General features: G+C 47.6%; 4 protein-coding genes across 17 annotated transcripts in view; 2 read left to right on the forward strand and 2 right to left on the reverse strand.

The window, feature by feature from the left end:
* The first annotated feature begins 11,619 nt into the window (after positions 1-11,619).
* PTK2B (protein tyrosine kinase 2 beta) lies at positions 11,620-145,551 on the forward strand. 4 transcript variants are annotated; one of them, XM_007961988.3, is made up of 31 exons: positions 11,621-11,809; positions 84,036-84,276; positions 105,890-106,068; positions 106,650-106,737; positions 108,283-108,362; positions 116,073-116,135; positions 116,345-116,399; positions 116,851-116,991; positions 117,369-117,443; positions 118,222-118,323; positions 118,746-118,863; positions 119,422-119,461; positions 119,839-119,885; positions 121,088-121,138; positions 121,616-121,713; positions 122,508-122,592; positions 122,779-122,879; positions 123,162-123,277; positions 125,007-125,107; positions 125,276-125,365; positions 126,202-126,406; positions 128,840-128,948; positions 130,180-130,245; positions 131,775-131,900; positions 136,828-136,974; positions 137,122-137,157; positions 137,559-137,583; positions 139,200-139,246; positions 140,239-140,376; positions 140,614-140,694; positions 144,455-145,551. In XM_007961988.3, the coding sequence occupies exons 2-31, from the start codon at positions 84,073-84,075 to the stop codon at positions 144,668-144,670; spliced, it is 3,030 nt and encodes a 1,009-aa protein (XP_007960179.1). In that variant the 5' UTR covers positions 11,621-11,809; positions 84,036-84,072; the 3' UTR covers positions 144,671-145,551. The 4 variants fall into 4 exon arrangements, with proteins under 4 accessions (XP_007960183.1, XP_007960179.1, XP_007960180.1 ...); XM_007961989.3 differs by lacking the exon at positions 11,621-11,809 and adding an exon at positions 66,929-67,104; XM_007961990.3 differs by lacking the exon at positions 11,621-11,809 and adding an exon at positions 66,929-67,063.
* A 369-nt stretch (positions 145,552-145,920) lies between these two features.
* Positions 145,921-165,790, reverse strand: CHRNA2 (cholinergic receptor nicotinic alpha 2 subunit). Of its 8 annotated transcripts, none has more exons than XM_037983659.2 (9): positions 165,343-165,785; positions 161,744-161,803; positions 161,338-161,455; positions 157,279-157,466; positions 156,049-156,272; positions 155,599-155,643; positions 153,498-153,607; positions 149,252-150,266; positions 145,921-147,910 (listed from the first exon to the last, which is right to left on the reverse strand). In XM_037983659.2, exons 4-9 carry the CDS (start codon positions 157,349-157,351, stop codon positions 147,785-147,787), a joined length of 1,593 nt encoding a protein of 530 aa, XP_037839587.1. In that variant the 5' UTR covers positions 157,352-157,466; positions 161,338-161,455; positions 161,744-161,803; positions 165,343-165,785; the 3' UTR covers positions 145,921-147,784. The 8 variants fall into 8 exon arrangements, with proteins under 8 accessions (XP_037839587.1, XP_037839588.1, XP_037839590.1 ...); XM_037983660.2 differs by having other exon boundaries at positions 161,297-161,455; XM_037983662.2 differs by lacking the exon at positions 161,744-161,803.
* An 11,941-nt stretch (positions 165,791-177,731) lies between these two features.
* EPHX2 (epoxide hydrolase 2) lies at positions 177,732-233,491 on the forward strand. 3 transcript variants are annotated; one of them, XM_007961995.3, is made up of 19 exons: positions 177,735-177,910; positions 191,019-191,103; positions 193,677-193,836; positions 195,021-195,211; positions 196,909-197,031; positions 201,718-201,792; positions 203,822-203,917; positions 204,432-204,510; positions 206,170-206,204; positions 208,904-208,930; positions 210,419-210,504; positions 213,299-213,410; positions 225,056-225,127; positions 226,900-226,933; positions 228,809-228,911; positions 229,721-229,790; positions 232,321-232,401; positions 232,759-232,817; positions 233,015-233,491. In XM_007961995.3, the coding sequence occupies exons 1-19, from the start codon at positions 177,810-177,812 to the stop codon at positions 233,091-233,093; spliced, it is 1,668 nt and encodes a 555-aa protein (XP_007960186.3). In that variant the 5' UTR covers positions 177,735-177,809; the 3' UTR covers positions 233,094-233,491. The 3 variants fall into 3 exon arrangements, 2 of the variants coding, with proteins under 2 accessions (XP_007960186.3, XP_007960187.3); XM_007961996.3 differs by lacking the exon at positions 191,019-191,103 and having other exon boundaries at positions 177,802-177,910; XR_012093669.1 differs by lacking the exons at positions 204,432-204,510; positions 213,299-213,410; positions 225,056-225,127; ... (4 more) ...; positions 232,759-232,817; positions 233,015-233,491 and having other exon boundaries at positions 177,732-177,910.
* A 45,353-nt stretch (positions 233,492-278,844) lies between these two features.
* Positions 278,845-285,746, reverse strand: part of CLU (clusterin) — a 17,197-nt gene continuing 10,295 nt past the window's right edge. For both annotated transcript variants that reach the window (XM_007961997.3, XM_037983655.2), the window contains exons 6-9: positions 285,125-285,229; positions 280,679-280,908; positions 279,320-279,495; positions 278,845-279,098 (exon numbers count right to left, since the gene is read on the reverse strand). In XM_007961997.3, the coding sequence (XP_007960188.2) occupies positions 279,089-279,098; positions 279,320-279,495; positions 280,679-280,908; positions 285,125-285,229 (521 nt within the window). In that variant the 3' untranslated portion in view covers positions 278,845-279,088. The remainder of the gene's footprint in view (positions 279,099-279,319; positions 279,496-280,678; positions 280,909-285,124; positions 285,230-285,746) is intronic.

Raw genomic sequence — 285,746 nt, forward strand, 5'->3', positions numbered from 1 at the left:
CAATTAACACTTTAGTGTGACAGCTGTGGACCATCAGGGAATTGTCTGTCTCTGGTCCAGCTGCCAAATTATCCATTTTAGAAAGGCAGTGTGATAACTGCAGAACCATCACCTGGAATTCTTGCTTGAGGGGTTTGGGGTGGGCAGAGCCCTCTCTTGCCCTGCTCATGCCTGTCTAAATACATGTAACATACCCGGAAGGAAGAAATGCATGTTCGTAGAGGCCAAGAAAAATCTAGACAGGCAGGCCTAGGTTCCCCACTCAGTTTATTAACATTAGCTCATACTCTTTTGTCCAATCATATTTCTACACAGCTACTCATACTTTGTTGAACCTAAGCATGAAAATGAGCCATTTCCCCTGTATCTTTCGATCTTCATTCTGAAGCCTCTGATGTCACATAAAACTATGATCAGACCAGGCCAGGTGCCGGTGGTGGCTCATACCTGTAACCCCAGCACTTTGGGAGGTCGAAGCAGGCCTTGAGCTCACAAGTTCAAAACCAGCCTGGGTAACGTAGCAAAACCCCATCTCTACAAAAAATACAACAAGCCAGGTGTGGTGGTGTACAGCTATAGTCTGAGGCAGGAAAATAGGGTCTGGAGGCAGGGAACATAAGGGCAATTCACACTTCAGCTGCAACAGGACATATCCTCTCCATTTACATAGGGCGTACCCCAAGTAACCAATGGAGTCCTCTAGAGGGTATTTAAACTCCTGAAAGTTCTGTAACGGGGCCTTTGAGCCCCTATTCTCAGGCCGGCTCCCACACTGTGCAGTGTACTTTCATTTTCTATAAAACCCTTCATGCCTTCCCTGCTTAGTTTGTGTGTGTTTTCCAATTCTTTGTTCAAGATGCCAAGAACCTGGACACCCTCCACCATTAACAGTCCCAGCTACTCTGGAGGCTGAGGTGGGAGAATCGCTTGAATCCAGGAGGTGGCAGTGAGTCGAGATTGTGCCACTGCACTCCAGCCTGGGTGACAGAGCCAGACCCTGTCTCAAAAATAAATAAATAAATAAATAAATACATTTCTATCCCTTTCCTCTTCTTAACCTTTTTGTCAGTGATTTGCTGTGAAACTTCAAGGGGCGAGGAGACGTTTTCCCTTGGCCCACACATTAGCTTGCAAGTAGGGTAAAACCTCAGACCTTTAAAGTTCTTAACAGTTTCCTTCCACACTTTTCCTCAGAATAGTCCTTTCCTCACAATGACAAGGCATGAATACCACTAATTCTGATTGCCTTCAGTGTTTCTTAACTGTGGTTCATGGTTCCCCTGCAATTACCTGGGGAGTTTTCTAAAAGCAGTTTCCTCCGCCCACTTTAATCTACTCACCTCTGTTGTGGAAAGTGAGGCCCAGGAATCTTCATTTTCACATGCACACTAGGTGATTCTCAGGTGCAAAACGTTTGAGAGCAATTATCCTAGATCTATTCACCCAACAAGTTGTTGGATCTCCAGCTATGGTTAGCGGTTCAAAAATTAACCTTAGAGGCAATATCCAAAAAAGCCACAAGATGGGGCTAACAACGCTATACTCCAGATAGCCCTTTCACCTCCCCCAGCAGAGAATCTTATCTTGTCTCATTCTCTTTCATTGTGTCCTTATCTATGTGTCCCAGTTGCTTTGTGAATTGATATGTGTTGCTGTCTATGTGTTTCATTCTGTTCTTACCTGATCTTCCTTATTTTGTTGGATTTTTTTTCTCATATTCTGAATGGGGCCACAAATCAAAAACAAGAAGGAAGAGTAGAAATTGTATCTTTTAAACTACAATACAAAGGTTAACATTAAACCAATAAGACTCTTCAATCATTCTGGAAATCCAGAAAGGACTTAGTTCTAGTCCAAGCTCCACCACTACCCAGGGGCAGGACCTGAGGCATATTATTTCACTTTTCTAACTTGCTTTTCCTCCACTATAAAAGAAAAGATGAAACTAATTGCTCCAAGTTCTTACCAACTCAGATGCTCTGAAATTGTTTTATTCTTTGCATATGGGGGTGGGGGGCAGGGGTGGGGGTGGGTGGGTAAGGGTGACTAAGACTTAGCCAGAGACCAGGAAAGAGAAATCTTGGTGACTAGAACCAATCTGTCACCAATTTATGTTTCTCCTTTCAGTAGAAAAGGCCTTATTCAAAGGTCCTTATTGATGTTCAAGTCCTATGTATACTAGCTAATCTTCTGCAAGAGCTTACTCAAAAGTTCTCATAATCTCAAAGTCCTGCATCCTAGATCCCAAATGCCCTGCCAAGCACTGCTAGATTTCCAAACCCCTTGCCATCACCATGTAAATTTATGTAAGGAATAACTTTTTAAATTGTTAAGACAATAAATTCCCAGGTGCAGAGAGTAAAGGAGAAAATTGCCTTGTTTTTTTTTTTCTTTTTGAAACAGTGAACTAGAAAGTAGCTACTGCAAATAAAGGCAGAGATTGTTAGATTACATAAAAAGGCAAGACTCAGCTATATGCTGGCTACAAGGAACTTACTTTAAATGTAAGCATACAGATTGAACTAACAGGATGGAAAAAGATATACCACGCTAATGCTAATAAAAAGAAAACTGGTATGGCTATGTTAATATCAGACAAAGCAGATTTCAGATAACAAAATATTGGGATAAGGACAACAGTTGCTAAATAAAGTCAGCCACAGGGCTGGCAGCAGCATCTTCAGAAACAGGCATCCTGGCACTGCAGACATAATAGACCTTGTTCATCAGAGTTACCAAGTAAATCTTTGAGGAAATCACTATAGTCCGATATACCTTTCCTGAGGCCTAAACTACAGAAACAAGGAGGGTGGGAGCTCTCAGTTGATCTGAATAATGCAGGGAGAACTTCTGTGAGAAATAGTGTTCCCAAGTAACTAGGGAAACACTGAGGGTAGTAAACTGCCTACCTCTGGGTCATATTTGACTGCAAACATCTTTCATTTGACCTTTACTTTTTTTCATCTGTATCATTTATGATCTTTTAAGCTACATGTAGATAAAATGTAACAAAATATGATTTAAGCCATAAGGGGGTGGATTATCTCACATACCAGGAAATCTGGAGGCAAAAGGCATCCACTAGTGGTTATATCAGTGACTTCAGATTCATCCTCTCTCTCTGGTCAGCCCTATGGCTTCCTTTTGGTTGGAAAATGACTGCAGCAACTCCAGCATCTTATCCTGATGTGAACCAATGTCTAGAAATGAAATAAGGCCATTTCTTCCTGTGTGTCTCATTTTTAGAGCTAAGAAACCTTTCCTAAAACCTTCCAGAATACTCCCTCGCATCTTATTGGCCAGAACTGGGTCACATGTTCACTTCTAAATTCATCACTGGCAAGGGGAATAAGACCATCATGATTGACTTGAGCTAATCAGAATTTACCTGAATCATGTGATGAAGGTGATTACCTGAGATACATTAGTGGCTCTGCTATTTATTATAAAAGAGGGAAAATTTTCCATTCGATAGGCAGTGACCTAGGCAATATTATGTCTTCCAATCCATGAACACAGGATGTCTTTTCCATTTCCTTATGCCTTCTATTATTTCTTTCAGCAATATTTTGTAGTTTTCATCATGCAAGACTTTTGCCTCCTTGGTTAAGTTTATTTCCAAGTATCTTATTTTTGATGTCATTGTAAATGGAATTGTTTTTTTTTAACTTCCTTTGCAGATAGTTCACTGTCTGCATTTGCGTTTTGAAAAAAGGAGGATCTGGCTTCATTAAGCTTACTTTTCTGCATGGCAATAGACTTTTGAGCTGAATAGCAGCTGCTCGCTGTAGGAGGGACATTTGTTCTCCCATTTGCCACAGTTCCTATCCAGCCAGCTTCCCTCACATTCCCTACTTGGCCCCTGTAGGCATTTCGGCTTTCGACCTCTTGTTTAGATCATCCACATGAAGTTACACATTGCTGCAATTCATTATAAAGACACTGGAGTGGTACAGGAATAGACAGTCAACTTGGCAACTGAACAGAACACAAAGCTGATTTTCCATGTTCCTGAAATTTATATTGAAGCACTTGATTATTTTATTGGAAACATTTCGGATGGGAATATTTCAGAAATATATTTTGTGGGGTTGTTTTTTCTCTAAAGCATGCAGAATGTAATATAAATCATACCTCATGATGTACCAAAATAGACAATAATACTCTACTGTGCTGGCTAATAAAGTAATAGGGGTTAATGAAGTATGCAGGGTTGTTTGCCTCTGTCCTGTAAATGGCCACAGATGCCTGTGTTTTGAGGACTCTTGCACATACTAGGCATTTTTTTCCTATCTAGAAGTTCTTCTTGCTCCTAACAATGCATTTGCCTGCAGCAAGCTGCTTTCACTTCCTAGTTGATGTTTCCTGCACACGGCGGGCTGGGACCAGATCGCCATGCTTGTTAGAATTATGGAATTCGACACTGGCAAGCAAGGTTTGGGCAGTCACTCAATGCTTCAGAGCTTATCCATGGGATGTGGGGGACCAGCAGAGCCTACTCACAGATGGGGGTTAGGGGTTCAGAGCCAAGAAGACCAAAGTCATAGAGCTGACTCAGAGTCGGCAGGGCATCAGGGCAGTCTCCTTTTCCAGGCAGCCACTCTTTCTAGGAGTACCCTGCAGGCCAGCCCTGCAGCGACCTGGGGAGTTACGGAAGTCCAGAAGCGTGCCCAATAGCTGCAAAAACCATGTGTCCTCTGTGGCGACCATGTGTCCTCTGTGGTGACCATGTGTCCTCTGTGGCAATGAGGCTTTCTCTGCATGGTTTTTGTTTGTTTCTGAGACAGTATTGTTCTATTGCCCAGGCTGGAGTATAGTGGCATGACCTCGGCTCACTGCAACCTCTGCTTCCAGGGTTCAAGCAATTCTTCTGCCTTAGCCTCCAGAGTAGCTGGAATTACAGGTATGCACCACTATGCCCGGCTAATTTTTGTATTTTTAGTAGACACGGGGCTTCACCATGTTGGCCACGCTGGTCTCAAACTCCTGACCTCAAGTGATCTTCCTGCCTCAGCCTCCCAAAGTGCTGATTACAGGCATGAACCACTGTGCCTGGCCTTGTGTGTTGTTCTTTAATGGAAGAATTAAAAATGCTCTTCTGTGTTTTCCATCCTTCCCTCCCTCTTTGGGACCGAAATCAATTTTTCAATGGTTTAACTATGTCTTTATTTTTCCCAGAGAGATTCACATTGGATTATTTCCAGGGGCCCTTTTTTTTCTTCCGTGGAAAGATCTTATTTTGTTCATTTATTTTAACTTTTCCATTATGTGCATTTTCAAATACACTCAATATTTTAGAAAGAACAGTATAATTAACCCTCACATACTCATCATTCAGCTTGCATTATTATCAACTTTTCTTTTTTCGTTTTATCTCTCCCCTCCACAGAATTTTTTTTTTTTTTTTTTTGATGGGGGAGGTGGAATATTTTAAAGTAACCTTTTTTTTTTTTTTTTTCCTCCAGGAACCCATTTTAAAAAGTTACAAGAGGGCCGGGCGCGGTGGCTCATGCCTGTAATCCTAGCACTTTGGGAGGCCGAGGCGGGTGGATCACGAGGTCAGGAGATCAAGACTGTCCGGGCTAACAGGGTGAAACCCAGTCTCTACTAAAAATACAAAGAAATTATCTGGGCATGCTGGTGGGCGCCTGTAGTCCCAGCTACTCCAGAGGCTGAGGCAGGAGAATGGCATGAACCCAGGAGGCGGAGCTTGCAGTGAGCCGAGATTGCGCCACTGCACTCTAGCCTGAGTGACAGAGCAAGACTATATCAAAAAAAAAAAAAAAAAGTTACAACAGGACATAATATCCATTAATGGTCAGTTATGAGCTATAGCAATAGCGAGGAAATGCACATGAATTTCTAGTTTTTCTAACAATCGCATAAGGTAAATTAATCCCATTTTATAGATGAGGAAATTGAGGTTCTGCCTTAATTTGTATCTAAAAGACAATAGGCTAAATGGTGGTGTATTAGCTAGGATGCTCTGAAGAAAAGAAAAACACTGCTTATTTCTCTGTATTCTCATGTACCACTCAACAGTCATGTCTGATGCTGGATGCACAGGAGTTTCTCCCCACCAACAGCTGATTCGCCAGTGAACACCAGCTGGTGAGACAACCAGCTGGGAAGGATCCCTAGAGAAACTCCAGTCAGCCTGTGTGCTGGGAGGAGTGCACTGGGGTGGAGCCGCAGAAGTTTCTGCTGTTTGCAGTGGGGAGGAGCCTGGGCCCTCCTTTTCCTGGTTGGTACCTGCGATTCAAACCGTGAGGTAGGAAGCACATAGGGACTCTGGCTTTGTGAAGGGTCTCTGTTGCCATGTTTTTCCCTTGTCACCCAATAAAACCCTGCCTTACTCACCCTTCAAATTGTCTGTGAGCCTAATCTTTCATGGCCATGAGACAAGGACCCCGTCTTTAGCTAACCTAAGGAAAAGTCCCACAACACTGAGTGCCCCATAATTCGGCTCAATTCAGACAATATCTACCTGGAGATAGCATCAGATAGCACAGCTTACGGGCTCAGTCCCACAAGACTGCCCCAACTCCCCCACCCTGCCACCGCGCTCCAGCTTCAGATGCCAGTAGCAAGTCCTGGGTTGTGGCCTGTGCTTCCGCCTGACTGGCTATACATCAGGGTTCCCATGACCCCCTCTAAGGAGGTTTGATTAATCTGCTAGAGTGGCTCACAAAGCTCAGAGAAACACTTTTCTTTCTTTTGTCCTTTATTAAAAAGGATATTGTGAAGGATACAGATGAGCAGCCAAAGGGAAGAGATGCACAGGGTGAGGTCTGTGGGAAGGGGTGTGGAGCTTCCTGTCTTCCCTTAAAGTGCCACCCTTTGAGAACCTCTGCAAGTTCAGCTCTGAACCCTGTTGTTTTGGGTTTTTAGGGAGGCTTCTTTATATAGGCATGACCGATTACAGTATTGGCCATGGGTGATCAACTCAACCTTCAGCCCCTTTCCTTCCCCGAGTTTTGGGGGTAGGGCTGAAAGTTCAGCCTTCTCATCATGCCTCAGTCTTTCTGATGACCAGCCCTCATCCTGAAGCTATCTACGGGATCTAAGATATCTAAGCCACCAGGCATCTCATTGGCACACAAAAGGCACTTTTTTTTTGCAACAGGGTGTTGCTCTGTTGCCCAGGCTAAATTCATCCAGTGGTGCAATCATAGCTCATTGCATCCTCAATCTCCTGGGCTCAAGCAATCCTCTTGTCTCAGCCTCCCAAGTAGGTAAAACAACAGGTACATACTACCATGCCCAGCTAATTTTTGTATTTTTTTGTACAGATGAAGTCTTGCCACATTGGCCAGGCTGGTCTCAAACTCCTGACCTCAAGCAGTCCTCCCGCCTCAGCTTCCCAAAGTGTTTGGATTACAGGCGTGAGCCACCATGCCTGGCCTCAAAAAAACATTCTTAACACCCCAGAAATTCCAAGGGTTTTAGAAGTTGTGTGCAGGGTCAGAGACCAAATATATATTTCTTAATTATGTCATAATATCATAATATCACTGATGCAGTTCAGGCCATGGTAACAAAGGCCAAAATGAAGTAACCCAAGCACCTTAAATTTCTTTCTCATGTAAAAGTTAAACTAGGTTCAGACTATGTCCAGGGTAAGCATGGTGGCTGGATGGCCTTAGGTACCCAGATTCTTAACATCATAGACTGGATGGCTGCTCCAGGTTTCATTGTCAGGTGGAGGTGGAAAAGATAGAGTGGAAAATATCGGAGGATGTGCTCATTCCCTTAAAGGGCATGATTCTGGAGTTTTGTGCATAGCTTCTACTCTTCAACCATTGCTGAGAACTTAATCACATGGTCGCACCTGGTCACAGCTGCAAGGGAGACTGGGAAATGTAGTCTTTATTTTGGGCAGCCTGTGACCATCCGAAAGTCAGGGACTCCATTATTAAGGAAAGAAAAAAGAAGGTTCTTTTTAAGTTGAGGGCATGATTTTGAGTTCCATTTAAGCCATACTGTCAACTTATTTTGGCCTCAACTGTGGCCCACTTGGTAAACATAGTGATGTCTGGTTAAATGAGAGGTAGACATCCCTTGGTGATGAGGTACTTTTTTTAGTACTTGTACCCGTAAGTTTTTCTTTGTCCTTTTTTTTTTTTTTTTTTTTTTTTCAAATGGAATCTCACTCTGTCACCCAGGCTGGAGTGCAGTGGCACGATTACAGCTCACTGTAACTTCCGCCTCCTGGGTTCGAGTGATTCTCCTGCCTCACCCCCACCAAGGAGCTGGGACTCCTGGCATATGCCACTATGCCCAGCTAGTTTTTGTATTTGTCCATTTTTTTTGTTAGAATACTTATAACCATACTATTCTTTTAAAATAAAATGTATTCTACATAATAGTAAATTTACATGATGTAATTTAAATTCCATCATTTACAATGGAGAGATGTCAATTACGTAATATCGCAGCCCTGCCAATGATGGGTTTTGATTCAGTCCTGCTACCACTTGTGAGGCTGTGAATAATTTATTTACCTTCTCCAAGCTTCCTTTTCCTTTCCTCAACCAGGAATAGGACTAGCTACATCATAGATGGTTGTGAAGACAAGCTAGACGACAGATGAAAGTTCTTGGCACGGAGTGAACACTTGATAAATTATATGGCAGATATGTATGTACTATCTACCCATGAAGCTTACTTTAATTGCTATCATTTCTAAAAATTATAGCCATAGAATTTTTCATAGCATTTGTACACCTATCACTTAATTTGGGCTTCACAATACCCTGGGAAACAGGTAGAGCCGATAATACTTATTTTTCTATTTTTCTACATTACAAAATATAAGCTCAGAAAGATGGATTCGCATGTCTGAAGTCACAACCTCTTCCCTCTTGCCTGGACCCTTCCTATGAGCATTGAAACCTGCTCTACTGGCTACCATCCTGAATGACAAATCAGTCCTCTTTCAACCCACGAGCCCCTCCAATACTCCCTGGTCCCAATTGTCCTTGGTAGCCAAGCTTTCCAGGACTCATCAGCACGTGCTGCCTCTGTGTCTTCACTTTCAGTTTACTTATCAGCCCACCCCACTTGACCTGTGACTCTTCATTCATTTGCTCCTAGTAAGAGCTTGACTTGAAGTCCTCTGCTGTCTCTGACTCTTGCCTTAGACAAGCTTATCCATTCTCGTGGTTTCAAATGCCATCCCAAAAGTTAATCACCAGCTTAACCACCTTTGTGATCTGCAGTTAGTGAAAAGATAAGAGAGAGAACCTGAACCGGGGTGGGTCAATAGGACAAGAAAGAAAACGAGGAATAGGAAAAATGTTTGTGGGGACTCCCAGGACTTAGAGATTGGAGACTGCATGGCTGCGGGGTAAGGTGGGAGAGGGAGAGTCAAAGGTGACTTCCCTTTTGTTGACATTCACAGGGAGGGCTGGAACAGGGCTTGCTTGAAGAGCAAGATGAATCAGGGTTATAGACCTGAGTTTGGGGTAAGAGTGGAACATCCAAATGGAAAAGTTCAGCAGCTGAAAGGACATTCGTTCAAAGGCCTTTTTCATTACAGTTTTCTCCTTCTGCTGATCCAGGTACACATCCTCCTGACACCCCCACAATTAGGGTCTCCCACATGGCACTTGGTCAACCTGAGATACAGAAGTAGAAGGGAAATACTTTTCTAACTGGGGTGGATCATTATTGCAACCTATGCCATATGGACAGCATCACCATGGATAGCGTTTTTTAGGGATTTCAATGGAATCTGAGGGCTCCTGAGGCATTTCCAATGGGTTTCTTAAAAGGCGATAACAGGCAGAAATGCAGGACCCTGTCACCTGGGTTGCTTGTACGTGACACTGGACAGAACCTAGGGAGACCTAATGGTGGAGTTGGTCACCCCAGAGAGTTTCTCTATGTCTTTTTCATTTAAAAACCTATGGTTTTATGATTCTATGAGGTAGATTTGGGAGATTTTTTGTAAAGTGCTGAAGAATTCAACCTCTGAAAACTCACCTTTCCCGGAATTTGTCCCAGCAAGATAAGATTGTAGTTCATTTATGTGGCCACACAGGGGCAGCACACACAAACTCACGTTTTCTTAAACAGGTCTTGATTGTCTTCTTTGCTTTTAGTTCCCACTGCCACCTCCTAGTACAGACTCTTAACAGCTCACCCAGGTATCTAACTTTCGTGCCACTTGGCCTTCATCACTTCATTTCCAAGGGCAAGAATACAGAAGGGACACCGACTGCTGGATGCCCTCTGACCATGTCCTTGCCATGTTGTCAATTGCCCGCTGCCTCATCCACACACCTTCCCTGCTAACTTCAGTTTCTCCCATCCCTGGCCAAGTTCTCCCACCTGGCCACCTTCTGATGTGCTGACCACTGTGTAGTCACCAAGATTACCTCCAAGACACTGAGTGTTGGGAATGTAACAAATCTGTGAATAGCATGAATGGGAAGGGGTTGGGGGCTCCAGCTGTCAAGGCTGGCAGTGACCATCAATGGGTTGTGAGCACTGTGCTGGGCAGGTGGGCCTCAGCTGCAGAGAGTCTGATCTTCAGTGGACCCAGAGTGGCATCCCGCCAATAGCTATAGGTAGTCCACCAATTACACTTGGCGAAACATTGACTTCCTAGCTTCGTTAATTAATGCAAGTCTCCAGCTTCTTTTCAGAAATGGGAAGGAGTCAGTGCAATCTTGGAAACTGCTTCCTCAGCACAACTCCAGGGGGCGCCATTCTCAGAAAGTACATTGTGAATAGCATCCTCTAGAATTGTGCAACAGAGCAGCCCTGGGAATCAGATTCCAGTCCTGCACAGGACACAGAATAAAGAAGCTTAGGACAGGGGCTCTGGAGACGACATTGTAGGATGAGGGTGATGCTGAGTACCCTCCACCTTTTTGACCTTATGTCAAGTCCGGGTAACTTCCTCCTCCTACTCAAGAGCAAGTCTGGAGTTTTTCTAGGGATAGGGAAGAAGTGTTGCTAAGTGCCCTTGAGTGCCTGCTCACATCTCACTGACCCGAGGGAAGAGAGGACCAGCCTCTGGGCAGCCAGGTGGACTGATGTGGAGACAGGGCCCCGGAAGGGGCTGTCCAGAATCTCTAACTATTCTTGTGCTGTCCTCAGACCCTACTTGGTCACAGCTCAGTGACCTGGTCTTCGGTGTTCAGGGACCTGGACCGGTTCTGCCCAAATCCCTGGTGATATTTATGATTTTTCATGCCTGCAAAGGGGCTGGGGCCACTTTAGGACATGGAGAGATTAGGATACAGGTGCTCAGAGTACCATGTAGGTAACATCTCCCACTGCGGGGGGATTGGGGGAGAACCAGCTTGAGAAGTTGGTTTCCCCTGCCCGCCCTGCCCCCACCTCCCTACACACACCTTTTGGCCTCCAAAAGGCTGCAGGTGGAGTGGGCAGAGGATGGAGGGGTGTTAGGAATTGGGGAGTCAGCTGCTCACAAGGGGCACACAACATCTGAGGATCCCATTTGCAGCCGAGGGGATGGCAGAGATCGCCCCTCCGGTCTGCCTGGCGCTCAGGGAATTGGTGGCAGCTTCTATTTCAGAGTTTATGGTAAGAGGCTGTAGCCGGCACACACAGACAACACACCCCACCCTTTAAGGAAGTGGGGAGGAGAGCAGCAGGGGTGTGGTTAACAACTCAGAGGAGGAGGGGGAATCTAACCTGTCAGCCCTTTTACTCAGCCACAGCCTCCGGAGCCGCTGCACACCTACCTGCCCGACCGACTTACCTGTACCTGCCGCCGTCCCGGCTCACCTGGCAGGGCCAGAGGGAGCAGTCGCCGGAGTCCGCGCCTCCCTGGGTGAGTCCCTCCCGCGAGCCAGGGCTGAGCGCTGTGCCCGGCAGAAGTTGGAGGCTTGACCGAATGGCAGGGGTTGGGGACGACAATTCCGGGATCCTGGGCACCTGAGCCGGGAGTTCCCGGAAAAACACCAGACCCAGGAAATCGGAACCGTGGGTGCTGTGCACACGCCCGGAGCTCGCCAGCCTTCCTCGGGGAAGAGGGGTTCTATTTTTGGAGTAAATTTGACACTATAGGGTGTTTCTCCCTCTTTGTCCTCTCAACATATTCAGACAGGGAAGGCTGGGGGAGGCTAGGGGTGACAGTGTGAGGGCACAGGTAGGCTGCTGCCTCTAAAGGTCAGGTTAGGGAGCCATGGGGTTTCAGATCCTGCCTCAGACCTCTGCCTGCTCCCGCCCCGCTCCCCACTCCTCCTGGGCCCTTCTGCAGCCCCTGGGGTCATAGTCTCACCCCCAGCCCACCCCAACTCTCCTGCAGCCACTCCTTGCCCCTGAGAGGTCATCTTCTGAATCAAGCCCTGGCTGGAGGAAAGCAGGGGTGTTCTGGGGGGCAGGGGAGCTCGTGTATGTGTGTGTGTGTGTGTGTGTATGTGTGCGTGTAGTCAACACTGGCCACTCTGGTTCCTTGAGAAGCCGCCTCCTGAGTGCCACTCAAGGGTTAAGTTTGGAGCTGCCTCTGCCTGCTGTCAGGCTGAGCGTGGGCACCGCTTTGGGTGGGTGAGCATGGAGCGGCATATGGGTGATGTTCTGCAAGCCCTGCCACCTGCCCTAAGCCTCGACCACATGACACCGGCATCTCCCTATACCCCAAACTGAGAGCAAAACCCAAGTCCGCTCATTTAAGGGGCCAGTGGGAGGACAAGAGCAGAAAGTTGTGCCTAGAGGTGGCGTTAGCCAAGAGGGACTCGGAAGCTGCGCTGTGGCTGGGTCTGAGCCCACTGGGGCCATGCACCTGGCGTGACCCGGTGGTGGGTGCTGGGAGGCCCCTCCACATAGGATGCTCTCTGTTCACCCCGAGTGCTGTTACTGACGGCCCTGTCTTTCACAACCACTCTAGGGGAGGGGGAGGAGGACACTGATGAAAAAGTGACTAAAGACAGAGGGGAGGAAGGAAGTAGTCACACTGGAGAGCCCCAGCATTGGCGGGACAGTCTGCAGTCATTCATTCAGGAGGCACTCACTGGCTTCCCGCCTGTGGCCTGGTGCAGGTGCAAGGTGTGGGGACAAGGTGAGTGTGGCATGGCCTCTGCTCACCAGGGCAGTGTGGGATAGCGGGTGGTTGAGGGAGGCTGCCAGGGGAAGGTACAGGGTACTATCCAACTGTGCACTAGAGGGCTGTGGGGGGAGCCAATCAGCAATGGCCAGGTGGGTTTCCTGGCAGAAGTGACTCCAAGTTGAGAGCTGAAGGATGACTAGAAATTAGCCAGGCAAGAGAAGAGGGGAAAGAACAGCAAGTGCAGAGACCAGAGGCTAAAAGCAGCAGGAGGCTGGAAGCAGCGGGAGGCATCCAGGAAAATGAAAGTAGCTGGGCTTGTTGGGAGCCTAGAACATGCAGGGGCGAGGGGAAGCTGCAGGGGTGAGTGGAGACCACTCTAGAAGGCTTTGGAAGGCCTGCCAGGCTGCCATGGCAACTTCTGTTGGAGCAACACTTGGGACCTGGAGCCAGGCAGGAGACTTCCCAGCAGAAAGAGGTTGCCAGCTTTAGCCAATAAAAGCGCAGGACACTGAGATTTGAATTTCAGATAAGCACTCAATGTTTTTTTTTTTTTTCAATACAAATATGTCTCATGAACTATGTGGAACATACTTATACTCAAACATTATTCACTGTTTCTCTGAAATTCACATATAACTGGGTGTCCTGTATTTGGCAACCCTACTCTAGGAGAAGCTAAGGTTGGCGCAATGCTGGGAAGTAAGGGCTGGAAACTGCCCAGGCACTCTGAGAACAGTCTCAGGTTTATCTTGTAACCATTCCTCCTGGATTTTATTTTTGAGCTCATTCACTGATTGACGCTATTATTTAAAAGACAAAAAAAATAAATTCCTTGGTCAGTTTACTCATCTATACAGGTGAAAGGAGTATGGTACCTCAGAAAGAAACAGCGTTAAATCCAGATAGATCTGGGTTCAAATCCGTGTAGACTGGTGAGCTTCTCTGACCTTCAGAATCCTCTTTTCTGAAACGAGGGCAGGAATATCTGTGCAGGTGGTTGGGAGGATCCCTGATAATGTATGTAAATTGCCTAGTGAGTACTAAAGGAAACGCGGTGCATATTGAATTTTGCAACACTTTCACAGGGGTGAGCAAAACAACAGCCACAGAGTGCTTGGGTTCATTTACTTCTACAAGTGAGCACTTGGAGGTCTCAGGCAAAATACGGGGTAGGGTTTCTGTGTCCAGTGAGAACACCTGGGGTTAGCCCTTGGGTTGGGGGCAGAGTCTACATTATGTTTTTAGCTTTGCTACTCCCTTCCCATATGACCTGCTTCAAGGGGTGGAGATATAACGCTCTTCTTGAGGGATGGTGGGTGGGCAGAGAGTGACTCAAAGTAGAATTAACTGAAGGGAAATGTGAATGAATTAAAGTAGAGAATCCACATAAAATATTCAGTGCAGACAAATGGGCCATGAAATTTGGCTGTCATAAGTCCCAGTTTTAGGATGAGTTCCTTATTAGAAAAGTAGTGCTAAGAGATAGAGCAAGTGAGGGTGCCTTGTGAACTGGATTTTGACTTTATTGGGAGCACTTGTAACAACAAATTAGGGTCCTCCTAAAAGGGAACCTAGAGGAAGTTAAGAATTCGTTAAGAGAGAGGAAATGGAAAGTGTGTTTCCTTTGCGGGAACGGCTAGGTTAAAAATGGTCCTTCTTTCCAGTGGCTGAATCTCCCCATCCCCCTGTGATAAACATTTTGTCCCCAGGTCCTTAGATTGTTTGCCCAGGTGTTGTTGAGAGAGATCCTATGGCATGAGATGGATAGAGGTGTTCCACTGATGAAACGTTCAAATGAGCCTGCACTTGGACTTGTATCTTGAATATTTGCAAGACCAAGGTTATGATCAGTCCTGCATAAAAAGACACGTGTCATTCCCTAAGTATGGCTATAGAGCCCATGCAGATTCTCAGGGAAACAGCATTCCACATTGAGTGAACCTTGATTGATGTGAGTGCAGTTTGGGGACCAAGCAGGTCTTTCAGAAGACATAGCCCTTCTCATAACACTAGCCAGGATGGACCTAATTCATTCTAGACTAGGCAGTGTCCAACTTAGAGAAGATCTTCAAGGAAGGAGCCCTTGTGTGCAACCTTTCTTTTTTTTTGAGATGGAGTCTCACTCTCTTGCCCAGGCTGGAGTGCAGTGGTGCAATCTCAGCTCACTGCAACCTCTGCCTCTTGGGTTCAAGTGATTCTCCTGCCTCAGCCTCCCGAGTAGCTGGGACTACAGGCATGCACCACCACGTCCCACTAATTTTTGTATTTTTAGTAGAGACAGGGTTTCACCGTGTTGGCCAGGAGAGTCTCAATCTCTTGACCTCGTGATCCACCTGCCTCAGCCTCCCAAAGTGCTGGGATTACAGGCCTGAGCCACCGCGTCTGGCTATATGCAAACTTTCTAGCATCATGCATCCTTCAGAGACACAAACTCCCACCTGTGTCAGCCTCAGTCTTCCCTTTGCAGCTCTGGCCATGTTTTATTGTGCAGAGGACCCTGGAGAAAGTCCAAGTCCCTTGGCACTTAGCTCTGCATAGTGATGACAGTAGCTCCATGTGCCCCAAATACTGCTAGGACAAAGGAAACTGATGGTGAGGCTAGGGAGGGGAGGGAGGCTACCCTGGGGCTACCCTGCATGGTAGGTCACTCAGTCTCTAGTTTCCCCTGCCTGGGACCCATATGTCTCAGGACCACGTGACTCTGGCCTCCCAGGTAGATGGCCACATGGGGGGATGGAGTAGAGGTGCAGAGCTGCGATGTGCCTGGGGCTGAAAGTATGGTAATGAAGATAAGTTTTGCTGGCTTGAGGATGAAGAGTTTCTTGTAGAGTATAGGTCAGTTCCAGGGTCGAGGAGAAAGAGCAGGGATAGTGGTGACTCTGCAACACTGATATGCCTTATCTGTCCAAGCAGTCAGATGTTCAAGAGCTCGGGCTCAGAGTCAGTCTGCCTGGGTTCCAGCCCAGGTCTGGGACCCTGTGAGTGGCCTTAGGTAGGTGAGTTAGCCCTAGCTTCCTATCTGCAAGATGGAGACAATAACAGGGCTTCGGGTGATGGTGGCATGAGATAGTGTACGTTAGAGAGATACTCAAAATACAGCTACTAAAGCCTGAGTACAGATCAAACAGAATAGACACCACCATTACCCTGAGCAGCATCAGAGAAGCCCCCTTCCATGCCAGGCTTACCCCATCAGTGCATCTTGGGGAGTCTGGGGGTGGAAGAAACAGGCCTTTGGGGAGCTGTTGCATGGACATTTCCAACGAGGATGGACTATTTTGATATTTCAACAACCCAGATGCACCCGCTTAATAATAGCGTCTTATGCACCCACTTAATAATAATAGAGTCAAAGTACAATAAAACATTCAGTCCCATAATTAGGCAGATGATACACATCCAATAAGTGTGAGCTCTCCGGTGTCTTTACACGTATGGCCATATCTGAGCTGGTGGGTCAGCGCCATTTATTTTTCCAGAGGTTATAGGGCCTTTTCTGCGATGCATCAGGCAGCTTCCCCTGAGCACTGTCTCACAAGCATACATCAGGTATTCAATGATGTTTATTTATGCCTAGCGCCACTCTCAGTTCACTGTGTTTGGGGAACAGCCAGCCCTAATTAACTCTTTAGACAGCAAAGAGACTGTCTACGAATGCCCATCCAGCACTGAAGTCCAGATGGTCATTTAAAGTGTTCAGAGAGCTGACAGGCAGGAGGAAATGGTGGCTTCACTTTCTAGGCTTCCTAATACTGTGTACAAAGCTGGGAGCTGTGCGAGGGGGCGGCAGAGGGGGAGGGGACAGCTTTTTGAGTCACTCTGCTGTTTCTCAAGGAATAATTATTACTCATAGTGACAGTTTATTAAGAGAGCAGACTTGAGGCTGCATGTTCCAACGCACTTTTCACCTAGACGCAATGGGCAGGTTGGTGTGAATGTGGAGTTTAATTTTCAGGAGACCCTCCAGGTAGGCTATAGGCGGGCTGCAGGACTGGACACTGCTCTGAGTTTTGTGGTCTTCGTGGACTCTTACCTTTTCCCAGCACTGAGGTGGTTGCTGCTTTTATGAGGCAGCCAGTCAGTGTGGCTAGAACCCAGATCAGCAATGGCCAGTACCTGCGGGAGGCAAGCCTTCCCGTTTCCTAGCTTGGCTCTGTTCACTAACATCTTTCCCCTCTCCAGTTCTCTCTCTTCCTTTTATGTTCTGAAATCCACCCACACAGAATCTGGCAAGATCACTCACTAGAGACAGGGGGGCTCAAAGAATCTACCTCGCCTAGGGTTTAGAGCTCGGTACCGGGTTTAATTCGCATCTCCTGCATTTGTCTTCCTTTAAATTCGGCTAATTCTCCCAGTAATTGTGGGGGCAGACCCCCTTTTAATGCCCTTTCTTTCTTGAGGGCCTTGCACCTGATTCTGTGAGAACCTGCCCCCCACAAGCCATAGCAGTCCCACTGGTATATATGGGGGTGATTGACGGGGGGTGATCTACTGGGAATTCTGACCTGAGTTTGGGTTTTGCTTTTCTGGGGGTTCCCTTCTCACCTGGGACAGAATGGCCCCTGTGGTGGTTCTGGCCACTTGGAACACCATCATTTTCTGCTTTCTTTCTTTCTTTTTTTTTTTTTGAGATGAAGTCTCACTTGGGCGTAGGGGCATGAGCCAAGACTACAGGCACATGCCACCACACCTGGCTTATTTTCTTTCTACAACCTCCACCTCCTGGGTTCAAGAGATTCTTCTGCCTCAGCCTCCTGAGTAGCTGAGATTACAGGCACCCACCACCATCCCTGGCTAGTTCTTTTATTTGTAGTAGAAACGGGGTTTCACCATATTGGCCAGGCTGGTCTCAAACTCCTGACCTCAGGTGATCCACTCCCCTCAGCCTCTCAAAGTGCTAAGATTACTGGCATGAGCCACCACACCCAGCCCATTTTCTGATTTCTCAATTAATGTACTATGTCCATCCCACTGCTCTGGGAACCTGAAGTGCTTTTCTGTGTTCTCTGGGAGCATTTGCAGTCAAAACCCAACCCCTCTCACCCAGCTTGGGTGTACACAGTCCCCGCCCCCAGGTCCCGCCCCAGGTAGGTTATGAGAGATCTGATGCTGCTGCACTTTGCACCTCTGCAGAGGCTCTCGGCAGCATCCGATCACATCCCCTCTGCTATTTAGGCAGATGTTCGACGCTGGCAGACAGCAGTGCCAACCGAGACAGCTGCAAGTGACTCACAGCAAGCTGGAATCCCAGCCCCCAGCTCATTACAGGCAGAAGCTCAGGCAGTTTTTCAGCTTGGGCAAGAGGCAAGAGAGAGGGCAGGAGGCGTGGGCTTTGGTGTAGATCCTCTCACCTGTTAACTGGGGGACATTGGCTAAATCTCTTTCCTCTTCAAGCCTCCCTTTTCTCATTTGAAGATGAAGAATTAGTACTGCCTCCCTAGTAGGGTCATGGAGAGAAATACTTGACTGTGTGAAAATCCCCCATGAAACATCACAGGCATTGTCCCAGGAAAAGTAATGAATTTGGGATCAGAACGTGGTAGGTTTGACTCTCGACTCTGTCACACTCTGCCTGTCTGACATCGCCAAGTGATAGAACCTCTCTGAGCCTTACTTTGCTCGTTTGTAATTTGTTCTAGGCACTTGCTGAATGTTTCTCCCCATCACCCCCTTTACTCTCAAGGTATAGTTTTTCTTCCCCCAATTTTTTAAATCTTATTTTGAGACAGAATCTCACTCTGTTGCTCAGGCTGGAGTACAGTGGTGCAATCACGCCTCACTACAACCTTGACCTCTCAGACTCAAGCAATCCTCCAGCCTCAGCCTCCTGAGTAGCTGGGACCACAGGCACACACCACTGCACCTGGCTAATTTTTAAAATTTTTATAGAGATGATGTCTTGCTATGTTGCCCAGGCTGGTGTTGAACACCTGGGCTCAAGCAGTTCTGCTTCGGCCTCCCAGAGTGTTGGGATTACAGGCATGAACCACCACTTCTTCCCCAAAATTTGAGGAATTATATCTGTCCTCACAAAGTTTATAGTATGGTAGGGGAGGCAATACATGAAGATAAAGAACTGTACAGTATTTATTTAACTCTAAGTTATTTAAAGATAAATAATGTTGTGCCATAAAAGAGGCACGAAGTGCTATGAGATTGCAGGACAGAGATTCCTTCTGGCTATGGACTCTGGGAATGCTTCCTGGAGGAGACGGCATTTGGCAAAACTCTGAAAGGATAGACAGGATACACTGTGGGAACTTGAGGTGGTGGCTGTAGTCAAAGAAGAGTATAAATAACAGCAGAGAGATGGAGAGGTGTGGTTTGAGTGACTCATTTTGGGTGGAATCAAGAGTGGCAAAAGGTAATCAGAGATGGGAGTGGAAAGGAAGATAAGGCTTGGACAGGGAGGCCAATGTGTTTGAGAGTTATTCTGGAAGTCCCAGGCAGCTGTGGGGCTTTATTCTGAAGGCAGCAGGGAGCTGTTGACCACACTGACTTGGATGGAGGTGCCAGGGTCAGATTCCGGGTTGTAGAGTGGATGAGAGTGAGGAGAGCTCAAACTCCCAGGGGGGCCGATAAGAGAGTAATGTTGTAATGGTTCAGGCCTCACACATCTGAATAAATTGCATAACTCAGATGCTTTGCGGTCCCATGGAGCATCCAGGCACCCCCTGGAGGCTTCTTTCTCTGAGTTGAAATTGGTTCTTTGATGAATTTGAGAGATACAGGACTTATGAGAATATCCGTGAGGAACCCACCATTCTTCTTCACCTCTGTCTTCCATATTCTTGATTCTCAGCCCAGCCGCTTCCCCCTGGGCCTCCCCTCTGGTAGGAGTGTGTTAAATGCCAGCCTGTCCCAACCTCTGTCTGGCAGCCCTTTGAAGTATCAAGTCAGGAATATGCGCTTAGATCCACAGGCCCCTTCTCCATCACGTCTCCAGTGACCACCCAGATGTGATGATTCCCAGGACCCTCCTTCCCTCCCTTAGGCCTCGCTTCTAAGAGTCTTTAAGATATTCCCACTTGAGGAGCTTGTTTTCTTAAATGCTGTATCTCAGAAATTAAACTCCTCCTTTTCTCACGCCAAACCATCTCTTCCTCCTGGCATCTCTCCTCTTCATGGGGTTGTTCCTCTCCCACACGCTCAGGTCAGAAACCTTGCTATTGCCTCCCCTTTTTCCACGCCTCCACTTTTCTCTGCTCGTATCTTGCCCATCACTCAATCCTGCAGATTCTTTCTTCATGCCTTTCATTCCTTCCTTCCCATTTCTGTGGCCCCTACTCCAACCCAAATCATATTACCTAATATTGCTTCATATTTTTACCCAAGAGCCTCGTCCTATCTCTGGTTCCTTTGGAAACTCCCCAATGCCCCCAGGCAAATCCAGCCCCCTTAAATTTACCATTCAGTGCTTCCCGTAATCCAACCTTGATCTGCTCTTCTAACTGAACTTTCCCCATACCTTCCAAATGAAGCCCCAGCCAGCCTGGTGTGCGCCCCAGTCTCTGGTAAGCCTCTGCTCAAGTCCTGTGTCCTGTTTGGAATGCCAGCCCCATGCACTTCACCAGTCCTACTTACTCCTTTAAGGCTCAGTTGGTGACCCACCCTTTTGGAGGACATCTGAGCTCCCCATGGCAACTTCTGGGCTTCTTTGCATCCTGGGATCTCCCAGAATCTATTTCTCAACCTGATGCTACATTCCTCCAGAGCAGGGAGATGCCTTTTATTTTGTTCTTCTTCCTTATACCCTCAAATTCCAAGGATAGAAAATTGTATTTCCCTGGGCCTGTGAAAAGGGATCCCTCCTTCCCTGTACACTCATGCCTGGCTCACAGGCAATGAGCCAGACAGCGCTTCCTCATTCCCCACAGTGGGTGTCGCAACAGCCAGTTGCAACTAGAATAGGGGCCACATCCCAAGCCTCTTGAATTCTTGCCCTGTGGTTAGCATGCCCTTCTTGCCTGTCCTGAAGGTGGAGATTTCCTATAGCCCAGAAAGAGGGAGTCAGCAATGTAGGGCAGGAACTCCATCATTTCTTTACTAAACCACTCCTAACTCTCTCTAATCTCTACGAGTCTTACCTTTCACTTGTCTCTCCTCCTCCTGCTGTTGAGTCTAACTAGGTAGGCCAGGCTGAATGAGAGGAGAAAGAAGGGGAGGAGGAAAGAAGTTAGGCATCCTTGGCAGAGGGTACAATGCTCCGGAGAAATGGGAAAGATTTACAAGGCACAGATTGACAGTTTTTAGTAACTTGGACTTTGACCTCCAGTGTACACAGACATAGCACCTGCCATGGCTGCTGGACTCTGAGCTTTCTGGCCCTGGGAAGCTCAAGATTTGCAAACACTTGGTCGACAATCACCTCATTTATCTGCATTATCACCAGTGTAGCCTCTGAGCCCTCTCCCCTTCTTTACTTGACCCTGTATAGAAAAACACTTTCTGGGCCAAGTGGTGGCTCACGCCTGTAATCCCAGCGCTTTGGGAGGCCTAGGTGGGCAGATCACTTGAGGTTGGGAGTTTGAGACCAGCCTGACCAATATGGAGAAACCCCGTCTCTACTAAAAATACAAAATTAGCCAGGCATGGTGGGGTATGCCTGTAATCCCAGCTACCCAGGAAGCTGAGGCAGGAGAATCGCTGGAACCTGGAAGGCAAAGGTTGCAGTGAGCCAAGATCATGCCATTGCACTCCAGCCTGGCTGGGCAAAACAGCAAAACACTGTCTCAAAAAAAAAAAAAAAAAAAGAGAGAGAAAAGAAAAATGCTTTCTGCACCCAACACTGAACACTCAGCCCCAGCCTATGTTCATGCCCTCTGGGACCCCGGAAGAGGGCACAGGAGCTGCCTTGAGCCTAGGAGCCCTGAGCTAGTCACTGCCTCCTTCATATCCCACCACATGCTATGGGATGAGTCCCCTGCGTAAGCCTGTTCAAGCCTCCTGTTTTTTTATCTGTATGTGCAGTCGGGGGTGTTGGACTTTTTAGCAAGTGGAAAGCTTTCTTCAAAGCAGATCTTAGGTAAGTGCCCGATATAAACCAGGGAAAAATATTCCTGTCCAGGGTTGGAGTGAGAAGGCGAGGTACCTACCAGACCCTTGAGTCCCTACCATGGATCTCCTGGGGTGCAGGTCATCTGGAATTCTTTCTGGGTCTCAGGCTCTTGAGGTGCTCATTGTGTATGTGTTATGGGAGCTGGAGAATGGCTGTAGGTGCAGATGGATTTGGAAAAGAACAATCTCAAAGTCGGAAGTCCAGCCTGGGGCATGGCAGGTTTATGTATGTGTGAGTGGTAGGAGGGGCTGTAGACTTGAACTCCCTGAAAGATGTGTAATTCTCACCATGGAGCAAATGCGTATGTTTATGAAAGAAAGTTCATTGCTATCATCTGACTCTCCAAGGCACCTGTGACCCCAAAAGATTAAGAACATCTCTTGTAAGATATTATCATCCATTCTACAAACCTTTCATAAAAATGACCTCAAACTTGAGCTCCTTTTTAATTCAGACAAACTAGACCATAAGCCCTGTTGAGGAAAGAACCATATCTGTATGGAGAGTCACTCTTATATCCCAAGGACACAGCCTGGTGCCTGACACACAACTGGCATTGGGTACATACAATGTGTGCCTGACATAAGGCAGCTCTGTTCTCCCAATAAGGAGGGCTGCTAAAAAAAAAAAAAAAAAATTAAAAAGCTGATTTTCGTATGTAAACTTTGTAGGATAATGTTGAAAAATTATTTTAGTGGTACATTTTCAATCACACGCTAATAACATAATACATTAACTTAAATACTGCTTTTCCCCAACTCTCCCAGTTTAGGAAACATTGTAAGTATTCACTCCCATCTCTGACATCAGTGTCCTCCTTATCACCAGAATGCTTTTTGCATCAGCTCTTCATGTTCTGCATTCGTCGTAGTCCCTATGGTCTGAAGAGAGTTGGCTGTTTCATATTGATGCAAAAGGAGTTTATTTACCTCTTTCTTTATTTATTTATTTTTCATTTTTGAGATAGAGTCTTACTCTGTCATCCAGGCTGAAGTGCAGTGGCACAATCTCAGCTTGCTGCATCCTCTGCCTCCTGGATTCAAGTGATTCTCCTGCCTCAGCCCAGCTCCCCCTCCCCCAGTTTATTTTTAATAAATGCTAATTGATTTTTATTGATGAGTAATATTTTTTGAGATACAATTCACATACCACAAAATTCACCTTTTTAAAACGTGCAGTTCAACAGTTTTTAGTGCATTCACAGAGCTGTGCAACCATCACCGCTTTTTTTTTTTTTTTTAAGACAGTCTTGTTCTGTTGCCCAGGCTGAAGTGAATGGCATGATATCAGCTCACTGCAACCTCTCCCTCCTGGTTCAAGCGATTCTCCTGCCTCAGCCTCCCAAGTAGCTGGGATTACAGGTACCTGCCATCATGCCCGGCTAGTTTTTGTATTTTTTAGTAGAGACAGGGTTTCACCATGTTGGCCAGGCTCGTCTTGAACTCCTAGCTCAAGTGATCCGCCCGCGTTGGGCTCCTAAAGTGCTGAGATTACAGGCGTGAGCCACCGCGCCTGGCCCTCCGTCACTGCTATCTAATTGCAGAACATTCTCGTCACTCCAAAAAGAAACCCCCGTACCATCAACAGTCACACCCTGTTCTCCACTCCCCCGTACCCTGGCAAGACTATCTACTTTCTATTTTTATGGATCTGCCTTTTCTGGTCATTCCATATAAATGGAATCATACAACACTGTGGCCTTTCGTGACTGGCTGCTTTCACTTAGCACAGTGTTTTGAAACTTCATCCATGCTGTAACATCTATTAGTACTTCGTTTCATTTTGATTGATATTTATTGATGAGTAATGTTTTGTTGTATGGATATGCCATATTTTGTTTATCTCTTCATTAGTTAATAAACATTTGGGTTGTTTCCACTTTTTGACCATTGTAAATAATGCTGCTATACGCATTCACGTACAAGTTTTTTTGTGGACATATGTTTTCATTTCTCTGAGCTATAAACTTAAGAGTGGAGTTGCTGGGTCCTGTGATAACTCTGTTTAACATTTGAGGAACTGCTGAATGGTTTTTTATAGCAGCTGCCTCATTTTTTATTCCCATCAGCAGTACTTGTTGGTTCTAACACCTCCATGTTCTTGCCAACACTTGTTGTTGTCTGTAATTTTGATGTTAGCCATTCCAGTGGGAATTAAGTAGTATCTTACTATGGTTTTTGGTTGCATTTCCCTGATAATTAATGATGGTGAACATCTTTTCATGTTCTTATTGGCCATTTGTATGTCTTCTTGGGAAAAAATGTCTGTTCAAATCCTTTATGAAGTATTTATTTTTTATGTCAACAGTATAACGACTCAGTACACTTCTTTTTAGACAATGATCTTTTAAAGGTTGTTTACAATATTTAGCACTTGAAATTTTGAGGTTATGCCCTCAAGAAAAATTGCTGAGGGAGCTAAGCTATGAGGATGTAAAGGCATAAGAATTATACAATGAACTTTGGGGAATCAAGGAGAAGGGTGGGAGGGATAAAAGACAAATTGGATACAGTATATACTGCTCCAGTGGCATAAGTCCATCAAAATCTCAGAAATCACCACTAAAGAACTTATTTATGTAACCAAACACCACCTGTTCCCCAAAAACCTATGGAAAGAAAGAAAAAAAAATTTAAAAAGAAAAATTGCTGAATCTATATTATAGTATGGTGGGTTTTTTTTTTTCATAAAAACCAATTCTTTTAAGTAACCTTCATAAGCATCCCAAACTAGCCTTGATTGGAGTGCTAATACTTTTCCCAAACAGTATGTTGTTGTTCAAAATAAGATAATTGAGAAAGCAACCCATAATATGAAAGACTCTGTAAGGGCTTGGATATAAACTTTCTCTTTTCCGGCAGATAATTTGGGAACTTAGAGAGCTTTACCTCCTATTCAAGCAAACGTGATATTTAAAAATAAGTAAATGGATGGACGGACAGTGGACTCATGAATGAATGAACAAAAGAAGAAATGCAAGCAAGTAAACCAATCAAGCAACCAGACCAATCTTTCCCTCTTTGTTTAGGATTTTCTAATCCCCACTTAGTAAATCAGCCCTGGTCTTTAATTTACATTTTATGGAACCATATATAAAATTGTTTAAAGAACAAGTTTGCAGTTACAGATTGGAAACAAGACACTATTTTCTGTCGCCTGGAATATCTTTATCATCTTCCTTTAAAATGGGAAGGAACTAAGGCTGCGCAGGGTCCCGGAGGCAGTCGAGAAACTCAGACATCAAGTGATGTGATTGTAGGCCGTGGTCCAGAGTTGTAAGTCACCAGAGTGGGACCTGTGGGCACGTGACCTGATAACAAGGATTTTCTTGGGTGGGCCCCCCAGCTCTTCATTGCTCTTTCCATCAGCACAAAGGCTTCTGGGTTGCTGGTGTTCTGTGTGGTGACTCTGGAGGTCTCTCCTTCTACCTTCTCTGGGGTGAAACAGTCTGATCCATCTCAGAAGCCACACTCACCACGATTCGCCACCAACTGCAGAGAGTCACAGCCCCCTCCCCATCCTTTACCATTGGTCCTTTCTTAAGAAAATGTGTGAACTGGCAAATGGTACTCTAGAGTTTGGGGTAAGAGAGAGAAAGAGGAAGAATATTGGGCAAGAAAATAAGAAGGAAGCTGTGGCCTGACATGGGCACGGAGACATGGGCAAAAGCTTGAGAGATGACCTTTAAAGGCTCAGACCCTGGAAAGGGAAGAAATTGAGACAATGGAAAGACCGGCAGGGTGGTAACATAGCGGGCAGGCTCCAGCGTAGTTGACTCTGGAGTGTATGTGGTTGGAGTTCGGGATCAGGGGACCAGGGACAGTACACAGCAGTGTGGACATATATGGCCTGGACTCCTTTCCTTTACTGTTGGTGGTTGGCAGGTTCAGAATTAGGAGTTCAGATCACCGTCTATCAGAGAAGCATCCAGATCCCTTCCATAGAATTTTAGTCCATTCCTAGGCAGGATCCCAGTGTTCCCAGTGACAGCGACACCTAGTCCTTTCTTCTGTGCCTGTTGGTCAGGACGGAGTCTCACCTGTCCTAGCAGGTGGCTGTTTTCCTTTCAGCTTTAAACATCTGCAAGGAATGAGTCTATGTGCTTCCTTGAAGCCATGTTTCCTATTTTTGAGAATGTAGAATTGGTAGCTTTGACATGGTGACTCTAAAGCCTAGCTCCACATCACTTAGCACCTGCTATGGGCCAGGTACCATGCAAGGCATTAGTGGTTTCGGAGGTGAACAAGGAGTGTTATTCTCAAGATGAAAAGTAATGCAGGCAGCCACAGTGAGAACAGATGTTCTGCATGACAGTGGAACAGATGCCATGGAGGCAGGAAGGCCAGAGCTACCAACTTTACCAAGGGGAGGCCCAAAAGGCTTCATAGTTAGGTGGTGCTGGGAAGGGTTTTGAAGAATAGATAGGAGTGTGCCAGACAGAAAAAGGGTGGTGAGGTGAGGTGCTTTACCGGGTGAGAGCACAACATATGCAAAGATAAGAAGGCACTGAATAAATGGAGCCTGTTTGGGAAGCTGGGAACATCTGAGGGTAGCTGGGTCTAGCAGTAGCACAGTGGAGATAAGGCGGGAATGCTATAGAGACCCTTGATCCTGGTGGCTTAGCGTTGGACATCATTCTCCAGTGACAGGAAGCAATAGGATAGATAGGATAGGATAGACAGTTGCAGGAATTTTTAAGCAGGGAAGAGAGGCAGATTTTTGTTTAAAGAGGACTTTGGCCCCAGGCTGCAGGAGCTCTTGCACCAAGTGTGGAGAAGCCTTGGCTGGGCATGGGCAGACAGGCATGTCTGGGGAGTGGCCAGGGCTGCAGGCAGGGCTGAGCTGGTGCAGCAAGCGGGAGGTGCCAGCCCTCTAGGGGCATGGCCCAGGCTGCTGACTGCTGCTCAGGCATTGAAGCTGCCACACTGGCCGCTGGCCAGCAGGGCTGGTGAAGGAAGAACCCACTTCCTGCCTCTTGCTGCTGTTTGCGTATGTGCAGTGGGGAGGGGGGCAGACAGAACAGACAGGGCTTGGCCAGATGGGTAAGAACCAGCCAGCTGTCAGCAAGAGGTGCAGAGGGAGAGACAGATGAAGGGGATGCCTACCTGGAGAGCAAGGGGATGGCCTGGCAGCTGTTTTTGCCCCAACAGTTGGGCTCAGCTATTCCATCGGGATGATGGCACATAGAGGATGTTCAGGACTACAAGGCACTGTGGTGGAGGGAAGGGCATCTTCACGTTCTACCTCCCCCAGTGCCCCTCCTCCCAGAGCTCTTGGCTGTACCATCCGTTTATGCCTGGCACATGTTTTCTTGAGATAAAATTATTTTTCACAAGTACATGTGTTGCTAAATGGGATGAAGGAAAGACGGGCCCCCGTCTTGTGCCCCTTTGTCTCCCAGTCATAATCTAGCAACTGTCAGGATATGGAGCTCACACTGTGGAAACATTTGTTCAGATGTGGAGAACTTTTAGGGGAAAGATTTGAGGAAAAAGTGCTTGTTTTGGGATGATCTCTGATACCTGTGGAAATGAGGGGCATCAGAGAGATTCAGACAAGAACAAGACCCACAAAAGTTCATCTACTCCCAAAAGAGCTGAGTGAGTGAAGGACTCCCTGGCCCCAGGATGTGGCCACCTCAGTGGAGAATGTTCCAAGGGGAGGTGTGTGTCATGACCAAGGCGGACAGTCCTTGGACTCACTGCAGTCCTTCAGCACAGCGTGGAGTCGGTGGTATCAGAATCACTTGTGGTGCTGTGGGGTTTTTTTGTGTGTTTTTTGTTTGTTTGTTTTTCACAGGGTCTTGTTCTGTTGCCCAGCCTCCAGTACAATGGTGCAGTCATGCCTCAATGCAGTTTCTACCTCCCAGGCTCAAGCAATCCCCTCCACCTCAGCCTCCCTAGTAGCTGGGACTACAGGCACCCACCGTCACACTCAGCTAATTTTTTTGTAGAGATAGTCTTGCTCTGTTGCCCAGGTCTTGAACCCCTGGGGTCGAGTGATCCTCCTGTCTTAGCCTCCCAAAGTGCTGGGATTACACAGATATGATCCACCCCACCTGGCTGCACGGCTTTTAAACTGGGCTCCAACTCCATAGTTTCTGCCACAGTGCATCTGGGGAGAGCAAGAATTGTACTTCCCACAGGATTGCAAGTGATGTGGACACTGCTGGCCTGGGGACCCCACTTTGAGAACCACTGCAGTGGAGGTTCCCCCACAGGGACATACCCTCAAGCACCTTTGCAATTCTGTTCCTTAGGGGTGTGTATCAGAACCCCCTACCTCACAGGTGAGATTTTAAGACACTTCTGTGCCTGTCTGCTGTTGTGCCCAGGCAGTCATTTCTTATTCTCTTGGTTTTGCTTTACTTTGTTCTTTCCCCTCCCCGCCCTCCCCCCCGCCCCTTGAGACAGGGTCTCACTCTGTTGCCCATGCTGGAGTGCAGCAGTGTAATTATAGCTCACTGCAGTCTCAACCTCCCGGCTCAAATGATCCTCCCACCTCAGCCTCCCGAGAAGCCACTGAGCCCAGCCTGCTTTGTTCTTAATGCTTCAAAAATAGTTTTGGTGCCCACCCTGGTTGAAACAACGACTATGTTTCCTTTCCTGCCCACGGCGCCCTGATGACTTGGTTGGCTTCCCCAGATTTTTGTCTTCGCTCCCGGTGTTCTCGAAGGCAAGACTGCCTCTCCCAGGCTTTCTAAATTCCCACCTCTCAGATTCCTTCAAACCCTCCCCCTGTGCCACCTCTGCTGTGCCCTTCTCCCAGCACCCCGGGTTCATCCCATCTGTGCTCCTCTGATCTCACACTCTTCTTCCTGACTCAGTTAGGACTTTCCTTCTGCCTTATTTTATCTTTCATTGGACGTGTGCCTTCCCCACTTAGACTATAGTCCTGAGGATGGAGTCCTGGCACCTGTGTCCCCCCTCAGTGGGTCACATAGAAGACGTGTTCCATCCATGTCTGCTGAATTGCAGTGAGAAGGGCCTGAAAAACAAGAGACCTGTTTACATTGGCCCTTGCTGGCCACCAGCTCTCGAAACGCACCTACCAAGGCCTGGGTAACAGAGAAGAGGAGGCGTTTGTGAAGCCACCCCTGAGCTGATGTGGCTGAGTGCCAGGGTCCGATGTGCTCATTAGCCTTGAAAATAATTTGATTACTAATCAGCATCGCTCAGGGAACTACCACCCCCAGAGCTGCATTAAGAATGTTTTCCTCAGGCAAAAAAATGTGCGGACTTTGACATCCAAGTCAGCCTCAGGAATTTCATTTTTTGATTGATCCTTCTTTGTTTGTTTGTTTGTTTGTTTGTTTGTTTTTTGCTTGTTCTTGTACATCTTCCAGATCCACCTTCTTCTTCTGGATCTCTCAGCTGACATACAGCCAAGCCCTCCCATTGCTCCCTTCCCCTCTCAAGTCACTTCCAAACATGGTTCCTCTCCCTCAAGCCTGGCTCAAGGTCTTGCTCTTTTACTTTGTTGTGAAAATCACAAATGACTTTGAAATGAAGCCACTGGTGTTTTCCAGGCACATGGAGTCCCCTGACCTGGGGACCCCATGTAGTCCCCAAAGCCCTGGAGTGTTCCAGATACCTGTCTGGGAATGACTGCCCTTTGTTGCTTTTTTACACCTGTCTAATGACATGTCACCCCGGAGGGGATGCCCAGCTCACAGAATGCACATTCAGCCAGTCTCAGCCCAATGCCACAGAGGTGCTCTTGACAACCCCATTCAACCTTTACCTTATTCATTCACTGTTACCATGTCGCCTGCCTTCTGTCCTTTCTCCTTTAAAAAAATTTTTTTCGCCAGACGTGGTGGCTCACGCCTGTAATCCCAGCACTTTGGGAGCTGAGGCGGGCTGATCACGAAGTCAGGAGATTGAGAGCATCCTGGCTAACATGGTGAAACCCCGTCTCTACTAAAAATACAAAAAATTAGCCGGGCGTGGTGGTGGCGCCTGTAGTCCCAGCTACTTGGGAGGCCGAGGCAGGAGAATGGCGTGAACCCAGGAGGCGGAGCTTGCGGTGAGCCGAGATTGCGCCACTGCACTCCAGCCTGGGTGACAGAGTGAGACTCTGTCTCAAAAAAATAAATAAATAAAAAATAAAAAAAAAATTTTCATCAGTGCTGTAACTAGAGGAAAATGCACTAAGTTTGGAGAAAGGACTCCTAGACTCAGTTCCTGCCCGTATTTTACTCTTCAGGGAAATGGCACACACCTCAGCCCATGTATTTGTGCGCCCTCTCCCACTTCTCTCTCCCCAAGACCTCCCCTCCCCAGCATGAGGTTGGAACTGATATTATTGCTCTTTTAAATTTGGAGCAATATGTCTCCCTGTGGAGAAGGACAAACATCCGGTTTGCACACAATTTACACGCTGTCAGCAAGGCAGGTCCCAAGGGTTAGGAGCCAGGGCTTCTCAAGGTGTGGCCCCGCTACTTCCCAGCCACGTGACCTCAGCACGTTCTGACCCCTCCCATCCTCAGCTTTCCTGCATGCTGAAGGGTGACAACCCCGGTGTTTTCCTTAAGGGATATTACAAAAAGGATCATACACATACCTATATAAAGCACTTAGTATTCATTGGTGTGCTGCATGTAATAAGTATTCAATCCATGTAGCTGTTACTTGTATTGATGGCGTATATTACTAGAAGACAGAAATATAGATAACTAAGGTCACCCAGGGCCCCACCCTCATCCATTCTATGGAACTTGGCAGAAACTTCAGCCCCTCAGCCCGGGGTTCCCTTGGTCTGTCTAAGGGTCTGTCCAGGTGTAAACTCACTTCCTCATGCTTTTGCCACCTCTGTACTGTTGCATCTTGTTTAGCCACGTCACTCCAGGACACACACCTCAGCCCCTTCACCAATGACCCCAAGAAGTCTCAGACCATACATAACACTTACGATTTTTCCTGGAGGAAGGAAGGAGGGAGGAAGAGTATTAGGGAAAGAGGCCAGGCGCAGTGGCTCATACCTGTAATCCTAGCACTTTGGGAGGCCAAGACGGGCGGATCACTTAAGGTCAGGAGTTTAAGGCCAGTATGGCAAAACCTCATCTCTACTAAAGATATAAAAGTTAGCCAGTCATGGTGGTGGGCACCTGTAACCCCAGTTACTCGAGAGGCTGAGGCAGGAGAATCACTTGAACCCAGGAGCTGGATGTTGCACTAAGCCAAGATGGCACCACTGCACTGCAGCCTGGGAGACAGTGAGACTCTGTCTCAAAAAGTGTTATGGAGAGGGTCAGATCATGGGGTATTCCCATTCCACTACTACTTTGTCCACCTCTTTGCTTTTATTTCTCCCTCTTTTCCCACAGCAATGAACAAATTATACCACCCCAGCTTCCTCGGGCCTCATCTTCTAACTGCAATGATTTAGCAGGTGCATGTTTCTAAATGGTTTTCTTCTCAGGAGGACTTCTGCTACCACCTCCTCTTCATCTTTTATATGTGTTTAAACATATGCCACATCCTTGGGGCAGAGCTTCCCATGTTGACATCTGGGCCACAGTGAGGACCTGCCTGTCCCTGGGGAATGGTGGGGCTGCTCTGAGTGAGGGGCTTAGTGGCCTGGAGAACAGCCTGTATTGGAGAATCCCCCTGATTCCCCTGCAAAGGCAAGCTGAACCAGGAGTGGGGTATGGACATTTCTGACTGTGAATGAATTCTGGGAAGTATTTGCTTTCCCCAGCCTGCAGATGTGACATTTTGATGATGGGACCCAGCACCCTATTTGTGCAGAACTTCTATGCTGACTTGCTGATCAAAGGAGGAAATGAGAGGCAGGCAGCTTCTATGACATATGGGTGATTCCAGGCATGGAAAACACATAAAACCTATGACATTAATGGGAAGGCAAGTCAGGTAAAAATGTATATACAAGCCCCAGATCCAGCAGCCACATGGAGACCAGGACCTCGTGATCCTGGAGGCCACAGTGAGGAGTTGGGGCCATGGTGAGGAACGCAGAGGAGCAGGAGATGCTCACACCACTGGCTACAAAGTGACTGAACCTGTCTGAGACACCAGACCAAAGGTGTCCAAACTCTTTGCTCCCCAAAAATGATTCATATCTCACCCCTCTGCCAGAAGAGCTGTTTCTCCTACCCCAATGTTCCTCATTCCCTCTTGCAATTTTGAAGTTGAAGTTAAGACTTCAACTACAAGTCTGGTTGCTCAGGACTATGGCATATGTTACAGGTAGTTTGCCCTCTTTGAACTAGTTTTCTGTTTGCAGATGGGTTAGAGCTCATAAAAGAGGTTATGTGGATCCGTGTTTTCACTCTGTTTTCTTAAAGGTATTTGCTTTCTTTGTGGGGTGCTGTGGCTCATGGCTGTAATGCTAGCACTTGGGAGGCTAAGGCAGGCAGATCATTTGAACTAGGAGTTCAAGACTAGCCTGGGCAACATGACGAGACCCTGTCTCCACACACAAAAAAGTACAAAACACAAAAATTAGCCTGGTCTGGTGGCACACACCTGTAGTCCCAGCTACTCAGGGGGCTGAGGTGGGAAGATTTCTTGAGCCCAGGAGGTTGAGGCTACAGTGAGCCGTGATTGTGCCACTACACTCCAGCCTGGGCAACAGAGCCAGACACTGTCTCAGAAGGGAAAAAAAAGGTTGCTTCCTGCTCTTCATGCTGCTGTGAGCAATGGAGAAAGTGACGAGCAGTCTCCTTTCATCAGAGAAAAGTGGAACATCATGAAGGACCAGAAATATCCCCATTGAATAACAAATTATTTGGGGGAAAAGTGGGGATAGACCACTAAAAGTCATCCAGCCCAAACTCCTCCTCATGGAGAGAGGTCATCTTTTCCTTGAGCACCTGTTGAGAATGTTTCATCCCAACACCTCATTCCAGTTGTTGGATAATGCATGGCTGAAAGGTTCTTTCTTTCACTGAGCCAAACTTTCTGAAACTCATGCTCCTTTGGTGCTGAACTGCGCTTGGCAATAGCCCAGAATGATGACTGTTTTGCAATTTGACAGCCCTCAATGATAGGGAGCTACCCACCCCATTATCCCCTGATCTAGGCTTAACATCAAGAGTTACTTCCCCTCTTCTTTGCATGAGATGGGTTTTCAGATGTCATGGCTTTCTGGCTCTCCACTTCTAGATCAGTTATTCTGTTGCCATCTTAAAAAGTCATGGCTGAGCTGGACACTGTGGCTCATGCCTGTAATCCAAGCACTTTGGGAGGCTGAAGCGGGTGGATCACTTGAGGTCAGGAATTCAAGACCAGCCTGGCCAATGTGGTGAAACCCCATCTTTACTAAAAATGAAAAATTAGCTGAGCATGGTGGCATGCACCTGTAATCCCAGCTACTTGGGAGGCTGAAGCAGGAGAATCGCTTGAATCCCAGAGGCAGAGGTTGCAGTGAACTGAGATCCACCCACCTCGGCCTCCCAAAATGTTGGGATTACAGGCATGAGCTACCATGTGCCCAGCCATGCTTATGTTAGTTTGTTCAACTGTCATCAGAAAGTACCATGGACTGGGCAGCTTCAACAACAGAAATTTATTTTCTCCCAGTTCTGGAGGCTGGAAGTCCAACATCAAGGTGTCAGCATGGCTGGTTTCTTCTGAGGCCTCTCTTTGGCTTGCAAATGCTGTCTGTTGCCTGTGTCCTCACATGGTCATCCCTCTGTGTGTGTGTCTTAATCTCCTCCTTTTATAAAGACACCAGCCATACTGGATTAGGGCCAACCCTAATGGTCCCATTATAATCACCACTTTAAAGACCCATCTCTAAATACAGTCCCATTGTGAAGCACTGTGGGTTAGGACCTCAACATAGGAATTTTGGGGGACACAGTTCAGCCAGAACATTCTGCCTTGCCATCATCTAGCCAGCTGACTTGACCTAGTCTCTGCAATCACTGTATCTCTACCTCTCATGCATTTGGCCCCACTACCTCTTGCCCTCCTCCCCTGCTTCTCTTTCAAAGCTGCTCTTCCAAGAAGCTCTCAGGCCAAGCGGATGTCCAGTCTGTTTAAACATCCACAGAGATGGGGAGCTCCTTCTCTCTGAAGCAGCCCATTCTTCTGACTTCAACAGCATCACACCCTAGCAATGTGGACCTGGAGAGGTCTCACATTTCACAAAACAAGGTGCTTTTCAATTCAGATAAAACAATCTCCAGATAAATAAAACGACCTCTAGATAAAATGAGAACCGAGTAGCATATGGGAAAAAACAGAAATATCCCCAAAGTTGAAAGCCAGTGAAACTGAATGTCTAAAGTCTGTCTACTCTGAGATACTCTTCTTGGGGAGCAGCTTTAAGCCAGATCTGGCCCTTTTCCTATGTTACGAATATTCAGATGTTTCTTTGCTTGTTTCCAGCCGTGCGGGAGTAGCATGATCTCTGCCCTGTTTCCTCTGCATGGCAGGACTCTCCTAAATTTCGCTTGCCAAGACCCCTCAGTCAAAGCAAAATCAATAGAACCCCCTTTTCTTCCCACTCCGCTTTCCAGCTCTTCCCAGCGTGCACACACTCTAGCACACACACCTCCTGGAACTCCAGCCTTGTGCATCATCTTGATGCCGTCGCCTAGTAACGATATGCTTAGCAACCAGTAAGAGAAGTGCGATCGCACCTCCCAGCACTGTATGTGAAGCACTGCAGACAATACAAACAGTTCCCTGGTTCTCTTTGCAGCTAGAGGAAAGTAATTGTCAGAGGTGGCCAGCATTATGCTCCAGAGATAGTGGCTCATCATCCGGGGGCCCAAATTGGTTGTTGCTTGGCTTCTACTTGGCATTGGGCAATATCTTTGTGGGGGTGGCTGGGTAGGTGGTTCTTGAAGGGCCGGATCTCTCTGCTTGCACTTGTTCTCAGGATGCCAGTGATGCAGGCTGGGCAGCTTGCAGAATCCTCTCTGCTCCCACGCAGCCCTGCCCTGTACCAAGCCACATCCCCCCACATCCCAAGCCATTCACCGCTGCCTCTTCCATTTGGAGGCTGTTCTTCCATGCCCTGACACTGCATGGACCTCCACCTTGCAGCTAACCTGTCCTCCCAGTACCTATGCCTCTGTCTTTCCAACACCCCATCAGGCATGTTTCTCCCTCATTACTATTTCTCATGTTCCTGTGCATCCCAGCCTCAGACAACTGGGTCTGATGCCAAACAGAGGGGACTGAGGCCCGCCTCCTGCTCTCTTCTGGTGTCCTTATTAGAAATTGGATCATTGTGACTTAACTGAAGTTTCCAGGGTGTCATGTTGCACCCAGAAAACAACAGAGAAGGCCAGAGAGTCTAGAGTCTAAAAGTGTATTTCCAATCCCAGATCCCTTTTTCTGTTTTTTTTTTGGTCTTAACTGTATGACTTAGGTCAAGTTTCTTTAACCTCTTTAAGTCTTAATTTTTGAGAGGGGTTGGAATATTTGCCTCACAGGGCAAAGATGGCAATTACATAAAGTACAAATAGAACTCTGTAATAAACCACGTGGCATACAGTCAGAGAACCCGTTAAATATCCTCTTCCTGTCCTTCCATCTCTGCCTCTTTGTTCTTCCTTTCAAACCTCAAGCTAAAGCCAGTTTTGGAGTTGGATTCTCAGAAGGCAGCACAGTGCATTGGCAGGAACGTGGGGCAGGGTTGAAGACCTCAGCTCTGATCCTGGGCCCCACACCCAACAGCCCCAAGATTCCTTTCATTCCCCTGTAAAATGGAGCGAAGAGCACCTGGCATGTCTCATGCAAAGAGTTGCTATAAAGTTCAAAGGAAATAATATGCATTGATATCCTGTATACATTTCAAGATGTTTTACAAATTTTAGAATAATTTTCTTGGACAAATCTGGTCCCATTTTTGTACCTGTAAAATGAAATGAGATTCCAAAATGTTTAAAACCCCCTTAAATCTAATATTGTGACAAACTAAGAGGTGATGGTTGCTTGCCCATCAAGGGCCACCCTAGACAGAACAGACTCCTTCATCACAGGCAGTCTTTGTCCTAAAGTTGTCAGGATAGATTGCAGCAATACTTCTACTCTTTGTTCACAGCGGCCCCTTGACCGAGGTGGCTGGTTATCACCCAGTCAAGACCTCAGCCCAGTAACATTCTGCAGTCTTCTCATCCTAGCACGGAAATGTATATAACTCTGTTCTTTCAGTAAGGAAAACAAATGAGTCAGAGCATACTCAAAGCATGATAAAGGTACAGGGAAGCAATTGCTGGTGTAGGTGTCTGAAGTTTATGTCATGGTTACTTCCATGGTGGCTGTGTGTTTGGTAGCAGCCTAAAAGACAGTAGAATTTGCAAATGGAGGATACATTAAGCAATACATTGAAAAATGCATAACATCAGTCACAGTAAGTCAAATAGCAGAGGGACGAACACATAGAATTTGGATGTTATTGAAACCTTGAAGACTGGGAGTCTGGCCAAGGATGAGCAAACATTCCAGAGACATTTGCATTCTCTTCTGAGAGACTTCCCCCAGGCAATTATAGGGTCTCCAAATAACAGCATCTCAGCAGATAAGATAGGAGATTCAGAGCTCTCAAAGCTCTGGATTTGTCTGGAAGATCCATTTCAATGCCCTTTGGGGAGAGGGGTGCAACCCCACTCAGGGACCTTGCTGTTACACATTCTCCAGTCCCGTGACTTCAGGGCAAAGATCAGTAGAGCCTCCTGTTAATAAGCGGGGGAACTCCTGCTTCATAATAAAGTTGCAAGAGGTCGGACATAACACAAGTGCGAACTATTAACCCCAGTTGTAACTAACTTTTAAAAAATATAGGTATTTGGGGCTGGGCAAGGTGGCTCGTGCCTGTAATCCCAGCACTTTGGGAGGCCAAGGCAGGTGGATCACCTGAGGTTAAGAGTTTGAGACCACTCTGGCCAACATGGTGAAACCCCGTCTCTACCAAAAATACAAAAATTAGGGTGTTGGTGGCACATGCCTATAATCCTAGCCACTTGAGAGGCTGAGGCAGGAGAATTGCTTGAACCCGGGAGGCAGAGGTTGCAGTGAGCCGAGATCACACCAGTGCATTCCAGCCTGGGGGAGAGAGAAAGGCTCCGTCTCAAAAAAAAAAAAAAAAAAAAAAAAATATATATATATATATACACACACACACACACATACGTACATACTTGGAGCAGGCACAGTGGTACACACCTGTAGTCTGTAGTCCCAGCTACTCAGGAGGCTAAGGTGGGAGGATCACTTGAGCCCAGAAGTTCCAGACGGCAATGAGCTATAATTATTGCACTCCAGTCTGGGTGGCAGAGCAAGACCGTGTCTCTAAAAATGATATAGATAGATAGATAGATAGATAGATAGATAGATAGATAGATATTTCACAAGGAGCAATGGGATTTAATCTATGTTCTTCCTGGACCCATAGAATAGAAAGTCATGGAATCAAAGACTATTAAGCCGATAGGAACCATAATAATCACCTGGTCCAACCCCTTTAATCACGGGTGAGAAAATGGTCTCCAAGATGTTAGAAGTGATTAATTTGGGATTGTAGAAATGTTTCATTTACCTTTAAAATAAAAATACAAAAATAAGAATGCATAAAAGTGACTTGCCTGAGGTTCCACAGCCACACAGACAAAGAATTTGTCTAGACCCCGAATCTGTTGACTTCTATCCCTCTACTGGTCCCAGTGGATTCCATCTGAGGCTAGAACTGAGTTTCCAAACATATCCTTTGCCAAAAAAAAAAAAAAAAAAAAAAAAAAAAAAAAAAAAGTGTACTAATGCCGCCAACTAGTCTTTGCAATGTAAAACTTTCCATTTTCAACATTTCACAATCTCCAGGATAATTTCATCAACATTATCTTTTGAATAAAACATAGACTTATCTATGGGGAAACGTTACACCTAAAATGTCAGCAGTCAGCAAATCTCTCAAAACACACCTGGTTATGTAGGGTTAAAACCGCCCATTGAAGGGCAATGTGAAAATGGAACCTCTGTTTGATATTTGTAACCCACTTCCCACGTAGCCCATCCACTCAAGGGAAAGAGAAACTGCTAATGGGATGGTAAAAGCAGTTTGAATGCCATCCCCCGCAGAAACTCCTGTCTACAGCTTTTGTTCTTGTGGTCTCTTCAATAAATATGACTCAGTCTGCTGTTTGGGCTTCACTTCCTCTGGGCTGGGAGCTGACAGCAGCGGCTCTGCTGTGCCCATCATGGTTGACTCAGGGGCCCCACGGAAGGGGGGCTGCCTGTCCTCTCCCCAGCCAACCAACACCCTTCTGTTCTTCCAAGCACTGCTGTCCCTGACTCTTTCAGCTTTCAAAGTTCTCACCAATTCATAAGGCTGGTGGCTCCCCCTCACCCCATTACTTTTTCTAAAGCAGTGCTGTGCACGTATCTTGATAAGCTGCCAAAGTGCTTTTTTCACCCACCTACTCACCTATAGAATTCATAGTCTCCAGTGTAGGCATGACGCATGGAAGGCCAAGGAAAGGCCAACATGTGTTCCTGCAAAAAACAAAAGCAAAAGACAGGAAAAGCCTCCCAACCATCTCACCTCTTCTAAATGCTTGTTGGAGCAAGACCACGATCTATTTAATGTCTTCAGGGTTGGAGGGGAGTGGTCATCTGGGCCAGCCCACACTTGTAAACTTCTTTTTGCTATAGAATCAGGTATGAAAGGAGCTTTTACTTATTTGGATGCACATTATTTGATATGGTTTAGCTGTGTCCCCACCCAAATCTCATCTTGAATTCTCACGTGATGTGGGAGGGACCCGGTGGGAGGTAATTGAATCATGGGGGTAGGTCTTTCCCATGCTGTTCTGATGATGGTGGATATGTCTCATGAGATCTGATGGTTTTGAAAAACGGAAGTCTCCCTGCACAAGCTCTTTTTGCCTGTTGCCATCCATGTAAGATGTGACTTGCTCCTCCTTGCCTGCTGCCATAATTGTGAGGCTTCCCTAGCCACGTGGAACTTTAAGTTCAATTAAACCCCTTTCTTTTGTAAATTGCCCAGTCTCAGTTATGTCTTTATCAGCAGTGTGAAAACGGACTAATACATTATTATTCTGAACTCAAGGGGATGGATTCTAGAACAAGTACCATAGCACTTTGCATAACAAGAACAATTACAAAGGATTGACTAAGAAGTATGGGGGTCTCCTTCACCTAAGCCAGCCCAGGCTACAGTCACCTAAAGGATACAGAGAAGTGGAGAGCCACATTTTCACAGGGCTGCTCATCTAGTCTTGGGATTAAAGGGGATTAATTGCAAAAATATTTAGTTAGCAATCCAAAAATATTTATTTAGCATCCACTACAGAAGGGACCCGGAAGATTTATGGTGTAAGTTTGCCATGAGCTACATATCAGTTGGGCTGTTAATGTTGGGGGCTGTGTTTTTCTCCAATACCCAAGCGCAGTAGGGGGTGGATAGGGAGATACCACATCAGGCTAGTCCATCACCCTCGGCTTTGGGGATGGCACTCCTTGTCCAAGAAAGTGCTGGTTTTTGCTAGGACATCTCAGATGCAGGGTATGTTGCTTACCAATCTCTTATGGAATTTTCTCCTCCTTGTCCTTTCTTCATATGGGATAGGAAAGGCCCAGCTTGGCCTAACTGTGCCCTCACACGCTGATCTGTGAGTATGAGTAAACACAGCTCCTAACTCCTTCACTCATGTGTGCTCGCTCTCTCTTTAATACACACACACACACATATTGATCCTGTGGTCACCATAGCACAGCCCTATATCTACCTAGTAATGGCAGACCAAGACAGCACTTGAACAGATGAGGCAACTAGGGTAGGGCTTTTCCCAGGAGAGGCTGCTCAGGAGGCACAATTTCCACTGCTCAGCTGCATGAAGTTAATAGCTTGGAGCGCCAACTCCATAAACCTTATCAGTCACTTAGATCTGACTATGGGTGGCTTTGTAAGATGTTTCCCAAGAGCAGAGGAAAAAGAGCCTCAGCAGAAATGGGCCTGCTATTGAAGATGAAGCAGGGAAAGGCAGGCCTCACACCCCTGTTTATTGCCCCAGCACTCTCTTAGTTGCAGATGACAGAAACCCAAAAGAGAGGATTCACCTTGGCTCACATACTCAAATTAAGTGAAGATCCAGGAAGCAGCTGAACTCAGGCATGGTGGGAACCAGGACCTCATCCCAGAACCTCAGGCATCTCTGGGTCTGCCCCTTTGCCTCTGCTTCTGTCTCTCACATCTCTGATTGTCATTACACGTTGGCTTAATTCTTTCAGAACAACTTGTGCCAAAAGCAAGGAACTTGGTGGCTAATGGTGTCTGAGCTCCCAGCCATAGCCCCATCACCCAGAGAAAAGCCCTTTTCCCCAAGCTAAAGTTTGAAAAATGCCAAAGAAGAACTCTGATTAGTTTGGCTAAGATCATGTGTCCATTTCTGGACTAACCTCCACAGCCAAAAGGGTGGGGTATTGTGTTTACTTCCTCTTGATTAATGTGCCCCATCCTGTGGTCCAGGCCAGGACGGGGAGGAAAAGGAGATGGTGCTCTGTGATGAGCCATCTCCACTAGCAGCAGAAGGATGGCTTGGGAGGAGGAATAGTCTCACAAAGAAAGCCAGTGAAATTCTTCCAAGCAGGGAGAGAAGATGTTGCAGACAGATGAAACAATTGAGGTCCCCTGCAATCTATGTGCAAGCAGTTTGTGATTTGTGGCCAGCAGGTACGTTGACTGATAAACTTGGAAAACAGGAAAATAGTGACATCCGAAGTGCTTGAAAATTGGCAGTGTGTAATTATGTTATTGCTGGGAACAAAATAAAACTTTGCAGAAAGAACAGGTAGTGAGGGTGTGAAGTATACGTCAATAAATCATTTACATACTGCTGGAGTTTTTGACGGTTGTTATTCTATGAAGGTAACTGAACTTGCCTTCCTTGTCTTGTTGGCCTGCTTGTAGGATCTCACCAACCAATTTGTGTGTTTGCTTCTTGTTCTGTCTCTCCAGGACTGGAACCCAATGTCAGTATTAAGGGATGGTCTTTCCACAGAATCATCCCTGATTTTCAAGAATGATATTTTTATTATACTGCTTATGTCTAGAACTGAAAACCACCTTGCTCTTCAGTCTTGAGGGAATGATGTTCTTACAGTAAACAGCAATTTTTGATTCTGCCTCTGAACTCCCTAGACTATACTTTGTTCTCGTTCAAAAGGAGCATTAGCTCTAATATTCTGCTACAGGCTGTCTAATAACAGCCTCCCAAAGATGTCTGTGTCCTAATCCCAGAGCTTGTGTGTGTGCTACCTTACATGCCAAAGAGACTTTGCAGATGCAATTAAGTTAAGGGTAGTGGGATGGGGAGATTATCTTGGATTATCCGGTTGGACTTAATGTTATCACAAGGGTCCTTTTAAGAGAAAGGCAGGAAGGTCAGAGTAAGAGAAGGCAGTGCAACTACAGAAGCAGAAGTCAGAAAGAGAGAGGAAAGAAAGAAGAGAGAAAAGAGAGCGATCGGAAGGACTATGCTGCTGGTTTTGAAGATGGAGGAAGGAACAGCGAGCCAAGTAATGTTGTAGCCTCTAGGAGCTGGAAAAGACAAGAAGGATTCTCCCCTAGCACCCCAGAAAGAAGTCAACCCTGCTGGCACCTTGGTTTTAGGACTTCTGACCACCAGAATGGTAGATAAATTAGTGTTATTTTAAGCCACTAAATCGGTGGTAATTTGTTACAGCAATAGTAGGCAACCAGTACAGTTACCTTTCTGGAGAGCAACTTGGCAGCATGTACTAAGAAATATAAGAGCGTATTCCTTCTGACTGAGCAATTCTAGCTCTAGGCTTCTCTCCTAGCGAAATAATCAGATCTGTAGAAAGACACTTATATATTAAGAAGTTTGAGCGGCGCATGGTGGCTCATGCCTGTAATCCCAGCACTTTGGGAGGCCAAGGCTGGCGAATCACAAGATCAGGAGTTTGAGACCAGCCTGGACAACATAGTGAAACCCTGTCTCTACTAAAAATACAAACAATTAGCTGGGCATGGTGGCAGACACCTGTAATCTCAGCTGCTTGGGAGACTGAGGCAGGAGAATAACTTGAACCCGGGAGGCAGAGGTTGCAGTGAGCTGAGATCACGCCATTGCACTCCAGCCTGGGTGACAGTGCAAGACTGTCTCAAAAAAAAAAAAACAGTTCCAGTATTATCTAGAATAGTAACACCTTGGAACCATCTGAAAGTCCTACTGCTGGCCCTATCTATATTGTAATTATAGCATTGTTCAAGTAGGAAAACATGGCCCCCTTAGTGATGACAGTCCCTCTCTATGTGGCTTCCAGCAATGTGTTATGATCACAGGTGGGGGTGGCCTGTATTAGGAAAAGACTGTGATGACAGCTTTGCTGTTGATCTCTTGATTCAACAAATGCTTACTGACCGTGTTGGGCCCTGGGCCAGAGCTGAGGGCAAAGAGTAAAGGACATCTATGGGATTATAAGGAAACTGCAAGAGTCTGGCCAGGGAGATGGTTATCAACACAAAGACGTCGCAGAAAAGTTGATGTTTTACTTAAAACTTGAAGGATTGATAAGAATGAACTGCAGCTGAAAAGCCAATGAATTCATGGAATGCAGTATAGATCCCCACTGCTCACCAGGAATTCTGAAGGCTCTGCAACCTGAAGCAGGACTAACCCTCTTGTCAAAGAGCTGCAGTCAATAGTGGAAAAATGTAAACAATGCAAATGTCCTTCAATGGGAGACTGGTATATTCAAACCATGAAATACTACTGAGCAATGAAAATGAACAAACTATTGACATGGGCAACAACCTGGACAGATCTCAAGGGTATTATGCTGAATGAAGAAAATGTTCATCTCAAAAAGTCACATGCTGTATGATTCCATTGACATCACATCCTTTAACAGATAAAACTGTAGAGATGGAGAACAAACTAGGGGTTGTGAGATGGATGGCAGCATGAGTGTGTCTAAAAGGGGTAACCCAAGGAAGTCTTTTCAGGGTGATGAAACAGTTCTGTATCTTGATTGTGGTGATGGTCTCATGAGTGTGTTCACAGGATGAAATTGCATAGAACTACATACATACCACACACAACCACACATACAAATGAATCCATGTAAAAAAATAGTGAAAGTGGGATCAGGTCTGTAGTTCTGTCAAGTATTATACAAATGTCAGTTTCCTGGTGTTGGTATTAATATTATTCTACGAGGTGTTCCCATTAGGGGAAGATGAGTCGAGGGTACTCGGGACTCTGTGTGCTATTTGTACAACTTCCTGTGAGTCTATAATTATTTCAAAATAAAAAGTACAAAAAAATAGTGACAAATTAAAATTCCTCTGACACTTCTTCTGTCTCCAAGAATTTTCTCACCACTTGTATGGTTCCAGAGCCACTTCAGTTGGTGTTTAAATATTAATCTGTTTTGGTCCTCACATCATTTCCAGGGGTCTTCTCATGATCTTGTAGGATAGGGAGGTAACCAGCAACCGACAGCAGAGGACAATGGGAAATTCATTTTCTTGCAAATGTCCAGTGCAGGGGGCCACCCCGTGCCTGCTGTCTCCCTTAATCCCTATCAGGAGCCTCATTTTCCAACCACCAGCTTTGAAGGAAATTGGGTCTGTTGTTGTGAAACTGGGCTTTCTTCTCTCTCCTTTATCAACTCTGAATGAGAGAGGGGAAATGGGTCAGGCTAGAGCGAGGAGATGCCTTTTTTGAAGAGGAGATCTGAGTGAGATAAAGATATAGATAGCCAAGAGTAAGTGAGATAACAGAGTAGGTGCTCTGGCATAATAGAAAATGCACAGGCTTGGAATTACAGCTGCATTCATCCATTCATCTGATATTTATCAAGTGCCTAATCTGTGCCAGGCATAGTTTTACATACTAGGGATACGGAGTGAAAATATGGTCCCTGGCCTCATGGAAATTATGTCAGACAACTACAATTTAAACTCTATTGTTCCCCAGTCATGTGACCTCTGAAAAGTTACTTAATGTCTTTGAAACTCGGTTTCTACTCTGTAAATTGGGGTTACTAGTAGTAACTGGGGTAACCAATCCAACCTCATTGGATTTCTGTGAGATTGAATAAGAAGGTTTACTTAGTTCTTAGGACAATATCTTAAGCATAGTAGATGTTCCCTTTTTCTCATTAGTTATCTTCATTCTCACTCTTTGCTCCCCTCCTTGGTAGATTGGTTAGAACCATCTGAATTCCCCTAGGACAGCACAGGGCTGTGGACATAGCTCTGCTGTAGGTTCAGCTGAGTTAAGCCATCCTCAGTTGAGTTGACTGCTACACAGTTTTGTAGCGCTCAGGCCAAATGAAACCATGAAGAAGAAAAGAAGCAATTCTTTTTGCATTTCTATCAATTTTTGCTTTATATTTTTAATTCTCTGTGTTTTGGTGCATATAAGCTTATGATTGTAACTTCTTGGCAAATTTTTCCTTTTTAACATGATTCCTCATAATCATATTTTAAATGTTTTTCTTCAAATCTTATTTGCTATTTTATATGTCAATATCAACTTTCACTTAGTAACTGGTTTATATTTTTCTGTCTCTTTATTTTTAACTTTTGATATCTTAATGTTTTTAGGTTTGCTTCTTGTAAACTACAGATAGCCAGCTTTTTAAAAAAATAAGTCTAAGCATCTTTGTCTTTTAACAGGCAATTTAAGCTTCTTTATTTATTAAGATTTCTAATATATTTAGTATATGTATACTACATTATTTTGTTTGCCATGCTTCATCTTTGCCTTTTCTCACCTCTTGCCTTTCACTGTATCGATTATGTGTTTATTATTTTCTCTTCTTGTAGCCTATTTGTTTAGAAGTTATATATTAGGTTTCTATTATTTTAATGGAAATAATTGGTTAAAAATAAAACCTAATAATGGGTTTCTATTATTTTAATTTTTTAACACATACTTGAATTTAAGGTCTAAGTTAGTCAATATCATTATCCTCCTCACCAGATTGGAAGGATTTTATGACACTTTGACTCTGATCTTTCTCTTCTCATGTCCCAAACTGTTGTCCATTGGGATTATAGCGTTATCTTCTTTTCAGCATCTCCCCTCCCCATTTTAGCCATTAGGATTATCATCTTGGACTTTGCATACCTTCTTTTTTTTTCTATTTAGATATTGCAAATATATATATTTTTGAAATATAGTCTTGCTCTGTCACCCAGGCTGTAGTACAGTGGCGTGATCTCAGCTCACTGAAACCTCCACCTCCCAGGTCCAAGTGATTCTCCTGCGACAGCCTCCCGAGTAGCTGGGACTACAGGCATGTGCCACAATGCCTGGTTAATTTTTTTGTATTTTTAGTAGAGAAGGGGTTTCACCATAATGGCCAGGCTGGTCTCAAACTCCTGACCTCAAGCAATCTGCCCGCCTCTGCCTCCCAAAGTGCTGGGATTACAGGTGTGAGCCACGGCGCCTAGCCTCGCAAATATACCTTTTATTGTCCTAAGTTATTTCACTTACTTCAATTCTTGATTTTCTAATCTACAATGTGCATCTGCTGCTGCTTTCTCAAGGTGGGTTGTTTGGTTGTATGGATCGTGACTATGGACTGGGGCAGGAGGAGAAGGGTATTTATGTGCTTTTGCTTATGGAAATGCCTCCAGAGTTCTGCTTTTTCCTCTGCTTTACTCACTTGTCACCATCTCTGGATTTGTTTTTATTTTAATTACTTGGATTAGAATTCCCACTGCATGTAAGTAGAATGACACAGGTTTTGGGTTTTACTTTCTCTCTTTCTCTCTCCCTATCTTTCTTTCTTTCGTAGGACCCAGACAGAGATCAAGCTTCTTCATGCCCAGGGCTGGTGAACAGTGTTTCTAGTGCCCACCTCGTAGTCAGGGTGGTATTTGCTGTGTTAATCCCTGCCTCACAAGGGTCTGGAGCCTGAAGACATCACCCTGCATGAACGTTAAACCCCCGGCCCCAGCTCCTGGGCCAACATCCTCTGATACCTGGGTGGCCTCCATAGCTTTAGTGCCCACACACTGCTTTAGATTTTTCCAGATATTTCTGACACCTGAGAATTTCTTCTTTACCACTCGGATGTGATTAAGGCGTCTTTGTTATGGTTTATTCAGCATACCATGCATAGGAAGGGGGAAGGGCCCAGTCAACATTAGGTCTGTCTATTACAGTGACTGAAAAATCATACATCTGCATGCTCTCACATTGGCAAAAGCTCACCTTCATTTATTCAGTCAACAAATGTCACTGAGTCAACTAGAAATCTAGGGCTAGGGTGACGCGTAAAGAGACACAATCCTGCCAGACCTCCCAGAACTTAACATCCAGAATGGGAGATGGGCTGGCATCAGACAACCCGAGGAATCCGTGTGTGATGCTGGCAAGCGCCGCAGAGAAGGAAGGGCACGCTGATGGGAGACGGCTGATGCTCAGAGGAGGCGTGGCCCGGGCAGGGATCAGGGAGGGATAGAGACAGGGAGCTGTCACAGAGGCCAGAGGACAGCCCAAGAACATTCAGTGTTTCTGGTGCCCTCCCTCCTTCCAGGTCCCTCCCTTCTTCCAGCCCCGTTCCTTCACCATGGAAGCCAGTGTGACCTGTGAGCTAGCTGACATCTGATCCCGTGGCAGAACCCCATGGCGATGCAATCACAAAGGGAGTAGGTGAGAGGGCAGGATTTCCCTGGGTACGATGCCCCAAAACACTGTGAACTACCAAATGACACGTATATTCTGTGAACTTTCAGAAAAGGTTGTGAAAGAGTTCTGTGCAGACGTTGCACCTGGGATCTTTTCACTTGCAAGATGGGGAGAAAGACCCAAAACTGCATTTCTCTGGCCCTCTGGGTCTAGATGTGGAGATTTCTTCTCCTTCCAGATGACAGCCAGGAAGGGCCCCCAATTATTCTCTAAATAAAATGTGTTGGTCTTTCAAATGGTCAGTGGGGTGATGTAGGGAAGGGTGGGTAGGATTTGTGCTTTTTGTTGGTATAAAGTTAAGGGGTACAAATGAGTGTGATTTTGTTACATGGATACATTGCATAGTGGTAAAGTCTGGGCTTGCAGTGCAGCCATCACCCGAATACTGTATATTGTACCCGTTAAGTAATTTCTTATTCCTCACCCCCTTCCCACCCTCCTGAGTCTCCAGTGTCTGTTATTCCACACTCTATGTCCATATGTGCAAACTATTTAGCTCCGGATTTAGCTTTTGATTTCTTTTTTGTTTCCTTTTTGTTTGTTTATTTCATATGGGGTCTTGCTCTGTTGCCCAGGCTGGAATTCAGTGGTACAATCATAGCTCACTACAGCCTCAAACTCCTGGGCTCAGTTGATCCTCCCATCTTAGCCTCCCGAGTAGCTGGGACCACAGGCATGCACCACCATGCCTGGCTAATTTATTATTTTACTTTTTGTACAGATGGGGTCTCACTTTTGTTGCTCCAGCTGTTCTTGAACTCCTGGCCTCAAGCGATGCTCCCACTTTCACATCCCAAAGTGCTGGGATTACAGGCATGACCCACCGCACCTGGCCCGGATTTGGCTCTTTAAAGGAAAGAGCGAACCCTGGACTGGGCAGGGTGGGAAAATGGTCCAGCTCTCCCTCTGACTTCAGGGAGGGACCTTGGGTAGGGGGCTCATGGGCTCCAGGCACCTTCTCTGTAAAATTAGGTCATACTAAGGGAGCTGGAGGGCCCTTCTGTCTCTGGTATCCAAGGTGGTCTCCCCAGGGGTGGTGGGTGTGGCTGAGGCCCACTGCCTGCTTTTCTGATGCTCTCAATGAAGTACGGTCCTGGGGTCCTCTGTATGTGGATGGACTGGGCTGTGGAGTCTATCAGCCCTCCTGCTCCCCTCCACACCCACACACTGCCCTTCACTGATAATCCCAATGATGCAGACGGCGTCCCTCAGGAATTTTTCTCATCCTCCTGTTCATCATTGTAGTCAGCCCTGCCCCATGTGCCAGGCAAGCACACTCTATGTGTTCGGAGGTGACGCGCTGAGCGTGCCCTGTCTGATGTTTACTAACCTACCTGACTGGGTCTGTGGGTGAGAAGGGCAGGCCTCATTTCCCTTGGATCTTCCTTTTATGGACACAAATCGCTGACCTGTCTGGGCAGGCCTGTTCTAATCCAGGTCTGGCCCTGAACCTCCTGTCATTTTGCTGACTCAGTTTGTCATCCTGGAGGCAGGGCTTGAGTTGAAAAGTTAGAGCCTCTGGGCAGCACCAGGAGCCTGCACTTTCCGGGGCCTCCCCTTCTCCCTCCCCTAGGCTGACCTGTCCTCCCCTCTCCACTTCCTGGGCGTGACTCACAGGCAGGCCCTATTGGCATGGCAGGTATGTGTCATTTCCTTATGCTGGTGAGACCCAGACTTGCAGTGTTAGCACCCCCCACACTGTGGCTCTTCTAGCCCGATGGAGAAGGGCTAAGGGTTTCCAAAGTTGTTGACCTAGGGATTCAGTGTTAGGATGAATTTCTCATGGGGGGGAGGTGTTCTGTTTTTGCTGAGAGATGACTGTGGGGAGCAGGGTTCTCTGTTCCTCTGAGAACTACTCCTCTTCCTTCCCAACACCTGTGGGCCTTTGGCAAAGCAACACCCCACCCCCACCCTCACCCTGACCCCAGCAGTGTTTTGTTTCCCCCCACCAAGTCTTCCTTGGGACCCTCTGGCCTTGCCAAACCCCCTGTGTAGCAGCCTCCCCTTCCAGCAGAGACAGGAGGGACCCAGCCTCGGGAGCCTGTCTCTGAGACAGAGACAGGTGCAGGCAAAGAGCTGTTACCATGCAAAATCTAGAACTGTTCCCACGTGAAATCTAGAACTTCTACCACGCAAAATCTAGAACTGCTCCCATGCAAAATCTAGAACTGCTCCCACGCGAAATCTAGAACTGCTCCCACGCAGAATCTAGAACTGCTCCCACGCAAAATCTAGCACTGCTCCCACACGAAATCGAGAACTGCTCCCACGCAAAATCGAGAACTGCTCCCACGCGAATTCTAGAACTGCTCCCACGCGGAATCTAGAACTGCTCCCACGCAGAATCTAGAACTGCTCTCACGCAAAATCTAGCACTGCTCCCACACGAAATCTAGAACTGCTGGATAGAAATGAGGTTCAGTAGGTGTGGCAGTGTCACCTCTCTCGAGCATCTTCCCAAGTCTTTATGACAAACAGGGATACCCTCATGGCCAGAGACAGCTGGGAATTTTTGTGGAAGCAGCTCGTTGGATAGCATCACTCCTGTTCTTGTCATGGTGGAAAATGAGTAAAAACTCAGGCTATCCCACTGGCCCTGGGCAAATTCCCTCATTGAAGTAGGGACTAGGACAAGGGGCAGCCCATCCCGTCAGGCCAGGGCACTTCTGTGGTCTTCAGCCCAGTTCTGAGGGCCCCTCTTGAACCAGCTTTTGGGAAGCTTTGAGGGAGAGAGGGGAGTCAGAGATGACATCTTGTGAGAAGTGTTTGGAGGAACTGAGGCAGGTCAGACTGGAGAAGGCCTGGGAGAGCAGAGGACCTGATTTCCGCTAGTGAAAGGTCACGAGGTGGAAGTGAGATGGGTTTTGCTCTGTGCATCTCCACGAGCAGGCCCAGGAAGTTACATAAAAGTAGATTTGGGATGAATATAAAGGAAGGCTTTTTAATAATTAGAGCTCTGAGCAATGGGACAGGTTGCAGAAATGTTGAGGTAGTGAGTTCCTCATCACTAGAAGAATTCAAGCAAGAAGTGGCCAAGAGGGAGTGCCCGCATGGTCTGGGATGCAGAGCATAGGTTCTGACTGCTCTTGCTGCTCTGAGCCTCTGTGATTCTGATTTGGGTCTAACCCTGCCCTTCTTGCAAGTCTTCCTTTTTTTCATCATGGACCTCCTCCTCTGAGCCAGGCAGAGACTCAGGGGCTCACCCGTGTCCTGTCTGGGTAGCTGCATGATGACTATTGACTGGTTGAAGGCCCAGAAATACCTGCCATGTGCTGGGCTGTGACAGTCACTTGGCGTTCCTGGGACATGTTCATGTGAATTCTCACCGGCGGCTTCACCCACCCCCAGTCCTGTGGGCCACGATTACTCTCCCATGCGCTGGAGATGAGGAAGTGAGGAAATACCCAGGGCGCTGCAGGGCTAAGATTAGACCAGGGCCCGGCCTCCTGTCTTGACACATGCGCACAAGCAGCTCCCCCCAGTTAAGATCCTGTGTGCCAGCTGAGTCCCAGGGCCCGGGGCTCTCCACACATTCTACATACAAACACCTGGCAAGGAGTCCTCACCACAGCGCTGAAACAGCTGCATCAGCGTCCCCGTTTTACAGAGAAAGAAGCCAGGGCTCAGGATAGTTGGAAATAAGTCTGTGCATGACTAGCAAGGGATAGAGCTGTGGCTTGTGCTCAGCTCTGCCCTCTGTGCCACTGACTGCCACCAGAGGCTCTAAGGTGCCTTCCATGCGATGCACCCCAGGCAGCTCAGAGAATGCACCTCAGGGGCTTCAGCCAGGGCAGTTCGGTTCCACACTCCTGGGTGAATGATGGAGGCATGAATTCCAGGTCCTATGCTAAATACAACTGGGAAAACAGTGCTTAACACACTATTGCCAGCTGACCGGAAACCTGGAGCCCCAAAGGGTAAACATAGCACATTTACAGTAACCAAGATGTGCTGAAAAGGGAAAAAGCAGCCATGAAGAAAAGCTTTCAGGAGGTGAAATTTGACGTGGGCTTTACCAAGAGGAGCCTTAGACAGGCAGAGATATGGAGATGTGGGGCAGGGAGACATTACGCTTAGCACTGCAGGGACTGAACAGAATTTTACCATGAATTCTTGAGCTACAGTTAAGCAAGCATTATTGACTTTCCCACTTTGACTACCTGCATATGGATGATCCCAGAACCTTCCAACCCCATCTTCTCATCCTGACTTGATGAGTGGCCTCACCAACGTCCCACTGACAGGAGAAGACTGTAGGCAATATTCGCTGTTCTTCTAACTGGCTATCGATTCCTGTGGATTCCACCCTGGGACATCTTCCTTCATCTACTTTTTTCCTCATTATCGCCCCCATCTTGAGTAAGACACTACTTCTTCTTGCCAAAATCAATGCATTGGTCACTGGATTGCTGCTCCAGGGTTTCTTCCTGCAAATCTGTCCTATGCATAGCTGTGGGTAGTCACCTCTGTAAACCTTGACACTTCTGATGACATCTTCAGCAAGCCTCGGGCTTTCCTGCAGTTTTGCCCATATGCATTCTAAGTTTTGCTAACAGCTTTCAACCCACCTCTTCTTGTTTACAAACCTATCCAGCCTAGAAGGTCCAACTCATATCCTGCCTTTCCCATGAGGTGAAATTAACTTCCTTCACCTGTGCCGCTCCCCAGATAAAATTTCGTGTCCCCTTCTCTTGCACTGACCACACCGTGCTGTCTGGTATTATTTGATGGCAATATCTTTCTCTCCAACTTGGCTGTAAGTCCCTGGATCACTAATTTCTCCTTTTGTACTCTCTCTCGTCTGCCCACCGGGTGGGTACTCAAAGGTGTTTGTTGAATTGATTGTAGTCACAATTCCCGCAGTTCATCCCTAGCCCGAGAGAAGGCAGTAGACCCATGACACCTTAACCTTGGCCTCTTTCTTTGGAAACAGAAAGAATTTAGCAAGACAGGGACCTGCCTAAGCCCTGGTTTCTTTACTCTGCAATATGGCAAAGTCCCGTATGTTTCCTTGAGGGACAGTGTGGTATACTGGTTAAGGAAATAGGAAACAGATCTGCCATTTCTTACCTGTGTGCCACTGAGAGAGTTCCTTTAATCTCCTATGCCTCAGTTTCCCCATATGTAACATGGTAGGAGAATGACAATACCAACTTCTTTGTTTTGAGGATTAAATGAGTAAACATTTGTCACCGCTCATTAAAAATACCCCAAAGATATTTATTATTTTAAAGTTATTATGAGTAGTAGCCTGTGTTCCCTCCTAGAAGGCAAAATGCACACACCTTAAAGCTAGGAGGGCCTGATGGGGCCTGTTCCAGCCAGACATTGCTGGTAATTTACCTTCCTTTCAAAGGCTGTAAAACTGCTCCTCAGTTATGAAATAAAGCAATGAAGGACTTCGGACTTAGCCAGTCCTGACAGAAGCATTTCAAACAAAACCACTAATTAGACCTGATGTTTTTATTGTTTTTATTGTTTTCTGTTGACACTGCCCCAGAAACAGGAGGCCTCTGGCAGCCAGCCCTGGCACACCTGCCTCATCTCTTCTTGACATCACGTTTCAAAGAAGCTTCCTTGTCAAATAGGAGAAGGACCCACCTGCGCTACTTCCTGTGATTGACAGGAAATTCTGAAACCCAAAGAAGCAAATCATGGCTCTTGGGTCTTGGGGTGGCACAAGTCACTAGAAAATCTCACTTCAGTGCTGATCCTAGAATTAGTTCAGCCTCCCTGAGGACAGATCCACCCCAGTACCTCCCACCCCTTCAATTTCTCCATCCCCCAGGGGGCGGCTGTCTACTTCTTTTAGGGCTTTGGACTAATGCCCCCAGTTCCCATCTTCTGAGGTTTTGTGCTAATCTTGTTTGTCTCCTATGTGTACAAAGCAATCACCAGGCAACATCCAGCTTCTAGATGTGGGTGCCCAGGGTTCTTGTGGTGCTGTGTTGTCCTTTGCCTAATTAATTTTAGAAAGTCTTTCCACCAGCCAGACCATCATCTGCCAAAAATCCTATGGAGTCAGTTCTAGGCAGAAGCTGAGCAGGCATCTGGGCATGGCAACAACTTCTAGCCTCTTCCTCTCACCACCTGGCCTCTCGCTCCCAGGAAGGTATTTCCTGAGCCAGGGTTCCTGTGCAGGTCAGTCTTTACAGTATGCAAATTTCTTGTGACCCAGCCCATTCCCCCCCCCCCCCGCCCCCAGGCAGGAAGTCCCTTTTGAAATTTCTGAGCACACACAATAGAGGCTGGGAGAGGACCAGCTCTGAGGCTCCCACTCAAGCATGTCAAGGGGTGTTTGTGGCTGAGTGGCTGTGTGTGGAGAGCAAAGGGCAATGCTGGGCTGGGGCAGGAGAGGGTGCAGAGGAGAGGGTGCAGGGGGAGGGAGGAGCTGCAGCCTCAGACACAGAATTGGACTGAGAAAAGAGGATGCAGCAGAGGAGGAGGCCGAGTGTGGTGGCTCGGCTGGCACTGGAATGCTCAATGTGAGGAGGTAGAAGGTGCCTGAGACCAGGGTCACTAGAGTTCTAGAAAAGCCTGGGCCTCTTCCATGTTTGGAGTCTCTCTGGATTAAGAAAGAAGAAGGAGAGAGAGAAATAGCCAAATAGGGCAGCAAACATTATGATGTCATTTAAATGTTTACTTTCACCAATTAATAGTTTTAAACACACATGCACACATGCCACACACACACTGACTACGTGAATGGACTCATTTGGAAATAATGTCAAGGGTTCTTTGTCCTGTGAGGCCTGAGCCAAGTGGCCATCCTGGTTTTCGGGGCAGCCCAGCCCTGCTGGAGAGACCCTCCAGTGGGCACAGTGGCAGCTGGATGGTATTCCGGGCTGTTGAACAAAAAGTCCAGAAAGTCCATGTGGATTGGGTCCATTTGGTCCTGCTGGGGATGGTGAGGGACTGAACAGCCCAGGTGCGGGGTGTCTGTGCTTGCCTACCTGTCCATGTTTAGCCAAGTGTCCATTTCAATAGGGAGGAAGGTGACAGGCCCCCAGGACGATGGCCTCTCTTCTCAGTCACCCCAGGTTAGTCCCCAGCAAATGCAGTGGGGCCTTGATGGGGAAAGTCCTTTCAGGGTTTGTATCAGTTTGTTTGCATTGTTGTAACAGAATATCCAGGCTGGGTGATTCATAAAGAAAAGAGGCTTGATCAACTCATGGTTCTGCAGGCTGAACAAGCATGGCACCAACATCAGTTTGGCTTCTGGTGAGGCCTCAGGAAGCTTCCAGTCATGGCGGAAGGGAAGAGGAGCTGTGTCTCACATGGCAAGAGAGACGCAGGGGAGGTGCCAGCCTCCTTTTTAAACAACAGATCTCGCATGAACTCATTAAACTCATTACGTGGGGAAGGCACCATGCCATTCATAAAGGATCCACCACATGACACAAACACCTCCCACAAGGCCCCACCTCCAACACTGGGAATCACATTTCAACATAAAATTGGAGGGGATAAACATCTAAACTGTATCAGGGTCTCTTTGATTCCATAAGAGCCAGGGGACAAAGCAGGCCCCACGGAATAGGGGGCTGTGCAGTCAGGCCCAGGCTGGCCTGCTTTGGGGATGGGATGGGCCTCTATGGGCCCAAACTCACGCTGCCCTTGTTAGCAGATGCCAGATGGCCTAGGACCATCCTTTCTCTCTGCCATGGAGTGAGTGCGTGACGGATGGGTGGCTCCTATTAGAACTGATGCTCACATGGGTGAGGGAGGGGAACAGCTATGTCCCTAAATATCCTGTTCCCTTTGCTTTCCTTCCCCTCCTTGACTGAACTTTAGGGAGGCTCTTCTGAGCCCTCTTTTTGGCTCCCCAGCCCTGCTCCTTGGCCTGCTAAGCACCAGAAAGTCCAGCAAGAACCACCCCCTGACCCCCTACCCTGCCACCATCGCTACCTAACCAAATTCCCCTTAGTATTCGTCCCTTCGCTGACTCCCTCACCCTGCCCACTGGCTGTGAATCACCAGCTGTTCCCCTAGTGGTCGGAATTGAGTTCAGTCTCCCTCCCCTATTACAATGGTCTTGGCCCTATTGCAATAACCTGGAAACAAGGCTTCCTGCTTGATTAACTTCACCTGGTGTGATTTTGCTCCTGCTTACATGTGCAAGCACACACAAGCTCTTAACACAGACACTTAGCAAACCCGCTGGTTCTGTCCCATTGTCTCATTATCTCTCCTGCTCCCAGCAACATTGCTTGAAAAGGATATTCAGGTCCAGGGAGAAGGAAGCCATCTGTGCCACTTGGCCATGGAGCTTCTGTCCAGGAACACTGACCACTCTTGCTGGGGCCTGGAGTGACGGCAGGGCCACACTCTGCTCTGTCATGTGCCAGCCCTGGGTCCCGGAGATCCTGGCAAGAAGAGCTAGGGCTGCCTTGGGCTAGGAAGGAGGAAGCAGGGGCAGGCGGGGCGGAAGTGGAAAGAGATCCAGGAATGTCTCCCCTCTCGGGGCCTTTCTCACTCCAGCCCTTGCGAAGGGCTGTTCTAACCTTGTTCCCTCAGCAGCAGTCTCTGTCATCAGAGGCGTTTCTCGGCATCACTATTTTGGAGCTGCAGCTGGTTGCTTCTCAGAATAAACAGAGCTGTGATATTGTGTTGAAAGAAGAATGGAATAACATCTCTTCCTTATGCCCTCCCTCTTCCCCATGTTTTCCAACCTCCGCTTCCCTCTTCTTAAAGGCCTTGCCCTAAGACCTCGACCTCTACACCCCCTGCCCTACAGCTTACCTTCTACCATCTTAGAATCACAGGATCCCTTCACTGGCACATAGGGGGACCTGAGATGACCAGGCCCTGTGCTGGGTTTGGGGGCTCCAGGGGCTTCTATCTGCAAAGAACCCAATGCCAAGTGACACAGGAGTTCATGTATTAAGAACTTAAGGCTGAGTGTGGTGACTCATGCCTGTAATTCCAGCACTTTCGGAGGCCGAGGCAGGTGGATCACCTGAGGTCAGGAGTTCGAGACCAGCCTGGCCAACATGGCAAAACCCCATCTCTACTAAAAATACAAAAATTAGCCAGGTGTGGTGGTGGATGCCTGTTGTCCCAGCTACTGGGGAGGCTGAGGCAGGAGAATTGCTTGAATCCAGGAGACAGAGGCTGTGGTGAGCCAAGATCATGCCACTGTACTTCAGCCTGGGTGACAGAATGAGACTCCATCTCAAAAACAAAAGAACTGAAGTCAAGGCTGAGTGTGGTAGCTCATGCCTGAAATCCCAGCACTTTGAGAGACCAAGGATCACCTGAGGGCAGGAGTTTGAGACCAGCCTGGCCAACATGGTAAAACCCCCTCTCTACTAAAAATATAGAAAAACTAGCCAAAAATGGTGGCATGTGCCTGTAATCCCAACTACTTGGGAGGCTGAGGCAGGAGAATAGCTTGAGCTTGGGAGGGGGAGGTTGCAGTGAGCCGAGATCATGCCACTGCACTTCAGCCTGGGTGACAGAGTGAGACTCCATCTCAAAAAAGAAAGAAAGAACTTAAGTCAGAGATTATTAGAGCTGGTCCAGCATTCTGCTTCAGTGAGGCAACAGAGGTCTCCATTGAGGATGTGTTGGGCTGAGGGTCTCAGAGCTCCTGGGAGTTTAGGTAGGTGCCATAACATTCTATGCAGTTTTCCTTGTACCTGGCTAGTATCATTATCAGAACAGCTGTGTTGTATTGAAATCAGTGAAAGGGAGCTCGATGCTGCAAGAGAGAGAAATCAGACCATTGTTTGTCTTGGACAAAGCAGATGTGCACTACCCAGTGGATTTATGGACTGAGATGGCTTTTAGGAAGAACAAGGCAATCAGGGATGCTTTCCAGATACCAGTAGGTGGGAAGGTTTAATCACTAAGGAGCAAATGAAGAGACTTGTGTATATGGCCACATTCAAGGCCAAGTGATTAGCTTACTCTTTTGTAAACCAATAAGTCTGACAGTGTGTGAAGGCCCGTGCATATCACTCACCTTCTCTGTGGTCTATCCAGAGCCCTTCCATTACGACCTTCATCCTTTCCCTCTCTTGTCCCTTACCTATGGTTGGTATGATTTCCCTTTTGTGAAATGTGCCTAACTCCACTCACCACCCATCCTCTATCTGCCGATCTGCTGTGTGGCTTCACCCACATGAGGCTCAAGAGCAATGCAGAATGCAAGGACAGGGAGTTCCTGGAAACTGGATATGTTGCCTCACGACCTTCCTCTACCCAGGCCCAAGTGTGGTCAGCTTCATCTTGCTCTGTGGTCTCACGTCTCAGCCTGTGCATCAGACCTTTTTCCCGTGTTACCTGAAAGCAACTCTATGAAAAGAGGATGATCTGAGACTTCAGTGGGTTTCCTCTCTTGATTTTCTCCTATTTTTAAAGAGAAAACTGTGGTGAGACTCTCGAGTTAGTCTTTTTAGTTTATTTTTTTTTATTTTTTTTGTTGTTGTTGTTGTTGTTTGTTTTTTTTTTTGAGGCAGAGTTGCCCAGGCTGGAGGGCAGTAGTGCAGTCTTGGCTTACTGCAGCCTCTGCCTCCCGGGTTCAAATGATCCTTCCACCTCAGCCTCCCAAGCAGATGGGGCTACAGGTGCTCACCACCACACCCAGCTATTTTTTATATTTTTAGTAGAGACCCGGTTTTGCTATGTTGGCCACGCTGTTCTCAAAGTCCTGGCCTCAAGTGATCCACCTGCCTCAGCCTCCCAAATGCTGGGATTACAAGCGTGAGCCAGCACACCTGGCCCCAAGTTAGTCTTTATAAGCCCTGATGGAGTGTCCAGGAGTAAAACTGTCAGCCTGGGGGTAGCTCGGACTTGCTGAGCATTGAGGGAGCTACACAGAGGGCATTCTTGCCAGCTGAGAGAGTTGTAGTTGTGAATGCAAAGGTCAGGGGCTGGAGGCGGACCTGGTTCTTCCATGCACACTGGGAGTGGGCATAGGGTGAAGAATGTGAGTTTTGAACTCAAGGGACTTGGAGGTATGTCTCAGCTCTACCATTTCTTAGCTCTGTTACCTTGGGCTGGTTATTTATTGTCCTGAGATTCCATTTTCTCATCTGTAATATGGGAATATAAACAGAATCTCTTTTTATTTTATATATATATTTTTTTTGAGACAGAGTCTCACTCTGACATCCAGGCTGGAGTGCAGTGGCACAATCTTGGCTCACTGCAACCTCCGCCTCCCGAGTTCAAGCAATTCTCCTGCCTCAGCATCCCAAGTAGCTGGGATTACAGGCATGCACCACCATGCCTGGCTAATTTTTGTATTTTTAGTAGAGATGGGATTTCACCGTGTTGGCCGTGCTGGTCTCGAACTCCTGACCTCAGGTGATCTGCCCACCTTGGCCCTTCAAAGTGCTGAGATTACGGGCATGAGCCACCGTGCCCGGCCAACAGAATCTTTTTTAAAGAAGAGTTCATTTCTTGATTTCAGGAATAATCTACTGAGCACCTCGTCTGTGCCAGGCACCGATCTAGGCAGAGGCGCGTGTCCTGGGAAGGACCAATATGATGCTTGAGCTAGGGATACTCATATGTTCTGCAAGGGGAACAGGGTATTATGTGGATTGCATAAGAAAGCACATATGCATTGCTTGACCCCATGCCTGATACATACAGAGCACTCGATAAATAGTAGTTGCTATTGTTATTATATTCTACACAAGAAATATGATATAAATGTGGTCAGTGAGCCAGAAGAGGAACTTTCGTTTGATAAAATTTTCAGTTTCTTCCTCAAAGGTGTAACTGTCTTTTGATTAAAGTGAGTGTATTAGTCCAAGTTCCCCTGAGAAACAGAACAAACAAGATGTAGAGATGTCTATAAAGAGATTTATTATAAGGAATCGGCACACAGGAGTATGGAGACTGGCTAGTCCCAAGATCTGCAGTCGGCAGGCTCAAGACCCAGTAAGAGTTAATGTTTCAGTTTGATTCTGAAGGCAAGAAAAAGCTGGTATCCCATTTGGAGGGCCCTCAGGCAGGAGGAATTCCCTCTTACTCAGCAGGGGGGTCAGCCTTTTGTTCTATTTAGGCCTTCAACTGATTGAATGAAGCCCATTCTTGTTAGGGAGGTTGATCCACTTTACTCAGTCTACCAACTCAAAAGCTAATCTCATGCAAAAGCACCCTCACAAACTCACCCAGAATAATGTTCGACCAAATATCTGGGTACTCCATAGCCCAGTCAAGTTGACACAGAAAATTAACCACCACAGGGAGCAATGGCCAGAGGACATCATAGCTGAGACAGCCTAGAGGAGAGCTGAGGACACCTGGGCTGTGCTGGCAACCACCCTGTTCTGGAGGGGAGGGTAACCCTAGCTGAGGTTGGGACAGAGGATGCAAACTAGTGGTCCTGGAACTTGATCCAATCCAAAGATGTGTTTTTGTTAGCTTATACAGTTTTGTAAATCTGCATTAGCATTTAAAGATTAGAGAGTTCATATACAAAGTCTAAATTTCCAGCTTCTCTTGAAAGACTAGAAGTGGCCCCATAGAGATCAAGCATCCATTCTCACAAGGCAAGCATCAGCTGAACCAAAGCCACAGTTGCCCCCTTAGCCCAGATACCCACTGTCCTATTGGCTTAGGGTCCACCAGCCATGCCTGATGGGCTTCACTCATGCACGTTACCACTGCTGCTGCTTTAGGAGAAAAGACACCCAGACCCAAACATTAGGGCCCTGCCCCTGCCACAGTGGGGAGCCCATGGCAGCAGCATGCTGTGTTCTCTCTGTGGGAGCACAGCAGGGAGGCAACATGAGCCTGTGTTCAAAGCACACATCAGACATCTTACTCCCTAGTCGCCGCACAGACTTCTCCAACAAGCTGCTGTCTAAAGTGTTCTCTGTGACCAGAGTCTTCGCATAGTTCTTTGCCTGGGGAGGGGACTTGGGCAGTTGTGGGAAAACTCTGTCCCCTCCAACTAGAAAGTAGCTAAACAACTGGAGAGAATTGGCCTTGGGCAAGCAGCTGGGAGAGGACCCGTTGCTCCTCCCTGCCTCTATATTGTGTAAGTTTATCCCAACATTTCAAACGTAGAGCTGGGTGTGGTGGCACACACCTATAGCTCTAGCTGCTTGGGAGGCTGAGGCAGGAGAATCACTTGAGGCCAGAAGTTGGAGGTTACAATGAGCTATGATCACACTACTGCACTCTAGCCTGGGTGACACAGCGAGACTCTGTCTCTAAAATAATTTTTTTTTTTAATTGGAGATTTTGCATTAAAACTCTCATGAAAAACCAGCAGTGATCATATGGAGGTCAGGCATCTTTTCAGGGCAGGGTGTCTTCTCCTTCTGGTTTAAAGCAGGAGAGGCCCTGAGAGAAGAGCCTTGGTATGGGATCTTCGAGAGCCACAGAATAGTGAAAAATATGCCTCTTGAACAAGAGGTGTTTAGGTGGGAGAAGAAAAGCCTCTAGGGAACCCAGAGCTGCTGCTTATAAAAAGCTGAGGAGACATCACAAGGAGGAGGTATTGAACCAACCCTGCATGACCGCAGAGGGCAGAAGTCCAAGCAGGGACCAACAGCAGTGAGAAAGCAGGCTTGCGGCAAGTATAATGCAGGCTTTTCCACCAAAGAGAGCTCCTTGGAAGTGGGAACGCCCATACATAGGGGGTAAATCGCCAGGCTGAGGGGCAGCAGGGGCTGCACATTGGGGCTTCTAAGCCTTTTGCATGCGCAGTGCACGTAGACAATAGAAGTGTTTGCAGGGCACACAAAAAGTAGACTGGCAGGGATTGGAAACCCTAAAGCGGACTGCATTTAAGCCTAAAGGTTCCAACCACGGACCTAACAGGTCCAACCATGGCTGGCCTGTTTTGAGTATACTTGGGATTTGTTTTAATCCAGTATGGTAAGACATGCAGATGCAGAGATGACTGTCATGAAGGAAGAAGTTCACATTCACAGACCCCTCACAACAGGAGTCCCAGCACACCATAGAGGGCCCCGTGGGGCAGTACGGGTAGGTCAGGAGGCAGAGAGAGTGAGAAAAAATGTAAGCAGGAGCATTTATTGTGATTTCCATGGGAAGGAACATGAAACAGCATAGCAGGTTTAGGATTGGCTCATCTGAATAATTTCAGCAGGCTCTGGGCTCTCGCATAGACACTGTCCGCAGTTACCTGGTACCTACCCTGGGGTGATTAGGACAGATGGATAGTGGCCTCCAGTGTGAGTGTGACAAGAGTGTGACAACTCTGGATGGGTTGGTTTACATATATATGAAAGGCAGCTGTCAGAAACTGGCTGGCCCTGGGAGCAGCAGTCCCTCCAGGGTCAGTGGGGCCCCATGTCAAAGCATCAAATGTAGAAACCAGAAAGCGTGGTTATTACAAAGCCTGGCCCACATGCCCTTGAGGGCTGAGGGGATGAGTTTGCCCAGGTGCGCCAGATGTGAAGCACTGCACTACGTGATGTCTGCGATTCCTTTCAGCCCTGAGACACTGTAAATCTAATAGCATAGTGAGCTGGAAATGACTTGAGAGTCCAGCCTTATCTCCTCTTTGAACAGAGGGGACCTGAGTCCAAAGAGCTGAATCAACTTGATTAGTCTCATGATGGATTATAAAATGGGGACTGGAACTCAAGGTTTTCCCACCATCCTGTGAGGCTGGAAGGGGCTGATGGGTGTGGCACGACATCTTCATCCATGTGATCTCACACTCACGAGGGGGACATGGGCTCAGGAGTGCCCAGGCTGCAGCATAGGGCATTTCTGGGGCAGAAGGAAGATGTGGGCAGTAGCACAGTCCCTGCCAGACCAGTGAGGCCCTCCCGAGTCCCCTTACCCCGTCCTGGACATGTAGGGAACTCAGAGCCTAAGGTCTTAGAGCCAGGTTGTAGCCTGGGATGAGGAGACTACAATCTGGTCTCAGCTTTGCCCTGAACCAAGTGTCTGACGTGGGCAGTTGAGTTTTCCTCTCTGGTGTCACCCTTCCCAATGGTCATCCAGTCATTTCCAAAGCATGCCATCATCATTTCTGTTCAAATAAAGATCCCTTTGCCCCACCCCCTAGTTCTGACCTGTAGGTCCAGGGCAGAACACAGGTGTTTCTAATGATTTCCCTTGAGGAGCATCCAGGTCCTAGAATCCACTGGACCCTTCCAGTGTTAAATCCTACAATGCTCTGATTGACTGCCTCCCAGTCATAAGCTACTAGGTAGTGAAGGGCTGGGAACCAGACCCCACATTTCCTGCCTCCAGGGGCCGTGTTCTTTCCCTGTCCCATGTGCCTCTCCCCAGCGGGCACCTCCCTCCTCCCCAGTTATGCACGGGTGCACCCAGCTATATAGAAGCGTGTCGTGTCCACTCATGTCTGGTTTAGTATTCTGCCTGTATGACCTGTTTGTTCTCAGAAGGGTCGTGGGCTGCACTGGTGAGCAGGGTACCCTGTGTTCTGGAGCCTTCATTCCCCTCACCAGGCTCACGGCCATGCAATTAGGCACTTGACACATGATGCCAATGTTGACAGCCAAGAATAGAACCCAAGAGTGGGAGGTTAGTCTGCTCAGCAGTGCTGTGGGACGAAGAGGTTTGTGGTTGCCACCTCAGCTCGAGGCTGAGCAGAGACCAGAGCTCAGAATGTACGAAGCATCAGACAGGAGCCCCAGGTGTGGGCTGCAAAGCCGTGGGAGAGAGTCCAGGGTGAGTTACCTTCAAAGCCCATTCAGGTCTAAAGTCCTCAGAACCCAAGACCTAGACCCAGATAGCAGGGAGCTGCAGAGTGGGTTCAGGCCAGGCCAATCTGGGCAAAAGCAATAGGCTTGGCTGCCCCCACCCCAACTAGTGCCATTGGCCCTTCTCGGAGGGAGCAGTCTTTGGAGACTTCTGGTGATCATTACTGGTGTCAGCAGATCTTGTCCAAATTGATTCCTGTGGGCTTCTCGAGGTTGGGACTAAAATGTGTCTGAGCAGCAGGTGGACCTGGACCGGAATGATCTTGAACCATGCAAACCCTCATGTTTCTTTTTGTCAGAGGCATGTGAACCAGAGCAACTCCATCTTAAAGGAGCTAGGTAAAATGAGGCTGAGACTTATTGTGTTGCATTCCCAGACGGTTAAGGCATTCTAAGTCACAGGGTGAGATAGGAAGTCAGCACACGATACAGGTCATAAATACCTTGCTGATAAAACAGGTTGCAGTAAAAAGTCAGCCAAAACCCACCAAAACCAAGATGGCGACGAGAATGTCCTCTGGTCATCCTCACTGCTACACTCCCACTAGTGCCATGACAGTTTACAAATGCCATGGAAATGTCAGGAAATTACCCTGGTCTAAAATTTCTGGTCTAAAAAGGGGAGGCATGAATAATCCACCCTTTGTTTAGCAAGTATTCAAGAAATAACTATAAAAATGGGCAAACAGCAGCCTTCAGGACTGCTCTGTCTATGGAGTAGCCATTCTCATATTCCTTTACTTTCTTAATAAAGTTGCTTTCACTTTATGGATTCGCCCTGAATTCTTTCTTGCGTGAGATCCAAGAAACCTCTCTTGGGGTCTGAATCGGGACCGCTTTCCTATAACATTTTCACTTCTGTGTTTAGAACCAGAGACTTGCTGTTGTAAAGTGGGAGGGAGAAGGGTGCAACTTGTGTCTCACAGCTCCAGAGGCAGAGCTGACCCCTGCGGGTAAAAAGTGTAGAAAAACTCCTTTAACATATCCTCAGAAAGACCTCTCTGGTACTGAAAACCATCCAGAAATGGAATAGATAGGTTGTTTTTACCAAAAGGGGCCCCTGTCACTGAAATATGCAGATGCTTGAAGGAACCAGAGGAACTCAGGTGATCTGTGATTACAGCCAACACTCAGAGTTGGGGATGTGTAGTGTACCACGTACATTACAGATATTATTTTCATTAATGTTCACAACAGTTCTGGGAAAGATAGTGCTAACATGCCCAACTTTTATGGGTGAGTACACTGAGGTTCAGGGAGGTAATGGGATTTGTCCCAGATGATTTGACTGGGCCAGGACAGAGCTCCAAAAATGTGCTTGTTTCATGCCAGTGTGATAAGAACTTTGCGCACCTGGCATCCTTCTTTGGCTGCCATGGGGAGGTCTTAGTTCTGGGCCTGATTCTGTCTCCAGCTGAGTGTGGTCTTAACCCTTTCTGAGCCAGTGTCTCCTTCCTGTAAAGGGGCCAGAACCACCTCTGGAGGAAGGAGAGAAGACAGAGAGCTAGTGCTCTGTGAGCTCCCTGTCACATGCACTGCCTGTGTCACAGGAGGGTATTTTTACTGAAGGGTACCATTACATTAAAATGGAGACTCCATTTCTAAACAGGTGGGCACATTAGCTCTAGCTGGAAAGAGCCTCTCCCAATAACACAGTTCACAGGTAAAGATCAGGAGGTGTTGGGTGCAAGTAGAGAAGGTTCTGGAAAATGTAAACCTTCTCCTCTAGAAAATTTAATACTATTCCTGGCGTCACCTGCGTAGTCAGTCCTCGAGGGATTACTTGAAAGCTAGCACCCCCCAGGGCATTTACTTTGGGGAAGGGAACATCCCTACCTTCAGTTCCCTCACTTGTAAAACCAAGGGAAGTAAAAACAAATTATCTGACATACCCTTTAGCTCTGGTTCCTACCATTGGTGAGTTTACAATCTTAGTTGTTTCTTTTCTCTTTTATCAATATCTCCTCCTATCTTTTTCTTTCTTTTCTGCTTTTCTCTCCCTCACCTTTTTTTCCCTCCACTGTCTCATATCTCCCTCAACAACCAAGGTCTCTCCTTGTAGCTAATGAGTTTAGCTCCCAGACTTACAGACCAAGACAACGATCCTGGAAGCATCAAGTCTAGTCCAGGGGCTTCAGCCCAGACTTTAAGGAATCCAGGGCTATGGTGAGGGATTCAAGGGGGTTCTGCAATTATAGAAGTATTTTCAGCCAAACAATGAAGAAATAAACCACTTCAGGAGCTGAACGATCACTTTAAACAGTATGAAATATTCATATGTGCAACACTTTGTTGGAAGAACATCCCTCTCACCTAATCCCCTCACTTTTTAGATGAGAAAAGCTGAGTTCAGATATATAAGGTGATGGATCCAAGTTACCCGAGTGTCGCTCTGGGGTTTAAGTTGCATGTGATTCAAAAGAGTGTAAAATCTTACAGCTTATCCGTGTGTGTGTGTGTGTGTGTACACAAGGCAATCAGAACATTCTGTCAATAGAAGCAGAAAAGTAGAAGTTGGTTCCTTCTGGGGCTCCTGAAAACTGGGGTGTAGACATAACCCGCACACTCCCCTCCTACCGGCTTCATCTTGCTCCCTTTCCCCTAGTGGAGCTGGGGAGAGCAGCACACAATTCCCCCACTCACTGGCTGTCTTCTCCCTGCTGCTTCTCATCTGCGGTGAGGCTGTGGAGAAGTGGGTTGCTGTTCTTTTTTCTGACTTCCTGTGTGCTTCAGAAACCTCAATGAACAAAGAGCTAAAGGAAGAAAGGGCCCCGGAACCGTTATGCCAAACATAGACTCACATCCGACATGAGGGAGCTGGATGCCTGATTTTTATAGAGATGAAACCCAGGATTCAGGATTCCGACTGCCCTGTTCCCAACGTGGCTGTATGGGGAATGTCAGTGCTTGGGAGCTGGAAGTAGGTCGCAGGCTTCTCATTCTTTTCAGGCTTAGGTCTAATGTATTTAAAGAGGTAGTCGAAGTGAGTCTTTAGAGTATGTATCATTGAAATCAAACCAACGTTAAAAGGAAACACTTAATTTCCTGTCTACAACCACCGTTTTTTGTTTGGTTTTGCAGACAGGGTCTCATTCTGTCGCCCAGGCTGGAGTGCAATGGCACGGTCATAGCTCACTGAGCTTTGAACTCCTGGGCCACCTCACCTACCTGGGTAGCTGGGACTACAGGCACATGCCACCATGCCAGGGTCTTTTTAAAGATTTTTTGTAGAGATAGGAGTCTTGCCTGTGGCCCAGGCTGGTCTCAAACTTCTGGGCTCAGGTGATCCCCCCACCTCGGCCTCCCAAAGTGCTGGGATTACAGGCGTGAGCCACCACACCCGGCCTACCACAACTGTTTTAATTTCTCTGTTTTCCCTCAGTGTACAACTCAGCTGTAACCATAGGAGCATATTTCCATAGATAATTTGCATATAATCTTTGAAGTTTTCATAACCCCTTAATTGAATATGCCTAAGTAGTCTCCTTGTTACTTACCTTTTAGCACACACAAGTTAATTTACGAGTGAGTCTCTGCATCCAGGTGAGAACAGCATTGCAGGGAAAAACTGTGCCTTTTTTTTTTTTTTTTTTTTTGAGATGGAGTCTAAAAACACTGGACTGCAATGGCACGATCTTGGCTCACTGCAATCTCCGCCTCCTGGGCTCAAGCAATTCTCCCCCTTCAGCCTCTCGAGCTGGGATTACAGGCACATGTCACCACGCCCGGCTAATTTTTTTGTATTTTAGTAGAGACAGGGTTTCACCACATTGTCCAGGGTGGTTTCAAACTCCTGAGCTCAGGCAATCCACCTGCCTCGGCCTCCCAAAGTGCTGGTATTACAGGTGTGAGCCACTGCGCCTGGCCCTGTGCTTTTTTGATGTTGTTTTTGTTTTTTGCTTTTGTTTCGACGGCACATTGCTGAGCTTTCTGTCTATAAGCTCCTGTTCTCAGGGCCTTGCTACTCATATTATGATCCACAGGAGACTCTCAGGGTCAGGTCTTTCTCTGCCCAGCCCTGGCTTCCTGGTGCTGTGTTCATGTCTGATTTTGGATCCCTGAGACCTTTTTCTCCTACCGTTCTTCTAAAAGGGTAACAGTCATTTTGTGACCTTGCTCAGGAAATTTTCAGCTGGGTTTTCCCTTTGTATTTTATTTGATGCTTTTAACCAGGCAAGAAAACTCCTGCTACCATGTGAGTTGTGCTGGGGAGACTTGCCAGAGAAGAGCTGCCCACAGGGGGATTTCTCGCTACTGCATTCAGGGTTTCCCTACTTTGGAGGCCTCGTGGCTGGGGTTTTAAAGGCCAAAGTTCCCCTGAATTTTCTGAACTCTGAATGATTGAAACCACCTATTTTATTTTTTTCTCTTTTTACCCAAGCGCCCATTTCCCAATAAAGGGCTTGGGTAATGACAAGAAACTAAAACTGAAACCACAACTCTGCTCTAAAATAAGAGAGTCTGAGACACCCAGGAAGGGCCTGCCTTTATGACTTGTCACTCCCTGAGATCCATCGCGGCACCAAATGTTTGCTGAGCTCCGTCCTGGGAGGGAGGCCTGCAGCCTGGGAACTGGGAGACCTGGGTCCCAGTGGAGAGACCTCACCATGTCATGAGTCTCTCTTGATTCAGTTCTCACAGTGAGTTGAGGGCCAAGCCAGCCATTCTTCAGCCTCACCACGTGGGTACCAGGATCACTTGAGATGTTAGGAGGGTGGGGAAAGAGGGAGGTGTTGGTCAAAGGGGACAAAGTTTTATTTATGTAGAATGAATAAGTCCCAGAGATCTAATGTACAGCATGGTGACTGTACCTAAGCATGCTGAATTACATACCTCAGATTGGCTAAGAGAGTCGATTTTTTAAATTTTAGTAATTTTTAAAATTGATGCATAATAACTGTACGTATTTATGGGGTACAGAGTGATATTTGAATACATGTATACTCTGTGTAATAATCAAATCAGAGTAATTACTATATTCATCATGGAAAACATTTTATTTCTTTGTGTTGGGGACATCCAAAATTCTCTGTTCTATTTAAAAATATACAATAAATTATTGACTCTAGTCACCCTACAGGGCTACAGAACATTAGCACTTATTCCTCCTGTCTAGCTTTAATTTGGTATCCATTAACCAACCTCTCTCCATCTACCTTCCACCCGCCCTTCCCAGCCTCTAATAACCACAATTCTCTCTACTTCTCTGAGCTCAACTTTTTTAGCTCCCACCTATGGGTGAGAAAATATAGTATTTCTCTTTCTGTGCTTGTCTTATTTCACTTAACATAACGTCCTCCAGGTTCATCCATGCTGTTTTGAATGACAAGATTTCGTTCTTTGTCATGGCTAAATAGCACTCCGTCTGTTGATGGGCACTTCAGTTGATTTCCTATTTTGGCTATTGTGAGTAGTGCTGCAATCAATGTGGACGTACAGATATCTCTTCAACACATTGATTTTAATTTCCTTTGGAAAAATCCCTAGTAGTGGGATTGCTAGATCATATGGTAGTTCTATTTGTAGCTTTTTGAGGAATCTCCATACAGTTCTTCGTAACAGTTATACTAATTTACATTCCCACCAACAGTGTTTAGGAGTTCTCTTTTCTCAACATCCTCACCAGCATTTGTTATTTTTTGTCTTTTTGATAATAGCCATTCTAACTGGGTGAGATGCTATCTCATTGTAGTTTTGATTCATATTTCTCTTATGATTAGTGATATTGAACATATTTTCATTTATCTGTTGGTCATTTCTATGTCTTTGTTTTTCTGAGATGGAGTCTCGCTCTGTTGCCCAGGCTGGAGTGCAGTGGTGCGATCTCGGCTCACTGAAACCTTTGCCTTCCGGGTTCCAACGATTCTCGTGCCTCAGCCATTGGAGTAGCTGGGATTACGGGTGTGCCACCATGCCCAGCTAATTTTTGAATTTGTAGTAGAGAGGGGCTTTCCCCATGTTGGCCAGGCTGGTCTCGAACTCCTGACCTCAAGTGATCATCCACCTTGGCCTTCCAAAGTGCTGGGATTACAGGTGTGAACCACCACGCCTGGTTATATGTCTTCTTTTGAGAAATGTCCTTTCAGATACTTTGCTCATTTTTAAAAAAATTATTATTTTTTTTTACCATTGAATTGTTTGTGTTCCTCATGTATCCTAGATATCAGTCCCTTGTTGGATGAACAGTGTGCCCATATTTTCTCCCATTCTACAGGTTGCTTTGTCCACTCTGTCAATTGTTTCCTTTGCTGTGCAGAAGCTTTTAGCTTGATAAAATCCGATTTGTCATTGGGAGGTCAAGACAGGAGAATTGCTTGAGACCAGGAGTTCGAGATAAGCCTGGGCAACATAGTGAGATGCTGTCTCTGTTTTTTTTTTTTTTTTTTTTTTTTTTAATCCCATTTGCCTATTTTTGCTTTTGTTACCTGTGGTTTTGAAGTTTTACCTGCAAAATCTTTGCCCAGAACAATGTCCTGAAGGATTTACCCTGCTTTCTTCTAGTAGTTTTATAGTTTTGAATCTCACATTTTAGTCCTTATTCTGAGTTGATTTCGTGTATAGTGAGAGATAGGGATCTAGTTTCATTCTTCTGCATATGGTTATTCAGATTTTTCAGCACCATTTATTGAAAACGCTGTCTTTTTCCCAATGTATGTTCTTGGCATCTTTGTTGAAAATCAGTTAGCTATAAATATGTGGATTTATTTCTGGGTTCTTTATTCTGTTTCATTTGTCTATGTGTCTGTTTTTATATCAGTACCATGCTATTTTGGTTACTTTAGCTTTGTAGTATTTTTGAAGTCAGGTAGTGTGATGTCTCCAGCTTTGCTCTTTTTGCTCAGAATTGCTTTGGCTCTTTGGGGTCTTTTGTGATTCTACATGAACTTTAAGATTGTGTTTTCTATTATATTTCTGTGAAGAATGTCATTGGTCTTTTGATGAGGGTTGCATGGAATTTGTAGAGCACTTTGGGTAGTATGGTTATTTTAACAATATTAATTCTTCCAATCCATGAACATGGAACATTTTTCCATTTTATGTGTGTGTCCTCGTCTAATTCTTCCCCCCTACCCCCCACCCAAGATGGAGTCTTGTTCTGTCACCCAGGCTGGAATGCTGTGGTGCGGTCTTAGCTCACTGCAACTTCCACCTCCTGGGTTCAAGCAATTCTCCTGCCTCAGCCTCCCGAGTAGTAGGGATTACAGGCGCATGCCACCATGCCTGGATAATTTTTGTATTTTTAGTAGAGATGGGGTGTCACCATGTTGGCCAGGCTGGTCTCAAAATGGCTGGTCTCTAGCTCCTGACCTCGTGATCTGCCCAACTCGACCTCCCAAAGTGCTGGGATTACAGGCGTGAGCCTCCACGCCCAGCCTCTTCTATTTTTTTCATCAGTGTTTTATAGTTTTCATCATAAAGGTCTTTCTTGGTTAAAAACTATCCTGTCTTATTAAATTTATTCCTATTTTATTATGATTTTTGTAGCTATTATAAATGAGAATGTTTAGTTTTGTTTTAGATAAAGTCTTAACACTATTGCCCAGGCTGGAGTACATTGGCACCATCATAGCTCACTGCAGCCTTGACCTCCTGGGCTCAACTGATCCTCCCACCTCAACCTCCTGAGTAGCTGGGGCCACAGGTGCGCATCACCACACCTGGCTAATTTTTTTTTTTTTTTTGAAATGGAGTTTCACTCTTGTTGCCCAGGCTGGAGTGCAATGGTATAATCTTGGCTCACCGCAACCTTCACCTCCCAGGTTCAAGTGATTCTCCTCCCTCTGCCTCCCAAGTAGCTGGGATTACAGGCATGAGCCACCATGCCCAGCTAGTTTTTTGTATTTTTAGTAGAGACGGGATTTCTCATGTTGGTCAGGCTGATCTTCAACTCCGGACCTCAGGTGATCTGCCTGCCTCGGCCTCCCGAAGTGCTGGGATTACAGGTGTGAGCCACCGCACCTGGCCGAATACCTGGCTAATTTTTAAAAGTTTTGTAGAAACAGGGTCTCCCTATTTGTCCAGGCCGGTCTCAAACTCCTGGACTCAAGCAATCCTCCTGCCTCAGCCTCCCAAAATGTTGGGATGACAGGCATGAGCCACTGTGCCAAGCCACGATTACTTTTTCTATTTCTTTCTTAGCTAGTTGGTTATAGGTATACAGAAACACTACTGGTTTTTATATGTTGATTTTATACCCTACCACTTTACCAAATTTGTTTATTAGCTCTAACAATTTTTGGTGGCGTATTTAGGTGTTTATATAAAATCATGTCATCTGCAAAGAGGAACAATTTGACTTCCTCTTTTCCAACTTGAATGCCTTTCATTTCTTTCTCTTGCCTAATTGCACTGATCAGTACTTCCTAGAGAATAGATCTTAAGTGTTTTCAGTACACACACAAGAAAAGGTAACTGTGGAGATGAATATGCTAATTAGCTTGACTGTAATAATCAACTTGCTATACAACTCAAATATATACAATTTCAGTTAAAAATATTTTTATAAAGAATCACCTGAGATGTTATTGAGAAATACAGATGGCTAGGCCCCAACCCCCAAGGTCTCCATGCACTAGGTCAGGTTAAGTCTTAGAGATATTTACACTATATATTCCAGCAATGCCGACGTGCAGGTAGACAGGGTGAAGAACCCAGGGACCAAGTGCTGTCTGAGGTTGTTGCTCATCTAACAGCAACGTTTTACCATTAGAATCCAGAGCCTCAGAGGACCTTACTGTGGGGGTGTCTATGGAATGAGGCCTCCTTCTTGGGTAGGTCTGTACTGTGAATTATAACCAGAATCTTCATCACTGCAGGATGCAGTGAGAAAGAGCCCACACCTGCAGCCCCTTCTGACTCCACTCAAATCACAGTTCTGCTCTCTACTTGCTGTGTGGCCTTCGGGAAGTTACTTTGCTCAGCCTCAGAGACTTCATCCATGAGATGGGGGATAACAGTACCTACCTTTTGGGTTTTTCTTAGAATGGACTGGGCTCATTGTGCATGGAAAGTGCTAGCCCAGGGTTGGGCTAGGGAAGCACTCTGTTACCTCTGCTGTTTCTCAGAAATGAGCCCTTTGGCGGTCATGGAGAGCTGGAGGAAGAGGACGTGTGCTTAAGGTCTCAGGGCTGAAGAGGAAATCAAGATCGTGGGGTGGCAAAGAACCTCAAGGCACTGCCAGAAACTCTGGGCTCTTGGAGAATTGTTCAGAGTTGGAGATAACTTTCTGTAATCCTAGGCATCTCTTCTCTTGTCACATTTCATTGAGATATCTGTCTATCCTATTTAATCCAAGCCTAATTTTGGATAGGATCCAGAAATCTAGGTGAATTTCAGGGACCTATTTGCTTCCTTATCTAGCTTTGTGGGGAGAAGATCAGCCCCTCTGTGTGGGCCACGTGGAGTACAGAAAATAAAACTGTATCACGACCGGGCACAGTGGCTCACGCCTGTAATCCCAGCACTTTGAGAGGCTGAGGTGGGCTGATCACCTGAGGCCAGGAGTTCAAGATCAGCCTGGTCAACATGGTGAAACCCCCTCTCTACTAAAAATACAAAAATTAGCTGCGTATGGGGGCGGGCGCCTGTAATCCCAGCTACTCAGGAGGCTGAGGCATGAGAATCACTTGAACCCGGGAGGAGAGGTTGCAGTGAGCCAAGATCATGTCACTGCACTCCAGCCTGGGCGACAAAGTGAGATTCCATCGCACACACACACACAAAAAAACTGTGTCTGAGGAGGAGCTAGAGATTGATGCATAGGAGAGAAGTCCAGTTTTTATCCTTGTGCAACAGACTTTACACATTTCTAAAATATATTTAACCAAAATAACAATATTATAACCGATGTAACTTAAGATCTCTAACTGCATGCAGTTCTAAATGTGGACTGTGTTTTTATGTAGTTCTAATCAGTATGTAAATTTCATTCTCTGTCGCTTAACATTTTTATATAAATCTTTTCATGCACTACTCATATTTTTATCATAGTTTATCATTATTGCTAGCGCTCAAACTTCCCCCTGAGCATTTTGTTTTGATTCTCATTATTTCACTACTATAAATAGTACAGCTAGGAACATCTTTGTGCAAATGCTTCACACCCCTCGCCTTGGATAGATGCGGTATGTTTCCCAACGTTGGGTAGCAAGATCAACACATGTGAGTTATTTTGTATTTAACTTCCTTGCTTCAGAAAGCCAATTCTGAGTAATTGGCAATTGTACTAGTTCATTTCAAGTCAATGAACATAAGTTTTTCTTTTTTTTCCCTAGGTAACTTGGCTTGTTTAGTAGGTTTATCGTGGTTCCTTAAAGTTGTTTTTATTAGCATTTTCAACTGCTGAGGGCTTTTCCATCTATTTTTAATTTTCTCAAGTCTTTTTCACACACAGGTGGCATCCTGTTTGCTTGAAGGGGCATTAAAATTGCTGTTTTATCCAATTCACATTAAAATGAAAGTTGAATACATCTACAGGTGGGGGCTTGGTCATGTTTAATGGTTTTGAGATCTGTTTACATAAAGCGAATGTTTGGTGTATACTAGGTTTGCAGAGAGTGGCAGACTAGGGGGTTGGCAGGTGGAGAAGATTGTTCAAGAGGATGGTTTTGTTGTTTTTAAGGTTGTGAGAGACAGGGGTGCTACAGCTGTACAGTTAGACTTGGGTTTATACTTTCTAGTTAAAAAAAAGTACCTGAGTTTTGTTTTTTTTTAATCACCAACTTTTTTTTTCTGTTTATTACATGCATCATAAAATATACCTTAATCAAGTCCTACGTATCCATGACTATATACATATTAACATGTCAAAAGTCTGCATTCCTTTCCATGCATGTATGTGGAATTTGTGTTTGAGCAGAATTCTGGGGGCTACCTCAGAAAAGCAGGTTCATCTGGACTGTACTCTTTGACACAGAAATAAGCTTGAGGTGTGGAGACCAAGCTCAGAGCAGGGGTGGAGGGAAGGTTGGGGGGCACTTAGTGCTGGGATGTAGGCCGTGGACTGTGTTTGTTGGGGTACAGTGGGAAATCTGAGCTCTGGTCTTATCTCTGCTACTGAAGAAAGGGGACCCCAGGAAAGCTGCTCAGTCAGTCACTTTTCCTCGTCCTCAAAATGGGAGAGCAGCCTGCCTTGGGAGGTATCAGTGAGGTAGCAAGGGTGCAAACGCTATGAAGGGAGATTCAGCGGGTAATATGCAAATGTGAAGCTCCTCTTCCTCTGGCTGTTACATTTCTTCTTAACGTTGACTTGGAGGAAGGAGTCAGATCCATCTTTCACTGGACAGTCCTACAACCGTTCAAAACCAGCAATCCATCCTGCATTCCCATGACTCTTTCTTTGGTTTTAGGGGTCTGCACCAGGTGACAGGGCTTTGTTGAATGCCCTTGCCCTAGCAGACGGCCTCTCAAACCCCAGGCCCTCAGCTTGCACCATTGAGGTGGGATCGTGTGTGCAGAGCCCGGAGGGAAATCACCGTCGTTTCTTAGGGGTTTTCTGGTAATCCCAACACTACATTAACTTTTCTTGGCAGCCACATCGTAGTGACTAACAGTGAATTTACAGTTAGCCTAAATCCTATTTTTTAATCCATCCGCTGCTAAACCGCTTCTTTCTCATCCTAGACTGGGGAAGACTTTTTTTTTTTTTTTAAATCTACATGAAGAATGGCTCATTTATCCCACTTCACAAGTTGCATTTTGTTAAACTTGGCATGACTTACCAGCCTGCGAGGATTTCAGGAACTTTTTTTGATCCTCTGTTAAAGCCATAATCTCTCCCAATCCTGTGCTCAACTTGATGCTTCTTGTTTAATAACGACAAGCTCCTTCATAACCAATTAAAAGGTGTGAACAGAAGCAATTAAAGTAACAGCCTTCCATCCAGGTTAATGCAGACATTTGATTAGCAGTCTTTAGAAAAAACCATTTGACCAGCTAGGAATTCACCTGCTATCATATGACCTCCCTATTAACTTCTCAAGAACATGGGGAAGAACTCAGACAAATTGAAGCATTGATTTGTCATGGTACCAAATTTCCTTGCTCAGCAGCCAACTTTGTAACCCACCTGGAGAGGGACATGAGATTTGCAGGAGTTGGAAGTTGAGAGGGAAGGAAAAATCTGAGATCATGATTTGAAGAGGAGAAGTTGTTGGATAACTTAGTCTGGGATTAAAGATGACAAATCTTAAGAGGAGAAGTTGTTGGATAACTTAGTTTGGGATTAAAGATGACAAAGAGTGTGGTTTTGAAAATAACAACTTTCAGAGGACTGGAGAGTAAGAGAAAAGAAGCTCTTGGGAGGAAGGGGTACATGGTAAGATGTTATGCCTCCATGCACCTTGTACATTGTTATCTTGAAGTGCTGGGTGGTGCAACCACTACAGGCAACAAGTGGGACATCAAGGGTCAAAGGTGGCTTGAGGCCAGGGACCCTGAGATCTGCCCTCTTTGCCTAGAGTCTGTCACTGTTCAGGCAGTGGTGTGCTGGAACCAACTCTCACAAGCCAATGGCATCCATTTCTCCCCAACTCCCCTTTCAGTACCATCATGCTGGTGGCTTGGAATCAACCACAATGGAAGTATTTACACCAGAGAATTGGCAAGTGCTACAAATCAAGGCATCCTTCTCTTGGATTGCCAGTGGCCAAACACACACCAGGCACTTATTCTCGCTGCCCCTGCAGCCTCCCAGCTCACACCTGTGCTGTATCCTTGTGCCATGTTTATATTTTTAAAATGAAAATCTGCTTTTCCATGGATGATGTTCAAAAATTTCTTAGCAGATTGCCACCTTCTGGTCTCATTTCCCAATGACCCCTCGCCCACCCTCTTCACCAGCCCTATAGGCAGCATGTCATGGGGTGTTCTGATCTTTCTGGGTCACTTTTTCCTAAGATCCTGAGGCCCAGTAGGCAGGTTCTCTTCTGTGATCCTCTGGTCCCATGCTTAGATTTCTATTAGAGACCGTAGCAGGCTATGGCTGTTTTTGTGTGTTTTGTTCTGTTTTACCTTTTTTCTTTTTACTGGATTATGATCTAATGGATGGGGACCTTCGTCCCTCTTCTGTTTATCTTCATAGCTACAGGTCCGTTATGGCTCCTGAAACATAGGAAGGCAGAGAGAGGAGGGAAGGAAGGAAAGAAGAAAGGAGGGAGGGAGGGAGGGAAGAAAAGAAGGAAGACAGAAGGGAAGACAGGAAGACACTCCACCAAAAGGCATTCATGACCTGGCAAATAAGGAGCAAGATGAGTATGATTTTTGAAGAACTGAGAGAAGAGTGGAGCCCAGAAGTCAAATAGGAGATAAGAAAAATCTGGCTAGCTGCAGGGATCAAAGGCTTTGAGGGGAGAAGAGGTTCCCTTAGCAAGAAAGCACAGGGTAATGCATCCCTGTTGCTCCCCTCCTGCCCTGCAAGACCCCCCAAGTCAGCTGGCCTCTGGGCTGGCAGGAGCTGGCAACAGAGGGACTCCCGGTGGGTAATGGGTGCGGGGGTGGGGAGCTGAAAACGTGGTAAAGTTTTAACAAATGCTTTTTGAATTACATTCAATTATAGCTGGCAATAATCACAACCTTTCTGGTTCTCTCTTTCGCAAGGTAATGGGAGAAAGGCTTGGAGAGGAGGGAGGTGATTTAGCAAATGCTAGACCGGAGGGCCCTGGAGCAGGCAGAATGCTGGCCCTGCGGGAACTGAGGGCTGAGAGGGCTCCAGCTGCGGAGGGGGCGCTGTGAGGAGCCAGCAGGGCCCAGCCTTGCCCAGAAACCTAGGACCAGTTCCCTGAGACTGCAAGGTCGTTGCAATTAGTTAAGTGCCTGCACGCAGCAGGCCTTTGGGATAGGAAAGGGCTGTGTTCTCCATCTTGTTGATGTGGAAACAGCAAAGGGAAGTGACTCAGAGGCGGAGTGGAAAGGCGGAGTGTGTCTCGTGACATTCTGACTTCTACTAGATCCAAAGGGCTGTGCTTGACTGTCTCCCGGGAGGCTTCTTTCCATGGACAGGCGCCTGTGGTGCTCTGAGGACAGGCAATGGGGCTGTGCAGGAGCAGAGGAAAGGGAAGTGTGATCTGTGGAGGTGGGGCAGGTGCATGGAGGAAGGCGGGGCTCAGTGAAAAGGCAGCCTTGGTGCACCGAGCACTGGAGGTAGAAGGGGCTGCCACAGCCACCTGATCCTGCACTTAGGAGGTCAGTTTAGACTTTTTAAAAGTAAGGTTTAAAGGCCAGGCATGGTGGCTCATACCTATAATCCCAGCACTTTGGGAGGTTGAGGAGGAAGGATCACTTGAGGCCAGGAGTTCAAGACCAGCCTAGGCAACACAGAGACACCCTATCTCTATCCAAAATAAAAATAAAAAATTGAACTAGACATGGTGGCAGGTACCTGTAGCCCCAGCTACTTGGGAGGCCGAGGCAGGAGGATCACCTGAGTCCAGGAGTTTGAGGCTGTAGTGAGCTATGATCACATCCCTGCACTCCAGCCTGAACAACAGAGCAAGCCCCTATCTCTAAAAAATAATAATAATTAAAATTAAATTTCAAAATTAAAAGGTGGGTCTTAGTATTATATTTCCAATTCTTTCTTCTGCCAAGTCACAGACACTTAAAAAATGAATGTGCCAAGGAGTTTACAGAAGTAACCTCTGATCCTCCAGAAAATTCTGCAGGATAAGTAATAGTAACCTCATGCCCCAATGAAGGAAACTGAGGCCTACAGAGATTGTCTTGTCCAAATCACACAACAGGTCCATGGCAGAGACTTAAGGAAGAAAGTGGTTTAAATCCAGGTTTGAATGAGTTAGATGTAGGCGCCTTCTCCCTGAGATCATACAGCCTTTCTGACTAATGGTCCCCTTTCCACACTCTCTCAAATCAGGAATATAACTGTTTTTTTTTCCTTCTTGAGGTGGAGTTTCACTCTTTTCCCCCAGGCTGGAGTACAACGGTGCAGTCTCGGCTCACTGCAACCTCCATCTCCTGGGTTCAAGGGATTCTTTTGTCTCAGCCTCCCAAGTAGCTGGGATTACAGGCACGCATCACCACACGCAGCTAATTTTTGTACTTTTAGGAGAGATGGGGTTTCACCATGTCGGTCAGACTGGTCTTGAACTCCTGACTTCAAGTGATCTGCCTGCCTTAACCTCCCACAGTGCTAGGATTACAGTCATGAGCCACCATGTCTGGCCAGGAACAGGACTTTCAGTCCTCAAGACCATGCATTTTACGTTTGGGACTCCCAGCATCCCCTTTGGTGTCTGCCTCCCCAAGAGGCTAAGCTATTTATTGAATACAACGCGTGTAACATTACCCTACGATGTCTTCAAGGGCCAGAGTTAAGTTTTCCTGTGATATTTATTCCTGTAACACTAGCATCTCCCCTGTGCCAGAGGCACAGTCCTAGGTACAGTTACAGCCTGGTGCATCTGGAAGGGACTGAAATGCTGTTTCAATTCCCCCTCCTGCAAGCAGGTCAATGTCTTGCCATTCAGGAAGAGCATAATTTATTTTCTTCCTGAAGATCTTAAGAACTCAGAGACTGTCCATCCTCCTATAGTACCCTTTGCAGATTTTGGCCAAGAAGTTCTTACAGCCAATCAGAACTTTTCCTGTTTTAATTTGAGCCCATTTCCTTGTGTTTGTTATTCTTTGACTTTGACTGTGGCAGATTTGGGGGCCAGGAGGCAAACCGAAGCCCAGGATGGCTCAGAGCCAGGGTTTTCACTAGTGCCATGGGATGTAGTCTCCTCTGACTCTGCTCCAAGGGTCTGGGGCAGACCAGGAAGCAGGGAGGATGGAATGCCAGGGCTTGGAGAGCCAGGAAGAAGGTCTGGAGAAAGGGGCAGAGTTTTTGGCTCATGAGTTGAGCATCAGAGGATTTTGTGATCATTAAAGGCCAGAGATACACTATTGACGAGTAGTTCAAATAATCAGACAATATTTAGAGGTGTGAACAAGTTCTGTCATCAAGAAGAGGAGCTGGAGTCAGCAGATTGTTGTCATCTCTTCCTAACTCAGCATTCAGCAGTGATGTGCATTGGTACCTGAAGGTCAGTCACAGTGGGAATTTTTACACTATGGAAATTGGCAAGTTCTGCAAAGTAGAGCCTTTTTTTTTTTTTTTTTTCTGGAGCACTACTGACAGGAGGAGCAAGATACAGGGAATACAGGTCATCAGACAAGATTTTGGAAAAAAGACAAGTGAAAATAGTCATGATGATAGAGCCTTTCACTGGTGTCCCGCTTTATTGTTTACGATGAACTCTCACTTCTGTTTTCTCACTTCATCCTCACCACCCTTCTATGAGGAAAACAGGGTAGGCAGCATTACCCTACTTTATAGGGGAGGAAAATGAGGCCAGGAGAGGTAAAGTTACTTGCACAAGATTTTAGAGCCAGTCAGAAAATGAGCTGGGAGCAGAACACAGGCAGGGTGAGCGTGAGGGAAGATGGCATGGAATTGAGAGCTATGTTCTCCCAAGACCCTGAAGAGGGGTGGCGGATGCCTTCCTTTCATGGAACCGTTCATTTACTTTGCTTCCAATAGTTCTGAGTGTTCATTACAGATCTGTGTCTACAGATCAGAGTTTTGTGTGCACTTGAGGAAGTTGCCATGTGTCAATAGAGACATGGGCACCACCTACCTGGGCCTGAGGCTTTTGATCAAACCTATGTTCTAGTGTTGAGTCCATCCAGGACCTCTCAAGACAAAGTCCTGGCACAAGAAGGGTGATTATCTTTAAGCCAGGAGGAGTTCAGGATTCTTCACTGACCAGGGATATTCGATGCTAATTGTCACCTTTATCTTTCATGGAGTTTGTGCCACCTTTAGGGGATTCCATCTTCCTCCAGGGCAGCTGAGGAAGTGGGAGAAATTGGGATTCAAACCTGTTTTGGGATCTAAGTTTGCTACTTAGCAGGCATGAATCCTTGACCAAATTGGCTTAGACCTTTTTGAGTGTGTTACCATCTGTAAAATGATCATCTTCACTTCTGCCCACCTCCCAGGATTGTTGCACAAAGCACTTGTGTTTCTTTGTAGGTTTTTAAATTGCAATTACTTTTGGAATGAGCATCCACATCAGAAGTTTCTGCTGCAAAGGGCTAAAGGGAGAACTGAGGAACTTGCATCAGGCTGAAGGTAGAGGTAGATTCTGGGTGACAGAAATGACTTTGCTGAAATATTTCTCCTTGAGCTATGTTGGTGACTGCAGTTGGTGGCTCTTGAACCAGGGGCCAAGGGAGTCTGATGAAGATAAGACACCAGGGTCCTCCAAGCACGCTGATAATGGTGTCTGGGTGGGCTGCACTGGGTCTGATGTACGGTGTGAATCTTTCTCTTTGGTTGGGACTGATATGGGAGTTGGCTCCTGAGTGGGCTAGACGCTGCCCAGCCAGGCTGGGGAATGGAAGGACAACTATCAGGCTATGGTTTCTCATTGATACATTTTTTTCTTAATAGACTTTCTTTTTAGAGAAGTTTTTGGTTTACAGCAAAATTGAGTCGAAAGTGCAGAGAGTTCCCACATGCACCCTGCCCTGACACAGGCACCGCTTCCCCTACTATCAACATCCCACACCCCCCCGAGTGGGGCGTTTGTCACAGTCCATGAACCTGTGTGGACACATCATGATCACCAAAGATGTCCAGGGTCCTCAGGGCCATAGGCTCACTAGATACAGTAGATCCTGAAGCTGGGATCTGCTGCATGTGTGGTGCTTCCATAGCTGCATGTGCAGTCACCTGTCACTTAAGGATGAGGATACATTCTCAGAAATGCATCATTAGGCAGTTGTGTGAACATCAGAGTACTTACAGAAACCTAGATGCTACAGCCTACTACACACCTGGACTATATAGTATCATCTATTGCTCCTACAGACCTGTACAGCAGATTACTGTACCGAATACTGCAGGTAACTGTAACACAATGGAGGGTATAAATACCCCAGATCCCTCACTCTCTGGGTGGGGTACATTCTGTCCTGGCTCCTAGAGTTCCCAGCAGGGTTAAATGGCAGTTAACCAAGTGATCACTTACTTGATCACTCTTTTTGACTGTTTTCCCTTCCCTATCATCATTTCTCTGGTTTACTTACGCAAACCTAGATGGTACAGCCTAGACTATATGGTATAGTGCATGGCTCCTACAACCCTGTGCAGCAAGTTACTGTACTGAATGCTGTAGGCAGTTGTAACACAATGGTAGATATTTATGTATCTAAACATAGAAAAGGTACAGTAAAAATACAGTGTAAAAGATAAAAAATGGTTCACCTGTCTAGGGTACTTACAATGAATGGAGCTTGCAGGATTGAAAGTTGCTCTTGGAATCTGCGAGCGAGTGTGAGTGAATGTGAAGGCCCAGGACATTGCTATACACTACCATAGACTTTATAAACCTGGTGTACTTAGGCTACACTAAATTTATTTTTTAAAATTGTATTTCTTCAGTAATAGAATAACCTTAGCTTACTGTAATGTTTTTACTTTATAAACTTTTTTTAAAGCTTGTTGGCTCTTTTGTAAAAATACTTAGCTTAAAACACATGTGCATTGTACAATTGTACAGAAATATTTCTTTCTTTATATCTTTATTCTATAAGCTTTCCATTTCTAAAGTTTTTTATTTTTTATTTTTTTACTTTTTAAACTTTTCTGTTAAAAATGAAGACACAAGCGCACACATTAGCATAACCCTACACAAGATCAGGACCATCAATATCACTATCTTCCACCTCTGCATCTCGTCTCACTGGAAGCTCTTCAGGGGCAGTAACAGGCATGGAGCTGTCATTGCCTGTGAGAGTAATGTCTTCTTCTGGATACCTCCTGAAGGACCTGGCTGAGGCTGTTTTACAGTTAACTTTTTCTTATAAGTAGAAGGAGTAGACTCTAAAATAATGATAAAAAGTATAGTAGAGTAAGTACATAAACCAGTCACATAATCTTTATTATCATTATCAAGTATTATGTACCACCCATAATTGTGTGTGCTAGACTTCTCTATTCCTGGCAGTGTGGTGGGTTTGTTTATGCCAGCGTCACCACAAACACCTGAGTCATGCATTGTGCTGTGACCTTACCACAGTTATGATGTCACTAGGTGAGAGGAATTTTTCAGCTCCGTTCCACTCTTCGGGGACCACCATCGTATATGCGGTCCACCATTGCCTGAAACATTATTAGATATGCCATATTGTGCTATGTGAGTGTATTTGCCTGTTGTCTCTCTGACTAGAGTGTGTGCTCTTTAGGGAAAAACCTGCTTCTCTCATCTTCATACCCTGTAACAGGGCTGCCACTGTTCCCTCCTGTGTCCCCTGGGCCCTGCCATTTCAGTACAATCCTGTCTTCTACCCGCCTGCCACCAGCTCTGCACCTCTGTGCCTGAGGACTTTTTCAGCTCTCCCTTGTGCAGAACTGACTGGATGTGCTGGAACAATGACTGTAAGAGTGGTGTATAAATACCCCAGATCCCTCCCTCTCTGGGTGGGGTACATTCTGTCCTGGCTCCTAGAGTTCCCAGAAGGATTAAACTGTGGTTGTCCAAGTGATAACTCACTTGATCACTCTTTTTAGCTGTTTTCCCTTCCCTGTCATTTCTCTGATGTTTCCTGGGGTTACCTCTCAAATGACTTCCCCCTGGATTCCTTGTTGAAGGTCAGGGGATCTGGGATACATCTTCACTACATAGCACAGTATTGGCATGCAGGACATGTCCAGCAGATGTTTGTTGGAAAATGGTATGGATACCTCTAGAATAGACAGTTACTTCTAGAACATACGTATCTTTTAGATAAGAATATATATATATATCTTAAAGCAGATTGCATATTCTTCTCTCCATAGGTCTCATGCCATGTTTTGCTGCCCTTGTGGACTCTGAGCTTGGTGCTGCGTGTTGTCTGCCTGCCCCTGACCTGAAGGACATGCCCAGCTCCTTCTCTCATCCTTGCCTCTCTTTTGCATCTTCATAATACACATTCACTTTTTTAAAAAGGAATGGCTTTTCGAAGCAAATGGCCATCTAAATCTTTCTTTTCTATTGTCCAGCACAGTGTGAATAAATAAATATAGGCTACGATTCCACTTTTCAAATATATGACTCCACATTGGTGTTTTAACATTGCCAGCTCCATCATTTTACCCCCAACTCCTGGTCAAGGAATTTCCCTCCCTCTAAAATCACAGTCTCTTCTTAGAAAGGAGATATTTTTCTTTAAGAAGGGGTTTCAGGAGGCCGGGCGCGGTGGCTCACGCCTGTAATCCCAGCACTTTGGGAGGCCGAGGCGGGCGGATCACAAGGTCAGGAGATCGAGACCATGGTGAAACCCCGTCTCTACTAAAAATAGAAAAAAATTAGCCGGGCGCAGTGGCGGGCGCCTGTAGTCCCAGCTACTCGGGAGGCTGAGGTAGGAGAATGGCGTGAACCCGGGAGGCGGAGCTTGCAGTGAGCCGAGATTGCGCCACTGCACTCCAGCCTGGGCGACAGAGCCAGACTCCGTCTCAAAAAAAAAAAAAAAAAAAAAAAGAAGGGGTTTCAGGATAAGAGCTAAGCTCATTGTAGAACAGTGGTTTCCAACCTAGGCCAAACGTTGGAAAAATCCTGGGAAATGAGTATGTCAGTGCTCAGCCCAGACCAGTTTGACAGCAGTCTCTGAGGATAGGGCGTGGTTTAGGGTTCTGAAAGCATCCCAAGTGATTATGTGGAGCCAAGGCTGATGCCATCCATCTAGAACCCATCCACTTCTTCCTTTGGGCATTCCCTGCTTTAGATCAGTGGGAGATAAACCCTACTCTACTGAGTTGTGTTGGATCCAGAGGCCAGGACCAATGTTGCTGAGATTCAAGGTGAACTGCAGATTCCTAGGATTCTTATCGTCTACATCTGTGTCAACCGGAGGCTGTAAGCAGAATTGGGCTGGGTTTTCTAGGGTCCCAGCTCAGCTCCCTCCCACGTGCAGAATGCTCTTCCCTGTGGGGCTGCTGGGCAGAGCACTGTTCCTCTTGAATCCTCCTGCGTGTGATGAGTGATGTCTGTGTGATGAGCTCCTGTCAGACGGAGGCCTTCCCACCCTGAAAGTTTTTGCTGGCAGCTGAGGATGGGGACAGACAGCATCAGTTGACAGCCTAGCCCTCCACCTAGGCCCTTTCCTGCCTTCTCCATTCCTGTTCCCTTGGGGCCACTTGTTCTCCAGTTCTGTTTCTTCTCAGAATTTCCCTCTTGTCCCTGTTCCTCTCCTGCTATTTTCTACTGTCTCGCTCTTTGCTTTTTCTGTTCAGCTGTGCCTTGGAACCAAGCTGTGACCGCCTCCTCTCACAGCTGCCTTTGCTAAGGGTGGGCCCCTTGCCTGGGTGCCAGGGTGGAGGGAGGAATGGGTCGGAGAGAGGGGCTTCCAGGAGACAGAGCTCATACCCCTGGGAGCCCCAAGTCTGGGTTTCATACCTGCAGCTTTCCCAGTCAAGAGAGCCAGGTGCCTTGCAGGGGAGCTTTTGGGAATGGGATAATATATAGCATTTGTGTCTGTCTTGGAGCTTGGTGGGTGCTGTCCCTGGGGTATGAGGTATGTGGGCCTGTGTGGGGCTCTTTCAGGGCTGACCCTCTACTGTCTCTGCAGGACTGCGATGTGCTGGTCTTAGCTGCTGTTTGAGAGGATGTCTGGGGTGTCCGAGCCCCTGAGCCGAGTAAAGTTGGGCACATTACGCCGGCCTGAAGGCCCCGCAGAGCCCATGGTGGTGGTACCAGTAGATGTGGAAAAGGAAGACGTGCGTATCCTGAAGGTCTGCTTCTATAGCAACAGCTTCAATCCTGGGAAGAACTTCAAACTGGTCAAATGCACTGTCCAGACGGAGATCCGGGTAAGTGTGAAGGCATCTGCTCTGTCCATCTGTCTGTCCCTCTGTCTTCTTCCTGGGCAGCTGAGCAGCTCTCCTGCAGCCTCGCAGCTCTCCCATATCTACCCCTGGGTGGAACAGGTGAGGTGGCACCAGAGCCATGTGCTCAGCCTGCATCACCAGGCCTTCTCTCCAGGTGTGCACATACTACTTCTCTAGGAGCCTGGGAAACACATGTTGTAGCCTTTGCTTGAACCCCAGCTCATTTGTTTGGCCTCTGATTCAATTCATTTCAACTTATTAAGTATTTATGATACTTGAAGCTCTGCAAGGGACTTAAAAGCTCCTATCCTCAAAGAGTTTACACTCTGATGAAATAGGAATTAGAGATACACAAGTGATTGCATTAAAAATAGAACAAAACTGGTATAAGACTTGTGTGCTGTGCATGTAGAGGAAGGTACTGGTGGGGCACTTAGAGGATGATAATGAAGTAGAGGTGCTTTGGGCCAGGTGGAGGGTTAACAAGCCCTACCTGGCAACACATCCTTTTGCTCACTCCTACCCAGAATCACAACATCTGTTTTGCAGGTCCAGGTATCCACCTTCATCAGGGCACCTGGACACCAGGATGCCAGTTCACCTTAACCAAATGTATATGAGGTTGTCATCACAAGCAGAGTTCCAACATGCTGAACTAATTTCAGTCACCTACATTTATTGAACAATTCCTATATGGAGCCTGGGCCAATCCCTCTATACACATTATTCCATTAAATCTTCCCAGCATTCCCATGAGTAGATACACTGAGGACATACCTTTCCGCTGCCCAGAGCACCCCTTTCTGATGATGGGAGGGAAAGCCAGATTGGTTCTGGGAAGGTTGCTTAGTGGGTAATTTGAACAATGGAAGCAGGAACTTTTGGGAAAGCTAATCAGGTCTGAGGACATGGGATGAGCCATCTCCAGCTCATAGCCAACCCTTCCCATGTCCTGAAAGCCAGTGTCCCTAAACTCCATGAATGTTTCCTTTAGTTAGTGCTGCTGTGCCCTGGCCACATCATCCTGGCTGCCTTCCGTCTGCTATAGCACACGCTGTGCTTCCACACACCAGAGCACAGTGTAATTGATTACGTCGCTGTCATGGCCAGTTATCACCATTGATTATGGTTTGATTGGCTCTCTCTGTTTCCTGTAACTGATTCGATTAGGGCCTTGTTTGCTCATCTTATGGTTTCTGATATAGAGGCACAATTGTGTCCTGAGAGTAAGCCCTGGTCATCTTCCTCCAGGAGGATGTTTTCCTATCTCTTTATCCACTTCGTGAGTCTTCCTTTGGGTATATCATTTTTGCAAAGAGCTGATGCCATCCACTGTGAATTTTACTAGTTTAATTTTCAGAAGCTAACCTGATTTCCAAGTTTAGGGAGGAGCACCTCATTGTTATTTTGTGCTGAAAAACAGAGAGCAGCTGGTTAGTTCAGATTAGGACAGGTTCCATGGAGTCAGCAGTGAAAAGGTCCTGAAAAAAAGGTAGGATTTAAAGCAGTGACACTGGGGACAGGAAGAGACTTTCCAAGAGGACAGAACAGCATGTCAAAAGGCAGGGAGGCCTCTGAACAGTAAGTAGTTCAGTTTGACTGGAGTATGGATTATATTTAGAAAAGTATCTAAAGTCAAGATCAAAAAGGAAAGTTGACAGCAGAGAATGAAGGGCCTAGAATATCAGGCAGAGATATCTGGAAATGGACAGGCATTAGGGAAGAACACATATTTTTAAGCAGGGGCAAGATGTTCCTGGAGTTGTATGATATACCCTGCTGGGTGTTTAACGGATAAAAGTACACAACGGGCCTATGGAGAAGGCAATGAGACCCAGGCTTAAGAAGAATGGCTTGAGGCATTATCTGGGGTTGGTGGGGAACAGAGGTGGAGAACAGAAGTGACTGACTTCTAGGAATATGTCCAAGCCTTCTGATTTTTCCTACTTCCAGTGTCTCCTGCAGGCAAAATGTCACCTGCTTATTGCAAACAGCTGAGGCTTTAAAGCCATACCTAGACTTCTAGCCAAGTCCTGCTCCATCCTTACTGGTTGTGTGGCCTGGGACCTAATGATTAACTGATCTAGGCTTCAGTCTCTTCACCCGGGGATCATGCTGTAAAGACTGGAGATGATGGAGGAGAAGCACAAAGCACATAGCAGTGTCCATAACTGGAGGCCATTGATTGTGTGGGTATTAGGTTATTACCCAGCTGAGGAATCTCCAAAGGCCTCTAATTGCCCAGAGAAGAAAGTACAAATTGTCTTCTTTTGGTGTCTATCCAGGTATTTGTCTTATGTTCAAATAAAGAAATAATATGATCAGATTTGTGTTTTAAAACAGCAACATGGTGTTCTGCAAGATGTTAAGAAGTGTGCCCTCAGGAAGTGAATGTGTGGTCAAAAAGATTGGGAAATGTTTGGTTAAACAATTCTGAACAGATTCTTTTGCAGTAAGACTTCTCAGAACCTTAAATAGGCTGATACGCCTGATAAATCACTAAGAACGGCCACAGAGGTGATATTTTCTTAAATAAACAATTTCTTATTTGCCTAAAAAAAAAAAACCCTTCTTTTAAACCACTAGATCTCTGGACAATCATTTAGGGAACTTTTCCTCCTAAACTCTGACAGCAGAGAAAAGAGGACTAGATTTAAAAAAAAAAAAGGACTGGTGAATGGGAGATGGGTTAGGAGGCTGTGGTCATACTGCAAAAGCAAAATGATGAGGACCTGGACTAAGGGAATGGCATTGGGAATAGAGATAAATCAACATAATTGAGTATATCTAAGGAGGCAGAGTCAATAGAATTTGATGATTAACTAGATATAGGGAGGGAAAGGAAGGGAGGAGAGAAGGATGACTCAAGTTTTTGCTTGGGCGACTGAATGGGTGTTGGTACCATTCATTGAAATCCAAACAGAGAAAGGGAGGGCGTTCTGAGATTTCAACTTTACATGTGTTGTGTTTAAAGTGTTTATGAAACACCCCCATGGAGGAACGTGGATCTGGAGCTCAGGAGGGAGAAAGAATCTAGAGACAAATTTGGGTGTCATTATGCAATTGATGTCATGCAAATGGGTAGGATCACCCACAAGGAATGAGTGTAACAGAAGAAAAACAGATCCAGCATGAGGTCAGGCATTCAAGACCAGCCTGGCCAACATAGTGAAACCCTATCTCTAGTAAAAATACAAAAAATTAGCTGGGTGTGGTGGCACGCACCTGTAATCCCAGCTACTCAGGAGGCCAAGGCAAGACAATCACTTGAACCTGGGAGGCAGAGGTTGCAGTGAACCAAGATTGCGCCACTGCACTCCAGCCCAGACGACAATGTGAGACTCCATCTCAAAAAATAAAGAGATCCAGGTGGGAAACCTGGGGAAATCAACTTCTAAAAGGCTGATAAAGAGCAGCAAATGAAGGAAAAACAAGAATCAGTCAAAGAAGGAGCAAGAGAACCAGGAGGACAGAATATGAGGAGCCCGAGGCAGAGGGGGCTTTAAGGAAATAGTGACTGGTAGTGTCAGATGCTCAGAAAGGACAGCAGATAAGGTTAGAAATAAGTGCATGGCTTTAGCAGCAGGTGCCAGGAATCATCTTTGTTTGGGCAATTTTAATGGAGAGATGGAGGCAGAACACATTGTGCAATGAATTATGGTGGAGACAGTGAGTATAAGTAACATTTAAGAGAGGTTTTGACCAAGAAGGAAAAGAAAGAAGGGAAGGCTAAAGGAACAGTGTTCACTGCAGAGGGAACAGCATGTGTAAAGGTCCTGAAGTGGGAAGGCACACAGCAGGTTTGAGACTAAGGATTGCTTAAGTTTGGCTATTTAAACCATGTTAACCATTTTGGTTTTTATTCCATCTCTTGTGGGAAGCCACTGATATAATTTAAACCTATGGGTGACATGAAATTGTGCTTTTTAAAGACCACTCGGGTTACATAATGGAAAATGCATTGGAGGAAGGCAGGAATGGATGTGGGGAAATGTTATGTGGCTATTACAGTGAATCAAATGAGAGATGACAGTAGCTTAAGTTAAGATTATAGCCATGGAGATAGTGATGGTGATGGTGGTGGTGATGATGATGATGATGATGGTAACAGTAGTGGTGATGGCAGCTAGCACTTTGGAAAGCAATAATATGCACCATCATATTGACTTCTCAAAAGAACCCAATAAAGAACAAACTATTATTATTTCCACTTCATATATAAGGAAACTAAGCACAGAGGATTTAAGCAAATTGACAGTAAGGGGTGAAGCCTATTTTTAAACCTAAACGATGCACTTCCAAAGCCTGCACTCTTAACCATTGTGATCAATGGAGAGAAGTGATTATAATCCACAGAATTGAGGAGATGAAAGGCTTTTGTGATGACAGGAGATTCACAAATGAGGAAGAGGGAGGTGTGAAGAATGGCAGCCCTGGTCTGGGTGGCCAGGGTCCCGTTCCCTAAGATGAAAAACACTGGAGGAGAAATCCACTGGAGAGTGAGGAGTTCACATGCCCAGTTTTGGACCTGTGGAGTACAATTGAGACACATTAACATCTTCACATGGAAATGCTAAGTAGATCCTTGGATACGTAATTCTGGAGGAGGGAACCAGGTTGGTCATAGACATTTGAGTGAGGTCAATCCAACCATCTGGTGGTTGAAGCATGGCTATGAATGAAATCATTCAGGAAAGGGTTCTGAATTACTCCATCGTCCACTCCACAAATGTTTATTAGATCCTCCCATGTGCCTGGCACTGTGCTGGTATAGCCTAGGGTATTAGCATATCCCAAAACACATTGCTCTCCCTGCTTTCATAGGGCTTCCTGGCCAAGAGTGAAACTGACATGGACTCACACTAATGAATGAACCTTCTCAATCTGAAGCACATGCTCCCACAGGAAACCATAGGGCTTGTGAGAACAGGTCACCATCATCATCTCCATGGCTACAACCTTAATTTAAGCTACTGTCATCTCTCATTTGATCACTGTGATAGCCACATAACATCTCCCCACATCCATTCTTGCCTTTCTCCAGTGTATTTTCCATTATGTATCCCAAGTTATCTTTAAAAAGCACAATCTTATGTCACTCATAGGTTGTGAGAGTGGGACTGGATTTACATGCAGAGGAATAGCTTTGCTGTGCAGTGCCTGTTTGGGGATACAGTGTCCAGGTGGGAGTCCAAGCCCAACTTCCTTGTCTGGGACTTTCCTGGAGCAGCCCTTCTCTCTGCTTCCTGACTTCTTTTTGCAGTCTCCTTTCCTAGCTTGGCTTTATCCTTTGATGGATTTTTCTACTTCCATCCTTGTATCTTCCTCTCCTCATTTTCCCAGTACTCAGAATGCTGCCAGCCCTTTCAAATTTGCCAAGCACATGTCCTTCCCCAAGAACGCTCCTGAGATCCTGACACCCCCACATAGCAGTGTCTGATCAAATGGAAGCAGTCGCAAATCGCCCTGACACAATCCACATGGCAACACATTTCCAAAACATAGTTACTCCATGCATATTTGCTGATTTCATGTTTTGGTCTTTATTCTCTACTTTTTTTTTTTTTTTTTTTCCTGCAGATGTAGTAGCTTCATGGTGATTTCTCCATGTTATAAAAAGCTTTGTGAATAAGCGCTGGCCCCTGTGCCTAGGACCTAAAAGAAATTAGGCAGGTGTTGCAGAGAACAATGAGAAATTGATTTTGCTCTTCTGGATTTTCTATTTCCTTTTTGTTTGATATTTATAGGAAATTGTGTTTGTTTAGGAACTCTGAATTTCTGCAGCAAACAGAGGCTCATATCATTATATTTTTCTCTAACGTGCTAATTTGCTTGTCTGGGAAAAGGGGTAAGATGACACTCTGAAAAGAACTGGCAGAGCGGCACCCAGACGTGCCCACACAGGGCGGCTCTCTTTGGCTCTCACTGCTGCTGCTGCTGCTGCTCCTCCTCCTTCTCTTTTTCTTCTTTCTTCTTTGTTCTTCTTTCTTCTTTCTTTTTTCTTCTTTCTCCTTCTTTCTTTCTTCCTTTTCTTCTTCTTGTCCTCGTCCTCTTTTTCCTTCTCCTTCTCTGTCTCCTCTTCCTCCTACGTCTCTTCCTCCTCTCTCTCTCTGTCTCTCCTTCCTTTCCCTCTGCTCTCTCTTCTTCTCAAGTCATATGTCCTGATTTGTCTCAGCCCCAGTTTTCTTACATTGTCCAGGGATGACTATCTGCAGTGCCCCTGCCAGTCTCAAATGTATCATGATACGGGTGATAATGACATGATAATGACATGGCCCTGCTCTCTCCTCTCCCTGCCTGGCACACTGACCGGCTGGCTCGTGGTGTTTTCTCCCTCCAGCTTCCTCTAGTTGACCCACACTTTTCATGCGCTCATCTCTTCCTGTCACGAGACCATCTTTTCTCACCCAGGAAGGCATTAAGCAGAAGAAGAGATATTCATCTGGGGTATGGTGTTGTTCAGAGGCGCCGATGGGGTCCTACATCCAAAACCTTCTCCCTCAGCCAGTTTCTACCAAGCTGGAAACCTGGGTTCAAGATTCATCCTTGTTTTGTCCTGAAGTATCACCCCACTCAGAATTCACATTCACATCCCCAGGAAGGGCAGAGGCTGCAGCCATCCTGTGCCCTTCCCACCCAGTCTGGATGCATCCCTCCCACCCGCAGCAGGGACTCCAGGTTGCAGGGGTGTCCTTGGGCATTGCTTGTCTGGTGCATGAGGAGAGCTGTCCAGTTCCAAATGCAGCCTGGTCTACACGTGCCTGTCCTCACCACCTCCCGCGTGCATTCAGTGATCATACATTCCTTTCCAGAAATCCCCAGAGGCAGACTGCAGATGTCAGAACCCATTGACTTTGCCCTTTGCTCCCTACACCCATCACACACTTACCCCAGTTAGCTTTGAGTTTAATCTATTGTTACTCAACCAGACACAGGGTGCACAGGGTGTTCTGGACTGGATGTTTATGTCCCCTCACCCCCAAATCCGTATGTTGATGCCCTAACCCCCAATGTAATGATATTTGAAGGTAGGGGTATTGGAAGGTAATTGGGCTTATGTGAGGTCATGAGAGTGGGGGCCCTATAATGGGATTAGTGTCCTTAAAAGAGAGGAAGAGGCTAGGTTCCTCTCTCTCTCTCTCTCTCTCTGTCTGTCTCTCAGCCATGTGAGGACACAAGGAGAAGGCTTTCCTCTGTAAATGAGGAAGCTCGCACCAGGAACCAAATCTGCTGTACCTTGATCTTAGACTCCCAGCTCCAGAACTATTTAGACATAAATGCTTGTTTAAGGCACCCAGTCAGGGTGATTTGTTAGAGCAGCTCAAGATGACCGGGACACAGGCCGGCAGTTCCCCGTGCCTGGAAGAACAGTCTCTGGCCCACAGTCCATTGGCTCAGGTTCTCTGTATCTGGAACAATATCTGTCACCCTCCTTCAGATGCTGCTAGAGTAGGGTCCAAGGTCTCAGTGCAAGAGGTAGGGAGGAGGAGGTTACTTGTCCTGCTAAGTTGCCATTTTTGAAACAAAGACTACCCTAGAGAGAATAAATGGAAGCACACAAGGCTAGTCTCCCATGCATGAAAACAGTCCCTGAAAAAGAGGAAAGGGTTCAACCAGGAAACCACAACCCAGTGCCACGATATTTAAAAAGGTATATTCACAAGGACCTCCTGCTTCTGCACCCCCTCCCTGTTTCCTGTGTGTGCTCTGCAGTCCGGCCCACCCCCACACAGACACCTACAGAGGCCAGCACAAGGCAGACACGCAGGTTCTGGGCCTCTGTGGATCTCCACGCTCACATTCATTGCATCCACAAATTGGTAGTCAGGTGCCTGGGCTTTCGTTTCTATTTTTAATCTGGTAGTTGCATTGCTGAATGTCCTTGTTAGAGACTTTTATCATCTCAAAATGAATGCTTTCAGGGTGTTAAGTTATGCTCACTTGTATTATTTTGTTCTTCAATCACTTTTTTTAGAATGATCCCTTACATGTGTTGCAAACTCAGAATGTATATAACCAGTGTATCGGTTTTCTATGGCTGCCTTTGCAAATTATCACAAACCTGGTGGCTTACAATAGAAATGATTCTCTCACAGTTCTGGAGGCCAGAAGTCCCCAGATCAAGGTGTCAGCAGGGACTCAGTTCTCCTGAAGGCTCTAGGGGAGGATCTCTCCCTGCCTCTCCCTGCTTTTGGTGGCTCTAGGCTTTTGGTGGCTCTAGGCTTTTGGTGGCTCTAGGCTTTTGGTGGCTCTCGGTTTTGCAAATGCCCCCCATTTTTTTTCCAGATGAGATCACATTCACAGATTCTGGGGTTAGGACCTGGACATATCTTTTGGGGGCCACCATTCGACCCATTATTACCATCAGTTCAGATCACAGTATCTGTTGCTGGTACCCCCATTCAGGCACACACAGACCAGTGTACCCAGATGTATAGCAATGAGTGGACCCTTTGTCCCTTTAAAAGCTTTTATTATGTCATTAGGGGGTATATGCAGAAGAAAATAGAGGCTCACTGAATATGAGTCAGCACTTCTCCCCGGGAACCGTTCCACACCTCCTGGAAGTCAGCATTGGGAAATGTGTAGGGCCCTTTGTAGTTGGCACATTGTCATGATTCTCACAATGATTGGGGCTGGGGCTTGGGATTTGGTGGGTGGGCTCTTGCCTTGGGTGAACGGTCCCATACAACAAAGAATCCTCCTGCTCCAAGTGCCAGTGGGACCCTGCTGAAATTCACTGATGTGAATTAGAAAGCATTACGGTACCACGAATGCTCTGAACCCAGACCTCATGCGAAAAATAAAACTTTTCCTGTCATGTTGGAGTGACACCTGCCCCTCCTGCTCTGAGGCAAACACTGCAGGTCACCGGAAAGAACTGTATAGTAACTGCTTTAAAAGATATTTTAGTAGGGGGCATTGAGGGGGAAAAAATCTATGAAAGCCACCTGGTACTCTCCCAACTGATCTTTATTGTTTTTCATCCCTCCTCAATCTCAGCGTGGCGTCAAGAGCCGTTTCTACAGTTTATGGGTAAATCAGAATTTTTGACCGAATGGTCTCATTTTTAACAGAACATTTTTTTTTTCAGAGACACTTATATTCTGCTCAAGTTGATGAAAGAAAAGGCCATTTGTTACCTTTTCAGCCTTTTTTCTACCTTCTCAGAGCTCTACTTCCCGTCTTCACACATAGCAGAAGGTGCAAGGGAAGAGCCTGCTATCCAGCTCTTGCCCTGGGAACATAAAATCCTTCATGATTCTCTTACTCCAAGCAGAAGGAAGTTGTTTTTCTTTGCATTGTTCACCCTGGGTCACTGGCATGGCCGGATCAGGCGTGGTCATGACCTGATCATCCTATGAGGCTCCTTGATTGCACTTCACCCACCGGCTGCTGGTGCTGGTTCCAGCTCACAAAGGGCCTCAGATCCCTTTCTTCAGGGATTGCTTCCTTCAACTGCCTGTACCCCTCTATAGGGCTCAGCCTTTGGAAGCCTTTAGAGCCACTACTGTACAGTTGCTCCCAGGAGGTGGGTCTTCCCAGGCATCAGTTCCCACCCAGTCAGGGGAGGCGCCTCTGGCCCAAGGACCCCAGACTCCATTTCCGGCTCCCATCTTCATGTCTTAATTCTAGACTTCTTGGGTTAATCATCTCCTCAGGTTGATTTGACCCTTGAGCCGTGTTCATCCTTCCCCCTTTGCCCATCACAATGCTAGCTACTGTTTTTTGAGCACCTGCTCTGCACCTACCATTGTGCTAGGCTCTTATGTGTCTGTAACCCACATAAAGGCAGCCAGTTGTTCTGACCTTGAAGCCAGTCTCAGTATAGCATCACATTCCAACATATATTAGTCTGTCATCTAAAAATAACTGGAAATCCATTTAAATCTTTACTATAATCTCTTTGAGGAGAGAGAACTGTTGGGGCTCAGAAAACAATACCCCCAAATGAAGGCCTCAGCAGCAAAAGTTCTTCTGTTACTTTCCCCTGCCCCCTGTCTCTCAGCCCCACTCTCCCCCGAGGCGCCATAGAAACTAGGATTGACTAGGATTGTCTTCCCGAGGTGGGTCACAGAAACCAGAACCTCTTTTCCCTAACAGAAAGCCAGCCATAAAACCTAAAAATATTCCGTGTAGAAACAGGCCATAAAGAAATTATCTGACCTACATTGTTTGACTATAGGTCATAAGACCTTGATTCCAGAGAGGGCCTGTCCTGCACCCAGCAGGAAGGAACACTGCTCAGAGAGGCCAAGAAGAATCTAGACAGACAGGCCTGTCTGGGTTTCCCCACTCAGCCTGTTAACATTAGATCAGACCCTTCTCCTCCAATCATATTTCTACATGACTATCCATTGTTTGCTAAACCTAAGCATAAAAATGGACAGTTTCTCCTCTGTTTTTGGGTCTTCATTCTGAAGGGACCTGTGTATGCATATTAAGTAAATTTGTATGCCTTTTCTCCTTTTAATCAATCTGCCTCATTTCGGTGATTTTTCAGTGACCCTTTAGGAAACCAAAAGCCTGGGCCCCCGCAGGGGATATCATTGGGGAATCACTGTCCAGATAGGTAGTAAAATTTATTAAAATTCTCATAACCATATACCAATTAAAAGTAAAACAGCTGTCTGTGTCTGTCTACCCCAAGGTCAGACATGGAGAGTTGTTTTAGCTCTAATTGGTCCATGTCTGTATTGGTCTCCTAGGGCTGCTGCAACAAAGCAGCACAAACAGGGTGATGTGAAACCACAGAAAGGTATTGTCTCACAGTTCTGGAGGCTAGAAATTCAAGATCAAGGTGTTAGCAGGACTGTGCTCCCTCTGAAGCCCATAGGGGAACCCATCCTTGCCTCTCCCTGGCTGGGGATTCGCCAGTGGTCTTTGACACTAGTTGGCCTGCAGCTGCATCAGTCAAATCTTACATCATCTCCCTGTGTGCACATCTCTGTCTGCATTCACACTTCCCCCTTTTTATAGGGATAGTAGTCATTTTAGATTACAGCCCACCCGAATGGCCTCATTTTAACTTGATGAGTCTGTAAAGACCCTGTAAAGTACCGTGCTAAGGCACTAGAGGTTAAGACTTCAACATATCTTTTTTGGGGAGCCACAGTTCAACCCATATGGTATCTTACTAGATAGACGTGTAAAGTTTTTGGAATCCAGGGGAAGAAACAAAAACCTTATCACAGGGAGTCAGGGAAGGCTTCCCAGGGGCCATCATAGTGCTCACTGAGCCTGAAAGGATAACTGGGAGTTCACCAGGAGGAGAGGACAAGGGGGAGAGGGAAGCCAGGGGTCCCCCAGGCAGGAAGAATTGAATGTGTTCAGCACGGAGGAAAGCAAGAGCGTGCTGTGTTGGGGGAAGAAAGAGAGCAACTTTGGAGACCAGGCACGGAGCACACTGTAGGTTCAGAGGGGATGGGACTGGAAAGAACGTATGGGAAAAAACCCCAAAGGGAGGTTTACGCCTCGTGTTCATTAATTTGGGTCTTATCTGATTGTACAGAAAATGAGGAACCAATGAGGGACTTTCCATCAGAATCACCTGCATTGATTTTGTCCTCAACCTCAGAGTGACACCTTCTTAAAAAAAATTTGCAAGACTTGTTTTTATTTTTGAGACAGAGTTTTGCTCTTGTGGCCCAGGCTGAAGTGCAGTGGTGCGATCTCGGCTCACTGCAACGTCCACCTCCCGGGTTCAAGTGATTCTCCTTCCTCAGCCTCCTAAGTAGCTGGAATTATAGGCATGCACCACCATGCCAGGCTAATTTTTGTATTTTTAGTAGAGGCAGGGTTTCACCATGTTGGCCAGGCTAGTCTTGAACTCCTGACCTCAGGTGATCCTCCTGCCTCGGCCTCCCAAAGGGCTGGAATTACAAGTATGAGCCACCACTCCTGGCCTAAGACATTTTTCAACAAAAGCTTAAGTGTAGTTTATTTATTAAAATGTTAAGTATAGTCATCTTACTAAAACAAACAAACAAACAAACAAAAAAGAATACTTTGAAAAGAGTAAGGAGGGTAAATTGAATTAAGCCTGGGAAGCAGTTTGCAGGTCCCTGTCCCAGGTCGGGTTCCTGGGAAGCAGACCTGGGTGGGAGGCTTGCATGGAGGAAGCATGTTGATGGGAGCTCCCCAGACACATAGCTAGTGGGAGGGAAGAAAGTAGGACGGGGCAGAGGGAAAAGTTGGGCTGGGATGCAGCCACAGCAAAGGCCTCAGCCCATTCCACATGGAGCCCTGGAGCCCAGAAGAGCAGTCCCAAATCAGGATGAAAGGACGTAGGTATTATGACCTTGAGTTGACCAGTCACTGGATATGGACGGCCCCCAGGAAGTGTGTGACCTTAGGCAAGGGCCACTCTTTGAGTGAGAGCAATCCTGGTGGAGGACAGTAAGGGACTCAGCTGTCATATTGTTTCCAAAAACCCAGCCACTGACATCAAACATGTTTAATAAGCTTATTAAGAAAAAAGCCAAAAAAGCGAGGTATTTTATTAGAAATAGGTGAGCCTGAGAAAATAGTGAGACAATAGAGATCACTGAAAAAAGTTATAAATAGATGAGCACTGACAAAAGAGAAGGAAAGTGAGTTGAGTAATTAATTCCTTCAACCATCTTTTCCTTTTTGGAAGTAGATTATCCAGAGTGCAGAGACAAGCCATCCGGTCCCGTTGCTTCTTTGTTTCTGACCTACAGGAAGAAAGGCCAGAGAATAGGGAGAGAGACAAAGGTAGTTTGAAGTCATTACACTATTTGATAAAGCAACTAAATCAGTGTTAGCCAAGCAGGAGGAAAAGCTATAGACATTTTAATGTTTGCCAGAAAGCATTCAAAGGCTCTTAATAACCAGGCTGTGAGCCATGGGCAGTCAGAGAGCCTGGAAGCCCTCCTGTGGGAAGAAGCAAAGGTCTTCCTGTAGCAAAAAAGAGTCCTGCGCTTACCTAAATAGCAACTGATAAAATTAAGACAGTTTTTAAAAATCATAGCATATATGGCAATCTAGTGAGTAATCATTGTATACTGTCATTTTTTAAAAATGATCCATTAATAGAGAAAGCATTGACTCAGTGGTAGCAGTTGAGGAGCTCTGGGTTGAGTGCTGATCTTGCTGCCCCCACTGTTTGCTGAGAAGCTGTGTACATATTAGAATAATAGAGAAGAGGATTCAGGCTGAGGAAGGCAGTGCTTGTGCAAGAGCCAATGCAGGTGAGAATATTTCAAATCTCAGCACTGACCCTTCTGTTACCCCAATCTGGCCACCCCACTGCATTTACACCATACCTTTCCTCCTACCTACAAAATGTAAGAAGCTCCTTGGGGCAAGGGCCTATGTGTGTGCACGAGAGCCCCTAGCTCTGTTTTGCGTAGTGAGTGTGTCATGGACAGTTGCTGATGGTTTAAATGAAGAAGCCATTCTGCAGCTTGGCATGATGAGGCTGGAGGGCTGCAGGGAGGGGACTGTGGCTCAGGGAGCTTGTCATCCTGTTAGAAGTACATGTCAAAGTTGGGTTCTCACCCTCATTTGTATGACTCCAAAGTTAGAGCTCTTTCTGTGTCACTCATGGTCAAACACCTTGTTTCCCCTCGCCTCTGTGTACCTAAAGGATTGGCACACTTTGCAATGCAGTCCTGCCACAATGCACTTCTGGAGTTAGCTCAGACTTCACAGGCTGAGGGTGCATCCTCCACGAGACCCCCTCCCCTCAGACCCCAGTTGGAAGCTCCAGGATTCCCAGGCCATTCACACTTCTGATCAACTGGCTACAAATTTGGGGGTTTCCACTATCCCAGCAGTTTCAACAGTTTCCTAAAACAACTCACAGAATGCAGGAAAGTGCTATCCTTACAGTTTTATCATATAAATTAGAGCCAGCCAAATGAAGAAACATAGAGGACAGGTCTGAGGGACCCCCACCAGGAAGGTTTCATATCCTCAGAAGGCTTTGCCCTCCAGACAAACCAATAAGATGTTCATCACCAACCAGGAAGCTCACCTGAGCTTTGGTATCTGGGAATTTATTAGGCCTTATTATACAGGCATGGTTGATTGATTGGTTGGTTGATTGAATCATTGGCCACATAACTGAACTGAATATCCAGCTCCCCTTCCCTCCCTGGAGGTCAGGCTGATACCATGTGGCTCAAAGCTTCAACTCTCTAATTACCCAGTTGGTCTTTCCAGCACTGCAGTCCCCATCCTGAGGCTAGCAGGGATGCACCATGAATCACCTCATTAGTGTAGATCCACGTGTGGTCTGAGGAACCTACAGTGAAATGCAAGGCCATCCTAACTCTTAGGAAATTCCAAGGGTTTAAACACCTCCTCTGCAGAACCAAGGACAAAGACTCATCAAATTCTTTATGATACACCATCAGTAACCAGCAGTAGTGACATTGGTGGCAGGTGCAAGTGCCATCTGATAAAGCTCCCTCTCTCCCAAGAACTTCAGGTTTACCCCCCAGGAAAGGATGCACCACTGGTAAGAATCTTCCCAGCACCAGGCACCTCCCAAATAGTGCATTTCATGCTTAGAAAGCTCCCAAGGTCTTCCTTACCTGAAGCTGAAATCTGTCTTCCTATGAAGATACGTTGGGTGAAGAGTCTCTTAATGAATTTCAACCCCAAGGACCTCGATTTAAACTTTTCTTCACCATGTCTACAACAGAGATTGGTTGCTTCTTAGAAGGAAATCTAAAAAAAAATTTTGTGCAAGCAGTGTCCTGGAGAATTTCATCAACTAGAACCATTAGCTGGATTCAATCTGACCCCTCTCAGAAACGGTGGGTGGGAGAGAAGCTGCAAGGCCATGTCTGGCCTGATACAAATCTTATTCAACCCCTTGATATGCTGCCTTTACTTCTCATGTGGCTGGGAATCTCCCTCACCAGAGTCTCTTCTCTCTTTTTAATTTGAAATTATTTCAAACTTTTTAAGAAGTTGGAAAAAAACAGGGCTAAGGACTCCCATATTGCTTTCTCCCAGAATCCTCAATGGTTTAAATTTATCATTTTCTGTATTACCAGCTGTATCTCTTCATAAGCAGACATACATACATACTCATAGACAAATATGCCCATTATCGTTATTGTTTTTTCTGAACTATTTGAGAGCAACTTGCAGCAGTGCTGCCCCATCACCAGAATGCTTCAGGGTTTATCTCCCCAAACAGGGACACGCTCCTACAGAAGATATGCTGCGTGCATCTAAATCAGGAAGTCAGCATTGCTATAACACTACCATCCACACCATAGATGCCATCCAGATTTTACCAACTGTCCCAGCAGTGTCTGTTTTTCCTGTCTGATCCAGGAGCACACATTGCACTCAGCTGTCATATCCCTTTAGTCTCCTCCAATCTGGGAGAGTTTCTCAATCCAAAAGAGTACAGTCCTTTTGTTCTATAGGTCCCTGAGGAGGCTTCTCATCCTGGGTCTCTGGTCTCATGACTAGATCAGGCCACAGACTCATGGCAGGAAGATCTCAGCAACCTTGCTGCTCTCTTCTTGGTGCATGGAGGCAGGAAGCCCGCTGTGCTTACCTGTTCCACCACTCGGGATGTAAACCGTGATGTTTGGTTGTTTGTGTCTGCCAGATTTTTTTTTTTTTTTTTTTTTTTTTGTGCATTTGATTAGTACATTCTGCGACTGAAAGCACTGAGACCATGTCAATATCCTATTCATCATCAAACCTCCACCCTCCAGCTTCATCACCCATTGATGAATCCTGCCTGAATCAACTAACACTAAGTTTGTGGCCAAATGGTGACTTTCTATTTCTATCCTTTCTTCTACATTTATTACTTGGCATTCTATACATGGAAGAGTATTTTCTTCTTTGCCAATTATTTATCTGTCTTAGATCCTATTTTATTTGGCAGGATGTAACTCATTCCTATCATATATTTTAATACTTAAGTTATCCTTGATGTGCCCCATGTGAGTTCCTTCAGGCTAATCCTGATTTGTTGTTATGAGTCCCCAATTTTCTCTAAACACTTTGTTTTCATATGACACAAAATAACATTCCAGGCTCATCTTGTCCTTTTGCCCCTGGCCCTGGAATCAGGGAGCTTTGGATTCTTTAAGAGGAGAAGAATATTTGAAAACTGCAACTTGGTGCTGGGTGTGCAATCACTATAGGCTGTCACTGCTTCTAAGTCCTTTCTATAAATGAAGCTCAGTCTCTCTCTCTCTCTCTCTCTCTCTCTCTCTCTCTCTCTCTCTCTCTCTGTGTGTGTGTGTGTGTGTGTGTGTGTGTATCTCTTTCTATCTATAAAACCATGAGTCACACCAGTACTTCCAATCCCAATCCCTCACCTCCAAAGATTTCAAAAGTGATGAGATAGGTTGGCTAGACTCTCTAGGCTCCCCATCTCCTTAAGAGTCTCCCATTATCCTCAATACATTTACTTCTTTGCTCACTCCCCCTGTTTGGTTACTTCTTTGCTCCCTCCCCCTGTTTGGTTCTTTGCTTACTCCCCCTGTTTGCTTACAATCTCCTAATCACTCCAATCATCTCTCTTGGCTCAACTCCTTTGACCCCCAATCCTGCCACCACCTCCAAAGGAAGGAAAAAGAGGATAGAAAGGTAGAGAGAGAGAAAAATAGGATGAATTTTGCTTTGTTTTCCCAGTCTGGTTTACAGAGCACCAGCCTGTGTAGGAGATTGCTGTGTCAAAATAAGGCTAATATTTTGTCGTTTGGGGGGCTATTTTTTGTTTGTTTGTTTGTTTTTTGAGTATTTACCTTGGGCCAAGCACTGTTCTGTAGAGTTTTATCTAATTTAATCCTCACAAAAGCATTCCAAATTGGTACTATTATTTTGTCCGTATTCTAGATGAGAAAACCAAATCCAGAGAACTTTAATGTATATCCAAGCATATCCAGCTGGGTGATGGTGGTGGGTAGATGGAGCACTGCTGCAGCCTGGCACAAGGGCTTTGCTCCTGGCTATTGCTAGTCTGCATTTCAGTTATCCATGACTTAAAAGGAGCTCTCTGATCCCCAACTCTCTCCCATTTGCAGAGAACACAGATTTGTTAATAAAATAGCACAAAGATTTCAAAAATGATGGAATAGCTTGGCTAAACTCATCTTTCTCCAGAAAACAATGAGGAAATCTGGACGAAATATAAAAGTGAACTCTCTGCAGGCATTGGTGAGTGCCCATAGCAAGCACAAACTAAAAGGAAACCTACTCCTGAGAGCTAAACTGTAATGAATGAGATCTGCAAGTTTGTTGCTTTTTGCCTGAGAGAGCTTTCCAGTCTGAAAGAGGGCTCCAGGGGCAAAAATCTGCAGCCTTACTAGCTTAAAGGGCCAGAGGATACAATTTGGGATTGGCAGAGCAGCAAGAAGATTAGCAGAAAATCATGGCGACAGCAAGCCCCAAAATAAAACATTAATTTTTAAAAATAATTTATAGAAGCAAATTTCTAAAATTTATAAATTTGAAATTTATAAACTACTTAGAAATGAATTTAACAAAAGACCTGCACAATATATATGTGTTGAAAACAATAAAACATTACTAAAAGAAAATAAAGAAGACCTAAATAAATAGAGAGATATACCATGTTCATGTATTACAGGCATCAATGCTGCTAAGATGCCAATTCTGGCCAGGTGCAGTGGCTCATGCCTATAATCCCAACACTTTGCGAAGCCAAGGTGGGAGGATCACTTGAGGTGCAAGAGTTCAAGTCCAGCCTGGTCAACATAGTATGACCCAAACTCTATAAAAATTTCAACATTTAAAAAAATGCCAGTTCTCTCCCATTAAGCTATAGATTTAACACAGTCCCACTCATAATGCAGCAGACTTTTTAAAAAGAAAGTGGCCAGCTGATTCTAACATTTATGTGGACATGCAAAGACCTAACCCAATAATCTGGGGGATGGGGAACAGCAGAAGACTTAACCCTATTTGACTTCAAGATCTCATGTAAAGCTACAGTAACGCAGACAGTGTGGTTGATATTGGTACAGTATAGACAAAGATCAATAGAAAAGAAATGAGAGTTCAGAAATAAACCTAGATGGCCAAATGATTTTTGACAAAAGCAATTCATTTGGGAAAGGAAAGTCAACAACCAGTGCTGAACAACCATAGATCTATATTTTTGAAAATGAATACCATATACAAAAATTCACGATAGATCACAAAACTAAAAATTAAAACTATGAAGCTTATAAAAGAAAACATAGAATATCTTCATGGCCTGGAGGCAGGCAAAGATTTCTTAGGATACAGAAAGCACTAACCATGAAAGAAAATTTTGACAAGTTAGATGCTGTCAGAAGACATAGATTAGGCAATGCAGAATAAGCACACTACAGACCTGGAAAAAATATTCATAAAATACATCATACAAAATACTTTTATCTAGAATGTATAAAAGTCTCCTACAACTCTCCTACAAATGAAAACACAACAGAAAAAATGGGGAAAAGATTCAAACAACCACTTTCCAAAGGAAGGTATATGAATGACCTATAAACACATGAAAATATGTTCAGTATCATTAGTCATCAGAGAGATGCAAATTAAAAGCACAATGAGACACCACGCACCCACTGAGATGGCTAATATTAAAAAGACTGACAACACTAAATGTTAGTGAAGATGTGGTGTAACAGAAGTCTCATGACACAGGAAAAATATAAAATGGAATAATCCTGACAATTGCTTATCAAGTCAGACATACATCTATCTTTGATCCAGTAATTCCTCTTCTCAGCATTTATCCACAGGAAATGACAACATGTAGTCACAAAAATACTTGTACATTAATGTTCATAGTAGTTTAACTCACAATAGCCAAAAATTAGAAATAGTCCAGGTGTCCAGAAGCAGAGGACTGAATCAACATATTGTGATTCATTTACAGAGCAGAACATTACCGATCAATAAATAGGAATGAATTTCTGATATATGCAACAACGTGATGGATCTCAGACATTATGCTGAGTGGAAAAAGACACAAAAAAATTGTATGCTAAATGATTTCATTTATAGGATGTTCTAGAACAGGCAAAACCAATTGAAAGTGATGGGGCTAGGGTAAGGTTGCCTGGAGAGGTGGGAGGGAGTGGGCCATGAGGGTGGACTGCAAAGGGATATGGGGGAGTTTTCTGGGGATCTGGAAAGTTCTATACCTTAATTGGTATGTGGGTTACACAGTTATATTCATGTGTCAAAATTGTATAGCTACAATTTATGCATTTTAATATATATAAATTTTACATTTAAATAAGAACTATAAAAAAATAATAGTTGAGTCACAGTTGGGGAATGAGTGGTGATATCGATGAAGCAAGAAGGCAGAAGGTTGGTAATTGTTGAGGCTGGGTGATGAGTACGTGGGGGTTTATTATACTCTTCTGTTTACTTTGTATATGTTTGAGATTTTTGATAATCAACAGCACAGGGGTTCTAGCCCTGAGGAAATTAGCTATTAGCCAAGTAGGTTTCAGCTGGAGCAGGAGAGGACTATAAGTTCAAAAGCACCAGAGGTGGGGGCTCCAGGAGGGACTTGGGAGTGACGTGGGGGCTCTTAGTAATGCATTATTCAGGATGACAGTGGACAGAGCAGGGCAGAAGGTCAGGGACAGGAGAAATGGGTAGAGAGGATGACAAAATGGTTGACTTCACGGGCTGGCACTCCTCCCCCAACCAGATGTCCCTCTCACTGTAGGAATGCCACTGATCCCAGTCTTCATCCCCTCCAGGGCCTCAATTCTGATTCCTGCACTGGTTAGTTACAACTGTTCACAAGTGCATTCTGTGCCTCAGTTTCCCCATCTGTCTCACAGAGCAGTCATCACCCTCTGTGACGGGCATTTTCTTTCCTAAAGGGGAAGGGATTTTTCAGGCTGAGGGTCTTCTAGTTTCACAACTCCCTGGAGTGCAGAAGGGCTAGCAAGAGGCAGCTGGCCCGAGACACATGGGTGCCCAGGCAAGCAAATAACTGGGCATTCCTTCAAACCAGGATTATCTAAATATTAGCATGACATTTTCCTAGTGGAGAGAGAAATAAATTTATTTCCTTCTGAGAAATATAATATGCCTCCTTTTCATTCCAATTAAGGAACTGATTATAGTTGATTTACTAAATTAGAAACTGTCTTGGGAGGCATGTTAAGAAAATGTAAAATCTAATCAAGTGTTCCTCCTCTTTTTGGTCTGACAGCAACCTATTATGCATTATTCAGTCTTTAGGCTGATGTAGGCTTGGTGGCATGCACATTGCAGACATATCCAACAGAGATAGGTCAGTACTTCAGGTTTTTAAATTTATATCCAATAGGACTCTCAGCTCTGTCAGGAGTGAGTTCAATTCACCAACAATATGTGGAACTACATGAGAAACCTGAGTTAAAATGGCACCAAAGTCCAGGCGCGGTGGCTCACGCCTGGAATCCCAGCACTTTGGGAGGCCGAGGTGGGCAGATCATTTGAGGTCAGAAGTTTGAGACCAGCCTGACCAACATGATAAAACCTCATCTGTACTAAAAATACAAAAATTATCCAGGCGTGGTGGTGCATACCTGTAGTCCCAGCTACTCAGGAGGATGAGGCAGGAGAATGGCTTGAACCTGGGAGGCGGAGGTTGCAGTGAGCCGAGATCGCATCACTGCACTCCAGCCTGGGTGACAGAGCGAGACTCCATCTCAAGAAAAAAAAAAAAAAAATGGCACCAAAGTGATTTCAGAACTAGGCAGGGCCTTACAGATGGACTTCCAGGCAGCTGCCCAGTTGGTCCACCTGTTAATCCGTATCTGGCTCTAGGCCGGGAAGCTGTGGCATCAGGCTGGGAGACAGGCAGTCTATTAACCTCTGGTTAACAAGAAAGCAGGAACAAGAGGGCACCGGTTTCTTGCCAGCACTCATTTCTTGTATCCCTGCTCATGTGGGGATTGTGGCACTTAATCCTTCCAAGTGAATCTTGTCCTTATCTTGTCCAGCCTCACCACTCCATGAATCAGCTTGGCCTAGTAGAAATCCTCAGATTCTAGTGTCCCCAGGATTCCAAATCCTAGTTTAATTCCGTGGATTGTGGGACCTATATTAGTTTCTCCATCAGCCACACGGGGATGGTAACACCTGCTGCCCTGTGTTGTGTGGATTCAATGAAATCATATCTACAAAGGGCCTAGGAGTGCCTGGTATAGGAACTCAGTGATGCTGGCTGAATTGCAAGCCACTCAGAAGATGCTGTTCACATGGTGGATGTTATTATTAATTGGTAATTGGTAATTTGGTAATTACTAATTGGTAATTATTAATTGGTTAGATTGTAATGAGGTGCAGAAGCAAATTTCTGGTATTCGTTGCCTCTTTGCATTTTCTCCTTCACTTCTGCTCTCTCAGTTTGCCTATCTCTGCCTCATTTCACCCATTTGTCAATTTATCAGCTAGAGCCCATTGTGTACAAATCTTCCCCTAAGTGCTAGAGAATGAGAGACAAATTGAACATGAAGACAGAATCCCACCCTAGAGAATTACACTTTTCAGGTCTGTGTGAGAATTGTGAGAGCCCAAAGGAGGGCACCCCTGAGTCGAGCCTCTCTCTTCTCTTCTGCAGGAGATTATCACCTCCATCCTGCTGAGCGGACGGATTGGGCCCAACATCCAGCTGGCTGAGTGCTATGGGCTGAGGTTGAAGCACATGAAGTCCGATGAGATCCACTGGCTGCACCCGCAGATGACGGTGGGTGAGGTGCAGGACAAGTATGAGTGTCTGCACGTGGAAGCCGAGTGGAGGTAGGAGTGGACTCCTGGGCTCTGAAAGTGGGGAGGAGAGGAATTTAGAGTGGGGAGGCCCTGGGAGTTCCTCCCTTAGAGCACTCCCCTGCCTCAGAAACTTCTAGTAAACCTGAGTGGCATTCTAGGCTTAGTCTTCCTCCAGTATCGAATGCATGTATTTTCCAAGACCTAACCCGGGCTTCATAGGCTATCCCCATCCCAGAGCAGACACCTAAAGATAACCCTAAACAGGACGCAGACAGTGCTAGGTGAAAAAGAGAGACAGAAGGGTGGGGCGGATGGAAAGCCCAGGTCCAGGGCTAGCCTATGAACCTAAGAGAAACAGCTGCCATGAGGGAGAAAGGCGGAGAGTCAGGGCTAGCTCTGACCACCTGCCAGCCACCTCCCTGTTTATGGTCCCCTGCCCAACCACGGAGGGAGGAAAGAGCAAAACCAGCCCTGAATGGGTGGCCACGAGACCCATGGGCAGCCCTTCCTTTTGCACTGGGGGATGGACTTGCTTCTGCCCTTGGGGTCTTACTCCTTTCTTCAGACACCAGCTTCTCTGTGTCAACCAGAGCCTGAATGTCCTGTTGCAGGTATGACCTTCAAATCCGCTACTTGCCGGAAGACTTCATGGAGAGCCTGAAGGAGGACAGGACCACGCTGCTTTATTTTTACCAACAGGTAAAAAGTACTTTATCTTCTTGCCCTGAGGCTCCCATTGCACCTTAAATGCCAAGCATGAACCATTCTGTCCTAGGGAGATGGAAAGACAAAGCCTAGATTATGGAGGGCCCAGGCTAGGAAGCTTCTCTTGAAGAAGGTCCTTGGTCTATGGTCAGCGGCTCCAACCCCACTTCTCTCTCAGTATTTAAGCACTGGCTAAACTGCCCCATGTGCTCCCAACTCCTCTTGGACTTTTCTGGTGGCCCAGGAGACCTGACTAGTGAAGCAGCAAGAGCAGGTCCAAGATGAATCCTGCAGTGCTTACTACACAGCTCTGCAGCCTGTTGTCTGCTAATCCAGCTCTGCCATTCACTAATCTGCTAGCCCTGGGGGACCTCATTTACTTGCATGAAGCTGTTTCCTCTGCTATAAAATTATTATGGGGATCATAATAATAACACCTACTTTATAGGGTTGTTGTAGGAACCAGATGATATCATTGGCTGCTAAATTGACTCTCCAAAGAAAAATTCCGTTACATGTAGCACTTGCCTATTTATTTATTTATTTACTTATTTCAATGGGTTTTTGGGGGGAACGGGTGGTGTTGGTTACATGAACAATTTCTTTAGTGGTGATTTCTGAGATGTTGGTGCACCCATCACCCAAGCAATGTACACTGTACGCAGTGTGTAGTCTTTTATCCCTCACTCCTCTCTCACCCTTTCCCCTGAGTCCCCAAAGTCTGTTGTATCATTCTTATGCCTTTGCATCATCATGGTTAGCTCCCACTTATGAGTGAGAACATACAATGTTGGTTTTCCATTCTGAAGTTACTTCACTTAGAATAATGGTCTCCAACTCCATCCAGGTTGCTGCAAATGCCGTTATTTCATTCATTTTTATGGCACTTGCCAGTTTCTATGGTGTAAATACCAGCCACATTCTTGGCCTGTTTCAAGCTACCAATAGGATACCTACTTGCTCACAAAACTTCTGAAAACTTAATAACTGGCTCTCAGGAGCTGTTTTGAGCATCTCAGACTTCCTGGACAGAATGCATAAGCAGAGCCAAGCCCAGCACCAGGTGCAGAACAAAGCACAGCATCAACATGAGTGGCCATTGTTGTTTTCTGTCTGGTCCTAGGTCCCTCCAAGATCTCCCTCCTGGTTTGCTAGAGACTGAGCTAGATTTTTCTTGGCCTGTTAATGACATTTATCACTACTTACCAACAGGCCTTTGGATAAATTACTGACTCCTTGCAAAATCTCAGTTTCCTTCTATCCAAAATGGTGGACAGGGGAGGGAAATCTGAACTTCTTGCCTATGGAGCAGGGAGAGGATGCCTGTAAAAGCATCTCAAAAACCTCACAGCCTCGGCCTGTGGAGGCATAGGCACCTCTTCCCCGTGTGCTCTCCATCCCTGCTCCATGCTTGTTTGTAGTTGGGTGGGTGGCTGTCGCTCAGGGAGGCAGAATGAAGCCCTTCCTCTTCTGAGGCCTCTGTCCTGGGAAGTCGGGGGTGAGGGTGCAAGTCTGATGCTTGACCTTTCTCCCCACCAGCTCCGGAACGACTATATGCAGCGCTACGCCAGCAAGGTCAGCGAGGGCATGGCCCTGCAGCTGGGCTGCCTGGAGCTCAGGTATGTGGCCTTGAGGCCTCTGCTGGGAGGGCACTGTGCTGAGCTCTGGGCCAGCCCGGCCTTTCCCCATGTCCAAGATGGGAAGCAGGAATGAGTGTGTGGGAGCCAGGAAGGGGAGAGGTGGTGCCCAGCAGCAGGTGAGGCTCTGAGGGGCTGGGTGTTGGGTCCTCGGGATGGTAGGGGTAGGGGGACCAGCCCCCTCCCTAGTCTCACTCTCCTGGCTTCCGTTGCTGCCACTGCTCTTGCCTGCAGGCTGCTGGCTTCTTCCATCTGTCAACCACCTCTCCTGCTGTTCAAGCGATTCAGCAAATGTTTCTTGAGCACCAGACTAGGATTTGGGAGACATTTGAGCCTAGAGATGTCTATCTGTGTTGTCCATTGCTGTATCCTCATCTCCAGTAGGCAGTTGATCAACATGTGTGGAATTAGCACATCATCCAGACAGGCCCTCACGCTTCCATGTTGGGGAGGTGACAGATGTGTATACAATTAATCACAATACAAGGCAGAACGAGGATGGCACCAACTTCCATGTAGGAGCCATCCATCCCGCCTGAGAGCATCAGCAAGAGGGTATCTGAATTGCTCCTGGAAGGAGGAGAAAGATTTCAATCAGCAGAGAACAGGGGTCAGGGGAGATACACTCCAGGGATCAGTGGAAGGGAAAACATAGACTGGCAAATCGTGAGTTTGGAGGGGTAAGTTGGGGCTGATGGTGGAAGACACCATCAGGACAATGGCAGTCCAATGTTATCATTAGAATGATATTGTTAGAATGACACAATTAGAATGATAGTCTAAAAAATTAGGCCTTATTCTTGGCTGCTAGGGGGTCATTGCCATTCGGGACTGAGGAGGGTGATGTGGCTGACCTGTGCTCTAGCCCTGTCTTGACCAGGGCAACACCATTGAGTTTCACCATCCCCCACCTTTTCACCCTCTCCTTCCCTTCTCTCTACCCCTTCTCTGTCTTAGAGCAGTGGTTTTAACATCTGCTTGCAAATGATACTCACCTGGGAGCTTAATAAACTAGAGGCATCCTGGCCCTACCCTTGGGAGATTTGATTTGGCAGGCCTGGGTGGGACCTTATCCTAGGCATTTTCGACCAGCCCCCTAGGTGACTTGAATACCATTAGTCATATGGGTTGATGGAAGGACTTTCAGGATGACTGCCAGGGAAATCGCTGGCCAAGGATTACTTCCTGTTTTCTAGAACTGCATTTCCGGAGCCTTATCTGTGACCTTATGGTTAATAGAGAGTAGAACTCTGCTGCCACTTCTACAGAACGGGGGTCACTGGGGAGTTCTGGCTCCATTGTTAGTCTCAGTCAGAGAGAATGCTCTGGGGTCCTCTGGTGGGGGCAGTGGGGTGGCAAAGGGAGAGTCCCACTTTGATTTCAGCATCTGAGGCTGTTGGCATTAGTGACAGAATAGGTCAAGGGCAGCTTCGAGGGCTTCACATTTGGTGACTTTGCCTCAAGAAGCAAGGGAGCATTTGAGTCTTCTGCACAGAGGAGGCCTGCCATCCCTGCAGCTGCTTAGAAGGCATCCTAGCTCGCTGCCATTAATAATAATCTTGGGAGCTCAGTGCTGGCAGACCAGGGACAGTCTGCAAAGTTTATTTTATTATCTATGCCTTTTATCCCTTCTCAGACTGCTCGGCTCCTGTGACCTGCATTACATCCTCCTATACAGTCTCATCTTCCCCTATAAAATTAGAAAAGTTGAAAAAGCTTATCTTTACCTTTTTATTTATGGATCTAGTGTCACTTTGAGACAGGATGCTAGTGTCACTTTGAGACATCTATCACTCGTCACCTGTCAAGCAGTCATCACTTAGTTGTAAAACAGATCACAAAGACCCATTAACATTCTATTTTATTTTATTATATCCTCCAATCATCCCCAGACTATTACTGGTGGTGGCCTAAGCTCCAGGCACTGCACTGATGTTTTGGAGGACAGGGCGAGGCATCCGACATGACACCTGTAGGTAGTATTGTCAAGAGTGTGACTGCTGATATCTGCTAGAACCAATGCAGGATGATTCTAAAAGCCATGCTTGTTTTGTGCAAGAGACGTATTGTTTCACATCTCCTGAGTGTGAGGAACAGAGTCAGAGAGATGTTCCTATTCTTACTGGTTGACCATTGAAATGTGGGGTATATGATATTAGGGAGAGAATATGGAAAACACCTATTTTGTAAACCGAATAGAAGATTTGCAGGTCTAATAATTTTTAAAGTTGAATGCAGTTATTTGTTATGATGAGCCATTTTAAAGTCAAGTTAGAACTATTTCTCACCCAGAGAGAATTGGACACATTTCAGAAAATCAGGCCATTAGGCAGAATTTTCTATGGCTGTGGCTCCTGCCTAAAATTATCCCAGAGTGTGGGGCTACCTACAAATCATGGGCAATAATCCCATGTCCTAATAACATCATTGATTATGCAACCTGCGTATAGATATACAGCATCTCCAGGAAAAAACATTGTATTATTTCCTAGCTTATAACAGAGGTATGATGTATGTCTGGATATGAGATTAGTGAAATGAATCCTCCATGGAGTCCTGTGTTTCCTGAGTTACTCTGGGCAAGTTGATTACCCTCTCTCTGCCTGGAATCCTTCATCTGTAAAATAGGAATGATAATAGTAACATTATAGTAACATTGTGTTACTATAAAACATGTTATGTTATCATATAATATTTGTTATACTATATAACATAGAACAATGTTATGTTACTATATAACATATATGTGTTGCTATGTAACATATATATGCTACTATATAACATATATGCTACTATATAATATGTATGTCATGTTACTATTGTATAGTATTGCATAGTATACTATAGTATAGTATTGTATAGTATTGCATACTATACAATAGTAACATAACAAACCTGCAAGGTTGTTATGAATAATAAATGAGTTAATGTATTTAAAGTAATTAGAGCAATGGCAGGGACCAAAGTATTCAATAATTATTTATTTTATTTTACTTACTTTTTTCTCTTTACCCTTCTTTCATTTATTTATTTTGAATAGGCTTTATTCTTTAGAGAAGTTACAGGTTCACAGCAAAATTGAGCAGAAGGTACAGAGTTCCTATATACCCTCTTCCCCACACATGCACAGCCTCCCCTACTATCGACATTCTCCATCAGAGTTCCCCACCAAAGTGGTGCATTTGTTACAATTGATGAGCCTACATTGACACATCATTATTACCTAAAACCTGTAGTTTACATTAGGGTTCACTCTTGGTATTGCATGTTCTATGGGTTGGCTAAATGAATAATGACCTATATCCACCATTATAGTATTGCACAGAGTAGTTTCACTGCCCTGAAATTTCTCCATACTCCACCTATCCATCCCTTCTTCCCTCTAACCCTGGCAACCATTGATCATTTTATCGTTGCCATAATTTTGCCTTTTCCAGAATCTCATATAGCGGGAATGATGCCTAGTTAATTTTATTCGTTTATTGGAGGTGCTTTATAAATGCCAAATGTTGGATCTAAATAATGCCTCTAAATGAAAGTTTGAAATTCAGGGCCTCTATGCTAGAAATCAGTACCTGCCCAGTTTGAGGAACCAAATAACTTCTCCCCCTTGACCTGAGATACCTAGGACTATTGTCCACCCCCAGCAGAGCCCTAAAACAACAACAACAACAACAACAACAACAACAACACAGAGTGAATGTTTAACCCCAGATTAGTTAAGTAACTGATAATAAATAAAGATTAGAGAAACAACACACAGCTTGCTTTGCATCAAAAGGTATCTTGGTTTGTAGTTAATTTCTATTGATGTTTAGAAGAAAAAAAGAAACCAACTGGATTTGATTTCGTTGTTTCCTTATTTTCTGCTGTCCTTACCGGGGTATCAGTCATAGGCCTGTATCTGATTATAGACTCCACCGCTGTCCACCTGGTGTTAGCGACTCAAAATTGCAGTCTTGAACTGGAAGGACCAGTCAGGCACTAGAGGGCACTCCAGGTAGGCACGGCCTCACTGAGTGATGGCGGTTCAGGCATATTTGGGAGACCTGGGTGCCCCTGGAGAGCAGCTGAGATGGGACTCAGCACAGAAGATTGGGAAGCTACCTTGCTGGGGAGAGCAGCGTCTCCCTTGAGTGATGGTTACTAGTTCTCCCAGACGTTCCCAAGATGTTCAGTTGCTACAAATGTTAGAAACACCCAGATTGTGGCACATCTGAGTGATTGGACACTTTTGTCAATGGTGACTATGTAAATGATCTTCTATGCCTGAGTGAAGGGCCATCCGGGACACAGGGAGTGGGCTAAGCAAGCTGGATTCAGGAGTTTGGGGCGACCTCGATGTGCTAGCTGAGCTTCCTTTATCCTAATAAAACATTTTTCCATTCACTACCACCTTGATCATGCTAAAATGGTGGGTTTTTTTTTATGTGCCTTAATTGCTCAGTGTTAATTTCAAAATGTGTTTACCCTTTCATTTAGCTAACTCTGTTTTTAAAAATGTAATATTTAAATATCCCAGCCTTCCAAATTCTTTCTTCACAAGTCTCAAAGTTCATTTATTCATTCAACAACAGATCGTAAGCCTGGAGTGGCTTTAGGAAACTACTCTCCTTTGTGGCTGGGAAGCAGATCTCACCCCATGGGTGGGCAATGCATCCCTCCTGCCTGGCACAGTCTTCTCATTTCCCTTTCCAGCCTAGTAAACTCTTCCATCTTCTGGCACCTTTAGAAAACGTACTGAGCCCGTGTTACCTGCCTGTCCTCTACATACACAGGAAACCTCAGCGTGAGCCTATGAGGTGTCAATTACAAGCAGTGTGACCATCTGCTCTTCTCATCAAGCCAGCCTAAGGGTCTCTTCATCTTGAAGCCTTTTCTGCCCCATCCTGACCCCCTCCATCCTCCTTTGCAATACCACTGTACTTGCGCAGAGCTCTGTGAGGCAATGACATGTCCCCGTGCACCAGATTGTGAAATTCTGTCAAATCCCTAGAGTCAGAATGGGTGCTGCCTTTGCCTGGCACATAAGAGCTCAATACATAGCTGAATAAATGGATAACTCTGAAAGGACTGAAATCTTCTTCCTCAGTGGACCTTTGCCAACGTTTATTCTGTTAGAATCAAATAGCTGTGTACAGCAAGCCAATGTGTTCAGTTACTGAGGCGTATATTTTATGGCTCACTCAACCCAGGGGAACTACAGATGGCCAAGCTACCTATAATCACCCTAAGGTTTCTTATTACTGCGGAGGTCGAGCAGGTAACACTGGCTTGAAACGTTTTCTAAAGCTGCCATGGTCAATCGTATGGAATTTGGCGATCTTAACTGCAGGCACTCTTCAAGTGGGAGGAGGAAGAGGAGGAGGAGCTTCCATCCAGGGGAGGATCCTGGGTAGGCTTCTCATGTCCTATACCTCAGAGGCCCCCAAACTTTTGGGCACCAGGGACCAGTTTCGTGGAAGACAGTTTTTCCATGGACCGGGGGTGGGGGGGGGGGATGGTTTCGGGATGATTCAAGCACATTATATTTATTGTGTACTTTATTTCTATTATTATTACATTGTAATATATAATAAAATAAATGTACAACTCACCATAATGTAGAATCAGTGCGAGCCCTAAGCTTGTCTTCCTGCAACTAGACGGTCCATCTGGATGTGATAGGAGGGAGTGACAGATCACTGAGCATTGGATTCTCTTAAGGAGCGTGAAACCTAGATCCCTTTCATACATGGTTCACAATAGGGTTCACACTCCTATGAGAATCTAATGTCGCCACTGATCTGACAGGAGATGGAACTCAGGCAATATAGCAAGTGATGGGGGACAGCTGTAAATACAGATGAAACGTCAGTCACTCACCCACTGCTCACATCCTGCTCTGCGACCGGCTTCCTAACAGGCCACGGACCAGTACCAGTCCATGGTCCGGGGGTTGGGGACCTTCGCTACATCTGAATGTCATTCCTATCTGCCAGTCTTCTGGTTTCCAATTCTGCACATCTGCCCTTAGCAAGAACATCCCATCTCAGGCACCATTGCTTACCTCCCTCTGTCAGATACCCAGTACAGAGAAGTAAGGGTAGGGAAGGACCCATCTTCTTAGTTTTCTAAGTTCTTTTCTTGGATCAAATTCCCAGGGTTTTCTAGCCTCACTACTAGTGACATTTGGGGCTGGATGCTTCTTTGTTAGGGGGCGTTGGGAGTTGGCTTCCTGTGCATTGAAGGAAGTTTAGCAGTATCCCTGGTCTCTACCCACTTGAGGCTGGTAGCACTACCAGCCCCCTACGCCAACGAGGTATGATAACCAGAACTATCTCCAGACATTGCCCAGTGTCTCAGGCTAGGGCACAGAGTGCAAAATTGGGACCATATTTCTTAAGAGGTAACTACTTATTTTGCTTGACAATATATTCAAAGACACCGTTTATTAAAAATTGTTAAGGATATAGCATTTTATGTTTTACATTTTTATTGGGTATTTCCTCTATGATTTCATGCCTTGAGCGTCTTCTTTTCCATTTTTTTGAGACAGAGTTTCACTCCCATGCTGGAGTGCAATGGTGCAATCTTGGCTCCCTGCAACCTCCGCCTCCTGGGTTCAAGTGATTCTCCTGCAGCCTCCCGAGTAGCTAGGACTACAGGCATGCGCTACCACGCCCAGCTAATTTTTGTGTTTTTAGTAGAGACAAGGTTTCACCATGTTGGCCAGGATGGTCTCAATCTCTTGACCTTGTGATCCGCCTGCCTTGGCCTCCTTAAGTGCTGGGATTACAGTCGTGAGCCACCACGCCCGACCTAACCTTCCTATTTTCTAAACACAGTGAACTGTCTAAAAGTCATTGCTTTTGAATCATAAGTTACTTCCCTCACTCTGCTTATAGTATTAGTTGCACAAAAGTTTTACCAGATATTTATAAGGATGCCTGAATTAAAGGAACACTGAATGACTTTAATATAAGATCAGGAGTAGGATAATGTCTGCAGCAGTCAATGAAATTACTAGACACAGTGACCCAGACAGGGAAGGGAGGCTGGCACATGTGAGGACGTTAGCTGTTTGGTCTCAGCTTAAGCCACAATTACATAAAAGTATTTATCAAAGCATACATTTTTAGGGGAAATGAGACTTAAAGAATATGAGTAAAGTATAATAGCTGTCTCCTCTGGTTAGACTATGGATAACTTTATTTTCTTCTTCTATAAGTCCTCAAGTTTGTATATATACAGTGCTACATTTAGCAAGTATCTAAATGAACACACAAACATACACACATATAATATCTCAGAGATAGCAAATAAGTGAAAAGGAAATCACAAGAGTCCCCCAGGACCTGCAGGTGAAGGTCGGTGTTCCTAGGCTGATCATTCAAGCCTTGGCTGCCTTGGGTCTTTGTTCTGAGAGGCCACAGATGAAGCCACCATCTTCCTCCTCAGCCCTGTATCTACCCATTCCTAGAGTGAGTTTCCTAGGATCCAAGGCTGGAGTCTTTTCTTGGAATGAAATTTGTGGGGGTTTCCTTTTCCTCACAGGTCAAAATACTAAATTTTATGACTTTCCTAACTTCCTTTCTCCTGGTGATTCCCATATATGGCAGGGGAAGGGGGCTTCTAGTGGCCTGAGGTGCCCTGGGTCTGACCCCCTCATTCTCCAGCCTTCAGCCCCCTCTCCACCACCTCTTTCTCCAGGCGGTTCTTCAAGGATATGCCCCACAATGCCCTTGACAAGAAGTCCAACTTCGAGCTCCTAGAGTAAGTTCTGGGGTCGCCCACCTCCCCTCCCTTCCTGTCCTTCCATGTGTACTTTTCCTCCTCACCCTCTCCTCCACCCCTCCCCAGACTAGAGCCCCACAGGGCCCGTCTCCAGGTCCCAAAGCCTTCTCACCTCTTCCTGATTGGCCCGCAGTCCGGGGATGGGGGTCAGGGGGAGTCACATGGTGCCTTTTTCTTCCTTTTTGCAGAAAGGAAGTGGGGCTGGACTTGTTTTTCCCAAAGCAGATGCAGGAGAATTTAAAGGTGAGGAAACCAATGGGCGAGGACCTCTTTGTGCTGATTCCCAAGACTAGAGTGGAAGGGATGAGACTGGGGATACTCAGAGAAGCCAGGGCATCTGCATAGCCTTGGGCATTTGGACACAGGACCATTAAATGCACCCAGGAGTCCTCTCTGGGGCTGGGGATCCAACTGTGACATGCCTGGGCTCCTGCTCCGCATACAGGCCTGATCAGCTCTGTGGCCCCAGTACTGGGAAGCTACCCCTTGCCCCCTCCACTTCCTTCATAGGGGTATGGGGAGTCTCCCTTGAGACAATGGGTGTGCGTTTTAAGTCATAGATCACAGCTGCTTTGGGGGCAAAGGCGCTGGGGATCATTTTCGAGCAGCGGGCAGTCTCTCAGTGAGACCCTAAGGGAAGGAGTGAGACCTGGGAGGAGTGGGCCTTGCTCACACTGCCCATCCCCTCCCTCAGCCCAAACAGTTCCGGAAGATGATCCAGCAGACCTTCCAGCAGTACGCCTCGCTCAGGGAGGAGGAGTGCGTCATGAAGTTCTTCAACACTCTCGCAGGCTTCGCCAACATTGACCAGGAGACCTACCGCTGTGAACTCATTGTAATGGCAGGCTCTCTTGAGCCTCTCCCTGACCTGGATCCCAGGCCTCTCGGGAAAGGGGGCCAGGAGGGGGCAGGGAGACGCTGCAGTTGCTGCAGATTCTCAGGCAGCAGAGCCTCGCTGACCTGCTGACAGTGGAAGTCACGAGCATCCCCTTGCCTGAAGCAGGCACTGAAATTTTGGCCTCCAGCTCTGGGAGGTGGGCAGGACAGGAAAGGTGTCAGGAGGGGAACATCTATATGGCCAGGGTTTCAGCGGGAAAGAGCTGGAGACCCAGGAAACGGTGGCCTGTGTCTAACTTAGGGAGCTTTTCTTCAAGTTTCTGAAGAATGGGGAGGGCAGCTCTGGGACAACAGTCCCCTCTCCTTTTATTCCAGCAAGGATGGAACATTACTGTGGACCTGGTCATTGGCCCTAAAGGGATCCGCCAGCTGACCAGTCAGGACGCAAAGGTAGAAAGACTGGGGGGTTGCCCCACCCAGCCCCAAGCGGGGAGGCCTTCCCCTCTCTGCTGCCTCCCGCCCTGTCTGCCCCTTCAGCTCTTCTTGCCCCCGTTGCTGAGAGCAGAGTCCTTTCTAAGGCCATGCCCTGGCGTGAGCAGCAGTGGAGAGCGTTTGGAGATGGCATCGTGGGGCAGATGGCCCTTTACATCCCCGTGGCTGTCATCTACACAGAGGTGGTGGGAGGGGAGACAGGGCCACTATGATTACTCGCAGAGCTCAGCAGTGTTGCCCTTTCAGTGACAATATGAGGCATGATTCCCTTGGAAGCCAGGGGACCTGGGTCCAGTCCTGGCTCCACTGCCAGCTTGGCACGTGACCTTGAGCAAGTCCTGGCTTTCTCTAGATCTCATTTTCTCCTTGGCATAGGGAGGGGCTTGGTCTAGATCAAGCTTGTGGTCCCAGGACGGCTTTGAATGCAGCCCAACACAAATTCGTAAACTTTCTTAAAACATGAGATTTTTGTGCGATTTTTTTTTACACTCATCAAGTAGTGTTAGTGTATTTTATGTGTGGCCCAAGACAATTCTTCTTCCAGTGTGGCCCAGGGAAGCCAAAAGATTGGACACTCCTGAACTAGAAGATCCTTCTAGTCTTAACAGTCTTTGATTCTCTCTTCATCTCCCAGAGAACCCAGTTCCTCCTCACCCCAGCTCCCCCATACTGACCAATCTGCATGGCCCGGTCCTGGTAGTGGGATGGTCTGAAGGTTCCCCTTCTTTTCCCGCAGCCCACCTGCCTGGCTGAGTTCAAGCAGATCAGGTCCATCAGGTGCCTGCCACTGGAGGAGGGCCAGGCGGTACTGCAGCTGGGCATTGAAGGTGCCCCCCAGGTGAGTGTCTCTGGGCACCTGGCAGCTCTGCAGGGGATATGATGGCAAGTTGGGAGCTCTTGCTCAGACCAGAAGTCCATGGCACGCAGGAGGCCAGGAGCTTCCTGGCTTTGGGGATCGTGTTAAGAAAACCACACCAAGTTCTTAGACAAAAGGTACCAGGATGATGATAAATTGTGCTGTGTGCTCAGAGGCCAAAATAAGTGAGGCCTGGGACTGGCCTTTGGAGAGCATGGGCGTACAGGTGAAAGGGGTGACAGAATGCAGTCTGAACTCCAGGGTAGGGCCCCAGGAGAGGTGCAGACAACATTGGCATCCAGGCAAGGGTTGTGGCAGGGGTCCTGCCATCTGTTCACCAGCCCTGGGGGTGGTCTCTAGCCAACGCTCTGGGGTTTCACCCTTGGCCGGTCTCTGTTCCTCAGGCCTTGTCCATCAAAACCTCGTCCCTGGCAGAGGCTGAGAACATGGCTGACCTCATAGATGGCTACTGCCGGCTGCAGGGGGAGCACCAAGGCTCTCTCATTGTCCATCCTGGGAAAGGTGGGTTCCATTTAAAGGTAAAGTGGCTGGACCATGGGTGGCAGCACACCTGAGTCCCCAGAGGCAGAGTGGCAGAAGCTAAGTGGCTGATGGATAAGTGAATGAGGAGGCTTCCCCCACAGCCCAGCGGGAAGCTTCCAGTGGGCCCATCTTGGGCTTTAAGCCCTGGCTGGTCCACCTACCCACAGCCCTGCTAGTCAACGTCCACAGAGAGGCAGCTTCTGGAGGAGAAGCGTTTTAGCCCCAGCAAGCTCAAAGCCATCACTAGAACAAGGCTGGTCCCGCCTGTGTGTGTCTCCATCTTGGGTCTTGGGTCTTGGGTCTTCCTTAATCAGGAAGCAGGGGTCCCAGGTGGAGTAGGCGAAATCTGGCCTGAGGCAGCCTCCAAGGAGGATTCCAGTTCTGGCTCAAGGCCTCCCTCACTCCCAGGCTAGAAGAGAATGGAATTAGGGGCTGGGGTGGGAGGAGGGTCCCTTTTAGGAATAGCGAGGAGGTCAGTCACCCACTTAGGCCCCTGTGTCCCCAGCTCCAACCTCCTCTTTCCTCCTCTCTTCCTAGATGGCGAGAAGCGGAACAGCCTGCCCCAGATCCCCATGCTGTGAGTACAGTGGGGTACAGAGGACGGGGCCCTGAGCTTAGGCTGTGCTACTAAGAGGAAGAAGAAACTGGGAGTCCCCACCTCCATAGTTTCTGGTTTTCAGGCCCAGGAGAACCCTGAAAAAAGATGATCTTTCCCTCCCAGTAAATACCTGCAGGAATATTTCTTTGCCTTCAGGCCACCTGGTGTTGTCCTGGGGGGTTGCTGCTGTCCCCCAACTCCAGCCCCTGGCAGCCTTGGCTGTGCTCCCAGGTCATTGCTAATCTGGACAGACTACTTCTCCCCAGGGGGCAGGAGGAGAGGGCGGGCTGAGGCTACCCAGGGGAGCATTACTGGACTCTGAGCTCACCTGGCTTCTGCCCTCTCACCTCCTACAGAAACCTGGAGGCCCGGCGGTCCCACTTCTCAGAGAGCTGCAGCATAGGTGAGCTACCTGCTGCATCCTCCACCTGCTCCAGTTGCCTCCTGTCTGCTTGCTCCCCGCTGCCTGCTCTCATGACATTGCCGAGGGTGTCCTCCAAGTTACAGGAAAACGATCCTCCCCCATAACTTCTCAATGATGGCTTTAAAATATCATGAATTGTGGCTGGGTGCAGTGGCTCACGCCTGTAATCCCAGCACTTTGGGAGGCCAAGGTGGGTGGAGCATGATGTCAAGAAATCGAGACCATCCTGACCAACATGGTGACACCCCATCTCTACTAAATGTACAAAAATTGGATGGGCATGGTGGCATGTGCCTGTAGTCCCAGCTACTTGGGCGACTGAGACAGGAAAATAGCTTGAACCCAGGAGGCGGAGGTTGCAGTGAGCTGAGATCGCACCACTGCACTCCAGCATGTCAACCCAGCAAGATTACATCTCCAAAAAAAAAAAAAAAAAATCATGAATAGTAATTGCTAGTGTGTATTGAGTACTTAGTACATGGCACCATGTTTATCTTAGGCAGCTTGGCCTGCCGTAACAAAATACTGTAGACTGCATGGCTTAAAACCAGATACTTTATTGCTCACAGTTCTAGAGGCTGGAAGTCCAAGATCAAGGTGCTGGCTGAGTCTGCATCTGGTGAGGGCTTTAATCCTCATTTGCAGATAACTGTCCTTTCACTGTGGGCTCACGTGATGAAGAGAGAGTTCTAGCCTCTCTTCTTCTGCTTATAGGGGCACGGATCCCATTATGCAGGCCCCACACTCAGGACTGCACTGCCTCCCAAAGGCCCCACCTCCTAATCCCATCGCATTGGGAGTTAGGGCTTCAACAAAGGAATTTGGGAGGTACACAAACATCTAGTCCTTAGTGGTATTAAACATGCAACAGGTATTATTTGATTCAATCTTTACAGCATCCCCCAGTATTCATTTCATAGAAGGGGAAACTGAGATTAAGGGAGATTAACCAACTTGCCCTAAATAATGCAAGTTGGGAAGCAGAGAGCAGGGAGTTCAGCCAAGGTGCCCTGGGCTCTGTGGCCACTCTAAAACCTGGGTTGGGAGCCCGGGACATGCCTGACTTTTCCTCCTATCACCTTGGTCTCCACTGGCCTCCACCGGGGATCCTCACACCTGATTCCTGGCGGTGCCCACCGAGGGCATCTTGTCCACGTCTGCGCTTCTTCCTGTCATTCCAGAGTCGGACATCTATGCAGAGATTCCCGACGAAACCCTGCGAAGGCCTGGAGGTAGGTTCTCAACCCCGCCACAGCGACCGCAGTCAAGGCCCTGTGAAATGACATGGCAAGGACACTGGTGACACCACAGGGAATGTTCTTTTCCTCCTTTATCCTCCCTTCGTGCTAGGCTTAGACAGTGGCAAACCTGAGATGCCGTGGATTTGAAAGCTGAGATTTTTTTTTTCTCCCTATACTGATTGCCCTTTTGTGTGCCCATGGAGCTGTGTGGGGATTCTAATAACTTGGACCTGGGTGGGGATTCTAATAACTTGGACCTGGGACCCAGCCTTCAGAGGGAGCAGGGGGATGGCTCTTCCCTGAGACAATGGAACATTCTATACCCCCATTTCCCCAGCCCAGCCCCTGGATCTTGGCTGAGGTGTTACAGATCTGGTGACGCCTGCCTTTGGAGCCTGCAGACACTCAGGTTCCCTGCGGGGCACCACCAATCTCTGTGATCTGCGACTGTTTTCTCCATCTGTGCAGGTTCACAGTATGGCATTGCCCGTGAAGATGTGGTCCTGAATCGTATTCTTGGGGAAGGCTTTTTTGGAGAGGTCTATGAAGGTGTCTACACAAATCACGTGAGTTCCAGGATCTTCCCTGACACTCCTTTTCCATGTGTCGGTAGGGTGAGACAGAGCTTGAATCTGAGCAGGTTGGAGTTGGCACAGCCTTCATCCACTTGGGACCCCTTGTCTCTAAGGGCCCCTTGTCCACTGGGCACGATGGTATTTATTAAATACTCAAAGAATGATGGAGGCTAGAGTCATTTTCAAGAAGGGTAGCAAAATACCAGGGATGGAGATACAGGGAGAACCTGGAGAAGGGTCACTGATTCTTGGTGGGAGAATACAAAGGGGGCGGCAGGATAAAGACAGTTCTGAGAAAAGGCGAGGCAGGATCTGGAGTTAGTGTCAAGGCCAGTGACGAGGGAGGGCAAGGCTGACCACTGTGGTCACGATTCTAGCAGGCCCAGGGGAAAAAAGAAAGAGGCAGCAAGAATGTAAAATCCAACGATAAAAAGAGAGAAAGAAAACAGCCCAGCCTCCACGCCTGATAATTGCCTGCAGGTGCCTCTGGCTTTGGGCAGGTCACACAGCCCCTCAGTCTCAGTGTCCTCATCTGGATGGATGAGTCAAGAGCGGCTTGACTCATCTGACCACTAAAGCCCTTTTCAGTTCTAACAGACCCTGATCAAGAATAAGGGGAGTGGGGAAGGAGAGGAGAGGAAGACAAAGGGGAGAAGAAGAGAGACATAGGAGAAAAGGACCTTGGCTGGTGGCAAAGTCTGCAGGAGGCCATGGGGAGGCCAGGAGGGAACATTCTGCTGGGCGCTGGGCTGGACCAAGGGGTCCTGAACACACTCTTGTTACAGAAAGGGGAGAAAATCAACGTAGCTGTCAAGACCTGCAAGAAAGACTGCACTTTGGACAACAAGGAGAAATTCATGAGCGAGGCAGGTAGGGACCCCTGAGACCAACCAGGCCTCCAAGATGGGAGGGGCTTGGGCCTGGGAAGGGAGGGATGAGCAGTGCAGGGACCATGTTGGAGGAGGGGTCCCCGTTCCCCTTGCTGGAAAAGCAAAGGCTTTTTCTGAATTGGACCTTTGAGCCGCCCCACCCGTCCCTCTTGCCCCCCGACTGCAGTGATCATGAAGAACCTTGACCACCCGCACATCGTGAGGCTGATCGGCATCATTGAAGAGGAGCCCACCTGGATCATCATGGAATTGTATCCCTACGGGGAGGTGAGCTGGAGGTGGTAGAAGAGGGACTCTGTGGTGACCCCTGAGCTGCAGCATTGGGAGGCATTCAGAGCACAGCCCATGCCTCCCAGCTTCCTGGCTTCTGTATTCAGCTAGAACAAGCCAGAGGCCCTGTTTGTCAAGGAAGTTGCTGGAACATTTTGCCAGCTTTGGGTTTGTCTCCCGCCACCCCCAGGGAAGGGTCAGGAGCTGCCAGCACCCTGGCCCCCTGGCTCCGTGCCAGGACCAACCAGGGGTCTTGATGGCACCTCCCCATTCCCGCAGCTGGGCCACTACCTGGAGCGGAACAAGAATTCCCTGAAGGTGCTCACCCTCGTGCTATACTCGCTGCAGATTTGCAAAGCCATGGCCTACCTGGAGAGCATCAACTGCGTGCACAGGTAGGGGTGGAGGGGATGGCCAGCGGTGTGGAAGCCAGGCCTTCACCGGATCCTCAAGGCATCTGGTAGAAGCAGGGTTTGTGGGTGACACAGAGCAGTGTTGGAATCCCAGCATTGGCCCTGCCTGTCCCGGCAGCTTCGAGCACTTGAGCAACCTCTCTGACCCTGTCTCCTAATCTGTAACGTTGCAGGTACTGTATGTACCTCATGGGGTTGTTAGGAGTAACTCTGAAGTTCGAGGTGTCTGTCTATAGCTCAAGACCTTCTAGCCCCTCCCCTGTGAGTGCCAGGAAATGGCCCCCAACCTTCCTTAGAGCTCGCTCACCTCCAGCTCACCGGCTTGGTGGCACGTGGCCTAGGAAGAAGGGACTGGGCTGGAGGAGGGCCAGAAAAATCCTGAGGTCCTGACCTGGACACCATCCTGGTTCCTGGCACCCCTGGACTGCCGAGTCCAAGCCTCCCTGTGGCTGTGGAGTTGGCCCCTGTTCTGCCTGGCTTTGTTCCCATTCCCTGCCATGAGAGCTTGACCCCCGAGGGGTTAGTGGTTGGACATTACCAACCATTGACATTGGCTCTGTGGCCTTGTGCCTGATTCTATGGAAAGCCACATCAGGGGAAAAAAACGTGCATTCATTCATTTGTTCGTTCATTTGTTCATTCATTTATCCGTCCGACAAGCACTATGGAACACCTCTCACCTCTCAGTGCCAGGCACTGACCTAGGCTCTGGGACAAAGTCGCATTGAAAACAAGCAAAACTCCTTTTCCTTGTGAAGCTTACCTTCTAGCATGAGGGTCAAACTAGAGAAATCAATTGTCAGGACAAAGGTGGTGGGAGGATAGATTTGTTTCTTTGGTTTGTTCATTTGAAGTTGCCGTGCTTTTAAGTCATCATTTCAACTATAAAACAAACACTAGAAAGTGGAGCCTGCCTGTGAGAAGCAAGCAGGCAAACTAGTTTGGGGTTGGGAGTGATGGCAAGAACACAGGGTAAACTGAGTCAGTGGTGCATCTCCTGGGAGGAGCGAGAGCTCAGCTCTGGAGTAGCCTACCTGGGCAACACCCTTTTCCACCGGTGACCTGCTGGGCAAGTTCCTTCAGCTCCCTGGGTCCGGTCTCCTCCCCTGCACCAGGGGGGTCTGAGGGTCTCTGTGTCATGACTCATGGTGTGTGAAGCTCTCGTGCGATCCTAGTATCCTCAGTGCCCCATCAGAGTTAGCTGTGCCGCCGCTGCCACTCCTGCTATACCAAAGGCCTAACCCGTACTGTGGAAACGCAGATGAGAGAGAATACCTGTGTTCAGGGAAGTGGTTGGAGTTTATCCTTAAAGAATCACCAGGTGACAGCCTCCCTGGCATGGGGGACAGTGTAGGCAACAGCACAGAAGTGGAGTATAGCAGATGCCAGGAATCTGAGCCAGGCTTCAAGCTGGAGATGCATGAAGGGGTGATGGGAGACAGAGCCCGACAGCAAGAGGGAAGGAGATGGCAAAGCACCTGTGCATGTTGGGGTGCAGAGGGGCCAGCTGGGCTCCTACCTGAGCTGTGCTATAGCAAGACCACTCGGGGGAGACAGTGACCCACAGAAGCTGCCCAGTTCTGCTCTGGAGGCAGAGTCCCTGGCTTACACTCTTGGTCTCTTTTTCAATCTGTCTGTCTGTCTCTCTGAGTGTTCCTGCTCCCTTGGGGGTGGGCAGTGACTCATCCTGGTTTTGATGCCCTTTTTCCAGGGACATTGCTGTCCGGAACATCCTGGTGGCCTCCCCTGAGTGTGTGAAGCTGGGGGACTTTGGTCTTTCCCGGTACATTGAGGATGAGGACTACTACAAAGGTGAGGGGGACTTCCCAGCCTCTGCTTTGGCCTTGGAGGGGTTGCTGAAGCCAAAAATTCTAGAAGAAGGAAGTCTACAGTTGCACAGCCCAGCCTAAGGGTCTTCAGAAAGTAGAATGTAATTCTGATCTTTCCTCCCTAAAAATTAACCTCTTTGCCCATCCAAAGCCTCTGTGACTCGTCTCCCCATCAAATGGATGTCCCCAGAGTCCATTAACTTCCGACGCTTCACGACAGCCAGTGATGTCTGGATGTTTGGTGAGTGCTGATTTGGGAGGGTATGAAAAAGAGTTCAGATTCTCACCTCTGAACCAAGCTAAGGGGGTGGGTGCAGGGAGCAGGGATCTGACCTCCACCTCCCGTTCCCAGGGTTCAATTTTGCTGTGGCCCCTGAGAAGTCTCAGAGTGAGGGAAGGCCAGTATGGGTAGGAAGGGGGGTGACCCAGGCTAAGGACTGGCCTGGGCTATGCAGGCTCATCTTCCTGGAAGAGGTTCTTGTGACGTGTGTACTCCACCTACCAGCCCCAGAAACTAAGATGGAACTCTGTGACTTGTTCTGAGAGAGGTGCAGGAAGGGGAGAGAGCAAAGGCAGGTATAGAGACAGCTCCTTAGGGAACACCTCCCGCAGACCATCTCACTTAGTTCTCCCGCAGTCAGCCCCGTAGAATATTATTATTACTCTCATTTTCCGGTTAAGAAAATTGAGGTTCAGGTGAGTCAGGAGCCTGCCCACAATCACACAGGCACCAAGCGTTGGTGCAAGGCTTCCAATTCCAGCTTTACTAAGCAGTGGCTCCCCTCCCTCCTAAGAGAAGACACTTGTGGTCCCAATGACATGCCATGCCTGCCACCTGTTGATCCTGCAGTACCCTGACAGGGGTCTAGGGAGCAAAGTATTAGGTCGCTTACTGCAGATGTAGGTCACTTGTACCTCGGGCGGACCACCATGGTGGGCAGGACCCCACGGTGCTGGAGGGGGAGGAAGGACCACAGGAGCTGCTTCTGGTCAAGACCGAGCACTAATGGTGACAGTGCTCCTGGGTGGGAGGGACTGGTCTCCCCACCCGGGACCTGACGCTCCCTTCCACCCCAGCCGTGTGCATGTGGGAGATCCTGAGCTTTGGGAAGCAGCCGTTCTTCTGGTTGGAGAACAAGGATGTCATCGGGGTGCTGGAGAAAGGGGACCGGCTGCCCAAGCCCGACCTCTGTCCACCAGTCCTTTATACCCTCATGACCCGCTGCTGGGACTACGACCCCAGTGACCGGCCCCGCTTCACCGAGCTAGTGTGCAGCCTCAGGTAAGCATGGAGTGTGGGCTGTGGGCTGGGGGCCCACCCGGCTGCACTAGGGAGCAAGACCAGCACACAGAGACATTTGCACCACATCTCCCTAAATGAGACAGGCCAGGGTCAAGGACGGGAGGCTGAAGCCAGGTTCACTGTCAGATATGAGCTTAGAGATAAGGCGGCCCTGGGGAAGCCTGGCTTATCTGGGCATCTGTCAACACAGAGCACAGAGCCTTGTTCATAGGATGTGCTCAGAAAATGTTTTCTAGGTTAGACTTAGAAGCCTGAGCCAGACTCTCATTGAAGTGCCTGTGCTCTTTGTGGTGTTGAGGCGTCCCAGCTGCTTTCCTCTCGCCTCGTCTCTCGACTTTGATCTTTCCTCCCATATAGCAAGGAAGGAAGTGATCTTTGACCTGTTATTCAAGACTATAACCCAGGGGCCACCTCTCCCTTCTGAATGGGGGATAAGGGACCTGACGGCCCGTCGGTGCCTAGGAGCCATGATTCCCTAGGTCTGGGGAGGTCACTGGGGAAGAAGGTCATCTGTGTCAGAGGTTCAGTGTCCTCCAGTTTTCTTGGTGGCAAGCCTGCCATTAGCCCTCCTGCAGGAGATCTGACTTCTTTTGGCTTCCTCTGGGGTAGGAGTCAGTAAGCATTTTCTATAAAGGGCCAAATAGTGAATATTTGGGGCTTTGCAGTTTATGCAAGTCTCTGCCAGAACTGCTCACTCTCTTAACTATGGCTGCTCAAAAACAGCCATAGACAATACATCAATGAATGGGTGTAGCTGGGCTCCAGTGAAATGTCATTTTGGATGCTGAAATTTGAATTTCAAATAATTTTCATGTGTCATAAAATATTTTTTGTCTTTTAGTTTTTTCAGTCATTGAAACCATGTGAAAATCATTCTTCATTTGGGGCCATACAAAAATGGATGAGAGGCCAGATTTGCCCTCTGGGCTCATTTGCTGAACCCTACTTTATGGAGTCTGGAACTTAATTGACTTGAGATATTGTGATTTTTAAATACTGTAGTCAACATGTTGCCTTGTTCAATTTTAGGGCAAGAAAACAGCCCCTGAAAACTGCCTGGTGGGGAGGCACCCCAGGGGATGCCAGCAATGCCCAGGCCAGGGGCACTGGGGGTGACCCTGCATGTTTTCTGTGGGGCGGGGCCTTCAACATCATCTGCAAAACCTCTGGCTTAAAAGGCCTCTCTGTTCCTGTCTATCCCTTCAGTGAGCCTCCCAGTTAATTCTAGACTCCTCTGTTGGTCCCTTGTATGGGAGGTTTGAGAAGCCAAAGGGCTACAGGATAAAAGTATTTGAAAGATGTAATTTGGGAGGGTAAAAGCCCTGGGGGCATGGAGCTGGGGGTTCTGATTCACTCTGAGGCCTTGAGAGCCACAGGGAGCTGTGCAGGCGCCTCTCCTGGGCTGAGAGGTGTTCCCTTCATCCCCTGGGCTGAGAGGTGTTCCCGTCATCTCCTGAACTGAGAGGTGTTCCCACGATCTCCTGGGCTGAGAGATGTTCCCATCAGAGGTACCGGCCAGGCCCCCGCCACAAGTGGAGGTGGGAGCTGGTTTCTGGTGTGATCTGGAAAACACCGAAAGACTCAGAAGACCCCAGGTTGCTTCCTCAGGCCACTACCTGACACTTCCTCCTTAGAGTTCAGAAGGGATTTGATCAGTGTTCCAGGGAGGAAAGGCCCTTCTAATTCAAATTTTGAGTGTCTCTGTGTAACAATAATTATATTTTTAAAATCTTTTGCTGAACAAAATATAGTGGGCTATATAATGCATTTTAAAATACATACACACTTGAAAATATAGTATTAAGTGTCACATATTCAGTAGTATATAATACTTGCTACCCATATGAACATGTGGATTCATGGGCAGTAATAATTCCAGAGTCCTCTGGGGTCTGTGATTCCAGGTTAGGAGCACTGGATTGGGTAAGAAAGGTGAGAGGCGTGCACATGGCTAGCCTGGGAGTGAACCCACATGCCTCATTAGCACACACCAGGGATGCGTTGGGGAATGTTTAATGAGAAATAGGAGGTGTAGATTCTAGGCCAGGGCCATGAAGTTGGCTGGGACTTTGGAAATCTACATAAGGGTTTGGTGCCAATCACAAGCCCAGGAGGGCACAAGGCCTGGGGAGTGGGGCTGCAGTCAGACTCCTACTGCATGTTTGGACTGGGACTGGCTCAACAAGGATCCATTCCTGTGATCCTCCCAACTTCAGTGTGGCCTCAGGGCCCATATTCAAGCCTGTCTCAGGGGGCTTTCCCCAGGCCACTCTGCAGTGGAGATGGAAACAGAAATGGGACCTAGCAGCCTTGCCCAGGCCTCTCTGGGCTTCCACGGAGTACAAAGAGGAGCCCCAAGGAGCGTCTCACTTTGACCTTGTTTCTCTCCTTATCTGACCTGACTCACTGCAGTGACATTTATCAGATGGAGAAGGACATTGCCATGGAGCAAGAGAGGAATGCTCGCTACCGAACCCCTAAAATCTTGGAGCCCACAGCCTTCCAGGAGCCCCCACCCAAGGTAAGCCAAGCCGTGGACTCATGGATCCTGTGAGTCAAAGCAGAGCCAGGTCCCTGTCTGATCCTTGCCCCCCTTACTGCACAGGCAGAATGCCCCCTACAGCCCTCTCTCAGTCCTTCACCCGGCATCCACCATCACTATCAGCGTGTCACATCAGTGCCCTGGCAGGTGGACTTAGAGATAGCAGCCACCTTGTGGGTCAAGAATCATTCCTCAAAAGGGTTCCCTGAGAGGCTGGGCTTCTCTTCTAGGTGTTTTCTTAGGAACAAATGAGATCCCCATGAGGACACATGGATGGGAAGTATCCTGGGTCTTTTAGGTCTAGTCCCTACATCTATACCCCCCATGGCCACCCTGAGCTCAGGAACCAGGGCCCTGCTGCCATTAGGTGGGTAGGTCTGAGAGGCCATGCCTGTCCTAGTCAACTGGAGCTGCTGCAACAAAAGGACCACAGACCAAGTGGCTTAAACAACAGATGTTTATCTCTCACAGTTCTGGAGGCTGGGAAGTCCAAGATCAAGGCTTTGGTTTATTGTGAGGGCTCTCTGACTGGCTTACAGACAACCACCTTCTCACTATGTTTTCACCTGGCAGACACAAAGTCATCTTTCTTTTTCTTCTTATGAGGGCACTAATCCTATCATGGGCTCCATCGTCATAACCTCATCGAACCCTAATTACCTCCAAAAACCTGCACTTCCTTAATGCTATCACATTGGGGGTTCAGGCTTCAACATGCAGATCGAAAAGGAGGACAAATATTCAGTCCATAACAATGTCTGATCCCATCTAAGGCCTTTTCTCACTTGTCCCTCTTACCTGGCGTGTCCCACCCCTCCCCTCGGGCCTGGCTCAGTGTTCATCTCCTCCATGCGGCTTCTGTGAGTGCCCAAGCCCCTGGTGAGCTCCTACCTCTGCATGCCTGTGGCTCTGGAGCTCTGACTTGGCGGGTGCTCCGACATATAGGGAGGCAACAATGTACCGATCATTAACCCTCCAATTAGCCAGAGCCCCAGGAGGGCAGCGAGGTGGCTTCTTTGTACCCTCCACCACTCAGTAGATAATCAGTGCTCAATAAATGGATGCAAAAGGAGTTTCATGACAGCTTTGTCCCTCAACTTTCCTTCCTTCAGAACAAGTCTGAAGTGTCTTTGACCTGATGTTCCCTTTAGTGAGTTGTGTTCACTCAAGGAGAGGGACAGAAACTGACCCATCTGTGTTCTCTCTCCAGCCCAGCCGACCTAAGTACAGACCCCCTCCGCAAACCAACCTCCTGGCTCCGAAGCTGCAGTTCCAGGTAAAAATAGAACCAGATGATGGGAACTTCAGGTCTGCCTCTCATCCAGGTCCTTCCTGAAACTCCATTCTTGTGCCTTAGAGGAGCAGCTGTCACTCACTTGGGTGATGGAGATTGCCTAGGTTTACTCTTCTTTGGCATCCAGAACAGAATGCAGACTCAGATCACAAGAATTAAAATACTGGTCTCCCAGGCTGTGCTCAGCTGAGACCTCCCTTAAGCCCCATCCCTCTGTCTACAGCGTCTGCTGCTTTGTGTGCCTGCCTGCTGCTCTCTCCCCACATATAAGGCCTCCATGGCCTCCTTCCCAAAAGAAATCCCAGGGAATATTCCCCAACAAATGGAGTGGTTCCATGGGGCTCCCCAAAGAGGCCCCATCCAGAACCTGGGTGGCCACTGAAGAGACTGCAGGGTTTTACCTGAGCTTTCTCCCAGCTCCATTATCCCCAACCATGACTCTTTCCCAAGCTGTGGGTTCCTGACCCTGAACGTCTCTGTTCTGTGTCTCTCTTGACTCTAGGAGAGAGGGAGTCCAGTCTCCTCTTATTTCTTCTCTTGCATCCCCCAGCTCAGAGTCACTGCTCAAAAATTGATCCCCTCAACCACTAGAAATAATGTCCATTTAGTTGGTGCCCTTTATAGAAAGGTGGTGTCCCATGGTCCTATATTTGTTCTCAAGGAAATGCCTGAGTGCTGAAACAAGACCATCTAAGGACTAATAGATAAATCCTCTTCATGTGAAGAGAAAGCTTGATTCAGAAGATGGAAACATTGTTCTGAAAAAAGAAAAAAGAAATATACCCATATGTGATATTTAAAACAGAGAGTTAGGTGGGGTGGCACACACCTGTAGTCCTGGCTACTAAGGAGGGTGAGATGGGAGGATTGATTGAGCTCAGGAGTTTGGGACCAGCCTGGGCAATATAGTGAGACCCCATCTCTAAAAGCAAAGAATAATAAAATTGTGATATAGTTATTTTTTAATTTTAAAAAAATTCAAGGCAGCCATGGTGGCATGCATCTGTAGTCCCAGCTATGTGGGAGGCTGAGGCAGGAGGATCACTTGAGGCCAAGAGTTTAAGGCTGCAGTGAGCTATGATCATACCACTGCATCCCAGCCTGGGCAACAGAGCAAGAGCCTGTCTGAATTTTTAAAAAATAATTCATACATATCTCTATAAATCGGTGTGTTAACTACATCAGTCAGTTTGTCATGCAACTGAAACATAACTGTTTTCTAAAGAGTCCTGAGGGAGGAACCCTGGTCTCAGTGGGTCAGTAACCAGCGTGGACCCCACTGTGTGCAGAGCATCGTGGGGGAATGTTAGATGAATGAGAGGCCACGCTGCTCCACCATCTCTCTCGGAGCAATGGAAGGCCCATGTCGTGTTCTTTATTAACTCCTGGAGAGCAAGCCCTATCCCCCATGGTGCTCACGCGTGGTTTCTTTGTGCTCATGTTTGTAGCAGCTAATTGTCCACCTTCTCGCTTTGTCCCGTGCCTTGTGCTTCTTTGCTTTTCCTGAATAGGTCCCTGAGGGTCTGTGTGCCAGCTCTCCTACGCTCACCAGCCCTATGGAGTATCCATCTCCCGTTAACTCACTGCACACCCCACCTCTCCACCGGCACAATGTCTTCAAACGCCACAGCATGCGGGTAAGAGGGCTCTGCATGCTGGTCCCTGCCCGGACTGAGGAGGCTGCTGGAGGGTGGTGGCCAGGGACACTGGAAACCCCATGTCCTCAGCTCAGGAGGGCCCTCCCTGCTCCCCTGCACCAGTCAGGCCACCAAGCGGGAACTCTCTGAGTTCCTTCCTTTTGCAAACACATCAGAGGCTGGCGGCCACACCAGGCCCTGCTCTGGAGGACACCAGCTGGACCTAACCTGCCCTTGGCCATGCTGGTGCTATGGCTAGAGATATACAAATCTCTCCCTCTCCTGAGCCCCAGGGGTAGGGAGATCCCTGGCAGCATGGAGGCTCCTAGGCAGGGCACAGCACAGCTTAGTGGTGCTTGAGTAAAGGATCCTTCCTACCTGATGGCTTTGGGTATGAAATCTCTCCTCAGTCAAAGGAAAGGCTTCCTTGTGGCTTTTTTCCCTTCTGCTTTCATTCAGGTTGCTGCTGGGTGAGGAGTTTAGAGTCAGTGGGAATACAGGCTCATTAACTGGCTAGAGCAGGGGCCTAAGCCACCTCTCTTGTTAGCTCTTTGTCACTGGGTGTTGTTAACTGCTGGTGAAGCCCTGAGTGCTTCATGGCTGGCTTCTGATTGTCAAGTCTTGTGTGAAAAAGACACTTCTGCTTATAACCAGATGCCCACTGGTCACCAACCACCTTCTTCCATACAAATGGCCCCTGGTGGTCAGTTGCCATGAACACTTGATGTATGTTACTAAACCAACTAAAACACACTAAAACACTTATTTTAGCTCTAACTCTGCATACATGCATAGTATTTCAGGCTCACTGAACATGACTAAACTTTTTTTTGAAAAAATTAGATGTTTATCATAACATATTTGGAAGATATAGGCAAGTATGCTGATATTACTTTCGTGCCATTATGCTTAATTTAGTAGAATTTTGAAATGAGCATGATAACTTAGAATTCCAGGCACTAAGATTTTCTGTGAAATAAATTTTCCTCTGACCTACCTCGTGTTTCTCTTTTATATTAATTTAACCAATTTCTGTCTTTGCATGTGCTTAACAATAATAAAACTACATTTTTAAGCATGTGCTATAATTTAGGCCGTGTTCAGTTCCTCCACCCTCCTGCCTTTGACTCTCTATTCATAATTGATTGTTTTAGTAAGTTTTGCTTTAAATTGTGTTATTTTAGAATGAAGCTATTTGCACATTTGAGGGGTAGCATTGCCTTTATCCGATTCCTGCTTCTCCACAAGGACCTTGTTCAGTTCCATAAAGAGATTGTGTAGTAGGAAAAAAGACCTTTTGTATCAGGGCTTTAGAAGTAATTGCCATAAGGAAAATCTGCCTAAAAGAACATAATGAGCATGTCTTTAAATAAACAAACCCAAAAAAGTTAAAAATATAAGCTCCATTTTATGACACAGATAGAAACACTGAGAACGTCTCTTCCAGGTAGAATGCTGAGAAGGTATAATAGGCTCCTCACAAAGCATTTGGAAGCATTTAACAAAAATTCAGAGGTGGTTTTCCCAGAAAAACAACTTTTCTACTGAGTGGCTCTATAGCCTGACTCATCAGGGAGTCTGTGGGATGCCATACCAGCGTTGGGATGGCAGCAGTCTCTCTCTTGAAGACCTCACAATTGAGCTTTAAAAATTATACAATTCAAGGCTGGGCACGGTGGCTCATGCCTGTAATCCCAGCATTTTGGGATGCCAAGGCGGGTGGATCACTTGATGTCGGGAATTTGAGACCAGCCTGGCCATCATGGTGAAACCCCCTCTCTACTAAAAATACAAAAAATTAGTCAGGTGTGGTAGTGTGCACCTGTAATCCTAGCTACTCGGGAGGATGAGGCAGGAGAACACTTGAACCTGGGAGGCAGAGGTTGCAGTGAGCTAAGATCACGCCACTGCACTCCAGCCTGGGCAACAGAGCAAAACTCTGTCTCAAAAAAATAAATAAAATAAAATAAAAATAATACAATTCAATAAACAGTACGGCTTGCTGTGACTGGTGGACGCTGTCCTCGGTGCTGAAGGAGGGAGGCTCTGCTTTCAAAGCGCTTACAGTCGACCAGAAAGATCAGGCCAGGTACACACTTACCTGTGATACAAGCCAGAAGGTCGTGGGTATCACAAAGTGGGAGTTCAGAGAGGAGGATAACCCTTTCCAGCTTCTATTTAAAAGCTGGGCCTTGAAAGATGGGAAAGATGTGGACAGGAGGAAACTGAGATTCAGGAAATAGAAGAGGCAGAGGCTTCAGTAGGAGCCAAGACTGAGTGGTGGGAAACCACAGGACAAGTGCAAGAACTGTTGGACTACAACAGGAAGGGTACTTGTGGATGTTGAAATAAGGCCAACAGATGGGTCATAGCCAAATTATGGAAGGTGTCACAACTTACAAGAGTCATTTTAAAACACCATGAGTACCCAATTCCTTTTACGAATAGAATGTAATTAGCAATGTAAGTATCCATTATCTAATAAGAATATTGGAGACGCATTTCAGCAAAACCAACCTCAAAGAGATTCCACTTTTTTAAGTGTTCATTTTTCTCCTTGAGTTTTATTATGAAATTGGAAGGCATCAGGATGTCTCCTAATCCGTGTTTGTTAAAATACATGGTATGATCAGGCCTGGGGCATGCTAGGCATTTTAGTGGTGGAATCTTCTCTCAACACTTATAAACTTACAAATACTTATAAATGCTTGTAGAATTTTCTTGATTCTAGTAACTCATCCCACTGGTACTTAACCAGTATATTAAGTACCATACTGATATGAAGAGTACTGGTACCATATTCTTCCTTAACCCACACATTTTTCTCACATCCAGAAATCCCTAGCTCTATATTTAGAACTTTTGACACTGAGTTCCTGTTTGTCACTGTTTGTCAACAGCCTGGGGCAGCCATGCCATTGTGTCTGCAGGTGTTGACATTTAACTGGGGATTTTTATGGCCTTAAAATGTCCTCATTTTGGAGTATCAGCCTCTGATCAACAAAACCTATTTCATTTTTATCAATTCCATGATTATAAAATACTCTTAAATGCTGGAATCTGTTTTCCTAAAATAAAGTCTAGCTCAGTGGTTCTCAGCTAAGTTGTTTTCCCTCTCAGAGGACATTTGACAATGTCTAGAGGCATTTTTGTTACAACTGGGGAGGTGCTATAGGCATATATTGTGGGGAGACCAGAGATGCTGCTCAGCATCCTACAATGTACAGGAAATTGCCCTGGAAATAAAGATTTGTCTGGTTCCAAATGTCAACAGTGCTCAGGTTGAGGAGCCCTGGTCTAACTAGTATTTACTTAACCTCATGAGAACAAGAATATTGTACAGTTTAAAATCACTGTCCTCCCAGCACCCAGCCCTGCCACATAGTAGTTGCTTAATAAATAATTGTTGAATAGATTAATGAATAAAGAATATTTCAGCAAGGAACCTAACTTGTGGGGAAACGTGTGATTAGAAATTGAGGTTAGTAATTGAAGCTCAGTATGCACTAAGTAAAACATCCCAATATAACCACTTTTAAACCATATTGTAATATTCAAGTGTGTTTTGTATAGCTTAGTGAGGAAAGTCTTTTAAGAGGCTTGGTAGGGATTATTGCTTGCTAAAAGTAGATAGAGATAATTGTTAGCATCTTCTGCAAGTGACTTGTATGCAAATGGCCACTTCAAAGGCAAGGAACTGAGAGCCCTGCCAGCTTAGATGTCACAGAAAAATCCTGCCCTAGCAAAGGCAACTCCTGGGCTTTGTGCAATGAAAAGGATGCCAATAATATTCCTCCTCCATCTGTCCAGGAGGCCAGGGTCACCATGTGCTGCACAACAAGAGAAAAATAGTTTAGAGGCACTGAGCAGATATTTATACAAATGAACCGTGGGGGAAGATTGAAGGAAAATAGGAAGACATGGAATACTTTCTATTTAGGAACTAGCAGCTAAAACTATGAATAGGTCCAATGCCCTAGAGGTAAGTTAAGGCAAGAGTTAGATTACTAGATCTAGGGAGAGGAAACATTTATCTTATCTCTATCAAACTATATTTCTTTGAATTTTGTTTTTCATGTTATCTATTAGTTCATGCATTTCTTCTAATCATTGGTTAAATAACTCAAGCTATGATTGCATTTATCTTATCTCTGTAGTGCTGTATTTCATGAAATTTTGTTCCTATTTTATCCCTTAGCTCATGCATTTCTCCTAACATTTAGTTAAATAACCCAAGCTATTATCTTAATAAAGAGTATGTCTTAACAGGAAGGCATGATTGGTGGGTGCATGCTGTTGCTTGTTCTCTCAGGCTCTGCTCATTCATGGACACACGTGGGACTGCACGCCGTGAGGCTAGAGGCAGCACCTCTGTCTCTCAAAGCTTCCAGACCTGCCACCTTGGTCCTTAGGTGGAGATAGCATCAGAAGGGTGTGATGCTCTCCAGCTAAGCAAAGCCAGCCCCTTGGAAACCCTTTGGATGCTTTTAGTAGATTTTAATAGACTTTAATAGGTTTTCTTTTTTAAATCTATTAAATGACAACAACCATCACAAACACTGAGATTATAGTTTTCTTTTTTAAATCTATTAAATGACAGCAACCATCACAAATACTGAGATAATAGTAGAGCGGTCACTTGACAAAATATCATGAGCAGATCATGTAATCATTTGAATACAGCACATGTTGAGCAATATGGGTTCTTGGGTTTGGTATCACATTGCAATGCAGGCACATGCTTCGGGTTGATACCCGGTAACCATCTGCACATATAGCTCTGGGTTTCAGAACAAACTTATGAGAAAAAAGCAGCTGGCCAGGCCAAGGCTTGCTGCTGCCATGAGGTTCTTCAGAGGACTGTCCCTGCCTGAGTCTGAGAGCAGGGCTCATTGCATCCTCTCCCTTCTCTCTGCCGTCCTCCTAGGAGGAGGACTTCATCCGACCCAGCAGCCGAGAAGAGGCCCAGCAGCTGTGGGAGGCCGAGAAGATCAAGATGCGACAAATCCTGGACAAGCAGCAGAAGCAGATGGTGGAGGACTACCAGTGGCTCAGGCAGGAGGAGAAGTCCCTGGTGAGCACCCCAGGAAGGATGTCGGTGCCCTGCACCCATCTGTGTCCTCTTCCACCTCCCCAGGTGGCTGGGGCAAGGGTCCCCTGAATTCTTGGTGCTTTCAGCTCCAGAATTCTAAGTCCTTTGCTCTTGTTTCTTCCTCTGCAGGACCCCATGGTTTATATGAATGATAAGTCCCCGTTGGTGAGTCACCAGGAGAGGCCTCTTCCTTCATGCCAAGGCCTGGGAAGGCCTCGTCCACCATAGGACCCCACCCTTGCTCCTACCCCCGGGCCTGCCCAGCTCCTCCTCAGTGGCTTCCCGTGTTGGGAGGGTGTCTTTTCCTTTTCCGCCAACCCCTACGTGGCCCTTTTCCTGAAGTCTCCTGTGATTGCACCCTTAACGCTGTCTGTGGCCCTCCCCAAGGCCCCTCGGCCTCCCAGAATGGTAGCTTTGGGTCACAAGCTGCTCCCAGAAGCACCCCTGACCCCACGGCTATAATCTCTAAACACACAGTGGAGGGACTGGGGAATGGGTAACGGGGGAGGGGGTTGTCTCCAGAGCCGCATGAGTGACGTTCACGCTCTCTTTCCTCCTTCCTCCAGACGCCAGAGAAGGAGGTCGGCTACAGTGAGTGTTCCCGCCCTTCTTCGGGGGGTTTCCACTTGGCACCTTGCTCAGAACCACCATCCTTGCCCACCGCCCAGGGCAGGGAGCAGAAGAGTCTGTCTGCGTTTCCTGCAGCATCAGCTGTGATTTAATTCAGAGCACATGGGGCGGGCCAGCTTCTCCTCCACTCCCTCCACCCCCTTCCTCTCCCTGTCCAGCGCCCTGCCCATCTCTCTCTCAGCAGCCACATCCTCAGGCCCCTCCTCAAGTCATCCCCCTCCTGCATTAGTTTGGAGGAGTTGGGAATTCTCTCTTCCTTATTTCCTGCTCTGTCAGAGGCTCCTGCGGGGAAAGTTAAGCAGTGCCACCTGCCTCTCCCAGTTCAGATTCATCTTCTGTAGGCCTGAGGGACAGAGGAGAGAAAGTGGGAGGGGCAGCTGAGCCCTCAGGCTCTCTCCGGAAGACCCTGTTGAAGGCAGGGAGGGAAGAGCCAGCAGTAAGCCCAGGGCCTGGAGGGGTGGCACTGAGGAGGAGCAGGATGACAGCAGTCACAGAACTGGACACAAGTCAGACATGGGCCTGGGACCATTTATTATCTTCTGAGGTACAAGGTGGTTAAGTAACTTATCCAAAGTCACACAGCTAATAGTTAGCAAAGCTCAGATTTGAACCCAAGTCTTCTGACTTTAGGGTCCCTTCTGAGCTCACTCTCTTATCTTACAAATGAAAATTAAGGCCCTGGGAGTGTGAGCTGCCTGGGGTGGTCGCAGAGCTCTTTGGTGGCAGAGGTGAGAATAGAAGGCCAGGTGTGATGGCTCACACCGGTAATCCCAGCACTTTGGGAGGCTGAAGTGGGAGGATCACTTGAGCACAGGAGTTTGAGACTGGCTTGGGCAACATAGCAAGACCTCATCTCTACAAAAGATTAAGAATATTAGGCATAGTGATGCATGCCTGCAAGCCCAGCTGCTCAGGAGGCCGAGGCAGGAGGATTGCCTGAGCCTAGAAGGTTGAGGCTACAGTGAGCTGTGATCACACCACTGTGCTCCAGCCGCGGTGACAGAGCAAGCCCTGTCTCAAAAAAAAAAAAAAAAAAAAAAATGGAACAAAGTGTGCTGAGTGGACTTGTGTATGTCTTTGCTCTTCAAAGTGGGAGTGAATAGCATGCTTCTGCTGCAATTTTGCTTCCTTCAGCCCCAAACACTCCGGGAAAACCATTAGAGAATCCACACAAATTTACTCCATGAGCTGCTGTCTCCCCAGGGCAGGGGCACCACAGACACCTGCTGGCTTCAGAGAGAGGTTTCTTCCCTTCAGATGACCCAGTACTGTCCGTCAGGCCTTGTGTCCATCAGGCAGGAACCCCAAGCCAGAGCTGGGGCACCACTGCAATCCCCGCATCTTGCTGGGACTTTGCCTTTTTCTTCCTATAAAAGGGACAACAGTGCTATCCCTGACTACTGCAAAACCAGAGAGACCAGGAGGTTCTTTCTCCTTCCTGCTTCCTGGATTCAGAGTTAATTTCCCTGAGGTCTCCTGGTGGTAGAGGGGAGGGGGTTCATTTGATGTCAGCAGGTATGAAGGGAAGGGTTGGAGTGCTGAGAACTGCCCCCCACTTGCTGTTCTTTTTGTTGCAGTGGAGTTCACAGGGCCCCCACAGAAGCCCCCAAGGCTGGGCGCGCAGGTATGTGTTGGCTCCGCTGAAACTGATAAGAAATGAGAGTGAGAGTTGCACAAGACTGAAGACCATGGACTATGAAAGCTTCACAGTTCTCAGAATCCAGTGCAGTGTCCTCATTATACAGATGAAGCCCGGGGCAGGGGGAGTGGGGTGGGGTGCCTTGCCTAAGGCCACACAGCTAATTCATGAAAAAGCAAGAGGAAGAACCAATCTCCCACCCTTCATCCCCCTCCCAGACTTGGAGTAGAACTCCCTGGTCCAGCCTCAGGGAAAGGGATGTGGGCTCCCTTCCTCTTCTGAGCCTCCTCACTTGGTTTCCAGCACCCATTTTTCTTACATCCATCTGGGGTGGTGCTGGCTTTCTTTCCTCTGGAACAGTGATTCTCAGCCTTGGCTGTCCATTACAATCACCCAAGGAACTTTGAAACCCTCTGCACAGGCCAGGTGCAGTGGCTCACACCTGTAATCCCAGCACTCTGGGAGGCCATGGCAGGAGGATTGCTTGAGCCCAGGAATTCAAGACCAGCCTGGGCAATATAGCAAGAACCCGTCTTTACTAAAAAATTTTTTTAAAAATTAGCTGGACTTGGTGGCATGCCTGCTACTCAGGAGACTGAGGCGGGAAGATTGCTTGAGCCCAGGAGGTCAAGGCAGCAGTGAGTTATGACTGTGCCATTATACTCCAGGCTGGGCAACAGAGTGAGACCCTGTCTCTTCAAAGAAAAAAAAGCCTACCTGCACCCTATGTCCAGGCGGTGGTTCTATTAGTCTGTTGTGAGGCTACCACTAGTATTTCGTTAAGGCTCCCTGGCTGGAAACTGCCCCAGAAGTGGACAGGGGCAATGCATCATGGGACAGGGCATGATTGTTCTAGAGAATAGTCCTTTCAAATTGGGCTGGTGGTGGAGTTGGCCGCAGTGGTGCCTGCCCAGGAGAGAATGGTGCCACGCCTCTGGCTCTCCTCCACTCACTAGCCATCTGTGTCTTCCCCTCAGTCCATCCAGCCCACAGCTAACCTGGACCGGACCGATGACCTGGTGTACCTCAATGTCATGGAGCTGGTGCGGGCTGTGCTGGAGCTCAAGAATGAGCTCTGTCAGCTGCCCCCCGAGGGCTATGTGGTGGTGGTGAAGGTGAGAGCAGGGCCAGGTCGGGGAGGTGGAGGCAGCTCAACTCCGCCCTGAAGGAAGGAGAACTGCGCTTCGTGTTGGCTGGCCCAGCAGATCCTGTTAGAGCAAGCTGGGCCAGGGGAATTGAGTCCCAGGCCACTCATGGGGCCAAGCACCACCCCAGGAGAGCTCTCCCCAGGGGAAACCTGGCTGTCTCCAAAAGCCATGAGTGGTAGCCATCCTGCCCCTTTCTCTCCTCAGAACGTGGGGCTTACCCTGCGGAAGCTCATCGGGAGCGTGGATGATCTCCTGCCTTCCTTGCCGTCGTCTTCACGGACAGAGGTGAGTGTCCTATCCCAGACAGCGCCATAGGCTGTTGCTTTGCTCCTGCACCCCCACCTGTTCCTGCTTATGCTTCCATGAGAGGCTCACGAGGGCTGCCTGGGCAACATCATGTCTGTCCACTGAGTCCCCACCAGGTGGGTTCTGTGTGGCTCATTCCATCAGCTACCACCAGAGGGCTGAGAGGGCACCCAGGGACCTGGTCAGATGCTAGCGGGGATTTCCTAGTTCAGGTCTCCAGATGATGGCAGTGAATTCTTACTGAGGTTGTGCTAAAGGGGACACACCTTCCTTTCCCCCCTCCTATTATCGTTTGTCTGGTTGCCTTGCCGTCTGTGTTAAGATTAACATGGATGAGTCATAGAAATAGCACTTAAGGTTTCTTTAATTATTTAATCTGATTTTCTTTATTTAAATGAGAAACAATCACTGAAAATCAAAACAAGACTCTTGGTGCTCCACGAGATAGTACCTGCGGTAGGGAGAGTAAAGGCCCCCAAAGATGTCCACATCCTAAGCCCTGGCACCTGGAAACATGCCCCCTTCCATGGCAAAAGAGACTTTGCAAATGTGATAAAGTTAAGAACCTTGAGATTGGGAGATTGTGCTCAGTTATCAGACTGGGCCCAGTGTTGTCACAGAGATCCCGGGATCAGGGGTCCTGATCTTACAGGGATCTCTGTGACAACACTGGCTGGGTGTGGCAACTCACATCTAGAATGCCAACCTTTGGGGAGGCCAAGGCAGGTGAATTGCGTGAACTCAGGAGTTTGAGACCAGCCTGGTCATCATGGCAAAACCATACAAAAATTAGCTGGGTGTGGTGGCCTGTGCCTGTAGTCCCAGCTGCTCAGAAGGCTGAGGTGGGAGGATAGACTGAGCCTAGGAGGTGGAGGCTGCAGTGAGCCGTGGTCACACCACTGCACTCCAGCCCGGGCAGCAGCGACACCCTATCTCAAAACAATAAATAAATAAAACAAGGGGGAGGCAGTGTGTGACAAGATACACACGGTCAGAGTGACAGATGTGATGGATGAAGGAGGTCGCAGGCCAAGGAAGGCTGCAGCCTCTTGGAGCTGGAGAAGGCGAGGAACAGGTTCTCCTCTGGAGCCTCCAGGGAGAACCAGCCCTGTGGCCACCTTGACTTTAGCCCAGTTGGACCCACTTCAGACTTCTGCCCTTCAGAACTATAAGACAATAAATCCGTGTTGTTTTGTGCCACTAAATTTCTGGTAATTAGTTGCCAAAGCCATAGGCACACAATACAGTGCCATGGGATGTTTGTTGATTGTCCGTCTGGAGCCCTTTGATCCCCTGCTTCCCAGCGGCCAGCCCTGCGGCACAGATGAGTACCACATCCCGCCACTGTCCCTACTGTCAGTGGCTGCCCAAGGCAGGAGAAGGCAGGAGAGTTTGGGCCAATTCCTGGCCTCTCTCTCAGGGGCAGTGACAACCCATGCAGGAGCCCTAGGTGGGGCCGTGGGGCTGTCTCATCTCAGTTAAGAGCTCCTTACCCTTGGGATGCCAACCCATTCATTCATTCATCTACTTCATTTGTAAATACCTCTTGGGCACCAGCTACGAACAGGCACACCTCATTTTATTGCACTTTGCTTTCATTGCACTTCCCAGATATCTCATTTTTCACAAATTGAACATCTGTGGCAACCGTACAATGAGCAAGCCTATTGGTGGCATTTTTCCAAGAGCACGTGCTCACTTTGTGTCTCTTCACATTTTGGTAATTCTCACAATATTTCAAACGTTTTCAGTATGATTATGGTTGATGATTGGTGATCGGTGATCAGCCATGTTAGTATTGTAATCATTTTGAGGGGCCATCATAAACTGTGCCCACAGAAGACTTATCAATGAATGTTGTGTGTGTTCTGACTGCTCCTCCGGCCATCCAATCCCCTATCTTCTCCTTGGGCCTCCCGTTTCCCTGGGACACAACAATATTGAAATTAGGCCAGTTAATAACCCTACAGTGGTCTCTGCATGTTCAAGTAAAAGGAAGAGTCGCCCACCTCTCACTTTAAATCAAAAACTAGAAATGATTAAGCTGCATGAGGAAGGCATGTTGAAAACCAAGATAGGCCAAAAAACAGGCCTCTTGTCCCAGTTAGCCATGTTGTGAATGCAAAGGAAAAGTTAGTTACTCCGGTGAACACATGAATGATAAGAAAGTGAAACAGCTTTATTGCTGATATGGAGAAAGTTGGAGTGGTCTGGATAGAAGATCAAGCCAGCCACAACATCCTCTTTTCCCAAAACCTAATCCAGAGCAAGGCCTTCAATTCTATGAAGGCTGAGAGAGGTTCAGGGAGGTGCAGCAGAAAAGTTGGAAGCTAGCAGAGATTGGTTCATGAGGTTTAAGGAAAGAAGCCACCTCTGTGATATAAAAGTGCAAGGTGAGGCAGCCAGTGCTGATGGAGAAGCCGCAGCAAGTTCTCCAGAAGATCTAGCTAAGATCATTGATGAAGATGGCTCCACTAAACCACAGATTTTTCAGTGTAGATGAACGACTTTCTATTGGAAGCAGATTCCATCTAGGACCTTCATAGCTAGAGAAGTCAATGCCTGGCTTCAAAGCTTCAAAGGACAGGCTGACTTTCTTGTTAGGGGCTAATGCCGATTGAAGCCAGTGCTCATTGGCCATTCTGAAAACCTTAGGTCCCTTAAGAATTAACCTAAATCTACTTTTCGTATGCTCTATAAATGGAACAATGAACCCTCGATGACCGCACATCTGTTTACAGCATGTTTTACTGAGTATCATAAGCCCACTGTTGAGGTTTACTGCTCAGAAAAAAAAAAAAGAGAGACAGATTATCTTCAAGTATTACTACTCATTGACAATGCCTCTACTCAAGAGCTTAGATGGAGATATAGAAGGAAATTAATGTTTTCACTGTATCCATTCTGCAGCCCATGGATCAAGGAGTAATTTCTACCTTCAACTTCTATTATTTAAGAAATACATTTCTAAGGCCATGGCTGCCATAGATAGTGATTTCTCTTACGGATCTGACTAAAGTTCATTGAAAATATTTTGGAAAGGATTTACCATTCTAGATAATATTAGGAACATTTGTGATTCATGGGAAGAGGTCAAAATATCATTAACCATTTGGAAGAAGTTGATTCCAACCCTCATGGATGATTTTGAGAAGTTCAAGGCTTCAGTGGATGGCTGAGCAGTGCCTCACGCCTATAATCTCAGCACTATGGGAGGCCGAGGTGGGAGGATCAGCTGAGGTCAGGAGTTTGAGACCAGCCTGGCCAACATGGTGAAAACCCATCTCTACTAAAAATACAAAAATTAGCCAGGCATAGTGGCAAGTGCCTGTAATCCCAGCTACTCAGGAGACTGAGGCAGGAGAATTGTTTGAACCCAGGAGGCGGACGTTGCAGTGAGTTGAAATTGCACCACTGCACTCCAGCCTGGGCGACAGGAGCAAAACTCAGTCTCAAAAAAAAGATCAGATTCGCATTTTAGAAAGCATAAGAGGATGTTTCCATGAAGGGATGGTCAGGCTGGACCTACACAGGGTCGGCTGGGGTCTGAGATGTGAGTCCTTGTAGACCTGACTCCACACTGCACGGGGTGTTGCATTCAGCCCACTCCTGTCTGATTTGCTTCCAGGGAACTTCTGATTGCCTTGGCCAGCATGCAGATGGACACCTCTGTGGCTTCCCTATCCTCCAGGCGTAGACTTTGTGGCCCCTCAACCTGTCCTGTGTGATCTTCCTACAGATCGAGGGCACCCAGAAACTGCTCAACAAAGACCTGGCAGAGCTCATCAACAAGATGCGGCTGGCGCAGCAGAACGCCGTGACCTCCCTGAGTGAGGAGTGCAAGAGGCAGATGCTGACGGCTTCACACACCCTGGCCGTGGACGCCAAGAACCTGCTCGACGCTGTGGACCAGGCCAAGGTTCTGGCCAATCTGGCCCACCCGCCTGCAGAGTGACGGAGGGTGGGGGCCACCTGCCTGCATCTTCCGCCCCTGCCTGCCATGTACCTCCCCTGCCTTGCTGTTGGTCATGTGGGTCTTCCAGGGGGAAGGCCGAGGGGAGTCACCTTCCCTTGCCACTTTGCACGACCCCCTCTCCCCACCCCTACCCCATGCTGTACTGCTCAGGCTGCAGCTGGACAGAGGGGACTCTGGGCTATGGACACAGGGTGAGGGTGACAGAGATGGCTCGGAGGGGGCACTGCTGCTGCCTGGCCACTCTTCCCTACGCCAGCCTGGTCCACGCAGGGGGCTCCTGGGGGTGGGGGAGTGTCACACGGTGCCCCTAGCTTTGTATATGGACATGGCAGGCCGATTTGGGAACCAAGCTATTCCTTTTCCTTCCTCTTCGGCCCTCAGATGTCCCCTGATGCACAGAGAAGCTGGGGAGAAGCTTTGTTTTGGGGGTCAAGCAGCCAGTGAGATGAGGGATGGGCCTGGCATTCTTGTACAGTGTATATTGGAATTTATTTAATGTGAGTTTGGTCTGGACTGACAGCATGTGCCCTCCTGAGGGAGGACCTGGGGCATAGTCCAGGAACAACCTAATTGGGAGTCCAGGCACAGGATGCTGTGTTGTCAACAAACCAAGCATCAGAGGGAAGAAGCAGAGAGATGGCGGCCAAGATAGGACCTTGGGCCAAATCCACTCTCTTCCTGCCCCTCTTTCTCTTTCTTCCTTTACTTTCCCTTTCTTCTTTTCCCTCTTTTCTTACTCCTCCTTTTTCTCCCACCGACCCCCGTTCTCATCTGCACCCCATTTTCTCGCGTGTTTGCATAAACATTCTTTTAACTTCTTTCTATTTGACTTGTGGTTGAATTAAAATTGTCCCATTTGCTTTGCGGTTTATTTTGTTTGTTTGACCCGCCCTTTGTGGGAGAATGGGGACTGTGAGCCAAGCCTTGGAAGAAACCGATTGTGTTCATGTTGGACGGAGATCAAGGGCTGTCCAGCGCTGGGCGTCGGCCAAGGAGGGACAAACGGCGATGCTCGGCAGTGGGTCAGGGGTGTGTGCTGGCCTCTTTGCCCTTGCAGGGGCCGTGGGGGGCGACTTTCCAGGAGGGACCCAGAGCAGTCCCCTCCATGGCCACATGAGGAATGCTATGTCATTTCTCTCCCAGTGGGCCCCCAAACCACCCAGCTTCTGGAGGGGCTTGGGTGACACTGGCGATGTTGAAGTGTGGCTGGCAAGGAGGGGGCCACACAGTCGAGTGAGCAGTAGGTGCAGCTTTATTTAATCTCTTTATTCACATGCAAGATGGATGGGAGATGTGGATAACAGGAGTGAACATCACTGTCTCAGGACAGTGGGTCTGGGAGTCTGGACCTGAGAGCTCTGAGGCCTCCGGAGAGCAAGCGGGAGGAGAGGGGAGGCTGGGGGCTGCATGCATGGGAGTAGACAGGAGACAGAAACCAGATGCGCCATGAGCAGGGGGTAGTGGGAGAGGAATGAGGCATGGCGGGGCGTGGGCCAGGGTGTCACAGGCAGGCTGGGAGTGTCAGGGAGAGAGATTTCAGGGTTTGGAAGGAGGGGACCCCTAGGACCAAAAGGAAACTGGAAGCTCGCCCTGGTCGGCTTCCTGCCTGGAGCCTCCACACTGTCCCAAGAACCCAGTGCCCACATCTGTTAGCTGCCAAGGTCCCACCTTCTGGTCTGGACAGAGCTGGGGAGAGGTTTGGTGCCCGATCCCAGGAGCAGCAGCTAGGCCTGGGATCCCGGGTGCAGCCTCAGGCTTTGGGGTGGTGCATTCCAAAGTGCACACACAGGCGGCTCTGAGGGGTTCAGAGCAGGTCAACACACCCTGGGGCTCTGGGAGAGACGGGCCAGGCTGATAAGGGACAGGACCACAGCTTTGCCATCTACGCAGCAGTCCTGGGGCCCAAACAATACAGCTTGCTCCCCTCAGCCACTCAGAACAAATGCCTTAAGTGCTGATCCACTCACCCGGTGCTGTGCTAGGTGCTGGGGATGGGAAAAATAACAGGCAGTGGTCCTGCCCTTGAGAAGTTCAGAATCAAAGGAACTAAAGGCAGAGATCTTCAACTCCCAAGTGAGGCCTCCTCCTGATGGAGCCAGGCACAGGGAACAGGGTTCCTGGGGAGGAAGGAGGGCGGAGGGAGGGAGGGAGGGAGGGAGGACAGGCCGAACGAGATGAGTTTGAGTTGGGTCAGGAGCAGCTCAGGATGGTCTTTCTCGTTTGCCCGCTGCGCGTGTACAGACATATGGAGCCCCTGCAGGCCATGGCTCAGCTCTGCCAGACCTCCGGGGGCCGGCTGGTGCAGAGCCATTTTGCAGCAAGGAAGGGAGAGGAATGACGTCAAGGAGAAGCCTGGAGGCTCAAATGAGCTTCCAGATGGATGGAATAGCCCAGCCACCTGTATCCAACAATCCGTCCCTCCCCAGTAGGGAAGATCTGCCCTGCACCTCCACCTCAGGTACAGGCCCTGCCTCCCGCTTCCTCCCCTTCTGGAAGAGCCCTTATTACTTCCCTGCTGGATCGTACAGCTCAGCACCCTGAAACTCGGACAGACTCTGAACTTCATCCCCAGCCTGGCTTAGAGAGACCCCACCTGGCTCTCCAACCTCCTACCTCACCTGGCTGTTCTCCCTGGCACTTCGGGCTCATTCCCAAGTCTAAACATTGTTCAGAGCCCTTCCACCCCCAAGGAACCCTCCCCTTTGCCCCCATGGCCCCTCCTTTGAGGTCTGCATTCCCTTCCTCGTCACCCTGGCCCCACTGTCCCCCTGGTTGACCCTTCTGTGACTTAGGGTCTGCACTGCTCCTCCAGGAGAATCTTACTGTGCCCCACTTGGTCACCACACTATTGTGACCTTCTGCAGAGCTTCCCTAGCTCCTCAGTATCCAAAACAGGAGTCTGCACCCAGCAGGCTCTCAGCCCTGGTACAATAATGTTGAACTGGATGGAAGCCTGCAATGCCTGGGTCAGTGTCCAGACTCCGCAGAGAGACACCTGCTCACCCCAAAGAGGACACTAGAGGCAGCTGCAGCAGAGATGGTCAACAGATAGCCAGCGGGGGTGCCCTGGGAGCCAACTTGAGGGAGGTGCAGTCAGATCATTCCAGCTAAGAATGGAGGCAGAAAGAGGCCGATGGTCCCCAGGAAGCAGACGATGATAAACAGCCAGAGGAAGATCCTGTCAATGACCATGGCGACGTACTTCCAGTCCTCCTTCACCTGTGGGGAAGACAGCACACAGTGACGGGGGCCAGGCCCAGGAAAGGGGATGGGTTCCCCCCATGCACAGCCCCTGCACAGACGGCCACTGGGGGCAGCAGTAACTGCCCCACAGAGACCTTGGGGAGCAAAGGTCAGCACACGGAGCGGGGTGGGTGGAGGGGAGGGACGGGCAGTTTCAAGGCTCCCCTGATGATTCCCCTCCCATCCCAGCCCCTCCACATGTCCATGTTTTGCTCCCAGACTATAGGTAAAGGAAGCTAGAGGGACGCAAGGAGGCCGCAGGACCACCCAGGGGCATGGGCCCTTCTAGGGAGTCTGCAGTGACTTCAATGCAACACCGGACTTTGCTGCCCACAGGTTGCCTCCTCACCCACCTGCTGGAGTTGGGGAGAGGGAAACAGGCGAAGGTGGCTGGGACCCCTGGCAGGCTGGGGGTGGGGCAGGGGCTTTGTAGAACTTGGGCTCACAGCCCAGACAATGGAGCCTGGATTCTTCACTGCTCCTGGATGACATCATGATTAATTTCCTTATCTATTCATCAAGGCCACTCATAATAACCTCCCAGCCTTTCATCCTTCCCTAGGCTGGTAAGAGTAGTGGTAGAGTAGTGGCCCTGACCCAACTCAAACTCATCTCGTTCGGCCTGTCCTCCCTCCCTCCCTCCGCCCTCCTTCCTCCCCAGGAACCCTGTTCCCTGTGCCTGGCTCCATCAGGAGGAGGCCTGTGCTAGAGTAGTGGCCGGCTCATGTAATAATGGCAGACAGGGGCTGGGGCAGGGGTCAGGGTGTGGCCAATGCCATGGCGGGGGAGGGGGGAGCGGAGTCCACCTGGCACAACCAAGAAACTGCAGGGTTTGTGGTTGAAGAGTGAAGTTTGCAAGATCCTCAAGAGTCCACTAACAAGAAAGCAGAGGAAGAGACCATCCAAGACAAAAGACAAAGGCTGACGCTGCAGCAGCTGACTTTCTAGGTCTCTCCTGAAATGCTCCCCCTGCTTCCCGCCACCTCCAAGGCAATGGTGGGAGCTGGCGGCCTGAGGGAGGCATGGGGTTCAGCATCTGGGGTCCTCCCTCTCTGGCTCTCAGGCTCCCTATTAGGCTGAGCTGCTCATGCCTGACCCAATGGTGTGTAAACTGCCACCTGCCAATCAATGTCCTCAGAGGGGCCAGCTACATGTGCTCTCTCGCTATTTATTCCATACTTCTAAGGACCATGACTGAGGGAAGTGGGTCCTCACGGGAGGGGCCTGGGCTGCCCAAGCTCACACTCTGTGGTAAGGTGGTTCCCCGCTAAGTAGATGGGGTCACCTAGGCTGGCCCCTCTCCCAACCCCAACGCACCGAAGAGTCGGCATCCTCGGACCGCAGGTGGTCGGCAATGTAGTGCACGCCTTCCAGTGCCTTCCGCATGCGGGGTGACAGCAGCAGCTCACCCTCCTGCAGCACAGCCTCAGCCTTGGGACCTGAGGCTCCGGAGTGCAGGTGGCCGTGGCTGCAGAGGGTGCCCACAGAGGGGGCCACGTGACCTGCACACGCCCATCTGTCCTCCTCCTCCACCACCACCTCCCTCTCCTCGGCATCCACATTGGTCTCCAGCCAGTGATAAGAGGGGCTGAGCTTCAGGCCTGGGGGGTGGCAGAGCTCCAAGGGTGGCGGGGGCCGGTTCATCAGAAGCCACCGGGGCACACAGCCCAGAAGAGCCCCCCGCACCCAGCGGGGCATGGTGTGGGTGCTGGGGGAGCGGTGGTGCACATTGAGCACGAAGACGGTGATGACGATGGACAGCGTGACGAAGATCATGGTGAACAGCAGGTACTCGCCGATGAGCGGGATGACCAGCGAGGTGGACGGGATGATCTCGGTGATGAGCAGCAGGAAGACGGTGAGCGATAGCAGCACCGAGATGCACAGCGTGATCTTCTCGCCGCAGTCGGAGGGCAGGTAGAAGACCAGCACGGTGAGGCAGGAGATGAGCAGACAGGGGATGATGAGATTGATGGTGTAGAAGAGTGGCAGCCGCCGGATGACAAAGGCGTAGGTGACATCAGGGTAGATCTCGGCACAGCAATCATACTTCTTGCTGTTGTAGGTGCCCGTGGCATTGACAATGGCCCACTCGCCACTCTCCCAGTAGTCCTTCAGGTCCACCGTCTGCTCCATCTGCTCCAGGTCGATCTTGGCTTTGTCATAAGTCCAGGAGCCGAACTTCATCTTGCAATTCTGCTGGTCGAAGGGGAAGAAGGTGACGTCGATGCTGCAGGAGCTCTTGTAGATGGCCGGGGGCACCCAGTGCACAGTACCCGTGGAGAAGAGGTGGGCCTTGGTCATGTGGGTCACTGCAAACTCCCCATCTGCACTGGGGAGAGGAGAGGAGCTGGGGAGACCCCTGCACACCCACCTGCCTGAGCCAAGCTACTCAGAGAGCTGGCAGCAGGGGAACCCCAAGAACCAAGTCAGACCCGGCCACCCTGGTGGGGTTTATTTATACAAGTGTGTAAGTCTCCCCCGGCACACACATTTATAGCCACTGAGCTGTCTTGTCAATTACTACCTTCTTAAATACAAAAGGAGGAATTGTGAGGAATAGAGAGAAGTACCAAGAATTCTGAAAACAACCATTAATAACATTTTGATGATAAATATGTGTATATAAAATGTAAAATGAATATGTATACATTATCAATATATGACAATCATATATATTTGTGATCATGGGGTATATGTCATTTGATTGCCTATTTTTAGTCATTTAATATTTTATTTCATTTGCAGTAAGGAAAGAGTTGAATAGACACAAGGCCAGCCATGCCACAGGGGAGATGGAGATAGCGCTCAAAGCAGCTCTTCCAAACTTCGCAGGTTAGGGGTTTTTCAAAGGCAGTTTTGGGGAAGGGGTGGGTGTGGCCAGGTGCTTGCTGCTGATTGGCTGGGCAGAGATGATATCGCAGTGGGTCAAAGCTGTCCTCCTGTGCGCTGAACATTTAATATTTTAGAGTGATATCTATGAGTCTGTTTTTCTTCCCTAGCAGATGATGAGTTGGCCCCTCAGGAGGGTGATCCCTTTCCACCTGGGATCATCCTTGCTCAGAAGAGACCTAATTTCTTTGCGGGTGAAGATACTCCCTTGAATGTATCCATTTAACATGCGTTTTTGAGCCCCTCATCCACTAGGGCCTGTACCAGAGCTGTGCAGAAGAGGAATATGAGAAAGGTCCCTGCCCTTAAGGAGCCATGAGGAGATGAGATGTCTCCAGGAACCACTGCAACATCAGGGAGGCAGCTGGCAACACTAGGAGGGCGGTCTGGGTGCTCCCCGGGCCCTTTGGGGGAAAATCTGGGAGGTGAGCAGGGTCATCGAGAAGCCTGCCATTTGCAAAAGGCCTTGACTGATGGCAGCATTTGGCTGAGACGTGGGCAGAGAGCTTTCCGGTAGAGGCTCGCACAGGGACAGAGAGTGTGAATCGGGGTATCATGGGACTAGGCATTCAAGGGCCCACAAGGAGTCTGGGGACACTGGAATAGTGGTGACCAGTCAGGCAGCACTTCCTGGAAGCCTCACCCCTGATTCCACCAGGAGGTGGCTCAGTGGGCTCCTGCTCTAGCCTTTAACCATCCTCCCTCCCCCTCTAATTCCCACAGCCAACTCTAAAATCCAAGAAATCAGAACTGAGTGCTTGGGAACAGGGAGCCTTATTCCCCCATGAAGTAGTTCCATGGTAGAGATACAGGCAGGCTGGAAATAGGAACTTTGTAAGGGAGTAACAAATACACTGAGACAAAAGTTAAAAAAAAAAAAAAAAATTCTTTTTTGAGGTGGAGTCTCACTCTGTCATCAGGCTGGAGTGCAGGGGTGTGATCTCGGCTCACAGCAACCTCCATCTCTAGGGTTCAAGCGATTCTCCTGCCTCAGCCTCCCGAGTAGCTGGGACTACAGGCACGCACCACCATGCCCGGCTAATTTTTGTGTTTTTAGTAGAGGCAGGGTTTCACCATGTTAGACAGGATGGTCTTAGTTTCTTGACCTCGTAATCCGCCTGCTCGGCCTCCCAAAGTGCTGGGATTAGTACTGCGTGAGCCACCGCGTCCAGGCAAAAACACAATTGTTTTAAAGCATTTTGTTTATCACACACAACGACCACTAGATGGCAACATGTGCTCATTTGGGGGAAGGAACCTGGCAAACTCTTTGACGCCTTCCTGTTAACCTTGAGTGGGGTATCTGGGTGGAGGGGACCCTTTTCTAAATGTCAGCAGGACTCTGGCTTGGAATTTTGTACCCCCCTCCAAAAAAAAATTCTTGTAATTAATCAAGTAACACTGGCTGCAGTCTTATTGGGTAATCCTCAAACTCAAAGTCATAGTTGATGTAGGACTTTGCTCCTGACCTCTGCCACCCCTAAAGAAAACAGAAACCAGAGGATCCTGGGTGCCAGCTATGGGGCACAGAGATATGACAGGGTGGGGAGTTCGTGAGTCCCGCAGCAGCTGCAAACACTAGGCACCTGAGATGTGAGAGCTGCCAGTGTGAGAACTCAGGAAGAACACGTGTTCACCAAAGTGGCTTAGGTGAAAGGGCTCAGTTCTGACCAGAACTGGACAGTGTAAAAAAAAAAACATCTGACCCGTCTGAAGACAAGCAGTCCAGAAATGGGTCATTTTTTCTTTTATTTCTTTCTTTAAAAATAGCATTTCCAAAGTAGGATCAAATGAATTGGGAAATGCTGGGCTGGGTGGATGTCTTTGCTGCAGGACTTCTAATAACATTTTTAAAACGCTATTGTGCTCTCCCATTTTCCAAAAGACTTGGGCGAGAATGGGGGTGGGTGTTACATACAATGTTATCCAAAATTCCTTGACCACAGAACTCTTTTTCATACCTATTTATAACTCAAAGAAGCCATGCTCTATAGCCCCACCTTAGAAAACATTTTTAGATGAACGTAACACCAAACATCTTTTCATTTTAACTTCTTAACTTCTAAGGGAAGAATTGCCTGATGCCAAATACAGAAATGAAATTATAGATGTCTATTCCATCAAAATATTTTTTGTTGATTTATTTTTGTCCACTGGGGCTCTCTTTAGACTCCTCTACCTTCTATTAACTTCTTGACATTGCAGTCAAAGATTACTCCTTTTTAGTCTTGAAGACAACTACAAAATAACGTGATTGGGAAAAAGGAAACTGCACACCAAGGAAGTGCATGGCCTTTGAAGGTGTTGGCCGATGCTGCCTGCCTGTCTGACCAACACTGCCACCCCTCACAACTTCAACCCCAAGGCATTGTTTTTAGAGCCTGCACCACATTTCTCAAAGAATACTCCGTATTGACAAATCTCTGTTCCTCTAGCACACTGCCAGGCACCGATACCTAACAGGTGCTCAGCTGCCATTCATTTTGGTGTAGAGTGAGAACAAAAGGAAAGAAATGAAAGAATAAAGAGAGAGGTGGGGGAGACATGCTCAGCAAAGCAGTCGAGAAGGAGGCAAGGAAGCTGACACCAGGGGTGCCCCTCCCAAGACCATGGACCCAGCCCCTGCCAGTTGGCCTCCCCTCATCCCCCCAGGACCCCAATGGCTTCCTACTTGTTGTAGAGGACAATGTCAGGGATCCAGATCATCTCAGAAGGGACCCGGAGAGATGTGATATTGCCGAAATCGGCGGGATTCCAGCGCAGTTTGTAGTCGCTCCACTCCTGTGCATGGGGAGGAAGTTGTATCAACCTCGTTTTCAGGGAGCAGCCTAGGGCAAAGCTAGCACACCCCAGGGATGCCCAGAATTGGGCCAAGCAGCCCCCTTGGAGCAGCCAGGGCTCCCCACCCAGCCCAGAATAGTGGAAGGAGCTGCAGTGCTGGGAACGGGCTCTGAGCAAGTAACCAACCTTCTCACTTTGCCTGGACTTTAGTAGTCAAGGTCCTGGGCACATGAAGTTCACCCTTGTCCTGCCTCTAGTCCTTGTTCTGCCAATCCCTGGCTGGATGACCTTGGTGGGCCACCTCACTCATCTCTAGTGAAGTCTCTCATTTTTAGTGCATCACAGTTTATGGTTTGTTTTATACTCTCCATCTAGGAAAAGACTCCACAGGACAACTAAGCAGGGAATGCAGAGCAGGTGAAAGCATCTCCCCCATTTAGCAGATGAGCAAACTGAGGACCAGAGACAGGAAAATCAACCTGCCAGAGGCATATAGTGAGGCAGGGGAGTTACCCTGGGACCTGCAAACTGCACTCCCAAGTGCCCTACAGGAGTTCCACCAGAGATGGGATGGGAGCCCTGCCTCCACCAAGGCCTCCACCAAGGCAGGTCCAAGTCAGTCCCCCTGCCTCCATCAGGTTCGTATTCTCTCTGTAGTCCATCTGTCAAGTTTTCAGGTCCAACCAACATTTTGAGGCACCCACACCAAATTGGGGTACATTAATCCTCCCAGGCATGTGGTAGTAGACTGCGTTATCCTCATTTTGCAGATGAGGAAACTGAGGCTCTGAGAGGTTACGTAGCTCACCCAGTATCACAAGCTAATCAGAGGCATTGCTGACTGGCCTGACTCATACTCCAGTACTCCTTCCTTGCCCTGCCACCTCAACCCTGAAGCCCAGCTGACCAGCCCATGGGGACAATTGGGTCAACCCAAGTTCTAGTCCTGCCTCCCTGCACACACACACACCACATGGCTGGGTAGCTTGCAAGTTCCTGCTTCCCTCCGACCCTCAGCTGTCACATCCGTAAAGATGAGCCAAGTGACCCCTAATAGCTCCTGGATTATGGCATCAGAGGGAGGGAAGACTCCGACATAAGCGGGATCTGTGCGTCGTTTCCTGAGTCTAACTGGGTTCTATGACTGTCTTGACCAGTAGTATACAACAAGATCAATGCTGGCCCAGTTTCTTTTACTCCCTGTCTCTTGGGACCCTCACTCTGGAATCCCTGAACCACTAGGCAAGAAGTCTGACTCCCCTGCTGGAGAGACCCTGAGGGTGCCTGAAGGGGACGAGGGGCCCATCTGAGTCCAGCCTTCCAGCACCTTCCAGAGCCTTCCGGACATCCCCGCTAAGGGACATATGTGTGAATTAAGCTGTCTTAGACCCTCCAGACCAGATGAACCCTCACTCAAATACCACCAAGTAACCCTAGTGGTCACCATGTGAAGCAGAAGAAACCACCCAAACTCCTGGCCATAAAGCCATAAGATACAGTGAGCTAGGAGCTGCTGTGAGCCTGTAAGTTTGGGGGTATTTGGGTGGCAGCATAGACATTAAGCACTCAGCGCTCTCTCGTAGGAGCCTGGGGCTCGGAGTCAGGCACAGCTGGGCCCCGTTTTCCAGCCCAGCTGCTCTCTGCTTCCTGCTCTCCTGAGCTGTAAAATGGACAGAATGAACCCCCCGTCGGGCTTTGGGGAGGATTCCGAAATAGCAGGGATGAATGGATGCCTGCTCCCAGGAAAGCACCACGTGGCTTTCTAGTGCCTGAGGCGACCTTCTCAGGCACTAGACTCAAGTCTAGCTACCAAGAACACAGGCCCTGTGGAAAAAGTCAGCTTTGGGAACATCCCATGTGGCATCTGCTTAGTAAACTAAGTTCAGGGTCTTGCTGTTCCTTGGTCTTTCACTAGCGAAGAAGTCCTAGGGGGGTCTGGGGTCCATGGATTCCCCGTAGGCTCCTGCCTGGACTGGAGGAGGGGCCCTCACCTGTTTTAGCCAGACGTTGGTGGTCATCATTTGGTTCTTCTCATCCTGGCCCAGAGACAGACAGGAGCAATTAGAGGGGTTGGCCCAGTCCCAGAAGACCGGGTGGAGTGGGATGGGCTGTTTCAGACCCTCTGATAGGACACCCCAAGCCCATCCCGCCCACCATCCGCTCTGAAACCCCACCCTTACGCAGATTCTCCAGGATCGCACAAGCACTGCTGCCAATCAACGCCCTCCTAGGAGGCAGCTCCAGAGCTGGGAGAGGGAAGAGTGTAGCAGCCCCGGGAAGAGCCGTCCCCGCCCCCACTCCAGGTCACTGCTGTGCGTGAGGGCTGGGCTGGGGTAGAGGAAGTGGGGGGGGGGGGGGTGGGAAGCGGTTGGGGGTGGCGGGAAGTGGTGGGTGGTCTAGGATCTCCTTCCCCGGGGCCAGGGGTGGGAGGACAGGCTCACCACGTCGATGAGCTGAGCGATGGACAGTCCGAAGCGCACAATCACCACGTCTGAAGTGTTGGGCACCGGGCGCGCCCAGCGGTTGTAGCCCCGGAAGAGGTGTTTGAAGAGCCGGTCCTCAGCCTGGGTATGGGATCCTCCCTGCGGCAACGCCGTGGGACTGGGAGAGGCGAGGGGGTCTCCAGGAGCCCTGGGAGGTGGGCGCTTGGCTTCCTCTCCACCTGCTATCAAATCAGAACCACTCAGCCTCACTGAGCCTCAGTTTGCTCATCTGTAAAATGGAGATGCTTATCCAGAACCTATCTCAAAACACTGTTGAAGATGGCAGATGATAATGTCTATCAGAGCTGAGCACAGCATGAGTAGGCTGTGGGGTCGTCGGAGCTCAGGAAAGGTCAACTGCTTTGTGATGTTAGAGAAGAAAGGAGTGGGAACTAGTGCTGCAGGGGTCGAGGGGAAGGGGCAGAGGCAGGGAAGTAGGGAAACTTGAATCTAGAGACAAGATTCAGCCCCATATGGAGGAGCCCCTGCGGGGACAGGGAAGTGGATGAGATGCCTGGTCTAAGTCGGGGGCTGCAGGGAGAAGGGTTCCGGCATTGCAGTGAGCCTAGCCAGGGTCAGCGGTCTCCCGTTCCCACCCACTTGTCGGATGAACCATTAATGCTAACAGGGAAATAGACCGCTTTGGGATCCTCCCCAATTTTTTCTTAAACCATGGGCATTTGCCACTTCCTATCAGATAAACAAAGCTTTTCGAAACGTTTCTATGACATCGCTCATGTCAGTTTTCACTGTGTTCAGCAAACAGCTTCAGCCCTTCAGGGCTCTGCTGTCCGAGCAAGTCGAGAACTACAGCTCCAAATCCCAGAAAAACGTGTCAGCACCATCTGGGACAGAAAGCGCTGCATCCCGAGTGCCTCCTGTATCCCGGATTCTGGTCACAAACTTTCGTTTAATCCTCACAATAGGCCTGGGAGGTACACAATACTATTTGCATTTTGCAGCTGAGGACATTGAAACTTGGGGACATTTAAGGTGACACAGATGCTAACGTCAGAGCTGTGACCGCCCCTCCACCTCTCCCAGTGGAACCAGCCACCCGGCTGATGGCCTCTGAAGTCCCCTGCAGCTTTGACAGTTGCAACGAGTCCACCTGCGGACTCCTTCCTACAGTTTGTGAGCCGACAGGCGTGAGATGAAGTCTTACAATGACAGGTGACAAGCACTCACCTGCTGGGGTCAGAAGGAGCCACCACAAACTGAGCTTTGTGAAGGACAGGAACGCAGGACGGGAGGGGCCCATGGCTTCCCCTGAGCATCAGGAGGTCAGGTCAGGGCTTCACTGTGGGTTGCACCTCGGACCGTGTCCCCAGCAGAGCTGCTGCTGGATTCTGTGAGGCTTCCTCTCGCCACCAAACCTGAGCAAGCCCAAGAAAGGGCTCTTAGGGTCGTGTATCCTTGACACAGGCATATTTCTGTTTCTCACGTTCTACACAGGCTTGAAATGTGAGCAAAAGGCCCTCAGCAGGCTTCTCAGCAGTTAAGTGCTCCTGGGCTCTCCCTGGCTTATTGAGGAATCAGCTTCTTCCTCTTTCTCCAGTCAGCCAGCGACTCTGCCCTAAGACCAGCCCTGACCTGCCGGACAAAGGAGGGCACAGGATGGGACGGAGGTCCCCATTGCTTTGCCTCAGTGGTCATCTGTAAAATGGGGATAATCATACTGCAAAGAGTGATCAATAAAAGAATCAGGGTACTATTCACAAGATCCAAAGGGCGGAAACAGCCTTTTGTCCAAACAAATGTCCATCAGCTGATGAATGGATGGACAAAAGGCAGTAAATCCTTACAACGGAACATGATTCCACCATAAAAAGGACTGAGGTGCTGACACTTGCTACGGCATGGGGCAACCTAGAAAGCATTCTGCAAAGTACCAGAAGCCAGTGGTAAAAAGCCACGTACTGAAGGTGATATGTAAAATGTGTATTTGGTCTTCAATCCTATTTCCTGGAATACAACTCCTAAGATACTTGGAATCTGCAAAATGATGCCTTTTGCATGACCGGTGGCTGGCAGCCCCTAGGTACCTGCAAGATGGGGCTGATCACAGGAAGGCAAAGGCAGGCTTTATAGGATTAGGACTTTCAGCCCCACCTCTCAAACCTCCAGGGACAGGAGAGGAGCTAAAGATTAAGTTGATCACCAGTGACCACTGGATTAATCCATCATGCTGCATGAGGAAGCCTCCATAAAAACCAAAAAGGACAGGTTTTGAAGAGTTTCTAAATAGCAGAACATTGGAGGTTCCTGAGGGGTGATGAGCCCAAGGAAGGCATGAAAGCTCCGTGCCCCTTCCCAAACCTTGCTGTATGCATCTTGTCACCTGTATCTTACACTATCTCTTATAAGCTAGTAAACCAGTGTTTCCCTGAGTTCTGTGATCCATTCTAGTAAGGTAGTCGAACCCAAGGAGGAGTCATGGGTACCCCAATTCCAATTTATAGCCAGTGGGTTAGAAGCACAGGTAAAACAACCTAGGACTTGTGATCGGCATTGACATTGCGGGCCAGTGTTGGGGACTGAGCCCTCGACGTGTGGGATCTGAGCTGTCTCCAGGTGGATGGTGTCTCAATCGAATTAGAAGGCACCCAGCTGATCTCTGCTGCAGAACTGACTGCTTGCTTGTGGGTCGGGAGAAATCCCCACATCTTTGGGGGTCACAGAAGTCTTCCGTGTTGATTGTTGTGGAGTGAGAGCAGAGAAAAACAGTTTGCGGTTTTTCCTACACATTGCATGATCCCATTGATATGGAATATGCAGAACAGGCAAATCTATAGAGACAGACGTAGATTAGTGGTTGTGGGGTGGCGGAAGGGAGGGATGGGAAGTGACTGCTTAATGATCACTGAGTTTCCCTTAGAGGGGATAAGAGAGCTCTGGAACTAGATGGTGTGGTGTTGCACAGATGTGTGAATATACTAAAATTCACCAAATTGCACACTTTAAATGGGTGAATTTTATGGTATTTTAATTATATCTCAAAAAAACTGTTATTAAAAAATAAACAAACACCTCGTGGATTAAGAAGCAGCAGCTAGGCCGGCGCGCGGTGGCTCACGCCTGTAATCCCAGCACTTTGGGAGGCCGAGGCAGGTGGATCACGAGGTCAGGAGATCGAGACCATCCTGGCTAACATGGTGAAACCCTGTCTCTACTAAAAATACAAAAAAAAATAGCCAGGCGTAATGGCGGGCGCCTGTAGTCCCAGCTACTTGGGAGGCTGAGGCAGGAAAACGGCGTGAACCCGGGAGGTGGAGCTTGCAGTGAACCAAGACCGTGCCACTGCACTCCAGCCTCGGTGACAGAGCGACACTCCATCTCAAAAAAAAAAAAAAAAAAAAAAAAAAGGAAGCAGCAGCTACCTCTCTTGACTGTGGTGACAATGATATTTGCCAAACATGAAGAATCAATACACAAAGGGTTCTAGTGACCAGAAGGACATGGATGTCAAAGATGGGGGTAAACATAATGTTTCATGTGAAATGAATGTTTCATAATTGGGAAAGTCGGGAAAAGCAGTATTTTAAAATATTATTTTATATAGTGTGTGATTTAAATCATATATATATATATCACTAAAATAACATTATTGCCTTACAAGCTTACACATTCAAATTAGCATTTTTTGAAACAGCCCCCCTTATGGGGAGAAGAGCAAGGCCTCGTGTTCAGGGACACATCGTGTGTGTGGTCTAGGGAGATAACAATGGCTCTCGGTACAACTAGTGAGTGCAGGATTTCCTTTGGGAGCGTGAGAATGTTCTGGAACTAGATAGTGCTGATGGCTGCACACTGTTCCAATTGTACTAAATGCCAATAATGATCAATTTTATGTTATATGTATTGAGCCACAACTTTAAAGAAAAGAATACGGGTAAAAGTGGCTTTAAAAATATAAACCAAGGGCTGGGCACAGTAGCTCATGCCTGTAACTCCAGCTCTTTTGGAGCAAGACAGAAGGAGTGTTTGAGCTCAGCAGTTCAAAACCAGCCTGGGCAACATAGTGAGATCCCCCGTCTCTGCAAAAAAATTTAAAAATTAGCTGGGCATAGTGGCGTGTGTCTGTGATCTCAGCTACTGGGGAGGCTAAGAAGGGAGGGTCGCGTGAGCCTGGGAGAATCAAGGCTGCAATGAGCTATGATCATGCCACTGCACTCCAGCCTGGGCAACAGAGCAAGATCCCATCTCAAAAAGAAAGTAAAAATCAAAGTAAACCACCAGGTATGAGAGAATCAGAATTATTATTCATGGAGTTATGAAACCACTTTTATCTGGTCATTCTCATCCTCCTGCCCACCCTGACCCAGCCTCTCAACAGTGTTTCTGGCATCACTAATCCTCCATCTCTCCCAGGGCCTGTTGCACCAACCCATCCTACCCTCCTGGCAGGAGATGAGAGCAGGGCTGGTGCTGGCAAACGTGGCTTCGAGTCCTGGCCCCACCACTGGCTGGTGGTGATCTGTGAAAGGTCACTCAATCCCCCTGGGATTTTGTCTTAAGATAAAGATCAAACACTTTCTGCCCTGTGGGAGGAGTGGCGGGAGCAAACGGGGTCATTTGTGTCCATGAAAGTCCCTGGGGAACTGCAGAGGGCTAATCAGGGAACAGGTTGCTCTTGTGATTGTCAGGGCCCATGATCCAGTGGCATCGCACAATGACAGTTTGTGTCAAGTCGGAGAAGAGGAATGTGGGCAGGATTTGATGTGTTGGAATTGCTGTCGTATACTGACTATAGCACAGACACCAGAGTGTCTGGGGGGAAAAGGGCCCTCCTGAATCAATTTCCCCAGAAGGTTTCAATTCAAAGACTTGTTGAAAATAGAGGATTACATTTTTCTTCTGTTCCCTTGGGAGAATATTGCCCCTGTCCACCAGTTGCCCTTATCTTCCATGCCACCCTGCACCCCATCCTGCCCTGGGATTCCTCACTTTGTCCCAGTCTTAGAGGTTCCTGGTTCCTACCTGGCTCTGAAAATCCCCAGCTGGCAGGTGGAAAAGGCTGGCGGTTCCCAATACATGGAATAAGCTGCCCAAGAGAGCCTCCCAAAGCTCTCCCAGAACGGTGCCTCCACGGGGGAGAAGCAGGGAGTCCTGGCAGTGGGAAGTTTCTCCACAGATAGGCCTGATATACCCAGCCCCACAAGATCTCTCATTCAGGAGTGCAGCTTTACATAATGTGTAAACTCACATCGCCCTGCAAATTATGCAGAATGCTTGTACAGCACCCACCCCAGCCTGGGCATCAGCAGCTTCTATGGCTCGCGTGAACCGCAGTGGCAGGGTCTGGGATCTCTGGCCCTCGAAGGTGCAGGGGCTTGTCCCCAGGGGACTTCCCCCAAGCAGACCACTGCAAAGGAAACAGCACAACTACCTGATTACCAGAGAGGGCTAGCATTACCATCTTGCTCTTTTCTCTTTTAATCTCTTTTCTACATATAAATAGATCACCTGTGTTATCTCTGGGCACAGGAATTAGAGATGAATATTATTCTTTTTGACAGTTTTCTGCATTTTCCAAATTTCCCACTATCAGCAGGTATTGGTTACTTAATATCAGAATAATTTTCAAGTGGACAGCAATACCTGTGGTGTGTTTTACGCACCCTCCCCTCATCTCACAGCAGCAGGAGCTCACCCAAACTCTGTAGATTTGACTCCACTCTTCCATTGGAATGCAGTGCAGTTCATCAATCAGCTGTGTAAAAAGTGGAAGCAACTCCGGTATCCAGCGACAAATGAATGGTTAAACAAATGTGGTCTATCCATACAATGGAATATTATTTATCCTCAAAAAGGACAGAAATTCTGATCCATGCTACAACACGGATGAACCTTGAGGATGTTATACTAAGTAAAATAAGCCAGTTACAAAAAGACAAAGACATTGTGATTTCATTTATAGGAGGTTCCAAGAATAGTCAAATTCATAGAGACAGAAAGTAGCATGGGGGGGTGCCAGGAGCTAGGGGAAGGGGAGTGAGGAGCTGTTGTTCAATGGGTGCAGAGTTTCAGTTTGGGATGATGAAAAAAATCTGCAGATGGACAGTGGTGATGTCTGCACAACAATATGAATGTTCTTAACACGACGAACTATATACACTTAATAATGGTTACACTGGTAAATTATGTTATGCATATTTTACCACAATAATAATTTGTTTAAAAGTCCGCTGTGTTCATCTGGAATCACCTTAGGGCTGAGGCCCGGGAAATGGGATCGCCACATTGATCTCAAAGGTCAAATGGGGGCTTTCAGAGAAAAGTGGAACTCCCTGTCATGTGGTCGCTCCTTAAGGGTGACCACTGTATCTTATTCACCTCTTCCCTTCAGCCCCAAGCAAAATCCCAGCCCACTTTGTGGGTTCCATGTATTCAGAGCCACCTGCAAAAGGTACCCAGGGAGGGAGGAGGGCTCTGAGAGCCTGAAGGAGACCAAGGCTTGTCACTTAATTTGGGGAGCAGCACGGCGTCAAACATTTGCACTTATAGTGTGATTGTTGACTCTTTTCTTTGTTTATCTTTCCACTACCTCATTCATTTTGTATTGTTGTTGTTTCACGCTTGGACTGTAAGAGAATGTACTGCCTCATTCTCCATCAGGGCCAACAGTGTGCCAGGCACCAGGGACAGGGAACTGAGTAAACTTGAATAGAGAAGAACCAAAAGGAAGGAAAATGCTAGAGTCTCATCCACTCATCCACCCCTAATGTGGGGCATGATTTTATTCATTTAGCCCCATTGCTTCCAAAGCCATCCAGGGAGGTCCCAAGTTCCCCAAGGCATCTTTTCCTGGCTTTTTACAACTCTCCACATTGGGAAGCTCTTCCCGGAGTCTGAATCTGCATAAGCATCTGAGAGATGCTTGAGTTGGGTTGACTTGAGTTTAGAGACCCTAGTGTTGTCATCAGAGATTAAATTTCGTTAATTCCCAGGGGAAACTGCGGAGGAGGTGAGGTTTTTTTCTCTGCTCTCCACAGTCATTCAAACACCTGATAATCACAAAGATGCCTTTCTGGTTCCTTGTCTTTTGTCTCTTTCATCCTTTCTACCCTGGAGGATTTAAGATCCTCAAAGATCTCATGCCCATTTACATGTGACTCAGTGCCATCTAGAAGTTTCATTTGCTAGTTAAAATAAAGAAGAGTTGTGAAATTCCATTGCTTAAGTCTACTTTCATACAGGCATAAAGTTTTTGCTAGATATTAGAACACAGGGCTGATTTGGTGCAGGGAATGAGGATTTCAGAATCCCCCCTGATGTTAATTCCTAAAAGGTCTTCCTAAGAACACCATGCATTTATGTTTTTTTCAGATTTACAAAGTACTTTTGCAGTTTTGACCTATTTGGGCCTCACATGACCCCTAGGAGGGTGTGGGGAAGAGATATTATTATCCTTTTCATGTAAGTAAAAAAAGAAAAAAACTGATATTCAGAGAAGTTGACCAAAGCCATGTAGATAAAAAGTGATGAAGCTGAGATTCAAGTTAAGATCTTTAGCTTCGAAACTAGAATGTGATAAATTATAATGTGGTGTTAACTAGGGGGGCAATTTCATGTAAGCAACTCAGCCAGTACTCACCTGTGTTCTGTAGACCCTAGCACTGTGTCTGTCATTGTTAAGCCACCATCAGGACTGAGGTCTGTTGAGGACAAGTGAGGAGAGGGAACAGGCACCTCACCCCAAAGCTAGGTCCACCTGGATCCCAGATTCTAGGAGGTTCCTCTAGTGCAGATTCACTTTCTTATCCAGCCAACCAATATCATCGTTGCAAATTCCAAAGCTATCATGTGTTTCACCTTTTAACCAAGTGCATTTTTTAAAAAGGAGATTTTTTTTTCTCCATTAGTGAGGATAGGAATCCAGGCATACTAAAATTGCATCATGTAGAGATCCAAGGAGAGCCACCCGGGACCCCCCAGAAGAATGTGCAAATAAGATGCAGTGACTCTAGAGGATGTATTCCTAGCAAGATGCCTCAAATCTGCACCCCCTGTGATGAGTCCACTGTATCATTTCATTTAATTTATCACTGGAAACGAAAGGAAGAATTGTTCCAGGTGATTGACAGTAATTAGAGGGAACTTCCACCTCTGGTTAGAAAGATGTCAAAAGAAAAAGAGCTGCACACTTTGACCCTCTAAGTGGCTGGATTGGCAGATTTGGGGAAGAGGAGAGAATGGAGTGAGGTCCCTAGTTGTAAAGTGGGTCTAGGTGAATGGGGTGTACAGAGAAGCCTATGTAAAAGAGATTGCATATGTAAAGTGCTCGGACATCAGTGTCCCCATTGGGCTTGTGTCGCTGCTCATGTACACCAGTGCCAGCCACCCCCACCCCACCCCCACACTCACTGCAGCATCTCTAACCTGCTTGAATCCTGGTTCTATGGAAGTCAAGGTGATTTGAGCTCACTTCCCTGCCCATGGTTCTACTACTGCTGTTTTCAACTTCCCACACACCAGCCCACATTCTCCTCTTTTTACTAATACTTCCTTCTCCCAAAAGGCTGCTTCCATCCTATTTGGTTCCTTTCTACCGTCCAGAACCTCCCCAAGCATACGGGTCTCAGCTTTTTCACAACTGGCAACACTACACTCCCAAAGAAGCCCCTCCATTAGAGAAACTGGTACTGTTTCTTCTTCCCATAAATTCACTAGAGGTGCTTCGGGGCTAGAGAGTATATTTCTAGCTTTTATATCTGCTTTGCTCAATCACAGAAGTTTAACATCTCAAGGTTGGGTGGGATCTGGAAGGTCATCTGAACTACCACACCAGCTGATGGAGGAATCCACTTCACAAACGCCAGCCTTGGAACAAGCCCAGCTGTAAAGAACTTGAAGAACCTTGGAAGGTATTTGCCTTCTAAGTGAGTAAATAGCATTGGTGTCTTTTAGCCCTTTTAAAGTACACAGACAATTTACTGAATGAATAAATAAATGAACAAAAGAACGGACAGCAGTAATAAAGACATAGGAGCAGATACAGTATAATAAAGCCACTATTCCTGAGACTGGGCTAGCTATCCTAGCCAGGAGGTGTTCATCGTCACCCGGCTGTGGACAACCCCAGCAGGGACAACCAGGAGACTAAAATATTTCTAGGAGCAGGTGACATCCAGCATTCCGACATAACCCCCTCCTGAGTACCCAGAAACTGCTAGTATTTCTTTGACCCCACATCCACAATCTCTCCACATGCACGCCACCCCCAACATAAGGCTTGGGCACCTTTCTTACCTGGGGTTACAGAAGAAGACAGGTCATTCAAAGGATTCAGAGAACCGGCCTGGCTTGGACATTCTGGGCAGCTGACAAAGTCACCCCAGAAATAGAGTGGCAGGTACAGAATAGAGCTCAGTCACTTCATTTCATGGTCAAACAGAGGCTGAAGAGTGAGGGTTTCGAGACACCCCGTCGAGCGGAGGACTTACGTGAGAGGCAGTTGGCTTCCCAGGGACGGCTGGGCAAGCTCTGCAGAAAGGTGGGTTTTCCTGGGGCTGTCCAGCTCTGGCAGCCAGAGCGGCTTCATGCAGGCGCCACTGAGGACAGCCCAGGCAGCCCAGCACAAGCGATTCTGCAGGTGAAACCCAAGCCTGGCCCCAGGAGGGGATGAGGGCTCAGCACTCAGCACACAAGCACACAGGCTCACGCCGCTTTCTCTCTCTCTCTGTCACACACACACACACACACACACACACACAGCCTCTCTGGAGGGGAAGGAGGAGGAGCCTGTGACTTTCCAGCCTGTGTCCGATGGGGACAGTGGCAGCTCTGCCCTCCCTCTGTCCAGTCACCACGATGCTCCCTTCCCTGCTCTCCAGACCCCTAGAGACAGCCTGCTAAGGAAGAGAGAGGAGCAGCTGGGCCAAAGACTGCTGATAAATCAGGTGCCACGAGGACTTCCATTGTCCTGTGGATTTAGCCATGTAGAGGTTTTTGGGGGACGTTGGCAAGATGACTTTCAGCACGGAGTAAAGACAAAAGTATGATTTCAATGAGTTCAGGGGTGAATGGGCCAAGAAGGCTAAGTGATAAAAAGTAGAAACAATTCTCTCACAGACTTTCCCTTTAAAAGAGAGAAATATGAGGGTACCTGGAGGGAAATGTGGGCTCAATATGTTATTGAGTCAGGATCACTGCCTGGGGCCCCTGAATGCAAACACAGGTTCTGGGTCCTGGGTCCTGGGTCTGTCTGTCAATATAGCAGTAGAGTTTTGAAATGAGGAATCCACTTCACAAATTCCAGCCTTGGAACAAGCCCAGCTGTAAAGAACTTGAAGAACCTTGGAAAGTATTTACCTGCTAAGTCAGTAAATAGCATCGGAAAAATTGGAGTAAGGACAGAGCTGCTGGCCAGTCAGCCTATGGTTCTCTCCTTGCCCTCCTCCCCTGTGAGACCCCTCCCCCCACCACCCTAGAGGACAACCAGTCACTCGCGTGGCCACCCAGTGTGGCTGCTTCCCTCTCACCCCCTCAGCCTCCTTGCAGGTGACCTTGCCTTTGATTTTCCAGAGAAGCCTCCTTTTCTCCAGCATCAGATCAGGACTCCTGTCTCCTCTAGTGTATGGCGAATCCTGGCCCGCTGTGATCTTGACATCACCCCATCTATTAACAGCCCGGGCTTTCTCAGACCCTCCCTCTCCTCCCCACTTGTTCGTTCCCTTCAGCGCCTAACTAAGCTTATCTCCAATCCTAAAAACACTATTTGGTTTCGGCCTTTCCCTCAAGCTACTTGCTAGCTCTTCTCCCTTATTTTGTTAAAAGCAAAGGTCCTGGACCTGACCCGGCCACAAACTGCTGAGATTGAATTTCTAGCTCTGCTCTTAAACAGCTGCATAATCTGGGACAGGCCTCTTCAGCCTCCTATGCCTCAGTTTCCTCAGATATAAAAAGAAGATGTGAACAATGGCTCCCGCCTCATAGATTCACTATGAGGAGTCAATTAGCACAAATAAACACAAACACACACATGCATTGTGTGTACACATGTGCATGCGATTGTTAGCATCATCTTTTGAGAGAATTAAAAGACATAAAATACCAAAAAACCATAAACACTCATATTTCCACTATTCATAATTAATAAATGTTAATATTTCACCATATTTACATATATAAAGTTAGATGTATGTTTTTTCCATCTGGAGACTGGAGGAAGGAAGGAGAGAAGGAAAGGAAGGAAGGAAGGAAAGAGGGAGGGAGGGAGGGAGGGAGGGACGGAGGGACGGAGGGAGGGAAGGGAGGAGGAAAGGAGGGAAGGGAGGGAGGAAGAAAAGAAAAGAAAAAAGAAAAGAAAAGAAAATCACAGATCGTATCCATCAGGATTCTTGGTTGCAAGCAATAAAACCTACCATTTACTTTAAGTGGAGAATGGTTTTATTGAGGGAAAACGGGTGGTCCACAGAAGTACCTAGAAAGCTGGAGGGGCTGCTTGGAGAGCAGGAAGAAGAGGGAAGCCTTTGACCCCCAGCCAGCATGGTGGGTCCTGCTGCTACAGAGCTGCATGAGAACCTGGCACCATCACGGGTGCCGCTGTCACTGCTGTCCCTGGAAGCAGCCGTCCCTGCTGCTGCCGCTGCTGCCACAGTTAATTCTCCTCCAGCCCTGCTCCTTTGTGTCACTAGCTCTGCATACAAAAGTCGAAACAGATCCATCTGATTTAAAGCATGTGCTCCCAAACCAGATGCCAGGAAGGCCAAGGAAGTAGGAATATGGGGTTTTGAGCTTCTATGTGGAAGGTGGGCTCTGCCCACTTCAAGAGGGGGGACATTCCTGAAATATTTGAAAGTTGTTTCAATGCTGGAAAGCCCCCCTCCCACACCCGAAATCTAGCTCTTTGGCTCCTAATATCAGTGCACACTCAAATTTTCATCATCACACCTTGAAAAAAATGTTTAATCAGGTGTGGTAAGACATGCAGACACATAAGTGACTGTCATAAAGGAAGGAGTTTATACTCACAGATCCCTAGAAACAGGAGGGGTGGCACATCCCCGCAGGGCCACACAGAGCAGCACCAGGGAGTGTCAGGAGGTGGAGGGCACAATGCGGGAAGCCTGGCCCCGAGCCTTCATGAGGTTTCCCGGGAAAGCCAGCGCAGTGCAAGGAAGCAGCTTGCGATGAGATAGTTTGAATAATCTTGGTGGGCTCTGGGCTATAGGGGTGGTCTGTGATTGCCCAGTACCTGGCTCTGAGGTGAATTGGAGCAGGAGGAATATTGGCTCAGTGTGTGAGAATTAGACAAACGGGGTTGTTGGAGATACTGAGTCAAGATTGGGCAGAGGGCTTGTACTATAACTTTAGTGCACCTGCAAAAGCTGGTTGCAGGGGAGATATAAACAATGCTGGCTGTTAGTTTGGCTCTGCACATAGTGGATCCCAAACAGACAAATACAGAACCTAACAGAATGTAACCATTCCTCACACAAGCAAAAAAGGCTCCCCTATCCCCACCCTAATTCCACAGGGATAGAATCCCAAGTCTCACCAGTGACCATCCAGCTCCAAGTCCAGCCTCCTGCTCTAATTCTATTCTTGCTCTAATCCTGACACTGAAGCCATCTTGAAATCCTGTTTTCTATGGAGTAAATGATAATGTTCACCCAAAACACACACATAGAAAGTAATGGGGTGGGCAGAAAATGAAATAAATTAGCAAAGTCAGTAAGAAAATACAGACAGGTACAGTGCTCATTGTAGTAATAGGTCATGAGGTTAGGGTCTGTATGTATTGCTTTCCTCTCCAGCCATTCTCCAGGATAAGCATCCACCGTATTCCATAAAAGCCAGACTGCTGCCTTCTCAAGCATGTAAGGCATTCACTACAATCAACTTGCCACCAAGTGAATAATTTGAACCTCTGGGCTCTGCCAGCACATCTAGAAACCAGGGTTTGCCACTGCTGCTGGGAAAATGAGCATTTGGGCCGCATTGGGAACAGCTTCTGTAATCGGAATCACTTAAGTTTACAATGAACCACTGACGGCCTGAGACCCATCTACCTAAGGTAGCATTTGGTGATATCAAAATTACCACTTCTCCGTCCTTACGGTGTTTGCTGGTGGCCCTAATTCTTGGGATTCCTCTGGAGACATTGTATTAATTGCATTTATGGTTTTGTCAGGTAGGGGGCACTACACAGCTTCCTCTTGCTTCCTCCTTCAGCAGATGGATGATAGACGTGTGCCACTGATAGGTTTGGATTTGGGTTGTCGCCCAAATCTCATGTCAAATTGTAATCCCCAATGTTGGAGGTGGGGCGTGGTGGGAGGTGATTGGATCATGAGGGTGGATTTCTCCCTTGCTGTTCTCATGACAGTGAATTAGTTCTCACAAGATCTGGTGTTTAAAAGAGTGTTTAATCTCCCCCTTCTCTCTTCTTCCTTCTGCTCTAGCAATGTGAAGATGTGCCTGCTTCGCCTTTGCTTTCTGCCATAACTGTAAGTTTCCTGAGGCCTCCCCAGCTATGCTTCCGGTACAGCCTGCAAACTGTGAGCCAGTTAAGCCTCTTTTCTTTATAAATTACCCAGTCTCAGTATTTACAGCAGTGTAAGGATGGACTAATACAGCCATGTACTGAGAAGTTTCCCTAACTCTGAGCTTGGGACCGAAGGTCCAAACCACTTCCTGCACTTTCCAGTAATTGAGATGATGGTTCTTCCTCACCAATGTACCTCTCACGGTCTTGGAAAAAGAAGTCTCTGATGAGTCCTTCCATATCAGGAGGAAGGCGAGCAGATCATATATTAAGCAATCCATTCCAATATTCCTGTTCCTCCAAGTCTTCCATTACATTGAACTAATTTCTGGTATTTCATCTTCACTTTGCATGGACTACCAGTTGAGCAAACTGTGAGTACTTCCTTCAGCTGTTCGACTTTATAGACTAAACCCAAATTTTAAGAAAGCACACCCCTGTTAGCCAAACTCTACTTCAGCTTTCTGTCCTTGGTCTAGGACCTTAAGAATCCATTCCTGTGTATGTTCACCAGATTGTGACCACAAACAAGCAGCACCTTTCAGACTTGGGGTGTGTTTTATGTTTCTTATCAGGTTTTCCCATGCCCCACCTGCCAGGACATGTGGGGATCTGACTCTAGTTCAAGTCCGGAGGCAGGGAGGGGTGAACCATGAAGAAAATGGGTTTACCTGGGGTGTGTGGTATATCCTTCAGGCAAGGATATAATAGGAATTTCAGCTTAGGCAGGAACGGGCTCACGAGGCAGAGAAAGAGAAACATTTTTCATTGATAAGGAAGTCTCCATGGCATTTATCATGGAAACCTTCCCAATTCTTTTGTTGTTGTTGTTGCTGCTGCTGCTGTTGAGACGGAGTTTCGCTCTTGTTGCCCAGGCTGGAGTGCCATGGTGCGATCTCGACTCAGCATAACCTCCACCTCTCGAGTTCAAGTGATTCTCCTGCCTGAGCCTCCTGAGTCGCTGGGATTACAGGCATGCGCCACAATGTCCGGCTAATTTTGCATTTTTAGTAGAGATGGGATTTCTCCATGTTGGTCAGGCTGTCCCCTTTGTGAGGCCCTCTTGACATGGAAACCAGAGACCAATGTGATCTGCCTGCAGTTGACTGTGGCCAGAGGACACGCATGAGGAAGACTACAAAAGAACTCATTTAGGAAGAAGAGACTGGCCAAGATCACCAAAAGGGTGACTGTAGATAAGAAGAAGAAGAGATCCAAGGACCAACTTTTTATTTAGAGATCAGCACAATGACGAGTCTGCAAAGGAAATCAGGCAGGAGCAGCCCGGGGGAGAGAAGGAAAGGATCTCAGAAGCCAGGAAAGACAGCCTGCTAAGGAAGAGAGAGGAGTAGCTGGGCCAAAGGCTGCTGATAGGTCAGGTGCCATGAGGACTTCCATTGTCCTGTGGATTTAGCCATGTAGAGGTTTTTTTGGGACGTTGGCAAGATGACTTTCAGCAAGGAGTAAAGACAAAAGCATGATTTCAATGAGTTCAGGGGCGAATGGGCCAAGAAGGCTAAGTGATAAAAAGCAGAAACAATTCTCTCACAGACTTTCCCTTTAAAAGAGAGAAATACGATGGTAACTGGAGGGAAATGTGAGCTCAATATGTCATTTTTGTTGGTATGAGAATGAGATGATCCCGTAGAGGAGATAACCAACAATGTGGGAGATGGGGGATTGTCCTCTTGCCTACAGGCGCACCAAATCTACTGCCTCAGTAGAAAGCTGGCCTCGGCTAAGAGTGGTGGGGCCTGGACATTGTGGCAGCAGGGAATCTGCCTAGGTGCAGGTAGGTGGGTTGACAGGTGGCTGCGATCCAGTGGGTTTTCTGATTGTTCCAATTTTCTCAAAGAAATAGGAAGAAAAGGTATTGGCTGAGCGTAAGGATAAGGGAGAGAGTATTGGAGATGCAAGCAGAGAAGGGAGCTTACATAGTCTTCTAGGAGATTAGGAGAGAAAACAGATTAGAGAAGAATAGTAGAATTAGTGGGTCTTCAGGGACAATTCAGGAGCTGTGATGAGGGCCAAGAAGCATAGCTGCCTGTCCTTGCCCAGTGGCACAGGGGAGGAGGGGAGAGAACACTGAGCATTTGCAAAGACTGTGGTGGGGGCCAGGCGTGCCGTGGGGGTCAGGCATGGTGGTTCACACCTGTCATCCCCACACTTTAGGAAGCCGAGGCAGGAGCTTGAAGCCAGGAGTTTGAAACCAACCTGAGCAATACAGCAAGACCCCATCTCTACAAAAAATTTAAAAATTAGCCAAGCACAATGGCATATGCTTGTAGTCTGAGCTATTCAGGAGGCTACAGTGGGAGGATCGCTTAAGTTCAGGAGTTTGAGGTTACAGTGACGTAGGATTTTTCTTCTCGATCACTTTGCAAGCTGGGGACTTCCTGCCAGCGACATCCCACCCAGGTCCCGCTTGGCTAAGCTGACGTGACCCAGCTTGCCTGTGTTATAGCTTGTACCCATGTTTGGTGGTTCTCAAGCTCTTGTACTGCACCCAAAAAGAATGAGGATATGCTGGACATTGAGGGGTGAGAAGGATGGAGAAGAATCTTATTGAGTGATGAAACAGCTTTCAGGAGAGAGGGGACACGGGGGTGGTCCCCCTACCCAAAGGTGGGAAAGTCCCTTGTGTGGCTGGGTCTGGGGCCTTTTATGGACTCAGAATGGGGAGTGCATGCTGATTGGTTTCTGAGTATACAAAAAAGGTTAAAGTGAAGACACACTCAAAGGTGGGCATGACAGTGTAGAAAACAAATTAGGAAAGGGTAGGTATATGTCTAATAGGTGCAGGGTGGGAACAGTCAGAGGAAGGTGTGCCTAACAGGAAGACAAATCTGGTCTGGGGATTTAACTTGTAGTTTGGTGTGGAGGCTTTAAACTGTCTTCGGCTTGGAGGTGGGGCTTCACCAGGGACCCGCCCCTATCTGCCAGGGCGTTTGGCTGCCTCCTGCTGCTCTCTACAGTGAGCTAGGATCATGCCAGCTCACTCCAGCCTGGGTAACACACTGATACTCCATCTCAAAAAAAAAAAAAAAAAAAAAAAAAAAAAGACTGAAGTGGAAGCAGGTTCCTCAGGGCAGAGCCAGGTTTCAGGTACAGCAGGAGGGGAAGAGAATGGAAAAGAGGTTGAGGAAATGGTGAATTTTGCTGATGATATTCCCAAGTTCCAGAAAGTTCCAGATGGCACAGTAGAAGAGTTTTTGGAGTTGGTGAAGAGTGAGAAGTGTCTACTCTGACTGACGTAAGCACAGAATTTGAGGGCAGGATATCGGTGAGGGCCCTTGGGAGCTTGGAGAACTAAGCCTGGAAAATAAGAGCAAGGCCATTGCCAAATTCATAGCACAGAAATGGACTTGTGAAGACACCACTGCTGTAGCTGGGTGCTGAGGACTTCGGGGCCTGCACCATCCCTGCCAGCCGGGGATCCTGGCCGCTGCTGCTGCTGCCCTTGAAACCGCCGACCGACACCCTTCTCCTCTGGCCTGTTTCCCTCATCTGCTCCCACTGTAAAGGCTGGGCTGGTGTGCCTGAGTTGCTGAGTCGAACTCACAGGCCTTCATCCTCACTTCCACGCAGGCTGGGGAGTGGGCACACGGCATTTCCAAATTCTACAGTCGATGCGGTTCTTCCTTCTACCAACATTCATAAGGCGGGCATGCGTTATCGGGTTTTCATTATAACCACAGAGCTTCCTCTCGGTCATATAAGCAGAAAGGGGTTTATTATAGGACATTAACAGCTCATAGAATCTCAGGGAGGACAAGAGATGCAGTTCTGGAAACTATATAGCCAAGAACAGCACAGTGACTGCAGGCCACTCTTGGTGCAATTTTAACAAAGCTACCGCTGTGCCCCAGCATGGGCACCAAGTACACTCAGGACCAGAGTGGAGAAGCTCCATCACAGCCTCCCCAGAAAAACTAGAGGCTGCTGCTTCTGCCTTTGCTGAAAGAAAGTTCCCGCGCACACAGCTGTGGCTATGGGCTGCCCATCTCCATCTCCAAATCCCTAGTGAGTGTGTGCCCCAATCGGCAGAGCCCGTGCACCTGGCCAGCATTAAGGGTGCCTGGACAACATGTTGTTTGTGGATTCTACTGTGAGAGGGTAGAACTCAAAACAGTAGTAGCTCTCAAACAGTGAGAACTATGAAAATAGAAGATGTTCAAAGGATGTTGTGTATCTCTGAAGCAGAACTTCATCACTGCCAGGTGGAATTTTCTCTTTTCTCTTTCTTTCCTTCTTTCTTTCTTTTCTTTCTTTCTTTCTTTCTTTCTTTCTTTCTTTCTTTCTTTCTTTCTTTCTTTCTTTCTTTCTTTCTTTCTTTTTCTTTCTTTCTTTCTTTTTCTTTCTCTCTCTCTCTCTCTTTCTCTTCTCTCTTCTCTTCTCTTCTCTTCTCTTCTTTTCTTTTCTGAGACAGAATCTTGCTCTGTTGCCCAGGCTGGAGTGTAGTGGCATGATCTTGGCTCACTGCAACCTCTGCCTCCTGGGTTCAAGCAATTCTCCTGCCTCAGTCTCCCAAGTAGCTGGGATTACAGGTGTGTGCCACCATGCCCCGATAATTTTTGTGTTTTTAGTAGGGATGGGGTTTCCCCATGTTGGCCAGGCTGGTCTCCAACTCTTGATCTCGGGTAACCCATTCGCCTCAGTCTCCCAAAGTGCTGGGATTACATGCGTGAGCCACCATGCCCGGGTGGAATTTTCTGTATGTAAGAAAACGTTATAGATGTTGGGAAGCTGGAAAATGACAAATAAGAAAAATGACAAGTAGCCGCCACCACTATTCCCAATCTCATTCTTTTCACTGCCCCAGAAGCCACGAGCCACTACTATTTGAATTCATTATTCCACTAAAATGGAAGATCCTTGACGGCCCCTATATTTATCTGATCTATTTAACAATTGATTCCAAGTGCCTAGAACAGTGCCTGGCACATAGAATGTGCTTGATACATATTTGTTGATGGAATTAAAGACACTCGTTCATTTACTGCATTGAAAAAAGGACAAAACTTCAAGTGGTTTGTAGTTTTAGAAAACTGCCAGAGGTAGCTTTACTTTGAATTGGATTAAAGTATCTACAGTAGAGAGAAGCAGCAGTGTAAATTCTTCCCTCTCAAACCCTAGTGGTTAAATAGATTTTATAAAATAGGGTTAGACAATCAAGGACTAGCAGGAAGTAAGGGAAGGCATAGGAATGGCAGGAAACCCAAAATAAACCTTAATGAGGTCACTGTACGTTCATTATGAATTTAGTGATTGAAATCAGGTGTAATTTATAAATTTTCACTACTACATTAGCCATCTTTTATGATTAATGCTATCACCTAAAACATATTTCATAAATATTAAAATTAGAAGACACAGGGGTTAGGATTTACATTTCAAAAAGCCACCCAGTTCCCATAGCCCTGCTGGGTAAGCACTTATCTCTCTACCTTAGTAGCAGAAAACACAGGAGAAGCACGACCCATGAAAAAGGGCAAAGTGCAATGAAATGTAATCAAAACCTTTAATCTTTGCCTAAGCCATTCATCCAGAAAGTTCTATAACTCACAAGGCATTATAAAACATTCCACACTAGAGCTATTTACAGGTTAACCGCTCCTGAATAAATAAAAGTTCATGTGATAGCTTCATGGCTTTCTCTTAACCAAAGAGGAAAGTAAAACTCATATTTCTACATTTTTAAATTTTTTGTCTCAAAGGGGGGCTTTATGAAATCTAGTTCCGTAGATATGTTGTTCCTCTACACTTTATTGCTTGTATAAATATACTTATGTATTCATAAGCAATACTGTGCTAGATGCAGAATTCAGATGCAGGCTACAGAAATCACTGTAGCTATTTTAAACAGAAAGAGAAGAAAGGGATTTAAGATGAGAGACTACAAACCTACAAAATCTTTGAACAGAATGGAGGAGTGAGCTCCAGACTGGGCCTTTAGGAAGGACTCCCAGAAAACATCACCATAGAACTAGAAGCTGCTATCTCTGCCTCAATCAGCGGCCCACCACTAGAAACACGAACATATGGTTTGGCTGGGAGCCAAGGATCTGGAAGCAACTCTGTGGTCTCGGGACTGAGCCACTGAGTCAATGGGGATGCCAGTTTGTAAGATAGGGAGTACACTAGGAGGAACAGACGTGGGAAGTAGAAATGGAGCAAGAGTTCTGTTTTAGCCATGATAAATTTGAGATGCCTGTTAGACACTCAAGAGAAGATATTGAGTAAGAAGTTGGATTGACGTTGAGTAAGATGTTGAGTAAGAAATTGGCAAGTCTGGAGCCCAAAGGAAACTCTAAGCTGAAGATTTAATTTTTTTTTCTTTTTTTTGGAGGTAGAGTCTTGCTCTGTCACCCAGGCTGGAGTGCAGTGGCACAGTCATGGCTCACTGGAGCCTCCACTTTCTGGGCTAAAGTGATCTTCCCATCTCAGCCTCCTGAATAGCAGAGACTACTGGCATTCATCACCATGCATAGCTAATATTTTATTTTTATTTTTTATAGAAAGGAGGTCTTGTCTTGTTGCCCAGGCTTGTCTCTAACTCCTGGCCTCAAGCAATTCTCCCACCTCAGCCTCCCAAAGTGCTGGGATTACAGGTGTGTGCCACCATGCCCAATCTGGAGATTTAAGAGGTTTCATACTATATAGGTCAGGCTGCAATATGCTTTCTATTTTTTAAATTCAATTATACCTTTGAGATCAACTAACTTCATGAGAACCAGCTTACTGTATTCCGTTCTCTGCCAATCTTTCAGTCTTCAAATCCAGAGTAATCTAGCTCCTACCACAAAGGGCCCACAAAAAGTGTTCTGAAACATCCAGTGTCATCCAAATTCAAAATTGGACAGGTTTTTTTTTTTCAGTTCTTCCTGTAACATTTGGCAGTGTTGGACACTCTCTGCTTCTTTGACAAGAATCTCAGAACACACTAATAACTGCTCCAGGCAGGAGCCTAGAGGAGGTTACCAAGCTAGAGAAGGAAGCAACAGCATAGCTTGCCAAGAGCAAACAGCCCAGAGGAAACCCATGGCTCTGGTCAATCCTGTTGTTGATTGCTAGATCCAGAGACTGTTGTAGACCTCCCAGTTGCAGTGACGTATCTGACAACCTCTCACGAGGTTCTTGAAGCTCAGTGGTAGAGGGTATGTTGGATAAATCCACAGAGACACATTCAAGAGTAAATTCTCCCCTGTTGGAGACCTCACTCACTCTGTTTGGTCTTCACCAAAGACATGGTTGTTAATTCACGGAGCTGCACTACAACAGCTCAAGGACTCCCAGCCAAAGTTCTAGTTTTTCTAGGAATATAAATGAGCCAGTAGTGTGGAAATCGGTGAATAAAAACAAACCTCGCACATTTTTAGACAGAATTATTACGAGTAGCATGTACAAAAGGAAAACAATAGCATACAGTTAGTCCTTCTAAGCCTCATTCCACAAGAGGTTGAATCGAAGTATTCTGGCCTGGCACACCATAGCTGGAACATCATATTTTATTCTAGAAACACATTTGCCTTGGCAAAGAAGAGCGTGGCTAGAGTAGTGGTCAGGATAGTGAGGGATCTGTGATCCTTCGTTCTGAATATAGGAAAGTCACTGGATATGCCCCCTCCCTGCCGCCCCAACACGGTCTTATGTTTTGAATCTAGAAGTCACTGGATATGCCAACACACACACACACACACACACACACACACGGTCTTATCTTCTGAATCTAGAAAAGCCACTGGATGTGCTGACACAGACACAGACACACACACACACACGCGGTCTGTGGCCTCTTTTCCAGGCATTCCAAGTCCGGCAACTTCGCAGGGAGATGTCAGCCCGTCCAGGAAGGCCCAGGCCTGGGTTTGCCTCTTCAAGCAGTTACTGCAGAGGCGTGGGGAGGGGGCATATGAGACTTTGGACTTTCCTTTGAGACAGTAGAAGGCATTACAATCGGAGGCGAGATTCTAGACTGGGGTCCCTGCCTTCCCAGTCTCCTCTACCTCTCCCTCTGACTCCCTTTCCCATGCCCCTCCCCCTGCCTCTTTCTCGGCCGGACAGAGTCCAGCCTTAACCCGGGCAGGGGGCGGAGCCAGGTTAAGGCGGCTTGGGGAGGAGACGCGGCCAGGGCAGGGGCGGGGCAGAGCCGGCCAAGTTGGGCGGGTCCTGCGCTCCGGACCCGGGTTAGCTGCGTGTCCGGGTGCGAGGCTGTAGACCCGCTGCCATGGCGCTGCGCGCGGCGGTGTTCGACCTTGACGGGGTGCTGGCGCTGCCAGCGGTCTTCGGCGTCCTCGGCCGCACAGAGGAGGCCCTGGCGCTGCCCAGGTAAGGGGGCCCAGCGCCACCGCCGCAGTGGGTCGGGGCCTCAGGAGGCAGGCCGGTTTGGGCTTGCGGCCCTGCTTTCAGATGGCTCCTGTGCCGGAGCCCTGCGATTCATGAGAATCATGAAACTGAAGACCTGGCCCTGAAGTCCCAGTGCGGATGAGGCGATCCGTTGTCTTTCTAAACGTTCATAATTAAACCTTGCTTAGGACTCCAAAATTGCTTTCTGTGAACTTTTCCAAAAGGGAGAGGAGTTACTCACGGAGCTTTCTACTGCTGCTGCGTCCTGTCTAATGGTGTAATGTCTAATGGTGTGGCGCTTAAACATGCGCGCTGAGATTCAGGAGAGAAGAAAGTTCTCTCCCCAGGTGTGGGTTGCAGGTTTACTTGTTGTGTAATCGCAAACTGCAGCAACCGCCTGAAGCCACATCATTGGGAAGTGGTAGATGGGGTGTGCAGAGGGAGAGTTCAGGGACTTGGGAAAATACCTGTTCTACTACATGAAGAAAACAGCCCACCAGAATCTGAAGCTGTTTATACAATATGGTTTCAACTATGGAAAAAAGGTACATGCAGAAAAATACGTGGAAGAAGTAGGCCAAAGTACATCAAATGGGATGAGGAATAATGTAATGATTTTCTTTCTCTCTCTCTCTCTTTTTTTTTTTTTTTGTAGTTTCCAACTTTTAAATTAACAAACAATGTATTATTCCTACATTCAGAAAGAAGTACACTTATTTATAAAGTGAAAAAAGAAGACCAGGCATGGAAGCCATTGTTCATATCCTCATTTTACATATAAGGAAACTGAGGCACAGAAAGAAACCAGCTTTCCAGATCGCATAGCTGTTAAAGAGCAGAGCCAGAAATCCAACCTCAGCGGTCCATGTCTGGAGCCTTTGCTTTTAATATAGTAAGGAAGATGAGATGGCAAGTAGCTTGAGGGAAAGGCCTGTAATCTCTGTGCTTTGGGAGGCTAAGGCAGGAGAATCACTTGAGGCTGAGAGTTCAAGACCAGCCTGGGCAAAATAGCAAGACCATGTCTTTCCAAAAATAAAAATAAAATTAGCTAGACATTAGTGCATGCATTTAGCCCCAGCTACTTGGGAGACTAAGGCAGGAGGATTGCTTGAGCCCAGGAGTTCGAGGCTGTAGTTGTGTCCAGAGTTGGTTCCTACTGGTGGGTTCGTGGTCTCACTGACTTCAGGAATGGAGCCATGGACCTTCGTGGTGAGTGTTACAGCTTTTAAAGATGTCATGGATCCAAAGAGTGAGTGGTAGCAAGGTTTATTGTGAAGAGGGAAAGGACAAAGCTTCCACAGCATGGAAGGGGACCCGAGCAGGCTGCTGCTACTGGCCGGAGTGGCCAGCTTTTATTCCCTTATTCTCCCCTCCCAGGTTCCATTTGTGTCCTATCAGAGTGCCCTTTTTTCAACCCTCCCTGTGATTAGCTACTTTTAGAATCCTGCTGATTGGTGCGTTTTACAGAGCACCGATTGGTGCATTTTACAGAGCGCTGATTGGTGCATTTTATAATTCTCTTGTAAGACAGGAAATTTCCCCAAGTCCCCACTCAACCAAGGAAGTCCAGCTGGCCTCACCTCTCAATCCCCCCTCCTTACAGGACATGCCACCTGCTATTGGGAACTGGGTGATGACTGCTCTAGCTACTTCCTGCTGGATAGGGGCAAAGAAGGGGCCCTGCAGTTGTAGTGTCCTGCAGAGGGGAACTCTCTAGGCCAGTCAAAGGGCCAGTGGGTCGGCCCAGGGTCCTTGGTAGAAGTTGTGAGTTGAACTCATTTGGGATTCTGTTTGTAAGACCATCTGTAGCTTGATGGCCTCGATCCTGGAAGAAACGAATTTGACAAGGAGGTTAAAAATACAGGGACTGAAGGCGAGTAATAGCAAGATGGCTGTCACAGGACCTAGAAAGGGGACAAGCCATGTCACCCAACTCCAGAGGTTGGTATAAGAGTTTGAAAGGCCTTGTCTGATTTCAGAAGCCTTTTCCTGTAAATGCCAGGGGGTGTCTTGTACTCTCCCTGACTGGTTAGTGTGAAAACAACACTCTTCCCCTAAGAAGGTGCAAAGTCCTCCTTTCTCAACAGTGAGGAGGTCTAGGCCTCGGCGGTTTTGGAGAGTCACTGCTGCCAAAGAGTCTATTTGGGATTGTAGAGTAAGGATAGATTTATTTCTTGAAAACTGCCTGAGGAATCCTTTCAGAGTGTGTGGTAGTGGGATAATGAAGTAGTTAAACTGGCTATACTGGTTCCTGTAGCAGTGGCCATTCCTAGCCCTATAAGTAGGGGTGTTAGTTGTATGGCCCTGTGCTGACAGACTTGAGCTTTGAGGGGTACTAATAGGGTCTGATTTCCTGCGGCAATGTCAGTGTTGGGACTTACGAAGACTAAGGTGCAGGTGCCTGTCCAGTTGGTGGGGAGGCAGATATAGGTTGAAGTTCCACATAAGAATATGCCTTGACTGGGTAGACACTGGTTGTGTATGTTAAAAAGGTGGGTGAGTTTGTTGTTTTCATTTTCCTGCACTCCTAGATTACTTGCCAAGGTAGCTCCCGTGAGCGGCTGGAAAGGGGTGTTGGGAGCAAACTGAGTGGCTCCCTGTGTTCTTTTTTCCCATTGGAGAAGAAAACGTTTTGTATCTACTAGGAAACATTCAAGAGAGTAATTGAAAGAGGGATACCAAGGCATTCACTAGTGGTGGGGGCGCTGCTGCAGGGGGTCCAGGGGTGAATGGTCATGCAGGGGGTATGTTTGCCATTACCAAACCTGGACTGTTTGTTAAGCAGGGAGGAGGTGATGATTTTTGGGGGCCCTGAGATGCAGACAAGCCATCTGAATGGAGCTGTTTGGGTGACTCGGGAGTTACTATGATCAGCTGGGGCTTGAAGTTATAGGGTGTGATTACACTGATGGGATAGTAGGTGCCCTAGGGGCAGTCCTGATAACAGGTTGCGTTGGATGCATAAAGGGGCTTGGAAAGTTAAGACGGTATTCATGGTTACAGGGTCTTGGGTGGGCTTTTCCTGAAGATTGTGGCCTCCTGGCACAGTGAAGGTGATATTGTCTCCCTAGCACCCTGGAAATTCCCTGAGTTACCGTGGCTTTAAAAGCCAAACGGTTGTTGCTTTGTAAGCTTTGGGGAAGCCCAAATCTAGGAATTATTTCATGAATTAGGACTTTAACCACTTTTTGAGCCTTCTCTGTCTTTCAGGGGAAGGCTTCTATCCAATTTGTAAAGGTGTCAACACAGACCAATAAGTATTGAAATCCCCTTGACTTAGGCATATGGGTGAAGTCTAACTGCCAGTCCTCGAGGGGCCTTATGATGAACCAAGGGGTTATTCCTTTGGCACACCTCACAGGTTTTGACTACTTGTTGGACGGTCCGGAGGAGATTTGGCCCTGTAAATAGGGATTTGACCATTTGATGAATGTTCTCAATACCCATATGAAAAGTTTGGTGGAAGTTCTTAAGTATTTTCCACTGGCTGGCTTCGGGTATGAGTACCTTTCCCTCTTCTGTCATTAACCACCTAGAGGGGAGAAAACTATGCCCCCGTGAAAGTCCTCATTCTGTTGTGGTTGGGGAATAATGGGGCTTAATCTTTTGGAGAGCCTTGTTCCATACCAAGGGTCCTTCCCTAGGTATTTCTAATGGAAGGTTCCACCTGGCAGCAATTTTGGCCTCAGCGTCTGCCTGTTTCCTTCTGCCTTTTCTCCTTCACCTTTTTGATGGCTTTGGCAGTGTAAGACTGCCACCTCCTTGGGTTTTTGCACTACGTGCAATAACTCCGTAATTTCCTTGCGGTATTTAATGGGGGTTCCCCCAGAGGTTAGGAACTCCCTTTCTTTCCATATTGCAGCATGGCCATGTAGGATTAGATAAGCATGCTTGCTATCTGTATGCACATTTATTTTTTTTCCTTTTCCAGTTCTAAGCCTCGGGTAAGTGCCACGAGTTCTGCTAACTGGGCACTGGTCCCTGGGGGAAGAGGATTACTTTCAAGTACATCACTAACTATGGCATAACCTGCCCTTTGTATCTCATTCTCCACAAATGGACTTCCATCAGTATATAGGTTAAGGTCAGGATTAGCTAAGGGGACTTCTAAGAGATCCTCTTGGCGGGCATAAGTCTGGGCTACAATTTGTTGGCAGTCGTGCTTGATTGGTTCCCCATCCTCTGGGAGAAAAGTAGCAGGGTTCAGGGTCACACACGTGCATATTTGAAGCACCAGTCCCTCAAGGAGTAGCGCCTGGTATCTAAGCAGGCGGTTGTCTGATAGTGATAAATTTCCTTTGGCACTTAGTATGCCATTTACATCATGAGTAGTCCAAATGGTGAGATCCTTTCTTTGTATTATTTTGATAGCTTCTGATACTAAGATGGCCACTGCCACAACTACCCATAAACAGTGAGGCCAGCCTTTTGCCACTACATCAATTTCCTTACTTACGTATGCCACTGGTTGTGGGGTTGTCCCGTGAGTCTGAGTAAGGACTCCAAGAGCTATTCCCACTCTCTCTGTGATATATAAAGAGAAGTCTTGTCCTTTGGGAAGACTTAAATCTGGAGCTTGTACTAGGGCCTGTTTTAAGGTTTTGAAGGCTGTTTCTGCCTATGGTTCCCATTCTACTAGATGAGTACTTGCCCTCTGGGTCTCCTTGATTAAAGAGTGACCTGGCCATCTCGCTGTATCCGGGAATCCATAGTCGGCAAAAGCTAGTGATCCCAAGGAACCCCCGCAACTGTTTTAATGTCTTAGGGCAAGGACAAGGCAGTATAGGCTATATTCGCTCTTTGCTGAGAGCGCTGGTTCCTCTGGCTAAGATTAGGCCTAGATATTTGATTTCTTGTAGGCAGAGCTGGGCCTTCAATTTAGATGCCGTGTACCCTTGATTAGCTAGAAAATTCAAGAGATCTAGAGTAGCCTGCTGGCATGAGGCTTCCAAACTGGTAACCATCCAGTTAAGTAAATCATCCACATACCGAAGGACCAGAGTGCCTCAACTTGAGAAGTGGCCTAGATCTTGGGCCAGTGCCTGACCAAACAGATGAGGATTATCCGTAAACCCTTGAGGCAAGATTGTCCATGTAAGTTGGGATGTGTGGTCTGTGGGATCTTCAAAGGCAAAGAGAAACTAGGAGTCAGATTGCAGGGGAATACAGAGAAGGCATCTTTGAGGTCCAGAACAATGAACCATTCTGCTTCCTCTGGTATTTGAGAGAGCAGGGTATAGGGGTTGGGTACAGCTGGATATAGAGGAATTACTGCCTCATTGATGAGTCTAAGATCTTGTACTAGTCTCCACTGAACATTTGGTTTTTGTACTCCTAGAATTGGCGTGTTGCAGGGACTGCGGCGTTTTCTTACTAAGCCTTGAACTTTTAGATGTCTAAAAATATCCTGTAATCCTTTATGAGCTTCATGCCTTAAGGGATATTGCCTTTGATAAGGAAAAGCGGTGGGGTCTTTTAGCCTGATTTGGACTGGGCAGGCATTTTTTGCCCTTCCGAATTGTCCTTCCAATGCCCAGACTTCAGGGTTGATTCCCTCCTCATGTAGGGGACAACGAATGGGTAACTTGTTCCCCATATTTATATAGATAATACATCTAGCTTTGGTTAATATGTCCCTCTCTAATAAGGGTGTGGGACTTTCAGGCATAATAAGAAAGGCGTGTGAAAAGAGAAAAGTCTCCCAATTACAACTGAGAAGGTGGGAGAAATACTTGGTTACAGGCTGTGCCATGATTCCTTGGATGGTAAAGGACCTTGAGGACAGCCATCTGGGGCAGGAGATTAACACTGAGAAGGCTGCACCTGTGTCCAGGAGGAAATCAATTTCCTGGCCCTCAATGGTTAAACTTACCTGGGGCTCAGTGAGGGTGATGATATGAGCTGGTGCTTGCCCTGGGCACCCTCAGTCCTGTTGTTGGATCATCTGGTTGGGGGCTTCTGGCCCTGAGAACCTTTGTCCTCTGGGGCAGTGTGACTTCCAGTGATTGCCTTGGTGTAGTGGACATGGGTGAGGGAGCAGCTTGTTTCTTGTTGGACAATATTTTTTAAAGTGTCCTTGCAAACCACACTGATAACAAGCCCTACTGGGTGATTGGCCTGCTCCACTTTCTGTCTTCTCTGAACCACCAAGGTTTGTGTGTCTGAGGGCCATGACTAAGGCTGCAGCCTTTCTCTTATCTCGCTTTTCCTTTTCGGCCTGTTCCTCTTGGTACCTATTGTAGAACACTGAGGGTGCCAGTTTAATAATGCCTCCAAATTTTGTTCAGGGCCCAAGGGTAACTTTTGGATCTCTCTCCTGATATCTGCGGCTGATTGGGCAATAAACTTATCTTTTAGGATCAATTGACCCTCGAGGGGGTCGGTTGACAGGGGAGTATATTTTCTTAAGACCTCCCATAGCCGCTCAAGGAAGGTAGGATTTGCTTCCTTTCCCTGAGTTATGGTGGACATCATTTAATAATTGATAGGCTTTTTCCTAATTCTCCTTAGTCCTCTTAGAACACAGGTTAACAGATGTTTGCAACTCCAGTCCCCATGATCTGAGTCTAGGTCCCAGTGGGGATCCATACTGGGGACAGCTTGCTGACCGGTAGGGAATTTGTCCCTTTCTTCAGCTGTCATTCTGTCATTTACTTGACTAAGATACCAGGTATCTTCAAACTCTCAGGCTGCAGCTAAAGCTGCGTTCTTTTCATTAAAGGGCAGGGTTTGATCTAACAATAGCATGACATCTCTCCAAGTGAGGTCAAAGGTTTGCCCTAGTCCCTGTAGGACATCTGTATACCTATCAGGATCATCTGAAAACTTCCCCAGGTCTACCTTGATCTGCTTTAAATCAGAGAGGGAGAAGGGGACATGTACCCAGGTTGGGCCAAATTCCCCTCCCCCTACAGCTTGAAGAGGACATAACCGATAGCCCGGGTGTTTTATGGTCCCTTGGAGATTTCTTTGCTTGTTTCCTTCTGGGTGGGGGAGATTAGAGGAGGCTCATCATTAACAGGAAGAGGAGCTGTAAAGAGGCTAGGATATGGAGGTAAGCTGAGAGCTCCTCCTGTGGAATGTAAATTGCAAGTTTTGCATAGTTGTGGATTATCCTTTAATGAAAAGAAAGCCTGGACATAAGGTATTTAACTCCATTTGCCTTCGCTCTTACAGAAAAGGTCAAGCCCCAGGATAGTATTGTAATTTATACTTCCCTCAGGTGAACAATTTTCCCCGTCAGAAAGAGAATATTGGGGCCAAGCCATAGTGCAGAAAAAAAAAAAGCTGCTTCTTTTTCAGAGTTTGCAGGTCAAATTAGTCCCAATGGCTTAGGATGTATTTCAAGGGTGAGCTTGTTGATGCCTGAGTGTTTCTCATCTGAAAGTAAAATACCGCCTGCAGTTTTGGTCTGCTCCCCACCCCCACCCCACCCAAGAACCTGCAATGGTCCCTGAGCCCTGCTCTTCCAAATAGTTACACTGACCGAAGCAGCAGCAGAAACACTTGTTTTCCTTCCAGACCACAAAGAGGACCGAGGAAGGTCGGATTTAGTGAAGGTCAGATTTAGTGGCCCTTACCAATGCATTCTCGAAAACCTGCACCCTTGCCTTTCCCGGAAAGCCTGACACCCATGTCTTTAGTCTGATAGCCACGCTACTTGCTTTTAACTGGATGACAGGTGCCTGGTGTTTAGCCCCTGAATTCTAAGGAAAAATAGGACAGAATAGCAAGCAAAAGGGGTCCAATGGTACTTACTGCATGGTGATATCCTAGACGAGCCACCAAGATACGTTGAGAGTTGGTTCCTGCTGGTGGGTTCGTGATCTTGCTGACTTCAAGAATGAAGCCGCGGACATTTGCGGTGAGTGTTACCGCTCTTAAAGATGGCACAGACCCAAAGAGTGAGCGGTAGCAAGGTTTATTGTGAAGAGCAAAAGGACAAAACTTCCACAGTGTAGAAGGGGACCCAAGCAGGTTGCCACTGCTGGCTGGGGTTACCAGCTTTTATTCTCTTATTGTCCCCTCCCATGTCTGTTTCTGTCCTATCAGAGTGCCCTTTTTTCAATCTTCCCCGCTACTTTTAGAATCCTGCTGATTGGTGCATTGTACAGAGCACTGATTGGTGCGTTTTACAGAGCGCTGATTGGTGCATTTTACAGAGTGCTGATTGGTACATTTTACAATCCTCTTGTAAGACAGGAAAGTTCCCCGAGTTCCCAGAAGTCCAGCTGGCCTCACCTCTCACAATGAATGATTTGCGAGTTGGGCAGCCCCCAGAATCACAGCAGATTCACAGAGACTTCCATGCAGCCAGATGGCAGAAGAAGATTTACAGACAAAAAAAGGGAATGGCCTACGGAAGTTGGAAGTGAGGTACAGAATAGCTGGATTAGTTACAGCTCAGCATTTGCCTTATTTGAACACAGTTTGAACACTCAGCAGTGTATGAATGGTTGAAGTACAGCCACTCGGATTGGCCAAGATTCAGCTATTGTTACAGGTGCTACTCCTAAGTTAGGGTTTCAGTCTTGTCTACCTGTAAAGCTAGGTTGCAGTTCGTCTACAAGGACTCAAATATAGAAGTACAGAGTCCTTCTCAGGCCATATTTAGTTTGCCTTTACACAGCTCACTCTCTGCCTTTAGCTAATTACTTCTTGAAGTCATTGGCTAGGTGGGCTGTAGACTAACTGAAGCCAAGTAGCCATAAAATGCCATACACTGGACACCATAACTCACACCCTATAATTCAACAGTGTGTCAAAGTCAAAATAGAGATGTAGAGATTAATCTCTAAATTTAATGTTTTATTTGGGAAGAAAGAGTTGCAATTTGGGGCACACACGCAGATCCGGTGGTCTTTGATATGTCCCAAGAACAAAGACAAAGCTAGAGGTTTTATGAAAAAGGAGAAATGGTGTGAATTGCTCTTTGAGAAAGTTCATTGGCACTCTAAGAGTTTGGGGAGCTGCCAAGCTCTGATTGGTGAGCAACAGCCATGGGCAAAATTGGTCCTAGAGTTGTAGCAAATTATCTGAGAAGCTAGAGTTAAAACTGGTTTCCAGTTAGAACAAGCAGTTCTAGCAGTTGGGCTTGCAGAGAATTGTTACAGTCTCACCAGTGCATCACAATGTAGCGATCTTCTTGTTAGCTGAGGTGGTACCCTGAGTCCTTTGTCTGACAACCAAAGTTAAGGAATATAGACACCAAGGATGAGGTTGGAGCCAAAGTTTAACAAAGGAAAGAAGTTTAATAAGTGAAAGAAGAAAGCTCTCTGCCACAGAGAGGGGTCCTGGAAAAATGGGTTGCTGATTCACAGTTTGGATACAGAGGTTTTTGTAAGAAATCCATATGGGGCTGGGCATCTCATTTGCATAAGGTGTGCATTTCTGGTAGTTCCACCCCATCCTCCTAGTACAGCTGCGGGCTCTTAGCTTGAGTTACTCCATTTTGCTTTGTTGCCCTTACTGTGCATGTGTCAGGGGATGGAATTTTCCATTGCGGGGATATCTGGCCAAGTCACCTGTATAACCTTTCTTATCTGTGTGGCTGTGGGTATGTCTTAGGCAAGTTCCGTTATCTGTGCTTACAACTTTATGTCACTGGCTGCACTTTTGTTTGAAATAATTTAACGGAGGACTCACCCTAACTGTCTGCCTGACTGGTTTCTTCCTTTCTCTTTTCTCAGAGTTACATTCTTGGAACAATGTTTTGAACCTTGGATGTTTTTTCCCCTTGTCTTCTCCACTCTGTTTTAGTTGAGTATAGAGTCAATTCAGATGATCAACTTCCACAAATGTGTAGCTGTTCCTGAACAGAATGAGGTCCAGCTGCTTGTTCCCATGGTCCAATAACAAGATGCAGACAAGACTGGGAAAGAAGGGAGTTTATTTCTGCAACCTGTTATGGGAGAAGGTTGAGTAACTCACCAGACTCAAAGTTGCAAGTTTTTTTCTAGTGCTTATATACATTTTAAGCTCCATGCTATGTGTGGGATTGTACCTACAAGCAAGAGTGTTTCATTCAATCTCTATCTAATCTTTAGGGTGTAGGGTCTGGAAAGCTTTCCCAAGAGTCTTGGACAGTTTCTTAATCTTAGTGGACCCTGATAGGAGGTGTATGTGTAAGAATGCTATTATTATTCAGTCAGACTTTGGGGTCTGAAAAAACCCTGGCAGGATCTTAATGGGTTTCTTTTCACAACCTACCCCTCATACTCAGGCACTAGTTTCTCCAATTCTTTGTTTAACTTATACATTCATCAAAATTATAGTAAAGGGTTCAAGGAAACTGACTGTTCTGGTTGCTAATGGAAACGTGGCCTGCCACCTAGCCAATCACTAACCAATATTGTTTCTGTAAACCATCGAGAATTCCTGTCAGATAACTTTCCAACCATCCATTCCTAGTTCCCCTTTTTTTAAAGCCTGCTTGTAACAAAGGCCAAAGAGAGCATTCCTTGTCCTTTGATTCAACAATTTCATTTTCTATGAAAGCCATTTTACTGTTCACTGCCTTCATTAAGCATCCTTAAAATTAGGAATTCATGTTTTCCAATACCAAGAATGTTCTTGTTGTATCAAGTTGCTTTTTTTTAATGACCACCTGCCCTTGTTTTATAGATTCAGTGGTATCTTCTTGCTGTATAGTTATATTCTTTCCCTAGTTCCTCTTTTTTTTATCATCCGCCATTCTACAGGAAGAAGAAATAATTTTCCCCTTGTTTTCCTACTCACCTAGTGTGTTGTAGTTATTTGTTTATACCTTGCCTCCCTTGTTCTTCTGTGAGCTTCCTATGAATAGCATCATATTTTTCCACTTTTGCATCACAGCACATAGTACAATGTCTCGCATACCTAAGATGCTCAATAGGATTGTTAAGTTGAATATTGCATTGCTTCTTAATACTGAGGAGCAGATACTGAAAGGGACGAGGAGTCTTTTGGGGGAGGTGGAAATGTTCTAAAATTGGAATGTGGTGATGCTTACACAACTGTAAATTTACTGCAAATCATTGAATCATCATAATATATAAATTTAATGCTATGTAATTGTCTTAGTCCATTTTCTGTTGCTTACAACACGATATCTGAAACTGGGTAATTTATAAAGAAAAGGAATTTATTTCTTACAGTTATGGAGGCTGAGAATTCCAAGGTTGAGGGGTTGCATCTAGTGAGGGCATTCTTGCTGGTAGGGACTCTCTGCAGAGTCTCAAGGTAGCACAGGGCATCATATGGTGAGGGGGCTCAATGTGCTAGCTCAGGCCTCACTTCTACTTCTTGTGAAGCTACTAGTCCCAATCCCATGATAACCCATTAACTCATTAACCCGTTATCCCATGGATGAATTAATCCATCCATGAAGGTGGAGCCCTCATGACCCAATCACTTCTTAAAGGCCCACCTCTCAATATTGCCACATTGGGGATTAAATTTCAACATGAGCTTCAGAGGAGACAAATGTTCAAACCATAGCAGTAATTATACCTTAAGAAAACTGTTTTAAAAAACCAAAAACTGTTGGCAAAGGTTTGGGCAAACCATTGCTGACATTGAAAAGTTGAGCAAGGCCACAGATATTAGGTATACGTCTCCTTATATAGTTGGTCCAGAGCTGACCACTGTTACCTGCAAGAGGGTGTCTGATAAAAGGTATACTTGACTATTATCAAAAATAAAGCTCCCGGGATGGAGATATTTGTTCTGTTACTCAGGGCTGGTAATTTTAACCGGCTTGCCAATTCAACTGGAATTCATCTGGAATTGGCAAGCCAGTTAAAATTACTTTCCAGACATGAGTAACAGAACAAATGCATTTGTACACATAAATACATTTGTTCTGTTACTCAGTGTATTTATTTACTGGGGCTGCTGTAACAGCAAACATAGACTGCATGGCAACAATAGAAATGTTTTCTCTCACAGCTCTGGAGGCTGGAAGTCCAAGATTAAGATGTCAGCAGGGTTGGTTCCTTCTGAGGCCTCTTTCCTTGGCTTGTTAACAGTGTTCTTCTCCCCGTGTCCTCACATGGTTGACCCTCTGTGTGTGCCTGTGTCCTAATCTTCTTATAAGGGCACCAGTCCTGTTGTTGGATTAGAGCCCATCTGTATGATCTTATTTAACTTAAATCACCCCTTAAAGACCCACTCTTCAAATACAGTCACATCCTGAGGTATTGGAAGTTAGAACTTCAATGTATGTATTTGGGATGGGGGCACACAACTTAACACAGTGATATGGTTTGAATTTGTGTCCCCACGCAAATCTCATGTCCAGCTGTAATCCCTAATGTTGGAGGAGGGCGTTGGTGGGAGGTGAGTGGATCATGGGGGTGGATTTCCTCCTTGCTGTTCTCGTGATGGTGAGTGAGTTCTCATGAGACCTAGTTTATAAAAGTGTGTAGCACTTCTCCCCTCTCTCTCTTCCTCCTGCTCCAACCATGTAAGACGTGCCTTGCTTCCCCTTCACCTTCCACCATGATTGTGAGTTCCCTGAGGCCTCCCCAGCCATGCTTCCTCTACAGCCTTCAGAACCATGAACCAATTAAATCTCTTTTCTTTATAAATTACCTGATCTGAGGTACTTCTTTATAGCAGTGTGAGAACAGACTAATACAGGAAACTTTTTAAAGGTTAGAAGATGAGATTAAGATAAAATAGAAACTAGACAGGCAGAATCAAAACCAGAAAAAACATATTCCATTCTTTTTGAAGAAGGTGAACTCATGAAAAAGTTCTTCGAGACCATGCCTGGTGCACACGAGGACAGTAATGGCCACGTGCCCACTCTTGGTTCTGACCCTTAAATGGTAAAGTCGGAAGCACCTCTGGTTGAAGCTGCTATCAGGTGGTTTCCCATGAGCAGCTTCTCCGTGGAACACATTGTGATTTACTGTATGGTTTCATATCCTCAGCTGATTGGGTCCTTGTGGACAAAGGTCCCAATTTGAACTGTGTTTGCATTTTCCGGTTCCTGGCAGTATGCCTTTCTAGTGGCTGCTTCTCAATGAATATGAACAGCATCTGTTTCCATGTGCTGCCATGACGAAATCCACAGAACGTTCCTGATGTTCTTTGTGTTTTCCAGAGGCCTTCTGAATGATGCTTTCCATAAAGGGGGCCTGGAGGGTGCCACTTCCCGGCTCATGAGAGGAGAGATCACACTTTCCCAGGTGAGGGGACATCACCACACAGAGCCCTTTGGATGGACGTTCTCTGCCTATGTGCCTATCTCCCCGAACTTAGGGCCCACCATAATAGCAAACACCCACTTTTTCTGTGAAGGCAAATGTTGTATTAATGGTATTAATGGGAATATTGCAGTCACCTTAAAACATACATGCTAATACATTGTGGCAACTGGTGAATGAAAACTGTGATGAAGCTATTGGGAAGAACATTATTGAATTATTGACTTTATTTAATCCATAAAAAAACCTCAGTAATATTGTTGGAAGGTAAGAAGGAGGGAAATGCTATATATTTTATTCTCCTTCTTCTTTTTCTGAGACAGGGTCTTACTCTATTGCCTAGGCTGCAGTGCAGTAGCACAATCATGGCTCACTGCAGCCTTTACCTCCTGGGCTCAGATGATCCTCTCACCTCAGCCTCCCAAGTAGCTGGGACTACAAGCACACATCACCATGCCCAGCTGTGTTTTGTATTATTATTATTATTGCTAGAAATGGGATTTCACCATGTTACCCAGACTGGTCTTGAACTCCTGGTTTCAAACAATCCGCTCACCTTGGTGTTCCAAAATGCTAGGATTACAGGTATAAGCCACCATGCCCAGCCTATATTTTCAATGAACATACAGAATTTAGAGTGAATTTCTAGTAATTGCTATGAAAATCCTGCGTTTCATTCAGACTCCTTTAGTGGTTTCTGATAGTCTGTGTGTAACTTCTAGGAAACCGGCACGGCTAGAGGGAAGAAGCCTGGAAGACTAAATTATGTCATGCTAAAGTCTATTTACACTTGACTTGTCTTAAAAAAAAAGTCTTATCTTGGGAATGAATGTCATCTTTTAACTTTTCATGTATGTATACTATACAGACAGAAAAGTACACATAGCGTATAGCTTGATGACTTTCCACATATTGAGTATACTGCTGTCACCAGCACCCAGATCAAGAAACAAAACATTCTCAGCACTGTAGGCAACACATATCCCCGCTCTGGACACCATCCCTCCAAGAGTCGTACCTTTCTGACTTCTATCCCAACAGAACATTTTACCTGTTTTGGACTTTATGTAAATGGAATGGTGCAGATCAGCCCTTTTGTGTCTGTCATCTTTTGCTCAACATTGTATGAGTGAGACTCATAGTTGTTGCATGCTGCCATAGATCATTTTATTCTCATTGCTGCATGGCATTCCATCACATTCATATACCCTAATCTATCCATTCTTCTATTGATGGGGGCCTGGGTAGTTTTCAGTTTGGGACTATTACAAATAGTGCTGCTATGATGATGTATAGATATCACAATCCATTCTGCTATTAGTGAGTGTATTAGTTTGCTAATACGATTGTATTTGTGTCTTATATAGCACCTTCAGCTGCTACCTACAGCAAACATGCCATAGACTGTGTGGCTTAAATAAGAAACGTGTATAGCTCACAGTTCTGGAGGCTGGGAGGTCCAAGATGAAGGCACTAGCAGGTTCAGTGTCTGGTGAGGGCTCTCTTCTTGGTTTGCAGATGGCCACCTTCTTACTGTATCCTCACATGGTAGAAAGCAGAGAAAGAGGGGAAAAAAGCAAGTTCTTGGCTGTCTTCTCCCTGTGTCCTCACATGGTCATCCCTCTGTGTGTGTCTATGTCCTCATCTCCTCTTCTTATGTGGGCACCAGTCATACTGGATTAAGATTCATCATAATGACTTCATTTTACCTTAAATACCTCTTTAAAGGCCTGGTTTCCAAATATAGTCACATCATGAGGCTCTGGGGGTTAGGACTTCAACACAGGAATTTTTAGAGGACACAGTTTAGCCCATAACAGTGTACATTTGGGTAGTTTCCAGTTTGGGGCTTGCTATGGTCCAAGTGTTTGTGTCCCCCCAAAATCCCTATGTTGGAATCCTAACCCCCAAGGTGATGTAATTAAGAGGTGGGGCCTTCAGGATGTAATTGGGTCATGAGGGTGGAACCCTCAGGAGTGAGATCAGTGCACTTATAAAAGAGATCCCACAGAGCTATCGAGCCCCTTCTGCCATGTGAAGACAGCAAGAAGGTGCCATCTGTGAAAGAGAAGGCAGGCCCTAACCAGACACCAAATCTGCTGGAGCCTTGATCTTGGACTTCCCAGCCTTCAGAACTGTGAGAAATAAATTTCTGCTGTTTATGAGACACCCAGACTCTGGTCTTTTGTTATAGCAGCTGAGATAGGCTAACAGTATAGCAACTAAGATGGGCTCTTAGGGATAGCACTGCTATGACTGTGGGTGAATATAATACAGTCTGTCCATTCTGTTGTTAGTGGGCGTTTGGGTGGTTTCTGGTTTGGGACTCCTAGGAAGAGTACTGGGTGGTTTCTGGTTTGGGACTCCTAGGAAGAGTACAGCTATGAACATTTTTGGCCATGTGTTTTGGAGAATATATGTTGGCATTTCCAGTGGGTATGTGTCCAGGAATGGAATTGCTTGGTCACAGGGAATGCATATGTTTAGATATAGTAGCTCCTGCCAGAGCTTTTCTGAATGGCTGTACAAATTGTCCCCTCACTTCACTTTGACAGTGGATACCACTCATGGAAGAAAACTGCAGGAAGTGCTCCGAGACCTCTGAAGTCTGCCTCCCCAAGAATTTCTCTGTAAATGAAATCTTTGGCAAGGCGATTTCAGCCAGAAAGATCAACCGCCCCATGCTCCAGGCAGCTCTCATGCTCAGGAAGAAAGGTAAGGATCTGATACTGGCCATTCTCAGACCTGACCACACAGAACCCTTGGGAGCATTAGGTCAGAATCCATAGAAGTGAGTTTTAAGATCACAGATCTTCTGAGCCATGATGGAAAGCCTCTTTAAACATGGCCCCAGAGCAAGTTTTATTCAATGGCAAAAGCAGCACTATTAGAATAGCTGGAAAAATGGCAGAATTTTACTTAATAAAGCAACTGATGCCCGTGACTGCCTTGTGAGCATCATTCTCCCCTTCAATGGCACATTAGTAATGACCCAAATGACACAATCTTTTGTCACAGTGATTAAAAAACAAGGCCTTTTTAGCAACTGTGATTTTCTCAGCCTCTGGGTATCAGAGTGTCCAAGCTATGAGTTGGCTGACATGGGCTCAGATTATGTCACATAGTCTAAGACATGAGGTCAAGTTAATCCATAGGCATTGACTTGGTGTGAGCACCTGACTCTTGTCATAGGCATACTTGAAACCATTCCACCCTCTTATCAGTAGACTTACCTGGTTGTGGCTGAGCCATCCTGTGTCTGCAATTCCTCCCTCCTATTGCGTGGGAAGAGTCTCACCATCAACTCTTCAGTGTCTTCTTTCCAGCCTTGCCTAGTTCTCACCCTCGCTGGTTAGGCAGATAAAGCCAGAGGATAATCCTATCTCTATGTACAGTTCTCTAGTTTTGAAATAAGAACCTAGTCCCTGATTGCCAAGGCAGGTATTCTGGAATTTAGTCAAGCAGAGTTTTCAGTAGCATGGACTAGCTGGACCTTCGCCTTGTGGCTCTGGGCGGCTCCTAACTTGCCTGAGCTTGTTTGCTGATCTGTGAATCTGGGAGGGGAATATCAGCCCTGTCCACCCCTGAGGTGGTAGAGATCAAACGAGCTGATGAATGTAAGAGTGCTGCTCCACTGCTGTCAAGGAGGAAGGAGGGTAGTGTCTCCATCTGGGCTTCTGAAGGCCTTGAATGAACACAGCTCACGCTTGTGTCTGTGTCAGAGGTGTTCATGGGTCAAGATGATTATTTTCCAATTTGTCGGTTGAAAGCTGGGCATAAGAGATTGATAAAAGTGAGCACAACCTGCTTGGCCCATCATTGGGGTCCCCTGGGGGCATCTGGAGCATCTCAGGGCAAAGGTCTATAGCTGGTCCATCTACTGGTGGCTTTTTGCTCAGGATTCACAACTGCCATCCTCACCAACACCTGGCTGGATGACCGTGCTGAGAGAGATGGCCTGGCCCAGCTGATGTGTGAGCTGAAGACACACTTTGACTTCCTGATAGAGTCGTGTCAGGTGGGAATGGTCAAACCTGAACCTCAGATCTACAGGTTTCTACTGGACACCCTGAAGGCCAGCCCCAGTGAGGTACGGAGACACTTCCTTACGGTGGAGAAGGATGTTCAGAGATATTGCAACCAGAGAAAAACTGAGCAGTGAGCAGGTGGAATACATCTCGGGCCTGGCAGGACAGCTCTGAGTCCACTTCTCCCAGACCATGGCTTCTCCTAAAAGACTGTTACCCATTCTTTGATCTAGAAAGTTCTCCCAGAGGTGGGCATTTGGCTTCATTGTATAGCTCTTACAGAACTTTGGTCAAAATAGGCATCAGTAAAAGCTGTTTTAGCCCAGTTGCCTCAGTTTACTTACAAAGAAATGGAGATCCTAGGAGACTTGCAAGGCCACAAGACTAGTAGTCAGGTTCATCCCCACAAAGGGTGAGAGGGGATGGGCTCCGGTATAGCCACGGTCTGCCACCAGGCACCCTGTGCCCTGAGTCTGTCTCCAGAGATCACCTATCCTAAAGCTCTCTTCTCTTTGGGTGTCCCTACTTTAATCTGCAAAAGGTGATTGGATGGAGATTAAATTCTTTTCCCTCACATTTCCAACCCTCCACCTCCCCACAAGCTGATCAGAGCAAACCTTGGAGTCCTCGCCATGCTCCATCCTGGGACCTCTCCTTTCTCCTCCTGGACTTTGCTTCTGCTCTTCTCAGTGCCTGCAGTCAGCCTCAGAGCAGGGCTGTGAATCTAGGCCTGCACAGGAATATATCAGTCTTCCTATCGATGGCTTCCAGGTTGGATGAGCTGCTTAGAATTCTAGACTTCCCTTGGCCAAGATGGTAAATGCATGCACCCGTGCTTTCTATGACTTCCAGGATTTTTCTTTTTATTTATTGTTTAACTAATTAATTTACTTTTTCTTAGAGACAGAGTCTCACTCTGTCACCTAGGCTGGAGTGCAGTGGTATGATCATAGCTCACTGCAGCTGCAAACTCCTGAGCTCAAGTGATCCTCCTGCCTCAGCCTCCCAAGTGGCTGTGACCACACGTTCATGCCACCATGCATGGCTAATTTTTTACTTTTTGTTGTAACGAGGGGTCTCACTATATTGTCTATGCTAGTCTTGAACTCCTGGTTTCAACCAATCCTTCCAGTCTCCCAAAGTGCTGGGGTTACAGGTGTGAGCCACCAAGCCCAGCACTTTCTTACTACATACAAATTTTTGATTCATTAAAAATCTATCTGGGGGTAAGATGTAAAGTAAGGATCCACTTTATTCCCCTGAACAGTTAACCAGTCATACCAAGGCCATTAAACAATGTTCCTTACCAATTGGACATGATACTTTTCTTAGAAACTAAATTCTTATGTGTATTTGAGTCTATTTCATACGTATGTCTGTTTCTTTTCTAGTGCCAAATTTCTACCTTTTGTAACTTCATCAATTGTTTGACTCTAAGCCCTCACTACAGTTCTTTTCCAGACACGTTTTTTGGTCTACTGATGCCTGTTCATTTTCCCAGATGAATTTTAATGTCACCTTGATAAGTGTGTATCCTCTCCTAATCCTCTTGCAATTTCAGAAGTGGCTGAAGCCAGTAGGTCTGTGTGGGGTCGTATGTACCTGTGTTTTCATGCGTATGTGATGTCATTAAATGCTTTCCATTTTCGCAGTAGATGGTTACAAAAGAAAAAGAGTTTTTAATCTCATCATAAAATAGCCCCTGTTTGCATTCTGGTGAGTTTCTTTCTGGGATTCTTCCATGCTGTTTTGGGCTTAGGTCGTCTTCTTGGATGACGTGGGGTCTAATCTGAAGCCAGCCCGTGACTTGGGAATGGTCACCATCCTGGTCCAGGACACTGACACAGCCCTGAGGGAACTGGAAAAAGTGACCGGAATCCAGGTAATTTGACTTCCGAGCAAGCCAAGCTTCCTGCAATTGTCTGTGGTTTCTGGACTCAGGAGAAAACCACGAGTAGAGAAACTGCTGTCCATGGAGTCCCTGTATGACTCCCGGGTGCCACTGGTTGGAAGTCCGTCACTCGCCGTGCAGTCAGCATGATGTCCCTAAGGAGCATCTTGTCTCTTTCTCTGCAGTCAGTGAACAGGGAGACAAGAATTTATACTAGTGTTAGTGCCAGTGCCAGCAAGAGTGGGATGTTCAAGGCCATCCTGACTTCACTTTTGAGAGTAAGTGTGGAGAACGTTTACCCTAAGCTTCAGGGACCCTACCTGGCATGCCCGAGTGTGCTGCTGGCACTCAGGTGCAGCCCTTTAGTTCCACCCAGCTCAGAAGGAAGCCTCTTAAGAAAAGCCTGTCCCTCCCTGAGGTGGATGGGACAGCTGTCATGATGCCTCTGGGGTTGCCTGGGGATTAGCCTGCTCATCCAGGTCTGAGGCACCTTTCTTTTTTTGGGTTGACCTAAAATCGCTGATCTCACCTAGTCCACAGCCTCCTGCAGAAGTACAGCACCCTCGTCCTGTGAGCACAGGGAGGAAGAGGCAGGAGAGAGCTGGCACTGAGCTGAGGCTACCACACATCCAAGGATGCACAGCCATTGCCTCAAAGGGAACTGAGTTAGTTTGCTCGGGCTGCCATAACAAAGTACTACAGACTGTGTGGCTTCAACAAGAGACACGTATTCGCTCACTGTTCTGGAGGCTGGAAGTCCAAGATCAAGGTGCCAGCAGGATTGGTTTCTCCTGAGGCCTCTCGGTTTGCAGATGACCACCTTCTCCCTGTGTCCTCACTTGGTTTTTCCCTGTGTCGTTCTGCTTCCGAACTTCCTCTGTTTATGAGGATACCAGTCTGATTGCACTAGGGCCCACCCTAATGACCTCCTTTAACCTTAGTTACTTCTGTAAAGGCCTCATCTCCAAATATAGTCGTATTCTAAAGTATTGGGGGCTAAGGCTGGGCGCAGTGGCTCACTCCTGTAATCACAGCACTTTGGGAGGCCGAGGTAGGCAGATCAGTTGATGTCCGGAGTTGGAGACCACCCTGGCCAACATGGCTACACCCTGTCTCTACTAATAATATAAAAATTTAGCCAAGCATAGTGGTGGGCACCTGTAATCCCAGCTACTCTGGAGTCTGAGGCACAAGAATAGCTTGAACCCAGGAGGTGGAGGTTGCAATGGTTCAAGATTGTGCCACTGCACTCCGACCTGGATAACAAGAGCGAGACTCTGTCTCCAAAAACAAACAAACAAAAAAGTACTGGGCACTAAGACTTTAACATGTGAATTTTGAGAGTGATACAGTTCAGCCCATGATAAGATTGATTTTTTTTGTCTTTAATGAATAAATTAAAATGTACACCCAATGACTCCATAACCTTGAAGTATCTTGTCCAAGCTTTGTTCATTTGTCCTTCTACAAACCTGCAAGTCCCAGGCAACAGAGAAGAAAGCGCATCAGACTTGGGGTCAGGGAACCCATGTGCCTGTGTCACTTGCTAGGTCTGTCCCTTCAGCATACCTGAGCCACAGATACCTGTCTTGTGAAACTGGGAAAGTAAATCATATCTCACTTCTCTTTGTCTCAGGGTAGGAGGAAGAGGAAGATAGAAGGAAAAATGAACATCATCCCCCTTCTATTTTTTTCATTGTGGAAAAACACATATAATATAAAATTTACCACCTTTGTGTGTGTGTGTGTGTGTGTGTGTGTGTGTGGACAGTTCAGTGATGTTAAGAACACGCACATTGTTGTGCAGTCATCACCACCAGTCACCTCCAGAACTTTCTCATCTTCCCCACATGAAACTCTGCACCATCAAACACCAACTCCCCATTCCCCCTGCCCCGGCCCCTGGTACCCACCATCCTGCTTTTTTCCTCTGTGAACTGGATTCCCGTAGGGACCTAATGTAAGTAGAATCACAATATTTGTCTTTTTGTAACCGGCTTACTTCATTTTAGCATAATGTCTCCAGGGTTCACCCATGTTGTGCCATGGGTCTGAATTTCCTTTTTAGGATAGAATACTAACTACTCCACTGTATGGATAGACCACATTGGGTTTATCCACTCAGCTATTCAAGGACGCCTGACTTGCTTTTGCCTCCTGGCTATTGAGAATAGCGCTGCTATGAGCGTGGGTTTGCACGTATCTCTTTGAGGCCCTGTTTTCAATGCTTCTGGGTGTATACCTAGGATTGGAATTGCTGGATCATATGGAAATTCTATTTTTCTTTTATTTATTATTATTATTTCTTTTTTCAGATGGAGTCTTGCTCTGTTGGCCAGGCTGGAGTGCAGTGGCACAATATTGGCTCACTGCAACCTCCGCCTCCCGGGGTCAAGCAATTTCTGGCTAATTTTTGTATTTTTAATAGACACAGAATTTCCCCATGTTGGTCAGGCTGGTCTTGAACTCCTGACCTCACATGATCCACCTGTCTTGGCCTCCCAAAGCATGAGGATTACAGGCGTGAGCCACTGTGCCTGGCCAAAATTCTATTTTTGAATTTTTGAGGAAATGCTGTGCTGTTTTTCACAGCAGCTATACCCTTTTGTATCCCCACAGAAAAATCACCCCTTTTTAAACAGGGGAGCCTATGTCTCTCAGAGGAAGGCAGTGGGCGTCAGTCATGAACAGGCTTTGTAAATTGCACAAACATACAAGAGGATCATTAAAGTAGGAACCCCCCACTTTTCCCACCCCCAAAAGCAGAGGCATCCCCTGGTGTGTGATCTAGGAAACTGAGGACACATGGCAGGAGGGGCCCTAAGGGGCACCGGCCCTGCTCACGGGCCTTGGCTCCCCTGACTATGGACTTATGACCATCAGGGGACACCAGGATGCCCTCCCCCATCATGCTGAGTACCTCCCTGCCCCCAGGTCTTCTCCAGATGCCACAGAGGTGGGGAGACTCATCTCCTGTGTCCCCCTCTGCAGACGCCCAGGCAGAGTCTCCTATGGTTATAAAGAAGGTAGATTTCTTAGCTTGTGTCCCCATTTTAGAGGTAACAAAACTGAGTCACTGAGGAGAATGAATTTTTTCTTGGGTTACACCTTTAGGACTAAAAGTGACCATTCCAGCAATAGGATTCACAGCGTGTCCAGCAGCAGAGTTCACGCATAAGGTGATATTCACACACGTGTGCTCAGTAGCAGGCTCCTTGTTATTTCTGCCTCAGGGAAACTGATTCCAGTAAGGTATAAAAGCTACCATAAGGACTGCTTGTTCAGGAATTTCCTATTTACTGAGACGGGTTAGTCTAAGCCCTCAAGGACTCCTGAGAACAGGCCTGGGACCTGCTGGTGGAAGGCTATTAGGGGCTAGACTGTGTCCCCCAAAATTAATACAGTGAAGTCCTAACCGCTAATACCTCAGGATGTGACTGGGTCTGAAAAAAGGGCACTCAAGGAGGTAATGAAGTTAAAATGAGGTCACAAGGCTGAGCCCTAATCTCATCTGACTGGTCTCTTTAGAAAAAGCAGAGATTAAGGACAGGAGCTGTGGCTCACTCCTGCATTCCCAGCACTTGAGGCCAGGAGTTCAAGGCCAACCTGGGCATCATAGTAAGATCCTGTCTTTAAAAAAAAAAAAAAAATAGCTGGCCATAGTGGTGCACACCTGTAGTTCCACATACTTAGGAGGCTGAGGTGGGAGGATCCCTTGAGCCAAGGAGGTCAAGGCTGCAGTCAGCTGTGATCACATCAGTGCATGCCAGCCTGGATGACAGAGCAGAGACCACCAAAAAAGGGAGAAGAGGTAGAGATTAGGACACACACAGAGAGGTGCCAGGAGCATGAGGACACAAGGGAAAGTTCATATGAAGACACAAGGAGAAGACGGCTGTCTGCCAGCCAAGGAGAGAGGCCTCAGGAGAAACCAGCCCTGCCAGCACCTTGTTCTTGGACTTCCAGCCTCCAGAACTGTGAGGAAATACATATCTGTTCTTGAAACCACATACACTCGTATTTAGTCATGGCAGCCGGAGCAAACTAATACAAAGGCCCAGAAAGTTTGATTTTGGCCAACTTGAAGGAGAGACCTTTCGACAGAGGGGAGCGGTCATGGAGTGACTGCTCTGTGAGCTTTGCATGGTGTCCCACATGAGCCTGGGCGACCATCTGAGGAGCTGCCACAGAAGCGAATAATATTAATTAAAGTCCAAACTCTCTGGCTTAGAGAAAGTGATTTTTGCTTCTTGCTTATATGAAGTTCAGTGGGCAGTGGCCAGGGGCTTTGCCTCACACAGTCATTTGGGGATCAGGGTGATGGAGGATGCACTGTCTTCTACATGTGGTTTTCGAGGTCACACTGGACACCCGGCCGGAAGATGGGGAGTTAGGAATGTAGAGAATTGTGTGGGGGTTTTAATGTGCCAGGCTGCACTCTTCCATCTGCGTCCATTAGCCAGAACTCAGTCCTGGGGCTCCACTTAACCTGAAGGCAGGAGGGATAATGGAGTCTGGCTGTGCTGGCAGGAGAGGGAGATGGGCTGGTCAGTCTCCAGCAGGGCTCAGGATGGAGCGGCAAAGGTGATCTCTGAGGCCTCCTGGCACCAGTACTCGGGAGAGCCTTTCACCGAAGGAGGCTATGGCAGTCTCTCACTGTACCTTTCCTGCTTACAGCTTCTCAATACCCCGGCCCCTCTGCCGACCTGTTGCAATCCAAGTGACATGAGCCATGGGTACGTGACAATAAAGGTGAGTCAGTTTTGTCTTTCAGTCAGCTGAGTGCTGTCCCACCAGATCACCTAAAACAACCAGCAGAGACGCCCAGGAGACTGAGCTGGGATGATCACCTGAACCTAAGCCTGGGAGGTGGAGGTTGCAGTGAGCCATGATCACACCACTGTATTCCAGCCTGGGTGATGGAGTGAGACCCTGTCTCAAGCAAAAAAAAAAAGAAAAGGTGACCAGCAGTGACATTTGTTAAATATCAAGGGTGGTTGAACATCCGCTATTTATAAGGAAATGATATTTCCTGCAAATCTCATTCCTCAGATATCAATGAAAGACAGACCCTGCCTCAGATTCTGTAAAGCAGTGTGACTGATGTGACCAAACCCCCGCAGAACAGCAGGCTAGGGGGCTTGGGCAGCCTGGCGGGGGCTAAAGCATACACACAGCTGGCCTGTGTTGGGGGAGAACATGTTTTCATTCAACAGGCATGTCCCCGCACTGTCCAAAAGAGAAACTTCCAGTGTGGGGCACAGCTTGGAGTCATCTGAGATACAGCCAAGTGGAATTGTTCCCCGTGAATTTCTACAATGTGGCTCTGATTGTTCTCCTGCATTTCCTTTAGGATAGTGGAGATACGTAATTGGGGTAAGAACAGGGCACTTTGATTATTTGGTTCATTTGGCTGGACTCCACCGTAATAGTCAGGGCTGGTTAGTGGCTGTTACAAACACCCTGTCCCTTTCAGTGGCTTCACACCAAGTGTGTTTCTCGCCTACAGCACAGTGCAGTGCGGTGGGCTCTGTCCACGCAGCCATTCAAACCACCAGGCTCCTTCTCTCTGCTGCCTCCACCTTCCTCAAGGCCCATGTCATTCAGGCGAAGGGAGAGAGGCCACGCACAGGAGGTTCCTGTGAGCCCTGGATGCAGCACCTTCTGGATCAAACCTCCTGGATGCAGGGTGTTTGTTACAGCCACTAACCAGCCTTGACTATTATGGTGGGATCCAGCCAAATGAACCAAATAATCAAAGTGCCCTGTTCTTACCCCAATTACATATCTCCACTATGCTAAAGGAATTGCAGGAGAACAATCAGAGTCACATTTCCCCTGGGAGACACTGGCCGGAGCTCAGTTGTATGGCCACAGCGACTGTAGGGGGGGAGGTGCTCTGCAAGATGCTACCATGTGCCTGAAAGAAGAGGGAACACAGACCTTTTCAAGCCCTCACAGTCTCTGCCACACCCATAGCCCCCAAAAAGACTGTGGCTGTGGCAAAGCTTGAACAGATTTCATATTTAAGAAGTAAACAGCTCTTAATGAAACACTCATGGTATTGAGATAGCCAGGTGGGAGGGGGTCCCCAGAGAAACTCCAAACAGCCTGCGCACTGGGGTGGAACCTCAGAAAGTTCTTGCCCTTTGCAGCAGGGAGGAGCCTGGCCCCTCCTCTTCCTGTGTGGAAACTGAGATTCCAACAGTGAGGCAGGAAGTGCTCTGGCAGGGAGCTCTGGCTTTGCAGAGTCCCTGTTTCCCCTTTTTCACCTTTTCACCCAATAAAACCCTGCTGTTTACTCACGCTTCAAATTGTCTGCAAGCCTATATTTTCATGACCGTGGGACAAGGACCCCGTCTTTAGCTGAACTAAGGAAAAGTCTTGCAATGGTATTCTGCACATGACCATGAATATTATGCTCTGCACAATATCAGCCCCCTGTTTAATATACTGAAAACGCATCACAACAGCACCAGAAATTCTGAGAGTATGGGGGCCTTGCAGAGAGGAAAGAGAAGTGTGTTGTTTTGTTTTCCAACATCATAATCTTTGCAGATTTCTTAGGTTTTGGTGAGAGCCACCTGTTTTTATTGAGTAAGTTGACCAGGGCCTCTTCTCAGCCATTTTCATCTAACACTGGGGTCCTTCACTGAGAAATCTGGGTCATGTGTGATCCAGCAATGGACTGAAATGGCCCTGGCATTCTGTAGACGCTGTGGGGCCTGGGTCCACTGGGCCTGGTGCTTCGTCGCTGCCCACTCCTCTTTCCCTTCCACAGCCCGGGGTCCGTCTGCATTTTGTGGAGCTGGGCTCCGGCCCTGCTGTGTGCCTCTGCCATGGATTTCCCGAGAGCTGGTATTCTTGGAGGTACCAGGTGAGGAAAACTGGGGAAGGTGCAGCCGGTCAGGGTGAGGTGGAGGGAGTCTAGATGGTGTGGCCTGATGTGGACTGTCGTGAGGAAGCTGAAACCTTACAGTGGAGCATTGTCTCCAAAGTGTGACCAGGTCAGGGCAGGAGGGTGACTCCAGACCTCAGGGCTGTGCTAGGCCACGAGGCACCTTTGCAGATTAGAAAAGGGCAGACTTCTTTAAGACATTCCATGCCCCCTGCTGGCAACTCTCTGTAATGAGTACAGAAAGCTGCAAGAGCTTTGCCAGAAAAGATGCTCTCTTAGATGTGGCATTTCTCTGGTGCACAAGCCCCGCCACCACCCACAGCAGCCCTGTATAAATGGGCTCATTGCAGCCCCATGGCAAAGATACTAGGTAGTGCCTTGTGGCTCTTTCATTTGAGCCATTTACAGGAAGAAGGGGATGGAGGGAAGCAAAGAGGGAGTATCCGCCTAGAACTAATGGGACCGTGCTGGAGTGTGCCTGTTTGTTTTCTAGATCCCTGCTCTGGCCCAGGCAGGTTACCGGGTCATAGCTATGGACATGAAAGGCTATGGAGAGTCGTCTGCTCCTCCTGGTGGGTGCGCTGTCTTGCAGCTGTCTTGTGCTGGTCTTGCCTTCTACCTGCCTGAGTGCTCCACGCCTCAGTGCTTTCCCTGGTCCCAGATCAGAGTAGCCTTCCCCTTAAGAGAGTCTGACTTCACCTCTTTCCTCTCCTACAGTGCCCTGTGTCTCTGCACTTTGGGCCTCAGATGCCCCTGCCCCCACGCTCTGAATGAATACAGCAGCCCCAAAGACCCATGCTCCATGGGATCTCCCACTGATCATGGGGGATGGCGGACATAGAATGTACCATCCATCTCCAGAACGTTCTTCATCTTGCAAAACTGAAAGGCTGTATTCAGTCCTCAGTTCTTCCTCTTCCCAGCCCCTGGCAACCCCCTTTCTACTTTTTGTCTCTATGAATCTAACTCCTCTAAAGACCTCATATAAGTGGAATCATATAGTATTTCTGCTTTTGTGCCTGGCTTCTTTCACTTAGCGTAATGTCCTGAAGTTGCCTCCATGTTACAGATGGCAACACAATTTCCTTTCTTTTTTTTCTTTTTTTTTGGGGGGGGGGTTTTTGTTTTTGTTTTTGTTTTTTTGAGACAGAGTCTCACTCTGTCACCCAGGCTGGAGTGCAATGGCGTGATCTCGGCTCACTGCAACCTCTGCCTCCCAGGTTCCAGTGATTCTCCTGCCTCAGCCTCCCAAGTAGCTGGGATAACACATGTGTGCCACCACACCCAGCTAATTTTTGGATTTTTAGTAGAGACCTACTTTGCTGGGTACATTTATCTTTCAGTTCTTGTAACTTTTCATGAATTATTTCTTTGATATTTTTTTCTCTTGGATTTTCTCTATTTTTGTTCTTTTTCTTTTTGCTTTCTGGAATTGCTATTGTTAAAATACTGTTATTGTTAAAATTGCTATTATTTAAAAATCATACTACCCATTGATTTGGGTACTCATATGACCCAAAGCAATCTACAGATGCAATGCAATTCCTGTCAAAATCTCAATGGCATTTTTTACAAAGATAGAGACAGTAATTCTACAGTTCTTATGGACCCACAAAAGACCGCAAATAGACAAAGCAACCTTTAGAAAGAATAAAAAAGCTGGAGGCATTTGAAGCACACTTCCTGATTTCAAACTATATTACAAGTCTATAGTATGATACAAACAGTGCGATACAAACATAAAGACAGACATAGTTCAGTGGAACAGAATAGAAAGCCCAGCAGTTGATCCACATGTATGTGGTCAACTGATCTTTGATAAGGGTACCAAGAATACACAGTGGAGAAAGGACACTCTCTTCAAACGAATGGTGGTGGGGAAACATGAAAAAGAATGAAATTGGACCTTTATCTTACACCACACACAAAAGTCAACTCAAAATGGATGAAAGGCTTAGATGTATGACCTGAAACTGTACAGCTTCTAGAAGAAAACACAGGGGGAAAGCTTGACATTGGTCTTGGCGGCAGTGATTTCACGGAGGGATATGACATCAAAAGCACAGGCAACAAAAGCAAAAATAAACACTAAGGCTTTAATAAGTTTTTGTGGGTTTTTTGTTGTTGTTGTTGTTGTTTGGTTTTTGGTTTTCTTTGCAAAACGGCCCTTTTGATGTGTTGATATATTTTAAGTAATGTGAATTAAATGTTTCTTTTATTTTTAATTGCAGAAATAGAAGAATATTGCATGGAAGTGCTATGTAAGGTAAGAAGGATCTTGGGTAACATCTTCCCCATCCTGCTTTTTTTTATTGCTATAAACCCGAAGTTGGGGTATCCATTCAAATTTTAGGGAAGCATCATTTCACAGCCTCTGGGTATAAATTCCTACTGAAAGTAGAACAGTATTTCCAAATGAAAGCCAACATGTATGCAGCATTGACTGTGTGCCAGGTATTCCTCCAAGCAATTGACAGAAGAGAAAACTGAGTCAGGGGAAGTTAAAGGTAGTTGCCTGAGGTCAACAGCCAGTAGAGCCATTTTGGAAGCCTGCAGTACTGCATTTGATTGCCTCACCATCTAGAGCATTGAAAAAAGTCACTTTATTCTGGTAAAGACGTTGTTGGCCAGACCTAGGCCAGACCTCTGCAGACTGGTGACCAGCATGGAGTTCCTGCTGTAAGACGGGTGTAAGCACCATCCTGTAGAGGGGCCCCTCACTTCAGTACTGGCAGGGGAGGCCGAGGCCAAGGTGAGGAGAGACTGGGTCCCAAACCTCCATGCGGCTCAGGAGCAAAAGCAAAGGCTGGGGGAGCCCAGGGGAGGAAACAGTCCCCAGGTTGGCTGGGGAACTAGTAATGCTGCTGGTGACATGGGGATTACAAAAGCCTCCATCTCTGAGTCACAGCCCTGGGGGGGGTTCCTCCCCCTCATGTGTGTCCCCCAGCTTCATGTGCTGGCTTTGGCATCTCAGAAGCAATCATGGGTAAAAGTTCCGTTTCCAGGCAGGGCTGCTCCTCCTTCCTCAGTTTCCCAGTCTTTGCCTCTTGCACTCTGCTTCTCCTGATCCCAAGTGTCTCCCCCAAAGTCCTACCAAGGTCTCACCAGTGACCCCAGGAGCCCCTATCCTGCTGTTGTCCTGTAACCTGGACCTTGCTTATTTCCATCAAAATCCATTCTTGAGACAGGCCCATTGGGTCACTTAGGAGAACTAGTCTCTTGAAGAAAGTCCTTTTACCAAAAACAAACAAGGTGGTGCTCCCATCCTCCTGTTCCAACTTTGAAAAATCATGAGTACATCCACAGCTAGGTATTTACCCAAGAAAATCGATGACATATGTCCACAAAAAAAACCCCAGATACAAATGTTCACAGCAGCATTATTCCCAACAGCCAGAAATGGAGACAACCCACATGTCCATCAGCTGATGAATGGATAAATAAAATGTGGCCTATCCCTACAGTGGGACACTCTTCAGTTGTACAGAGGAATGACGTGCTGGTGCAAGCTTCAGCAGGAATGAACCCTCAAAAGATGATGCTCAGCAAAAGAAGCCAGTTTCTGTGTCAGGACCGTGGGTGGTGGGGGCAGGAATGTGTTGCCCCTGGGATGGAACGAGCCTCTCACTGCTCCCCTGCAGCAGCACGGGGGCAAGCTCTACAGGGCAGCTGTCTTCCATCCCCCTCCAGATAAGAGCCCAGGCTTGCTGTCTTACAGTGGTGATGGGATAGTTAGGGATATGTATTGGTGTACACTGAATAATTCACTGTGCACGTTTGGAGTCAGCTTGGTTCCTGAGAGGATGCTAGGAAGGAAGGGAAGGGTGATGTCATGAAGGCTGCTGAATGATGGATGGCTGCACTGCTCAACCTGCCTGCCGTAACAAAGTGTCACAGACCAGGCAGCTTCAACAATAGATGTTTGTTTTCTCACAGTTTTGGAGGCTGGAAGTCCAAAATCAAGGTGTCAGCAGGGTTGGTTCTCCTGAGGCCTCTCCTGGGCTTGTAGATGCTGCCTTCTTGCCTTCTTCCTGTGTCCTCATATGCTCATCCCTTTGTGGATGTCTGTATCCTAGTCTCCTCTTCTCTTTTCTTTTCTTTCTTTTTTTTTTTTTTTTTTTTAAATACGAGACAGGGTCTCCCTATATTTCCCAGGCTGGTCTCCAACTTCTGGGCTCAAGGGATCCTCCTGCCTCAGCCTCCCAAAGTGCTAGGGTTACAGGTGTGAGCCACTGCGCCCAGCCTAATCTCTTCTTCTTTTTCTTTTTTTTCTTTTTTTGAGACAGAGTCTTGATTTGTCACTCAGGTTAGAGTATGGTGGCACGATCTCGCCTCACTGCAACCTCCTCCTCCTGGGTTCAAGTGATTCTTCTGCCTCAGCCTCCTGAGTAGCTAGGATTACAGGCACCTGCCACTGTGCCCGGCTAATTTTTGGTTTTTGTTTGTTTGTTTGTTTTTTGAGATGGGGTGTCACTCTGTCGCCAGGGTGGTGCAATCTCAGCTCACTGCAACCTCCGCCTCCCAGGTTCAAGTGATTCTCCTGCCTCAGCGTCCCAAGTATCTGGGACTATAGGCGTGCACCACCACGCCCAGCTAATTTTTGTATTTTTAGTAGAGGTGAGGTTTCACCGTGTTGGCCAGGATGGTCTCAATCTCTTGACCTTGTGATCCGCGCACCTCAGCCTCCCAAAGTGCTGGGATTACAGCCTTGAGCCACTGTGCCCGGCCTAATCTCCTCTTCTTATAAGGACTCCAGACGCGTTGGATTAGGGCCCGCCCATATAATCTCATTTTACCTTAATCACCCCTTTAGAGGCTGTATCTTCAAAAACAATCCCATTCTGAGGCCCTGGGGCTTAGGACTTCAACACAGCAGTTTTGGGGAGGACACAGTTCAGCCCATCATAAAGGCTGAGGCAGGCGGGTACGGTTGCTGATTTTGCCTGTGTGTGTCTTCTTTCTTAGGAGATGGTAACCTTCCTGGATAAATTGGTAAGTCATTATTTTGAACTGGTATCTTTGGAGAATTCCTTTGGGACCTGGGTAATTAAAGAAAAGACGTCAGCCTCGAGCAGAGGTGCACGGGCAGGGAGGGCACATTTGGGGGCAGTCGAGGGCAGAGTGGACATGGGCAGAGAAAATCACAGAAACAGATGGCAAAGAGCAAGGAGGAGATTAGCTCGTTTCTTTGTCCTTTAATGAAGGGCAGGTTCCAGGGAATGGGACCAGGGAGGACAGCCTTGAGTATCAGGTAGAGAAGTTTGGAAAATACCCCATAGGCTAATATTTCCCATCTCTTTAAACTGTCATCCCTTCTGAAACTCCTAGAACCTACTGCTTGCATTTGACATTGTCGGGAATGTCAAACTCAATGATACCAAATGAAAGCAAATCAGCAGCGGTGAGCTGAGAGTGTGCTTTTGCAGAGTACACTTCCCACTCCCAAGACTGCATGGTATAACAGCCTCCCCTTCCCCAGGTGAGGTCAGCGGGGCAGAATGGACGGAGGGGTCAGGCTCAGCCAGGACAGCAGCAGTGGAGGACAGGGAGGGACTGTGGAGCTGTGGGACTTAGGGCCTCTTAATTGGATGTGGGAGTCAGAGAGGATCTAGGACGCTGACCTCTGGTTCACCAGCGGGGTGCTGTGCCTGACACGGCAGGGAAGAGACTGTGAGGATATCATGGTCCCTGCCCTCTGCAGATTCTCAGTTTCCTGGGATTAGGTTTGGAACTCTTGTGTGTGATGGGGACAGGGAACAGGGCATGGCCCAGAGTGGCCATCCAGTCCTGACTCTGTACAGTCTTCTGTCTAGAAGGGTGTCCCTTATTGTTAAGAGAGTGACTCTGTGGTTGCTGCCGGCGGGGTCAGTGTGGAGGGAGGTGTGGATAGGCTCTGCTAGCTAGGTTTTGCTCTGTGACGAAAGCACCTGACACATTTCTGAGAATGTGTCTCCCTTGTTAAGCGACACGTGGCTATAGCTGCTCCATGAAGAGGCGTTGACGTTGTCATTGTCAGTACCTGCAGCAGAAAAAGAGAGATTAAAGATGCTTTGGGACTTTTAATGGTTGTTTAAGGGAGGAGAGCTTCCAAAAAAAGTAGGGTTTTGGGGGGTAGAAGCATAATCATTTGATAAAAGATGTACTTGGAACATGAAGAGGTAAGTTATAGTTCTTTTAAGATAGAAGAGAGGAAAAAGGAGAAAAGAATGAAGGAAAATTTGATTTGAGAGAAGGTAGAGAGGGAGAAGGAACCCATGGCCTGTGGCCTCGGTCTCCTAAGCAGATGTAAAAGGCTGGCTATTTGTGTCGAGGGTCTGTGGCTGGTGGAGGGAGGAGAGGTTTGAAGGGTGGGCATTTGGAGAGCTGCTGTGGGTTGGGGGAGGAGGCCCTGGTGTCAAGGGGCTGGCTGAGGGCTGAACCTCTCAGCACCCCACTCCAGAAACCTCCTCACATTCGGCTCCCTTCTTTTTCCTTCTCTAGGGCCTCTCTCAAGCAGTGTTCATTGGCCATGACTGGGGAGGTATGCTGGTGTGGTACATGGCTCTCTTCTACCCCGAGAGAGTGAGGTAATTGGGCCTCGGGCAATAAGGATTTGGGGGAGGCTGGACTTGGGCTCCTGTGAGAATTATTCCTCAGATCTTTAACCCCAGAAAACTTCTCAAAAACAAGTAGGTAATCTGGGAAGGTGATGTCTTCACTCTTTAGTATCTGGTGACACATTGAAAAGAGGGCCTAGCCGGGCGTGGTGGCTCATGCCTGTAATCCCAGCACTTTGGGAAGCTGAGGTGGGTGGATCACCTGAGGTCAGGAGTTCAAGACCAACCTGGTCAACATGGTGAAACCCCGTCTCTACTAAAAATACAAAAAGTAGCCAGGCATGGTGGTGGGTTCCTGTAATCCCAGCTACTCTGGAGGCTGAGACAGGAGAATCGCTTGAACCCAGGAGGTGGAGGTTGCAGTGAGCCGAGATCGTGCCATTGCACTCCAGCCTGGGCGACAAGAGTGAAACTCCATTTCAAAAAAAAAAAAAAAAAGGGCCTAATGAGCTAATGAGCTAATGTGTTAGGAAGCAGCACCTGTTCCACTTACAGGCAATGGGACAGATAATTCAGGGCCTGGGTGGCCAGTGGGAATGCAGGAGGATAATGGCTGAGCTTGAGGGGTACAACAGGTGTGTCTTCAGTCCTGGACTGAGAATCAGAAAGTGTGGCCCTCAATCTGCCCTGATGGGCTGTGTGACACGTCACTGCACTTCTTAGGCTTGGGCTTTCTCAACCACAGAGTGGTAATGGTAACTCCTGCCTGACTCCACAACCAGAAAATGCTGTGCAAATGTCCAGTGAGCCCAGCATGTCATGGTCCCCACCATTTCATTCATAATCATTCTGAGACCAGCATTTCATGGCTTGAGTGAGAGCTATCAGATGGCAGGTTTTGGGCCCAGAGACTCTGTAGTCTCTTGGGCCGTTTGAGCTGGTGAGCTGCAGTTAAACCTGACTTCCCGTTTCAACCTCTGATCTTAGCAAGTTAAAGAAACATCATCCTCAGCTGCCATCTGAATTTCCCTGACTAACCCAGTTATTTTGTATTTGGCTAAGTTTCCGAGATTGGAACTACCAGGAAACTTTGTTCTGCTTCACTTCTGGCTTACATGATAGGATTATCTCAAAGAATAAAAAGAATGAAATGTTTCCTGAAATATTGTTAAAGTTTTCATGCTATGGTTGTGTTCATCTCTCCAGCTTTTTAAATGTTTTTTTAAAATTTCTTGTGGGTACATGGCATATTCTAGCTTCTCCCTCTCTCTTTCTCTGTCCCCTCTCTCATTCAAAGTGGAAATAAGAGCTTGATTCTTAAGAATTGAGTTCACCAAAAAGTTACCCTACAGACTGCATGACATACTGGTTAAAGTGAACAAAAGGAAAGACAGCAATGAGCTGTGTTTGCCCCTCAAATTCACCCCCTTTTCTATTCCTTTTTTTTTTTTTTTTGAGACAGAGCCTCACTCTGTTGCCCAGGCTGGAGTGTAACTGCAAGCTCTGCCTCCTGGGTTCAAGTGATTCTCCTGCCTCAGCCTCCTGAGTAGCTGGGACCACAGGCGTGCACCAACGTGCCTGGCTAAATTTTGTATTTTTAGTAGAGACGAGGCTTCATCACGTTGGCCAGGCTGGTCTAGAACTCCTGGCCTCAAGCGATCCACCCAAAGTGCTGGGATTACAGGCATGAGACAACTACGCCCGTCCATGTTTTCTATTCCTTTTGTTAGCATCCTATTCCATCTTCGGGTGGTAAGTCAGTGGTCTGCTGGCTGGATTCCTGGCTTCTGGCCTCTCTGTCTGCGTCCATATGGTCTATCAGTGCTTGATTAATCTTCCTGACCGCTCCCTCTGTGTCCACGTGGTCTCTAAGGGCTGGATTAATCATCCTGACTGCAGCTCGAATCCACCCTCCCTTCTTCTGAGAAGCCCTCATGGTTTTCTTGGTTCTTACAGCATCAAATTCAGACTCAGGGCCCTTCATGTCTAGGCTCCCTACTGCCTTTCTGTTCTTATTTTCCAACATATCCCATTCCATGCTTGCCTTCTACCCATTCTGACTCTGTGCTCGATTGAACACAGCTGCAAGCTTTGCCCCCTTCTAGAATTTGCTTAGGCTACCTCATGTTGTTCCCCTCCCAGGCCTTGTTCCCCTCCGCAACTCTCCCCATTCTGAAAAGCCAAGTTCAAATGCTCCCTCTTCCACAGGGTCCTCCATGGCACCCAGTTCAGGAATTTCTTATCTCCTTCCAACTCCCATGCTATTTTGTGCTGTTCTATGGCTCATGTCACAGTCATCTCATAAGGTCATTGTGTGTTTTTCTGTTCCTCCTTATTAAATTATAATGAGCTCCTTGAGGATAGAAACGATATTTTTATTCATTTTACATTTTCTCTCCTCTAGTATATACCATAGAATTATGCTCAATCCAGAGGAGACACAATGAGTGAATAAAGGGAGGAAAAAAATGAATGCATATTTTAAAACTAGAGAGATTCATGTCTCCATATTCTATTCAGGGTTGCTATAGTATGTGTTGTGTGTGTGTGTGTGTGTGTGTGCGCGCGCGCATGTTCCTATGTGTCTAAGGCAAGTTGGTGAGAAATACTGCATTTTAGTGGGGAAAAAAAAAGCACTGAACTAGGAATCGAAAATCCTGAGTTCTGATGTTCTGATCCCATTCTCCCGTTCACTGCTAGTGTGTGACCTTGTGCATAGAATGTTCCCACTCTGAGCTTCAGTTTTGAACTTCAAAGTCCTTTCTGGCTCTTGTAAGACTGTCTTCTTACAGGGGCTATGTCTTGCTGCCTCTTATTTCTGTAGGGCGGTGGCCAGTTTGAATACTCCCTTCATACCGGCAAATCCCAACGTGCCCCCTTTGGAGAGTATCAAAGCCAACCCGGTATTCGATTACCAGCTCTACTTCCAAGAACCAGTAAGTGTGGCACCAAGGGCAACAATGGGAGCATTCGTGTTTGCCTTTCCCCTGCCTATCTCCTTCTCGTTTGCTTTATCTCTGTCCCCTTTAATTTTATGTGGCATTAGTCAGAAACAATTTTACAAATGGGCTAAGGTGAAACTGGCTGCCATGCCCAGCTGGTCCTTCCCAGGCAATGGCACATTTCCGTGTGTGTTCGGGTGGTGAAGGGCCGGGGGATGTTGTACCCTGGGGGGATGGCTTCTCCGGTGTCTCTGCAATTGCAGAGTTTGGGGGGCTCAGTGCTCAGGTAGAGCCACCCCTCCTGGGTCTCTGGCTGAAAGGCTGGTGATGATGGCACCAGGGTCAAAGAGTCCTGCAGCAGGCCCCACGTGTGCTCTGAAGAATCTGAGAAGTTTCTCGGTATTACCACATGTGCCACGAAGATGCCTTTCAGAGATGCACCCGGACGTGGCTGATATGTGTACTGGGGCATCCCTGCCACCATTAACTGGAATTCACTGAGAGCAGCATCAGGAGTCAACGTCACCTGGCCTGGTGCCCCCGCTGCAGCCGCCCTCTTCTGTGGGCATCCACTTGCGGGAATTATCCAGAGAGAATAAAAGATGTGTCCTGCACACTCCAGAGAGAGAGGAATGGAAGTAATTAATTAATCATTAATTAATTAATTAATTAATTAATCCTCTCCCAGCCTCCACCTCTTATCCTCTTAGAAGGGACCATTTCCAGCAAGACCACAACCATCCCAGTTGTGATTCAAAGAGTAACTGTTCTCCAACAATTATTTTCATTAATGAGACAGCATCTGTGTGAAAGAAGCTTTGCGATTCAGGCAATAACTGGACTCATTCACCAAAAGCTCCCAGCAGCATTTTGAAGAGAACTCAACATGTCGCATCCCACATGGCCACATGCTACGGGGAGGCCTGGGCCCTGCTGTGCCACAGCCTGGTGTGTGGGAATCCACGAGCTTCCTTTGGCCTGAATGAAAGCACCATGTCCTTCATTAGTGTGAGACAGTCTCGATGGTGAGACTATGGGTATGGTGTGTGGTGTAGAGGGCATATTACTTTACTGGGGCTGCCATAACAAAGGCTAGGTAGCTCAACAGACTGGGCAGCTTCAACAACAGAAATTCATAGTCTTACAGTTTTAGAGGCTGGAAGTTCAAGATCAGGGTATTTGTTGAGTTGGTTTCTCTTGAGGCCTCTCTCCTTGGTTTGTGGGTAGTCCTCTTCTCCTTGTGTCCTCCTCGTACAGTATTTAGTCCATTAAATTTTTATTTTTATTTTATTTTTTTTTGAGACAGGGTCTCACTGTGTCACTCAGGCTGGAGTGCAGTGGTGTGATCATAGCTCACTGCAGCCTCGACCTCTCCAGGCCCAGATGGTCCTCCCATATCAGCCTACTGAGTAGCTGAGACTATGGGTGCTTGCCACCATACCTGGCTAACTTTTTGTGTGTGTATTTTTTATTTTTATTTTATTTTATGTTTTATTTTATTTGAGACGGAGTCTCCCTCTGTTGCCCAGGCTGAAGTACAGTGGCGCAATCTTGGTTCACTGCAACCTCCACCTCCTAGGTTCAAGCGGTTCTCCTGCCTCAGCTTCCCAAGTAGCTGGGACTAAGGTGCATGCCACCATGCCTGGCTAGTTTTTTGTTTTTGGTTGTTGTTGTTTATTTATTTATTTATTTCTGTATTTTTAGTACAGATGGGGTTTCACCATATTGGCAACACTGGTCTCGAACTCCTGACCTCGTGATCCGCCCACCTTGGCCTCCCAAAGTGCTGGGATTGCAGGCGTGAATATATAGAGATGGGGTTTCACCATGTTAACCAGGCTGGTTTCAAGTGCCTGGGTTCAGGTGATCCACATGCCTTGGCCTCCCAAGGTGCTGGGATTACAGGTGTGAGCTACTGCACATGGCCTAAAATACTTTTAATTGTGTGAGCTACTGCACATGGCCTAAAATACTTTTAATTGTGGTAAAATATATGTAATGTAAAACTCACCATGTTACCTATTTGTAAGTGTGCAGTTCTGTGGCATTAAGCACATGTACATTGTTGTGCAGACATCACCACATCCACCTCTAGAACTTTTTCATCTTCCCAACTGAAGCTCTTCACCCATTAAACACGAACTCCTCATCTCCCCTTCTCCCAGCCCTGGCAGCCACCATTCTACTTTCTGTCGGTATGATTTTGACTCCTCTAGGAACCTCGTATAAGTGGAAGCATGCAGTATTTGTCCTTTTGTGACTAGTTTCTTTCACTTAGCATCATGCCTTCAAGGTTCACCCATGTTGTAGCGGGGCCAGAACTGCCTTCCTTTTTAAGGCTGAATACTATTCCATGGTGTGTGTAGACCACCTTGTCTTAATCCAGTCATCTGTCAGTGGCTTACAGCTACAGCTGGTTTTGAGCTCTCATATGCCACATGGTCCTCATCTTCACAGAAACACAAAGAATCCTCTCCTATCTTCTCAGCCAAGCAAACAGAGGCTCAGATGTCTTAACTCCAACTGGCCCAAGACCAGGTGCATGATTGGGTCAGGATACCGACCTAGGCTTGTTTGACTCCCAAGCCCGTGCCTCCAACTAAGCCGTGCTGGAGGGGAGCTTGGGCTTTGTTCTGTGTGCTCTGGGGAGTCAAGCAGAGAGAGGAGGGACAAATCGGGATAAGCTCGAAATCCTGATGGCAAAAGTGACCTTAGGAGAAAGACGCTGAGCAATTACAGCCCTCGTCAAGGCACAGTTTTTTGTTTCAAAGGTTGTTAACAGTTATTGTGGAAAAATCAGTACCTCTATTCTGTTGTAGCAGCTGGGTTTAAAATCTGCAGTGAGAGTTTCGGGGACGGTTTTGTTCTTAAGAACAAAGCGCCTTGGCAGGGAAATGTTAGATATTCAAATTAGTGATCTGGCCACAGAAAGACACCCAGCAACCAGGTTGGGCTGCATCCAGCCACTGGAACCACTCAACAGGCACAGAACTGGGACTGGAGGAGAAATCACTCAGGGGTTCCTGCCAGCCTGCCTGGTACCTACTCCCTAAGGAACGAGTAGGCAAAGGTACTTCCCATCTCTGACCCTCGGTTTCCTCATCTGCAAAAGGCTGGTTTTGGGTGGTTTTCAAACAGGTAATAGCTTCAAACTTAAGCTGACTCCAGGTCAAACTTAAGCTGACTCCAGCAAATAAAGCCGATAACGTGGAGAACAGCTCTTGGATGCATAGTGGGTGCTGGGAGTTACTCCTTCCTGCCACCTCCTAACCCACTCCCTCCCTGGCCAGAAGGAGGCATTTCTGACATCTCCTCCTTCTCCCTAGGAGCACTGAGGCTGCTCCAGACCCAGGCAGCCTAAGGAAGACTCCTTCTGTGCCGTGGGTACATCCGTCTCCCCTACTTATTTTTTTTTTATTATTATTTTTTGAGACCGAGTCTCACTGTATCGCCCAGGCTGGAGTGCAGTGGCACGATCTCAGCTCGCTGCAACCTCCGACTCCCGGGTTCAAGTGATTCTCCTGCCTCAGCCTCCCAAGTAGCTGGGATTACAGGCACCCTCCACCATGCCTGGCTAATTTTTGCATTTTTAATAGAGACAGGGTTTCACCATGTTGGCCAGGCTGGTCTTGAACTCCTGACCTCAGGTGATCCGCCCACCTCAGCTTCCCAAAGTGCCGGGTGAGCCACTGCATCCAGCCCTGTCTTCCCCACTTCTGGCTCAACTCTGCTGAGCACTGCAGGGTGAGGCTTAGATTAACTCCCAAGTTTAGAGTCAGCTCCAATATAGCTCTTTGAACCCTTAGCCAATGTGCTGAGTCTTGGCCTGGGAATCTGCCAAGTCTGCTGGAAAAAAAGAAGGCTTGTTTTTCTTTCCTTCTCAGAGAAGAGGTGACAGCTTTCCATGTGTATAGTGAGAAAGCATGAAGACCAGGCAGCTCTGACAGCCAAGGCCAGTGGAATCGGCTGGGTCATTTCAGCTGAGTTGTTTCATGTTTTAATTCTAAGGATTCCCAAAGTCCTCACTTGGCCTGGGGGATACTTACACCCCCTCAGCCCCCCATACCAGAACGTGCCTAGGATATCCTGTGAACCCTGCTCTCTCCCTCCTGAAACCGCACGTGTGTATTTGTATTTCTTTGAGGAAGACTGGGTGGCAGGCCCCTATGTGTGTGTCTGGAACCATAGAGCAAGCTAGAGGCAGATTTCAGGCAAAAGAAATGCCCTTTTGGGCTGGGCGTGGTGACTCACATCTGTAATCTCAACAGGCAGACGGATCACCTGAGGTCAGGAATTCAAGACTCTACTAAAAATACGAAAGTTAGCTGGGCGTGGTGGTGCATGCCTGTAATCCCAGTTGCTCGGGAGGCTGAGGCAGGAGAATCTCTTGAACCTGGGAGACGGAGGTTGCAGTGAGCCGAGATCGCGCTACTGCACTCCAACCTGAGCCAAAAAAAAAAAAAGGAAAAAAAAAACCCCAGCCCTTTTGTTTAAGTATTTAACCAGATGAGAAACTAAGGATCAGAGAGAAAATGTGGGAAAAGAAAAATTACAGGCAGAAAGTTTTACCTGGCTGAAAATCATCCACAAATGATTTTGTTTCCCCTCAAAACATTGAGTCTCTCTCTCTGTCTCTCTTTTTTTTTTTTTTTTCTTCTGCTGTGTTGCCCAGGCTGGTCTCCAAGTCCTGGTGTCAACTGATCCTCCCACCTCAGCCTCCCAAACTGCTGAGATTACAGGTGTGAGAGCCGCCATGCCAGCCTAATTGTTGAGTCTTTCTTAATCTCTAGAACACAGTAGCTCCTTCAGGCCATGGGGACAGCTGGTGATTAATTACAGAGTTTAATTTTTAGGTTTTGGTTTTGTTTTGAAATTATGAAGTAATTCGTGCTTGCTATTAAAAAAAAAGTCCTGAGTTGTGTAAAGGAAAAAGCTGAATCCCCCTTTGCCCACTGACAACCTACTAGTAGCTACTACTAATAGTCTGGTATTTCCCAGACATTTTTTTAAAATATTTTAAAACTATTTTTGAATATTTTTAAGCAAATATATGTGTGTATGAGCACACACACAGATATGATTTTTCATATAAATGGAATCATGCTGCTTTTTCATTTAATACATATTGCACAGATTTTTTTTGTCAGCACGTATAGATTTATCTCATTTTTTTAAATGACTGCATGGGGTTTTGTAACAGGTAGACTATGGATTATATAATCCTCTGTTAAGGGACATTATTGTGATTGTTTTTTACAGCCAAATAATATAGTTTAAAAGAAAGTGCCACTGTTTGCTACCTTACACACCAAGCTTTAATTATTGTCATTTTAACCTTTTTTTTTTTTTTTTTTGAGATGGAGTTTCACTCTTGTTGCCCAGGCTGGAGTGCAATGGCATGATCTCAAAGCTCACCACAACCTCCACCTCCCGGGTTCAAGTGATTCTCCTGTCTCAGCCTCCCAAGTAGCTGGGATTACAGAGATGCACCACCACACCCAGCTAATTTTATATTTTTAGTAGAGACAGGATTTCTCCGTGTTGGTCAGGCTGGTCTCAAACTTCCAACCTCGGGTGATTTGCCCACCTCGGCCTCCCAAAGTGCTGGGATTACAGGCATGAGCCACCATGCCTGGCCGTTACTTTAATTTTTATGCCCTTTATGGAGGAAACCCTTGGCAGGGTTATTTTCATTGTCTTAAATTGGCAGTGTTGTGTTAGGTTGTGGTGAAAAGAACCAAGTATGGAGGGGTTTGGAGTCCGATGTTCTCATTTATAATCTGCCTGACCTTCAACGAGGCACTTAAGGCCCCTGAGCTGAGCGTCTTCCTCTGTGAAATGGGCTGTCCAGCTCAGTGCTGTTATGGACAGAAAGAGCTGGCACCATCAGCACGTGGCAGGCGGCCCCCAGTGCCCTGGGTCCCTGTAGAGCCCCCCAAGTCTTTGCTGTCCACCTCTCTCTCATCTGGCCAGCCACACCGCAGAGAGTCAAAGGTCAACCGTTTGCTGTCTGCCCAGATTTCGGATGCTTCCAGCCACTGACGTTTTTGACCTCAGGGACAACCACCCCACTGTTTCTCCTGGCCTGTCTTGGAGAACACTGGCGCAGACTTCCATAGGAACTGGAGTCTTTTTTGGCAAAGTAGACGGAGCATGAAACAGAATCGCTGGCCCAGCCCGCTGACCAGTGGAGGCTTCACCTCCTCTCCTGGCTGGCGTCCTTTGGCATTAATTGTAAAGGGCGGGAGGGCTGAGCGGGGGCTTCGTGGACCTGCAGTTTGGCTTCAACAGCTGCCTCCGTTGTCTCACCCACGAAACAATAGCCACAATTAAGTGCAGCCTCTCAGCAGACCTGTTCTCTACCTTGGAAAGGACACAAGAGAAGATTAAAGAGGAGAAACTCCTGGGATGGTGGAGGGGAGCGCTCCCTGTTAGGAGGGCTGAGCACAGGAGGCAATCCTGTGCCCCCCACCGATGTGAGGGCACCTCCCTAGCAAATTAGGTGACTGACAGCGCCGCCCCTACCAGCGCTGAGTGGAAAGTCTAGACAAAGCTCCATCTTCTTGGTGGCGCCCTGCATTTCTGGGGGCTCCTCTGACAACGAGCTGAATACGCACGTGGAAAGTAAATTGAGGGGATGAGGGAAGTTCAGGGCACCTTGGATCCTGGGACCCTCCAGACCTCACCCTGTGGTTGGCACACCTGCTGCCTGTTGCTCCTGGGGACAGTGCCTGGCCCCTCTGAGCCCAGGGTAATGAAGACCCTGGCCCCTTTCCCTCCTCACCCTCTCCCCTCAGCCCCCACATCAAGATACTCCGTGGAGACGTGCTTTGGTGTAAGCTGGGGGCCAGGAATGGGAGGAAAATAACAGAAGATAACATTTGTCCTCTGCTTATGTGCTTAGCTGAGACCTTCTGACTCTTTTTAATCTACAGAAGGTAAGACCATATCTTTAAATCCTACAGACCAATGACAAATTTCCTGTCTGCTCTGGATAGGGGCTCCTCCTTTTGTGTTCCCACTCCCGGGGCTGCCATAGCAAAGTACCACAAGCTGGGTGAGTTGGAACCACAAAAGTAAATTGTTGACAGTTCTTGAGGCTAGATGTCCAAAATCAGGGTCTTGGCAGGGTTTGTCCCTTCTAGGGGCTCCTGAGAGAGAGTCCATTTCATGCCTGTCTCCCAGCCCCTGGCAGTTGCTGGCAATTCCTGGTGTTCCTCAGCTTGTAGATGCATCCCTCCCGTCCCTGCCTCCGTCTTTGTGTGGCATCCTCCTTTCTGTGTCTGTGTATGTCTCAGTTTCCCTCTTTCTCTCATAAGGACACGGGTCATTAGATCTAGGGCCCAATCTAAAGCCAAAATGATATCATTTAAAGAGCCCTAATTAGATATTAATTTAAAATTTTAAAAAATCAGCTAGGTGCAGTGACTCATGCCTATAATTCCAGCATTTTGGGAGGCCAGGGTGGGAGGATCACTTGGCCAGGAGTTTGAGACCAGCCTGGGCAACATAGCCAGACCCCATCTCTACAAAAATTGTTTAAAAGTTACCCAGGCATGGTGGTACGCACATGTAATCCCAGCTCCTCAGCATACTGAAGCAGGAGGGTCAGTTGAGTCCGGGAGTTTGAGGTTGCACTCTAGCCTGGGCAACAGAGCAAGACCCTGTCTCTAAACAAATAATAATAATAATGGAGGTAGTGATATTAATATTTATTGGCATGCCTCCTGCGTGTCAGGCATTGTAAGATATGGGCATTATCTCATTTAATCCTTACAAAATCCCCATTTTACAGATGAGGAAACTGAGGCTCTGGGGAAAGAAATTCCCCAGCTTGTAACTATCAGTACTTGGGCTTGAAACCGTGTTTATTGGATTCTAAAGTCCATCCTTTAACTTCTGTGCACAGGAACATAAAAGGAGAAGCCCCTATCCAGGGCAGACAGGAAATTTGTCATTGGTCTGTAGGATTTAAAGATATAGTCTTACCTTTGTAGATTAAAGAGGGTCGGAATTTCTCAGCTAAGTTCATAAGCAGAGGACAAATGTTATCTTCTGTCATCTTCTCTCCTTTCTGGCTCCCAGCTTCGTCCTATTCTTTCCATTGCTCTGCTGCACTTTCATGTGAGTGAACAGATTTATTTACCTTTTTTCTCTCTGACTATTTTTAAGAGACAGGGTCTCATTCTGTTGCCCAGGTTGAAGTGCAGTGGCACAATCGTAGCTCACTGCGTTTTTGACTTCCTGGGCTCAGTCAGTCCTCCTGCCTCACTCTCACCAGTAGCTGGGACTACAGGCATGCACCACCATGCCCAGCTGATTTTTGAAATTTTTCTTGTAGAGACAGGGTCTCTATTGTTGCTCAGGCTGGTCTCGAACTCCTGGCCTCAAGCAGTCCTCCTGCCTGGACCTCCCAAAGTGCTGGGATTACAGGCTTGTGCCACCCCACCCAGCCTCTCTTTGATTTTCTTTACTGACTTTTTGACATCGTTTGCCCTTTTAAGGGTCATTTGAGGCAAAGCCCTCTCCAGGCTTCCATGGGTTCCTTCAAACACTGAAATGCACCCCTGAGCTCATGAACAGCAGCTGTTTCTGTGATGAAGACTGCTCTCAGTAAATAAGAATGATGACCGACAGCCGCACATACACAGCTGACCTGGGCTTCCATCCATCACTTAAATGTGCCTCTTCGCATGGCTATTTCTCACTGTGGCATTCATCATCATGTTGCAGAAGGCCGCCATTGACACCATTATAATTGAATCTTACAAAACGGAGGGAACTGTCATTAACAGACAGACATGGCTTTCATCAGAAAATCTCCAACCCTAGATCCAGCACTGCCAGATGATCAGCGTCTCCGTTTCTTCTGTGCTACCACTGCACAGATCCAGAGCTCTCGTGAGGAGTGATGAGCAGAACAAAAAAGAGTAACGTCTCACCGGGCGTGGTGGCTCACGCCTGTAATCCCAGCACTTTGGGAGGCCGAGGCAGGCGCATCACTTGAGGTCAGAAGTTCGAGACTAGCCTGACCAGCACGGTGAAACCCTGTCTCTACTAAAAATAAAAAAAAAATTAACTGGGCATGGTAGCGGGCCCCTGTAATCCCAGCTACTTGGGAGGCTGAGGCAAGAGAATCTCTTGAACCCATCTTGGCAGTGAGCTGAGATTGCGCCACTGCACTCCAACCTGGGCAACAGAGCAAGACTCCATCTAAAAAAAATAAAACTAAAAAAAGTAACCTCTCGGCCGGGCGCGGTGGCTCACGCCTGTAATCCCAGCACTTTGGGAGGCCGAGGCGGGCGGATCACAAGGTCAGGAGATCGAGACCACGGTGAAACCCCGTCTCTACTAAAAATACAAAAAATTAGCCCGGCGCAGTGGCGGGTGCCTGTAGTCCCAGCTACTCAGGAGGCTGAGGCAGGAGAATGGCGTGAACCCGGGAGGCAGAGCTTGCAGTGAGCCGAGGTCGCGCCACTGCACTCCAGCCTGGTGACAGAGCGAGACTCCGTCTCAAAAAAAAAAAAAAAAATGTAACCTCTCGACATGTGCAACACTGACGACTGCAGGTCGCTGGAACGAATGCTTTGTGGATGTGGCCTTAGGATCTTCCTCTCCTCTGACTCTATCTCAAGGGTAGCCACAGATGCTGCTGAGAACAGGATGAGTCCCTGCCCCTAAGGGGATCCCAGGAGAGCACACTCAAGGCTCTGCAGGATCCAAGAAAAGCAGAGTTACCCCTTGGTGGTGGGAAAGGTGGAACTTCATGGAGAAGGCAGCGTTTGGGTCTGGTGTCGAAGGCCAAACTGATAGAAGTCCATGCTGTTGGTGAAGGTCACAATGTGTTAAACCAGGGAGGCCAGCAAGTAGGAAGCCTGCTCAGAAAACACCTGCAGACCAGTTCAGCTGGTGTTTGGGTGCATGCAGGTGGGTGGTTAGAAGGAAGGAGAGGAGAGTCCGTTGGCATCGCCACACTTAACTCAGTTCCCTCCTGTAGCACTAGTCCCTCAGCAGCAACTGTGTTGCAGAAATTAGTTTAGTTTAGTTTTTTGAGACGGAGTTTTGCTCTTTTTGCCCAGGCTGGAGTGCAATGGTGAGATCTTGGCTTACTGTGACCTCTGCCTCCTGGATTCAAGTGATTCTCCTGCCTCAGCCTCTGAGTAGCTGGGATTACAGGCGTGCACCACCATGCCCGGCCAATTTTGTATTTTTGGTAGAGACGGGGTTTTACCATATTGGCCAGGCCAGTCTCGAACTCCTGACCTCAGGTGATCTGCCTACCTCGGCCTCCCAAAGCGCTGGGATTACAGCGTGAACCACTGCGCCTGGCCAAGATTTTTATTATTTCTGAATGGTTGCCCCTAGTGGATCTCTGCCTCCAGGACAGCTGTTTTCTCCTAAACTGCATCTGGAATAGCTTTCAGGTTCACGGTCTTTCAACTTCTGGAAAAGACAGATTGAATTAACATTGTCCTCTTATGCTCCAAAAAGCCATGAACCAGGTTACCCCTACTAGGAGAGTAGGATCCATGGATGGATCTCTCATCACCTTCCAGCCATGCCCCTGTTCTTGGTGTCTCTTTGCTGAAGTGTTCCTGGAGGGGGTTGGGATAGGAAGGAGAGGGGAAGCAGGAGAGGAAGACTCCACACCCTGAGTCTCCAGTAGGAATCTCCTCTCCAGCCCTCAGCACACAACATTCAGTGACCTGGACACTTCACTTTAGTCCTCATCCAAGCCCCTCACTCATCCTCTGGTCCACCAAGAAGGTTCTGAAGCGTATTTTGTACATTGGCATCTCTTGGTCCAGTTTGCCAGAGAAGGAGCTCAGTGTCTGTGGAACTGATGAAGCAAGTTCAGGTCAGAGAACTCCCCCCATACACAAACCAGAGACCTGGAAAACAGCCAGAGAACTGTGTGTCGACTGGGTAATTCAATGCCATACCGCTCCCAAGAACTGGAAGAACCTGGTCATTTGTCACCAGAAAGGCTACGTGTCCCAGCTCTTTAACAGTGGAAACCTCGCTGTCCTGTTTGTGGAATATAATCCATCGGCAATCTAATGGTCTGTAACAATTAAGACCCAAATCAAAGGAGTTGGTTTTGAAGTTTCTAGAGCAGAAAAAAATTCTTTAAATTTCTTTGTAAAGATGGGGTTTCCCTATGTTTCCCAGGCTGGTCTTAAACTCCTGGCCTCAATATAGTAAAATTTAGATGCCTGGATGGAAGAGCATTTGGCTTATGGTTTTTGGCTTTTCCACTTGGTTTCTCAGAATCCTTAGAGCCCCTCTCTTCTTCTTACCACCAGTCAGCCTCCAACCCGTTCCTCTACCAGCCCCCTCCCAATTCCTTTCAAGAGATTACTATAAGTAGTACCTTCTCGTTATAAGAATATTGAAAAACACAAAGAAAGCGGCATCTATAAACCCGCCTCCCATGGGGAACTACAGTTAGCATCTTGTATTTTATGTTAACCTTTTAAAAAATGTTTTAAGATGAAAATTCAAATGGATGCTATTCTGATGAGACTTGGGCTAGATGGGGCACAGGTAGGGGCTTCTTGCTTTCAGTCAGATGAAGGAGGGGAACAGTTTCCACAATTTCTAGGGGGTCCTTCATTTTGCTTTCTTGATTGTCTTAGGGAGTGGCTGAGGCTGAACTGGAACAGAACCTGAGTCGGACTTTCAAAAGCCTCTTCAGAGCAAGCGATGAGGTGAGGGGTGGGGACGGGGGCAGAAGAACAGGAGGGGGCAGTTGTGAAGGAAGTAGGGTACCTAGTGTGTGGCAGGGACCAGGAGTAGCAATCTGGCCTCCTTTTCTTTCGTTTCTGTGTCAGGGTAATTGAGGTCCCCACTCTCCTGGTCTGTCCTTAATGGGAAAATTTATATCCCCACTGACCCACAAGGTCAGAGAATGATTATAATAATGATAGCTTAGAAATTATGCTATTACCATTACCATTTTAACATGCATAATTGGTTTACCCAAGTCCAAAATTAATTGATGTCCCCAACTCTCTTCTTGAAGCAGAGGAGTTTAAAAACCTTTAACTCTGTAACCTGCACCCTCCTGTCTTACGTGTTAGGAGTCATCATCACTATTGTTGTTTTATATACAGTCAATTCCTGCTCAAACTGTCCCATATTTTCCACTTTCTTTACTGATCACTTCTTGCATCTCACTCGTTTGCACTGAGTTCAGTTTCTTTCTTCCTGAAGCATCCCCTTTAGTAGTTCTCTCAATAAGAGTCTGTTGGTAGTAAATTCAGATTGTGGTGCCTGAAGACATCTTAATTTTAATCTTAAAGAATCATTTATCTGAGTATAGAATTTTAGGGTGTTTTCTTTTAGAAAATTCTGTCTTTGCTTGTGAGTCAGCCTCGGGTCTAACCCCCTATATGTTAATTGTCTAAGCCAATTAATTATCCTGGACACTGCAGGTCTGATCTGCAGTTTAACCCACCTTTGAAGTATTAATTTCAATAAATAGTTTTTTTTTAATTTGTGAAAGTTTTATTTGGTTCTTTTTCAAATCATTCTGATCTCTTTTGATAGAGTCTTGTATTCTTATTTTTCAGTTCCTTTTATGTCTTCAATTATTTAAAGTATATTCATTTCTAATTCTTTTTTTTTTTCTCTGTCTCTCCCTCTTGCAAGCTCTATTATTTGATGTTTTTGGAGAGTCATATTTCACTGTTTGCTCCTTTTGCTGCCTTTTGCTGTGGGGCCTTGCTATGTGAATGTGGGTTTTGTAAATTTGGTTTATAAACTCATCTTCAGCAGTACTTAATCTGTACCTGTCCGCTTCAATTGGGCTTGAGGAAATGACTCCTTGAGTGGTTAAGGATTTCTTCTGCCAGGCATCCTGGGGGCATTACCAGCCCAGGCTCACTTTGTTGTTATTGTTGTTGTTGTTCTTGTTTACTTCACACCTTGGGGGTTTCCAGATCATGCAGAGAATGCAAACTCAAATCCAAGCAGTTGGGAGGGCAGGCCTAGAGCTATGAATTCCCAAGGGGGTGTCTTTTGGTTTCCTCTTAGTACCAAGCTGAAACAGACATCCTTTAACATCTTTATCATCATGAGGGGATTTTTTTTCTCATCAATTTTTTCACTGAAGGTATAGCATGTCAGAGACCCCAGATTTCCTGGATTTACCATGGAGGGGCATGGAATATCACATCTCCAACTTCTCATCATAGGCCTAAGGTCTCTTTTCTTGTTCCTATTGGTTGATAAACCTAGGTCTTCACATTACCAAGGTCTGCAAGGGCCCTGGGGCAGTCTCAGCCCAGAGCTTTGGTTGTGAGCTCCCTCTTTACTTGACTCCTGTGAGGGGGTCCCTGGCTGTCTTGGGAGTTCCATGTGTTTGTTCCAGCCTGCATGGTACTTAGAGGTCATTTGTCGTAACAGGGTTTTCAGATGAGCATATTTCCTTTGCATCACCCATGACGTCATTTGTAACTCTTCTCTTTTCTTCCTACAGAGTGTTTTATGCATGCATAAAGTCTGTGAAATGGGTAAGAGATATGTTTGGGAGAGCCACCTTGGGAACCAGCTGAATGTTAAATGGATGTTTCTGCCTCTAAGTGCTATGGGCAGAAGCCCTGAGCCCTCCAGCTCTGAACTTAAAGTTGCCCAACCAGGGTCCCCTTGGCCTCCATAGGGCTGACTCTAACCCCAGGCCTGAGCACACAGCCTGGAGTTCCTACTCTTTAGGGAGCTGTGGCTCAAGACCTTAAACAGTAAGAGCTTGGAGGAGTCTTAGAGCTTGTCCAGGGTAAAATCCACCCTCTGCTGATAAGGACCCCAGGATTGAGATCTTACCTCTACGGGGGTCACCCAGTGTATGCAGGTGGAGTGGGGTGGGTCCCCTGCCCAGGTCTCCTCCATTGCAGTCCGCTGGCCCCTCTCCATCCAGGCACCACGTTTCCAATTCCCCCACATGGAGCCCATCCTTGTCTCCCTCCTGGTTTGGGTATGAGTGAAGGGTCAGAGTTGAGATTTGATTGGAGCTCATCCCCATGGCCCCTAGATCCAGCACTCTTCGCACAAGACCTTATTTTTGCTGCAGCACTGTGGCCTTGACATCATTCACTTGTATTTTTATGAATAATGATGACCACTGTCACTTGTCTGGGCACATGCTGACCATCTGTATAAAACTCTGGACTAACCCCCTTTAGATAAATTATTTACGATCCTCGAAGCTTTCCGAAAAATGCTACTATTTTTAATTTCCAAAGAGGAAAACAGGTCTCAGAGGGTTAAGTAACTTGTCCAAAGTGGCTGGGCTGGGGTTAAACTCCTCTGACCCTGCAGGCCATGCTCTTGTCACTGCTCAAAGAACATCTCCCTTCCCTCCCCCACACCCACATTCCCTTATTCCTTCACACCGTCTGTCACTCATTCATTCACCCATTCATTCATTCCTCAAATGCTGTGAGCACACGCTGGGTGTGAGGTCAGGGCTGCATGCTCAGACACCCAGACACACGAAGCAGCGTGGCCACCCTCAGTGATCCCACTGTCTCATGGGAGGCAGAGCAGCTGGGATGCGCGCAGAGGGGCCCTGAGGTACAGTGAGCCTGGAGCACCCGCCTAGTGGGGAGGCTTGGGGTGGTTTCATCACAGGGTGACACACTGGTCACATACCCCTTTGATGTGTCTCACAAAAGCCTGGAATGGCCAGCTGCTCTGCCTCTGGGTCTTCGTGAATCTGAAAATGCCGACTGGCCCTGTTCAGGCACCAGCACTGAGGCTGTGCCCTGTGAAATTGCAGTGGTCCCTGGGCTGCCAGGGGTCATCACAGGCCATCCTTTGGGGGGACTGTGCAGCACCTTGAAGACAAGATAGGGGTCCACAGTGGGATACCATAGAGGGTCTGTGCAGCACGCAGGAGGCGACAGGATCCAGCCTCCTGGCCTGGGTTCTCTTCCTGCCTAAGAGGAAAAACAGAGCAAGCCCTTAGGAAAATTCCAAGAATCTCTGGCAATATCTCCGAAGGGTCACAGTTAAGCTGGCTGGGAAAGGTTTAGACGGGGGGAGAGCAGGATCTGGGGGCTGGCAGGGTCTGGGATACAGCTGCTGTGTACCTGAAAAAGCCGGCGACTGTGGTTGGTCCAGGAGCTGTGATAAAAGCCGGTGAAGTCGTGGCTAGGTGGGAGGGAACGTCAGCCTGCAGTGTGACCGTGAGATCACAGCTTGGAGCTTTCGAGGAGGTGGGTTCACTCTGGCAAAGGATAAGGGAACAAAAGATGGAGGCGCCCACAAGGCCTTGCGCAAGTTCAGTTGGTCTGTGAGAGGCAGTGAGGTGCCCAGCCTCCGTTAGAGGCCTTAAAACGCAGACCCCTGGCCCGGGGACGGGAAAGTCAACAAGTGGCTTTTTTTTGCAGGAGGACTTTTTGTAAGGAGCCCAGAAGAGCCCAGCCTCAGCAGGATGGTCACCGAGGAGGAAATCCAGTTCTATGTGCAGCAGTTCAAGAAGTCTGGTTTCAGGTAAAGACAGCGCAGGGCCCAGACGCAGATGAGAGATGATCGACAGAGAGGGATCTTCCGCCCTCAGGGTGGAGGGTGAGGCCCAGTTCTCCTCCACCACAGCCCTCATGGGTGCCAGGCCGGCCTCTGCTTGAATGCCTCCAGTGTCAGGAGGCTCACTACTTTATGGCGCTCAGCCTGCTCTAGTTTGGGACACTCAGCTTGTTCTTCTTATGCTTGCGGAGCCCCCATAGGGCAGAGGTTTTCAACTACTTTTCAGTCATGGCTCCTCACAGAATCAGATGGCAACTCTGGGCTCTTTCTTCAGAAAAACATAAAAATCCACATCAACTCAAAAAAGTGCATACATTTTGGTGCATTTGCCCTACTTCCCGATGTCATATTAGGAGGGGGCATCTTTGCTCCACCTCCCCGTGTCCCTCTCAAGTGGGCTTCCTGGGGCAGGCGAGTGGCCTCTGGATGGTGAGGCTGCTCAGCCAAGGTCCCCAGCATCAGCAACCTCCCCAGCCTCCAAGGCGACACGATGACATTCCCTGGACAGTCCTGTAGGGCCGGCTTCTGTGTGTCCCAGAAGACCACTCAGAGGCTGCCAGTTCACTCAGTGGAGTCCTGTGTCCTTGCACAAGGCCTTGCTGCTAGAGCCTGGCAACTGCGCCCAACAGCACGGCGTGGGTCCTGGGCTCTATTCTCTTGCCCCTGCAGGAGGCTTTGCTCTTCCCAGGATGACTGCAGAGCAGGTTTCTGTTGGTGTCTGTAGCAGAGCCGTCTACTTACCGCCTCCCTCTTTTTACTTTCTGATCTCTCCCCAGAGGTCCTCTAAACTGGTACCGAAACATGGAAAGGAACTGGAAGTGGGCCTGCAAAAGCTTGGGGCGGAAGGTGAGTGCCAGGTTCACTGTGGTCTCCTCTGCACCCCGGAACCCAACCATGGGGCTTCCCATTGGCCTGAGCTGATATGACCTGGGCCAGAGCTGGTCGTGGACAGACCTGCTGGCCACCTCCTTTCCCTTTGGGGTTTGGGAAGTGACTCCCTTCAGGGGTTTCCCATTAGGATCTTTCTTGCTGGTGTTTCCCTTGGGATGGTAGAGGGTGACGTTGGGGATGGAGGTGGGGTGTGTCCAGGTAACTGCAGCATCCATCTGGAATCCCCAGGTCCCCTGGTGGTACCCCAAGCCAGGGCTGCAGATGGCCCAGGGCACCTCCCAGAAGCGACATGGATACTGGAGCTCCCAGCCCCGGAGGAGCGTTAGGCGCTCTCAGAGATGTGACTTTAGTCTCTGGTTGAGTCACCTTGTACAAGTGAATCTCTGAGTCTCAGTTTCCTCATTTGTCAAGCAGAAGATGGGTTTCCAATCTCTGGGTCTGCAGAAGGAGTAATAGAGGTCCCCAGTTTACATTCAAAATGTTTAAAAATCTAAGGGAAATCAAATTATTCCCCAGTGTGATTGCACAGGTCGCCAGGCCTTCATCAGCTCACTCAGTAGCCCTGGTTACCTTGTTGGTTCACTCTGTAAGTGAACACACTGCTACGTGCCAGGCTTCCTGCAAGACCCTGGGATACCATGGTATGTAAACAGACCAAGTCTTGACCTCCCGAAGTTAGGCCTTGAGGCACTAGAGTGTATAATATCGTGGTTAAGAGCAGGCTAGGAAGCACATGGGCTGAGTCTAATCCCTGTGTGACCCTGGGAAAGGTACTTAACCCCTCTGATCCACTGTTGCTTCTTCTGCAATATGGAAGTGGCAAGAACAGTGCCTCCCTCACAGAGCTGTGTAAGGATGAAATGGGTGAAGGCACATGACCTGTTATAAGCAGTACTGGGAACCTAGTAGCGCCATTAGTGTTCCTTGTCATTATCATCATATGACTGACGAAAATGACCAAACTGCAGTTGGACAGACAAAATCTCCCAAAGCGTGGAGGAAAATATTGACAAAGGCACTGGGAAGGTGAATCCCAATGGTGCTAAGGTCAGAAACCCTCCTCTTCCGCAGTTTCTTTTTTTCTGGAAACAGTCTTGCTCAGTTGCCCAGGTTAGAGTGCAGTGGCGTGATCTCGGCTCACTGCAACCTCTGCCCCTGGGTTCAAGCGATTCTCCTGCCTCAGCCTCCCAAGCAGCTGGAATTACAGGAGTGTGCCACCATAACCGGCTAATTTTCTGTGTTTTAGTAGAGACAGGGTTTCACCATGTTGGGCAGGGTGGTCTCAAACTCCTGAGCTCAGGTGATCCACCCACCTCGGCCTTCCAAAGTGCTGGGATGACAGGCCTGAGCCACTGCGCCCAGCCTCTCTTCCGCAATTTCCGGTCGGATCTTCCTCTCTCCTCCCCCACCTCCTCCCATCCCGGCCCCTGCCACCCCCTACCCAGTTCACATTTTAACTTGGAACATTCTCGAGTTTACAAACTTCATAGAAGCCTCAGGATTCATTTTAGCCACAAAATCATTTTTGACCTTCTCCTGGCTCCTGGTTGTGGGAGGAGGGAGGGATGCGGAGAGACGCCCATCACTCTGTGTGTAAATGAAAATAGTGCAAGTTCGTCAACCAGGGATGGGTCAAAGGTGCTTGGAAATTAGGGTAATGGTGGAACCAGAACAAATAAAAAAACACAGAGGTTTCCTGGCCTTCCTGTGCCTGCCTCCCTGCGTTCAACTCATTTGCCCACAGTTAAAAGGGAAGTCATTTTGCTGTTCATGTCACATTGATAACTGTTGTGACTGCCCCCATTCTCTCCAGAACCTTGGCTGCCCCTTTTAAGCGTCTGTTTAGCCGGGCGCGGTGGCTCAAGCCTGTAATCCCAGCACTTTGGGAGGCTGAGACGGGCGGATCACGAGGTCAGGAGATTGAGACCATCCTGGCTAACACGGTGAAACCCCGTCTCTACTAAAAATACAAAAAACTAGCCGGGCGAGGTGGCGGGCGCCTGTAGTCCCAGCTACTCCGGAGGCTGAGGCAGGAGAATGGCGTAAACCCGGGAGGCGGAGCTTGCAGTGAGCTGAGATCCGGCCACTGCACTCCAGTCCGGGCTATAGAGCAAGACTCCGTCTCAAAAAAAAAAAAAAAAAAAAAAAAAAGGCGTCTGTTTAATTCAGAGAAGAGGAATCTTGATCTTCATTCAAGGGTGTCTTCCCTCTTGGTGCGGTCAATTCAGTTCTCCCAGTTACACACAGCTCTGCACACGTTCTCACTCACACACGTCTGCACACACAAGACCCATGTTGGCCTCTGCACTGCTGAAGCTGTCATTTTAAAGATCTCCAGTAATAACCACGAGTCTGTTGTGCAAAGTTTGGCAGATACAACGTCAGGACCACAGCAGGGCGGTGGGCAGGGGTCTTTCTTTCATGGGAGGAGGGAGGGCTTCCCTTGTGGAGTGCCGGCCACTCCTGTTTCCTGTTCTCTCCCCAGATCCTGATTCCGGCCCTGATGGTCACGGCGGAGAAGGACTTCGTGCTCGTTCCTCAGATGTCCAAGCACATGGAGGACTGGGTGAGGGAATGGCCCTGCACGGGGTCATCGGTGCCCCCCGGGAGAGGGCACGGGCACGGGTGCTCAGAGGGAAGATGGCAGTGGAGGATACACCTTGTCATGTGCATGGGACCGCGGTTGAAGCACTTGAGTAATATCACTGTCCCCCGCTTGCAAGCAGCAACCGTGACTGTGCCTTCCTTTCCCCTGCACGGATGTGGGGTTTTGTTCACTCATTATTCCCTTCCTAAGTCATGTAGGGTTCCGGCAGGGTGGCCTGCGGGGAGCAGAGAGAAGGCGTCCATTGCCCGTTGCTCTAACCTGAGACACACCCATCTGCATTCTTCCATTTACCTTCCTGCATGGCTTTCCTTTCAGATTCCCCACCTGAAAAGGGGACACATTGAGGACTGTGGGCACTGGACACAGATGGACAAGTAAGGAGGTTGGGGGCGCGTGAGGTCAGGGAGAGCAGGGTCCCCTGTTCACCTTCCATAAAAGCTTTCCTGGTTTCATTGTGGTGGCTTTGGCCTGGCTTAGCCACTCATGTCACTCACCTCTGCCTTCCAGTTGGGTGGGTAAGCATAGACAAGGGTGAATGGCTTTTTTTTTTTTTCTTCTCCCTTTCCTCCAGGCCCGCCGAGGTGAATCAGATCCTCATTAAGTGGCTGGAGTCTGATGCCCGGAACCCACCGGTGGTCTCAAAGATGTAGCATGCAGCGTGCGCCCACGCTCAGCAGGTGTGTCGTCCTTCCGCCTGCTGGGGCACCATTCTTAGTATACAGAGGTGGCCTTACACACATCTCTCATGGATGGCAGCAGTGCTTTGAAGGGGTTTGCAAAAAAAAAGATTTTCATTACATAAAGTGAATCAAATTTGACATTATTTTAGATCCCAGAGAAATCAGGTGTGATTAGTTCTCCAGGCATGAATGCATCGTCCCTTTATCTCTAAGAACCCTTAGTGTCCTGTGGGAGGACAGAATGGGGTGGCGAGGTGGTGATTTCTCTTTAACTGACCAATCCATAGTTTTGCAGAAAAATCAGCCGTTCACTGAGAAGAATCTTAGTAGAGACTGGGATGCGTTACTCAATAAAGCTAAGATGACTATGCTGCTGGTCGCTGTTCTTGGAGAGCTGGAGTGACTGTTCAAGGAGAATGCATGGCGTTGGGATGAGCCCTTTCTCTCTGCTTTTGAGCCCTGTTCTGGGCTCCGAGGTGCCGCGTGATCTAGGCCTTGCTGGCCAGGAGACAATTCTACAGGGATGGCGGTGGTCTCTTTTGCTCTGTCCCCTAAAGCAGCCACTGGCCACAGGTAGCCACCTGCCTTTCTCCCAGCTTCCCTAGCAGATTTTGCTCAGGCACAAATGAGCATGTGAAATGTGCTAGTGAGGCTGAGGAAGCGAATTTTAAATTCCATTGAATTTTAATCAGTTTAAAGTTAAATAGCAGCAGCTGTCATGAGGCTCAGGCAGATCCAGCCCATGTTCCCCTCTGCCCTCTCCTCCCTCCTGTCACATCCAGTTAGGTGCCTGTCTCGCTGATGTGTCTCCTGCAGTGGTCTCTCCCCTGCCCTGCTTCTGGCCCCAGAGTCCTGGAGCAGCAGCCTCTTCACGGGTCTTGCCGCCCACGTGGTTGGATCCTGAACTTTGCAGGGCCTCTCCCACTGCCCCTGCCCACCCCAAGCCTGGCCCCATCACCCTCCAATTCCTAACTGCCCTCCAGTAGCACACTTGCAGGTGCTGATCCTCCTTAACCCTCTGCCCGACTTACTCATTCTTTGCCTGGAGTGTTCCTCCTGCCATCTCCTCCAAGCCCATAAGCTGGGTCCCGAGCCCTTTCTCCCTGCCCGCCTTGCATGGTTATCGGGCTCACAGATGCACGCACAACGGCCTCGCTGCACTTGCGAGGGGAAGTTTGCTGAAGAAGTGGCCCCTCCAAGCTGAGTGCGGCATGCTGATGGTCATGAGTTGCCAGCCCACAAGGGCCTGAGTGTCTGTGTATGGGGAGAAAGCCAGCGGAGGTTTGAAATGGTGACTGCTGGCGTTTCTTCACTGCCCTAGTGCACCTGGAGTCTTCCATGCACCACCTCTGATCCTTCCAGAGAGTCCCTCCCATTTAACAGAAAGGGAAACTGAGGTTCAGATAACTTGCCCAGGACTACTTGGCTACATGGGGGCAGAGCCTGGATTCAGAAGCAGGCTCTCTGGCTCCTAAGGCTGAGCTTTCTTTACGAAAAAAAAGTTATCCTTTCTAAATCTGGAGGCAGACCACCTAGGTTAGGTCTCTGGTCTGCTGCATACTCACTGTGTGACCTTGAAAAAGGAGGTCTGTGCCCCAGTTCCCTCATCTATAAAAAAGGGATATTAATAGGACCTAATTCATGAGTGGTTGTATCGAGTATGTTAATATACACGGAGTTCTAGAACAGTGCTTGGCATGGAGGAAGTGCTATAGAAGTATCAGCTGTAAGATTTCCAGCTTGTCTTAGGACAAGACCTATAAGGGCTTTCCATTTCGAGCCACGCCACGACCATCTCAGTGTTTTGCATCTGAGAATTTAAAGGCAAGCATGGGGCCTGGGGGAAAGGCTTACACCAGATCACATGATTTTCCTAACTGGGTGTATTCAAGCTTATTTGTAAGGGAGCAATTGGGGGAAAGGAAATAATCAAAACCTAAGAGTGTCCTTTACTAGAAGGAGCACAAACAGCAAATCTGCCTTCCCGAAAGTCTCGCTTTTAATGTTCTATCCAGTCATCTCCATCAGCCATCAAAAAGGCCTCAGAAATTCTGCTCCTTTAGCAGATAAGAGTTGAATAACTCCAGTCCATAGCATTGTCACAAAAATATAACTAGTTATACCAGATTGAGGGCTGTATCAGTCTGTTCTCCCATTGCCATAATGAACTACCAGAGACAGGCTACTTTATAAAGAAAGGAGATTTAATTGGCTCACGGTTTTGCAGGCTTTACAGAAAGCATGGCTGGGGAGGCTCCAGGAAACACAATCATGGCAGACGGTGAAGGGGAAGCAGGCACATCCTACGTGTCTAGAACAGGAGGAAGAGAGAGAAGGGGAAGGTGCTACACATTTTTACAAACAGCCAGATCTCGTGGGAACTCACCATCATGAGAACAGCAAGGGGGAAATCCGCCCCCACGATCCAGTCACCGCCCACCAGGCCCCCCTTCCAACATCGTGGATTACAATTTGGGTGGGGACACAAATCCAAACCATATCAAGGGCCATAAAGCACAGTGGACTGGAAGAGGAGGTCTTTAGGTTTTTCAAGAAGATACTGGAATGTCCAGGGCTATGTTTCCTGGTCTGCTTTGAGGACCTTTGGGCCACACATCACCTGCTGCAGTGGTGGTATCGGGGCATTCCCTGGAACAAGCAGGGATGATTTTCAGATGCCATTTTAAGTACAAATGGCAAGGAGTGTGTTCAAAATGATTTAATTATAAAATGCTATATTTTGGGATTGAATTTAAATTTTTAATTAACATATTAGTTGCACATATTCATGGGGTACATAGTGATGTTTTGATACACATAATATGTAGCAATCAGATCAGGGTAATTACACCTGTCATCTCAAACGTTTATCATTTTTGTGTTGAGGACATTTAATAACCTCCTTCTGGCTATTTGAAACGATGTATCATTGTTGACTCTAGTCATTGCTCAGTGCTATACAACGCTAGGATTTACTCCTCCCACCGAGCTGGAATTTGACATTCCTTAACAAACCCCTCCCTATCCCCCAACTCTTCCCCCAGCCCTTCCCAGCCTCCTGTCCTCTGTTCCACTTTTTACTTCTAGGAAATGAACTTTTTTTTAGCTTCTGCATATGAGTGAGAACATGTGGTGTTTCACTTTCTGTTCCTGGCTTATTTCACTTAACAGAATGCTCTCCATTTCCATCCATGTTGCTGCGAGAGACAAGATTTCATTCTTTTTTTGTGGCTGAATAGTAAAAAACATGTTATTTTTATGTCATGATTACAAAGGGAATAGATTACAAGTATATTCACCTCTGCTAAAAGGAATCAGCGCTTTAAAAAGAGGTCCAACAGTCTTCATATTCTCTCTCACACCCTCCATCAGTGGGTTGTGCTGCTCCCGGGAGGAGGCTGAGATCACTCACATAGTCTGTCAAGGAAGGACCACTTAGTGGCTGTCAATTAGCAACATCTAAGGTTTCCAGGAGACCCGTCTTCTAAAAAGTGAGTCTATTAGACTAGGCAGGACAAAAAGCTATTTCTGTCTCTCTTGGGGTGTAGGGAATCCATGGTTTTAGGCCTCGACATGACTGTCCGCCAGTTTCCATATCGCTCACAGCCACATTACCATCAACTCAAATTAAAAGCAAACAGTGGTTAAAATATCTAGGTCAGAGGTTCAAAGGGTTTTTTCCAACAGGAATTGGGTGACAAATACTATGCCTCACTGTTCAGAGGAATCCATCTGGCCACAAATGATAAAATACTTTCTTACCTGAAAAATTGTAGAGTATCAACTCCTGCACCCAAATGTGTAACTGTCTGTCTCCCTGTCAGACTGTGAGGGCCCTGAGATCAGAGGCTGCCTGTCTTAAGTAATTCGTCTTTGAACCCAACTCAGCACTGGCCTGGCATATTGAAAATGCTCATTAGACGTTTGCTGAATAAATTGGAGAGCAAATGCATAAATGGATGAATGGACAAATACATTAGTTTCAAGTTAAAATAATTAAAATTTGGTCAGCCATGGTGGCTCACACCTGTAAGCCCAGCACTTTGGGAGGCCGAGGTGGGCAGATCACCTGAGGTCAGGGATTCGAGACCAGCCCAGCTAATATGGCAAAACCCCATCTCTACTAAAAATACAAAAATTAGCTAGGTGTGGTGGTGGGTGCCTTTAATCCCTGCTACTTGGGAGGCTGAGGCAGGAGAATCACTTGAACCCAAAGGTGGAAGTTGCAGTCAACCAAGATCATGCCATTGCACTGCAGCCTGGGTGGAGTGCAATTCCATCTCTATAAATAGAATTCCATCTCTATAAATAAATAGCCTGATGTCCTCAAGGTTCATTCACGTTGTCACATGTGCATGTGTGGGAATTTTCTTTTTAAGGCCAAATAATATTACATTGTATGTATAGACCACATTGTGTTTATCTACTCATTGGCAGGAGAAGGTCCGATAGCCCATGCTCTAAGGCCCTTCCAATGTGACTTGGGCTTATGTCAGAGTTTCAAAGACAGAAACAATTTTTTTTATCTTTTTTTTTGAGATGGAGTCTCACTCGGTTGCCCAGGCTGGAGTGCAGTGGCATGATCTCGGCTCACTGCAACCTTCACCTCCCGAGCAATTCTCCTGCCTCAGCCTCCCGAGTAGCTGGGATTACAGGTGTCCACCACCATGCCGAGCTAATTTTTGTATTTTTAGTAGAGACAGGATTTCACCATGTTAGCCAGGCTGGTCTCGAACTCCTGACCTCAGGTGATGTACCCGCCTCGGCCTCCCAAAGTGTTGGGATTACAGGCGTGAGCCACCACACCCAGCCCAACAGAAACAACTTTTTATTTATGCAACTCAAAGTAAGAGAATTCCTGAGAAAGCCCCAAGCAATGATATTCATTTTCATTTGAATGTATTAAAGGATAAATATGTATTTATCATCTTTATCAATTATCTTGGACTCAGATGGAAAAAGAAGTCCGAAGTACTTTAGGCAGCCTCGTCTACTTTGTCTCATGTGCTGAAGGAATGTTATGCCCTACGTTGTATTTTAAAGAGAACATGCTGGTGGAATGAGGCAAGGAAGGGAGACCTGCAGACCAGAAATGGTTAAACACCCTTCATGATGTCCACAGTAAGGACACGAGTGTTCACAGAAATGTGTTACGTTCCCAGGTACAAATGGTGTATTAAGGAGGCATTCTCAATGATTAACAAGTCTGGCAGGGGAAAAGATCTAAAAACAAGCCCTTCGGTGACCACTAAGGCAGTAACATTCATTTTCCTTGCCAAGAAGTGTTTGTAAAAGTTAAGACTCAGCAAGCCCAGAACAGGCTGAGTCCTTCAGACGAGAAATAAATAACCCCTCGACCACAATCATGGGAGGGTGGCAACACAGATCCAATGAACTGATTCACGCTATTTTTGCTGAGTTTCATATTCTCATGTAATTTTATTTTTTCCAATAAAGGCAGTTTATAAAATTGATGTGCTTGGCTTAGGGTGGGGGTAGAAGCGTTCCATCCAAGGGCAGTAATGCCGGGCGAAGAAAGGAAACCTCCTGCGTGGATCCAGGCTCTGGAAGTTTCAGGGGAGGAGGGCAGGGCGTCCACAAGGGTCCCAGGGCTGTGGAACAGACCAGGCCCACCCACACCCCCAAGCACTAGGCTCAAAATGTAGTCACAAAAAGACGAGCGCTTAGACTGGACTACAGCTGAAAGCAGAATTTGTGGGTGGAGAGGAGGATGTACTTGCCCTGAAATTGTGAGGACAGGGTTTGAGAAGGAAGTGGGGAGTTAGAAAAGAAAAGAACTTTTATCTGAGGAACAGAATCCTTTTAATGACCAGGCCCAAAGAGACATTAAAACGATACAGCAATCATGCCCTCCTCCCGGCTTTGAGCTCTGTCTCCATCTCTTGAAGCTGCTTGCTTCTGCCACAGATACCTATAAATGAACCTAACAGTGCCACCCTGGGCACTCGGACCCATACCCTATAGCTTAACAATGCCTAGCTGTTAGCGAACTCATCAATGTTATTTCTGTAAAGCCATGAGAAATGCTGACAAACAATTTTCTATCAGTCCACTCCCTGTCCGCCTTTTTTGCCTTTAAAAGTTCACGTGTAACTGCTGCTAATCAGAGCGTCTATTCAGGGCAACTTGAATCTATGCTCCCAGGTTGCAATCTGCAAGCTTGGCCCAAATAAACCCTCTACTCAGGTAAATTTCGCTGCAGCTTCTTTCCTTTAGGGTCTGCAGAAGCAAGTTCTTGGTTTGGGGTGATACCAGGCTACACCTCTAGCATGCCCTCCCCCCTTGCCAGGCGCCTCTCTGTCCCCAGGACTTGATGCCAGTCAGTCCTTGTGTTGGCCACAGCCCCTGGGCCCCTTGCAGAACTTTGGAACAGTGAGTGTGGAAAAGGGACAGCTGCCAGCTTAACAACTGCTCTCTCCAGTCTCAGCCCCAAGGCCTCCACACCCCAAGTCCTGCCTTTTCCAGCAGGCAGTCTGTGGTCTACCCCTGGGCCGTGGAGCTGCGGTCTACCCCTGGGCCGTGGAACTGGCAGTTCTGGGGCCCCGCAAGCCCTGCCCCTCCCTCAGGGACAGCCCCAAGTGTGCATACGCAAAGGGAAGAGGCCTGGCCTTGCCCTTTTCTCTCCTGAGGCCCTGACCCCAGGCTTTCCAGCATGCAGACATGATCTGCTATGGCTGCCATAACAAAGTCCCACAGATCAGGTAACAAACAGAGACATTTGTGTTCTCACAGTTCTGGAGGCTGGAAGGCTGGGATCAAGGTGTCGGCAGGGCTGGTTCCTTCTGAGGCCTCTCTCCTTGGTTTGTAGACAGCCACCTTCTCCCTGAGTCTTTTTCTCATGGTCTTCCTCCGTGTGTGTGTCCTAAGCTCTTCTTAGGAGGAGACCAGTCATGTTGGACGAGGGCCCTACCCTCTGTGCTACAGCCACCAATATCCTGTCCTGTCTCCCTAACAGTGGGGGGTGCTGGCCTTGGTCACCCCCCAGGTCTAGCAAGGGAATGAACACACGCAGGGACCCAGGTTTCAGCTGCACAGGCCTGCGCCCTTCTGTAGCCCAGGGTGCCTTGGCAGCCCCATATCAAGACCCCCCAGCAGCCCCAACATCACAGTCCCCCTGATCTGTGGTGTTAAGCACCTAGTTAGAGGCTGGGGGTGTCCTTTGGCTCCAGAATCCCTAGGGTTGGGATCAGAGTTCAGAGCTAAACCTTGCCCTCCCACCTTCCCTCAGAGAGGGAGCCCGGGGCGGGGGAGGGGCAGGCCTGAGCAGCTGTTTGTTTATGGCCTTATCCTGCCTGAGTAGAGCCTGTCTCAATGCTGCTCACCTGCCTCTCCTGCCAGAGACCCCTCCCCGCTTCTCAGGAGCAAGAGTAATGAGCAGGGCCTCAAAAGACAGACTCACAATGACAAATGCAGAAAGGTACAAAGTGGCATTCAGCTGGCTTTACAGATGAGGAACTAAGGATCAGAGAGGGTGAGCGATTTGCCTGGGGTCACAGAGTCAATCAGCAGCAGGGCTGGGCACAGACTCAGGACTGATGCCAGCTCTATGCTCAGTTACTGTCCATGCAATTGAACCAGTACCTGGTGAGTGCTCCCAGGTGCCTGCCAGCGAGTCAGCGTGCCGGACAGGTGTGCTGCATGTTAGGGCTCCCATTCTCACCTGCTGGGGCCAGCTCCCCTCAGCTGTAATTTTTGCCAGATAATCTCCCCTTCTCCTATGCCTGCCAGCAAGGCTCTGGGATTCTCTCTGCTATTTCCTTATTTGCTCAGGCTGATGGTCTCTAACTTGTAGAAAACGTCCCGGCCGAGACATCAGCCATGGTGGTAATGAACTCTGATTGCTCATTAGTGAGGATTGGGCTCCAGCAATCGATTTCACTAAGCTCTGTGACCCGGGTCCGTGGAATGCGCTGGTGCTTTGGAGTAAGACAGATGTGCCTTCTTTTTTTTTTTTTTTTTTTTTTTTTTGAGACGGAGTCTCGCTCTGCCGCCCAGGCTGGAGTGCAGTGGCCAGATCTCAGCTCACTGCAAGCTCCGCCTCCTGGGTTCACGCCATTCTCCTGCCTCAGCCTCCCGAGTAGCTGGGACTACAGGCGCCCGCCACCTCGCCCAGCTAGTTTTTTTTGTATTTTTTAGTAGAGATGGGGTTTCACCGTATTAGCCAGGATGGTCTCGATCTCCTGACCTTGTGATCCGCCCGTCTCGGCCTCCCAAAGTGCTGGGATTACAGGCTTGAGCCACCGCGCTCGGCCAGATGTGCCTTCTTATTTCAGTTCTGCCACTGATGTTTGTGTGACCTTGGGCAAGTGACTTCAAGTCCCAGACCTCAGTCCCCTCCCTGTAAAGTGAAGAGACCATTCCCACAGCCCAGGGCTGCCATGGGGATCTCATGACATAGTACCCTAGTCCACATGGCAGGCACCAAACAGACGTTATGTCTCCTCCTCCCCCTTCCAGCTCTTAGTCTTTGCCTAGGTCCTCGCACCTCCCAGGGTGAGAATAAGTGGAGAATTTGAAGTCCATCTAGCAAAGTCAAGACCCTCCAGGAGTACGCCCTCTTTGGTTGGTGACTGTGCAACTACAGAAGCAATCCTGGCTTCCCAGTCTGAGTGATGGTGGGAGCACAGGGGTGGAGCAATGCTAGACCCAGCTCAGCCCAGTAAACTTGGGCCAATCTCTCCTCCACCCTGTGCCTCATCTTCACCTTCGAACAGAAGGCATTACCCAGAATATTCCTAAAGCTCCAGCACTCTCAGACTCCTGCAGAGGACGTGACTCTAGCTGACCCCAGGCTGGGACAGACCCACTTATGCTCCCAAGAAGCCTGGCAGCAGGAGTGAGGGTTGGGCAACCACCTGGCTCCTCCCAGCCTGTACTCGTCTCTTACAGGTGGATGAGGAGAAGCAGGTGACCATGGAGGCTGGCATCCTCCTGGCCAACCTGCACCCACAGCTGGATGAGCATGGCCTGGCCCTGTCCAGATAAGAGCCCGTGCTCCCATTCCTGGGTGGGCCAACGCAGCCTGCCCATCCCCCACCCTGGCCTGGCTGGACACTCAAGGATCTGGCAGGAGCCACAGAGGAGCGCCTCCCAATGTGCACCCCTTTCTCTAGGCTCCTGTTCTTCCTCCTTGGGGTGCCTGTCTTCCCATCCCCTATGGGTTCAGAGGCTGTTGTGTTGGGAATAGAAAGAAATGGGCCAGAAATTAGATGAGCATTAAATAACAGTCTCAGAGATGGGACAACTCTGGATTAAGTCATTCTGAAAACTTGCAACAAACAACTCCAGGGATCCAAACACAAGAAAATGCAAATAAACTCTCAGAGGAACAGAAGACCCTGATGACTGAGCCACAGGGTTTCCTGGCATGCCTATCCATGGCTTCACTTGTCCCTCCATCCAAACATGGTATCAGTGATGGCTCAGGTTTAATATCAGGGGATTTCCTTTGAAATAGGAGCCAAACACAGCCAAAGGAGTGAATCTCTAACTGTGGAATTTCTACCATTAGAAACAGGTGACAGGTGTTTGGAACGGTGTAAGTATTGTCTTTGCAGCTGGAAATCATAGCCATGGAAACCTGTGGTTGGTTTTCACATGGGGGTGGTCTGCGCACCTTAGCTTTCTTATCACAGGGCCTGGGGCATCATGATTCCTCTGCACTCTGGAAACCCTCTGTTCTGGCTTCTCTAAGGGCCATGACAATGCAAACATTTATAGAATGTCTACCATGTGCAGGCCCTGTTCAGGCCTTGGAGAGGCAAAGATGAACAAATCCCAGACCCCACAAGCAAGGAGCTCCCAGCAAGCGGCCACATAGACAAGGAACTGGCAGGCATCACACAGAGCAACAGGTTCGATGTCAGTGGAGCATTCAGGGCAGCCTGGGGCCCAAGTTCAGCTTTGGCAGGCAGGGGAATGTGTGAGACGGTGAGCATAGGAACAGGATCCCTTCTGGGGGACCCCCGGGTTGAGCCCCAAAAGATGATTAGGTATTAACCAGCAAGAGGAGAGGAGGGAGGAATCCCAGGCAGAGGGAACCACAGTAGCAAAGCCCAGGAGAGGGACAGAGTGTGAGGTGTGCGGAGCCTGGAAGCAGACAGTGGAAACAGCCCGTGACCAATGACTAACAGGAGGAAATGTGTTCTTCTTAATTACAGGCATCAGCTTCTGAGCCCTGAAGCATCCTTGCCCGTCTATGATGTGTCCCTGTCCTCCCCTAGGGGCCCCGTCCTCCTCAAGTGGCTCCTGGGATGGGGCCCATCTGCTTCTCCAAAGGCAGCTGGGGTGTCCCATCCTGTATGTCCTAGGGGGCTGCCTGGGACTGGAGTTCCAAGGATGCTGGGGCGCTATCAGGAAGAGGAAGGCTGCATGTGGAGTCTGGATGCCCTCTTTGGTTTCACTGTCACACCAGCCTTGTAGGGAAAGGATGAGAGTCTCACTTACAGACACAGAAGTCAGAGTCTTACCCAAAGATGTTATAGGAAAGGGTCCCGATCCAGACCCCAAGAGAGGGTTCTTGGATCTCGCACAAGAAAGAATTCAGGGTGAGTCCGTAGAATAAAGTGAAAGCAAGTTTACTAGGAAAATAAAACAATAAAAGGATGGATACTCCATAGACAGAGCAGCCCCGAGGGCTGCTGGTTGCCTATTTTTATGGTTATTTCTTGATGATATGCTAAACAAGGGGTGGATTATTCATGCCTCCCCTTTTTAGACCATATAGGGTAATTTCCTGACATTGTCATGGCATTTGTAACTGTTGTGGCACTGGTGGGATGTAGCAGTGAGGACGACCAGAGGTCACTCTCCTGGCCATCTTGGTTTTGGTGGGATTTAGCTGGCTTCTTTACTGCAACCTGTTTTATCAACAAGGTCTTTATGACCTGTATCTTGTGCCAAACTCCCATCTCATTCTGTGATTTAGAATGCCTTAACTGTCTGGGAAGGCAACCCAGTAGGTTCCAGCCTCATTTTACCCAGCTCCTATTCAAAATGGAGTCGTTCTGGTTCACATGCCTCTGACAAAGTCATGCAGCTGGAAGGCTCTGAGACCCCGTGTGTTTGGTGCCAGGTGGGGCAGGGCAGCATGATGGTGAAGCCCAGCTCTGGGAGCAGTCTGCCTGGGCGGGAGCCTGCCTCTACCTTGCACCAGCTGTTAGGCAAGTGCCTTGTGCGTTGGGGCCACAGAGTCCTGCCTTAGAAAACAGGTCTCTAAAATAGGGGTATTCGGAGGGCTGGTTGAGTTAGAGTTGCCCCTCGTGTATGGTTCAGTAAACGTCAGCCTCCTTCATTCTGGTTCTGTCAAGGCCTTGATCCGGGGACTCTGGACATGGGCTTTCTCTTCCCACTGTTATCTCCACCCTCTCAGGGACCGAAGTCCAATTTTCCTTCCAACTGACCCCTTTTTGCTGAAAGCCTCACTTTTATCTCTGTCTTTTAACAGGGTCCTAAGCATCTTCCCTCTTCCTTTTTAGTCTTCATACACTTCATGGAGAAGAGAAGCTCCTGCTGTCCCTTCGTTAGCATTTGGGTCACTCTCATTCTTCACTGTTATAAACAATGCTGTGAGGAACATCCTCACATGCGTGCCTGCCATGTACTGGAGTATTTTCCTAGGGCAGAATTTCTAGGGTCCTCTTCTATTTAATCATTTTTAAAAATTTGGATTCAGGAGCACGTGTGCTTGTTTTGTTACATAAGTATATTGTGTAATGGTGGGGATTGGGCTTCTCGTGTACCCATCACCCAAATACTGAACATTGGACCCAGTAGATCATTTTTCAGCTCTCCCCCTTCCCCACCCTTCCCCATTTTTGGAGTTCCAGGTGTCTGTTATCTTCATCCTTATGTCCATGTGTACCCACTGTTTAGCTTCTACTTGTAAGCAAGAATATACAGTGTTTGATTTTCTGCTTCTGAGTTAGTTCACTTAGGATAGTGGCCTCCAGCTGCATCCATGTTGCTGCAAAGGACATGATTTTATTCTTTTTTATAGCTGCATAGTATTCCATGGTATATATGTACCACATTTACTTTATCCAATCAACCATTGATAGACACTTAGCTTGGTTCCATGACTTTGCAATTGTGAATTGTGCTGCAACAAGTATACAAGTGCAAGTGTCTTTTTAATATACTGACTTCTTTACCCTTAGGTAATCCCCAGTAGTGGGATTGCTGGGTGGAATGGTAGTTCTATTTTTAGTTCTTGGAGAACTCCCCATACTGCGTTCCATAGAGGTTATGCTAATTTACATTCCTACCAGCATTGCATAAGCATTCTCTTTTCTCTGCATCATTGTCAACATCTACTGTTAGGGACTTTTTATTTTTATTTTATTTTTATTTATTTATTTTTTTGAGACAGTCTTGCTCTGTCACCCAGGCTGGAGTGCAGTGGTGTGATCTCGGCTCACTGCAACCTCCTCCTCCTGGGTTCAAGCGATTCTCTTGCCTCAGCCTCCTGAGTAGTTGGGACTACATATGTGCACCACCACACCTGGCTAATTTTTTTATTTTTAGTGTAGACAGGTTTTTGCCATGTTGGCCAGGCTAGTCTCAGACTCCTGACCTCCTGATCCGCCTGCCTTGGCCTCCCAAAGTGCTGAAATTACAGGTGTGAGCCACTGCGCCTAGCCAGGACTTTTAAGTAATAGCCATTCCGACTGGGGTGAAATGATATCTCACTGTGGCTTTGATTTGCATTTCTCTGATAATTAGTGATGTTGAGCATTTTTTGTATATTTGTTGGCCGTGTGTGTCTTCTTTTCAGAAATATCTGAGATCTTCTTTTCACATTCTGCCATTTTCAGAAGAGGCATTATCACCCACTAACCCCACCAATATGGACAAAGAGATGAGAGTAGCCAGGAGGGTGAGCGGGTGGGTGAGGGAAGGCTAGAAGAGGCTTGTGTGTCTTTCATCCTCTCCTCATTCAGCCAGGGCAGCCCCAGGTCTCATCTTCTCTCTCTGGGAAGGCATGAGGTGATATTTCCTAATCACTGTCATGTTGCGTTGAAAGTGGGAGATGTGGAGCCTCTGGTGTCCTCCAGCCTCCCTCAAGGGGCCTCGGTCTGCACTGGAGGGACCTGCCACATCCCCGCCCTCCCATCTTTTACCTGTAGAGCACTGTGTGTGAGCTGAGGACAGCTGGGCTCTCGGGAAGCTGTCTCACAGCTTGTGAAGCTCCAGGCACCTGAGCCCTTGGAGGTCTTCAGAATATACCTGTTTCCTTCTCCTTTAAGTTAGGGCTGAGGTGACTCAGAAAGTTCCTGGGAAGTAAGATTTTTTAAACTCCGGATCCGCTCTTCATCCTTGACCTTAAGATTGGCAGCTCTTTCTAATTCCCGCCCCCGTGGTGCACGCCTCCTAAGGGGTACTGTGTTCCTTTCATGATCTTGTCCTCCTGTGCACATGGAAGCCTCGCGTTATTCCTTCTAGGGCCTGGAATGCCAGGCTGAGGGATGAGGCCTTCCTCCTGGAGTCCCTGAAGGTTTCTGAGCAGGAGAGGTGACAGGACCTCCTCCTCCTTTCTCACCTCCCCAAACCTTTCCGTGTTATTTATTTGTGAGATTTGAACCAGGTTGGTTCCATGAGGATGTTGCAGGCCTTGGTGGGCTGGGTACCTAAGAGAAGTCTCAGCAGGAGCATTTTGGCCTTTAGTTGGTGGAGAGCGTATTTGTTGTTGGCAGATGGAGGTTGGAGGAAAGGAAGAAAGGGGTGTTGTGGGCTGCAGAGACCCCCAAAGCCAGGCAGGCAGGCCTCCCCTCAGCCCTGAACCATGTCGCCACTGGCTCATCTAACAAGCCACTTAGATGAAGAAACTGAGACCCTGAGAGAAGACGGGCAGGCCACGTCACACAAGCTAAGTTGTGGCAGATCTGGGATGAGAACCCAGACAGGCACCGAATAAACTTCTCTGCCCTAAGGGGCCTCGCACCTCAATCTGATGGGCCTGGGAGTGTGCCTGCTGTCCTGGAAAGCCTAACTGGTCTCTGTGTCCTTTTTGCTTCTTCTTGCTGAGCCCAGCCTGGGCGTGGTGTTAGACGTGATGGCAGCTGGCGTCATTGGGTCTGGAATGCAAAACACAGGAATCAGGCCTGGCACCCTGGTCACCAGGTGAGTCCACCTGCTTTCCCTGCAGTGCTGGCCCAGCTCTGTGGGGGCCTCACACCCAGTCCATCTGGCCCCCTTTGGCAGAGATGTGACAGGTGCCCTCCAGGTGCATCACTACCTTCTCCGGCTGACAGTCACGATGAGGAAGGGGCCCTCCTGCATGTCGGTGCTCTGACAGTTGCACAGTACCCTCCCACCTTCGCTTCTTAGGATCCTCACAGCCACCCTGTGGGAAGGGATGGGCAGGGATGGGGTGCAGGGAAGGAGTGCCGTCTCCACTGAAGATCTGAGTCAGAGCTGCACAGGGGATGGGGCTGTCCAGGTTACCAGGTGCAGGGAGGGGTCAGGATAGGAGTCCGGTGCTTGTGGACCTGGAACCCCTGCCATATAGTCATTGAAAAGCATTTCTTACACTTCACAAGAGACCATTTGGGGAACTGGTTAAGAGCACAGGTCTGAGACTCGGCCCTGGGTTCAAAGCCTGGCTCCACCACCCACTGGGTGTGGAATGCACATTTGGTTGCTTAGCTTCTCTGGACATCTCTGTAAAAAAGAATCACCCCCAATGCGGGGAGTAATCCTCAGCTCGTCGAAGAGGAACTGAGATAGCACATGTTACACGTGTGGCTGACCAGAGGACACTTCAGAGGATGCCTGTGTCAGGAGCCACCTTTGGAGGGCAATCACCTTGAGCTTTGAATGTTAGGCGGGGCTTCCTCTCTGCCAGGCTGGGCCTCCCTGGAGGAGGCTGCTGGCGTACTTGCAGAGAGGCTGGCTACTCCTTTGTCGGGGACGTGTGAGACACTCCTGTGCCGGTGCAGCGGTGCACACACTCAGCTGTGCTTTCTTTCTCCTGCGTGAGCGCATTTGCACTGGGGGCCATGTGTCTCTGGCCCCTGGAGCATTATGGCTAAGCACTGGGACTCCACCACTATTGTCTGTGTGACCTGGGGCAGGTCTCTTTGCCTCTGGCTACCTCAGTTTGCTTACCTGGAAAATGGGAATGCTTAGGATAGCCATGCATGTGAGGGACTTAGAAGAGTGTATACTGTTAGTGCCCAGTAAATGTTTGTGACGGTTTTGCTTGTAAGACAAGGCCTTTTCCAGAGCCCACACTCAGTGCTGTCTTAGAAGCTTCAGCACTGCCAGGGGTTAGACCACATGGGTCATCTAAGTTTCCTCTCGACTACACAAATTTCCTCTTGACTCTGCATATGTTTCCTCCCAACCAAGCACACCCTGCCTTCTGCAGGGGTTCTGATGAAGGCAAGTAGCCAAGCAAGCACTGTTTGACTGACTTCCAGGAGTTTGACTCAGGTAGTCCAGGCTCAGAGCAGCACTGAGACCAAAAGCAAACAGCCCAAGGCTGGGCATGGTGGCTCATGCATGTAATCCCAGGACTTTGGGAGGCCAAGGTGGGCAGATCACTTGAGCCCAGGAGTTCGAGATCAGCCTGGCCAATATGGCAAAACCCCATCTCTACATAAAAACAATTTAAAAATTAGCCAGGTGTGATGGTGCATGCCTGTAGTCCCAGTGTAGTCCCAGCTACTTGGGAGGCTGAGGTGGGAGGATCACTTGAGCCCAGGAGAGTGAGTGCAATGAGATGAGATCACACCACTACACTCCAGCCTGGGCGATGGAATGAGACCCTGTCTCTAGTAAATAAATAAAAACAGCCCAAAAGCAATTTCTAGCGGATGCACTTTGTTTTTATTTATATTTCTTGAATTCTGTGAAGGGAAACCTAATTCCCAGTGACTGCTCCTTAAAACTCACTCTGCTTTCTCTTGGGTCTCACATACACACCCTGGTTGCTCCTTGCCCTTCTCCTGCTCCCTCTTTTCACCACAAAATCCTCAAAAAATCACCAGGCAGAAGGGGAGCATCTGAGGGGATGGGGCTGGGGAAGGGGAAGGACCGAGGCCATTCGCATCCATCATTCTTGCGCCCTCCCAGGTAAGAGGCTTTGCAGCAAAGCATAGAGGGATGCGTAGGTCCTGATTCGCCAGAGTCCGGCATGGACATTCTCATTTCCTCCTCAAAGCTGGGTTCACTGCCCAAGGGAGCCCAGTGGTAGCTGAGGGTGAAGGATGACATGAGAGCCACCCCCTTCCTCAAGATTTGGCCCCAGTCCTAGTCCACTATCCAAGACTTATGTCAAACCGGTTGACTCAGTTTCTACAAAATGATCAGCCAAGTATGAACGTCACTGAGGCCGGGCGCAGTGGCTCACCTGTAACCTCAGCACTTTGGGAGGCCGAGGCGGGCGATCACCTGTGGTCAGAAGTTCGAAGCCAGTCTGGCCAACATGGTGAAACCCAGACTCTACTGAAAATACAAAAAATTAGCTGGGTGTGGTGGCGGGCACCTGTCATCCTAGCTATTTGGGAGCCTGAGGCAGGAGACTCGCTTGAACCGGGGAGATGGTGGTTGCAGTGAGCCGAGATCTCACCACTGCACCCTAGTCTGGGCAACAAGAGCAAAACTCCGTCTCAAAAAATAAAATAAAAATAAAAAAGAAAAGAAAAAGAAAGTCATTGAGTGGCCGCAGATCAAAATGCACACAAGAGTTACTGGCTTTTCTTAGGCGCCCAGCTGAGCAGGCCTGGAAGCCAGTGGAAGGGGCCGCTGTTTTCTTTCACACTTTATCCTGATATTCCCTCATTTTATCCTTACCTCAATAGTTATAACTGTTATCTCCATTTTACAAACAAGGAAACAGAGAGGCTGAGTAACACACCTGAGGTCATACAGCTAGCAAAGACAGTCCCTGCTGTGGATTGGTTCCTGGATCTCATGGAAGTATTTTGCAGGCCAGCTCTCATTCGCTTCTCTGGATCTTAGACAAAAGCTAGCTTTTGTAAAACTCATTCTGATGCCCTCACCCCGCTCCCCAGGTGGCCACCATGCCCCATTTCTGCCAATTTCCCATCTCTGGTCTTTGCTCACTGTTAATGAGAATTAGTTCAGCTTTATCTGTTCTCTCACCCCAAGCTCCTGGCCACCAAGTGCACATGTCAAAAGCAATTTCCATCCAAATTAGCAGGTAGTGGACTGTGAAGTGTTTAAACAGCATCAAGAGAGGTTTTCTCTGGAGATGCCAGGGGAAGGTGTGGAAGTCAGTCATCAGATTTCTACTGGGCACCCTGGTCTTTGCAGAAACCCAAAGGCATCTGGCTGGGTGTGGCTGAGTGGGAGGATCTAGTTCCCCAGGTGGATGGGTCCGTGGATGAGGGGAGGGACAGCTTGGCCAACACATTGCCCAGGAAGAGCAATAGGCAGAGAAGTGCCTGGGACCCTGGCTCCTGGGCTGGCCTGATGCCAGATGCACATACATTCCATTTTGTCTTCCCAAGGCCCTTCCCCCAGGAACCCATGGCTCCTTGAAGCCTAGTCTCCTCTTAGAGCTGCCCTGGGCAGAGGAGGCCTCGCTGCATCCTGACTGTGAGGCCCACAGGATGCGTGGGCAGCAGTTCTGGGAGGACAACCCAGGTCCCCTCATGCAGTGTTGGGTCCACCCCCTGTGGGGGACTGATGCCCACTTAAACATAGCCTCCCTTTCCCCATCTCCACTCCTCTTTCCCATGACAATAAGACCCCTCAGGATGTGACAGCAGACTCTGGCTCTTCAGGTCCCCTGAATTGGGGCAAGGGAGATGACCTCACCACCCCTTCTTTGGCCCTAGGGACACTGGCCAGGACCCTTCTGAGCAGCTCAGTGAACCTGGAGGAACTGCAGGAGGTGGCAGAGGTATGGGCAGGAAAAGGGGTTGAGTAGAGACTTGCCACAGGAGACATACGGCTGGTGTGAGCTGCTGCTCCTGGGAGGGCATTAACCCTCAGCTGCACTGAGCCCCAGAGGATATGCCTGGGATTCCCTTTATAATGGTTTCTTCGCAGCAAGATGGGTGGAGTCACTTTCAGGCTTATTTGGCTGCTTAAGGTTACATGCAGGGTATTTGGATCTGGATAATGGGGGGCTTGTAATTTATAGCAGTGCTTTTTGAATGAATGAAAAACAGTGTTGTATGGACAAATGGATGGATGGCTACATGGATGGATGGATGGATGGATGGATGAAGGACTAGATGGGTGGAGAGATAGATAAAGGGATGGATGAAGGGAAGGATAGATGGATTGATGGATGGATGGATGATTGAATGGATGAAGGGATGGATGGATGGATGGATGGATGGATGGATGGATGGATGGATGGATGTTTGGTTGGAGGGATGGATGATGGGATGGATGGATGAATGTATGGATGGATGGATCAATGGAGGGATGGATGAATGGATGGACAGATGGATGGATGGTTGGATGGATGGATGAAGGGATGGATGGATGGATGGATGGATGGATGGTTGGTTGGAGGGATGGGCGAAGGGATGGCTGGATTAATAGATGGATGGATGAAGGGATGGATGGATGAATGGATAGCTGGATGGATGGATGGTTGGATGGATAAAGGGGTGGATGGATAAATGGATAGCTGGATGGTTGGATGAAGGGATGGATGGATGATGGATGTATCATTGGATGGATGAAGGGATGGATGGATGGATGGATGGATGGTTGGTTGGAGGGATGGATGAAGGGATGGATGGATGGATGGTTGGTTGGAGGGATGGATGAAGAGATGGATGGATGGATGGATGGATGGATGGATGGATGGATGGATAGCTGGATGGTTGGATAAGGGGAAGGATGGATGATGGATGGATAGATGGATGGATGGATGAAGGGATGAAGGCATGGATGGATGGATGAAGAGATGGGAGGATGGATGATGGATGGATGGATGGATGGATGGATGCATGAATGGATGGATGGATGGATGGATAGATGAAGAGATGAATGGATCGGTGGGTGGTATGCAGCATACCTGAAGTGCCTGGAATCCTAGATCCATTCTTCATATTCACTAAGCTATAGGATTCAAATCTATGATTTCAAGTTCCTTGAAGTTTGGACTCTTCTCTAATAACCTTGTTCAATATGAGCTGATCCTCTGTGCAGATGGAGTTGGCAATAATGTAAGCAGTACTGACTCAACATGATGAAGATCATGGGCTTTGAAATCAAATGAACCCGATCTTGAATGCTGGCTCTGCAACTTCTAAGCTGTGAGCATGTGCCCGTCATTTAATCCTGCTGAGCCTTAGTTTACTCATCTATGGAGACTGTTAATAATGTCTACCTTAAAGTATTAAATCTGAGGATTAAGCCAGATAATACAGGTAAAGCATCTAGTTTAGTGTTAAAACATGCCCCCCATGGCACTCAGTAGGTGATAAATAGAAACTTGTTTTCTGGCCCCCAGTCTAAAATCCTTCCCACTGGAATTTCTAATACTTTAAGACTTGGGGCAAATACCTTCGCTCCAGAAGCCCCCTCCTCAGAGGCATGACTTTGGGGAAAATCTTTACCCAGAACTCCCAACTGGTGGCTGAAAAAGTGATCCCACAGTTCCCGGGGTACAGCATGGATCCCTGAGGTGCCAATGCAAAGCCTGCAGAAATCGTTTAGCAAATGAGATGCCTGATGTCTTAGCCCAAGAGAGTGGGGCAAGTTCAGGACAAGAGCATTCCATAGAACTGTTGGGCTGTGAAAAGGCATGCCTGAGTCACCGAGCCCTGTGAGGAAAGGGGCAGGGAGGAGGACACTGGAATGAGGAAGGGAGGCTGGATGTTCACTGGCCCACACAGCTCTACCTGGAGCCATCCCAGACTCTGAGCATCAGTCAATGCTGCAGGGAATCAGGGACCTGCACCCGGAGCTGATTATTCGCAGCCATTGCTGACCTTTCTCTGCGAGAACAGCTGGAGTGGGGCACTGGGCAGGGTGAGGGGTGAATGACCATTACAAGCCAGGAAAAGACGGGTGGCAGAACCTCTTTCAACCAGAAAGGTGCCAAAACCCTGCCTAGTTATAGAATCAATTTTCCTACCTCACACTCAGATCAGAATGTATTAATCTTTAAGCTGAATATTTTGACCCAGAGATAAAGGGATGTTTCTTTTTGCCAGAGGATTGGCTTTGGCCCCCACTCTCCCGCTAGGATATTAGAAGTGGGTGGAAGATGGACAGTCTCCCGGTACCTGCCCATCCTCTCTCCACCCTCTCTTTGACCTGGCTGAGATGGGCTGACTGATTACAGCCAAATCCTGTATCTATCAGAGCCTAAGCTTCGGCTGCCATGCATACACACACACACACCCACACACCTGCACGCACGCACGCACACACACACACACACCTGCACGCACGCACGCACACACGCACATACACCACACATGCACACACACCACACATGCACACACACACACGCACACACACCACACACGCACACGTGCACATGCACACACAGGCACTCACACACGCACGCACACACACGCACACACCACACACGCACACTCCGCACACACCCACCACACAGGCACACAGGCACACACGCACACAAGCATACACGCACACGCTACCCACGCACACATGAACGCGCGCACATGCATGCACACACCACACACGCACACACGCACACATGCACGCACACACGTACACACACACGCTCACATGCACGCACACACCACACGACACACACACACACCACACACACGCAGACACACACACACATGCACACACGCACACGTGCACGCACACACATGCACACACACCACGCACACACACATGCACGCACACGCACATGCACATGCACACACACCACACACGTGCACACGTGTGCACATACACGCACACACACGCGCACACACACACGTGTGCATGCACACACACACACGCACACACACAACTGACTTTTCTGTCTGTTCAGAGCTCAAGATTGTGCCCTCCAGGTCACCTCGACATGGAGGCTTCTCAAACATGACATCCTTGAAAACTCAAAGTGACTCTTAGGCAATAGATTGCCTTTTCAAAATTACCAATTTCTTTAACTTTAGAAGGCTGTGATGCATAAGAAATAGCAATTATAATCTCCTCCCCTAGAAGACAAAATACACACTTGCATGCATGTGTGCACCCACACACAATTGCACAAGCAAAAACTCTCAGCAAGGTGCGACAGCAGGGACCCTGGGAAGGGAGGCAGGTCCCCAAGCCCTGCTGTGCCACTGACTCTGTGTGACCTTGATCAAGTTCCTCCAATTTTGGGGCACTCGGTTTCTGTGTCTTTTAACAGTGAGGTTGGATTGGATAATCCCTAAGGTCACTTTCAGCTCTGACATTCTGTAAACCACCACAGCGCTAGGATGCAAAACTATCCCCCCAACCTTATTGCTCCACCCTGGAGACGAGGCCATCTCTTGCATTACTGTTTCTCTTCCTTAGAAGATCTGGTGAAAGTTCTTGGGCTATCCTTGAGGAGGACGTGAACCCTGTTGGGAATGTCCCTGCAGTCCCCACTGCTGACCTCAGCTCATCCCAAAGGGCTTATGGAGCAGGACATTGCTCTCCTGCTCACTCATCTGTGCTCACTCATCCATCCACTCTGGATGGATTCTCTTCCCTGCACCTGAAGTGGCAGCTGCTGCCGTACCCTGCTTTGCAGACCCAGCACTAGCCTTAGAAGCCATCCTTAGTTTCTGTCACTCCCCTCCACCCTCCCCACCTCCACTGGCAGGCCATAAACAAGGACTGCCACAGAGGGTGGGTGGCAATTTCAGCCCTGTGACTCACTGCAAGGGGTGTGTGCAATAAATAGCTCTGTAGTTAATTGCCTTTTGCTTGCCACTCAGAGCAGCCTGTAAAGGGCATCTGCGAGAAGCTAAGAGTGCTTGGGATGCACCAGGGAGGGGGCGGGGTGGGAGTGGGGAGAGCTAAGCTGAAGATGGACAAACACAGCACAGGCCTTTCTCCTGCAAAGGAAACAACTCCATAGAGGAGAGGGAAGGATAGATTTCTAAGTCAGGAATCAGAAAATTCCCATGTGGGCTCTATCTAGGTAGCTGTATGCTACCACGGGATGCATACGGCTCCCCAGCCCCAGGTCCTCTCTTTAGCGTAGAGCTGCTGTCTTGACAGCCAAGCTCTCCGGGCAGGCAGGTTCTGAGTCACGGGAGGAAGTTGTGAGGGGCACAGACGCCTGGACAGGGAGGCATGACGATTGCTTCCTGCTTATGTAGTTAGGGTTGAAGATTCAGCTCTTCAGCCATTTCTTCTTCCCTCATATTCCCTTCCTTTCCTTTCCCATTTCCTTCCTTCCATCTAACACATGTCTATGGAATCACTACAGTGGATCTTCTGCCCCAAGTTCTGGAAGAGCCCCAGGAGACCCATCAGAAGGGGTCTCTCCCTCAGTGTAGCAGTCGAGGCAGGGGGAGGATCGCATCTCCAGAGTCAGACCATCTGGTCCCCACCAGCCTGCTGTCACTCTGCACAAGTCCACCAGCCTCTCTGGGGCCCGGATTCCTCACCCACGTGGTGAATGAGAGCTCCGCTGTCCTCCTGGGACTCTGGTCAGGCTGAGAGCGAGAACTGCACAGGGATCCTCTGTCTTGCTGCCCTTTCCAGACAGCCTCAGAGAGAGAAACCCACAATTCTACCTCTGACTTTGTCGGGAGATAATGCCGGACACCTGGCCCAGGCTCTGTGGGGTTGTGTGGATTCTAGGATCAGAGTCAATGCTGGACTTTCCTGGCTGGATGTGCTGGTCGTGTCCATTTTGCTCAGGAACGTTGTCACCTCCTCCTGGCATTTGTTCCTCCCTCTTCCTGCTGGATGGTCAGTTTCTGGGGGGCGGAAATCTTCTCTGAGGCAGTTTTAGCTCCTCAGGGTCCACTAAGTACTCTCAATCTAAGAAGACTCAATGGTCAGTTGATCAAGAATTGAGTAAAAATCCATGGTTTTCTGGGACAGTCCCCATACACTCCCACCCGTGCTGCCTGTGGTCCACGTTCCCCTGTACTGAGTCTATTAAATGCATCTCGGTATGACTGTGAGTGCTGCTGAAAGCCCTGTTAAGGAAAAGGATCATTCTCAGACCCCAGAGAGAGCTGGGATTCGTGCTTCAAGATGCAGGGCAGTGGGGTGAAGACAGACGTCTAGTTCAGTTTTGTGAAGGTGGTGCTGAGATCAAGGCTGCCTTGTGACTTTTTGTGACAGATTCTCAGCATTACCAATTCTTGGTGGTCTGGTCAGTATGGAATCACAGCTGGAAGACGGGGATTTTAGAAATCGTTGTCAACCTTTATGCCACCCAAACCATGACATGATGCAGCGAGTGTAGCTGGCTGCCTGCATCACCCCGGCCCCCCACCCCAGAAGTAGGATTGGAGCTGGGGACATGCCAGCTTTGTTGGTTCATTCCTCTAGGAATCTCCCTTGATTGTGTCCCCAGGAGATATAAGTCAGATCCAGGGACTCCATGAGCCCAGGGAATGCCCTTTCCCAGACAAGACAGTTTTCGAACCCCGATGAGGGGGGTTAAATTCACAATGGGATGGGCCTTAGCAACCACTCGGTGCTAAGTCAGGGGCCGTGGAGGGCACCGTACCTAATCTAGCTCTAAGTGCTTATCACATGGTAGAACTACCCAAGTACGAAGCTGAACTGCAGCTGAGAAGGGGGCGCCCCTACGGTTACTGCTGGGATCCTAGGCTTGATTCTAGGAGTTACTCCAAGAACAGTGCTCTTCTCCAACCCCACAGCTGCCTGACAAACCCCAAATCTATACTTGGGCTCCACACTCATCCTGTAACAGATTGCTGGGCTTCAGGGAGGCGTGATTTGCTTTGTGATATTACGTGGATGTGTGCAGTCATTAGTTCTAACACAGCAAGACTCTCCTGTTCATTTTATTAAGGATTCACTATCGGTCGGGGATACGAGATGATGATGACAACAATGTAAGAGGGATAGGACTAGAGAACTGGGTACGGTGGCTCACACCAGCAATCCCAGCATTTGGGGTGGCAGAGGTGGGAGGCTCGCTTGAGCCCAGGAGTTTGAGACCAACCTGGGCAGCATAGCGAGACCCCATCTCTACAAAATAAAAATAAGAATAGCTGGGCATGGCACTGTGCACGGCACTGTGCACCTATAGTTCCAGCTACTCAGGAGGCTGGGGCAGGAGGATTGCTTGAGCCCTGAAGGAGCCCAGGAGTTTGAAGCTGCAGTGAGCTATGATCACACCACTGCACTCCAGCCTGGGTGATAGAGCAAGACAGCCCTTTCAAAGAAAAAGAATAATAGCACTAGAAGCAGTAGCTGATGCCTACATATTGCTTACCATGTGCCTGACCATTTTAAACACCTTCTAGGCATTAGCTCATTTACTCTCCATAACAATCCTGACATGGGTACTGTTATTAACCCCATTTTACAGATGAGGCACTTGAGGCCCAGAGACATTAGATTACTTGCCCAGACTCATACAGCTAATACTTGCTCAAGCCAGGACAAAGAAGAAATCACTTCTGTCCTCTAAGCTACTCGGGGAAGTCCTCATGTAGGTGGACCATTTGAATGCCCAGCATCTTATAAGACTCATTCCATGCTATTTGCAATGTTATGACATCTTTAAGTATTTCCTTTTGATGAAGAGAAACTGAGGCACACCCAGGCCCTGGCTGCCATTACTCCCACCACCTTCCTATGGCCAATGCAGCCTCTTCCTTTTCCTCCTGCTGAGGTCAGGTCCTCCATAGCCTGGATAGCATTGGAAGAAATCTGAGGACTCCCACATAGTGAGAACGTCAGTGCCATCCACCAGGACCACACCAGCAAGGTAGCTGCAGAGCCTGCCTGCACCTGTTTGTATTCTAGTATTACGAATCCCCAAATAACAAATGTGTTAGCTTGGCTTTGTGAGTGAATTTTATCCATGTTGCTGAGAGGGAAGACTGCCCGGTTCTAATTATTTATTTTTCACTGTATATATTTACCATGGTGTATTTGTCCATACTCTTGTTGATGGACAGTGGGGATGCTTCAGTATTTTTTTTTTTTTTTTGCCATTATATATAATGTCACTGTGAGCATTCTTGGGAACTGTATGGCACGTTCTCTGTCTCAAGGACATATTAAGAGGGCATTCCCAGGCCATCAATCAGGAGCATCTTCAGTTTTATCAGAAACCAAATTGTTTTCCAAAGTGTTTACAACAAATTGCCCCAACACTACAAGCTTCCCACACTTGTCAAAACTGGAGTTGTCAGACTTTCAGATTTTCATCTGATGAATTTTAAACAATATCTCATTCTGGTTTTTCACTCTTATCTCCCTGGTGACGAACAAGGTATCACATCTTTTCAGTTTATTGATCATTCAAGTTTCCTCTTCTGTGCAGTGTCTATTTATGTATTTTGCCCTTTTAAAATTTGGGTTGTTTTTCTCGTTCTTACTGTTTTACTGGGTTTTATTTACACATATTTTGAACACTAGTCCTTTGTTGGTTGTAGGTATTACAGCATCTTCTTTCTGTTTGTGTTTCGCCTTTCATCTTTATGGTGTCTTTTGGTGTGCAGATGTCTTTTATTTTAATACAGTCAAATCTACCCATCTAATATTTTATCTTTGGAAATTTGGGGTCCTATTGAGAAATTCTTCTCTAACCTAAGGTCATAAAATATTGTATTTCTCCCTAAAGTTTTAATTGTGCCTTTTCATGTAAGTCTCCTGGAGTTGGTGTATGCCTATAGTTTAAAGTAGCAAAGCAATTTCAGTTTTTCCAAGTGGCTAATGTATTGTCCTGACACTGTCTATTTAACAGTTAATTTTTTTTTTTTTTTTTTTTTTTTTTTTTTTTTTTTTTGAGACAGAGTCTTTCTCTGTCGCCCAGGCTGGAGTGCTGTGGCACGGTCTCAGCTCACTGCCAGCCCCGCCTTCTGGGTTCACACCATTCTCCTGCCTCAGCCTCCCGAGTAGCTGGGACTACGGGCACCTGCCACCACGCCCAGTGATTTTTTTGTATTTTTAGTAGAGGCGGGGTTTCACCGTGTTTGCCAGGATGGTCTCAATCTCCTGAACTCATGATCCGCCCGCCTCGGCCTCCTAAAGTGCTGGAACTACAGGCGTGAGTCACTGCGCCTGGCCAACAGTTAATTTTTACATGAGTGAACTGCCATCCCTCCTGTCACATACAACATGTCTTTGTATATGTCAGATGGTTACTGGGCTCTCTATCTCTGTCTTTAGTTTGTTCTCTCCTTCTCTCTCTCTCCCAGCACCACACTGTCATCATCACTACAGTAATCCCTCAATATCCATGTAGATTGGTTCTAGGACTAATACCCACAAATACCAAAATCTATGGATGCTCAAGTCCCTGATATAGAATAAGTAGTATTTGCATATAACTTACACATATCCTCCCATATACTTTTTTACTTTTTTTTTTTTTTTTTTTTGAGATGGAGTCTCACTCTTATTGTTGCCCAGGCTGGAGTGCAATGGTGCGATCTTGGCTCACTGCAACCTCTGCCTCCCGGGTTCAAGCGATTCTCCTGCCTCAGCCTCCTGAGTAGCTGGGATTATAGGTGCGTGCCATCACGCTTGGCTATTTTTTGTATTTTTAGTAGAGTCAGGGTTTCACCATGTTGGTCAGACTAGTCTCAAATTCCTGACCTCATGATCCACCCCTCTTGTCCTTCCAAAGTGCTGGGATTACAGGTGTCAGTCATTGCGCCTGGCCCTCCCATATACTTTAAATAATCTCTAGATGACTCAGAGTGCCTAACACAATACCTACACATCACTTCATGTGCGCGGCTTCAATGTAGTAGTTGGTGCACGGTGAATTCAAGCTCTGCTTTTTGGACATTTGTGGAATTTTTTTCTGAATATTTTCTATCTGTGGTTGGTTGAACCCATGGATTCAGAACCCGCAGATACAGAAGGCAGACTAAATGTATAAGAAGGCTTAAAATCTGCTAGAGCAAGTCCCCCACCTTGTTGACTTTCAGAAGCATCTTGGTTGCTCTTAACCCATTGCTGGAACTTTACCTTGAGTTTACATCTCTGCCTGGCCCTCACCTCTCAGTTTCCCTCAAATTCTCCAACCACCACAGTTAAGTCCTTTCTGGCAGGTGTTTGCTGCAGCTGTGGGAACTACTGTGTGGGTCCTTGTGTTGTAAGAGAAGATCCACCTCTGAGGGCTGAGCCTACATTCTCCCACCCTGGGCATCTCAGAACCTTCCACCATGGAGAGCCAAGTCCTAACCCCACTCTGACCTCTCTCATTCTCAGCACCTTTCCAGCCAGTCCAACTCACTGGCTTCAGGTTCCTGCTCTACCACCTGGGAGGACTGGGGCGAGCTGTATAATCTCTCCATGCCTAAGTTTCCTCCTCTGTGAAACAAATCGTAAGATTATCAACCTGATAGGGTTGCAAGGACTCAGTGAGATCAGATGGAGCTCTTAGCACAGCACCTGGTTCATGGAGGGTATCATCTATGCTTTGCTACAGGTTTAGCCATTTGCATTTCTTCCATTTCTCTCAGCTCTTGCCTCCCCTGTGTCTCCTCTGCTAGAGGAAAGCTCTAGTAGGACCCTGCAGAGCCAGGTCAGCTGTGCAGGAGGACACCTGCAATTGAATGGTTCTCAAGTCAGATCCAGCCTATCTGCCACGTGGATCTGAAATGCATGCATTTCTCATCTCTGCTGCACACTGGCTCTGTTCTCTTTTGGCTCCCTGTGGCCTCCCACAGGGAGGCTCCTTCCCCGCCTCCCACCTCCACTCCTGCACTCTCCACAGAGCAGCCAAGGTAATCATTCCGAAAAACAGATCAGATCATGTCATCTCCTGACTAAAGACAAACAGATGCTTTATTAAGGTATAATTTACATACCTTATGTTCACCCTTGTAAATATACAATTCAGTGGTTCTTCTTATATTCACAGTGTTGTACAACCATTTCTGCAATCTAATTTTAGAGCGTTTACATCACTCCAAAAAGAAAGCCCTAGCCCATTAGCAATCATTCCCCATCCTCCTACCCTAGCCCCTGGCAACTGCTAATCTGGTTTCTGTCTCTACGGATTTGTCTGTTCTGTACATTTCATAAAAATAGAATTAGGCAATATGTTGTCTTTTGTAACTGGTTTCTTTTGCTTTGTATAACGTCTTCAAGATTCATCATGTTGTATCTTGCGTGAGTATTTCATGCCTTTTAATGACTGAATAGTATTCCATTATATGGATAGATCACATTTTGTTTATTCATTCAGCAATTGATGGGCATTTGGGTTGCTTCTACTTTTTGGCAATACTGAATAATGCTGCAGTGAACATTCACAAATAAGTTTGTATATGGGCATGTTTTAAATTCTTTGGGTATATACCTAGAAGTGGAATTGCTAGGTCACACGGTAACTATGCTTAACATTTTGAGAAACTGCCAGTTAGTTTTCTAAATGGGCTATACCACTTTACAACCCCACTAGCAATGTATGAGGGTTCCAATTTCTCCACAACCTCACAACACTTATTGTTGTCTTTTTTTTTTTTTTTTTTTTTTTGAAGCCATCCTAATGAGTGTGAAGTGGTATCTCATTGTGGTTTTGATTAGAATTCTGCTAATGACTAATGATGTTGAGCACTTCTTCATGAGCTTATTGGCCATTTGTCAGTCTCTTTGGGGGAAAAAATGCCCATTCAGATTTTTTTGCCATTTAAAATATTGGGTTGTCTTTTTATTACTGAGTTGTAAGAGTTATTTATACATTCTGGATACCAATCCCTTATCAGAGATAGGAGTTGCAAATATTTTCTCCCATTCTGTGAGCTGGCTTTTCACTTTGTTGATAGTGTCCTTTGAAGCACAACGAAATTTAATTTTGATGAAGTCTTATTCTCTTTTTCTTTTGTCTCTTGTGCTTTGGGTATCAGTTCTCAGAAACCATTGCCCAGCCCGAGATCACGAAGATTTGCACTTGTGTTTTCTTCTAAGAGATTAATAGTTTTAGCTCTTACATTGCTTTTATTGTACATGGTGTGAGGTAGGGGTCCAACTTCATTCTTTTGTATGTGAATATCCAGTTGTCCCAGCACCTTTGTTGAAAAGACTTCTTTCCTCATTTATTTGTCTTGCTACCCTTGTCAAAAATCAACTGCCACAAATGTAAGGGTGTATTTCTGGGCTCCTAATTTCATTCCATTGACCTATATGTCAGTCTTTAGCACACTACCCTTCCATCTTGATTCTTGTAGCTTTGCAGTAAGTTTTTACATCAAGGAGTGAGTCAATCTGAGCCCACATCCTATCCATCCATTTCCCCTCTTGCTCTGCGAGCCTTGGGACAAAATCAACATTTGCTGCTGTGTTTCCTTCTGCCCGGAAGGCCTTCCATTCTTGACCTGGTGAATTCTCAGTTATCCCAAAATGCCCAGCTCAAACTTCCCAACTTCTTGGAACCTCTCCAGTCATATGGTTATCCTTCTTCTATGTTTCCCACCTTTGTAGTAAACCACAAAGCCACCCACTACACCAAAGTTCTAGGCCTTTCCTTCCTGCTCCTTAAGGTCAGTGAGGTAGCCTACTTCATCTTGGTATTGCCAGCACCCAGCACAAGGCGTGGCACCAAAGGACCACTCAGAGAAATGGAAGCATAAACAGGTGAAATAGCTGGGACCCATGGAAGAAATGGACGTGCAATGGGGAAGACTCCAGGGGGACTCAACTTAGGAGAAACTTCCAGATTTCACCGAATAGTCAGTGTCAGCTCAACAGGTTAAATCTTAGCTCTGGAATTTAGAATGATGATTCTATCTTCATCCATCCATCCATCCATGTAGCCATCCATCCATTTGTCCATACAACACTGTTTTTCATTCATTCAAAAAGCACTGCTATAAATTACAAGCCCCCCATTATCCAGATCCAAATACCCTGCATGTAACCTTAAGCAGCCAAATAAGCCTGAAAGTGACTCCACCCATCTTGCTGCGAAGAAACCATTATAAAGGGAATCCCAGGCATATCCTCTGGGGCTCAGTGCAGCTGAGGGTTAATGCCCTCCCAGGAGCAGCAGCTCACACCAGCCCTATGTCTCCCGTGGCAAGTCTTTACTTAGAATGATGATGAGAAAAACATACAGACAATCACTTCTTTGTGGCATTGTCACAAGTGCCACCCTGTGAATTTAGAAAGCCAGGGTGTGACAAAACAAGAGAAGTTTCTGTTGGGGGTGGCAGGCAATGGTATGCAGTTGTGTCATCTTCAGAGACACCATAGTCCTGCTTTGAGAGGCCTCTGCCTTCAGGTTCAGTCCCAGATGCTACTTGGCCAACATGAATTTAACCCAAAGGCCCTTCCAATGTGTTTTTGCATAAATCCAACTAAGAAACTCCTATAGATGACAACGGACCTGCACCCTTGTGATGAAACAGAGCTAGCACACCCTCCCCCAGGGGCCTGGTCTACTCCGTGATACTGTGCTTCTTCATGTTGCTACAGCCTCAAAGAAATGTGGAATCAAAGGGGATAGGCCAAAGGCCAAAGTCTGGGCTCTGATCTAGGGGGATTCTCCAGCCAGAGTAGAGCCCCTTTTCCTTTCTCCTTTACTGAGACCCAGACACTGCCAACCATTGCTTCGCTGAAGCAGAAGCCCAGTCCAGCCCTGAGGCACTGAGCCTGGTGGAGAAGAACGCACATCGTAGTTTCCTTTTCACAAGATCAACTCAGGCTGCAAACATCCATTAACGCCTATTCTTGTCCCCGCCCCTGTCCCCCACACTCTACCAGTGGGCAGCAGCCATCAGCAGCAGTAAAGAGTTTATTGTTTCTTTTTTATGTTGTTATTTTTAAAGACAGGGTCTCACTCTGTCACCCAGGCTGCAGTGTAGTGGTGCAATCATAGCTCACTACAGCCTTGAACTCCTGGGCTCAAGCGATCCTTCCACCTTGGCCTCCCCTGGGTATCTGGGACCACAGGCACATGCCACCATGCCCGGCTAATTTTTTTATTATTATTTATTTATGTATGTATTTATTTTCTTAGTAGAGACAAGGTCTATGTTGCCCAGGCTGATCTCGAACTCCTGGCTTCAAGCAATCCTCCCGCCTCGGCCTCCCAGAGTACTGGGATTCCAGGTGTGAGCTCCTGCACCCAGCCAGCAGCTAAGGGTTTAAATGTACCGAGCGTTCTTTGTATGCCACGCCTGCACTGGGTGTTTCACTCCTTTTAATTTTTGCAGCATCCCTAGAAAGTGGCACATTGCCCTTACTTTACAGATGAGGAAACTGAGGCTCACAGAGGTATCACCAGAGGGTCCTTAATGAGCAGCCAGGATGGGACCACAGGCCTCGCTGGCTCCAGCTGAGCCCTGGGTGGGCTGTAGTGTTTTCTCGCAAGCCAGGCAACCCGACAGAGTCTGCACCAGCAGCAGAACCTCAGGGACCTGCTGGAAGTTCATGGCATTTCTGGGTGTGGCTGAGATTGTTCCACTTTATGTCTGAACCAGGAATCAAGGAACAAGTCAACCTCTTTCCTTCAGAGGATCGGCCTCTCCCCAAGGGAGGGGGACAACAGGTGGCACCAGAGGGACCCCCACTAAACAAACCATGAGAAAGACTGACTGCCTGAAAGGTGTTGGGAAGTGAAACAGAAGAAGCCACATAACGGATCTGGGCAGGGAAGGGCCAAAGAGCAGCGAGGGAGACCAGCCCAAAGGCCCTTGCTCTGTCTGGGTTACAGATTTGGGGTGAGAATGGAAAGTGCCCCTCAGGCTTTCTCTCTGCAGCCTCTGCTCCATCACAGCAGCTGACAGCTTTATGTGCCTGTGTCTGTGGAGCCGGAGCTAAGCCAGGGAGCGTCCCAATAAATTAAACTCTAAATCACAGCTGCCACCTTCCGGCGAACAGCCAGAAGCTCCCAGAGAGCTCCAGGGCATCTGAGCTCAGCCCACATGGCTCTGGCCTAGCAGCTTCAGGGAATTGTCTCTGGGAAGTGAGCCAAGGCCACAGACACACTCAGCGCCTGTGGTTAGAATAACCCTGTGCCGTGGGGCCTGTGGAAGCTCTGCCACGGCCAGGCTGGTCCCCAAGACAGCAGAGAGCGTCTGCCTAGAGAGAGACAAGTGCCCCTCCCCAGTGTGTACTCTGCATATATCCAGACCTGATGCCCGGAAACTCCGGCCCCTTGGGACAGTGGAAAATGCCCAGGCTGTGGATTCAAGTGGACCTAACCTCTGATCCTCGCTCCTCACTTACCTGCTGTGTGTCTCTGGGTAAATCACTCTGCCTCTCTGAGCTGTGGTTTGCCCATATATAAAGTAGAGCTGGTAGCAACAATTGAGGTGGGAGGTTTCAGTATCCAGTTCTCATGAAGGGTGCTCACTAGATGTGCCCTCCCTTCTCATGATGGCAAATAAAGATTCCTCATTCCCCACACAAGACCCCCACCGCTGGTGTCATCTGAAACCCCACAGGAGGTGCCCTGGGCATCTGGTTTATGGCGCACAGTGAGATGGCAGGGATGGGACAGCGGGACAGGCCTGTGGGGTGGGAGGGGACGGACGACCTCGCCAGTGAATCCAGAGGAGGGGCTGGGCACTGGCAATGCAGGCCCAGATGAGGCAGCAACACATTCACAAGTTAACCAAGCCACGGAGGCCACTAGCTCCAGTCCCAGCCCTATTGCATAAGGTCGTCAGTGGCTCCAGGAGAGGCAGGAGCCGCAATGGGAGGGGATTAGTGCCAGCTCCACTCAGCAGGCCTGAGCTGGACTTCCCCAGGGCCCAGAGTGGACAGGAGCTGAGTTCATGAATGGGATGGCTGGACGGGCCTCCTACCAGTTGTCCCGTCACCCAACCATCCCCACAACAAGCCACTGGACTTTGTCCCCTCTGTCCCCTGACCCTAGAGATCCTGGCTGCAAATCTGAGGCTGACCTTCTCTGAGGCTGCCTTTTAGCCTCTCTGTTCACGGCCTCAGCTCTCCGCCCTTAATATGCAGAAGACGTCACATTTTCAAGAACTCAGCTGTGAATTGCTCACTTCCCTGGATGATCCTCGCCATGTTTCCCATGTCCCTGTTCCCCGAGTGCATGTACAATAGTGCGAGAGCCTGGACTTCTGGGTGTCAGGCAGACCTGGCTGGGATCGATGCCCTAGTTACTCCATCCATCAAAAATGCAGATACAAATGCTAGGTCTGACATTGCACTGGCATTGAGAATGTTGACTTTGTGGTCTTGGCTTTTCAAAATATCTATAATGAACATTTAGTTCTTTTATTAAGGCGGTAGTGGGAGGAGAGCTTCAGTGTGTGTGTGTAGGTGTAGATTTGGATGGTCGTGCCTTGGTAGGCGAGTTCCTTCCTGGACCAAGAAGCATGGAGCCCTCCCTTTGCAATTACTGGGGCAGTTCTGCCATCCTTTCTAAGGATAAGAATCTGTGACCAGAGACCCCAACTCAGAACTCTGGTCCCCATTGGCCGCTCAACCCTTAAAACAATCAAGGCTTCCCAAGGTGTAGAAGGAGGTGAATTAGCACTGTCTGTAAGGAAACTAATATCGCAAGAACCTGCTGAAGTTAAAACTCCACTTTCCCTTTGCCCCAACAATCTGGAGAGGCTTTGGGATTAAGACATTTGCTATAGTGTGGCGTGTGGTGGCGCGACACTGAAAACATCCCGCATAAACACTGAGAGGAAAATGGTGGAATAGCCTGTGGGCCTTCCCCAGCCTGGACTCCCACGCAGCCACTGAAAGAATGACCTCCAGCAATGTCTGCATGGCCTGGAGGGACTCCCAAGCTACCGGGAAGCTGCAAAGGCGAGCTAAGGGGCACAGTCTGCTGAGAATGAGGCCCTGGTTTGTAAAGAACTCTGCTCAGAGCCTGCACTCAATCAATGTCAGGTATCAAGATGACTGTGTCCCCCACCCCCAGCCTGCCTGGCCCCATACCCTCCTCCACCCTGTCCCCTGCAGCATCTTCTTGCAGTGCCTCATGGGCTGGATCAATGGCTTTTCGTTTCTGACTCCTGTTTGCCTGCCAGAAGAACAGCAACCTCAGCCCCAAGATCTTCACCCACGTGTGGCACTTCAAGCAGCACGTCCAGCACTGGCTCATCCCCAGGGGGTCTCTGCCCTGTGGCTGGACTGCAGGGAGTCAGAACCTGATGCCCTAACCATCCCTCCCTGTGGACCCACTTTACGGGGTCAGTTTGGGCGGTCCCCAATGTGGCCCTAGCAGGCAAAACACCAGGTCTCATTTGCAAACCCGGCTCCAAGTCCTGCCCACTCTTTGTGGGTGACCAGGGGCTCTGAGTCCTCTCAAAGAGCTCCTGGGACCACACCTCTTGGCATCATGAGGAAAATAGACACAGAACCCATCCCTCTCCCCACCCTGCGTGCTGGGGACCAGGTACTGTGTTGGGAGGGACTCCCCAGCAAAGACTTAAGGATAGGCCCAGAGCCTGGTTCCCTGTGGCTTTCTCTCTCAATTCTCCTCTCCTTGTCTCTTTCTCCGTGGGAGGAGAAGTTGGTGCCTGGGACTCTCAGGGGATGCCTCTGTCACTGTGTTCAAGGATGAGGCCCTCCAGATCTTCAGGTGGGAATATTAGGAAGAAGGAAAATTAGAACAGAGGGATTCTCCTCTGAAGAGGAGGATGCCTAGTGATATGAGACAACTGTGGCCAGAGATCCGAAGGGAGCCCTGGATTCCATGGGGCCCCGGGGGCCAGATGAGCAACAGGTAGATCTTCAGGGAGACACCTCCACAGGCTCCGCTGCTATGAGGAAGGGGCCTCGGAAGAGCTGGGAGCCCCTGTCACAGCCACGTCCAAGGGCGGCTGAGGCCTTCCGAGGCTGGGAACCTACGAAGAGTCTTGAGGGAGGGCTCCCAGCAGTCCCTTCCCACCCTGAGTTCTGGATTCTGTCCCCTTGGGCTGAATGCAGAAGGAAGACCACAGAGGCCCTGCTAGAGATGAAGGCCATGCTGGAGGCCCACCCTGAGGTGGTGTCCCACTAACCGGTGGGGGTGCACTTCATCCAAGGGATGGCATCATACTGAGCCCCTGCTTCCAGCAGGACAGCTGCTACCTGAACATCAACCTGTACAGGTGACAGCTCACTGGGAAGTGGAGATGGGCCTCGGAGCCAGCCCTCAGAGTTGAACGGACCCCTCTCCTTCTCCAATTTTTGTGTATCACTTCTTTTTCTCTTTTGAGACAGTCTCGCTTTGTCGCCCAGGCTGAAGTGCAGTGGTACAATCTCGGCTCACTGCAACCTCTGCCTCCTGGGTTCAAGCAATTCTCCTGCCTCAGCCTCCCTAGTAGCTGAGATTACAGGAGTGCACCACCCCACCTGGCTAATTTTTTGTATTTTTAGCAGAGGTGGGGTTTCACCATGTTGCCCAGGCTGGTTTCGAACTCCTGAGCTCAGGCAATTCACCCACCTCGGCCTCTCAAAGTGCTGGGATTACAGGCAGGAACCACTGCGCCTGGCCTCAATGTCACTTCTAATGTCACCTTCTCTAGGGGAACTTCACTGATCCTGGCAGCTGGGGACAGTCTCTCTCTCTTCTGAGTTCCTACAGCTCTTCTGCTCCATAGACCTTTCCTTCACATACCATTTCCAGACTGTATTGTGTTAATATAAAAATCGTATGAATTCATAGATAATAGGAATAGCTACCATTTATGAAGCTGATATGCTGGAATGACAAATGTACTGTATCTCATGTACCTCCTCTAGTCGTGATCCTGACAGCCTGGAATGCTGTATTGAGAAGGATTCTGGGGCCAGATTGAAGTTCAGCAGAAGAGACCATCACATTCAATGCCAGGTGCCCATCACAGACTCATTTGCCCATCAGCCAGCCCTGCCTGCACCTGTGCCATGCCCACGCCCTTGACTGTGTTCTTTTCCCAGTTGTTTAGGCAGTGTTCTCCCAGATGAGGCTTATATGCCCGGGTCATTTAAGAAGTTGATCTTGGCTGGGCACCGTGGCTCACACCTGTGATCCCAGCACCTTGGGAGGTAAAGGCAGAAGTATTGCTTGAGCCCAGGAGTTCGAGACCAGCCTGGGCAACATAGTGAGACCCTGTCTCTAGCTAGGCACAGTGGCTTGCACCTGTAGTCCCAGCTACTAGGGAGGCTGACATGGATCGCTTGAGCCCAGGAGGTCAAGGCTGCAGTGAGCCATGATTGTGCCACTGCACTCCAGTCTGGGAGAAAGAGCAAGACCCTTTTTCAAAAAAAGAGATTGATCATGAAAAAGTCAGGGTTAAGGGGCCAGCCCCACTGCACCCAGGTAGGACTGCAGGTGAGAGCCTCGCGGAGCAGCGGGGCAGTTGCGGTGCACCATGCACTGCCATGTCCAGCAGAGGGCACTGCTCTTCCCTGAGCCTCTGCCTTACCCACTACCTGGGAGATACGGGGCTGAGCCCCAGCTACCCATCTCCCATCTCTTGCGTTCTCATTCCAACAGCGCAGTGACTGTGATGCACTCAGAGTTTTCAGAGAAATTTCTCATCTTTCAGTCTATTTGATTCTTACAGAAACCCAATGAGCAGGATAAGGCATCATGAGCCCATTGAACAGATAGGAAAGTGAAGGTCTCTCAGAGGGGACAGGACTTACGTATTAATTAGCAGTGGACCTGGGGCCAGAACCTCCTCCACTGTGTATCACACTGCTGGTTACAATGGAAATAAGGAGGTCAATACTGCATTTTAACATCCCCCTTCCTTACTGCCAAAAACACTCCTCCGTTCTATTGGGATCTCTACATTCTGTGTGCGTGTGGTGCACACATGTTTGTCTCAGGGTACTAGTGTCACACATGGAGGCTCCTGGACGCATACATGCCTAGCTTGCAGCCCTGCTGACATGCCAGCCCTGGGACCAGGCCCGTTGCACCTGGTTGCTTCTACAGATGCCACACTGTACCCCAAACAACTCTGAGAAAATGCATCCTGCCTTCCCAAAGTTCTGTGCCATCTGAGAAAAGCTAGACCCCACTGGGATGTTCCTTAATTTGTATTTGGATAAGGTGTTCTACTGAAGTCAGAGCAGAAAACAAGCCACCCCCATGCCTCTCCCCAGGCCCCCCTTGATGAGGGTGGAGCCCCAGCGTACCATTGGCCCAATGATGGGGGAACAGATGTCCCGTCCCAACCCCACAGTGATGAACTAGGTCCTGGATAGGGGCCCCCTTTATCTTCCCAATCCCCGCAGCTGGAGGTGGCCCGGCACCCACATCCCTGTTTACATCTTCAACAGGCACCCCATTCTGCAGTCACCTGCAATCGCCACATCCTGTTTTCCCAGGAGAAAGAGGAGCCCTAATGTGTTATGTTTGACTAGGAGGTCAGGGGTCCAGTCACTCACAGATTCCACCTGGGTGTGGAAGTAAAATTCGCAGGGTCTGTAGCCTTGGGAGTTCCCTCTCCAGCCCTCTTTGGAAGGAGGCTTCTTGGCAAATGTTGGGGCACAGGGATGGTGTGCACCCTGCTCTGATATCTGTCACCCTTGAGGGTCTCTCAGGTGCTCAGGTGAAAGTCCACCTGCCCGGGGCTGCCCTCTTCCATCGGGGTCTGCCTGGACATCAGCTCTCCCATAGCCTGACTGGCAGTATGTCTATTTCAGGGGTGTTTGGGGAGTGGGACTCTTCTCACCTTCCTCTTAATAAAGACCAAGAATTGATTCCCTCCCTGTCTCCTCCTCTGCACCTCCAAGGTCATTCTTTGGGAGCAGGAGGCTCACTGATTACCCCAGGAGGTTTCCCTCCTAGGGTAACCAGTCTTGGACTTGCCTAGAAAATGCTTTTCATATCCCTTTTTTTCAAACCTCATTTCAATTTGCCTCCAATCCACCATGCCTTGCAGACTTCATGGAGCGCATTCTTTGATCATAGGCCATGCAGCAAGTGCTTGAGGGGAATAAAAAGAACCTTAAGGTAGGTTCCTACCCTCAAGCAATGCATATTCTAATCATTTATCTCATGAGAGATTAATATCCAAAATAAATTGAGAATTCCAATTCACCAGTGAAAATACAAATGACCCAATCAAAAAAAGTGGGGAAAAGATTCAAAATAGACATTTCTCCAAAGAAGATAAACAAATGATATTTAAAAAGCACATGAAAAGATGCTCAACATCACTAGTCATTAGGGAAATGCAAATAAAACTACAATGAGAGACCACACCCCTTAGAATAAAAAAAAAAAAAAAAAAAAACAGAAAATAACAAGTGTCTGGTGAGGATATGGAGAAACTGGAACTCTTCTGCCTTGGGGGTTCCCTCAAAGCACAAATGTAATGGAAATGTAGCAGAAATGTAAAATGGGGCAGCCACTGTAGAAAATGGCACAGTGGTTTCTCAAAAAATTAAACAGAATTCCCATATGGTCCAGAAATTCTACTTCTGGATATATACTCAAAATAACTCAAAGCAGGACCTCAAAGAGGTGTTTGTACACCCATTTTTATAACAGCATTATTTACAACAGTCAAATGTCTATCAACAGACAAATGGAGGAACAACATGAGGTATATTCATACAATAGTATTATTCAGGCTTTAAAAGGAGGGAAATTCTGACACATGCAACAACAAAATGAACTTTGAGGACATCGTGCGGACTGAAATAAACAAGACACAAAAAGATAAATACTGTGTGATTCCACTTATACGGGGTATCTAGAAGAGTCCAATTCAGAAGCAAAGTAAACAGTGGTTCCCACAGGCTGGGGATGTTGGGGGAAAGAGCAGTTAGTGTTTAATGGGTACAGAGCTTCAGTTAGGGAAGATGAAAACATTTTCTGGAGAGGGATTGGGGTGATGGTTGTGCAATAGTTCTAAGGAACTTAAAGTCCTTGAACTGTATACTTAGAGTGCTCACGATGGTAAAATTTAGGTTCTCTGTATTTCTATATATTTCTCTATTTCTATCGGGGCAGTAGGACCAGCTACATAATTTGCAGGCCTACCCAGTGCAAAATGAAAATGAAAATGGCCCTTGTTCCAAAATGTTTAAGAATTTCAAGAGGGTGACAGCAGTGCATTAAACTGAGTGCAGGGTCCTTTGGAGCACTACCCAGGTCATCCTCCATGAAACCAAGTGCAGGGTCCTTTGGAGCATCCCCCATGAGCACAGGGTCCTTTGGAGCACTCCCCAGGTCATCCCCCATGAAACTGAGTACAGGGTCCTTTGGAGCACTTACCCAGGTCATCCCTCATGAAGCCAGCCAGGCTGGGAGGTTTGTAACAGTTTTCCGTGTCAACTTACCAGGCTACAGTACCAAGTTATTTAATCAAACACATCTCCGGGTTGCTGTGAAGATATTTTGTAGATGTGGTTAACAATCAGTTGACTTTAAGTAAAAGAAATTACCCTTGATACTGTGAGTGGATCCCATGAAATCAGTTAAAAGACCTTAAAAGCAAAAATCTAGGTTTTCAGGAGAAGATGAAATTCTGCCTCAAGACCAGAGCACTAACTCAGCCTGAGTTTCCAGTCTTTGGGGCTGCCCTACGGATTTCAGGCTTGCAAGACTATGCGAGCTAATTCCCTGAAATAACTCTTTTAATAGAAATATATATTGGTTTCATTTCTCTGAATAACCCTGACTGATACATAAGAAAAGAAAGAAAAGAAATGGATTGGTGAAGTTAATTAAAACAAAAGCACAGCAGGTCCAAATCACCCGGATGTTCTGCATATGAGGAAACCAAGGCTCAGAGAAGTGATGAAACTTGTCCAGTGTTACACAGCAAGTTAGGAAAGGCAGTGCCTTCACACTTCTCCACCAAAGAGTGCCTGGTAGCCGTGTGTTTTCTATAGCTTATATTTTAATTTCTAAACGTCTATGAATTTTGCATTCTATTCCATTATATTATTGCGTTTTCCATTTTTAAGTAGTGTTTTATTTTCCAAATCGTTTTCTCTAACATTTCTGCTCTAGAAAGGAGTGCCACGCCTGTTCCGCAGCCTTCTGACCCCGCACACCAACCCGATGGAAGTAGTGAAGACAGTAGGGACGCACAGCACAGTGGCTTAAGCCTGAAACCCTGAGGCTCAGTAAAACTTCAATTCCTGGAAGCCTAAGGCAATCGAATGTTCTGGAAATAGACTTTCCAGAACCAATGCACTTTCGGTTCAGCTTTTAGATGCATATAAGATACTCTTTCTTTGATGTGGGATTTTTTTTTGGTGCTTGAGATCGTCTTTTCAGAGAGTTCTCCTTGCAGAGATCTTTTGATATGGAGCGGCGAGAATAGAGACCCTAAGTTGGGCACTGAGGGGCATAGCTGATTCGATCCACATGCCTCTCGGTCCTCAGGCCGCTTCCTTTCCTGGTTTCCCGGTCCTCGCTTCTCCCAGCGCTGCTGTCCCCATCTAAGCCCAAGGCGCCGTGAGCCCGCGCTGCCCCCTTGTGGCCAAAGCCCTCCCCAGCTCAGGAAACGGGAACGCGTGGCGGCCAGGCTGGGAGGGAGTCCGTGCGCCTAACCCGGCTTCTGCTCGCAGCATCCAAGAAGTTGCAATCGAGTGGAAGGATGGGGAACGGCGCCTCCCTGGCTACCGTGAAACTCAACCACAGCACAGCATTGAGACTGTTGGCCGTGAGGGACTCTCAAAGCTGAATTTGAGGTGAGAGGTCGCCTGCCAACAGGACATGCGCAAATCTCACCATGTAGAGTGAGTGGCTTCTCCCCTCCAGGCGGCCACCTGGCCCCACACTCCTCAGGTGCAGGGCCGAGAAAGGGAGGGGTCCAGGTGAGCTCTGAGCATCCCGGGGTATACAGCACCTGACCACCACTCAGAAAGCCCCCCACAAAAATACAAAGACTGGGAATTGGAGACAGACGCCACCTCACTTCGCTAGTGGGGGTTGGGTGGGGATAGCCGGACATCGACATCGGCAGAGCCAACCTGGCCACCTGCATGGGAGGGGCCCCGGGGTAAGATGAGGCTTTGTGATCTAAGGAAGGTGGGTAGGTAGGGCTGACGGGGGAGAGGGGCCAGTGAAGCCCCCGTCCCTAGGGTCACAGCTCAGCTGAAGGAATCTCACTCTGGGCCTTCACAGGGGTAGCATCCTGTTGGCCCCTGCCCGGGGGGATTCAGGTGGCCCCTGGTGGCAGCTGTCTGAACCCAAGCGAGGCACACAGGAGGACACCAAGTCCTGGCCTCCGACCTCAACCCTGCACAGCCTGCTAGTCCCACGCTAAAGTGATTGAGGAATGGCACAGAGACGGGAGCAGACCCCAGGGAGGCACCAGGGGAGTTGCCGAAAAGGAAGAGTTCGCTACAGGACAGTTGGTTTCAAACTGGAAGGGATGTCTCCGAGTCCCCTGCGAGAAAGGTCTTATCCTTAGGTCTGCGGTTACTATTTTATTTAGTTTAGTTTAGTTTAGTTTTTTGAGACCAAGTCTCGCTCTGTCACCCAGGCTGGAGTGCAATGGCGCGATCTTCGCTCGCTGCAACCTCCGCCTCCCGGATTCAAGCGATTTTCCTGCCTCAGCCTCCCAAACAGCCGGGATCACAGGCTCCCGCCACCATGCTCAGTTAATTTTTGTATTTTTAGTACAGACGGGGTTTCACCATGTTGGTCAGGTTGGTCTCGAATTCCTGACTTCAAGTGATCCACCCGCCTCAGCCTCCCAAAGTGCTGGGATTACAGTCGTGAGCCCCCGTGCCCGGCCAGGTCTGCGGTTACTAGAATGAGGCCAAAGTTGGGAGCTATTCCCAAAATGAAAGAATGGAAGACAGAAGAATAGCTGAGTACCCTCACCACAAAGTCCGGGGCGGGGGGGGGGGGGGGGGGGGGGGGCCTTGAGTCAGTAAAAAGGAAGAACTTCAAGGCAGTATCTCAGCAAAGACGCAATAAATATCTGAACCTGGTGGTGTATCTTAGTTTCCACCTTGGTTTTCTTCCCCATGTGGCAGGGCTTTTCAGAGATTAAGAGAAGTCCAGACATTTCCAGAAAATTCTAAAACAGACTTACTGACATTTAGGCTGAAAATTTCTGACGCACACAGAGTGAGATGATTTTGTGCTGTGCTCGAGGTAATTGCAATTATAGTTTTAAAAACCAATACCACCAGGTGTGGTGGTGTGCACCTGTAGTCCCAGCTACTAGGGAGGCCGAGGCAGGAGGATCACTTGAGCTCAGGAGTTGGAGGCTGCAGTGAGCTATGATTCCACCACAGCACTCCAGCCTAGACAACAGGGCAAGAACTCATCTCTATTTAAAAACAAACAAACAAAAATATCTCGTGTTCTATAAGCATGTGGGCTGGTGAAGGGCACAGGTTTCAATGTGGAAAACAAACGCCTTCCTTTGACGGTGTCAGCGCGTCTCTGTGGTTTTATACTCATGAAGTCATTTGTAAATATGTCAATGTCTTCTTATGAATGTGAGGCTGGAGTAAGTGTCCCCCTGCCACCCCCTCCTCGTGATTAACCTGAAAGATGGGGGCTAGTCGTTATAGTATTGGGCCCCTGAGTAGGACTAGGGGTGAAGGTGGGGTCCTGGGAGAATGTTTAGTACCAGTTCAAGGCCATGGTCTTTGTTCCTCTGGGTGTTGATGGCCACAAATGAGGACAGGCAGGTAGTATTGCTATACCTCTCCCTGTCCCCTGTCCTACCCTGAGGAGGTCCCCACCCTGCCTTGGGCTGGACCAGAGCTAGCTAGTGGCAGCTGTTGGACCCCCAGTGAGCTAGCCCTCAGTGTGGCATGGGGCCGGGGCAGGAGGAGCTGTCCACACTGCGATGTGGCCCCAGCCAACACTGAGAGATGCTGTCATCTAGGAGGATTATGACCAAGGAGCTGGGATTACAGATTAACCAGATCAGCGTCGGAGAAGAGCAAACAAAGCGTTCATTATTAACCTTGTAAATGTGTCCTCGAGGCCTGGCCTTCGTTGCTATCACATCAGCTGACTTAGTAATCATTGGTTCTATAATAAACCCTGGAGACCCTTTGCATTGTCTCTAGAACTACTGTATACTTCCTAGGTTTGCCACTATCCTATTTTCTAATGAGGCCCTGTGACCCCAGAGTCAGACCTGGGTTCATTACTAGCCTCAGCACTTACCAGTGGCACAATTGCAAAAACGTGGTCCCTGTTATTCCCACAGCCCAGCCTCTCTCACAGTGACCTCGCCCTGTGATGCGTCATGTCTCAGCCTCATGTTTCATTGTGGATAACAACTCCTGGAACCGGTTTATTGTGGAGGCTCAGCTCATTTGAAGACCCAAATGTGAACCTTTTATTCACTCTAAACAGTGTTCCATCACCTGGTAACATCTCAAGCAGACTCTGTGACTTCCAGATAACTCCACAGTTAACAGAACAAGCAGTTTGCTTGAGACTGTCAGGCATTTCCACATCAGAGCGCTTTGCCTCCCACTCGGCTGCCTCCGATTCTACACCAGAGCTCTGCTCTGCACACCTGGGTGGCTTCCCGGCTCCCACCCCTTTCCTACTCCGGGCCACTTCACAGTGAGGGGCGGGCAACCCCGAAGTCCCTTCAGCAGCCTCTGTGGGCCACAGAGGCTTGGGGTGGCGCTCCCACATTCTGGCCTTACTAGCCACAAGACACTTATCTGATGCAGGCTATTCTGGGAAGCCTTTGTAATGTGGGGAAAAGAACCCCTGCCTTGGAGAGAATTATGGGAACCTAGTGAAATTACATGAAGTAATTGGCCCAGGGCCACTGTTACAGTTGTGCACACCGTGCACTGCACAAGTCCAGTGCTGTTTCACCTTGTATCCATGCGAGATTGTATCTTATTACAATTTGCTGGCAGATGACAGTCAAGTGTCAACATAGGGGCTCAGCAGGGTTAGTGCTGCTTCCCTTTCCAGACAGATATCAGATCCCTCTCTTCTCAGCACATCAAGCCCTGCTCCCCCTTTGCCACAAGAGTCCTAGAAGCCAGACACTGAGGGCTGAGAGTCCACAGTCCCCCAGCCAGAATGAGCCTCATCTCATCCCCACACCTTGGTGAAGTCATGTCGTGACTCAGTCTTCCCAGTGCCTCAGGTTGGAACCTCTGTCAGGGATGGAGAGACATCTAAGGACCCCCAAGCCCAGGTCACTGTGCAGAGGGGGAAGGAGGTGCAGAGAAGGGGTCTCAGGAAGCCTCAGAACCAGCTCTAGGGTCTTTCAAGGTTCTAGTATATAAGAGTGTAAAAACAAAAAGTCCAAAACACTGGATATAAAGGCTGGGCATGGTGGCTGATGCCTGTAATCCCAGCATTTTGGGAGGCCAAGGCGGGTGGATCACTTGAGGTCAGGAGTTCGAGGCCAGTCTGGCCAACATGGTGAAACCCCGTCTCTACTAAAAATACAAAAATTAGCTGGGTGTGGTGGTATGTGCCTGTAGTCCCAGCTACTCAGGAGGCTGAGGCAGGAGAACTGCTTGAACCTTGGAGTTGGAGGTTGTAGTGAGCCAAGATCGCATGCTGCACTCCAACCTGGGCAACAGAGTGAGACGCCGTCTCGGGAAAAAAAAAAAAAAAAAAAAAAAAGCAGCAACCAAAAAACCCACTGAATATAGTGACTGCCAGAGTCTAGTAACATAACAATGGAAGAGAGAAAGTAACTTTTGAAACAGTGTGATATTAATGTGACATATACTTTACAATTATGATCACTTAAACAAATACCTCTGACCCCATAATCCTAATTAACGTATATCATTAAGTGAATCACACTGACTTTACTCTGAATTTCCTTGACAGCCATACTAAAATACTTACCTTGGACATAAGCTAAGCTTTAAGTTTGTTGTTTATAACTTCAAAGAGAGACAAGAGACAGTGACTTAAGAATATTCTAAGCTATAAATTTACATGTGGACTTTGCTACACACCTGGGATGCAGACAGATGAGTTTTGTTCCAGTGCAGTACGTCTGATGACCAGAATTCTATAGAGAACATTAATGAACGAAAAGCCTGAGCTTTAAGACTGAGATTGGTACCATGAGTAGTCATGGCCTCATGGCCACCTGCTGGCAGCGTAGGGTGCTGCAGCCCAGCTATGGTTCAGACTAAAAGCAGAGAAACTCCTGTGGTCCAGGGAAAGATATGAAGACCGTAAAAACTGGCAGTGGACAGGAAATGCCAGTCAAGAAGGTGCCCCTGGGGTGCTGAGCTCTTACAACTTGCAATCAACATCTCTTACAAATAAAACTGCTGCAGAAGTAACAGCTCTTACAAATAAAACTGGTCATTTGAACTTCTGGGCACCAAATGTTTTCACAAGGAAAACATCAATTTTGCGTTATAATACCAAGTATACCTTACTGTTACTGCTTCTTCGCCTTAACTTTCAGCATATTCCTTTAGGAGATTGCCACACCTTGGTCAGAATACATCGACAGTTTTATAATAGAACAGAAAAGCTTCAGTTTTCAGGAATATATTTTAGTTGGCTTGTTGAAACACATCTCTCTTCCTGAAAGCAAGCAATTCTTGAAGTGGATCAACCTTGTCATCATATCCCTTTTATTCTCCACTGTATGACAGTCCCTGTAGCATCTTAGCCACTGCTTTTTTGTTTTTACTTATTTTCCACCCCACCCCCCACCGCCCGCCCCCAGTAGCAAAATGAAGGCATGCCGGGAAGCAGCAACTCAACATAAAAAGAGGACCCTCCATGCACTCAGCTCACAAGACAGTTTTATTGAATTAGTTGCATGCAGGGGCAGTTCTGTTCTTCCCATGAGCAGCAGATTCGAGTGTTAGAGTGCAGGATCCAGAGCAGGGAGTGGCTGGGCGAAGTTGGGGGCCTGGAGGCTGGGGCCTGGTCACTTGGTGACATGCAGAGCTCTCTCTGGGGGGCTGCAGCTCATCTCGGGGGAGCTGGACTCAGATGCCCCCGTAGGTCCAAAAGCAACATTCACATCTCACTTCTCCCTGAAATAAAAAAGAGTTATCCACCAAATAAAACATCCTCCAAAGGAAAAATAAAATTCCCGGTAACTTCCTGGCTTTGTTCTTGGGCTCTGGCTCCAGGTGGAGTCATTCCCACCAGGCTACGGAGTCTGCACTTCGTCTGGTTTTTTGTTTGTTTGTTTTTTTGGCTCCCAGAGACTCACTGGGCCCTGCAGGCTGGCAGGAAAGGACCGCCTGCTCACCTTTGCTTTTTGCGGTATTCCTGCAGCGCTTTCTCCGCCACAGTCTCCATAAATTTAGGGTTCTTCCTGGAGACCTCTACAGGGACCGTCACAGTGATGGGATCAGAGTCAAAGAGCTTCACGACCACCTCAGTGACACCGGAAGGAACATCTGAGTCAGAACTGTGGGAAGCCACCTAAATTGAACAAAAGAAAAGAGCTGAAATACTGTGGTCAAAATGCGTGCATTTTGCAACAGAAGTCAGGCTTCTGATAGGGAAGTCCTCCGGCTCCTCCAAGAAAACCTAGAGAGCTGACCCCAGTGCTTCTTACGCATCTAGGCATCACTACAGCTCAGTGGACAAGTGACCTGGTTCACAGACACTCATGTGTTGGGGTAAATGCCATCTGCAAATGGCCAGCCCAGGGAGCACCCCAAAGAATAAAAGTGGTTTCCAAACATTTGCTCTGGGCAGCCATTGACTAGAGTAGATGTCTACTCTAGAGTAGGTCAGACTAGAGTAGAAAAGGAATCCAGGGGGCCTGGAGGGAAAAAAGAAAAGAAAAAGAAGGGTGCCCAGTACTAGAAATAAGTTTTTTTATTTGATTTTTTTATTTTATATTTTATTTTGGTTTTTTCTTTTGGTTTGTTTGTTTGTTTTAAGAGACAGAGTCTCACTCTTCACCCAGGCTGGAGTGCCACGGTGTGATCACAGCTCACTGCAGCCTCCAACTCTGGGCTCAGGCAATCCTCCCACCTCAGCCTCCTGAATAGCTGGGACTACAAGTGTATGCCACCACACCTGGCTGATTTTTGTATTTTTTGTAGAGAGGGAATCTTGCTATGTTGCCCAGACTGGTCTCAAATTCCTAGCCTCAAGCAATCCTCTTGCCTCGGCCTCCCAAAGTGCTGGGATTACAGGCATGAGCCACCATATCTGGCCGAGAGAGAAGTTTTTATCACTGGCAGAGAATGATGTACTAATTCACAAGCCATTTTACATGCCAGAGGGCAGCCATGTAGCTTTGAGGAAAGAACAGAGGCTTCTGGTTTATTCATAGGTTTGTGCACCAAAACAAAAACAACAACAAAATACAGGCTTGGCAGTCAGGCAGTCAGGTTCGAATACGCACCCAAGTCACCCATCAGCTATCACACTTTGGACCTTGGCCAAGCTGTGGAACCTCTCTTACTTTACTCCTCTGTAAAATAGAGTTACATTTTCCCTGAGGGGGTGATGAGGCTTCAAGGCAACAAGGGCATCTAACGTTTTCTATTTCCTGCCATGTGATAAATGCTTGGTCAAAAGCACACGTGCCCCTGCTCCCGATCACAGCTCAGGCTCCCCAACCACAGCACTTGGCTGGGACACAGCTCACCGTGGTGACCCGCAGATAGTACTGGTCTTCGCCTTGCGTGAGGTTTGCCAGCCGGGACACCCAGTTAAACTGCTCGTTCAGCTGCTCCAGCAAGGAGGAGGTGTTGAGCATCTTCCACTGGTAGGACTGCAGCAGTTCGTTGTACTTCCTGGTCAACCTCTCAGCGACCTGGAGGGAGTCATTGAGCTCCCGCCGCAGCTGAGCCTGGGCGGGGTTGTTGGCCGAACAGTCTGCCCAGAGATAGAAGAAATGAAAGGCAGAGGTGTGAAGGAAAGGCTACAAAGGGATAGAAGCATGAACAATTGGAAGTCAGGACATGCAGCTGGGAACAAAAGCAGTGCTTCCCTAAGGGAAGGGCCACAAACTGGAATTGTCCACAATAAAATAAAGGTTTTGCTGCGGACTGTGAATCTAGATGCTGCTTCCATCATCCAGAAAGTCTTTTGGGTTTTTTGTTTTTGTTTCTGTTTTTTTGAGACAGAGTTTTGCTCTGTTGCCTAGGAGTACAGTGGCGAGATCTTGGCTCACTGCAGCCTCGACTTCCCAGGCTCAGGCTATCCTCCAACCTCAGCCTCCTGAGTAGCTGGGGCTACAGGCACATGCCACCATGCCCAGTTAATTTTTGCATTTTTTGTAGAGATGGGGTTTCTCTATGTTTCCCAGGCTGGTCTCAAACTCCTGGGCTCAACCAATCTGCCGAAAGTGCTGGGATTACAGGTGTGAGCCACCACGCCCAGCCTGAGAAGCCTTGCTCTGGAAAAATATGTCAACTGACCTAAACAGTGTGCTTCATGACATCATTGATTTATCTTTGGGTGCCAGACCCTTATCTCTTTGGTGACAAACTGTGTTGACCACACTTCCAAAAGCACTGATCTCAAGTTCTCCATGTTCTCAGATCTGGAGTGGTTCTCACTACCAGGAATCATTTCCAGAGAGGAGGAATATTACTCACAGCGGCCATTTGTGTGGTACCACCTGCGTCCCAGACACCACAGAAAGTTCTCTCTGGATATCCTTTTTCCCTAAAAATTGGATCTGCTCTGACTTAAGGATTAGCACTCCTATTTGACCAATGATGAAACTGAGGCCCACAGAAGTAGTAATAAGTAGCTTACCTACAGCCATAGAAGAAATAATCTCTGGGCCCAGGATTAAACCAGGGTCTTCAGCTCCAGAGCTTGGACTCTTCCTACCCTGGGTCTGTGGTTCTGGACAATCCTCCAAGCTTGTCTTTTTTTTTTGTTTTTGAGACAGAGTTTCGCTCTTGTTGCCCAGGCTGGAGTGCAATGGCATGACCTGGCTCACTGCAACCTCCGCCTCCCGGGTTCAAGCAATTCTCCTGCCTCAGCCTCCAGAGTAGCTGGGATTACAGGTGCCTGCCACCACCCCCGGGTGATTTTTTGTATTTTTAGGAGAGACGGGGTTTCACCATGTTGGCTAGGCTGGTCTCAAACTCCTGACCTCAGGGGACCCGCCCACCTCGGCCTCTCAAAGTGCTGGGATTACAGGCGTGAGCCAATGCACCCAGTCCAAGTTTGTCTTTTGAGCATATCTGCAGAGGTGGCAGTTCCGGTGCCAAGAGTTCATGCAGCTGACGCACCGGCACCTGGTGGCCAGGGGTCCTTGCCCGCCCACCTGCCCGCCCATGGCTGGTCACTGAGTTCATCAAGAGGGCAGGGAAAAGAGAATTCATTCCTCTTGGCCCTGAGCTGCAGATTGTCAGATTCATTAAGAGCTGGAAACTGCCCACTAGCTCTTAAAACTACTGTTTTTCTCCCCCTAAGTTATTTCAAAAATATCCAGAGGCAGGTACATCAGACGTGAGTTAGGGGAAGGGAGATTTTGCCTATGCTTTAGGATGATGACTGCAATTATTTATAGTAAAATAAAATGTTAGGTGGGGAAAGAAACAGAATTACTAACGATGCCAGGTTGAAAATAAATATGTAATAAATAATCTTCACTATTTTACCAAAAAATAATTTAAAAATAAGAAAAATCAGCCAGGCGTGGTGGCTCACACCTGTAATCCCAGCACTTTGGGAGGCAGAGGCAGGCTGATCACTTGAGGACACAAGTTTGAGACCAGCCTGGCCAATATAGTGGAACCCTGTCTCTATTAAAAATACAAAAATTAGCCAGGCATGGTGGTGCACACCTGTAATCCCAGCTACACAGGAGGCTGGGGCAGGAGAATCGCTTGAACCCAGGAAGTAGAGGTTGCAGTGAGTGAAGACTGCGCTGCCGCATTCCAGCCTGGGTGATAGAGTGAGACCCTGTCTTAAAAAAATAAATAAATAAAATAAAATAAGAAAAATCCTTGAGAGCTGAGGCTTAGTCTGGAATAGAGGTTCTCTACCGGGGTGATGCTGTCGCCCAGGGAGATGTAGCAAGTTCTGAAGTTGGTTGTCACAACGAAGGGAAGGGAGCTGCTGACCTCTAGTGGGTAGAAGCCAGGAGTGCTGCCAAACGCCCTGAACTGCTCAGGGCAGCCCCCCACGACAAAGAACGACCTGGCCCAAAATGTCGGCACTGCTCACACCTGTAATCCCAGCACTCTGGGAGGCCCAGGTAGGAGGATCACTTGAACCCAGGAGTTGGAGACCAGCTTGGGCAACATAGCAAGACCCCATCTCTACTAAAAATAAAAAAAATTAGCCAAGCATGGTGGCGCACCCGTGTAGTCTGTTACTCAGGAGGCTAAGGCAGGAGGATCAGGTTGCAGCCACTGGGTGATAGAGAGAGACCCTGTCTCAAAAAAAAAAAAAAAAAAAAAAAATCAATAGCACTGAAATTGAGAAATCCTGATCTACCGGTCCCAGGCAGTACATGCTTATATGGTTGCAAGCACCTTAAATAACAGTAGGCAGTCCTCTTCAGTGTGGACTATTTAGCTCAGCTTACAGAATTCCTCTTACCAATAATCCTCTAAGAATCTATCTAAGGCCAGGCACGGTGGCTTGCACCTGTAATCCCAGAACTTTGGGAGGCTGAGGCGGGCAGATTACTTGAGGTCAGGAATTCAAGACCAGCCTGGCCAACATAGTGAAATCCTGTCTCTACTAAAAATACAAAAATCAGCTGGGTGTGGTAGTGCGCACCTGCACTCCCAGCTACTGGGGAGGCTGAGGCAGAAGAATCACTTGAACCCAGGAGGCAGAGGTTGCAGTGAGCCAAGATAGAACCACTGTACTCCAGCTATAATCAATGACTGGTAAGACTGGCGCCAGCTGCCCTCTCAGCTGTAATCAATGACGGTTAAGATTGGCGCCAGACCTGAGCCCAGCCTGCAACCACAGAGTAAAAATCAGCACAAGAGGTCCAACCTGGGCCCAGGCATCTGGACATCTTTTCTTCAGGCCCTAATGTGACTAACTTTGTGGTGAGGTACCATGTAATTGATGCCACTCTATGATATTTTTATAGAAAAAGCCCCCAGGCCTGGTTGTGCACTCATCTACAGCGACTTACACTTCAGCCTCTTAAAGCACGACTGTTGATTTTGCAGTGGCTTCTAAAATTACAGGAGTGAGGCTAGAAATGTTTAACTAGACCCTGGCGGCCTGCCATGGGAAACTCAAACTAAGCATTAAGTAAGAGCAAAGCCACCAGATCGATAAGCTGTTTGCAAGGGGAAACAATTAACTCTTTCTGAGTATGAACTGCTGTGTACCAGGAACTAGTCCAAACACTGTCACAGCTGTTATCTCTGAGTGGAAAGAAGTTAACCCATAACAAGAGCTGGTGAAACGGAGGGGGACAGTTGAAGGGAAATATTCCCTTTGCCTAGGGGACCAACCAGCTGACCAAAGGGACTGTTGCTTGGATTCCCAGGTACTGAGATATGTGACTTCTGTGGCCAGAGGCTGCAAAGGGCCCCGGGAGAGAACACAGCACCTAGGATTGAAGCCCAGCTCACCCAGTCGGGGTCAATCTTGGATAAGTTATTAACCTTTTTATGGCTCAGTTTCCTCAGAGGGTCATTCTGAGGAAATGTATGTCGAGTGTTTAGAACAGTGCCTGGCCTCTGGTCAGTTTTGTTAAACAAAATACATACTGTCTGCAATTTCATAATCTGCAGGGGAAAATGAAGATGCCTACAATGCTTGGCACTTGGGAACAGAATCACTGGGGAGTCCCAGGGGGATGACTTTTTTCGACAAGCTTTTTTCAACACGGGCCCGATGGGGTGGAGGGCACTTTTACATCTCTATCGACGTCTCACTGACTTCAGGGACAGCTTCGCATCATCATCTCATTCTAAGATGAGGAACCCAAGCTGCGTGAAGCTCAGGACCTGCCCCAGGTCACAGCCCAAAGGCGGCAGAGCTGGAATCCAAACGCTTATCTGTCTGACACCATAAAGGCAGTACCAGTGAGGCCCCAGTGACCTAGGACACAAGGTATAGGAAGGGGCGGCTTGTGGTCTGGACCCCGACTCACCCACAGACAAGATCTCCCGGCACTTGTCACACTGATCCTTCATCCGCAGGCAGCCCGTGGAGTTGTGGCGGATCTCCCGGCACACAGTCCGGTCATCGTCGCCTTCTGGGGACACACAAGGGAAAAAGAGTCAGTCATCCAGCCATGCAGAGATGGAACCCACTGATTCCTATTGTTATTTTTATTTATGTTTTATTTTAGAGACAGGGTCTCACTCTGTTGCCCAGGCTGGAGTGCAATGGCGCAATCATACATAGATCACTGCAGCCTCCAACTTCTAGACTCAGGTGACTCTCTTGCCTCAGCCTCCCAAGTAGCTGGGACTACAGGTATGCACCACCACACCCGGTTAATTTTTTTAAGTTTTTATTTTTGTAGAGACAGGATCTCACTGTCTTGGCCAGGCTGGTCTCAAATTCCTGGCCTCAAATGATCCTCCCGCCTTGGCCTCCCAAAGTGCTGGCATCACAGGCATGAGCCACCACGCCCAGCTCAGTTTTTTTCCTCTTTAAATAAGGATAATATCACCCTTGTGATATTGCTGGGGAAAAATCGAGATGACACCCACTGAGCCCTCAGCATGATTCTCAGCATCTAACGGGTTGCTCAAAAGGCCGTGAGT

This window comes from Chlorocebus sabaeus, chromosome 8 (genome assembly GCF_047675955.1).
Source record: "Chlorocebus sabaeus isolate Y175 chromosome 8, mChlSab1.0.hap1, whole genome shotgun sequence".
Lineage (NCBI taxonomy): Eukaryota > Metazoa > Chordata > Mammalia > Primates > Cercopithecidae > Chlorocebus > Chlorocebus sabaeus.

What these genes read in the sequence shown, in the direction of transcription:
- CHRNA2 (XM_037983658.2), bottom strand. Translation starts at nt 157,351, where the DNA reads ATGGGCCCCTCCCGTCCTGCGTTCCTGTCCTTCACAAAGCTCAGTTTG. An exon ending in TCGCTCAGCTCATCGACGTG is followed by an intron (nt 155,644 to 156,048) that starts GTGAGCCTGTCC and finishes TCTCTGGGCCAG; the next exon opens with GATGAGAAGAACCAAATGAT. An exon ending in CCAACGTCTGGCTAAAACAG is followed by an intron (nt 153,608 to 155,598) that starts GTGAGGGCCCCT and finishes CCCCATGCACAG; the next exon opens with GAGTGGAGCGACTACAAACT.
- EPHX2 (XM_007961995.3), top strand. Translation starts at nt 177,810, where the DNA reads ATGGCGCTGCGCGCGGCGGTGTTCGACCTTGACGGGGTGCTGGCGCTG. An exon ending in GGTATTCTTGGAGGTACCAG is followed by an intron (nt 203,918 to 204,431) that starts GTGAGGAAAACT and finishes TTTGTTTTCTAG; the next exon opens with ATCCCTGCTCTGGCCCAGGC. An exon ending in GCATGGAAGTGCTATGTAAG is followed by an intron (nt 206,205 to 208,903) that starts GTAAGAAGGATC and finishes CTTCTTTCTTAG; the next exon opens with GAGATGGTAACCTTCCTGGA.
- PTK2B (XM_007961988.3), top strand. Translation starts at nt 84,073, where the DNA reads ATGTCTGGGGTGTCCGAGCCCCTGAGCCGAGTAAAGTTGGGCACATTA. An exon ending in CTGTCCAGACGGAGATCCGG is followed by an intron (nt 84,277 to 105,889) that starts GTAAGTGTGAAG and finishes TCTCTTCTGCAG; the next exon opens with GAGATTATCACCTCCATCCT. An exon ending in CTCCGAAGCTGCAGTTCCAG is followed by an intron (nt 130,246 to 131,774) that starts GTAAAAATAGAA and finishes TTTCCTGAATAG; the next exon opens with GTCCCTGAGGGTCTGTGTGC.